The sequence below is a fragment of the Amblyraja radiata genome, chromosome 2 (genome assembly GCF_010909765.2).
Source record: "Amblyraja radiata isolate CabotCenter1 chromosome 2, sAmbRad1.1.pri, whole genome shotgun sequence".
Taxonomy (NCBI): domain Eukaryota; kingdom Metazoa; phylum Chordata; class Chondrichthyes; order Rajiformes; family Rajidae; genus Amblyraja; species Amblyraja radiata.
The window spans coordinates 26555526-26843883 of record NC_045957.1 but is presented as its reverse complement, the minus strand read 5'-3'; the positions used below and the strand labels follow the sequence as shown (position 1 = coordinate 26843883).

The window sequence follows — 288358 nt, the reverse complement described above, 5'->3', positions numbered from 1 at the left end:
AGGAGCAAAGAGGTCCTTCTGCAGTTGTACAGAGCCCTAGTGAGACCACACCTGGAGTATTGTGTGCAGTTTTGGTCCCCTAATTTGAGGAAGGGCATTCTTGCTATTGAGTGAGTGCAGCGTAGGTTTACAAGGTTAATTCCCGGGATGGCGGGACTGTCATATGCTAAGTTTAGAAGGATGAGAGGGAATTCTCATTGAAACACATAAGATTGTTAAGGGCTTGGACACGCCAGAGGCAGGAAACATGTTCCCGATGTTGGGGGAGTCCAGAACCAGGGGCCACAGTTTAAGAATAAGGAGTAAGCCATTTAGAACGGAGACGAGGAAACACTTTTTCTCACACAGAGTTGTGAGTCTGTGAGCGGTGGAGGCAAGGCCTCTGGATGCTTTCAAGAGAGAGCTAGATAGGGCTCTTAAAAATAGCGGAATCAGGGGATATGGGGAGAAGGCAGGAACGGAGTACTGATTGGGGATGATCAGCCATGATCACATTGAATGGCGATGCTGGCTCGAAGGGCCAAATGGCCTACTCCTGCACCTATTGTCAGGCAAGTTATTAAAATCTATTTAAAAAAAGACACAATGTGCTGGAGTAACACAGCGGGTCAGGCAGCATCTCTGGAGAACATAGATTGGTGATGTTTCGGGTCAGGACCCCTCTTCAGACTGATGAATATTTAAACTTGGGATACTGAGACTCGGGATATTTGGATCTATCCCAAGGGACAGTATAAACTTTCAATTTGAGAAGTATAGATTATTCAAGAACATTGGACAAAGGTTTGTTAATATAAGAACGTGCCTGACCACCAATTTGACCTTTTGAGGAGGTTTGATGAGGGTAGTGCATTGGAGGTTAGTGTATTGTATGTGGTCTTTGGATTCCAGTTAAGCTTTTGACAAGGTCCCACCTGGCAGGTTGGTAGAGGTGGGCACACTGACATTTAAAAACCCTTGGATAATGAATAATAGGCCCTTGGATCATAGGGCGGCATGGTGGCGCAGCGGTAGAGTTGCTGCTTTACAGCACCGGAGACCTGGTTCGATCCTGACTATGGGTGCTGTCTGTACAGAGTTTGTACGTTCTCCCCGTGACCACGTGAGTTTTCTCCGAGATCTTCGGTTTCCTCCCACACTCCAAGGTTTGTTGGTTAATTGGCATGGTATAAGTGTCCCTAGAGTGTGCAGGATAGTGTTAGTGTGTGGGGATCGCTGGTCGATGCAGACTCAGTGGGCCAAGGGCCTGTTTCCGCGCTGTAACTGTAAACTAAACGAAATGAAACGAAACTAATGTATAGACAGGAAAGGTTTGAGCCAAGAGCAAGCAAGTGGGATCAAGCTTGGTTAGGCAACTTGGTCAGATGGACGAGTTGGGCCGAGCTGTGAAGCTCCATGACTCGATAACTGCACACAATACTCCAAGTGATCTCACCAACATGTGTTAATGGCCAGTTCTCACGGTGCGACCTGAAGCAAGATGTCACCCGAGTGAAGTGGTCGTGGTCCAGCACGAGTTCCGCACGATAAACAGTTCCCACGATAAAGAGTTCCCACGGTACTCGGCATTTCTGTTATTTGTGCGAGTGACTTGTCTGTCTCCCGATCTTTCCCGTTAATCTTGAATGAACATCGTGGACTGTAGTGTTGTTAATCACGTGGCACAAATGATGTTACTTTTTTTCACACACTATATTGGTTTTTTTCACCCGAGCTCTTTAATGAGCTGAAGAATAATCATTTTTTTTTTAGACAAATGTTGTTTGGTGTGATGCACCTTCTCTCAATATGTGCAAGAAGTCGTCTTTTTATTTTGTCAAATAGGAATAAAGACTGTGTCTCACATTGACCGTGATGGTTGTCTTATTTTATTATCTACTGAGAGGTGAAACTTTCAGTCTGAAGAAGGCTCTCGACCCGAAACGCCACCCGTTCCTTCTCTCCAGAGATGCTGCCTGTCCCGCTGAGTTGCTCCAAGCAACTGGTGTCTATCTTCAAAGGACTGACCACCGGGCTGGATGTCGGGGCTGGCGTGTTGCGTTTCACAGACCGAACTGTCCAATTAATAGTAACAGATGGGCACTCCCTCTCAACCACATTCTCTTGCCTTCTCCCCATAATCTCCTGACAACCGCACTAATCAGGAATGTATCTATCTCTGCCCCTATTCTTCACCCTTTTGACAGTAGTTTTATTTTATTGGAGACGCGGGAGACAGCGGATGCTGGAATACTGAGCAAAACACGAAGTGCTGGAGGAACTCGGTGCATTTGTGTTTAAGAAGGAACTGCAGATGCTGGAAAATCGAAGGTACACAATAATGCTGGAGAAACTCAGCGGGTGCAGCAGCATCTATGGAACGAAGGAAATAGGCAACGTTTCGGCCCGAAACGTTGCCTATTTCCTTCGTTCCATAGATGCTGCTGCACCCGCTGAGTTTCTCCAGCATTTGTGTGTGGGGGTGGGAGTTGAGGGGAGGGAGAGAGATAAGGCAGCCTGAAGAAAGCTCCGTAGATGCTGCCTGGCCCGCGGAGTTCCTCCAGTCTTAGAAACTGCTTTAGACAAAAAGAGACACAAACTGCTGGAGTAAAATAGCTCAGCAAGTGAGGTACCTGAACACTCAAAAATGAAAAAGAATGAAAATGTGATTATTTCACCTCCCTTCAACTATTTTGTGTTTCAGCATGAGAGGGATTATAACATTAGAGACATTCATCTTGTAGTGATGTGTTAATGAAGAATTGCAGACATCAATCTGATAGTAAAAAATATATTTATTTAACAATGAGGTAAAACAAGCACGGACAATCAAACTGCTCAGTTACTCACCGTTCGCAGGAGTTCCCACGGTACCCGCAAGAGTTATTACGGATATCGCACGGGCCACTGCGTTCATACAATGTTGCAACGCTCACCAAAAAGTGCTCTAGGCACTCTTGGAGAAATTCAAAAATGTTTGAATTTTCTCCCGACCTTACCAAGTCACACGACTACCTGCCGTTAGCGCCACGGAGGTCCTCGGTGGTCCACGAATGCCGTACTGCTATCGCAGAAGGTTCCCACGATGTTAAATCTTGTTAAGTCTTGCTTCAGGTCGCACAGTGAGAAAGCCCTTTAAGGAAGGTACTGTAGATGCAGGTTTACACCAAAGACCATCACAAAATTCTGGAGTAACTCAACTGGGTCAGGCAACATCTCTGGAAAAAAACAATAGGTGATGTTTTGGGTCGAGCTCCTTCTTCAGACCTAGAGAAGAGTCTGAAGAAGGGTCTCGGCCCAAAATGTCACCCATTCCTTCTCTCCAGAGATGCTGCCTGACCCGCTGAGTTACTCCAGCACTGTGTGTCTATCTTCAATCTCTCCAACATCATGTGCAGTCGCAACACGAAGCCCCAATCCTTGTACTCAATGCCCTGACCAAGGAAGGCATGCATGCCAATGCCTTCTTCACCACTCGGCCTACCTGTGTCACCACTTTCAGGGAAATATGTTCCTGTACCAAGAGGTCTCTGTTCCACAACACTAAGGTCCTGCCATTTACTGTGCTAGTCCTGTCCGAGTTTAACATACTACTATGTATCATTTTGCACTAATCCGAGTTAAATGCCATCCGCAATTCCTTTGCCACCTTCCAGTTATTCTAGACCTTGTAATCCTAACCTTCCCCACTGTTCACTATTGCATCAATTTCAGTTCTGTTGTGACCAAGGGTTGTGTTCATTGACTGACTGTCGCGGACTGCAGTGGTCTCACATCTCTTGCTGGGGGTTTGCTTCAAATACGTGTCAGATTTGAACTGGAGTGAGCTCTGTGACCATCGATTCATTCTCGGGAAAATATCCGAGAGTCGAGTTGAGTCGAAAAGGTGAGATTGTCATTTACATCGAGAAACATTCACAAAGACTTTAAGAAAGGGAATTTGTTTATTTAATCATTCTTGGGATGTTAAGACAAAGAACATATTACAGCACAACACAGGAATAGGTCCACAACGTCAGTGCCAAGTTGAACTAATCTCCACTGCCTGCATGTCCTTCATCCTCTGTATATCCATATGCCTATCTAAAAGTCTCTTAAAACACCACTATAATATCTGCCTCCACCACCACCACCCCTGGCAGCACGTTCCAGGCACCCACCACGTTCTGTGTAAAAACTGGCCCCACACATCTTTAAACTTTCCCCCTCTGATCTTAAAGCTATGCCCACTAGTCTTTGATATTCACTTAGGGGAAAAAGGTTTTGGCTGCCTACCTTATCAATGCCGCTCATAATGATCTGAATTAAGTTTCCTATCACTTATATTAAATCCTTATTCCTGGATCACTAGCCCAGACTTTTGAATTACTGGCCGAGCAACATTTAACACCCATACTACTGCTGCACGCAATGCATTTATATATTTCAAGATTTGTAGCTAATGATGGAAATCTAACACAAAAAGAGAGAATGAGAGGCTAAGTCTTTATTCCTTGATACACATTTCCCAATCACATCAGTTGGATCACACACTGGTGAGACCCCCACATCATGTCCCTGAAGGTCTGTATCATCCCTCCTGTTGGGATTGCACTTGAATGCACAAAGACTGGGGCTGCGGAACTGGGAAGCCACGGAGGACCTGACTCGAAGGCTTGGCGGACCGTGGAACAGGAAGGGAGCTGCTGGAGTAGTAATTCAGATTCAGATTCAATTTTAATTGTCATTGTCAGTGTACAATACAGAGACAACGAAATGCATTTACTGTTGTGTTGTGTCTTTTCACAATTGTTTTTTTTCTAACATGTAAATACTGATTCTGTTCTATTCCGTTCTGTAGATTTTTACACAATCCCGCAAGCATTGCCACTTTCATTACACTGTACATCTTGTCAAGTTGACTTGACTTGACTTGGAGATGACTGACCCGAGGGGCAAGGGCTGGTGGGAGGGTGAACCAGGGTAATGCCTCCAACGTCTTCAAGGTCGGCTGCAGGGGGCGCCCCCGGGACACAAAGGTGGCCGGGAGAGGAGAGGGATGTAGTTTTGCGGGCCCGAGCTGATCGTGGGTGATGGAGGGAGGCTCTGCAGGAACCTGGGCCTTACCTGGATCGGGAGCCGCTCCGCTCCGGTAGACCGCGCTGCGGGCGGACTGGAATTTGGACTATGGAAATGGCACCAAAATATGGTGGTGCCCGCATGTGTAAATATGCAAAAATAATTTCACTGTGCAGTTGCACATGTGACAAATAAAATATTGTTGAATAAAGTAAATGTCACTGCTGTGTGAGTTTGCAGATCTTCATTTGCTGTTGCATTCCATTGCGCAGCGAGCGGGGCTTTGATTGGCATCTGGTAAACCTGCAGCTGGTGCACCATTCCCTGGGTCAGGCTGTGCCTCAGACAGTCTTCTAATGGAAGTTGGACTTGTACTGACGGACGATGACTTCCTCTTCCTCCAGGGACATGTCGATGTAGTCATCAATATCATTAGGCAGGTAGGTCAGGATTTCTCTCAGTATTTCATCGTCCTCACGATTGCTTTGGGCACCTGATAGTTAGGAAATAAATACATCAAAGCCAGGCGAAGAAATCTCCAGGGTCTGATGAGATCGATCCCAAGATGCTGAGGGAAGCAAGAGTGCAGATTGTTGCATCTCCATTAGCCACAGGTGAGGTGCCATGTGAGAGACTGCTAGTGAGACTGCAAAGGGCAGTGCTGCCTTCAGGGAAGAATGTGCAGAGGTCACTCATCGCACATGGAACGAGCTACCAGAGGAAGTGGGAGCGGCGAGTACAAGTACAAATACAAGCTGGAAAGGGTGCAGAGAAGATTTACGAGGATGTTGCTCGAACTCGAGGGACTGAGCTATAGGGAGATGTTGGGCAGGCTGGGACTCCTTGGAGCACAGGAGGATGAGGGTGATCTTGTAGAGATGTACAAAATCATGATAGGAATAGTTTGGGTAAATGCAGTCTCCTGGCTAGAGTAGGGGAATCGAGAACCAGAGGACATAGGTTGAAGGTGAAGGGGGGAAGATTTAATAGGCACCTGAGGAGTAACATTTTCACACAAAGGGTGGTGGGTGGATGGAACGAGCTGCTGGAGGAGGTAGTTAAGGCAGGTGCTTTTGCAATGTTTAAGAGACATTTAGACAGGTACAAAGGTAGTACAGGTTTAGAGGCATATGGGCCAAACACTGGTAAGTGGGACTGGTCATCAATCAAGTTTTATTCGTCAGTTGCACATAAAGTGCAAGTGAAATGAATTTGCCAGCAGCGGTACAATAAAAAAGAACACACAATACACAATAAAAATGTACACAAACATCCACCACAGCATTCATCACTGTGGTGGAAGGCACAAAAATTGGTGTGGATGGGGCATGTTGGTCGGTGTGGGCAAGTTGGGCCGAACTGCCTGTTTCCACAATGTACGACTCTATGACACGCCTCTCCTATAGAAGGGGTTGACATACAAAGGGAAGCTGAACAGGTTGGGACAATACTAATTGGAGTTTAGAAGAATGAGAGATGATGTTATTGAAAGGTGTTAGAAAGTGACGGTGATTGTCAGGGTGGATGATGAGAGCATGCTTCCCCCTAGTGGGAGTAACAGGAACTCAGGGCACAGTTGCAGAATACAGGGACACTCAAAAGAAATGGAGGAGGAGGAATTTCGAAGGGGATCTGAGGAGAACGTTTTCTTACACAGAGTGGTTGCTATCGGGAACCTGCTGCCAGAGGAGGCGGTGGCATTGGATACCATCACTATATTTAAGAGGAATTTAGATGGACATTTAATTAGGCAAGGGAATGAAAGAATTGGTGCTAATGTAGGCAAATGGGATTAGTATAGACGGGTAAAAAAGATTGGCAAGGTATGAAGGCCACATGTCTGCATTGTGTGGACCACTTGACTCAGTGACTCTCAATCACTGTGAATGTTCACTTGGTTTCCTTACCTGTTGATGCAGAGGTGGCTGGTGTTGAGCTGGGAGACGAGGTTTCACCATTCGGAGGCTGTAGTTGTGATCCAGCAGCTGGTGAAGAATTGCTATTGATCTGTGCCACCTGATCATCAACAGGAGACAGAGAGGCTTAGGGTATTTACTTAATGTAAGCCACTGTTGCTTTCTTGTTTTCACGTACTCGACTTGTCTTGTCACGAGATGCTGCCCATTAGATGGGAGACTGAAGCTTGCTCTTGTTTATGCCGTGTCCGTCACTGTTTACACCACCTAGTGGTGCAGCGGTAGATCCGCTGCCTCACGGCGCCAGGTACCTGGGTTAGATCCTAACCTCGGGTGCTGTCTGTGTGGAGTTTGCACATTCTCCCTGTGGGTTTCCTCCAGGCCCTCCGGCTTCCCCCCACATCCCAAAGACGTGTAGGTTTATAGGTTAATTGGCCTCCGTAAGTCGTCCATAGAGTGTAGGATAGAACTAGTGTACGGGTGATCGCTGGTCAGTGTGGACTCAGTATTTCTATGCTGTATCTCTAAAATAAAATAAATAATAAGACCTACACCAGCTGGACCAGCCACTTGCCCTGGACATGAGTTCGCTAGTCAGAATGCAACGTCCATGGAAAGCAATAGCTGGAGGCCCTGCAGCAGCCTGGGGCTCGCTTGGATCGGGCCCCGCTCACAAGATCTGGAGCGTGGACTAGACTTTGAAAATGTCGCCCAAACCCTGTGCCTCTTGCGTGCAGTCTCATTTGACCATTTCAGTACACTTTGCTAATCCGGGATGGTGCTTTGGTGTGACAATACTTTACTGAACTGTATGTAAGGAATAAATTTCACCGTACATTTGCAGAAGTGACAATAATGCACCATTAATCATTAGATAAGTTTAGTTTAGTTTAGAGATACGTTGTTAGTTTGGAAGCAGGCCCACCGAGTACATGCTGACCAGCGATCACCCTGTACACTAGCACAATCCTACACACTAGGGACAATTTGCAATTTTACCAAAGCCAATTAACCTACAAACTTGTACGTCTTTGGAGTGAGGGAGGGAACCGGAGCACCTGCGGTCACAGGGAAAATGTACAAACTCAGTATAGACAGCTCCCATAGTAAGCATGGAACCCAGGTCTCTGGCGCTGTGAGGCAGCAACTCTACAGCTGCGCCACCGTGACGCCCTCAATGCTCGGCCACTGACCATTGAAGATATGACAATCAAACACTCTTAACCTGGCATTTGACCAGATTAAATGCACCTGTCAGCTCCGGCATGTGATGTGTTAGCTTTTACTGTGTCTCCTCCAGTACTTTTACTTCACCTGGTTTATCTGATCAGATGTCCCGTTCCTCTCAGAGCAAGTGTCATCTGAATGGCCTTCACCTATCGGCCTGTGCAGTGTTTCCCTTCTTCTCTGTGCCGCTGCCTTTTGCTGCTTAAAATTAGGAAATGAGAATTACAAAAAAGTAGACACAAGGAATTGTGACATTCAACTAAACTAAGTATATTAAGACTCTGGAGAGTGTATAGAAGAACTTGAAACAGATTTATTCAAAAGGCATAAACGAAGGTGAGCTGAGAAAAGACTTTTATGAGCACAGGTAAGGTTAAAAGTGTTTGAAATGAAGACGAAAGGTTTTGATAAAGTCTTTTGGTGGGTCTGTAACTGACACCATTCTTTAATTCTGACTTGAAGCATTATCCTTGTTTCTTTCTCCACAGATGCTGCCTGACCTGTTGTGTGTTTCCAGCATGTTCTTTAAGAGGATTAGGTTAATTTTATGGACAGGTTTTTGAGACATTTGACTACCACCAGATTCAAGAACCGCTTCTTCCCCAATGTTATCCGATCAATGGATGGATCTGTCAGAAGCAAGGACACATTCCCGATCTTCCAATCTACCAAGCAGCCCTTGTACATTGTCTTTTTATCTGCACTTTCTCTTTAGCTGTAATGCTGTATTCTGCAGTCTGGTTATTTTTTCATTTGCATTACTTAATGTACTCATGTGTGATTCAGCTTGTGTGTGGTCGGTTTTACACTGGAGCCCCAAGGAACTGCAGGTGCTGGAACTTTGAGCAAAACAAAGTGCTGGAGTATCTCAGCACGTCAGGCAGCAAACCTGGAGGGCAGAGACAGGCAACGATTCAGGTTGGGACCCTTCTTCTGACCAAGTATCTTTGCTTCTGACTGATTGTGGTAGAGGGAGGAGAAAGCTGGAAAAGAGAGGTGGGGGCAGGACCAAGCCTGGCAAGTGATCGGTGGGTACGGATGAGAGAGGTTTGATTGGAAGGTGGGTGGAGTAAGTGACAAAGGCTAGAAATGAAAAGGAGACAAACGGGGGGCAAATAAAGAGACGGTGGCACAGCAGTAGATGTGCTGCCTACAGTTCCAGAAACACCGGTTCGATCCTGACTACGGGTGCTGTCTGTATGGAGTTTGTACATTCTTCCTGTGAACTGCGTGAGTTTTCTCCAGTTTCCTTCCACAGGTGGCACAGGTTTGTCGGCTAATTAGCTCGGTACAATTATAAATTGTCACTCGGGTGTGTAGCATAGTGTTAATGCGCGGGGATTGCTGGTCAGCGCGGACTCGGTGGTCCCATGGGCCTGTTTCCGAGCTGTATCTCAAAACTGAACTGAACTCAACAAAACTAAGAAGAGGATTGTACTGTATAATTGGAGGGAGAAAATGGGTGGAAGGGAACGGGGGAGAGAGAGTAGCAATGTTACAAAATTTTGAGATTTTAAAAATCAAATCTGTAATTTATCCCGTCAGATAAAGCATAAAAATAAGTTTAATTTGACACCTAATTCACTTTCATATCTCAAGTATTTAAAAAGTTATGGCCATTTTCATACTCGGAAATGAGCATCTTGTTCCCTATTGATTTTCTATGGACATAACAAAAAAGCTGTGATCGTGAACAGTCAAAAGCCCATAACTTTCTTAAAAATTAAGAGAACTGAATGAAATTTTCAGTTATCATAGATTGAAGCATTCTGAAACAAACATAAAATAATCTTACTTGGATGACCTGAAATTAAAGCATATAATTAGTTAGTTACCTAATTGTAGCTAATTTCAGACTTCAATTACTAGATCTAAACATCTATCCATTTCTTAATAAATGATTAACATTTTTAAATAGCCTAAATGTCCAAATAATATTCACAAATAATTCACAATAAAACATGATTTTAAAATCTCATTTACATTAATTTATAGACCAAATGGAAGGAATTCAGTGTTCAATTGCTGTAAATAAATGCCCATTTTAAATCAGCTTTCCAGTGGGTCCCTGTGGAACGCGCTGGTTTAGAACGTTCACATTGCGGTAGATTTGTGCCCCAAATGCCCAGAAAAATACTGCGGGATATAATGGGCCCAAAATGAGCTACTCGCAATATTAAACTTTGTATAAAGGGATCTTTAGAAGCCCTTTTTAATGTAAAAATATACAGTCTAACTTCATTTATTTGCTTTATGAGACCTTGCGGTTGCTGGCGGTCGCGGGTTTAGAGATGGATTTTTAAACTACTATAACTATTATACGAGGCCTTTAAAACTAATAATAGCTTTTGCGACGGGGTCTTCCAGCGATTTTTCGTTAATAATTAACTAGGCTGAACATCTTCGATTTGAACAGCCTAGAGAAAATCGCGTTTTAAACCCGCCCCCCTCTAAACGGCGCCAAAATCGCGCACACCGCAGCGACAGATTTTCAACGACGCTTCAGGTAGGCTTTGCAACATACCTAGAGAGAGGGGGTGTGGAAGAGGGGTAGGATAATGGGAGAAGTGGGAGGAAGGGGGGGGAGAAACAGGACAATAATAATAAACCAATATATGGAATACTAAGCACAAAAAGGAATTGGAATCTGGAACGTTTTTCAAGAGAGAAGTAGCTACATTTTGGAAAAAGATGCAATTGAATATGTGAAAGGGGCAATGGAATAAGGCAGAAGGGTGAGGGTGTGAATGGATTATTGTTCACGCTGACCATTGATTACCCATTCACACTAGTTTTAAAAACATTTGGACAGGTGCGGGGATAGGATAGGTTCAAAGGGATATGGGCCAAACGCAGGCAGGTGGGACTAGTGTAGATTGGGCAGATTGGATGGCGTGGGCAAATTGGGCCGAAGGGCCTGTTTCCACGCTATATGACTCTATGAGTTCTAAGTTATCGCACTTTCACATTCACTCTCTACACACTAGGGGCAATTTTACAGAGGCCAATTAAGCTGCAAACCCGCACGTCTTTGGGATGTGGGAGGAAACCCAAACAAACAGAGAAAACCCACGGGGTTAGAGGGGATATGTGCAAACTCTGCAGAGCCAGCACACTTTCCAGAAGTGTAGAGCTGTAGAGTTGCTGCCTTACAGCGCCAGAGACCCATGTTAGACGGAGTTTGTACGTTCTCTCTGTGACCACGTAGGTTTCGTCCGGGCGCTCCAGTTTCCACCCACATTCCAAAGACGTGCAGGTTTGTAGGTTAATTAGGCTTTGGTAAAATTGTGAATTGTTCTAAGTGTGTAGGATAGTGCTAGTGTACGGGGTGATCGGTGGACGGCGCAGACTTGATGGGCCGATAGGCTTGTTTCCGCGCTGCATCTCTGAAGTTAAAGTCTAAAGACCATATGAGTTCCAAGTTAGTCCACTTTCACATCCACTCCCCAAACACTAGGGGCAATTTACAGAGAGCGATTAACTTACAAACCCCGCACGTCTTTGTGATGTTGGAGGAAACCGGAGCACCCGGTGGAAACCCACGCGGTCACAGGGAGAACGTGCAAACTCCACCCACAGATAGCTCACTTTCGGATGGTAAGACTGATACCCCTGGTAGACGCACTGACCTGCCTCTTCTCTTCAATGTATGACTTAGCTTCCTCGATGTTGCCGTCAGAAGCCCGCAGACCTAGTCGTGCTTCCCTGGTGGTGCAACCTTGATGCACGAGCTCAGTCACTGAGAGGTCATCCACCAGCAACTGATCCAACAGCTCCTCTGCCTAAAGGTAGAAGAATAAACACTTATCCCAGTGTGCGGAACTACAGACTGACGCCAGATGCGTGAAAAATAGGCACACTCAAGCATCCAAATTACTTTGCAATCCTGAGGATGATGGGTTGCACTATCAACGTCGAAATTCCCAAAACAGATGCTAATCTGCTGTGCATCTTTTCCCTTGGACTAGTGGTAAAAAGTTGTTTCCTTCATTGCCCAGCTATAATCCGCTTATAGATTTAGATAGATAGGGAGAGCATGGAAGCAGGCCCTTTGGACCACTGAGTCTTTGCTGTTTACACTACCTACAAACTACACCAATTACACTTACACCTACAATTTACACTAATCCGACACTAAACTAATCAAAATTAGACACAAAGTGCTGGAGTAACTCAACGGGTCAGGCAGTATCTCTGGAGAAGAAGAATGGGTGATGTTTCAGGTCAGAACCCTTCTTCAGACTCCATGCTAATCCAAAACGTCACCCACCCTGACCCGCTCCTTACACCAGCACTTTGTGTGGATTGAGTGACATCAACTTCCCCGCCCCTATCCGCTTCCTTAGACACAAAGTGCCACTGGCTTCAGGAATGGAGATAATTGAGGACAATTCCTGAAGCCATACATTGTTAACTGAACCTAAATACTTTACCTTACAAAAGCCCTCCCTGGATTGATCGAGTTTTTGGTTAAGGAAGAACCAAACTCCCCAGAGAACCTGAAGACGTAGGAACAGTATACGGTGTCTCCCACTCCTGTCCTGCGGAGAGAAAGCAAAGTATTCCCGAGTTTAGTTTCCAGTAAAACCAAGGAACTGATTGTTGACTCTAGAAGGGGAAGGTCTAGGGTCCACAAACCTGTCTTCATTGACGGGACGGTGGTGGAGAGAATCAAAACGTTTAAATTCCTGGGCGAGCATATCTCACAAGACCTGGCCTGGACCCAGCACACTGATGCAGTCATAAAGAAAGCCCATCAACGCCTCTAGTTACTTAGAAGATTGAGGAGATTCCATATGTCAGTGAATACCCTCTTGTACTTGAAGAATGAGGGGGGACCTCATTGAAACATACAGAATAGTGAAACTATTGAATAGAGTGGATATGGAGAGGATGTTTCTACTAAGTGGGAGAGTCTAGGACTAGAGGTCATAGTCTCAGAATTAAAGGATGTTCTATTAAAGAGGAGATGAGGAGACATTTATTTAGTCAGAGAGTGGCGAATCTGTGGAATTCTTTGCCACATAAGGCTGTGAAGGCCAAGTCAGTGGATATTTTGAAGGCAGAGATAGATTCTTGATCAGTACAGATGTCAGAGGTTATGGGGAGAAGGCAGGAGAATGGGGTTAGGAGGGAGAGACAGATCAGCCACGTTTAAATCGGAGAGGTGTACAGTTGAGAGCACAGTGACTGGTTGCATCACGGCCTGGTTCGGCAACTCGAACACCGAGGAACGAAGAAGATTGTGAAAAGTGGTGAACACTGCCCAGTCCGAAGAAGAATCCAAACCCAAAACGTTACCCATCCATTTTCTCCTGAGATGCTGCCTGACCTGCTCTGTTGCTCCAGCACCTTGTGTCTATCTTTGTTGACTACTTTCTGACCGCCCATGTTGACCACCTTAGTTCAAGTTGTCGGGCCAGCACCACCCAATCAAGGGCAAGTGGGGATGGGTAGTAAATGCTTGCCTCACCAGAGGCCATTGCCCAAATGCATGATGACATACAAAATAAAGACTGTGACCTTGCTCGTAGGAATAAAAACAACCAACCTCCAGTTCTTTAAGACGTTGCTGATTTTTTCCAAAGCATTGATTGAAGTACTTCTCAGCATTTTCTAATCTTTCTCTGGCCTCCACGAGGCGCTGAATGTCTTGCAGCTGCAGGTAGCACCAGGTAATGTCTAGATTCAGCGCTCCGTAGTTGTCAACACTGTTGAACAGCTCCTGGCTACATTGCCTGTAAAAATGGACAAACGCATTAAACCAATGCAGGAAGGGTCATCCCAACCACTCCAGCACTTCAGAACCAGGTCCTGCTTTGTATGGAAGGTTAGTTTAAATTGAATTCAACCCCACTTTATATTTAAAGGACGACTGAATTTTCCCGCTGGATGCTAGTCTCTTGAATTTGGCCGACTGCTGTCACTCCAATGTTAATAGTTGTGCCTTCAGCCCTCTCGGCTTTTGTTCTAAGTTATCTGTTTACACTTTAGAGAATCAGCGTGGAAACAGACCCATCGGCCCATCTTGTCCAGGCCGACCAAGGATCACCCATACACTGGTTCTATCCTACACACTAGAGGCAATATTTTACCAAAGCCGATTAACCCACAAACCTGCATGACTTTGGAGTGTGGGAGGAAACTGGAGCACCTGGAGAAAACCCACACGGTCACAGAGAGAACATATAAAATCTGCACAGAGCATCGATACTGGGTCTCTGGCGCTGTAAGGCAGCAACTCCCATCAATCATCTCCACTAATCCATTTTCTACTGAAACTAGGCTGCATCCCTTCCTTAGTGCAGCCGGACATGAGGTATTGAATATCACGGCTATGCTTTCTGCACCTAACAATCAATTAGCTTTAAGTAGCCGATCACTGCAGCGGTAGAGTTGCTGTAATAATGGTTAAATACACAACAATGCAGTTGTGTATTTAATCTGGTCAAGTGTCAAGTTAAGTGTTCAATTATCATATGTTCAATGGGGGCGGCACAGTGGCGCAGTAATAGAGTTGCTGCCTTACAGCGCCAGAGATCCGGATTGGATCCTGACTACGGGTGCTGTCTGTACGATGTTTTATGTACGCCCTGTGACCATGTGGGTTTTCCCCGGGTGCTCCAGTTTCCTCCCACATTCCAAAGACGTACGGATTTGGAGGTTAATGACTTGGTAAAACTGTAAATTGTTCCGAGTGTGTCTATAATAAATAGTGTTAGTTTGCGGGGATCGCTGGTCGGCGTGAACTCGGTGGGTCAAAGCGCCTGTTTACTTGCTGTATCTCAAAAGGAAACGCCTTTATCAAGAGGACAAAGAGCTGGAGTAACTCCAGGTCAGGTAGCATCTCTGGAGAACATTTCAGGGGGCGTTTCAGGTCAAGAGCCTTCTTCAGACTTCTTCATCCCAACCCGAAACGCCACCTATCCATGCTTTCCAGAGATGCTGCCTGACCTGCTGAGTTACTCCAGCACTTTTGTGTATTAACCAGCACCTGTAGTTCTTTGTTTCTACTCTATCAAGGCCTGTTTATATATTTCCATATCAAACACATTTATCACCATTTGCATAATTTGTTGATCTACCGTGTTGCAGATGCTTTGAGTGTTCAAATGCAAAACCTTTAGTTTAGTAAATTTAGATTAGAGATAGACGAGGTCAAGATCGAACGCAGGTCTCTGGCATTGAGGCAGAGGCTCTGTGCCGCATAAATTTAATTTGAACCATTTTCCTTTAATTAGGTTGAAAGTGGTACAGCTTACTCTAAGCCGCAATGTACATATATTAGATGCTGTAAAGACACAATGTGATTAACTTAAATTAGAACTATAATTAACTACTTTGGGGCATAAGCATGATAAAAGACGTAAAAATGCAAAATTGATTACCTGAAATAATTCTCGGCGTATTCCAGAAACATCAGTGCTTGTCTATAATCCTTCCTCTTCATATTCCATCGGGCAACCTCGTGCAGAATCAAGGCCGTTAGAAAAACCTGCCACCAAATAAACGCAAAGGGCAAGTGAGCAAACATGGGAATCTGTCTGCAAAATAATACGTTTTAGAGACTCAGCACGAAAACAGGCCCTTCGGCCCACCGAGTCCATGGTGACTATCAATCAACCGTTCACACTAATTCTATGGTATCCCATTTTCTCATCCACTCCCCCGACACGCTAGAGGTCATTTACAGAGGTCATTTCACCGACAAACCCGGACGTCTTTGGGGCGTGAGAGGAAACCAGAGCACCCGGAGGAAACCTACGCGGTCACAGAGAGAATGTGCAAACTCCACACACAGACAACACCCGAGGTCAGGATCGAACCTGGGACTCAAACACTGTGAGGCAGCGGCTCTACCTGCTGCGCTACTGTGCCAGGTTGTGGGATCAAAGTCCTACTCCAGAGCACAAGGTCTAAGATGATGATTTATGAAGGATTGGATTTATGAAGGGGAAATCATGCTTGACTAATCTTGTGGAATTTTTGAGGATGTAACAAGTAGAATGGATAAGGGAGAACCAGTGGATGTGGTGTATCTGGACTTTCAAAAAGCCTTTGACAAAGTCCCATACAAGAGATTAGTGTGCATAATTAGAGCACATGGTATTGGGGGTAGGGTATTGACATGGATAGAGAACTGGTTGGCAGACAGGAAGCAAATAGTAGGAATTAACGGGTCCTTTTCAGAATGACAGGCAGTGACTAGTGGAGTACCGCAAGGCTCGTGCTGGTTATTTATAATATATATTAACGATTTAGACGGAATTAAATGTAACATCTCCAGCTTTCTGAGTTTAGGATCAAAGAGGGTCTTCTGCAGTTGTACAGGGCCCTGGTGAGACTGCACCTGGAGTATTGTGTGCAGATTTGGTCTCCTAATTTGAGGAAGGACATTATTGCTATTGAGGGAGTGCAGCTTAGGTTCACCAGGTTAATCCCCGGGATGGCGGTACAGACATACGATGAAAGAATGGGTCGACTGGGCTTGCATTCACTCGAATTTAGAAGGATAAGAGGGGATCTTATGGAAACATATAAGATTCTTAAAGGATTGGACAGGCTAGATGCAGGAAAAATGTTCCCGATGTTGGGGGAGTCCAGATCCAGTTTAAGAATAAGAGGTAGGCCATTTAGGACTGAGATGAGGAAAAACTGTTTCACCCAGAGAGTTGTGAATCTGTGGAATTCTGTGCCACAGAAGGCAGTGGAGGTCAATTCCCTAGATGTTTTCAAGAGAGAATTAGATTTAGGGCTAAAAGAATGTAGGGATTTGGGGGGAAAAGCCGGAACGGGGTACTGATTTGGATGATCTGCCATGATCATATTGAATGGCGGTGCTGGCTCGAAGGGCTTACTTCTGCACCTATTTTCGATGTTTCTATGATAGATACAAAATGCTGGAGTAACTCCGAGGGTCAGGCAGCATCTCTGGAGCAAAGGAATAGGTGATGTTTACAGCCATAGCAACAAAAAAAGCAACAAGACACGCAACTACATAAAAGTTAACATAAACATCCACCACAGCAGATTCCCCACATTCCTCACTGTGATGGAAGGCAAAAGGTTCAATCTTCTTCCTCTTTATTCTCCCACAGTCACGGCGATCGAAGCTCCTGCGGCTTGGAGTTCCCGAAGTTGGTCTCTAACCTGAGACGATGAGCTCCGTGATGTTAAGTCCGCAAGCACCCATGGATGGAGCTCAGTGGTCAATCCCAGGCAAAGTGATCGCAGCCTCCGCGATGTTAAAGTCCCGTAGGCTCCCCGCGGTGGAGCTGTAAAAATCGGTCTCCAGCAAAGGTCGTCCAACTCCTCGCCGTTAGGCCGCAGTGATACCATACGGAAGAAAATCGCATCTCCGTCGAGGGAAGAGATTTGAAAAAGTTTCCCCCAACCGCCCCCCACCATCTGGCTTGTAAAACATACATTTAACACATATTATTAAAACACAAAGAAGGAAGGGACAAACAGACTGTTGGCGAGGCAGCCATTGCTGGCGCCACCCGGTGGGACCCACATTAGCCCATTGTTGGCTGTGGAGGAGGTAATAACAGTCTCTTCCCCTCTGTTATCAGACGTTAGACTTTAGACTTTAGAGATACAGCGTCAAAATGGACCCTTCGGATTCCTATTAAGTCCGCACCAACCAGCGATCACCCCTCACATCATCTCTATACTCTTTAACATTTCTACCCTGAGAGAAACATTCTGACTCTATCTCTGCCTCTCATCATTTTATATACTTCTATCTGGTCTCCCCTCAGTCCAGAGAAAAGATTTTACTGACAGTCAGATGACAATGGAGCCAAGACAAGAACATTTCACCAGTGGGTCAAGACTTTAGAGATATAGAGTGGAAACTGGCCCTTTGTCCCTCCGAGTCCGTGCCGACCAGTGATCACCCCGAACACTAACATGATACTAAACACTAGGGACAATTTAGAATTTACAGAATTTTCTGCTTCCGTCTGGCTTGTAAAGTATCTGTGATACCTTAATCCAATGTGCGGAATGCTGATGGAAGTCTTTCCTCTGCGCTAGTGACTTTACATCTTTAGAATGTAGGAGGAAACCAGAGCACCTGTGGATAACCCACTCGGTCACAGGAAGAACGTGCAAACTCCATACAGACCTGTAGTCAGGATCGAACCTGGGTCTCTGGCGCTGTAAGGCTGCAACTCTACCGCTGTGTCACTTTGCCGCTTCTTAACTTGTACTTCATTTTAACATTCTAATTCAAAGGTAGCACCTTCAGTACAAGACACCTTCCGTAGTGCGCTGAGGAGACAATCTGTCGTTCACGCTCAGGTTTCTGCTTTCCACTAGGCAATATCATGTGAACGCCCAAAAGAAAACTCAGTGGTAGCATTTAAGCAGCTTCTTTAATTCCTAATAATAGCCAACAGATTAGGAGTTCTGAGATGATTTAATATCTGCTTACAGAAATAGTCGTAGAAAAAAGTCACACAGCATGGAAACAGGCCCTTCGGTACAACTTGCCCAAACCGCCCAACATGTCCCATCTACATCAGTCCCACCTGCCTGTGTTTGGCCATAACCCTCTAAACCTATTCTATCTGGGTAGACTCGGCTTGTACTCGCTAGAATTTAGAAGATTGAGGAGGGATCTTATAGAAACGTACAAAATTCTTAAGGGGTTGGACAGGCTAGATGCAGGAAGATTGTTCCCGATGTTGGGGAAGTCCAGAACAAGGGGTCACAGTTTAAGGATAAGGGGGAAATCTTTTAGGACCGAGATGAGAAAAACATTTTTCACACAGAGAGAGGTGAATCTGTGGAATTCTCTGCCACAGAAGGTAGTTGAGGCCAGTTCATTGGCCATATTTAAGAGGGAGTTAGATGTGGCCCTTGTGGCTAAAGGTATCCGGGGGTATGGAGAGAAGGCAGGTACAGGATACTGAGTTGGATGATCAGCCATGATCATATTGAATGGCGGGGCAGGCTCGAAGGGCCGAATGGCCTACTCCTGCACCTATTTTCTATGTTTCTATCCATGTACCCGTCTAAATGTTTCTTAAATGCTGCGTTAGTACCTGCTTTCTATTTCTCAACTACCTCCTCTGGCAGCTTGTTCCATACAAACATCACTCTTTGTGTAAAAAAAGTTATCCCTCAGATTCCTATTATATATCCCCCCCCCCCCCCCCCCCCCGCCCGCCCGCTTTAAACCCATGTCCTCTGGCTCTCGATTGCCCCTTCACTGTGCATTTACCTGATCTCTTCCCCACATTAATTTGTACACCTCTATAGATCACCCCTCATCCTCCTGCGCTGCAATGAAGAGTCCCAGCCTGCTCAACCTCTCCCTACAGCTCAGGCCCTCGAGAACTGGCAACATCCTCGTAAATCTTCGGTGCACCTTTTCAAGCTTGAAATACTCACCACTTTTTCACCTTCAGCTAGATCAATATTTTCAACTCTGTGGTTTGTAGTGTTTAAGTATTTCTCTTCAAAATGTTCACCTGAAAGAAAGATCAGAAATGAGAAGGGTGCCTATCTGGAACGTTGCCTCACTGTGTCCTCCGGAGAGGCTGCCTGACCCACTGAGTACCTCCAGCACTTTGTGCCCTTTTTTGTAGACCAGCATCTGAGTTCCTTGTGTCTTAAAAAATGAGTTAGTGAATAATTCCATGGCAAATGTGAAACTTATGTTCCCAGTGTATCCAGCTTGCATTTTCAGCAATGAGGACACCAATCTGCTCCTCAACCGTCAGAAATTCAGGAGCCTTCACTTCCAGGATCCCCTCCCTAAAATTCTTCTAATTTTACTTAACCACTCCTCTCTATAGATTGTCTTTCTTTTTCTGCTTCCATCTGGCTTGTAAAGCATCTGTGATGCCGTAACCCAATGTGCGGAATGCTGATGGAAGCCTTTCCTCTGTGCTAGTGGCTTTCATGATTTTGTACACCTCTATAAGATCACCCCTCACCCCTCCTAGCCTGCTCAACCTCTCCTGATAGCTCAGGCACTTGTCTCCTGGCAACATCCTCATTCGAGGTGTTTAATTATTAGTATGTTCATGGTGGATGGGTACAACCGGTGAATGGATGTTGTAAATGGAGGAATCAGTTGTACTGACCTCGCTTTGCCAGTATTTCTGCCCCTTTCATAATCCTGGAGGTCAGATCCATCTGCCTTCTTTCACCCTGATTGATCTGAGTGAACCGAATGACCCCCTTGTTCTTCACGTTTTGTTCACTGAGGGTCTTGTCTGGAGAGAGTCAATGGAAGTGTTGTTAAAGGGCCATGAGGAAGGGGTAGACCATTGATGGGCAACACTAATACGTGCAACCCACGGTGTCAATCGCCAGTTGTGTCCGCCTCTGGCCCCGCCCACCCAATGTCACCGGGAACACCCACCCCGCCCACTGTGACCAAGTGTACCCACCCCCACGTCACACTGTACCCATCCCCACCCAATGTCAACGGGAACCCCCCACCCCGCCCACTGTGACTATGTGTACCCACCCCCACGTCACACTGTGCCCATCCCCACCCACCCAATGTCACTGAGAGCAACCACCCTGCCCGCCCAATGTGACCGAGTGTACCCACCTCCACGTCAGACTGTACCCACCCCACCTAATGTAAACGGGAACACCCACCCCCACTAGCCAATGTCACCGACTGTACCCACACTATACCCCACCCCCACAATGTCACTGACTGCACCCATACCCGCACACCCAATGTCACCGGCATAGGTAAGGTCGACAGGATTGGGGGCGCGCCGAGAACAAAGACTATAATGACATCAGGACTATAATGAATACTTTTGTAACCTTGTTGGCACCCTATACGTGGCGATCCTTTGCATACTCGGGTAATGTAAGCAAAGCAAATAATTTAATTGCACCTAGATACATGTGACAATACAGTACAAATGTCTCATTCATTCATTCATTAACTTAGCATCATGTTCGGCACAGACATTGTGGGTGAGACAGGCCCTCAGGCCCACGTTAAACATTGATCACCCATTCACACTAGTTCTATGTTATTCCACTTTCTCATCCACTCTCATGTATACTAGGGGCAATTTACAGATATCGCTTAACTTACAAACCAGCACGTTTTTAGGATGAGATTAATTGATTGAAAGAAGCAGCATGAGAACAGGACCGGGTGCATGCTAACCATCGATCACCAATTCACATCGGTTCTATGTTATTCCACTCCCTACACACTAGGGGTAATTTCAAACCTGCACGTCTTTGGGATGCGAGAGAAAACCACAGCACCCGGAGGAAACTCACGCAGTTACAGGGAGAACGTGCAAACTCCACACAGAGAGTGTCCGAGGTCAGGATCAGACCCGGGTCTCTGATGCTGTGAGGCAGCAGCTCCACCAGCTGCACCACTGTGCACTATTACACTGTAAAGATTTATGAGATAAGGCAGGACATAAAGCGCTGGAGTAACACAGTGGGTCAGGCAGCATACCTGGAGAACAAGGATAGGTGATGCTTCAGGTCGGGACCCTTCTTCAAACTGATAAGGCAACTGGAATTAGTACTTACTCAAATTCAGGTTCTTCCCTTTGAAAATCAACTGCACATTCTCCCTTTTGGTATTCTGTAAACGGTTCATGATTCTGGAATGCGTAATTCAGCTTGTTACAAATCAATCAATGCAATAAATCAGCACACTCGCAATTAGCACAGACAGCTGTGGGAAGCATTAGGTGTCACAGAAATCCACTGCAGAGGAATGCATTTGCCCACCTCATTACTGGAGATGACCCATCACATCACACTTACTCATCACACAGATGTGACCCCGTAGCATCTCCAGAGATCTTGATCTTGATTTTCTTTTCTTTTCCCTGGAAAGTAAATCTGATTTTAACCAATAGAACAGGAAACGTAGAACAGCACAGTTCTATGTACAATATAGTACAATACGAAGGTCATGAGTACCATCAGGAACACACAATATCTCCTGGTCATGCTCTCATCTCACTCCTACAATCAGGTGGAAGGTGTAGAGTCATCATGGTACAAGAGTCTGAAAACCATGTTCAAGAACGGTTTCTTTCCAACAACTATCAGGCTTTTGACCACCACACAACACTAACCTTAACGATGTCTTTAGTTGCACTAACTACTTTGTTTTTTTTGCACTAGTATTTTAGTTATTAAATTATTGAATTTTTGTTTATTGTACGATATCTGTGTGCACTGTGTTTACAACCTGTTTTGCTACTGCAAGAATTACATTGTTCCATTGGCGGTACCTTTGCAACGACAATTAAACTCTCTTGACTGAAGTGCAGGAACAGGCCCTTCGGCCCACAGTGAAGGTAGCAGATAGTAAATCTCCCTCTGCGACCAACACACAGTGGCCACACTCTGGCGCCATGCAAATGAATGGCGGACTAGGACTTTATTCCATGGAGCGCAGGAGGATGAGGGATGATCTTATACTGGTGTTTCAGATGGAGTAATCCTGGGACAGAGGCCAAGAGCTTCAGAACTAATCTTACCTGAGGTTGCTGTGGTAACTGAATGCTAAGCAGGAGATCTTCAGAGCTGACGTCGACACTCTCTGGGGAAACCATCATCTCAACAGCTTCTATCTCCTGCAGTGATGGAAGAGCATAAACAATCATCAAGGCTTCAAGGTCAGTTTATTGTTAAGGGCCTGTCCCACGAGCATGCGACCTGCATGCGGCAAACGCGACCAAACCGGAAGCGGGGACCGCGCGGAGGTCGAGTGATCCCCGTACAGGGCCGGTCCCACCAGCATACGCCTGCATGCGGCGAGCGCGACCAAACCGAAAGCGGGGGCCGCGCGGAGGTCGAGTTAGTGACATGAAGTTCGAGCGAAGTCCGCGGGAAGTTCGTACGGCGTCAAGACGCTGCGCACGCTGTCGAGACAGCTGCGGGCCGGCAGGCCGTTGCCGCGCGGAATTTTTGAACACGGTCAGTTTTTCGGAGCCCCGCGCGATGTCAGAACCAGCTCCGCACAACTCCATACGGCTCCAGCAATCGAAGTGGGACCGGCCCCGCGAGGCCGTACGACTCAAGCGACCACATTAGGTCGCGCTTGCCGCATGGAGTCACATGCTCGTGGGACAGACCCGTTACATTTGTACAGCGAAATTTAGATTGGCATACAGGCATACCAATAAAGATCAACCAGACACCCAAATAAATGTTTAACATGAACATCCACCACAGCGATTCCCCCACATTCCTCACTGTGATGGAAGGCAATAAAAGTTCAATCTTCTTCCCTTCGTTGTTTTCCCGTGGTCGGGGCACTCGAACTTTCCGTTGTCGGGGCGATCTTGGGCCCCGCAGCCGGCGGTCGAGCCCTCAGCGTTGGGGCGACCAAGTTCCCACATCATGGGGACCTCAGCTCCCCGCGCCAGATGATCTGACTCCCGAGTCGGGGCTGGCCGAACCTTCTGTGGCTTAGAGCTTCCCGGCATTAGTCTCTACCCAAGACTGCGAGCTCCTCGATGTTGATATTCGCAGGCCGCGGTTGGAACGTCGATCCCAGGCAAGGGATCGCAGGCTCCGATGGTAAGTCCACGGCCCCACGGTGGAGCTCAAAGTCAGTCTCAAGCAAGGCCGCCAGCTCCATGCTGTTAGGCCGCAGAGCGACCGGAGATATGATACGGAAAATAATCGCATCTCCGTCAAAGTAAGAGATTGAAAAAAGTCTCCCCCAAACCCAACATAAAACAAACCAGAGAACATTAACACATACTTTTTAAAACACACTAAAAATAACAAAAAAGATGAAAAGACAGACAGACTGTAGGCGAGGCTGCCATTGCTGACGGCACCACCCACCATGCGGAGAAGGACACAATATGCTGTAGTAACTCAGCGGGTCAGGCAGCATCTTTGGAGAACAAGGATAAGTGACAATTCAGATCAGGACACTTCTTCAGACTCAAGGAGTCTAACATTGTGTAATGGGCCATTTAAAACATGAGGACCTGAGCTATAGAGAGAGATTGGTCAGGCTAGGGCTTTAGGCCTTGGAACGCAGGAAGCTGAGGGGTGATCTTAGAGAGGTGTATAAAATCATGAGTGAATGCAGTCTTTTTCCGACCCAAAACGTTGCCTATTCATGTTGTCTAGATATGCTGCCTGACCCACTGAGTTACTCTGTGTGTGTAAATCAGCATTTACAGTTCCTTGTTCTATATTATTAGCAAAGTGCTGATTTTGTTGAGAACATTATTTCTTTCAGTATTTTCATTACCAGTGGATTGCAGAATTATAAATTCAGTCTGAAGAAGGGTCCCGATCCAAAATGTTGCTTGACCTGCTGTGTTCCTCCAGCACTGTTTTTTGCTGGTAGAGTCAGGCTCTTTGGACCATCGAGTCTACCCCTACCATCAAGTACCCATTTAAACTAATCCTACACTGAATCAGAGCATCCGGGGAAAGTCCCTCTGGATGAACAAATTCCACCAGAGATGCAATATGGAAAGTGATCCTTCTGCCCACCAAGTCCACGCCGACCATTAATCACATGTTCACACTAAATTATTCCACTTTCTCATCCACATCCTACACACCAGAAGGAAATTTGTAGAGGCCAATTAGCCTACAGACCCGCACGTCTCTGCTCTCCTCAAAGTCCTCAACGACCTCCTCACCTCTGCTGACACTGGTTCCCTCAACATCCTCATCCTCCTCGACCTGAGTGCGGCCTTCGATACCGTGAACCATAACATCCTGCTTACCAGACTTAAAGACCTCGGCATTGATGGTTCTGCACTCAGTTGGCTCCGTTCCTACCTTTCCAACCGATCCCACTTCATCTCTCTCCATAACCACACCTCTGCTACAGCCACTGTCACTCAAGGCGTTCCCCAAGGCTCTGTTCTCGGTCCCCTCCTCTTCATCATCTACATCCCCCCCCTTGGTCATATACTCCGTCACTTCAAACTGGACTTCCATTGCTATGCTGATGACACCCAGATCTATCTCAGCACCAAGTCCCCCCACCACCCCCCTCTCTCCCATATCAACTCCTGCCTGTCAGCCATCAAATCTTGGATGCAACTCAACTTCCTTAAATTAAACAGTAACAAAACAGAATTTCTCCTCATTGGCTCCAAATCAACACTTACCAAAATTAACAACCCCACTCTCACTATTGACGGCACCACTGTCTCCCCATCTCCTCAGGCCCGCAACCTTGGCATGATCTTTGACTCAACCCTCTCCCTTGAGCCTCACATCCGCCATGCTGTCAAAACATCATTTTTTCACCTCCGCAACATTGCCAAAATCAGACCCTCTCTCACACCCCCCGCTGCTGAAAGACTCATCCATGCCTTCATCTCCTCCCGACTGGACTACTGTAACTCTCTTCTCTTTGGCATCAATTCCAGCAACATCAACCGACTCCAACTGGTCCAGAATGCAGCCGCCCGACTCATTACCCACACCAAATCCTGGCACCACATCACCCCAGTCCTCAAAGAACTTCACTGGCTTCCCATTTCCCACCGGATCATCTACAAAATCCTGGTCCTCACCTACAAAGCCCTCAACCACTTGGCCCCCCCCTTATCTCACTGACCTCCTCTCCCCCTACCAACCCTCACGGTCCCTCAGATCCATTTCAGCCGGTCTCCTCTCCATTCTGAAATCCAACCTCTGCACTTTTAGAGACAGAGCCTTCTCCAGGGCAGCTCCCAGGCTCTGGAAATCCCTCCCACAATTGATCCGAACTTCTGAGTCCCTCACCATCTTCCAGTCCCGCCTCAAGACCCATCTCTTCACCTCTGCATACCTTTAGTCCCATGTCCCCCTCCCCTTTGCATCTCTGTCTTACTGCTCTATTTTGTTTTGTTCTTGACTCACCATGTAAAGCGACTTTGAGTCCTTGAAAAGCGCTATACAAATAAAATGTATTATTATTATTATTGTCTCTGGGATGTGGGAGGAAACCAAAAGAACTCCCACGCAGTCACAGGGAGAATATGCAAACCACCACAGACAGCACCCGAGGTCAGGGGCGAACCCGGGTCTGACGCTATGAGGAAGCGGCTCTACCAGCTGCGCCACTCACAACAAAGTGCAATAGTTTACTGAAACTTCAGATCAACTTTCATTTTCACTGGGGTGCTGCACGGGGAATCCCAAGCAGAAAGTCCCAGCCAACAGAGTCAGATAACACTTCTACAGGAAGGGTGGAGGGGGATGGGGTGAACAAACACAAAATCAAACCCAGACATTAAAATCCCTCTAATTAGATTCTTCCCTCTGGAGAGGTTTTACCCGACCTTGTTACAGCTTCAAAACTATAATGTTTTAGTGGTCTGAGAAACGACTACTGGAGTTTTCAACAGATCTTTATTCAAAAGTTCAAGTTGCAGCATACAGGCTTATCAGACACCTCTGCCCACAACGGTGGTCAGCGCTGAACTAACGCGCGAAAACAACAGCCCCTCCCGAGTCAAGTGACCGCGGCTTCCGAGCGCCGGGTTCGATACCTGCGTACGCTAGCAGGCGCCGCTACAATGTATAGATTATACCGAGAAGCTTTAAACTTTGATGGCAACAGTTATGTTTTTCTAAGGGAAGTTTATTTTCCCCTTAATCATTTTTCTCTGCATCTCCCATTCAGTTCTAGACACATCAATCCCTAGTTTACTTTAGAGATACAGCGTGGAAACAGGCACATCGGCCCACCGGTTCTGCGCCGACCAGCCATCACCAAGTACACTAGCACTATCCTACACACGAGAGACAATTTACAATTTTACTGAGGCCAATGAACCTACAAACCCGCACATCTTGGGTGTGAGAGTCAACCGGAGCACCCGGAGAAAACCCACGCACAGGGAGAACGTACAAACTCCGTACAGACAGCACCCGTCGTCAAGATCAAATCCTGGCCTCTCTGGCCTGAATGGCAGCAACTCTAAAGATGCACCACCCTCATTCAAAGTAGTTCAAAGAGAAAATGGGTAGAAGAGAAATGTTTAAAACCCAGTGATTAAATACAATTCAACATTAGTTAAGGATTCAGTCTTTTGGTCTTGAAAGGGCGCAAGATGGATAAGTACACTCATATCCTCTAGCCTCTATTTTAGTCAGCTATTGAAGATTCCACAGCATTTTATAACACATTTCAGCGTACCTGTTGTCTCCCTTCTGCCATGGCTTCTCGGCTGGTTTTGCTCTCTCTAAACACACTTGTTCCCAAGTGAAAATGAAAGTGAAAGTAACTTGCAAGGTTGTTAATCCACGTGCTTTTAGTTTTGGAATGAACCACTATTTGAAGAATGTGCAAAAACTGGTTACAAAGGGATCATCTTAAGAAGCTCCTCAAGGAAAGCGAAAGCCTACTGTGAAGAAGTTCTCTTCCTCTCTCATAGGGGAGTTCAGCAAGAGTTTCTCTCACTGCTCCCTTTCGGTGATTTCTCCTGCTCTCCGTCCATGTTTTAACCTGGACTAGCTACCGCAGTCCACTGCCACGTGTGTTTTCTCGGTGCTTGCCTGCGCCTCCATCATGTGCCTCGGGGCTTCCAACTCCGGTTCCTGACCTCCCAGTTCCGACCCAACCCAGATTTCAGGTACCGACAGTCCATCGACCGCTTCTCAGTTCCCCAGTCTAAAGAAGGGTCCCAACCCCAAAACATCACCTATCCTTTATTTCCAGAGATGCTGCCTGATCATTTCAGTTACTTCCACACTTTGAGTCCTTCCTTAACTTAAGAAGTTGTTTCATGAGTTCCCTTTACGAACGTGTTGCAGTTGCAAGGAGACGAGTTAGCCACTCGCCAGCACCTAGGTGACGTTTCAGGTCGAGATCCTTCCTCAGACTGAGTGTCAGGGGAACGAGATATATAAACAGTACTATAGTGAAAATAACGGAAGATATGCAAAAAGCAACAATAATCAAGGAAATGTAGGGTGCACTACCTTGGGCAGCTTACAACCCAGCAGTGTGAATATTGATTTCTCTAACTTCAAGTAATACTTGCACCCCCTCTCTCCGTCCTTCCCCCATCCTAGTTGTGATACTAGTTTTACTGTTGTCCTGTTGTTTCACTAACTATATAAGTTGTTGTCACCTATCCCACAGCCAACAATGGTTTATTGTGTGCCTCACATTTTTTTGATTATAGTTGCTTTTGCATATCTTCTATTCATTTCTCCTATTCAGTACTGCCTATTTCTCCCGTTCCCCTCTCAGTCTGAAGAAGGGCCTCGACCCGAATCGTCACCTATTCCTTTTCTCCAGAGATGCTGCCTGACCCACTGAGTCACTCCAGCCTTTCGTATCTGTCTTAGATTTGGAGGGATATGGGCCGAACAGGCAGGTGGGACTAGTGCAGAGAGGGCATGATGGTCGGCTTGGGCAAGTTGGGTCGATGGGTCTGTTTCCACACTGTATAACTCCATGACACATTGCTAAAACAAACCTGCAATTAGAAATAAAAAGAATTTGCTGAGACCGTTAGATTTTTTTTCCCAGAACAGAAAAATTAAACAAGAGAGGGCATAGGTTTAAAGGTGAGGGAGCAAAGGCGAGGTGAAAGGAGATGAGCAGGGCAATTTTTTTTTTACACAGAGGGTGACGAGTGCCTGGAATGCGTTACTGGGGGCAGTAGTTGAGGTTTGACATTACAGTGCCATTTAAGACACATTCGGATAGGTATATATGCAAGGAATGGAGGGATATGGATAGTGCCATTTAAGATACTTTCGGATAGGTATATGGGTATGCAAGGAATGGAGGGATATAGATTATGAGCAGGCAGGTAAAAGTTCGTCTTGGCATCATGTGTCAGCACAGACATTGTGGGCCAAAGGGCTTGTTCTTGTGCTGTACTGCTCTCAGTTCTATAATTGTTCAATTCTTTTCAGTTCACATTTCTTAACACATCCACAGATGAAGTGGTTTTGCAATTTGGAAAATCACAATATTGGTAGTTTTCTGGGAATATAACCTCCACTGTAATGTGAGGGTCATTAATACATGGCTCTCGCCTGGTTCAAAGCATCATGTAGGAGGTAGGCACAAAGTTACCCTACAAGTATGGTACCTCATTGTATACAATAAATTTTGTCTGTGGAACTGAAGCACTATAATGCAGAGAACTATATTCAGTACTCTGTATCTTCCCCTTTTCTCTATCTATTAAACCCGAGTTTGACAATTTTATTTACGTAAGACAGTAAATTTTAAGGAGCTTTGTCCAGAATCAGGGGCCACAGTTTAAGAATAAGGGGTAAGCCATTTAGAACGGAGATGAGGAAATACTTTTTCACCCAGAGAATTGTAAGTGTGGAATTCTTTGCCTCAGAGGGCGGTGGAGGCCGGTTCTCTGGATGCTTTCAAGAGACAGTTAGATAGAGCTCTTAAAGATAGCGGATTCAAGGGATATGGGGAGAATGCAGGAAAGGGGTACTGATTGTGGATGATCACATTGAATGGCGGTGCTGGCTCGAAGGGTCAAATGGCCTACTCCTGCACCTATTGTCTTAGGACTCTGAACCTCAAAAGCATTGTCAAGTTATATTTTATCCAGACAGCCATTAACACAGAATCAAAGCATTTATTACTCAATATATTTTATTTGATAATTTTAAACTCAAAGAATTATGCCCAGGAAATTGGATTTAAGAATAGGATACTATTTAATTTAGGAAAATGACAAGATTGTTGTCACTAAAAAAAAGTTAATAAAACAAGATAAGGGAGACAGATGAAACTTAAAAATAAAAATATATAATCAGAAATGGATTTGGAAATAAACAATAAAAAGTGACCAATGCAGCCAGGCTGATAAATTCAAAACCTGGACTTTTGAAGAAATAATTTCCAAACCAATAATTGATTTTACAAATAAATGGATGGGATCCATGTCCAAGAACTCTTAAAACGACTGCCACAGTTTCACAAGCAGCACTTGAGAACATGGGCGGTGAAATAGAAGGATAAATCAGCTGAGTTTTGCAGTTCAATCCAGTTAAGTGCTAACAAAGCATTTCTCTATAAAATCATCAGTTATTGCTGAAAATTTGGCATTGTACACAAAGTTGCATTCCAGTAATACAAAATACATTTTGTTCAAAAATAAGATTGCATACAATTTCTATTTAAATTCTCCTGCTGAATTGAAAGAAAAATTCCTACTTTTACATTTCGAAACGTCAAACGATTTGCAGCAGTGCCTTTGAAGATCTGTAAAAATTATGTTTGATCAAGCGTATTCAGGTGGCAAAACCACACCAAACACCCCCAGTCGTCAGTGTTTCTCCTGTTTCTGGAGCAAAATCGCTGTGGAGCTTAGCCCAGAAGGCAACACCAGGAAACCTAGCACAAAATTTCAAAGACACTTTGGGACGGCAGTCACACTCTGGCTACTGATGAAAGTAGGTCTCAATGCTTCTTGTGCATGGCAAAACGCTGCTTGAACAAATACAGGTCTGGGAGTGAAATCACTCAGATCTTTGCAGATAAACTCAGGTAAAGCTTCAGGTCGATGTATGGATAATCCTTGGCATGTATACATGGGCTGCATTTATATCTAACTTGGATAGCATTCATTTCAAATACTTAATTTGTAAAACACCACCCTTCATTAGTAGAGTCAAACTTAACACTGGCTGACACACGAAACCAGAGCAGATTCCATGTCATAAAAAATGTGACTAGAGGAATGGGTAAACAACCTTTAATACTGATCCACATCTATCTGCAAGCAATTTAGTACCTTTAATGGTAGTACTCTCTAATTCATGGGATGTACAATGCACTGGTTTTGCAAGCTTGATCTTAACAGGTCTGCAGTTCAGTACACATGAAACCAAAAGCCAAGAGAAGCCAAATAAACGGCAACTCGATTGCTAAAGACCATCGCCCAGTACAAATGAACAGCCAGACCAATGTTTGCTTTGCACATCAGCACCAAGTTTGAGTACAAACATGTTGTTAAAGAAGGAACTGCAGATGCTGGAAAATCAAAGGTACACAAAAATGCTGGAGAAACTCAGCGGGTGGAGTTTGGAGCGAAGGAAATAGGCAACGTTTCGGGCCGAAACCCTTAAACGTTGCCCATTTCCTTCGCTCCATAGATGCTGCTGCACCCGCTGAGCTTCTCCAGCATTTTTGTGTACCTTTGAGTACAAACATCCCTGCCAAAGCAAATGTCTGCATTTACTGCTAAGGTACAAGAGTAAAGAGTTAAATTTTACTGATAGTAATTCGAAAAGCATATTTGATTGAAGGAATAGCAGAGGGTTTTGGTGTTTTATATAAAAGTGATTTTGGCAATCAAATCATTGACCAAGTTAAAAACTAAAGTTGATGAATCACCCCAAAAGGGCAGACATTTTGAAAAAGGCATGTGGCACGATTCAGGGACCAGGTTCCAGCACTGGTTGCTTCGATGCGTGACAATTATGAGGTAGATTGCTGTGAACCTTGTAGCCAGGTCTTGTACTTGATAACGACCTCCTTTTCCTCCTCCAGGGTCATGTCAAGGTAGTCCTCTTCATGTTCTGGGATGTCGGCCAAAACCTCTTCCACAATTTCACGTTCTTTTCGTTTCTCTTCTGATGGCTCTGTCAAAGATGCAAGTGAAGAGTGAAAGACACTTGAAAGCAGAGCATTACAACAGCAAAAGGACACAAAGTGCTGGAGTAACTCAGCGGGTTAGGCAGCACAGTGGAGCAATGGTAGAGTCGTTGCCTTACTGCGCCAGAGACCAAGGTTCGATCCTGACTACAGGTGTGTCTGTACGGAGTTTGTACATTCTCCCTGTGACCATGTCGATTTTCTCTGGGTGCTCTGGTTTTCTCCCACACTCAAAAGACCTTCAAGGTTTGTAGGTTAATTGGCTTCAGTGAAATTGTCCCAAGTGTGTCGGATAGTGTTAGTTTACGGGGTGATCGCTAGCCAGTGTGGCCTATTTCCGCGTTGTATCTCTATCTAAGTCTAAAATTCTCTAGAGAATATGGATAGGCGACGTTTCGGGTCGGGACCCTTCTTCAGACTGAACTCCTCCATTGCAACAGCAGATTGCCATTCCATAGCCAAAACTGAAATTCCTCCCAATTTAACCACAAGCTTAAAAAATCCGCATTATATTACAGATGCACACACCTCAGCGGAAACCTTTTGCCTGATCAAGTAACCACAGATACCATTGCCAGAGTGAGGCCGCATGAATTGGAGGAACAACACCTCATATTTTGTTTGGGTAGCCTACAACCCAGTGGTATGAACACTGAATTCTCTAATTTTAAGTAACTTCATCTTATACTCCCCTCCTTGTCCTCTTTCTCCTCCCTAGTCCTTTTACCAGTTCCTCAGTTCTCCACATTGTTTCTGTTGAGACCGCACCTTCCCGAGCCATCAATGGACCAACCTGTCTGGAGTCATTTGTGGCCGGCTCCGATTGGTGCTGGTCTTTTCTCGCCTCCAGTTCTTCACCTTTCTTCCCCCCCCCCCCCCCCCACTTCAGTGTGAAGAACAGTCCTGACACGAAACATCACTCAAACTTTCTCTCTGGAGATGCTGCCTGACCCGCTGAGTTACAACAGCACTTTGTGTCTATCTTTGGTATAAATCAGCATGTACAGGTGTATCACATCTTTTCTAGTCATCAATAACCTGCCCGAGGTCATTTGTTGCCAGCCCTGCTTGGCCCCGGTCTTTTCTCCCATCCAGCTCGTCGTCACCCCCTCCCCTCCACTCCCTACTTTCAGTCTGAAGAAGGGTCTCGACCCGAAACATCACCAGAGATGCTGCCTGACCCCCCTTAATTAATCCAGCGAAGATAAAGACACAAAATGCTGGAGTAACTCAGTGGGTCAGACAGCAACCCTGGTGAAGAGGAGTAGGTGACGTTTCAGGTCGAGACCCTTCTGTAGACTGAGAGTCAGGGGAGAGGGAAATTAGAGTTATGAAAAGGTACAGAACAAATCAGAGCCGGCACCGATGGCCAAGGAAAGGCGGAGCCCACAATGGTCCATTGTGTCTATCTTTGGGATAGCATAGAACTAGTGTGTGTGGGTGATCGGTGGACAGAAGGGTCTGTTCTCCTGCTGTATCTCGAAACTAAACTATAAACTGCAGATGCTGGACAACTGCAATTTAAATAGAAAATTACTGAAAATATTTTTGAGATCATACTGAATCGGAGGGAGTGAGAAACAGCTAATGATTCCGGTCAATGACCTTTCCCATTCATTAGAATCCATAATGTACTCAGTATTTTACCACAGATTTAATTTGAGGGCAATTACAAGGACAGAATTGGGAGTGCAGATAATGGAAAGGGGCTGTACAAGGTCATAGTGAGTTAAAAACAAGGATTTAAAAACGAATCAGAAACAATAAAAACTTGGCATTGCCTAACTTGAGAGACTCCGTACACGAACAAGCATGAGGCTTATGTGAGGGAACTGGTGTGCCTTGGAACATGGACAGGAGAAGGTGTAGTGAGTTTGTGGAGCCACTGGGAGTCAATAGACCTGTGGACAAGGGTTTCAACAACAGGTCAGACAAAGTGGAGCAATATTAGAACTGGGAATAGGCAGTCGAATGGCATGGAAATCTTCTCTGCATCTGACATACGCATTTTAGTTGTTTGTTTCCCATATTACAAGTGTAGTTCAATGAAAAATAATTCAGCATTTAGTGAAGGGCTTTGGAGGTCAGAAAAATCATTCCGCATATTGATCTTCCCTTCAATACTTTTTACACATTCACCCTCTGCCACAGGCGGCTCTGCTTTGTCAGCCGATGTATTCTAATCACCTTCCACCTCCATGTCCTCGGGCGAAGATGAGGAAGGGGGTGAGTTAACCAGACTTGAAGGAAGGTAGCCACTGTGATCCATCAGTGCCTGAACAGCACGTTCAATGTTGCCGTTAAACCTCCTCAAAGCAACCTCGGCAGCAGAGGGATCGAAACCCAAGAATGCCACCTGCAAATATTTTTGAAAACAAAAACATCAAATGGATAAGTTGCAATTATACATAATCATTAATTTTGGCTGCATCCCGAATGAAAGTAACTTAGAATTTTTTTTAATTTCCCCCATTTGCCTTTCCATATTTGTTTAGCATCATGAAACGGCATTAGAATCAGAACAATAGGGCTCTAAAAGGGACACTTTTGCCCCATTTTAGTTTAGTTTTGTTTAATTTCGAGATACTGTGTGGAAACGGGCCCTTCAGCCCACCGAGTCTGTGCCAACCAGCAACCCCCCTACACTAACACCATCCTACACACACTAGGGACAATTAAAAAATTTGGTCTGTATGTCTTTGGAGCATGGAAGAAAACCGGAGCACCCGGAGAAAACCCACGCAGTCACAGGGAGAACGTACAAACTCCATACAGATAGCACCTATAGTCAGGATCGAAACCGGGTCTCTGGCACTGTAAGTCAGCAACTCCACCGCTGTGTCACCGTGCTGTCCAATCTACAAGGTTTTCAAAGACAAATTACCCTGACCCTTGGTGTTGTCTGTGTCGAGTGCGCACTTTCTCTCTCACACCGTGAGGGTTTCACCCTGGAGCTCCAATTTACTCCAATAAAGAGTTAAAGTCATAGAGTCATACAACACAGAAACAGGCCCTTTGGTCCAACTCATCCGTGCCGACCAAGGTGCCCCATCCATGGTAGTCGCATGTGCCTACTTTTGGCCCATCCCAATGGGCCCTGACCAATCCGACTGCCCGTGCCACCGGCGCCGCCACTGCCAATAGCGGCACAGATGTGGTAAACGGCAGTTCCATCTCAAGATTGCAACACATTGCACAGAAACCTTCACAGTCTGCATGCTAGCTGATGCCGCCTTTAAATTTTTCAAGAAAACGGCGGGTTTAAAGTCTTAATTTATGTTATTGCAGTTAGTGGCTCTGTTTCCCGCCGGGCTCATGCGAACGGTTGCACTTGCTGTTGTACAGGAGACCCCAACCTCTCGAGGGACAAAGTCCATTGTGATGAAGCCAGCACATTGCTGAGTGGAGACCAATATCCTCCACATTGGCTTCTCTTCTTCCATGTCAGTGCTCCCATTTTCCCACAGCTGCAATTCACTGGATGCTGTGCTGCTCCTGTTCCCCTAGATTGGAGCGTTCAGGGCTGGCCCCTTCTCTTGTTGCTTTTCCATTGCTTCTTTTGCCTGGGGTGTCTATCTGCCTGCGAGATCGCATCCTTGGGCAAGGAGAAACTGCTGACATCCGCTATTTCCTCCCCTGTGCTTACTTTGAGGTTGATAGAGGTCACTTTGCTTCTGGAAACATGGAGGACGGAGCCAGCGAGGATGGGACGAGGCCAGTAGGAAAGGGACCCGGGGTCTGGCTTACGGCGCACTTGAGGTCGGCTGCAAGGAGATGGACATCGGTTCGCTGGTCAATCCACACGTCCAAGGAAGGCAACGGTTGGAGACCCTGCAGCATCCTGGGGCTCGCTTGGAGCGGGCGGCGAATATAAAAACTAAATAAAGCAAGGACTGGATTTTGGAAATGGCGCTAATACCTGGCGCCTCTTGCACGTGGCCTCAGTGGACTATTTCTGTACACTTTGCTCATCGGGGATTGTTCTTAGGTATATATATATATACATATATATATATATACATATATATACACATATACATATATATACATATATATACATACACATATATATACACATATACATACACATATATATACACATATACACACATATATATATGTGTGTGTGTATATGTATATATATATATATATATATACACACACACACACACACAGATTGCAAGAGAGTATCTCACAACAACCAAGAGTCCAAGAGGGGAGAAATTAACTGGGGGAAGGGAACCTCTGAATATTGGGTGTGCTTTGAAAGGATGAGGCTGCATTGCAGATTCACAAGAAGTTGGAAGGTCATGTTGCAGTTATATAAGACATTGGCGAGGCCACAATTACAATACTGTGTTCTGTTCTGGGCACCATGTTATGGGAAGGATGTTGTCAAGCTGAAAAAGGTGCTGAGAAGATTTACGAGGAAGTTGCCAGGACTCAAGGGCCTGAGCTCTCGGAAGAGGTTGAGCAGGCTGGGACTCTGTTCCTCTGAGCGCAGGAGGATGAGGGGGTGATCTTATAGAGCTGTATAAAATCATGAGAGGAATAGATCAGGTGGATGCACAGAGTCTCCTGCCAAGAATAGGGGAATCGAGAATCTGAGGACATAGGTTTAAGTTGAGGGAGGAACCTGAGGGGCAACTTTTTCACACAAAGTGTGGTGCGTGTACGGAACGAGCTGCCGGAGGAGGTAGTTGAGGCAGGTACTATCACAACTTTGAAGAAACATTTGGACAGGTACATGGAACTGACAAGTTTAGGGGGATATGGGCCAAACGGAGGCAGATCAAACTAGTTCTGATCTGTTGGTCGGTGTGAGCAAGTTGGTTTAAGGACCTGTTTCCACGCTGTATGAATATGAATCTATAAAACAGAAATTACACATGTTTGTGCAAATTGTGCTAGACTTGGAAACAGAAGCACATACCTGATTAATAGCTTCTTCAGAGATTTCGATACGAGTACTAGGACCAGCTTCATCGTCTTGGTAGAAGGGCTCGGGGCTGTACTGGAGTATCTAATAAAATACAAAGGTAATTTGTCAGGGCCTTGTCGACAATTACAGCACACCTCAGCCACTAGCAAAGCTTTCAAACTGCAGGCAACCTATATATTATTTATAAATCTGCCCACAAGAGTGCTGCTTCATCTTTTGCGAAGCACTAGGAGAAACAGAAAATACAGTGCCCTCCAGAATGTTTGGGACAAAGGCCCATCATGTATTTATTTACCTCTATACTCCACAATTTGACATTTGTAATAGAAAAAAATCACATGTGGTTAAAGTGCAGATTGTCAGATTTTATTAAAGGCCATTTTTATACATTTTGGTTTCACATGTAGAAATTACAGCTGTGTTTATACATAGTCCCCCCATTTCAGGGCACCGTAATGTTTGGGACACATGGCTTCACAGGTGTTTGTAATTGCACAGGTGTGTTTAAATGCCTCCTTAATGCAGGTATAAAGGGGCTGTCCCACTGCGGCGACCTAATCCGCGAGTTCAGAAGAGTGTCTTCGACCTTCAAGCTCGAGGGCACTTGCCTGAAAAACCTCGAGCTGGATCGACGGTTAACGATGAAACCTCGAGCTGGATCAACCGACCTCACACCTGTTGAAACCAAATGTATAAAAATGGCCTTGTGCACTTTAACCACATGTGATTTTTTTCTATTACAAACCTCAAATTATGGCATACAGGGTCAAATAAATAAATGATGGGTCTTTGTCCCAAACATTATGAATGGCACTGTCGGTGCAGGAGCAGGCCATTCGGCCCTTCGAGCCAGCACCGCCATTCAATATGACCATGGCTGATCATCCAAAATCAGTACCATGTTCATGCTTTTTCCCCATATCCCTTGATTCTGATAGCCCTAAGAGCTGTATCTTACTCTCTCTTGAAAACATCCAGTGAATTGGCCTCCAATACCTTCTGTGGCAGATAATTCCACAGATTCACAACTCTCTGGTTGAAAAAATGTTTCCTCGTCTCAGTCCTAAATGGCCTACCCCTTATTCTTAAACTGTCACTCCTGGTTCTGGACTCCACCAACATCGGGAACATTTTTCCTGTATCTAGCCTGTCCAATCCCTTAAGAATTTTCTATGTTTCTATAAGATCCACTCTCATCTTTCTAAATTCCAGTGAAAACAAGCCCAGTCGATCCATTATTTCATCATATGTCAGTCCCGCCATCCCGGGAATTAACCTGGTGAACCTACGCTGCACTCAATAGCAAGATTGTCCTTCCACAAATTAGAGGACCAAAACTGAACACATTACTCCAGGAGTGGTCTCACCAGGGCCCTGTACAACTGCAGTTGGACCTCCTTGTTCCTGTACTCAAATCCTCTCGCTATGAAGGCGAACATGCCATTTGCTTTCTTCACTGCCTGCTCTATGCTTACTTTCAGTGACTGATGTACAAGGTCTCGTTGCACCTCCCCTTTTCCTAATCTGACACCATTCAGATAATAATCTGCCTTCTTGTTCTTGCCACCAAAAAAATCTGCCATGCATTTTCCCACTCACCCAACCTATCCAAGTCACCCTGCATCCTCATAGCATCCTCCTCGCAGCTCACACTTCCAACCAGCTTTGTGTGACCCGCAAAGGGAATGCAAGGTAATTATCACCTTGCTCGGAGTCGTAGAACATAGAAAAGTACAGTTACACATCCTTTAGCCCACAAAATCTGTACTGACCATTATACCAAGATCAATTGATCCCACCTGCCTACACATGATCCACACCCCTCCATTTCCAGCATATCCGTGCGCCTATAACAGTTTTGCTCCAGAGGTTTTAGTTTGAGCTTTATGCTCCAGTTAGGGATTTCTCTTTCCCACTCTAAGGATGCAAGTGTTGTGCCACTAGGCGGTGGAATTACTGACCTCTATTGCATGTTCCAAGTTGTTGTTCGCAGATCGAAATGCTTTGGCGGCAGCCTTCTCCAAATAGCCCATCGCCACCAAGGAATTTATCGCTTCTTGCTTTTTCCTCTTCCTTTCTGCTCTCTCTTTTCTCCTTATTTCAGCTTTCTCCTGCAAGAGTGTTTGTGAATCAGTGTTTTTGCCCACCTTCTATAGCATTCCCTTAAGGCTTCTAACTGAGCTTGTTATTGCTAACGGAGGGGTTGGCAGCATAAGTAGCTGAGGGCCAGTCTGTTGCCCTGTATCTCCAATTGCTGTCCTTATAAACAAAATCAATTCATCCAATTTGGTCTCATAAGACTCAGAGACATCACTATGTCTTTACTTTCCCATTCTTTAGACTTTAAAGATACAGCACGGAAACAAGCCCTTCGGCCAACCGAGTCAGCGTCGACCAGCGATTTCCCCGTACACTTATCCTACACACTAGGATAATTTTTCCAAAGCCGATTAACCTACAAACCTGTACGGACCTGTCATAAGGAGAACATACAAACTCCGTACAGGCAGCACCTGTGGTCGGGATTGAACCCGGGTCTCTGGCGCTGTAAGACAGCAGCTTTACTGCTGCGCCACTGTGCCCCGCAGTAAGTCTTAATATAATTACCTCTCTCCTCTGGTAGATATGCGATGCTGCAAAGTTAATGTCATCGTCACATGCTCGCAATCCTAACCGTGCCTCCTGGGCTGTGAATCCAAGACTCATGAGTTGCACCACCTTTTTATCATCCACGCAAAGTTTCCCCAATAATATTTCTGCCTGAAGAGACAAAAACCACCAGCTGAATTACAAATGAGCATTTTTTTAAATTAGGATGAGGTTGACACCTTAGATACCAATCTCGCTGACAGTTCAAATGGTATCAGTTACGAGGTAACGCATTAATTGTAATGCAGCTTGTATTTTAACATAGACCATAGCACAGTACAGCACAGGACTCTTCAGCACACAGTGTTTGTGCTTTACATGATGCCTGTTAAACTGATTTCATCTACCTATACATGATTGATATCGCTCTGTCCCTTGCACTTCCACATGCCTTCTAAAAGCCTCTATTGTATCTGCATCCACCACTGCCCCAGGGCAGTGCATTTCAGGCCGCCACCACTCATTGTATAAAAAAACCTGCCCCGCACATCTCCATTAAAACGTTTCCTCCTCTCACCTTCAAACTACACCCCCTAGTGTTATAGACATATCCACCCTGGGAACCAGGTTCTAACTATCTATACCACTATATCTATAAATGTATTTACTTCTAACAAGCCTCCCCACAACCTCTGATGTTCCAGGAAAAACAATGCAAGCCTATCCCACCTCTCCCTGTAGCTGAAACCCTCTAATCCAGGCAGTATTCTAGTAGACCTCCTCTGCACCCCGTCCGAAACCTCAACATCCTTCCTGACATGGGACGACCAGAACCACACGCATTACTCCAAATGCGACCTAACAAAAGTCCCGTTATCTTTTGTCTGTCAAACGTTCTGACTAATTTTATCTTGTCTTTTGTTCTGTGTTTGAAATCCACGGAAAAGCTCAGTTTTGTTGGAGTTTGTGCAGTAACAACAAATTTGGAATGCCACACAAATATGGCCGTCTGGAACTCGACGCCTGTTGCTGGACTTTAAGAGATCTAATGTGGACTAGAAATTTGCTGTAATTCCTCAACAATAAGGCTGGGACATCTGGTCTCGACATCTGCACCAGGTCCACTGGACTATTCAGTTCAATAGAGGCTTTACAACTGAGAAGAAAAAATAAAATTTACCACCCAACTGTACGAACATTCAAATATTCAACCAACCATCCCCCTTCCCTGTGCCCCACTGAGACGCGCACCCATTTCTCCCATTCCCCGCCTCTTTAATATCCGCCAACATTTTTAATAGATCTTGAATGTTTCTTTCAGAAGCATTGAAAAACTCGTAATGGGCTTGTCCCACTTAGGCGATTTTTTAGGCAACTACAGGTGACTAGTTTGTCGCCACATGTTCGTCGGTGGTCGCTGGGAGTAGTCTCCTCAGTCACGCAAAAAGCCGTAGTGTCTTTCTGGTCACTGTTAAATTTTCGGCAACAGTTTGACGCCAATGAGTGTAGCTTGATTCTCCTGTCGTAGGTTGTCGCCGGTTTTTCGGCGATCTGCTACGACTATAACAGTTGCCGGCAGTTGCCTTAAAAATCACCAAGTGGGACAGGCCCATAACAGTTTTGATAGACGGTATTGAATCCTAGTTGATAAACGGTATTGAAGTTTCCAGTTTATGCAGCATCAGGACTTGTTTTGTAAGGAACAATGAAAGAGATACCCTATTTTAAATACACAACAATAGTGTCCAATTGTAATATTTCTGCTAACTTTAATAATTCTTTCATGAACATTTCCCTTATCATTAACTCTGACTCAGGCAGAAACCGAAAAAGATGAAGGAATGTTGAGCCAAAAATAAACAAACTGCTGGAGGCACTCAGTGAGTCAGGTTGCATCTGTGGAAGGAAATGTCAGATGGTGTTTCATCTTGTGATGTCTGAAGAAGTAACATGTCCATTTTGGTCCACAGATGCTGCTGGACTCGCCAGGGAATTTCACTGCTCTTGGGTACACGTGACAATAAAGTACCATTGGACCATTACAACGGAACTCAATAGCACATACACAAACACTGTTACATATGCACATTTAGGGGGATTTTCTATCCCATTGTACTTTACTGCTAAATAAAGCAGACATCATTGTGGTATTAAGCAGAAAGTTACTGATTACAAACAAGTATAAACAGATCAACTCCACACCTCATTCAGATGTTTCCTTGCCTGCTGCAGTTTTCCTTTGTGATACAACACCACTCCCTGAAGTAGCTTGAGCCGCAAGTACAGCACCTGCTCATTGGCAGTGCTGCCCTGTGGAAAGCAGAAGGGGCAAGTAAGTCCACCTGAGTATACAAGTTGAGAGGTCATGTCGCAATTGTATAAGATGTTGGTGAGGCCGCATTTAGAATATTGTGTTCCGTTCTGGAAAGATGTTGTCAAGTTGGAAACGGTAAAGAGAAGATTTTTACTAAGATGTTGACAGGACTCGAGGGTCTGAGCTATAGGGAGACTTTGAGCAGGCTGGGACTCTATTCCATGGAGCACAGGAAGATGAGAGGCGATCTTATAGAGGTGTATAAAATCATGAGAGGAATAGATCGAGTAGGCGCACAGAATCTCTTGCCCAGAGTAGGGGAATCGAGAATCAGAGGTTTAAGGTGAAAAGATTTAATAGTAATTTGAAGGGTAACTTTTTCACACAAAGGGTAGTGGGTGTATGTAATGAGCTGCCAGGGGTGGTAGTTGAGACGGGGACTATCGCAATATTTAATAAACTTTTACACAGGTACATGGATAGGATAGGTTTAGAGGGATATGGGCCAAACGTAGGCAGGTGGGACTAGTGTAGATGGGACATGTTGGTCCATGTGGGCAAGTTGGGCCAAAGGGCCTGTTTCCATGCTGTATGACTCACTGACTCTAAGAGAGAGCACAAGAGAATGCAAGTGCTGGAATCTTGCCCAAAGCACACAGTGCTGGAGAAACCTAGGTCAGCCAACCTGTGGTGGGAAATGGACAGACACATTTCGGCTCAAGACCCATCTTCAGACCCAAACTGTCGTCTGTTCATTCCCTACACAGATGCTGCCTTGAAGAAAAGATCCAGACCTGAAACGTCATTTGTCCATTCCCACCACAGATGTTGCTTGACCTGCTGAGTTCCTCCAGCACGGCGTGTTTTAGGCAACTTGGGGAAAAGTCTCCCTCAGGCAACAAGTTACCAATTATGAGTTTACTCTGCTGGCTTATTCCTTCAGCAGTAAATTGGGGCTGGACACATGGAGCAACTAGATGAATTCTGACAAAGTAAAGCAAGATTAATAATAATAATAATAATAATACATTTTATTTAATGGGCGCCTTTCAGACATCTCAAGGACACCTTACATAGTAATCGGAATAACATATAATCGGAATATAACAAGTAATAAAGACACAGAGACACAAATTAAAAACAGAATTCAATCCAAAAACAGAAAATCAAAAACACAGTGTGAAGAGATTATCCACCAAATTCTAAGAATGAATGAACAAAACGAACCTTCAGGTTATAGAGTCGCTCCAGGTTCTCTCCATAGCAGTTATTTAGCCGGGTTTGGGCTCGTCTTAGTCTCTCTTCCGCATCGCGAAGACAGTCAAGCTGTTCCAGTTGAAGAAAACACCACACGACTTCTAGTTGTAGAACTGCATGGTTATCCACGGTGTTCAGCAGCTCAGACCCACACTTTCTAAGATGCAAATTCAATATCAATACTTCAAATTAAGAAAAAAATAAAAGTTTTGACTGATTGAATGCCACAGCATAGCAACAGGCCCTTCATTGTTCTATTGATGATTGAAGTGATGGAAAAATGCAATGTTAAAACAGGCCCTTCGGCTCAGCAAGTCCACAATCAATCGAGCGAGCATCAATCACTCATTCATGCTCGTTCTATGTTATCCCGCGCGGTCACAGGGAGAACATGCAAATTACATACAGACAGCACCCGAGGTCAGCATCGAACCCAGGTCTCTAGCATTGTGAGGAAGCATCTCTACCAGCTGCATCACCGTGCTTAAGTTGTTTTCTGAATTATATGCTCATCATGAGAAGGATATTTAACATTTCAGTGGTAACTATGTTTCAAAAGGAGTGCATTTTAGCATATCCTGAAGTGACAACCAGCACTATTCCATTTTTTTCAGTAAAAAATGAATCAGTTCCTATATTTGGGATCCAGTACCATTTCAGATCTCGTCCAGATGCACAGCACAAATTGCATTCTCATTTTATCTTTTGTCCATGACATTACCAACTTTATTCCCACCAAGATCAGGAATGTTACTGCTAGGAAAGCAAGTTTAAACACTGTGCTGCAAATCAGTTAATCAAAAAGGGAAAATCACAAAAGGTGTAAGTGATTTAGTGAAAAAACTATCGAGTGAAAGCAACTGGTAAATGGGAAGCGGAATCAAGAACCAGAGGACATAGGTTTAAGGTAAACTGCGCAAGACTTAATTTGAATCTGAGGGTCAACTTTTTTTCACTGTGGTGGGTATATGGAACATGCTGCCAGAGGAGGTTATTGAGCCAGGTTTTGCAACAGCATTGAAAAACACTTGGACAGGTAAATGGATAGGAAAGGTTTAGAGGCATATGGACCAAACTAGCTTAGATGGGGCATCTTGGTTGTGATGGACGAGTATTGTGTACAGTTTTGGTCTCCAAATTTGAGGAAGGACCGAGATGAGAAAAACATTTTTCACACAGAGTGTGGTGAATCTCTGGAATTCTCTGCCACAGAAGGTAGTTGAGGCCAGTTCATTGGCTATATTTAAGAGGGAGTTAGATGTGGCCCTTGTGGCTAAAGGGATCAGGGGGTATGGAGAGAAGGCAGGTACGGGATACTGAGTTGGATGATCAGCCATGATCATATTGAATGGCGGTGCAGGCTCGAAGGGCTGAATGGCCTACTCCTGCACCTAATTTCTATGTTTCTATGTTTCTTGCTATTGAGGGAGTGCAGCGTAGGTTCACAAGGTTAATTCCCAGGATGGCGGGTCTGTCATATGTTGATAGAATGGAGCGGCTGGGCTTGTATACACTGGAGTTTAGAAGGATGAGAGGGTATCTTATTGAAACATATAAGATTATTAAGGGTTTGGACACGCTAGAGGCAGGAAACATGTTCCCGATGTAGGGCGAGTCCAGAACCAGGGTCCAAAGTTTAAGAATAAGGGGTAAGCCATTTAGAACGGAGATGAGGAAATACATTTTCACACAGAGAGTTGTGAGTCTGTGGAATTCTCTGGGCTGTGGAGTCCGGTTTTCTGGATGCTTTCAAGAGAGTTAGATAGAGCTCTTAAAGATAGCAGAGTCAAGGGATTATGGGAAGAAGGCAGGAACGGGGTACTGATTGTGGATGATCAGCCATGATCACATTGAATGGCGGTGTTGGCTCGAAGGGCCTACTCCTGCACCTATTGTCTATTGACCCTTAGGTCCATATGAATAACTCTACATCTAATAATTAAACATATAGCCATTGTTTAAGTAGATAAAGACCAATATGAAAAAAAATGTTTTGTAGTAAGAGGAGCAGTATAGTGACAAGCGTAGAGTTGCTGCCTTACAGGGCCAGAGACCTGGATTCAATCGTGACTACTCCGTGCTGTCTGTATGGAGTTAGTACGTTCTCCCAGTGACCCCGTGGGGCTTCTCCGGGTGCTTTGGTTTTCTCCCTCATTCCAAAGATGTGCAGATTTGAAGGTTGATTGCTTTCTTCATATTGTCCCTGGTGGATGTGGTGCAAAACTGGGATAACATAAAACTAGTGTATGGGTCATCGTTGGTAAGCGCGGGCTCGGTGGGCTGAAGGGTCTGTTTCCATGCTGTATATCTAAACTAAACCTTGGTGGGTGGAATTAGACATTGGGGGAATAAAGACAACTTTTGACTTGGATGGTCTTTAATAAACATACTTGCTGCATTGGGTAGAATAGTATTACTATTTTTGCACCCCATCAATGGAACATATGATGACTCTACTTTAGAAACAAATTAAAGGTTGAAATTAAAACCAATTAGCATTGGATCTATTGGATAATCCAATTTATTGGATAACAATTAAAGACAGGTGTTTCAATGTTTCAGCCATGGGAAGAAAGTTCTGTTTATATGATGGGTTGGGCTGAATTAACTGTGGGTGGAAGGACTATGAGCTCAAGGAAAAAGAAACCTAGTCAAATAATTTTATTTGGTTCCAAAGTATTAACTTGCTCAAAATTGTCAGCTTGCTGACTCTGTTTTTAGTCATAGGTTTCACTCACCAGATTAAAAATCTCTCAGTGTTAACTGCAAAAGATTAGATGAAATACTGCAGCGTAATTTTCTGCAGTTGAAGAAAGCAAATTTGAAAATTCTGGCAGATCAAGAATTACATGGAAAGAAAGAAGTTCTAATCATCCGTGCAGGCTAAAAGCTCTGGAATACATGGTCACTGAACATGCACAATGTTCTTTAATGTCAAAAACGATAAAGAGATTTAATTAGTCACCCAAATTCTTCATCAGCATCCAACAGATATAACAGCGCCGATGCATAATCTCTCTTCTTCATAAATGCTCTGCCTTTTTCATGTAACGTCATGGCTAACAAAAGTGCCTGGCAAGGAATGAAACATAGTTTTATTGACAATTATTCATGTAAGATAGGGCAATAAGGAACATTTTGTGACTGGCAATTTCTACTGAATCTCTTTCTCACCTCCCTGATCTAATTTAAACCCTATAAAAGTACCCATTGCGTTATTTGGTGAGCAGCCCTCGCCAGTAATCACTCATATCAAAATGTGTAGGAAGGAACTGCAGATGTTGGTTTACACCAAAGATGGACACAAATGCTGGAGTATCTCAGCGGGTCAGGCAGCAGGGGCGGAAAACCCGGGGGGGGCAGAGGGGACACGTCCCCCCCATGTTTTGAGAGGTGGGGGACATCCCCCCCAAGTTTTTGTGATCCCGATTTTAAAATCGCCGTTTTTAGCGTTAGATTGAGCCTCCGAAGCCTCGCGCGTGTGTGTGTGAGTGTGCGCATGCGCACGTGGCCACCAAAAAATTGTGTACCCCGTCCCCTCCATGTTTTGATAGTGAGTTCCGTTCTTGTCAGGCAGCATCTCTGGAGAAAAGGAATAGGTGACGTTTCGGGTCAGAACCCTTCTTCAGACTGTCTATCACTCATATCAACGCTGCTAAGGGGGATTACCTCCATAATCTTTTCAGCTTTCTCTTTCTTCTTACAATCAGCCTGAAAAAGGATCCCGACCCAAAACGTCACCCTATCCACGTTCACCAGAGAAACCATTGAGTTACTCCAGCACTTTTCTGTCTTTTGCTCAACACTCCAGCATCTGCAGTTCCTTACATCTATCATCATAGTATCGTGGGGAAGTTTGCTGTGCATAATCCAGATACCTTGCTTCCCACGTTACTTTAGTAACTTGACTTCAAAAGGACATTACTAGCTTTAACTCCCAAGAATGTGAAAAATGCTTCAAAATGCAAGCATTTTATTTATCTAATGAAGTTAAAGTTACAGGCAATCAGCTAACAGCGGAGCAATGCACCTTGTAATACCTAATCAAGTGCTTATGAGTAATAATGAAATGAGATAACAAACAACTAATCATCTGTGTCTTTGGTTTCCAACAAGAGGAGAAATGAACCTTATCCTGTTCCGTTGAGCTTCTAGTTCTATTATCCCACTTTCTCATTTGTGCCCTAAATTTTGGGGGAAATATTTTGTTTAAAGAGGCCAATTAACCTAGACTATCTGTCTTTGGTGTGTGGAAGGAAAGCAGAGCACCCAGAGGAAAACAGTGTTGTCATCGGGAGAACGTGCAAACTTCACAGACAGCACCCACACAGATAAGACACACTGGTGCTGTCTGTATGGAGTTTGTACGTTCTCCGTGACCGTGTGCGTTTTGACCGGGTGCTCCAGCTTCCTCCCACACTCCAAACACGTACAAGTTTGTGGGTTAGTTGGCTTCTATAAATTGTAAGCTGTCGCTAATGTGTAGAATAGTGCTAGTGTACGGGGTGATTGTTGGTCGGCGTGGGCTGAAGGGCCTGTTTCCACGCTGTATCTCTGAAGTCTAAAGTCAGGTTTGAACCCGGGTCTCTGGCACTGTGTGGCAGCAAGCTCTACCAGCTGCGCCACTATGCTCTTTATAACCTGAAGCACCGTCTGTCCATTTTCTCCACAGATGCTGCCTGACCCGCTGAGTTCCTCCAGCACTGCGTTTTGCTAGATTCCAGTATCTGCAGTTCCTTGTGAATCCTCTTCACAACCGTTTGGCCACTGGAAGAGGTGAGTGGAGGGGTGCATGGGAGCTAAATCATACCTACAGACTGGAATGGTCTGCTTTAAACCTTTCCTTCCATAGTAAAGTATTTTATTATATTCAAAGCTATTATAATTTGTTATATAGAACTAACTGGGTTCAATGTTGAATTCACAATTTCCCCTCACACATTATTAATCATAGTTATCAATTTGGGAAGGTATAAGTGGCAATTTCATGGGGGTGCTATGGATACAGCAGAAAGTATCGAACAGCATCTTTAGATCACCGATCTAAATTGAATTATCCACTGTGGACTCAAATGTTAATTTTACCAAACAAGGCATAAGATTAGGACCCTTTGGAATGATTGTTAGAAACTCATCAGTGCAAGCATTGTACCTTTTTCTCCTCAGCTGGAATAGGGATGGGCCGTCCTTTTTGATCTGCAATCTCGAGATATGGAACATTACTGTTCTCACCTGGGAGAGAAAAATTATGTTATGTTTTTGTCTACATACATATCTGCTGTGCTGCTGCAAGTAAGAATTACATTGTTCCATTTGGGGACATATGACAATAAAACACTTTTGTGTTTACTAGCCAAATATTAGGATCACATACTAAACATTCGGGACGACAGATGGCACAATGGGCTAAGTGTTCGGCTGGCAACCGGAAGGTAGCCGGTTCGAATCCCGCTTGGAGTGCATACTGTCGTTGTGTCCTTGGGCAAGACACTTCACCCACCTTTGCCTGTGTGTGAATGTGTGTGAGTGATTGGTGGTGGTCGGAGGGGCCGTAGGCGCAGATTGGCAGCCACGCTTCCGTCAGTCTACCCCAGGGCAGCTGTGGCTACAGAAGTAGCTTACCACCACCGAGTGTGACTGAGGAGTGAATGAATAATGCGATGTAAAACGCCTTGAGTATTAGAAAGGCGCTATATAAATCCCATCCATTATTATTATTATTATTAAACGTATTTAACGCATGGCTGGGAATACTGGGGGCACAGAAAATTATTGAAATGTTATCCGCTTTCCCACCCAAGGTCAGCATGGCAGCAAGGTCCATGAATTTGTTTCTTAACATTCAAAATGATGCATGCAATGATGAGCAGAGCAATTGGGTTGCAACTTCCAAAATGCAGTCTGTTAGGGAATTTGAGATTTATCTAATCTACTCTGGAGAAAAAAAAGAATTTAAAGCAAGGTAAGTGAATGCAGAACATGGTGAAATGTACTCCTGTTTCTGGCTAAGATTCCTGGAGATCCTATGAGAACAAGATGCCAAGCTGGAAAGGGTGCAGAGAAGATTTGCGCGGATGTTGCCAGGACTTGAGATTCTGAGCTATAGGGAGAGGTTGAATAGGCTTGGACTCTAGTCCTTGGAGTACCGGAGGATGAGGAGTGATTTTGGAGGAGTATAGGATCATGAGAGGGAAAGGAAAAGAGCTTTAACCCTAAGTATGGGAATCAAGAACGAGAGGGTATAGGTTTAAGGTGAAACGGGAAAGATTTACTAGGAACCTGAGGGCAACTTTTTTTTTACACACAAATGGTGGTAGGTATATGGAAGGAACTGCCGGAGGACGTATTTGAGGCAGATACTATCACAAAAGATTAACAAAAGATTTGAACAGGTGCATGCATAGAATAGGTTTAGAGGGATATGGGCCAAACGCAGGCAGGTGGGACTAATGTAGATGTGGCATGTTGGGCGATGTGGTCAAGTTGGGCCAAAAGGCCTGCTTCCACATTGTATGACTTTAATAATGAAGGACAAAAAAAAAATGCTATTCCAATATTCTTCAGGTAACCTCACCATGTTGTGCTAAAATCTCAGCACCCTTCCTGGTCCTGGATATTTTGGCCTTGCACTCATCTTGTTCTTTCATCTCCTCTTGGAAAACCATCTCCTGCTCTTTAGCCTCCTCCTCAGTGACAGTTATTTGCATAACCATAATTAGCGAATTATTTTTCACATTCTGTTCAGCAAGAGATCGATCTGAAAAATGACAGTTATTTGCTAAACGAGGATTTAGTAAATCATTTTTCACATTCTGTTTTATCGCATTGAAAGATACAGTGTGGAAACAGGCCCTTCTGTCCATCTAGTCCACACCGACCAACTGTTCACGATGGTTCTATGTCATCGCACATTTACACCCACTCCCTACACACTAGGGGCATTTTACAGAGGCCAATACTACAAACACAGATGTCTTTGGGAATTCGGAGGAAACCAGAGCACCGGGTGAAAATCCACAGTCACAGGGAGAACGTGCACACTCCACACAGACAGCACCCGAGGTCAGGATCAAACCTGGGTCTCTGGTGCTGTGAGGCTGCAACATTCGCCAGATTTCCGATAACAGAACAATAATATTATTACATGCTTATCCATGTTCCCCAGTGATGCTGCCTGAACTGCTGAGTTACTCCAGCACTGTATTTTTTTATATCTGCAAATCCTTGTGTCCAATAATATTATTATGGAAATCAACTTACCCATTTTAAGAACTTTGGAGTTCATGATAAGCTTTACATGTCCTTCATTCATTCCTGTTAATTGTGCAATTCTGTGCAAAAGAACATGCAATTGTGAAGATTTTCCTCACGAACATTAGATACAAGTACCACAAAATAAAACAATTACTTTTTCAAATGCGAGACCATCCTCCCATATAAATCCCGATGTGAGGAATTACAGATGCGTAAAAAATGGGCATCCAAATTACTTTGGTATCCTGAGGATGATGGGATGCACCATCAACCTCGAAATTCCAAAAACTCCAATCAGATGTTATTCTGGTACGCATCTTTTCCCAAACACAAGTAGTAAAAAGTTATTTCCTCCATTGCTCAGTTTAAATCCACTTATAGATTTAGATAGTGCATGGAAGCAGGTTCTTTGGCCCACTGAGTCTACGCTGTCCATCAACCAACAATTTACACTAATCCGACACCAGGCTAATACAAAAATGGACAGAGTGCTGGAATAACTTGGGACTGTCTGAAGAAGGGTCCCAACCCGAAACGCCATTCATCCTTTTTCTCCACAGATGCTGCCAGACCCGCTGAGTTACTCCAGTACTTTGTGTCAATCTTCAGTAAATACCAGCATCTGTAGTTCCTTTCTACACATTTCTACTAAACAAATCCAACTTTCTGTATTGTTATCCACCCCAGATTGCACGACTCACTTACACACTAGGGGGGAATTTATAGATGCCAATTAACCTACACACGTCTTTGGTTTGTGGGGGCAAACATGAGCAGCCAGTGGGAACCCATGCAGTCACGGCGAGAACGTGCAAACACCCTACAGACAGCATCAGAGGTTAGGATTGAACCTTTGGCTCTGGCGCATTGAGGCAGCGGCTTTACCAATTGCGCCACTCTGCCAGCCAAATTAGTGATTTATTTAGTTTTTTGAGATAGAGATACAGCATGGAAACAGGCCCTTTGGCCCATCGAGTCTGTGCCGACCAGTGATCCCAGTACTCTAGCGCAATCCTACACACTAGGGACAATTTACAATCTTTACTAAAGCCTAAGTTTACAAACCTGTACACCTTTGAAGTTTGGGAGGAAATTGGAACACCAGGGTAAATCCCATATGGATACAGGGAGAATGTACAAATTCGGTACATACAGTTCGAACCTGGTCTCTGCTGCTGTAAGACAGCAACTCTACCACAATATCACCATGCCACCCCAATTGTGATGTGTAATATGAGCAGAAGTAACAACTAATAAATGTTAGCCTTTTTGGCATTGGCTACCAGAATGATTTTTCTTATTTCTATTATGATAAAGGGTTGAAATTAATATTCTGAATATAACTCCACACAAATGCAAAACTTACTCAGTTCTTAAATCACCAGCTGAAATGTTCAGTTTTGTTGTCAGCCGTGTCTTTTCTTTTCTCTTTCCCTGCAATATTAAAGATAACCCAGCTTTTTAGTTGAAAGGTACATTGCAATCACTGATTATTCACTAAGGAGCTCACCACAATTACTTTTGAAGGAAATCATTCACACTTTAACACATTTTTGAAAGGGGTTTGCAAGACTAGCCAATCATCTCCTCCCCTCCATCGCCCCCTCCCCAACATCTCTGTATCTATTGAGACTGACGGGAAGAAAATTGTATCCTCTAATTGCATTGGATTACATGCGAGGTGTGACTGTGAAATGGTTAGGTTCATATCACGCCAACACATTTGCAACCAATGACATTATGTGCAGGGCATGGAGGGAAATGCATCATGTACAGGTTTTGTATATCAATTTAACTTAGTCAGCAGTACTTTATTTGTTACATGTACTGAGGTACATTGAAATTCATTTTTGTATGCACTCTAGTGCAAGTATCTCTTTGCATTTACATTTCTGGAAGTGGCAGCGCTGCCCCGCAGCTGCGGCTCGCCTGCAGCCCGTTTGTCTTTTCTTTTCTTTGTTTTCTTTTGTCCTGTTGTTTCAGTTTATTTTAGTTGTGTATGTGTGGGGGGGGGGGGGGGAAACTTGTTTTTAGTCTCTTCCTTCGGGGGGATGCGATCTTTTCTTGTCGTATCCCCTTCTCTGTCTCCGTCTGCGCTGAGGCCTATCGCGGAGCTAGCAGCCTCCAACTGGGACCGACCTCGAGGCTCCGGAGGCAGAGCCAGAACTTACCAACGCGCGGCTGGCCGACTTTGGGGCTGTGGTGGCGTTGCGGCGGCGGCGACCCGACTTCGGAGCCTCGGCCGCGGGCCCAGTGGACGACAATGTCGGGAGCTCGCGGGTCCCAGGTTGGTGACCTGTTCTCTGGAGCTCCTGCAACAGCTTCGTCCACTGGACTGGAGGGTGGCAGCTTCTACCACCCCGGGCCGCGGAATTTGAACCGGCCCGTTCGCGGAGCTCGGGTTCAGCCGCGGGACTTACCATCACCCGGCGGGGTCACAACATCGGAAGCCTGGATCGCCTCAACGCAGAGGGAGAACAAGGAAGGAAGAGACAAGGACTTTAAGACTTTTTCCTTCCATCACAGTGAGGAGGGCCTGGTAGACTCACTGTGGTGGATGTTAAATCTGTGTTTATTGTATGTTTTGTTATTTTATTCTGTTATGACTGCAAGGCACGAAGTTTCGTTCAGACTGAAAAGTCTGAATAACAAGAAAGGATACTTTACTTCACATAAGCACTCAGATACATTTTATATAAGCATCCCACAAGTGTATAATAGTAATAGACTGAGACAGTAAACAGAGTCGCCAGGTTTGGCATCATTTTCAAGTCCCAGTTGTTATAGGTGTAGAGTTCTTAACCTGCCCACGAAAGCATGTTGTCTTAGCGGCCTTGCGAGGTCGGCCTGGCCAAGCTTGTTCTGTAAGCATGCCAAACGTTATCAAGTTTAAGAAAGAACTGCAGATGCTGGAGAAATCAAAGGTAGACAAAAATGTTGCAGAAACTCAGCGGGTGAAGCTGCATCTAAGGAGCGAAGGAAATAGGTGCCGTTTCGGGTCAAGACCCTTCTTCAGACTGATGTGGAGGTGGGGGGGGGGGGCAGGAATAAGAAAGGAAGAGGTGGAGACAGTAGGGTGTGGGAGAGCTGGGAAGAGGAGTGTAATGAGGGAGAAAGCAAGGACTGCTTGAAATTGGAGAAGTCAATGTTCATACCACTGGGGTGTAAACTGCCCAAGCGAAATATGAGGTGCTGCTCCTCCAATTTACGGTGGGACTCACTCTGGCCATGGAGGAGGCCCAGGACAGAAAGGTCGGATTCGGAATGGGAGGGGGAGTTGAAATGCTGGGCCACCAGGAAATCAGGTTGGTTAGTTATCATGTTCTGCATGGACATTGTGGGTGAAGAGTCTGTCCCTGTGCTGTTCTATGTTAATGAAATACATTTACAAAATGCACTGCAGGAATGTAAGAAGCTGGACAAGCAGTTTGTATACAGTGGTGTCCTTAAACATCAATTTGATAATGACTGGATGATTTTTGTAACAGTAACCAGCCAGAACAGTTAATTTCAATTAGTTTTAGGTCCACAGCGAGTATTGATGAGTACTCTAACCCAAAGCACTCAAAGTGCATCCACAGGAATTAGCAGTATTTAGTTTCTCAAATCTGTAGACAAGCTTGTGACTCCAGGATGGGTAGTTGAACCCAATTATAAAAGCTGCATTGGCACAAAACTGTCTGATTATCATTTGATAATCTCCCAGGATCAGCTGATTTTCTCCAAGGCTCCCGTTGGTTTAGTCGATTATATTTGAAGCGTTATCAATTTAGACACTTGGGACCAGGCTCATTTGGTATGCCTTGCATAGAATTACAATTCAAAGGTCTTTTCCTCCTGATTTACTGCAATACTCTGAACACTATCACCAACTACCATTACGATCCAATAACTGTAAATGGCTCGATAATAATCATGTATTGTCTTTCCACTGACTGGATAACACGCCTCAAAAGCTTTTCATTGTATCCCGTACACGTGACAATAAACTAAACTGAACTAACTTATAAAGGATAGACACAAAATGCTGGAGTAACTCAACGGGCCAGTCAGCATCTCTGGAGAAAAGGAATAGGTGATGTTTTGGGTCGAGACCCTTCTTCAGACTTCACCTTTTCCTCCACTCTCTCTCCCCTTAATTCCTTGTGCCCCACCTGGATGCACATCCCTTTCTCCATTCCCCCTTTCACCTATATTTCTTCCTCTGGCTTCACATTTTTCACCTCTTCTACCTTTATCTCTATCATACAATCTAAAAAGATCTCCTGCCTTTAATTAACCATTTGCCGACCAACCCCCGCCCATCACCAGTATCCACATCACTTGCTAAGCTTTGTCCCGCTCCTGCCCCCTCTTCCAGCTTTCTATTGCAGCCTGAAGAAGGGTCCTGACCCTAATCATCACCTATCCATGTTCTCCAAAGATGCTGCCTGACCTGTTGAGTTACTCCAACAATCTGTGTCTCTTTTGCAAACCGGCATTTGCAGTTCCTTGTGTCTACACAAGGGATGTGTTGGGGAGGGGGGAGAGAGATTGCATGGCACATCTCTGAATCACTTTAAACAAAAAAAGCTAAAGGAAGTTTTAAACTCATTGTGCAACTGAAGCCAAAATGCTTGTCCTACTCAAATATCTTGCAGAAGTAAGTGAGCCAACAGGAGGGATAACCCCAAGTGACCTGCCTTCAATCTATCAAATGCTGGTGACGGATGCATTAGCTGTGGCCTTTGCTCGTCCTCGTGGAGCCAAAATTACATTTTAACACAGAGGCCACCCTTGGTCGTGTTGTGTGGCACTACAATGGTGCTGAATAAGGTAGGATGGAACTGGCAGCTAGAAAATTGACATTCATGGGGTGTAGAGGATTATCAGCAGCAAACTGAACGTGCGGCATGGCATCTCTCTTGCTTTATATTTAAATCAAGCTGGGGGGATCAACTGCGATACAGAGAGGAATGCAGAATGGCATGCCAAGGGTAGTGCAAGACCTATCTAGACACGAGGTGCTAATTTGGTGAAACTACAACAAGCATGCTAAGCAATAAACACTGCATGCAATAGAAAGAGTGAAATGATCTCACAGCTAACACACAGTCATAGTCACACAGCATGGAAACCTTCAGCCCAACTCGTCCATGCCGACTAAGATGCCCCATCTAAGCCCATCCCATTTGCCCACGTTTGGCTCATATCCCTCTAAACCTTTCCTTTCCATGTACCTGTCCAAATGTCTTTTAAATGTTCTTGTAGTACCTGCCTCAACTACCCTCTCTGGCAGCTCGTTCCACATACCCACCACCCGCTGTGTGAAAAGGGTTCCTATTAAATATTTTCTCTCTCACCTTAAACCTATGTCCTCTAGTTCTTGATTCCCCTGCTCTGGGAAAAGACATCTGCCCTCTCTATTCCCCTCATATCGTGGAACCTTCCAACCAACAGCATCATGCAAATACCCGTGTTGGAATAACTGCAGTAATTTAAAACCAATTCACTATCAACTTTCCAAAAATATACTTTATTTGTAATAAAATATATACAAAACAAAAATTGTGCCAGTCTTCATACATTCTCAGTGTCTATACATTCAATAATGTCATTGTCAGTAGTATTCGCACATATCTTTAAACAAAACACTTATGGTGGCCCCTGGGGTGATATCCCTTCCCTGTTTGAGGGATGTTATTGCAATAGCTAATAAATGCCAGCCTCAGTTTTGCCTTAATTAAGATTATAGTTTTTCTGAGGAAACTACAAATCATCTCCCATAAACCAAGAGTAGGACCATCAACCTTTCTTCTAATGAGGTCTCTTTTCACCTTCTAAACTCCAGCGAAGGACAGCACTGGGCCTGTACCTGCTGGAGTTCTAAAGGATGAGGGGAGACCTCATTGAAATAGTGAAAGGCCTGGATAGCGTGAATGTGGTGAAGATATTTCCACTAGTGGGAGAGCCTGGGACCAGGGGACGTACCTTTAGAAAGTTGATGAGGAGAAATGTCTTTAGTCGGAGGGTGGTGACGCTATGGAATTCATTGCCACAGACAGCTGTGGAGGGCAAGGGTATTTTTACCTTTCATTGGGTAATTCAATGGGTATTTTTAAAGCTGAGATTGACTGCTCCTATGACTTATGAACTTAGAAACTAAATGTGCATTCATTCAACTGCTTTCAAAGAGAAAACAATTCCGATAAAACACTACAACCCTAATTTAGACATTCACTGTTTTGTAACATTTCTCAGGCCTCTGCAAACAGCAATCAAATTATGTGATTGCCACAGGGTCTTAGTGTATCCCTGACGCATTTAGTCGTTATGTTCATATTAATGGAGTTCATTTAACATCAGCGCTATTCCAGTGAACCCCAAAAAAGTTTCTTTTATAAAAGGATTCTAACTTGGCAAACATTCTTGGCTTGGATTTTAGCACTTTGTCTGATCAATTAGCAGTCAAAGTAGATAATATTTTTCAAGTCGTTATATTAATAAGTTTGGATCGAGGCCTTTCCAAAGAATGATTGAAGGGTGCAAACTCGAAATGTCACCTATCCATTCCCTCACACCCGCTGAGTTACTCCAGAACCTTGTGTTTTCCTAAGATTCCAGCATCAACAGTTCCTTGCATCAACATTAATAAGTTGCTCACTTAGAGAAAATATTATAGCTACTTACATTGTTTGTGTAATTAATTCGTATTGTTGCAAGTCCCGTATCTTCAAATGTCTTTTTTGCACTCAGGCCTTGCAGTGAAGTACATCTCAAACTTTCAAGAACACTTTCCACATTCCTTAAGTCGATGCACAATTGTAATGCATATTTCTCAGCCAAAATCTTATTTGGGAAAAGAAAATGTAGATCATTTTTAAACAATTTTTTATTCTCTGTAACAATTTGATTGCTCACATCAATATTTTAAAAGAAATATACAACTAAGTAATGTTGGGTCAATATCAACTAAACAGCATGAATTAAAGAGCTTTAACAAAATTGGGCCAAATGAAGAGACCATTAACCCAAGTTGTATAATAAATAGGCGTGACCCATACAACGTGGAAACAGGCCCTTTGGCCCAACTTGCCCCTGCAGACCAACATATCCCATCTACATTAGTCCCACCTGCCTCCGTTTGGCCCATTGGCAAGATCAAACCCAGGTTTCTGGTGCTGTAAGGCAGCAACTCTACAACGCTACCACTGCGCCACAGTGTCTATACATGTACTGCCGTTATTCACCCAGTCTACTCCAATGATACTTCCCCCCAATGAACACAACTATACCGCAGTTATTCACCTAGGTTCCTCCAATAGTACCTTCCAAACCCTCACTGTCAAAGTAGGGTTATGAGAACACCACCCCTAAAGTTTTCCCTTAGAAGTACATTTAGTTTTTTTTAAGTTTAGTTTAGAGAAACAGTGCGGAAACATGCCCTTCAGCCAACCAAGTCTGCGTCGACCAGCCATCCCCATCACACTAGTACACACTACACACAAGGGACAATTTACAATTTTTACTGAAGTCAAATAACCTACAAACTTATATGTCTTTGGAGTGTGGGAGGAAACCGGAGCACCCGGGGAAAACCCATACAGTCAGGGGCAGAACGCACAAACTCCGTACAGACAGCACCCATAGTGAGGATCGAACCTGGGTCTTTGTGCTGTAAGGCAGAAACTCTACCGCTGCGCCACCGTGTCGCCCTCATATAGAAATGTATCAATTTTCCTTAATAATTCAATGATACTTTAATGTCATGGCTACCTAGGTACAGTGAAATGCTTTGTTTTACTTACAATATGGTAAAATCATACAGAAGACCTCACCTAGGTAGTACACAAGCGTCACCACGTTTCTGGGACCGACAAAGTCATATAAAGTTCATCGAACAGACTTATCTTTGTTCGCATAGAGCGAGCCAGGCCCTGCCTGCACGTGGCAGCAGGTGGCCCCTCACTGGGCGGCCCTTCAATCTTGGCTCTTAAATCATTGTTCAGTTTTAAACTGTGTACCTCCTCACCCACCAGCAGGGGTGCCTTTACCAAAATAATTCAATTTTAAGAAGGTGACCTCTATCAAGGGAAATTGATGGTTGCAAAATAAATGTTGATGTCCAGACCACAAAGGGTGGCACAGTGGCACAGCCGTAGAGTTGCTGCCATTTGGCGCCATTGACCCGGGTTCGATCCTGACTACGGGTGCCATCTGTATGGAGTTTGTATGTTCACCCTGTGACCACATGGGTTTTCTTTGGGTGCTCCGGTTTCCTCCCACACTCTAAAGATGTACAGATTTGCAAGTTAATTGGCATTGAAAAAGTGATCAATCCTCCCAAATGGCATTAATTGATCTTGTACCGTACTTTCAGTTCTGGTGTGGCATCTTTATTTTCAGTGGTGTAAGGGGGCTCCCAGAGTCTGATCATTTCGTTTTCCAGCAGAGACCTGACCTGGTCCTGGACCACGTTCTCTGGTGGGCCGTCAGACGTCATGCTTCTGGAGGAGGAAGAGCAGGAGGAGATTTCAAAATAAAAACCCAAACATATGGAGAATTTGATAACCAATACTTGCTAGTAGCAGTAAGCCCCAAAACTACTTCCCTCCGGCAGACGTTACAAGGCCTTCTACGCCCGAACCTCCAGACTCAGGAACAGTTTCATCCCAAGAGCTATAGCGGCTCTGAACCGGCCCTAATGAGTGCCCCCCCACCCACCCCCTTTGGACAGTCTCCCTCAGATGGTCACGTCAATCAATCCAGCTTGTTTATTTATGTATTGTATTTATTTACCTTTCCTGGACATCAGTGGAGCTGCACACTAAATCTCGTTGCACTGACGTGCAATGACAATAAAAGATATATTATTATAAAGGTCGGAGATAAAAGAGGGCAAGGGGAAGAATATTTAATCCTAGATTACTTTGCAAAAAAATAATTTATACAGGGCCAACAATTAATTCTGTTCTAGACACAATTGTAGTAATGATATGTTGTTTAGCGTTATGGCTTAATGTTATTACGTTATGAAATGTTAGCCCTAAACAATTTTACGTGTAGAAAGGAACTGCAGATGCTGGTTTATACCAAAGATATACACAAAGTGTTGGAGTATCTCAGCAGCTCAGGCAGCATCTCTGGAGGAAAAGGATGGGTGATGTTTCAGGTCAGAAGTCTGAAGAAGGGTCCCGACCCAAAACAGCAACGATCCCTTTTCTCCAGAGATGCTGCCTGACCCACTGCGGTACTCCAGCACTTTGTGGTTAGCATCATTTTATAATCTGCAATAGCCATACATTAAGATTTATGTTGAATTTATTGAAACGGCTAGGCAGCCAACCATTAAGATGCAAACTTTATCAGTCTTTAGGAAGGGAACCGAGTAATGTTCTGTGTAGGACACAAAGTGCTGGAGTGACTCAGCGGGTCAGGCAACATCACTGGAAAACATAGCTAGATGGCGTTTCGGGTCGGGACCCTTCTTCAGCTGTGCTGCCTGACATGCTGAATTACACCAGCTCTCTGTGACCGTTTGTGAAAGCCAGCACCTGCCGTTCCTTGTCTCTAACATTCTATGTATATTGGATCTAAACATATGGGGAAAAAAAGGTTAACAAATAAATTTATAAAACACTATGCACTATTAAAATAGATGATATGTTGGGGGTTCAAACCAAACCTGGTGTGCTCTTGGTGGAGTTTGCACGATCTCTCCGTGACTTTGTGGGTTTCTTTTGTATGACCCAGTTTCATGCCACATCTCAAAGACGTGCAAGTTTGTCTGTTAATTGGCCTCTAAATTACCCCTAGTGTGTAGGGAGTGGATGCAAAACTGGGATAACATAGAACTAGTGTGAGCGCGTGATCGATGTCGGTGTGGACTCCATGGGCCGATACATTCACCATGCTGTATCTTTCAATCAATCAATTCAATGCTGGCTATTCGGAATAGCAATGGTGAATACACTTTCTTTCCCCCTCCAATTTACTAATCAAACCATTTGATACGAATGGTCAGTATTAGATGAAAAATAGATTGATAGTTTCCAGGTTACATCTTATCAATTATCACCCACAGCATGTCAACTCAGTACTGTCAATACAACATGTCAACAGCTTCCCAGCTGCTATCAGGCAATTGAATAATCGTACCACCAACCAGAGAGCAGCCCTGAGCTACTATCTATCACATTGGGACTATCTTTAATCGGACTTTACTGGACTTTATCTTGCGCTAAACATTGTTTCCTTTATCATATATCTATACACCGTGGATGGCTCGATTGTAATCATGTATTGTCTTTCTGCTGACTGGTTAGCATGCAACAAAAGCTTTTCACTGTACCTCGGTACACGTGACAGTAAACTAAACTGCACTGAAATATGGAGGTAGCTGTTCAAAATCATGCACTGTCTGTCATTTTGATTAATACACCCAAGAACATAAATAAAACACCTCAATTACAATCATTTCTGTGCATATAATGTCTCTCGTGTTCTTTGAGACACACATGGAAACAATAAGGCAGGTGGCCAAATGCTTGGATCGAAGTCATAAGCTTTAAGATATACTTTAAAAGGAGGGTAAAACAGACACAGAGGCAATGTGTGCTTTGCCGACTGGCCCGTTCCAGACTGCAGGAGTACCTGCTGAGAGACTTGCTGAAGCTTGGTGCATCCAACACCAAGGCTCAGTGGGGGAGGACCAGTCTAGGGTCCTTCCACTGTTGGACATTGGGGGGGGGGGGGGGGGTGAAGGGTCTGGCGGAGACACTCCTCAAACAAGGGAAAGGACATCACCTCAGGGGGCCAGATGAGTGGCAAGGATGCTTGGTATAAGGATCGTTAGCTAACACTACCAAATATAACACTAATTAATGTATATACATTGAGAATGTCAGAAGAGATTTGGCTGTGTTCTTGTTTTTGTATATATTTTTTATTCTGATTAAAGTTTATTTTCGGTGAAAAATAAAGACTCCACAGCTTAGAGCCTTGGCTGTCAGATATAACTGCCAATGGCACAGAGATTAAAACTGGAATAAACAAGAGTCCAGAATTGCAGGAAGGTGGAGGGTTTGCAGAGTGTGGCAAAGCAGCAGTGCTATCTGGAAAAACTGAATGAGAGTTTAATATAAACTTGGGTATTGCTTAACTACAAACTATTGGAGTGTGGATCAGCGAGGCCTGTAACAAAGGGGGCAGGGCCCAGAGTTTTGGATGAGATCACGTTTGGAGCAAGCTGTATGTTTAATACAGAAGCGTGGGGTTTTCCAAAGGTTCAAAGCATTATCTAATCCTCTGGCCACGAGTTTCAAAACATTTACAAATTCAAGGTAGTTTCCATTGTAGCACTATTGTTAATATTACTGTAAAGACAACTAGAATCAGTAAAGAATGATGACCAAACTGAATAATAGGCAAAATCCAATCAAAGTAAACCTATATTTAAAAAAAAGCTTTTATGGACTGATTTTCATTCAGGGCTACACATGTCACATGTAAGTGGTTTATGGCTAACTTTGGGGTGGGAAATTGCAACCTTCGTGTGGTCCGCCCTGTTTCGATGAATGCAATCAACCCGGCGTGCACAATCAAATCAGATCAAATAGAACAAGTTGTTCTACAACTTTAGGCTGTGCACGCCATACGCAAGAAGAAGATGGCTAACTTTCAATTGTACATTTTAAAACAAAGTCATACCTGGGCTGTGGACGCATCCCAGACCATCATGCAAGCCAACCTCCCTTCCATTGACTCCATCTACACTTCATGCTGCCTCCACAAGGCCACCAGCATAATCAAGGATGAGTTTTACCCTGGTCACTCCCTCTTCTCCCCTCCCCATCAGACACGAGGTACAGAAATGTGAAAAAGCACACCTCCAGATTCCAGTTTCTTCCCAGCTGATATCAGGCAATTGCACCATCCAATAACCAACTAGAGAGCGGTCCCGATCAACCATCTACCTCATTGGAGACCCCCAGACTATCTTTAATCAGACTTTATCTTGCACTAAACATTATTCCTTTTAGTCTGAAGAAGGGTCTCAACCCAAAAGTCACCCATTCCATATCTCCAGAGATGCTCTCTGTCCTGCTGAACATTTTGTGTCTATCTTTGGTTTACGCCAGTTCTTTCCTACATGTTATTCCTTTTATCCTGTGTATGTACATTGTTGACAGCTTGATTGTAATCATGTAGTCTTTCTGCTGACTGGATAGTACGCAAAAAAAGCTTTCAATGTATCTTTGTTCACATGATAATAAATGAAATTAAACTAAACTTACTATGTCAATGAATCAGAAGGGAGCACAGCAAAATACAGTCACCTGTTATCCATGTGGCAAATCATTGATTTGTGAATAGCTGGGCAGTGGATTATTGTTATACTGTAACTGCCCCCCACTCCAGGGGTCCCGACCTGAAGTGCCGCCTATACATTATCTCCGTACATGCTGCCTGACATCACTGAATTACTTCAGCGCGATGTGTTTTACTCAAGATTCCAGTATTTGCAGTTCCAAGTGTTTCCATCCATTAAACTTTATATAGAAGCAGGCCCTTAGCTCACTGAGTCCACACAGACCATGATCACCCCGTATACTAAAACTATCCTACACTCTAGGGACAATTTACAATTTTACCGAAGCCAATTAACTTACAAACCTGTACATCTTTGGAGTGCTGTGGAATCTAGAGCATCCAGAGAAAACCCACACTGTCACAGGGAGAATGTGCAAACTCCGTACAGTCAGCATCCGTAGTCAGGACCGAACCCGAGTCTCTGGCACTGTAAAGCAGCAACTCTACTGCTGCGCCACTGTGCCACCCATTAGTACCATGGATTAACAACAATCCAATCTCAAGATTTTAAAATTCATAACCGAAAGAGCATTGATTGTCATTTAAGTATCAAGTTCTGAACTTCTGTCACCCTCTGCCTGCAGAAGGGGGTGGGGAGTGGTGTGAAGTAGTGCAGATGGATATTTAATGGTGCAGATTCAGTTGACAGAGGTTGACATCTAAATGCAATAAAATGTTGGAACAATCAATTTTCAAAACTGAAAGTGAAGTTCAAAACTGAAAAGTTCCTGGTATAAGATTATGAAGAATCCCTCAGCCCTTCGCTCCCTCAATCCCTACTCCACCCTCCCTTGGCCCCTGCTCCCCTCTCTCGCAGCCTGTCTCCCACCCTTCCTCAGTCCCCGTCCGTCCACACTCCCACCAACCTACCTACATCCCTCATTCACCCCATGCTATTCCCTCACTCCTTGCTCCCCTCCTCTCCTCACAGTCCATGCCCTTCTCACTGCCCTCAGCTCCTGCTCCCTCTCCTTCTCCCCCTCTTCCTCACCCCTGCTGCCCACCTCTTTCCCTCAACCCCTACCTTTGCCCCACTACCTACCCCTCCCTCCCTGTCTGTCTGTCTGTCTCTCCCTCTGCCCCAGGTTCGCCTCCCTCAGCACCTGCCTGCCTGCCTCTCTCCATCGCCCCTGTGCCCCCTCCCCTCACTCCCACCCTCCGCCCCAGGTTCGCCACCCTCTGCCCCCCCACTCCCTCTGCCCCAGGTTCGCCTCCCTCAGCACCTGCCTGCCTGCCTCTCTCCATCGCCCCTCTGCCCCCTCCCCTCACTCCCACCCTCTGCCCCAGGTTCACCACCATGTGCCCCCCCCCCCCCCGCCCCAGGTTCGCCTCCCTCAGCACCTGCCTGCCTGCCTCTCTCCATCGCCCCTCTGCCCCCTCCCCTCACTCCCACCCTCTGCCCCAGGTTCGCCACCCTCTGCCCCAGGTTCGCCTCCCTCAGCACCTGCCTGCCTGCCTCTCTCCATCGCCCCTCTGCCCCCTCCCCTCACTCCCTCTGCCCCAGGTTCGCCTCCCTCTGTCCCCTCCCCTCACTCCCTCTGCCCCAGGTTCGCCTCCCTCTGTCCCCTCCCCTCACTCCCTCCCTCCGCCCCCTCCCCTCACTCCCTCCCTCACCCCTTCCCCTCCCCTCACTCACTCCGTCCCTCCGCCCCCTCCCCCACCCCCTCCCCTCACTCACTCCCTCACCCCCTCCTCACTCACTCACTCCCTCCGCCCCCTCCCCTCACTCCCTCCCCTCACTCACTACTCACCCCCCTCCCCTCACTCACTCCCTCACCCCCTCCCCTCACATCACTCACTCCCTCCGCCCCTCCCCCTCACCCCTCTGCCCTCACCCACCCCTTCCCCAACCCACCTCCCTCCCCTCCCCCGATCCACTCACTCCCTCTCTCACTCCCGCCCCTCACTCAACTACTCACCCCCTCCCCCCACTCACTCCCTCCACCCCCTTCCCCTCACTCGACTCACATGCGGTCCCTCCGTCCCCCTCCCCTCAATCTCCTCCCTCACCCTCCCTCACCCCCTCCCTCTGCCCCCTCACCCCCTCCCCTCACTCACTCACTACTCACCCCCTTCACTCCCTCACCCCCTCCCCTCACTCACCCCCTCCCCTCACTCACCCCCTCACTCACTACTCACCCCCTCCCCTCACTCACTACTCACCCACTCCCGTCCGTCCGCGCCGTTGGTCTGACTGCCCACGTGACCCGAGTGCCGAGGCCAATGGACGTGCCGTGACGTCACGGCGTCCCCTGCGTGGCCGGAAGCTGCAGGCGCCGCAACCCCGCGGCGAAGGCCGAGTCACGAGCAACGATCTTGGAGCAGAGCCTAAGATCTTTGGTCACGAGGGGGTGGCGTCGTGACGCAAGCCCGGTGACGGCGCCGCCCCTCCCCCCCACGTCCCCAGGCCCAAGGATGATAGAGCAGAGAAGCATCCTCTAGTATCTTCACTCAGGCCCCTTTACTCAAACTGATGCTGCCTGCTGGTCACGGCCCTCCCCTCTCTGCCACACCCTGCACCCACACATTCATTCTCAGGCCTCTGCCCTCTGCTGGCCATGGCCTTCCCCTCTGTACCCACCTCATTTTCAGGTGTCTGCCCCACTCCCCGGTGCTAAACCGGTACCTACCTCATTTGCAGGTGTCTGTACCACCACCTACCCCTGCCAATCCCGTACCCATCTCGTTTACGGGTGCCCAGCCCTGACCCCTTTTGCCAAACCTCTACCCACCTCATTCTCAAGTGCCAGCTCTAAAGGTACCCACTGTACCCACCTCTGAGGCTTAGAGGGATATGGGGCAAATCCATGTAAGTGGGACACTTGGATGTGGCACCTTGGTTGGCATGGATGAGTTGGGCTGAAGAGCCGATTTCTGAGATACTGCCCGTTCCCAGCTGCCTGCTATGACTGAGGTGCCATGTGAGTGTCAGGAAGCATATAAAGGCTGATATTCATGTGTAGGAATGAACTGCAGATGCTGATTTAAACCGAAGATAGTTTAGCGAATAGAACAAACGACGATCGGTTATTGAACGAGGATCAAAACCAGGAACAACGGGCGGGAGACGACAAAAAGACTGCCGGACGACCCCTACGCCGTGGTGTGGCCACTATCACAGGGCTGTCCTTGTCCACGTGCGCGGGCTTTAATCGGCTGACGGAGACGAACTCCTCTTGACCGCCCACGTCCAGCGTGAACGTGGAGACTCCAGTCCTCAGCACCCTGTACGGCCCCTCGTAAACCCGCTGCAGCAGCGAGCGGTGAACGTCCCTATGAAGGAAAACATAAGCACAATTCTGTAATGACACCGGTACATGCACCGATGTTCCGGAAGTGGCGGCGCTGTTGACAGCTGCGGCTCGCCTGCAGTCCGTCTGTTTTTACTTTTTTTGATGTTTTCTTTGGCCTTTTTTAGTTACATTTTAGTTTATTAGGTTGTGTATGTGTGTGTGACGGGGGTGAAACATGTTTTCTGTCTCTTCCTTCGGGGAAATGCTACTTTTTCTTGTCGTATCCCCCTTCTCTGCCTCTGTCTGCGCTGAGGCCTAATTGCGGAGCTGGCGGCCTCCAACTGCGACCGACCTCGAGGCTCCGGAGGCAGAGCCGGCCAGGACTAGGCTGGCCGACTTCGGGGCTGAGGCGGCAGCGGCCCGACTCGGGGCTGAGGCGGCGTTCGGCGGTGGCCTGACTCGGGGCTGAGGCGGCGGCGGCCCGACTCGGAGCTGAGGCGGCGTTCCGGCTTTCAGCAGCGGCCCGACTCGGAGCTGAGGCGGCGGCGACATCACTTCGGAGGTTCGGCCGCTGGCCCAGTGGACGACCGGGAGATCGCAGGTTACAGGTTAGTGACCTGCTTCCGGAGCTCCCGCAACTACAGCTGCGTCCGCTGGACTGGAGGGCGGCATCTTCGGCCTGGATCGCCTCAGCGCAGAGGGAGAACAAGGAGGGAAGAGACAGAGACTTTAAGACTTTTGCCTCCATCACAGTGAGGAGGTGCCTGGTGAACTCACTGTGGTGGATGTTAATTTGTGTTTATTGTATGTTTTGTTATTTATTATTATTATGTATGACTGCAGGCAACAACATTTTGTTCAGACCGAAAGGCGTAGTTCTGACGTCCAGGAGGATCCAGGGCAACTGGTCAACCTAATCGGGGCCGGTAAGCCGGGCCTTCAACGCCGACTTGAGGTGTCCGTGGAAACGCTCGACCAACCCATTCGCCTCTGGGTGATAAGCGGTCGTCTAATTTAGGCGGGCGCCATATAGCTGCGCCAAACCGCACCACAGAGACGAGGTGAACTGTGCCCCACGGTTGGTGGTTATGTCAGACGGGACACCGAAACGAGCGATCCAGTGCGAAACGATGGCTCGAGCGCACGCCTCCGCGGAGGTATCCGTCAACGGGATTGCCTCCGCCCACCTGGTGAACTTATCCACTATCGTAAGCAGGTGCGTGGCACCACGCGAACATGGCAAGGGTCTGACAAGGTCTACATGAATGCAGAAACCTGCCATCAGGCACAGCAAAATCTTGCATGGGCAGCAGCACATGTCGCTGGACCTTGGAGGTCTGACACGGGATACAATCACAGGCCCAGGCGGCCACCTGCTTCCGTAACCCGTACCAGACGAATTTGGACACCACCAGGGCAGAAGTGGCACGAATGGACGGGTGGGCCAAACCGTGAATGGTGTCAAAAACCCGTTGTCTCCAACTAACTGGGATGACCGGACGGGCTCTACGTGGAAACATCACAAAGGACCTTCACGCCTGCCGCGCCGCAACATACCTCTGCCATCTTAAGGCCTGTAATAGCGTTGCGGTAATCTGCCATGCTGGCATCGGCCTTTGGAAAGTGACCAAGAACCCGATGGCACTCTGGTGTCAGGCCAACAGCCTCCTCTTGAACATCAAAAAAACTAAGGAGCTGATCGTGGATTTTAGGAGGGCACATAATCCGAGGACGTACACACCATTGAGGATAAATGGGGATACTGTGGATAGGGTGAGCTGCTTTAAATACCTTGGAGTCCACATCTCTGAGGATATGACATGGACATCACACGCCGCAGCACTCGTGAGTAAGGCAAGGCAGCGCCTTTACCACCTCAGGCAATTGAGGTAATTCAGAGTGTTTCCGAGGATCCTCCAGTGCTTCTACTCAGTGGCTGTGGAAAGCATCTTGTCCGGAAATATTACAATCTGGTTTGGGAATTGCTCTGCCCAGGACAAGAAGGCTCTGCAGAGAGTAGTGCGTTCGGCCGAACGCACTATGGGAACTTCACTTGCCCCCCTGCAGGAACTATACATCAGGAGGTGCAACTCCAGAGCCAATAAAATTATTGGAGACCCCTTCCACCCCTGCAACGGACTGTTCCAGCTGCTACGGTCAAGCAAACGCCTCCGTTGCCATGCTGTGAGAACGGAGAGGTTGAGAAGAAGCTTCTTCCCAGAGGCCATTAGGACTGTAAACTCCTATCTCACCAGGGACTAACTTTACTGTACCACTCCACTGCTTTTTTTTTTTAATTGCTGTTTTTTTCCCCTTTTTCCTTCCGCCCACAATATTTAATATGGAAAAGAATATGTGATTCAGTTACATTCTGTTTGTAGTTTGGTTGTTTGTTTGTCTTTTTGCACAAAGTCCGCAAGCATTGCCACTTTTCATTTCACTGCACATCTCGTATGTGTATGTGACGAATAAACTTGACTTAACTTGACTTGATGTTTTTAAGCGGCAAGAACTGGGAGACTAGTCAGGATTGAGGGAAAGATGAGCGGAGCAAAGTACAGAGAGAGAGCCTTGATGAAAACCTGCTCCAGAGCGTTCTGGACCTCAGACTGGGGCGGAGGTTCACCTTCCAACAGGACAATGACCCTAAACACACAGCCAAGAAAACGCTGGAGTGGCTTCGTGACAAGTCTGTGAATGTCTTTGAGTGGCCCAGCTAGAGCCCGGACTTGAACCCGATCGAACATCTCTGGAGGGACCTGAAAATAGATGTGCATCGACCCTCCCCATCCTACCTGACAGAGCTTGAGAGGATCTGCAGAGAAGAATGGAAGAAATTACACAAGTACAGGCGTGTCAAGCTTGTTGTGTCATACCCAAGAAGTCTTGAGGCTGTAATCGCTGCCAAAGGTGCCTCAAAGTACTGAGTAAAGGGTCTGAATACTTATGTAAATGTGATATTTCAGTTATTTCTTTTTAATTATTTTGCCCAAATTTCTAAACACTTGTTTTCGCTTTTTTATTACGGGGTATTGTGTGTAGATTGATTATTTAAAAAAAAAATTTTAATCCATTTTAGAATAAGGCTGTAACGTAATAAAATGTGGAAAAAGTGAAGGGGTCTGAATAATTTTTTTCAGAATGCACTGTAACTCAGCGGATCAGACGTTTCTTCACCCATGTGTACAAAAGAACTGCAGATGCTGGTTTAAATCGAAGGTAGACACAAAATGCTGGAGTAACTCAGTGGGACAGGCAGCATCTCTGGAGAGAAGGAATGGGTGTCGTTGTCGGGTCGAGCTCGACCTGAATCGTCACCCATTCCTTTTCTCCAGAGATGCTGCCTGTTCCGCTGAGTTACTCCAGCATTTTGTGTTTCTTCATTTATTCCTTTTCTCCAGCAAGGCTGATATTCAAGTTGGTACACAAAATTGCTGGGGAAACTCAGCGGGTGCAGCAGCATCTATGGAGCGAAGGAAATAGGCGACGTTTCGGGCCGAAACCCTTCTTCAGACTGATGGGGGGTGGGAGAAAGAAGGAAAAGGGGAGGAGGGGGAGGAGCCCGAGGGCGGGCGGATGGGAGGGTGGGAGGAGACAGCTAGAGGGTTAAGGAAGGGGAGGAGACAGCAAGGGCTAGCAAAATTGGGAGAATTCAATGTTAATGCCATACGGACGCAAGGTCCCCAGACGGAATATGAGGTGCTGTTCCGCCAATTTCCGCTGTTGCTCACTCTGGCAATGGAGGAGACCCAGGACAGAGAGGTCGGATTGGGGATGGGAGGGGGAGTTGAAGTGCTGAGCCACCAGGAGTTCAGGTAGGTTATTGCGGACTGAGCGGAGGTGTTCGGCAAAACGATCGCCCAACCTACGCTTGGTCTCCCCGATGTAAATCAGCTGACATCTAGAGCAGCGGATGCAGTAGATGAGGTTGGAGGAGATACAGGTGAACCTTTGTCGCACCTGGAACGACTGCTTGGGTCCTTGAATGGAGTCAAGGGGGGAGGTGAAGGGACAGGTGTTGCATTTCTTGCGGTTGCAACGGAAAGTGCCCGGGGAGGGGGTGGTGCGGGAGGGAAGGGAAGAATTGACGAGGGAGTTGCGGAGGGAGCGGTCTTTGCGGAAGGCAGACATGGGGGGAGATGGGAAGATGTGGCGAGTGGTGGGGTCACGTTGGAGGTGGCGGAAATGGCGGAGGATTATGTGTTGTATTTGGCGGCTAGTGGGGTGAAAGGTGAGGACCAGAGGGACTCTGCCCTTGTTGCGAGTGCGGGGATGGGGAGAGAGAGCAGTGTTACGGGGTATGGATGAGACCCTGGTGTGAGCCTTATCTATGGTGGCGGAGGGGAATCCCCGTTCCCTGAAGAACGAGGACATTTCCGATGCTGATATTCAAGTTGATTTGGCTGTCCTTGTACAAGTAACAGAAATTAACATGCAATAATCCACAGGGACGGGAAACATATGTTGCTGTCTGAGTACAAGAACAAGGAAGTGGGGCTGCATGGTGAGGACTATGTTGAGTCTATACATATATCTCACCTTGGTCTGTTTATTTAAAGGAAGATAAAGTTGCTTTAGACTGGATTCTTCTATTAAAGAGATTGCAGATTGTTGTTTATTTATTCATTGAATTGTGTTTATTCTATGCTCTCTACGTGTGTTTTGTTTGAGACCTGTAATGCTGCTGCAAGAGATTGCTGACGCACAGCACCAGATTCAGGGACAGTTTCTTCCCAGCTTCTTATTCTTCTTGCGAATGAAACATAAACCATAGGAATAGTTAGATCTTAAGCCGGGTGTTGAGCAGCCAGGTTGTTGTCTCTGCGTCAATGTCTGCCAGGCCCTGAGCTCCTTTTGGTGGGTGGTAGAGCGGGCACCCAGAGATGACATGGTTGGCTGTTCCCAGCTGTTATCAGGCAACTGAATCATCCTACCACAACCAGAGAGTAGTGCTGAACTACTATCTACCTCTGATGTCCCTCGGACTATCCTTGACTGGACTTTGCTGGCTTTACCTTGCATTAAACGTTATTCCATTCTCATGGATCTATACAATGGAAATGGATTGATTGTAATCATGTATTGTTTTTGTGCTGACTGGTTAGCACGCGACAAAAAGTTTTTCACTGTGCCTTGGTACACGTGACAATAAACTAAACTGAAACTTGATTAATATAGGTGTCAATGGTTACGGGGAGAAGACACGAGAATTGGGTCCAGAGGGAAAAATAGATCAGCAGTGATTGAATGGCAGAGCAGACCAATGGCCTTATTCTGCTCCATGTCTTATGGTCTTATAGTCTATGTAAGAATATCAACAGTCAATAGACAATAGTTCTTTATTTGTCACTGTACAGTGAAATTATTTTCATATTACTCGTGCGGGCACCACCATTATTGGCACCATTATCCAAATTCCGGCCAGCTCGCATGCTCGGTGTACTTTTTTAAAATTTTTTTATTTATTTTTTATTATGAAACTACTTTTATTCAAAAAATAAAAATAAACATAGAGTATTAACACAATCAAAGACTGCCTATGCTGACAGTTTACAAACAAATGATCGTCAAATTAATAACGTCAACGTCAACTGGACCCACGAATGGCCGTTGAAGGACGAGTGTTCCGTTTATCAACAAAACACTCGACCTTCATCGGCGACCAGTATTCATGGAAAGCCTCCAAAGTCCCCATGGACACCACGTGTTCCCTCTTAACACTTAAACAAATTTATCAAATTAAAATATTAACATTCTTATCGATAATATATTCAACCTCCTCGGTGTACTGGAGCAATTCCTGTGAACCAATGTCCCTCTCCTCTCCTCTCCTCGTCTGACCGTCTTTGTGCCGCTGAGGAATCTCCTGCCGCCTACTTGAAAGCACTGGAGGCATTACCCTGGTTCACCTTTTTACTTTGCTCCTTGCGTCAGACTTCTCCAGTTCCCTCCCGGTTATGCCGTCTGCCAAACCTTTGGGCGGGTTCCCGCTGACCGACGAGCCTTGGGGCGAGGTCCCACTGACCGACAAACCTTGGTGCGAGGTCCCGCAGATCCCAAGCCTTCGGGTAGGCTCCCGTTCGCAGTGGAGACTGCGTTGGGCGAGCTGTGCGTACCGGGCGGATCATCCGAGATCAGTCCCTGGCGGGCGCGTTGGGCCTGTTTGCTGGGAGCGTCGCGGCCCTCCGTTGTGGGTACATACGGCGATTATTCACTTATAGACAATAGACTTTAGGTGCAGGAGTAGGCCATTTGGCCCTTCGAGCCAGCACCGTCATTCAATGTGATCATGGCTGATCATCCCCAATCAGTACCCCATTCCTGCCTTCTCCCCATATCCTCTGACTCCACTATTTTTAAGGGCTCTATCTAGCTCTCTCTTGAAAGCATCCAACCAACCTGCCTCCACCGCCCTCTGAGGCAGAAAATTCCACAGACTCACCACTCTGTGAGAAAAAGTGTTTCCTCGTCTCCGTTCTAAATGGCATACTCCTTATTCTTAAACTGTGGCCCCTGGTTCTGGACTCCCCCAACATCGGGAATATGTTTCCTGCCTCTAGCGTGTCCAAGCCCTTAACAATCTTATATGTTTCAAGAGATACCCTCTCATCCTTCTAAACTCCAGAGTGTACAAGCCCAGCTGCTCCATTCTCTCAGCATATGACAGTCCCGCCATCCCGGGAATTAACCTTGTAAACCTACGCTGCACTCCCTCAATAGCAAGAATGTCCTTTATCAAATTAGGGGACCAATACTGCACACAATACTCCAGGTGTGGTCTCACCATGTGCCCTAATTTTGCCCACTAATCTCCTATATGGGACCTTATCAAATGCTTTCTGAAAGTCCAGGTACACTACATCCACTGGCTCTCCCTTGTCCATTTTCCGAGTTACATCATCAAAAAATTCCAGAAGATTAGTCAAGCATGATTTCGTGAATCCATGCTGACTCGGATCGATCCTGTTACTGCTATCCAAATGTGCCGTTATTTCATCTTTTATAATTGACTCCAGCATCTTCCCCACCACCCACCAACTCACTTACTTTGACTCTTGACTCTAGTATTACGAAGAATGACTTTAGGCTCCATTCTTTAGAGATACAGTGTGAAAACAGGCCCTTCGGCGCATCGAGTCTGCGCCGACCAACGATGATCCCATACAAAAGTTCTGTCCTACACACTTGAGACAATTTACAGAAGCCAATTAATTTAATAAACCTGTACTTCTTTGGAGTGTGGGAGGAAACCGGAGCATTGGGAGAAAACACAGGAAGAACGTACAAACTGCACAGACACCACCTGTGGTCAGATTTGAACCCGGATCTCAGGCGCTGTAAGGTAGTTACTCTACCACTGTGCAGCCCGACTGGAAACAAATGACCTATACTCAGAAGAATGAGAGGTGACCTGAATGTATGATTCCAAGTTTGACACAATAAATGTGACACATTTAGACAGGTACCTTAATAGGACAGGTTTAGAGGGATATGGGCTAAAGCAGGCAGGTGGGACTGTTGTAGATGGGATATGTTGGTCGCTGTGGGCAAGTTGGGCCAAAGGGCCCACACTGTATGACTCTGCACATTTACCACCAATTACAAACTGGTGAGAAGGGTGCAGTGCAGGAATAATGAGAGACTGAGGAGCCGAGAGAAAACCCCAAGAGAAAGCGATGCCCGAGCATCTTTTGAATACGGCGGAGATGGGAAAGGTGGGGGGTGACATCACTTGCAGCGTGAGCAGGACAATCGCAGCGCAAGCAGACAGCAGGCAGGCAGATCCATTGTGACGTCATCAGCGAATGCGGCGTTTAGTCGGATTTGTGAACAATTTCATAATTTCATAAATAACTCGAGAAATAAAGGACAACATTTTCAGGTAAGGCGATTTTGGACTCCAGGGAATAAATTTCTATCGGGAATATGTGAAAATTTTACCGTTAGAGCGCCGTTTTTTTGAGAAGATGTGACAACACGCACACACACACACACACACGCACGCACACGCGATCAGAGTTTTATAGTTATAAAAGGACTATTCCTGTCTTTGCAAATGTTCATATCACCCTTATAATTATGCATTATAAACATGCTCTCAGCTGTGTATTCCCGTTGGCTAGCTTTTATGTACCAATCTACCCAAAGTTAAATCCGATGTGAGCAAACATATCTATTAGAGTTTCTCAGTAATATTCCATTGGGATTTAATTTAGAATCTAATGCATGCATCTAATTGTTCCGTTTCAGTATATATAACAATTAAACACTCGTGACTCTTGAGGCGTTTTGTTCAGTTTAGTTCAGAGATGCAGTGCCGAAACAGGCCCTCCGAGTCGACGCCAACCAATAATCCCCGCACACTAACACTATCCCCTACACATACTAGGGACAATTTACAATTTTACAAAGCCAATTAACCTACACCTCTATATCTTTGGAGTGTGGGAGGAAACCAGAGCTCCCGGAGAAAACCCATGCAGGCCACGGGGGGAACATACAAACTCCATACAGACAGCATCCGTAGTCAGGATTAAACCCGGGTCTCTGGTGCTGTAAGGCAGCAACTCTATCGCTGCACCACTGTGCCGCACACTGTGACATAGAATTACTCCAGAATTTTACCAGAATTATGCCTGGATTAGAGGGTTTCAGCTACAGGAAGAGATTGGATAAACTTGGATTGTTTTCGCTGAAACGTCAGAAGTTGAGGGGAGACTTGACATGTATTGATTTAACATAATTTACATTGCTATCCCCATTTTAAAATGCTATAACCACTTGGTTTTACATTGTGAAATATAGTGTACTGCACAATACGCTGTCCTGAGCCACCATTTTAATGATTCGCCTGTAGAATAAGCAATGAACATTATTTCAAGAAACTGAGCAACACTATAATAATAATAACAATATTATACAAAAAGTCATATGTGCAAAATCACTTGGACGTTTCAGGTTGGAAGCCTTCTTCCGACTCTAAAGAAGGCTCTGAAGAAGGGTTCCGACCCAAAATGTCACCTATTCTTTTTCTCCAGAGATGCTGCCTGATCCACTGAGTTATGCTAGCACTTTGTGTCCACCTTCGGTTTAAACCAGCATCTGCAGTTCCTTCCTACTACTTTCCCACTATACTGCAACATGACTTTCTGACTGTTTCGCTGAACACCTCCGCTCAGTCCGTCTAACCTACCTGATCTCCCGACGGCTCAGCACTTTAACTTGCCCTCCCATTACCAATCTGACCTTTCTGTCCTGGGCCTCCTCCATTGTCAGAGTGAGGCCCAATGCAAGTTGGAGGAACAGCACCTCATCTTTCGCTAGGGCAGTTTACACCCCAGCGGTATGAACATTGACTTCTCTAACTTCAGATAGCCCTTGCTTTCTCTCTCCATCCCCTCCCCCTTCCCAGTTCTCCCACTAGGCTTTACTGTCTCCGACTACATTCTATATTTGTCCTGCCCCCTCCCCTGACATCAGTCTGAAGAAGGGTCTCGACCTGAAACGTCTCCCATTCCTTCTCTCCAGAGATACTGCCTCACCTGCTGAGTTACCCCAGCATTTTGAGTCTACCTATGACTTTCTGACTCTTGTACTCAACGACCCGATCGATAAAGGCAAGTGTACCATACGCCTTCATCACCATTATGTTGCTGTTTCCAAAAGGAGCTATAGACTTTGACCCCGTAGATCCCTGTGTAGGAAGAATGGTTCAATGATTCTGAACATCAAGCTGTTAAGAGCCCAGCTATTAACTATAAAGTTAATATTTGAAAATCATTTGGGACTATTTGAACATCCTTTGGAAAGGGGTGGCATGATGGTGCAGTGGTAGAGTTGCTCCCTTACAGCGCAAGGAACCTTGGATCAATCCTGACTACAGATGCAGTCTGTACAGAGTTTGTACATTTTCCTCGTGACCGTGTGAGTTTTCTCCAGGAGCTTCATTTTCTTTCCACATTCCAAAGATGTACAGGTTTGCAGGTTAATTGCCTTCAGTTAAAAAAAAAAGTAAATTGTCTCTAATGTGTAGGGTGTATGGGGTGATCGTGGTCAGCGTGGACTCGATGGGCCGAAAGGCCTGTTTTCACGCTGTATCTCTAAACTAAACTAAACTAAATTGACATGATGAGATCCTGTGGCACAATTTATTGGGCCTGCAGGTTTTAATCCAATCTTCCATAGAACATGGAACTGTACTGCACAGGTACAGACCCTTCAGCCCACAATATCAGTGCCGAACATGATCCCAAGTCAAACACATTTCCTCTGCCAGCAAGTGATCCATGATGCTCCATTCCCTGTATATTATCTCTACCTAAAAGCTCTTAAACACCACTATTGTATCTCCAATGATTAGTCATGGAGTCATACAGCATGGAAACAGGCCCATCAGCCTAACTTACCGATGTCGACCAACATGCCCCATCTACACTAGTCCCACCTGCCCGCATTTGGCCCATATCCCTGGAAACCTTTCCTATCCACATACCTGTCCAAACGTATTTTAAATATTGTTATAGTACCTGGCTCAATTACCTCCTTGGGCAGCTCATTCCGTATACCCACCACCCTCTGTGTGAAAACATTGCCCCTCAGGCTATTAAATCTTTCCCCATGACCTTAAAATTGGATTACTTGAACATTTCATTTGAACATCTTCACGGTAGCCGTGTGGTTCACATCAATAGGAAGGAAGATAAGCACCTTAATTAACAGAATGTAGAACAGTACAGCACAGTAATAGTCCTTTGACCCAATGTGTGTGCGGAACATGATGCCAAGTTAATCTCTTCTGCCTGCACTACGTGATCCATATCCCTCCACTCCCTGCATATCCATGTGCCTTAATAAAAAAATCTCTTATATACCACTATCGTATCTGTTTCCACCACCACCCCTGGCATCTTCCAGACACCCATCACCCTCTGTGAAAAAACAGGTTGCCCCACACATCTCCTTTAAACTTCCTCCTCCTAGATCCTAGAACTTGTGTCTCAATAAAAGTGGTAGAAAACATAACCGCGAATGATAGAGTTAATTTTTGAACAGCACAACAATTGATATGATTACTTTATTACATCATTTACATAAATTATATTGACTTTAAAATAAAATCTACTGTCAACATTTGTGGGTTTTCAACCTAGCTAACACAAACATCTGATTTATAACGATTTAAGATCAAGGGAAGCGAACTGGCAATGTGCCATCTAACCTAGTACCACTGTAACACCAACTTGGATTTGGTTTACTTGCCAGTCTATTTAAGGAGCAGTTTTATTTTATTTTTTTTTAAAGTTTCTTCCATGAGGTTCTTAAAGAAAAAAATAAAATGCTCAGAGTGGACCAGACACATTTGTGTTTCTGTGGAGCCAGAATTGGAATTGTGGACTGCTGATGCTGGGGATGCCTCAACACTTGTATAAACCAAGACTCTTGGCAGTGGCAGATTTCCTCGGAGTTTTCATGTGTGGGAATGGGTAATAATCTGCTTTGGTTGCAATTGGAGCTACTCTGGTCACATGGCCAATTTTGCTCGCCCATATGTTTGATCTCTCATTTGGGAATGAAAATCTTTTGTTGATCTGAGGGATGCAGTGATTATGAACGTTGAATGAGTGGAACCTCTTCTCCAGGCCATCAGTTTTCCAGGCCAAATGGGTGCTTGTCTCCCCGTTGGGTTTGTTGTGGCTATGAGAGGTTCCACCCTTGCTTGACGGAATGCTTTTGCTCATCAAAACGTCTTGGGGCGTTTGGTTATCCGACCCCTTGCCTTTCTGCACCAGACCCTTGGCACCTGGGTTCTGAGCCAGCATCATGCGGTGGATATCGAGGTGAGTGCGCCATGGAGTTTCACCACCCTGGATGTGCTCCTTGTTTGGAAAGTCAAGCACAATGCTGTTGACGGGAAGGTCTTCTTCAAACCCCAGTGTTTTTCCCACTGTGCAGTTGACTGACACAGTTTTGATCGGCAGGTCGAAGAATTCTCCTCTTGCTCGTTTATTCTCATCTGTAATTTAAAGAACATTTGAGCCACATTTTCATGCTCTGGTTTTATCTTTATGCAAAACCAATTAGGCGTTAGAAACAAGAAAAAATATATCAGCAGGATGGTGAGACTAAGAACTGCAGATGCTGGATAACACACAAAAGGACACAAAATGCTGGAGTAACTCAGCGGGCCATGCAGCATCTCTGGAGAACATGGACTGGTGACGTTTTGGATCGAGACCTTCTCGGGTCAAGAATCTTCTGCAGTCTGTAGAAGGGTCTCCACCAAAACAGTCACCTATCCGTGTTCCCCAGAGATTCTGTCTGACCTGCTGAGTTACTCCAGCACTTTGTGTCGTTTATTAGTAGGATGAGTCTGAAGAAGGGTCCCAACCCGAAAAGTCAACTCTCCATATCCTCTAGAGATGTGCCTGACCCGCTGAGTTATTCCAGCACTTTGTGTATTAAAAAAAATATAAACCAGCATCTGCAGTTCCTTATGTTGCTCGGTAGTTGTTTGTATGAGAATAGCATAAATATTTTCTTTCTACAGACTAAAGCACCAAATATCAAAGATACACACCTGCATCAGCACAGGGACCAGGTAAACAGCACAGGAACGGGCCCTTCAGCCCACAATTACCATTCTAAAACATAATGCTGGGTTAAACTAATCGCCCCCTTCGTTCTCGGTGCTGTCCTCCTTCCCCTCCCCCCGCACCCGCCATTCTCGGCGGCCAAACGCCAAGTAGCTCAGCGGAGGGTCTTCCTCGCTCTCAACTGTCCCCCTGCGCTCTCGACGGTCCACCGCACTAGCGGGTCCCTCCTTGCTCACGGCAGCACTGGTCCCGTCGATGCTGGCACGAATACAGCCAACAGTAAGACTTCCTATCTCACAACAGTCACAGTCTCATCAGTTTAGTTTGTTTTGGGTTATTATTGCCAAGTGTATCAAGATCCAATGAAAAGCCTTTGTTTGCATGCTATCCGATTAAATTAGATAATACTACACTGAGTGCAATCAGACCACACACCAGTACAACAGGTCGGACAAGGAGAAAAATACCAGTTTAGTTTAAGTTATTTTAGTTTCACATTACACTGAGGTACAGTAAAAAGCTTTTGTTGCGTGCTAACCAGTCAGTGGAAAGACAATATATGATTACAATCGAGCCATCCACAGTATACAGATGCATGATAAAAGTATCCGCCAGAGTGGGCCAAAGGTCCACCAGAGTAGAGGATATAGTTCTCAGCACTGTAGCATTGCAGTTCCAGAGAAAAAGTACAATGTCTGCAATGAGGTAGTTTGGAAGAATTGGTCTACGCTCCAGCTTATTGGAGAACCATTCAGAAGCTTGATAACAGAGGGGAAGAGGATGTTCAGTGATAAACACAATGGAAAAAAAAGCACATAATTAAAACATTTGCTAATTCGGCTGAGAATCGTTTTAGGGTCATAGTATCGTACCGCAAATAAATGGCTTTTGCCCATCCACACTCCTCCCACGTGCCCACATTAGGCCCACATCTTTGTATGTCTTTTGTATTTAAGTGTACCTCATATTCCGATTGGGCAACTTGCAACCCAATGGTATGAAACATTGCATTCTCTAATATTAGGTAACCTCTAACAACCCGCTCTTCCACTTTCTCCCCCAACAGCCCCCCCTCCCCCTTCCCTGGGCACAGTGATAATTAACTGAACTGTGCAAAAAAGATAATAATAATTTGACATGTTGAAGGTTGTGCTTGTTGCTGTTCAGTTGTAACATTTTAGGACGAGAGATGACTGGATAGGGTGCAGGTGATTTCTCATAAAGAGAGTTTTCTGCTGTGTCACAGTGAAGAAGCTGGGATTGTATTTGAATCAAGGAAGGCCCACAAGGGCATGATCAGTATGGAGGTAGCTGTTCCCGATAGAGGATGTTTAGAGGTTTAAGGTGAAAGGTAATAAGTATGAGAATTTTTTTTTTTTAATGCAGTGGCGATATTAATTTTTAAAATAAAGATCTATAGGAGGTGCTGCCTTAAAAGGTCAGCCAGCATCATCAAGGACCCACACCACCCTGGCCACATGCTTATTTCACTCCTACCTTTGATTAGAAACATAGAACAGAAACATAGAAAAATAGGTGGGGAGATAGATCAACCATGATTGAATGACAGATGGGCTTGATGGGCTGAATGGCCTAATTCTGCTCCCATCACTTATGACCTCGGGATAGGAGACTGAAATCCGTGAGCTCCAGGTTCAAGAATAGTTTCTGCCAAACAACCATCAGGCTCTTGAACACGCCACAATTATACCACTGTTAACTGTGGGATAGTCTTTGCATGTACTAAGGACTTTTTTTGACACTAGTATTGAGGTTATTTATTTACTGAAGTTATTGAGGTGAGTATCGAATATTTGTTTATTATATATTATCGGTTGCATCGTGGCTTGGTTTGGCAACTTGAGTGCCCTGGAGAGGAAAAGACTACAAAAAGTAGTAAATACTGCCCAGTCCATCATCGGCTCTGACCTCCCTTTCATCGAGGGGACCTATCACAGTCGCTGCCTCCAAAAGGCTGGCAATATCATCAAAGACCCACACCATACTGGCCACATACGCATCTCCCTGCTACCTTCAGGTAGAAGGTACAGGAGCCTGAAGACTGCAACGAGCAGGTTCAGGAATAGCTACTTCCCCACAGCCATCGGGCTATTAAACTTGGCTCGGACAAAACTCTGTACATTAATAGCCCATTATCTGTTATTTGCACTTTATCAGTTTATTTATTCATGTGTGTATATATTTATATAATGGTATATGGACACACTGATCTGTTTTATAGTCAATGCCTACTATGTTCTGTTGTGCTGAAGCAAAGCAAGAATTTCATATTCTATCAGGGACACATGGCAATAAACTCTCTTGAATCTTGAATCTTATCTGTGCATTGTTATGCCTCTGCAAGTAAGAAATTTATTGTTCTGTTGTCAGTACGTAGAGTCATACAACACGCAAACAGGCCCTTTGGTCCAACTTGCCCATGCTGACCAAGATGCCCCATCTGCATAAGTCCCACCTGCCCAGGTGTGGCCCATGTCCTTCTAAATCTTTGCTATCCATGTACTTGTCCAAATGCCTTTTAAATATTGTTATAGTACCTGCCTCAACTACTTCCCTTGGCAGCTCATTCCATTTCCCTACCACACTTTGAGTGAATATCAACATATATGACAATTAAACACTCTTGACGACTCTTGACAAAATCGGACACATGTATGACTTTGAGGATTAATAACATACAGGGTTAAGAGAAAAGAATGGGATTGAAAGGATAGTTCTTCAGGGAGCCACCATTGACTCGATGGGCTAAATGGCCTCTCCGTGCTGTAATTGTGATTTTATTCCATGGAAAATGGTCGCAGCCTGTCGATTACATCCTGGTAATTAAAATTCCAGCACTGTTCTTGAAAATATATTTTTGTACCTTCTCCAGTGCCTTTACTATCTTTTGTATTTTGGAACCTAGAACAGACCACAGTATTCTAAGAGCAAGGACAACATGTCTGTTTCTTGAGTACAATGCTAGTCAATCTATTCATCTCGTTCAAAAGTCCACAGTGTGTGTGAGTGTGTTCCTTTACCCTGCAAAAAAAACTATTGAATGTGCCTTTTTACAATGACCACATGAGTCACACATCATTCGCTTGGCATATCTGGCCATGCCATGTTCCAATAACACCAGAGCACTGCACTTGATCAGAGAGGAACATTTTGTACAGTGAAATGGGCCATTTCAATAACAGACTACAACACAGACCATCATTTCTACCTTTGGAGTAAGTCACCACTCCATACGGTCCACCCTCTCAACCACTTGGGACTGAGAGGGAGCTAGTATTTAATTTTAACTTTTAGATACAAAGTGCAGGAGTAGTTCAATGGATCAGGCAACTTCTCTGGAGAACAGAGATGGGGGCTATTTCGCATCGGGACCCTTCTTCAGACTGATTGTAGCGGGGGAGGGGGCGGTGGGGAGGAGGAAGGAAACTCGAAGAGGGGAGGGACAGGACAAAGTGTGGCAGGTAATAGGCGAACACAGGCGGGGTGGGGGGAGGTTGGCAAATGGTTGGACATGAGAAAAAATGGTATGAGGCAAAAGGATTGACGAATTGCAAATGTAAAGTCAGGAATGAATGAAGAGGGAGGTGGAGGGGAGAGATAAATGCGAGTCCAAGTGGGGCACAGAAGAGGGTGGGGGGGGGGGAGGAATAATGGTAGAAGTGGTAAGGAAATGGGGAGGGGGGGGGGGTGTTAGAGGTTACCTCAAATTGGAGAATTCAATGCTCATACAGCTGGTTTGCAAGCTACCCACGCGGAATATGAGGTGCTGTTCCTCCATCTTGCATGTGGCCTCACTCTGGTAATGGAGGAGGCCCTTTATATGTGTGCTGTGTGCTTTTGATCTCGATTTCCCAACCAGCTGAGAATTATGCAGCAATATAGACACAAGGAACTGCAGATGCTGAAGATACAGAGTGCCGGAGTAACACAGCAGGTCCCGGCAACATCGCTGGGGAATGGGGATGGGTGACGTTTTGGGGTTTTTTTGGGGTGACGTCCTGGATTAACGTCCTGGATTGTTAATTGCATGTGCATTACACGTTAATTCCATGTACATTACATGTCAATTCCATGCACATTACATGTTAATACCATGTGCATTGTGTGTTGTCCAAGTATAGTACACGTTAATTACATGCGTGTTACTTGCTAATTTCATGTGCGCTACATAGTATGCTCACTATCTCAACGTTTAATAAACATTTGAACAGCTACATGGATAGGACCGGTTTAGAGGATATTTGGCAAACGCAGGCAGGTGGGACTAGTGTAGATGGTGCATGTTGGTAGGTGTGGGCAAATTGGCCCAAAGGGCCTGTTTCCTCACTGTATGACTCTCCATGACTCTATGTCAATACCATGTGTGTTACATGTTAATACCATGTGTGTTACATGTGCCTGGGCAATTACTTCAAGATTCCCAGGACGTGGAGGAGAGTCAAGGAGCACAAGTATACGATTACAGATCTTGAAATATAATCAAATTGCATGCACCATCAGTTGGAGTGCTATGCAAAACCCTTCCCAGTAACATTAAACATTGATGAATAACCACACCCTCTGAATTAAACTTGTGACTTCAAGTTAGAGCCCATTTGCAAATCCTAGAGGTCAAATCCAGCCAGCACTTCTCTTTCATTGTTACACCATCACAAGGAGACACCAAAACAATGGCTTTAATCTGGGTGTTTAATATTGATTCTGCTCTGAAGAAATAATTACACCATCAGTAATTTTTTTCAATGTCAAGCACTTTAAAAAAAAGATTAACTTTACAAAAACACAGTTGTGCTCATCTAAGTGAAGGACATTGGAACCAGGAAATAACCAACAGTGACGATGCTTAAAAAGTATCTCAAAGGTGAAACACTATAGTTACGGGGAATATAGATTTCGTTCTATCGTTCTTTTTACTGACCTCAAAATGTCCCCAGGCACTTTATGGCTGATGTGGTTATTTTTAAAGTAAAGCCTGAAAATATTGTGAATACTCGGAGAGTTAGCAAGCATTTGGTCCGTATGCTCCAAAGATACTTCAAATATGAAACACTGCATTCGCTGGGAATGTAGACCTAGTTCTGTAGTTTAATAACCCAGAAAATCCCATCACTGTTTTATTTTAACAGTGCAAACTGAAAATGCTGGGAATTTTCAGAATGTTAGCAATCAATTGATATGTTCGCCTTTATTGGTCAGGACATTAAATATAAGAGTCAGGAGATCCATATGCAGTTCTATAAGACCTTGCTTGCGCTGCAGTTCTGCTTGCCCCAGCACCAGGATGTTTGTGGAGGCTTTGGAGGGGGTGCGCAAGATGCTTACCGCAATGCTGCCTGGATTAGGTGATATTAGCCACAGGAAGTTGGGCAAACGGAGATTGTTTTGAATGCTGAAAGTTGATGGTGACTTTTAAACTTTTCGACTTTAGACTTTAGGGATACAACGCAGAAACAGGCCATTCGGCCACCGAGTCCGACCAGCTATCATCTCATACACTAACACTATCGTACACATTAGTGACAATTAACTATTTTTACCGAATCCAATTAACCTAGAAACCTGCTGGAAACCGAAGATAGACACAAAAAGTTGGAGTAAGAATAGATTATGTCACCTATTCCTTTTCTGCAGAGAAGCTGTCTGACCTGCTCAGTTACTCCAGCTTTTTGTGTCTAACCTAGAAACCTGTACGTCTTTGGAGTGTGGGAGGAAACCAGAGCACCCAGAGAAAACCCACGCAGGTCATCGGGAGAACGTACAAACTCTGTACAGACAGCACCCGTGGTCAGGATTGAATCCAGGTCTGTAAGGCAGTAACTCTACCGCTGCGCTACAGTGCCTGAAGGAAATATTAGTGGCATAAATAGGGTGGACAGTCAGAACCTCTTTTACCCCGGTTGGAAATGTAAAAGACGAGAGTGCATAGTTTTAAAGTGAGAGTTTTAGTTTTAAACTGCCTTACTACATCACTCTTCTACATAAGGTAATTGTGAAGGAAGGAACTGCAGATGATGCTGCCTGACCCACTGAGTTACTCCAGCTTTTTGTGTCTATTGAGTGTTTTATGTTCACTCCAAAGTGAACTGAAAAAACAACCTAAAGTCATAGTGTTAAATGGCATGGAAACAGACCCTTAGGCCCAATCCGTCAAGGTCGACCAAGATGTCCCATCTGAGCTAGTCCTGTTTGCCTGAGTTTGATCTATATCCCTCGAAACCATTCCTAACCATGTTCCTGTCGAAGAGTCTTTTAAATACTGTGTAGTACCTGCCTCAACTACCTCCTCCAGCAGCTTGTTCCATACAGCTACTACACTCTGAGTGAAAACGTTGACCCTCAGGTTCCTCCTATATCTGAGATAGACACAAAATGTTGGAGTAATTCAGCGGGACAGGCAGGATTTCTGGAGAGAAGGAATGGGTGACTTTTCAGGTCGAGACCCTTCTTCAGACGAAGAAGACCAGAAACATCACCCATCCTTTTCTCTAGAGATGCTGCCTGTCCCACTGAGTTCCTCCAGCATTTTGTGTCTATCTTTGGCGTCAATCAGCATCTGCTGTTCCTTCCTATTATATCTCTCCCCTCTCATCTTAAAGTTATGTTCTCTGGTTCCTGATTCTCCTGCCCCGGGTGCCAGCGTTTCTTAACCGGGGTTCCCGCGGAACGCTAGGGCTCCGCGAGAGGTCGCTAGGGGTTCCGAGAGAAATAGTGATAAATAGGCTAATCATATGTAAATGCATTTTTGAGTCATTTTTGTGTTTGATTTCATATTCATAATTTTATTATACATGTACGGCATATTCTTGGAAAATTCTTGGGTATTATAATAAAGTCTTCAACCTGTTATGCCATTTAAAAGTATAATAATCACAGGGGATATTTTAGTGACGTCTATACAACGCCAGTGTGAAACGGCCTTTAGTGGTCAGTGGACAGGAGCTGTATGTGACGGATTTGTGTACAGGTATCATCAAGTGACTCACTCGAGTACAGTTATTGTTTGTGTCTGTTTATATGTGTTATTTATGATGTTGGTTATTTATTATCTTTATTTTTGTGTTTACAGATATTGGTAATTTTTTTGTGTGAATGAAAACCTCCTTATGAGGTCTCTGGAACAAGCAGTTTGATTTCAGTTTTTTTTTGCAGTGTCAGTAAACCTGAGAAAAACGTGTTATTTTTTGCTTAAACCAGTTATTAGAAAAATATATTATGTTTGCCTTATGAACTTTAAGTTTATGAAAGAGAAAGAAAGAGATTAATAAAGATATATAATAGTGTTTATGTAAGGGTTCCCTAAGATATTTCAAGGGTAAAACTGTTGAGAAATGCATTAAAAAAAACCTCTGTGCAATCACAACATGGCAACAACATGGAATGGCATTTCCAAGCAATTCTTGAATGGATGTTGCAAGATGTCAAGAAACGGAAATAAATTGGCACTACTGACTTGTTTCTCTTATTTCTATATTTCTCCCCCTCTACTTACATTCGTTCCTCTCGCATCACAGTTCACAATTCTTCAACACTGTTTGACACTTTCTGTCTTTTCATCTCGGACCTTTGTCCAGCCATTTGCCTATCAAATAACCCTCTTCATCTTGATGTGGCACAGTGGCGCAGCGGTGGAGTTGCTGCCTTACAGCGCCAGAGACCCGAGTTTGATCCTGACTACGGGTACTTTCTGTATGGAGTTTGTACATTCTCCATGTGACCCCATGGGATTTCTCTAGGTGCTCTGGTTTCCTCTCACATTCCAAAGAGCTTTGTAGGTTATTTGGCTTCTGTAAAAATTGGCCCTAGTGTGTAGGATAGGATGTGCACGGATGATTGTTGGTCAGCGTGGGCTTGGTGGGCAGAAAGGCATGTTTCCATGCTGTATCTCTAAACTAAACTAAACAAAACATGTGTGGGACTATTGCCTGCCAGGCTTTGTCCTACCCCACCCTCTCTTCTACCTTTCCCCCCTCCCCCACAATGAAGAAGGGTCGCCACCTGAAACATCACCATCCATGTTCTCCAGAGATACTGCCTGACCCCGAATTGTCTGTGGAATTCTCTGCCTCAGAGGTTTGTGGAATTCTCTGCCTCAGAGTGCGGTGGAGGCAGGTTCTCTGGATGCTTTCAAGAGAGAGCTAGATAGGGCTCTTAACAATAGCGGAGTCAGGGGATATGGGGAGAAGGCAGGAAGGGGGTACTGATTGGGGATGATCAGCCATGATCACATTGAATGGCAGTGCTGGCTCGAAGGGCCAAATGGCCTACTCCTGCACCTATTGTCTATTGTCGATTGACCCACTGAGTTACTCCAGCACTCTGTGTCTCTCTCAACCTAATTGTATGAGTTTTATTAACATTCATTTGCATTTTCATGTTTTTCTTTCAAATCTCCTTGCATGGAGATTTTGGCCTCCCCACCCTCCCTTGTGGAATAGAAAACAAATTTTGGGCTTGGGATTTACACTGAGTGAAACCAGTTTAAGAGGGCTTTTCCCAGTCATCTGAATTTCCAAGTATAAAGATAGCTAAAGTGTAAGCAAGTTAATCTTTAATGTGTTTGTACAGCCTGAGAGCTCAGAAGACCAGCTGTTATTCGGGATATATTGTCTAACAGTTGTCTAACCTACCAACTGTCTCCATGCCAACTAGTAAAAGTAGACCTTTCTGGCAGCCAAGTGTCTGGGCACTGAATTAAGATGGATTCAGACTCGTGTCTGTGTCTGTAACAACCTTTATAATAGTTATTTGGAGTACTACATGCAGTTCTGGTCGCCCCATTACAGGAAGGATGGGGAGGCTTTGGAGAGGGTGCAGAGGAGGATTTGCAAGGATGCTGCCCGTATTAGGGGATATTATCTACAATGAGATGTTGGAAATATTTGGATTGTTTTCTCTGGAACAACAGGGGTTGAGAGGAGACCTGATAGATAAACATAAAATTATGAAATGCGTAGATAGGGTAGACAGTCAGAACCTTTTTCCCAGGATGGAAATATCAAACGCTAGAGGGCACTAAGGTGATAGGGGCAATGTTTAACGGAGATGTGTGAGGCAAGTTTTTTACACAGAGGGTGGTAAGTGCTTGGGTGGTGGTTGAGGCAGATACGATAGGGGGATTTTGGAGGCTTTTGAATAGGCACGTGGATACACAGCGGCACAGTGGTGCAACGGTAGAGTTGCTGTCTTACAGTGCCAGAGACCCGGGTTTTATCCTGACCACGGGTGCTGTCTGTATGGAGTTTGTATGTTCTCCCCGTGGCTGCGTGGGTTTTCTCCAGGTGTTCTGGTTTCCCCCCACACTCCAAAAATGTACAGGCTTGTTAATTGGCTTTTGGTAAAATTGTAAATTGACCCTAGTGTGTAGGATAATGTTAGTGTAGAGACTGATCGCTGGCCGGCGCAGACACAGAAAGGCCTATTTCCGCACTGTATCTCTAGTCTAAAGATATGCAGGGAATAGAGGACTATGGATTTTGTACAGGTGTATGAGTTGGACTCAAGTGCTGGAGTAACTCAGCGGGTCAGGCAGCATCTCTGGATAAAAAGAATGGGAGGCGTTTCGGGTCAGGACCCGTCTTCAGACTAAAAGTGCTTCAGTCTGAAGAAAGGCCCCGACCCGAAACGTCACCCATCCTTTATCTCCAGAGATGCTGCCTGATTCACTCAGTTACTCCAGCATTTTGTGTCTATTGTCGGTAATATGCAGCATCTGCAGTGGGCCGAAGGGCCTGATTCCGTGCTGTACTGTTCTATGCTCTATGTTCTTTGGTAGAACCTTCACCACATGGACTGCTGCAGTTCAGGAAGGAGGTTCACCGCTAACCTTTCAAGGGCAATAGTTGCTGGTTTTGCCAATGTTGCACATGTTCCATGCATATAGCAAGCAAATGAATTAGAGAGGGCATTTTCGAGCTTGCAACACTCACCCATAGTGAGGTAAGGAAAGCTGGGGATAAGCAAGAGGTCGCAGTAGGAGGAAATCCTGGGAACGTTGCAGAACTTTTGAGGTTTTTGAGAAATAAAGTAATGAAATAGGTGAAAATTAAAAAATTGTGACCTTGCCCCAAAGTAGTGCTTAAAACCTCAATGCAAGAATGATCACTGCGGTGAAACGTTAATCTGATCCCAAGGTGATCAAATGTAGGAGAGTTACCCAGTGGCTAGAGTTACCCACCCACTTCTTTCCTCAGTGCATGCAGGAGAATGGCTGAGTAATATTTTGGGGGAGAAACTCAGCGGGTGAGGCAGCATCTATGGAGAAAAGGAATAGGCGACGTTTCGGGTCGAGACCCTTCTTCTGAAACGTCGCCTATTCCTTTTCTCCATAGATGCCACCTCCAGTTTAAATTCCATTTGGAACATTTTGGAGGACCAAGAAACCAAGAACCAAGATGCTGCCTCACCCGCTGAGTTTCTCCAGCATTTTAGTCTACCTTCGATTTTTCCAGCATCTGCAGTTCTTTCTTAAACAATACTCTGGGGGAGGTTTGCCACAGGCCATAGAATTGTCAATGACCTCAAGTGTATGGAGTTTGGGGTGCTACCCAAGACTACACCAAAATAGTCGAGAATGGATTCACGAGTGCATCATGGTTGACGGAGCTCGTTTGTTAGTTGACGTAAATCAATAGTTCTGCCTTCCACCTGTTCTAGATTAAGCTCCAGCCCTTAGGTACTGAGCTTTTCTTGGAAAACCCAAATGAAAGACAAAGGGCCTTTGTACAAAAAATTGGAATTCAGTGGAACTGGAGGTAATATAAACCGTGTAGGAAACGGAAATAATCTTAAGATATCTTTTTGATCAAGAGGGAACATTTTCATGATCGTTACATTGTTTTTACAAGTTTTCCTCAATTTTCTCTCTATTTTCACCCCTTACAGATTCCAACTAATTTGAAAGTTTAGATAGGCACAAAATGCTGGGGTTACTCAGTGGGTCAGGCAGCATCTTTGGAGAACATGGATAGGTGACGTTTTTGGTTGGAATCCTTCTTCAGACTGATTGTGACTGGAAGAGAGATGGGGCAGGACAAAATCTGGCGAGAGATAGGTGGATACCAGTGAGGAAGCTTTTGATTGGTAGATGCGTGAAAGGCGTCGTAAATCTTTGGGATGTGGGAGGAAACTGGAAAACCCGGAGGGCTTACTGTTGTATAACACAGCACCAAACTAAAATAGGGGACCACCTCGACTTTGTCCCACCCCACCTCTCTACCCCCCCACTGCAATCAGTCTGAAGAACGGTCCCAACCCGAAACGTCACCTATCCATGTTCTCCAGAGGTGCTGCCTGACCCGCTGAGGTACTCCAGCGCTTTGTGTCTTTTTTTTTGTAAACCAGCATCTGCAGGTACATGGAGGTTCCTGGCACTGCTCTCTGATCTACCCTGAAACAGCTAAGCTCAGGGCAGCTCTCAGGGTACCACACTTGGTCTCGGTACTCCCAGGTTAGAGAGAGGAGGAATCCTCTGTGAATTTTTACACCTAATCAATGCTCATTGACTCTGTTGGGTGGGTGTGGATACAGAGATGACTGAGGTTGTGACGCCAACGTTTCCCATAAGTTAATTAGCATGATAAGCCCATTTTGAATTTACCACCAGGTTCTTGTCTATGACACAACATTAACCCCAGCAACTACCAATTTCTATGGACTTTTAAAGTGGCTCCGTGGTGCAATGGCAGAGTTGCTGCCTTACAGCGGCAGAGATCTGGGTTCACTCCTGACTGCGGGTGCTGTCTGTACGGAGTTTGTATGTTCTCCCTGTGAACGTGTGGGTTTTCTCTGGGTGCTGCTGTTTCCTCTCACATTCCAAAGACGTACAGGTTTGTAGGTTATTTGACTTTGGTAAGTTGTAAAATAGTCCCTAGTGTGTGTAGGTTAGTGTACGGGTTCTCGCTGGTCGGCACAAACTCAGTGGGCTGAAGGGCCTGGTTATGCACTGTATCTCTAAAGTCTAAAGTCTGGTTGCACTGTGAACTTTGTTTTATTTTGCAATAGCAGTATGGTTATTAGTTTATGAATATTTTTTATCATTTTATTTATTTGTTGTGCTGTTGTGTCCAATGTACTTATGTAGCTGCAGCAAGTAAGAATTTCATTGTTCCTTTCTCAGTACATATGACAACTTCACACTCTTGACTTGACTCTTGACATTCGGGACTGTTCCCAGACTGTTATTATTTTTGGATTTCTACTTGAACATGAAGCACAATCTTCAGGGTCATAGCAGAGCAAAACTGCTGAATGTTTCGAATGTTCTTCAAGCTTATATTCATTGCAAGACATTCAGACATTTACAGACCATTCTGTCTGCATCATGCAATCTCTGTCTGGATAAATGCACAGAATGTTTGACCCAGGGTTGGAGAATCAAGAACTAGAGGGAATAGGTTTAAGGTGAGAGGGGAAAGATTTAATTGGAATCCAAGAGGTGATTTTTTTCTCTCTCAGAGGGTGATGGGTATATGGAACACGCAGCCAGGGGAGGTAGTTGAGGCAGGTATTATAAAAGCATTTAAAAGACACTAGGACAGATACATGGGGAGAGGAATGGTTTAGACGGATATGGATCAAATCCAGGCAAATGGGACTAGCTGAGATGAGGCATCTTGGTCAGCATGGACGAGTTGGGCCAAAGAGCCTTTGTGACTGTATGACTCTAATCCTTTACATTGTTTGGGAAGAGAAACAGAGGGCACAGTTGAGACTCGATTGTTCCTCAAAGGCACTTCCTTCCAGTGGACAACAGACAGATATAGTTCAACGGTTATTTATTATCGCTTGAAGTACAGTGAAATTCTTTTTTTGCATACACTTCAATAATGTGTTTCCATACCTACGCTCAATTCCCAATTGGTACAAAGTGCGTAGAAATAGTCCACTGAGACAAGAGTCGCCAGGTTTGTAATGGGTGTACCTGTCATTAATGTAATGACAGAGCCGCCGGGCCTGTGATGGATGTACCTGTCATTAACAATGTAATTGGCATCAGTACTATAGACGTTCGGAATATTTTGGAATATCACTATTTTTTTGCCTTGTTAAACATGAAAATAGTTTCTCTCTACTTTCAGCTGTAAAGCTACGCGACTTTATTCAGTGATGGGTCATGCACCAGAAACATTGTGCCATTATAGAGGTACAGAGTCGCACAGCACAGAAAAGGCCATTTGGAGCATCAGGTACTGATCTACACTGATCGTATTTATCAGCACTTGGTCTACAGCCTTCTAATTTTTCGCGATTCATCCAGAGAATTCTGGATACTTCTCAAATATAGTGAGAGTCTCTGTCTCCAACACCCCCTTCATGCAGTGCCTTCCATATTATAACCATCCTCTGGGAAATAAAAAGCCCTCCTCAGTTTCAGTTTCCTCCCACGTGCTAAAGACGTGCGTGAATGTCTGTAAATTGCCCCTAATGTGCAGCAGGTGCACGCAAAAGTGAGATAGCATAGAACTATCACAATCAGTCTGACCCAAAATGTCACCTATCCATGTTCTCCAGGGATGCTGCCTGACTGGCTGAGTTACTCCAGCACTTTTCCTTTATCTTTGATATAAACCAGCGTCTGCAGTTCCTTGTTACAACATAGAAATAGTTTTGAACTGGTGATCGATGGTAGGCATGGACTCGATAGGCCTAATGGCCTGTTTTCCCGCTGTATCTTTCAATCAATCAATCAATCAATGATCTCTGAACCTCTCACCCTAAACCTGTAAGGTCTAATTTTAGACATCTCTGCTCTGGGAAAAGATTTCTACTCTCCACTTAATCTATGTATCTCATAATTTCCCACATATCCATCAGGTTGTGTATCCCTCAACCTCCTTCAGCCCAAGCCTTTGGATCAGGCAGCGATGTTCCCTGCCCTGATCAGCATCTCAAGGGTACTTTTTTTTTAATTCTGCCGCTCACAAACTGTTGCTCCTCTCTCCACCTGTTGTCTTGAGGATGGGATGTGGCTCTGTATTTCATTTATATTCTCTTCGGCAACCTTGCCCTCACCTTGATAGAGTAAATAGGCGGGAACTGTGTTTGATCCTGACTATGGGTGCTGGCTGTACAAAGTTTGTAAGTTCTCTTTATCACAGCGTGGGTTTTCCCTGGATGCTCCGGTTTCCTCCCACATCCCAAAGATGTGCAGGTTTGTGGGTTAATTGGCTTTGGTAAATTGTAATTGTCATTAATTAGTAGGATAGAACTAGCTTACGGGTGATCATGGCTGGCATGGACTCGGTGGGCCGAAGGGCCTGTTTCCACGCTGTATCTTTAAACTCTTCCAGTGTCAGATTACCAGTGTCATAACTCAAGGAATAAAGATATAAGCCAACTGGCAAATGACCACAAAGGAATATTTTATTTGCTCATGTTATAATCTGATACGCATTTCCTGAAAGAGTGTGGGATCAGATTCAATAAGATAAAATCTGGAATTGAATAAGTAAGATATATAAGAGCAAGGATAGGTCATTCTGACCCTTAAACCAGTCTTGATTGTCAATATTATTATGGTTGAGGCCAAATAAACTGCAGATGCTGGAATCTGGAGTAAAGCACAAAGTGCTGGAGTAACTCAGTGGGTTAGGCAGCATCTATAGAGATAGACACAAAATGCTGGAGTAACTCGGCGGGTAAGGTAGCATCTCTGAAGAAAAGGGACAGGTGACATTTTGGGTCGAACCCTTCATCAGACAGATCGAGAAGGCCATATTTCAAGGATAAGCCAAGTTTGATCCAAAGGAGAAATGTAGGCGTTGGTTATATTAAATGGTCTTGTCTACACGTTAAAAGGATTGAGAATGTCAAAGATTCGGTGGGAGTCTTATCAAGGAGAACTGAATGGGTGAGCCTTAACTCTGAAGAAATGCTCCCCAATACCGTGAAGGTTGACAGTTTATTAACAGTTAACAAAGAAAGGCATCTCTGGAGAACATGGACAGGTCACATTTCAGGTCGGGACCCTTCTTCAGACTCCAGGGATGTTCTGTGAGATCTTCTCGCACTGCTCCCCCCACCCCTGCTCTGTGATTCCTGTGCCTATCAGCCCCCTCCCCTCACTTGTACCCACCTATCACTCGCCAGGCGTTGTCCTGTCCCTCCCAGCTTTCTCCATCCCCCTCTCCATCATAATCAGCTTGAAGAATGGTCCCGACCTGAAACATTGACTATGCATGTTCTCCAGAGACACCACTGACTCGCTGAGTTACTCCAGCACTTTGTGTTTATCTTCGGTATATACCAGCATATGCAGTTCCTTTCTAGTATACCCTATCCATGTACCTGTCAATATGTTTGTTAAACGTTATGATACCTGCCTCAATTATCTCATAAACCCTTTGTGTAAAAAGTTGCCCCTCGGGTTCCTATCTGTCCCTCCCACCCTACCCCCATCTCACCTTAAACCTATGTCCACTGGTTCTAGATTCTCCTACTCTGGGTAAAAGACTCTGCATTTACCCCATCTATTCCTCTCGTTGTCTTATAAATCTCTATAAGATCACCACTGTACTATAGAACCATAAGACACAATTAACTACAATTCATCCTCCACGTTGGATTCATTAGCATTTTAGACTCCCGCCCCGCAGAATACTCTGTGCACAGTTCCTTGTGTCTTGAAAAAAAAAAGAAACTTTGGTTGTGGGAAAGAACATTTCGATGGGGGAAATCACCTTTCTGTGCAATATGGTCGGACTGCCCTGACTTAGGCGAAAGGATCTATCAGTCTAACAATTAAAAAAACGAGTTACAACGCGCCAGCGAGTTAAAACCGCGCCACATCGCCAGGGCAGGATGTTGTTCTGAGGCACAAGTGTGTGCGGATTGCTGGAAACTTGAGCAGAACACAAACCCTAAGAAACGTTGGACACGTCCGCATAAGTCCGCTGCTCACCTGGTCTGAAGACAACCTGGGTCTGTTGCCGCTGTCTCTGCCTCATGGAGTGATACTGCTCTTCAAGCTGGTTAATGTCCATCAGCTCAGTGCTATCCCTCAACCTGCTTCTCCTCCAATATTTACCTGCGGCGTGGCCACGCCCGTCACATCCGTGAGTCAGACAGACTTCAGAGCGATCCGTCTGCGGCTCCCAACATATGCACTTTAAGTTTGGGCAGCAGTGAGAGAAGAACATCCTGGGGAGTTGGAAGTTAACAAAAACACGCGGAGGCCACATCGAGAGAGTCCACACACACTGCTCCCCTCCCCTTGACTGAATGGAGAGAGCTCTCATACACCTCACCCGAATGTAAACCGGCCTCGCGAACCCGACCAGTGCCTTCTTGTGTACTCAGGGGACACGTTACATAGTTTACTTTTGAAAAAAAAAGATGAACCGATGCCAAATCAGCTTGGAACGGGGAAGAGGGGGGAGAGAGAGGGGGGAGAGAGGGGGGAGGGAGAGAGAGAGGTAGGAAGGAAATTAATCCCTTCGGTTCGATTCATGTGTGTCTGTGTGTGGTGTATGTAACATGTTATAAAGCGAAGCTTGCACCTCCTGAGATGCCGCGTGGCCCGCTGAGTTATTCTAGCACTTTGTGTAATCTGAAGAAAGGTCCCGATCAGAAACCTCACCTGTCCATGTTCTCGAGAGATGATGCCCGACCCGCTGAGTTACTTTGTGTACTTTTCTGTCAACCAACGCCTGTAGTTTATTGTTTCTACTCCAGCACTCAGTGTCTTTTTTTGGTGACACCAGAGTATGTAAGCAAGGGTTGTTTCCAGCGAACCATAATCAAAGTGCGTACTAAAATCAGGAGCATGTCTTTGGTGTAGGAAGGAACTGCAGATGCTGGTTTACACCGAAGATAGAGACAAAACGCTGGAGTAACTCAACGGGCCAGGCAGCATCTCTGGAGAAAAGGAATAGGTGACGTTTCGGGTGTAGACCCTTCTGGGGGGGGGGGGGGGGGGGGGGGCAAAGGAAACAGTGACTGATGTTAGAAGTTTACAACCCAACAGTATGAACATTGAATTCTCCAATTGCAGATTTCTTCCAACTAACCCCCCTCCCGTGACCCACAGACCCCCACCTATTACTCCCGTCACCTCACCTCCGCTAGTTTTCTCCTTCTGGCTTCACAATTCACAATTCTTCAATTCTCTTTCACACCTTCTGTTTTTATCTCTCGCCTTTGTTCCAACCATCTGCCTATTACCCCCCCTTCCACCTGCCACACTTTCTCCCTTCTTTCAGCCTCCCCTCCCCCCCCCCCCCACAATCGATATGAAGAAGGTTCTTGACCCAAAATATCTCTCCTTTCCATGTTCTCCAGAGATACTGCCTGACCGGCTAAGTTACTTCAGCACTTTGTGTCCTTTTCTGTATTAACCAGCATTTGCAGTTCCATGTTTCTACGATGACTGCTACTGTCCATTGCAGAAAGAGGACATCAAGTGGAGTCTATCGTCAAATGCACAAGTGCGGTAAGGGATAGTTACGATGAAATTTGTGCAGCAACGTCAAGGTTCAAGTGTCATATGTACCGAGAACAGAACGATGAAATACTTGCAGGCAGCGGCATAATAAACCTGCAAACACAGTAAACACATATAACAAAAAAACATCAATAGATTTATAACCACAATACTCATACAAAAATAAAACCCATAGTCCTTGGTGCAGCCAAAGACAGTCCATGGAAGTGGCGTAGAGATACTGCCATACAGCGCCAGAGACCCGGGTTCGAACCTGACTAAGGGTGTTATCTGTGGAGTTTGTACACTCTGTGACCAGGAGGGTTTTCTCTGGGTGCTCCGGTTTCCTCCCACACTCCAAAGATGGTAATTGGCTTCAGTAAAAAAAATTTTTTTTCTAAATCCCTAGTGTGTAGGATAGTGCTCGCGTACAGGTGATTGCTGGTCAGCGTGGACTGAAGGGCCTATTTCTAAGTAAAAATTCTGAATTGGGGCAAGGCCAAATTTGATGGTATTAAACAAGACTCTGTTAAAGTTGATTGGAGTAGGATGTTTGTGGGTAAAGGGATATCTGGAAAGTGGGATGCTTTTAACGGTGTGATGACGAGAGTTCAGGGCATGCATTTTCCTGTTAGAGTGAAGGGCAAGCAGGTGGTTGTAAGGAAGCCTGTTGTACATCTGCATTTGGAGTATTGTGTTATGTTTCATTTACCCTGCTATAGGAAGGATGCCATTAAGCTGGAAAGAGTGCAGAAAAGATTTACGAGGATGCTACCAGAATTCGAGGGGCCGGGCTATAGAGAGAGGTTGGGCAGTCTAGGGCTTTATTCCTTGGAGCACAGGAGGCTGAGGGATAACTTTTTATTGAGGTGTATAAAATCATTAGGGGAATAGAGAGGGTATATGCACAGAGTCTTTTACCCAGAGTAGGGGAATCAAGAATCAGAAGACGTAGGTTAAAGGTGAGAGGGGAACGTTTTATTAAGAACCTGAGGGGCAGCTTTTCCACACAGAGGGTGGTGGTATATGGAATACGCTACCAGTGGAGGTAGTTGAGGTAAGTACTATTGTAGGGGTTTTGCGTTTCCCTTTACTCCACTTCGGGCCCAACTGCCCGAGTTATTCTCTCCCTTGTCGGAGGGTCAAACGGCCACCACTCCACTCGAGCGGTTTCCAAGAGAGAGAATACAACAAAAGGGATTCCCCTAGGTTCTAGACCTCGGAATTATGGTGGGATATGATAAAAAGGTTGAATTGACCAGAGTGTGCTGATGAGAGAAAACAGAAACCAAGATGGACTCAAAGCAAGTCTAAAATTTACAGGCTTTATTAAACAATGAGAAATCGAATCTCACCAACACTACATAATACGTGGCTAAACCTATGCTTTAAACTAAGACTATGGACGGAAAACTATCGGGCACGTCGTAAAACTTACTTTACACAATTTTACCCCCCTTTCCCTTTATTTTCTCAACCTCTATCCTATTTCGGGAATTTCACCAGGTCACCGGGATATTCACAGCTAGGTCGATGCAGGCCCACGAGCTGTCTAGCAGAGCAGAAAGAGAGCGAGTTCTGGGTTGACTCCTGTTTTTATACCTGAGCTTCCTTTGAAACCCCCAGGTGGTCCTCTGGATAAAAGGGTTCTTTTGATGATTCCCAGTTTCGATCTGGCATGAACAATAGGCTTCCGATGATAAGGGGTTTGCTGATGTCATGACCCCTCAGCCTGATCGTTATCCCATCGCCTGGATGGGCTCCTATTGTCTCGATGGATGGGTCATCCAAGATGGTGATTGTGCTTGTGCTGGCCTGTTTACCACCGTCTGCTGAGGCTTGGTTCCTTCCTTTGTGTATCCAAGATAATCTCGTTATCTCCGTCTCAGCCTTTTCTGCCCACACACCATCCGCCTAGTTGTGTGATGCCCAAGTCCACAGGCCAGACAGGTTTGAAACTTGAAACTGATTCTTTCTTTGTGGATTGGGGTTTTTTCCGTTGCAGCCAGCAAATCTGTCTTTTTAAAATATCCATGTCCTTATCCGAGTTCTTCCATAATTTTGGAGGATTTGCCCCAATAACTTACATGCCCCTACGATACGTCCAGGCTTGCACGGACTGTATCGATTGACAAAGTTAGTGGGCAATCCTCCAGCCTCAAGAGCTGTAAACACTCCTGGTGAGAAGGTGAAATTATGTACCCCGAAAGCCCCCTTAATTGCTAACTAGGCCCTCGAAGCACATTAACTTACACTATGCACCTTTTACTTTACATCAATCCCACAAACCATACAGTACCCTCACGACCATTCCCTGAAAATGCAGGGATTACAACATATGTACAAAAACTATTGCACTAGAGTACAGACATTTTACAGTGATGGGGTGTCGTTACGGTGACGTCGGGTGGCTCGATTTACCAGCTGTTGTAATTTGGCCATCCTCCTCCGCCTTTTAAATTTGCAATTAATGCATAGCAAATACACCACAATTATCATCTGGCAGATGATCAGAACATGGGACACGATGCGGACCCATGCTGGAACTATGATCCAGGACTCCAGGTCCCACCAACTTGGAGACTTGATCTCTTCGATCTCCCTGGCGATATCCAGAGTCTTTTGTTCCAGGGAGAAGAAGTGTTTGTGCGACAACTCGACCGCCACCAGCAACTCTTTTAATTTTTCATTCACTGAGGGAATATCATACCCAAAATGGGCAACATAGTTAAATAAGTCAGTTACATTTTCTCGTACCGAGAGGTGAACCGAAGAAGGTTCCGGGATGGGTAATATTCGCTGCTGTGCCACATGGACTTCTGCCCTCAGTTTAAAGCAGAAGCTGCTGTGCGGTATCGGGCATCACAGCTGTGATCCGTGCTGATACCGCTGGGCACTTGTGGTGACACAGTACGTCCCACTGCCTATATACGCTACCTGTGGAGGGACATGGTCTGCCGCCATCGCTTCCATGGTACAGTTTATAGGCTGTGCCCCAACAGCCCTGAACCCACACTGAGGCCTAGCCTCAGCGCCCATGTGCTGGGGACACAGGATTACCTGTGCTCCCCGGCTCCGACAACCCAAAAGGTCAATGCCTGTCACAGCTTGCTCCCTCACTATGACATAGGGCGGGACCTTCCCGTAGCGAATATGCACCCCCCCACGAACAACTCCCACGTTCTCCACTCGGTACAGAGGAGCTGGTCGTGCCGAGGTTCCCATCACCGGGATTCTTACGACCACTCCCATTATGGTGTGATTGGATTTTCCGCAATCCACCGGTACCGGGTAGGCCTCGGAGGCCACACGAAGCTGACAAGGACTCAAAGTGCTGTTATAAGGGTGTAGCGCTGCTAGGTGCTGGTTGCTTATCCAGGAGGGGACCCGACCTTGCCTCAGGTCTTTCAGGTTGCTCCTCCCCTCCCCCAACAACCACGCACCATACAGCCCACACACCTCATTCTGTGCAGCCTGATCGGACGCATTCCGGTCCTCTTTAATCAAAGCGTTTATCGTTTTTGCATGTGTCTCCAATTGTGCTATGATTTCTTTTAGATGTAGAGTCATTGCCACCTCTTCGTGTAGTCCCGATCCTACCACCGCATTTTCCTCCCGCAGAACCTTTCGTAACTGGCCCTTCAACTAATTGATCTGCAAGGCCAGTTCTACGTTGTCCATGCTATTAATAATAGACGTCCCCGTGTTAAATGCTGTAAACCTGTCGTTAACCACCCCTCGTCTTTGCCTACCGGACCCCAAAGTGAAATCCCCTCCCCCGCGGTACATCTCTTCTATGTCTATGTCCCCAAAATCCAGGTTGTGGAATTTCTGGAACATGTCTTTTAGCAGGGCCTGATATAATAATTCCGTCTCGCGGGGGCACCATGCGGGTAACCGCACTTCAGTCAAATCCGATGGACTCCTCCGTGACCCCACGACGCGCCACGCACATCCAGAGGCACATCATTGCCATCATCCATACGGCGGGGCTACCCATCTGGAAAACAAAGCAAAACACCTCCTCGCCTCCACAGAGCTATCTGCCTAATAATGGCATTTGGGGCTTTGTTTTGTCTGTTGTGGTCTACCTTTCCACAGTACATCCCTTTGATCCCGTACTGTCTGTCCCTGTACTCCCCTGTAGCTATACAAAACCCTATATCTAATTACGCTAACTACATCTACTTACACACAAACCAATGGTATATACAACGCCACCCGTTTCCGGGTGGCCAACTCATAACTGGTCCCCGTCACGCTGGGGCCATCCCTCTGTTGGGCCCTCCCATGCAGGCCAGAACTCCTCCTGTCGAGGGGCCTGACTGCCCCTCACCACCCTGTGCACTACGGGGTTTCGAGATACCCCTACGTTCCCTGTGGAGACTGGGCTCCCTCCAGCCGCACTCCGTAGTGCCCTGTTTCGGCCACTCTCCTTCCCGGCCCTCCTGTGGCCGGCCCCAGCCCTAGGTTTAATTAGGAATGGAGATCACCTTACTGGGGGTTTAGTGACCCTGTCACTCCTACGTCTGACCGGGGGTTCCCACACCAGAGGTAATACCTCCATCTCCTCTGCTTCTGCTAGTTCTGCCTCTCTTAGGCAATCTACAGTACCTGCCTGCGGAGGGCAGGAGTCAGCCTCCTTCTCCGCTGCTTCCAGTCCTCGCCCTGGAACACAGCCGGCTACTTCAGGCTGACTACCTGTGGACTCGCCTGGCTCCCCTACGGTTTCCACATCAACCCGGGTCTGTTCTTGATCTTTACCCCCATACGATCCCTCTATCTTCTCCTGCCTGCAAATGGCTGCTGAGGCAGCCTTTAAAATGGGGTCTTGTGCCTGGACCGTGGTCAGGTCCGGGGCCAAAACCACTCCCGCACTCTCCTTTTCCTGAGGCTGCTGCCTGGCTGCAGCTACCTGTCCTTCCTCATGGGGATCCCATGCTTTCCCACTCCTGGCTCCTTCCCTGGCCAAGCAATCCGCCCTCTGATTTCCCTCGCCTCGTGGACTATAGGGCGCCCTACTAGATAGAGGGGATGTACGGGGGTTGTCCGTGTGGACAATGCTACTGGAAGCACCAATGTCCAGCAGATAACTCCCGACCACATCCTGGACCTCCATCTTGACCCAGGGTCTCCCACATGGGCCACACTCTAACGGGCATAGGAATGTGGGCTGTTTCGCTGGCAGTCATAAAGGTGCCGGGGGTGCGGATACGGGCGCACCCTGGCCTGTTGCCATGGCTACCTGTCCGGACCCTCCCGCCTTGGACTGCAAATAGTTCAATAAATCTTTTATATCTATTGTTACCTCCGGAGCTGGGTCGGCTGTTCCTGAAATCCTATCCCCCTCTGCTCTACTTAGGTTTCTGCACTCCCTCTTGTAGTGCCCGGGCTTCCCACACCCGTAGCACACCGGCCTCATCTCAGAAGAGGTCCGGCTGCCTTCCTGTTTCCACTGCCTCCTTTTGGGGGATGCCGGTACTATTTCGTGCACCTTGCCCTTAAAGGGCTTCTCCTCACTTCTCTCCCAATTGCGGTGTGCAAGGGTGAGCTTCCTGATCACCTCCGCCTCGTTAAGGTTTGGGTCAGCTGGGTTGAACCAGTGCTCGGCCTTTGCCCTAACTCGCGGGAGGCAATTCGCCACCAGAGTCTTCAGCCAGTGAGCTGTTCTCTCATCTAAATTCTGCCTATCTAAAGGCATCCCACATGCTCCCTCATACACTGCCCACAGCCTGTCTGCGAACATGTCCGGGGACTCAGCTACCTGCTGCTTCGTCTCCCCCACCCTGGTGAAAGGACTACCCTGATTCAACCCCATGGCCTCCAGAACCGCTGTCTGTGCCGCTACCCATGTTTCAGGTCTTCCCCCTTCCCTGGAGGTCACCGCCTTGCATAGGTATGAATCTAGGGTCATCAGTAGCAGCTTTACCCGTTCTACCTCATCGCAATCGTTTATGTCGGCTGCCTGCTGCACCTCCATAAAATGCAATGACGGGTCTCCCGCCTTGGTTAACCTGGGAAAGTGAGCCACCATCCCCCTCAGCACATGTGCCCCATGGGGAATGATGATATCACTCTCTATGGGCCCCCTATCTGCCTGCCCTACTTCCATATTTCCTTTGCCATACCGGGCACATCTGCCCTACTCTGGGCTGTTGCCCCTTTACCCCTGGCTCTCCCACCATGATCGGTAACCCCACCACCTCGTGGTGTGCTACACATGGCGCGGAAGCCGCTAACTGAGGGTGCTCTCCCGCCCCTCCTTGGGCCTGTCCCTCCCCGGACAACCCGAACCCCACCTGCCGACCCGGACCTATCCCCGGTGCCTCAGGAGGCGGTCTATTCCCCTTTGCCCCTGGGGAATCATCTACTGAGGGAAGCCCTCTGCCCCCGGGGGACCCCCCTGGTCCTACCAGGTGAACCCGTCCCCTAGTCTTGGACAGAGTCTCCTCCAGCTGCGCTATCCTTGCCTGGCAAGGCCCGTGATCAATATCCCCTAGCTCGCTACGGGCCACCCTGTATGCTGCTTGTATATCCTGGAACTTTCTCTCCAGCTCCCTGCACTTCTGTGTACTCTGAGCCAGGAGTTCCTGGGTGTTCCGTTCCCTCTCCTTTGCCTCTACCACCTGGCATTGGAGGAATTCCTGGGCATTTCTGTGGGACTCCCTCGCCTGCAAGATACACTGCCTGGCTTTACTGCATTCCTCAGATAGCCCTTCCCCTTCTCTAGCGCTTTCTTCAGCGCTGGCCCTAGCTTCTCTCAGTTGCTCTTCCAGTCTATCTACCTGTCTCTGCATTTTTGCTACCTGCTGTGATAGGCACGCTAGCCAAACTGCCTTTTCCTGCCCTTTATTATACGCTTTGCTTTCTGTCCATTGAGCAACAGCTGCTGCGGGCTGCTGTGCTCTCAACAATGCTATCACCCATTGTTTGGTGAGATTGATCTTTTTAAACAGATAAGAGGAGATTCTCTCCTCCATCTTGCTACGTTCTCTCACCCCCTCTGGCAAATCACATATCCCAAACCACCGAGGTCCTGCCGCGGTCACCATTCTGTAGGGGTTTTGCGTTTCCCTTTACTCCACTTCGGGCCCAACTGCCCGAGTTATTCTCTCCCTTGTCGGAGGGTCAAATGGCCACCACTCCACTCGAGCGGTTTCCAAGAGAGAGAATACAACAAAAGGGATTCCCCTAGGTTCTAGACCTCGGAATTATGGTGGGATATGATAAAAAGGTTGAATTGACCAGAGTGTGCTGATGAGAGAAAACAGAAACCAAGATGGACTCAAAGCAAGTCTAAAATTTACAGGCTTTATTAAACAATGAGAAATCGAATCTCACCAACACTACATAATGGCTAAACCTATGCTTTAAACTAAGACTATGGACGGAAAACTATCGGGCACGTCGTAAAATTTACTTTACACAATTTTACCCCCCTTTCCCTTTATTTTCTCAACCTCTATCCTATTTCGGGAATTTCACCAGGTCACCGGGATACTCACAGCTAGGTCGATGCAGGCCTACGAGCTGTCCAGCAGAGCAGAAAGAGAGCGAGTTCTGGCTTGACTCCTGTTTTTATACCTGAGCTTCCTTTGAAACCCCCAGGTGGTCCTCTGGATAAAAGAGTTCTTTTGATGATTCCCAGTTTCGATCTGGCATGAACAATAGGCTTCCGATGATAAGGGGTTTGCTGATGTCATGATCCCTCAGCCTGATCGTTATCCCATCGCCTGGATGGGCTCCTATTGTCTCGATGGATGGGTCATCCAAGATGGTGATTATGCTTGTGCTGGCCTGTTTACCACCGTCTGCTGAGGCTTGGTTCCTTCCTTTGTGTATCCAAGATAATCTCGTTATCTCCGTCTCAGCCTTTCCTGCCCACACCATTCGCATAGTTCTGTGATGCCCAAGTCCACAGGCCAGACAGGTTTGAAACTTGAAACTGATTCTTTCTTTGTGGATTGGGGGGTTTTCCGTTGCAGCCAGCAAATCTGTCTTTTTAAAATATCCATGTCCTTATCCGAGTTCTTCCATTATTTTGGAGGATTTGCCCCAATAACTTACACTATAACAACATTTAAAAGACATTTGGACAGGAACATGGATAGGAAAGGTTTAGAGGGATATGGGCCAAACATGGGAAGGGAGTAGTGTGGATGGGTATCTTGGTCAGCATCGGCAAGTTGGGCCATAGCATGTTTTTGTGCCAATTGACTCTAAAACTCCTTGTGCGCAACATCCTTGTTTACTCCATGCATATTCTGAAGGGAGAGTTCACTTGAACGATTATCATTGATCATTCTTCTGTGTTTGGCTTTTAGTTCTTTAGTCCTATTGATCTCTGAATCTTTGAATTGGAACATTGAATAAGCCAGGTGTGTTTGCTGAGGGGGTGGCATTGGATGGATGGAAGTGCAGGAAGCATTGTTGCATTCCTTTGTTTTAGTTGTATGTGCTTTCATCTTCCTGGCATCGTGCCTCGAGGATCACATCAACAATTCACTGCTTAAACTTTCAAGAGAGCATGACAACAAAGTTTAATTTGTCCTAAGAATGGACAGACTATGCTTCGGGTCAGGACCCTACTTCAGGCTGAAGAAGGGTTTTGATCCAAAATGTCACCTGTCCATTCTTTCCACAGATGCTGCCTGACCCGCTGAGTTCCTCCAGCACTTCGTGTTTTGCTCAAATATCCAGCGTTTGCAGTCTCCTTGTCTTCTACTTGTCTTGTCCCTCTGCTTCACCCAGTCGTTTTTTGTGCAACTCAGTAATTTAGTGAGATTCTGATTCATTCTGAGATTGTAAAGACATAGAAATAGCAGGAGCAAGTTGTTCACCCCACATGCAGGCTCTGCCCTGCAGTAAGATTGAAAAAGTTACTTTTATTTATTTTTATTTATTTATTTATTTATTAGAAGTAGACATATTATAAAATGTAGTTACATATTATAGTAAAAAAAAATTTCATATACATCAGTCATACATTATTAAAATTTTCCATTATCAATTACTTCTGCTTCTAGTGTTTTTATTTTTTATAGAAAGAGGGAGAAAGAAAGGGTAGAAAGTTACAAATAAAAAAGAAAGCAAAAAAAAAAACACAACAGAAAAACAAGGGAGGTGGAATGGGTTACCTGTAATACATCAATGGAGATAGGTTCGTAGGTTATAAAGTATAGTTTTTCATCTATTCCTGAGTTCAAGTTTCAGCTGGGTCCTCGTGCTGTGCCAATCTATCCCTTCAGATAGTTAATGAATGGAGCCCAAATTTTATGGAAAAGATCTTGTTTGTCCATTAAGACAAGTCTAATTCTTTCTAAGTATAGGGTCTCCGACATTTCCGTAATCCACATTTTAATTGTGGGGGTTGTAGGGCCTTTCCAAAATTTTAATATTAATTTTTTTCCGGTTATTATACTGTAATTGAGGAAATTTCTTTGGTTTGTTGTGAGTGTTAAGCTTTGTTCTGATATTCCAAGTATTATTAATTTTGTGTCTGGGTCCAGTTTTGTATTAATAACTTCTGAAGTTATTTCAAAAATATCAGTCCAGAAATGTTTAAGTTTTATACAGTTTGCAAACGTATGTGTTAAATTAGCCTCTAAATGTAGACATTTATCACAAATAGGAGAGATTTGTGGGAAGATTCTATTTAGTTTTATTTTAGAGAAGTGTAGTCTATGTAAGACCTTGAATTGTATTAAAGTGTGTCTGGCATTTAATGAACATTGATGTATTTGTTGTAAACTTTCGTCCCACATATCTTTCGTGATAGGGTGACCTATTTCATTTTCCCATTTGTATCTATATGGTTCGGTCGGTGGTACCTCGTTATTTAGTAGAGTGTTATAAATATAAGCTATTAGTTTTTCAGTATTAGGATGCTTGTTCAGACATTCATCAAGAATTTCTGATTCCCTATTCCTGTAGACTTGTGTATTAGATTTAACATAATCTCTAATTTGTAGATATCTGAAGAAATTATTTGAGTGCAGTCCATAATTCTGTTGTAACTTTTGAAATGAAAGAAAAGTACCTTTCCCATAAAGATGTCCTATATTTTTGATTCCATAATTTTTCCATTGTGTGAAACCTTTGTCCATAAAGGATGATTTGAATAAAGGATTATTTACAATGGGAAGGCAGAGTGGTATATTATTCAATTTTAAATCTTTTTTTATTTGTTTCCAAATTCGTATTCCACTATGTATTATGGGGTTTTCTTTATAGGTTTTTTTGTGCAGTTTTGTGGGGGCAAATATGATCGGTCCAATTTCAAAAGGTAGACAGTCTTCCTTTTCCATCATTAGCCAATCTGGTTGTTGATCCATTTCTTCCAGCCAGAAATTCATGTTTTTGATATGGACTGCCCAAAAATAAAATAAGAAATTTGGCAAAGCCAGACCTCCATTTATCTTTGATTTACATAAATGTTTTTTACTTATTCTATGATTCTTATAATCCCAGGCAAAACTTGTAACAATGGAATCGACTTTTTTGAAAAAAGTTTTTGGGATATATATCGGAATTAATTGAAGTAGGTACAGCAGTTGCGGTAAAAAAATCATTTTTATAGCATTAATTCTCCCAAGCATAGAAATGGGGAGTGTTTTCCAGTATTGAATATTCTTATGTAGTTTATTCAGTAAGGGTGGGAAATTTGGTTTAAATAAAGAGGTATATGTCTTAGTTACATAGATTCCTAAGTATTTAAATTTATCTTTAACTATTTTAAAAGGGGATTGTTGTATTGTATGTAAATTGAATTTTGTTATTGGCATGATTTCGCTTTTATTCCAATTGATTCTATATCCCGAAAACTGACCAAATTGAGTTATTAGATTTAATAGGTTTGGAATACTAGTTTCTAATTTTGTAATATATATTAGTATATCATCTGCATATAAGGAGATTTTATTCCTTGTGTCTCTAGTATTGTATCCAAATATTCCTGGATGGTTTCTAACGCTTTCTGCTAGGGGTTCGATTGCAAGAGCAAATAATAGTGGGGATAGTGAGCATCCTTGTCTACAGCCTCTAGAGAGATTAAATTAGTTGATAACATTTTGTTTGTTAATATTCTAGCTGTTGGATTAGAATATAACAATTTAACCAGGTACAGTACTTCTCTCCTAGTTGAAAATTTTCCATCACCGAAAATAAATATGGCCATTCTACCTGGTCAAATGCTTTTTCAGCATCTAACGAGATAATTGCTAGCTCTGCGTTAGGGATTCTATTGGAGTATATAATATTAAATAATCTTCTCAGATTATAAATTGAATACCGTTTGGGGATAAACCCTGTTTGGTCGGGATGTATTAATTTGCTGATCACTAAGCTCAATCTATTAGATAGAATCTTAGTTAATATTTTCTGATCAGTATTTAAGAGGGCTATAGCTCTGTATGAACCTGGGTCTTCAAGATCCTTGTCCGTTTTTGGTATAAGTATGATTGTAGATTCATTTAGAGTTTCTGGGAGTTTCTGTTGAGTATATGCGTATTTGTACATTGTCTGTAGGCGTGGGGAAAGCAAATCATAATTTTTTTAATAAAATTCCGAATTTAGACCATCGGGTCCTGCCGACTTTCCGTTTTTTAAGGACTTTATTGATTCTTCAATGTCTTTTATCGTAATTTCAGCCCCTAGCAATTCTCTCTCTTTCTGATCTAGACCCGCAAACTTACAATTCTGTAAAAATGTTTCCATTCCCGTTGATTGTTCTGTTATTTTAGATGAATACAATTTTTGGTAGTATTGTAGAAATCTATCATTAATATCTTTAGGCAGTGTTAATGTTTCTCCCTTATCTGTTCTAATTTTGTATATTGTTTTTTCCCCGTCCAATTTGCGAAGTTGACGCGCTAATAGTTTTTGTGGTTTGTCACCAAATTCAAAATTTAATTGTTTTGTATGTTGATAAAGTTTTATAACTTGGTCTGAATAAATCTTGTTTAATTTATATTTCAATACTGCAATTTTATTGTGTTTTATTGTGGATGGTGCTACTGCATTTTCTGTGTCTAATTGCTTTATTTCCATTTCCAGTTTCTGTTGTTTGGCCCTATTCTCTTTATTAAAAAATGATTGGGAAGAAATTAATGCTCCTCGTACAAATGCTTTAAATGTTTCCCAAAGAAGGGAGGCAGAGATTTCAGGGCTATCGTTAGCCTCAAAAAACATTTTAATCTGTTTTACTAGATATTCATTACATGACTTATCTTTTAAGATTTGGGGATTAAATCTCCATTGTGACTGTGTCTCTGCCATTCCGTTTACTTTGATCATAAATGTTAATGGGGCGTGGTCTGAGATTATGATGTTATGATATTGTGAGTTATAGGTAAATGGGATAAGTTTTGAATCTACTAAAAAATAGTCTATCCTTGAGTAAGTTTTATGTACTGGTGAGTAAAATGAATATTCTCGGCCCGATGGATTTTCAATTCTCCAAACGTCCTTAATATTAGTAGTATTAATGTATGAATTTAAAAATTCACTTGATCAAGATTTTAGTTTTCTTTGAGTTGATGATCTATCCAAACAAGCATCCAAAGTACAATTTAAATCTCCACCGATTATTAAGTTTTGTTGTGTACCTTCCGGGATATTGTTAAGAATTCTCTTAAAAAACAGAGGGCTATCAAAATTTGGTCCATACACATTGAGGAGAGTCACCTTTTTTAAGTATAACTCCCCTATTATTACAATATATCTGCCTTCAATGTCTTCTATCGTTGATATATGTTTAAAGGGTATACCTTTACGAATTAATATTGCAACACCTCTTGATTTATGTGAGAATGAAGAGTGGTACGCTTTAGCAATCCATTTTGCTTTCAATCTGTGTTGTGCTTCCTTTTTAAGATGTGTCTCCTGGAGAAATATTATATCTGTTTTCAATGATTTTAAATGAGCTAACACTTTGCCTCTCTTGATAGGTTCATTAATTCCCTTAACATTCCAGCTACAGAATTTAATTCCCTCACCCCCAATTTTTATATTCATGTCTTGCATCTTGTTACTTTTATAACAACTAAACAGGTTCGCTTCTTAATAAACAGACAACACACAAACTGTTTGGTAGACCAGTTCAAAACTTTACTTATTATCGGCCGATGGAAGGGAGGAAGAACTCTAAGTCAAGTGAGCAATTACAGACACTTCACCGTCCTCATCCACTTCTCTGAACAACAGAATTACATTGCATTATATAGTGTTTTTTTCCAATACATCAAAGAGATCTAGCTAGCTCCTTCTCTGCTTCCTCTCTGTCACCTCGTCACTTGGGAGACAATGTTATAGTATTTATTATCTCACACACCGCAACCTGAGGCAAGCCTAATTTGAGACTAAATATAAGCTGTAAGCTAGCCCAGAAGCCAATTTAATATCTTCTTATATTTTTAACCAAAATTCGGATTTATCAAGATCATGGCAGATCTTTTAATGCAGTTCCACTTCCTTGCACTATCCTCTATTTTCCTTTACATCTCAATACCAACCAGTGTTATTTGCTGTTTGGTCCAGATGCCAAAGTGTTAACAGGCTAGTTCACACTGGCATCATAATTGACAAGCCAGATCTCAATTTGACCCACAGCCCAGCTGTGTACATTTCCAGAAGAATTTTTGGGTGGCACAATGGTGCAGCTGGTAGAGCCACTGCCTCACAGCGCCAGAGACCTGGGTTTGATCCTGACCTCGCGTGCTGTCTGTGTGGAGTATGCTCCGTCTCCCTGTGGCCCCGTGTGTTTCCTCCGGGTGCTCTGGTTTCTGTCCACATCCCAAAGATGTTCAGGTTTGTAGGTCAATAGGCCTCTGTAAAATTGCCCTTAGTGTGTGGGGAGTAGATGAGAACATGTGCCTCCTCCACAGTCAGAGTGAAGCCCAATGCAAATTGGAGGAACAGCGCCTCATATTTCGCTTGGGCAGCTTACAACCCATCGGTATTACTATTGATTTCTCTAACTTCAAGCAACCCATACTTTCCCTCTCTCTCAATCCCTCCCCCATCCTAGTTCTCTGACCAGTGTGACTGTCCTCCTGATTAAATGTTATCTTCATATGCCTCGTTGTCAACTTCCCCTAGCGAACAATGATCTATTCTAAATTTTCCTTGAGCTTCATCCCCTTTGATCTCTCATTTTCAACCCTAACCCTTCCATATCTCTCTCTCTTGACTCTCCCTCCCCCTTGACTCAGGCTGAAGAAGGGTCTCGATCCGAAACGTCACCCATTCCTGTTATTCAGAGATGCCGCCTGTCCTGCTGTTATGCCAACATTTTGTGTCTATCTTCGGTGTAAACCAGCATCTGCAGTTCACTCCTACACATAGAACGTGTGAATGGTTGGCGTGGACTGAATGTCCTGTTTCCATGCTGTATCTCAAAACTAAACTGACTGAATAACATTTTAAAATACGGGATTCATTTGTTTCAGCCATCTAAAGTGACACCCTCTGTGTGAAAAAGTTGCCCTTCAGGTTCCTATTAAATTTTCCCCTCTCATCAAACCCATGCCCTCTGGTCCTTGATTGATGATGACGATACTTAATGTCACTTGTACCTTGCTCTGTGCAGCGAGATTCACAAAAGAGTTGCCACAAAGGAGCCGACAAAGTTAGAAAAATTACTCATCCCCACCGGGTTCCCTTTAGTTCTTGGTGGCCCCCCCACACTGGGTCCCCCTTCGATCTCGACAGTGCGGCCCATCCACCTCAGCCCGACTACGTCCACGGTTTGTCACGACCCCGAGGCTCCGATTCCATTTGAGGCTCCAACCCGAGCTCGTCCTCATCGTGACCTGAGTCTGGGTAAAAGACTGCGCATTCCTATCTAATCCCCTCATGATCTTATATACCTCCATAAGACCACCCTTCATTCTCCTGCGTTCCAACAAATCAAGTCCACTCTCAGGGAGAGAGCGCCCCTCAAGTCCTGGCCAAATCCTCGTAAACCTTCTGAGCACTCTAATAGTGTTGCTAATGGTTAGGCTGTGGGACATGCCCAGCACGAATCTGAAGAAGGCTCGACCAGAAACGTCACCTATTCCTTTTCTCCATAGATTCTGCCTGACCTGTTGAGTTACTCTAGCGTTTTGTGTCTACCTTCGACATGCCTCTACCAGGTTTGGTTACAAAGAAAATGACGGTCACCAACAGCTAGTCCTAATGGCACAATACATGAGTACGAACAACATGGGGCACGATGCTTCTGAATGAATTGATGCTACGAACATAGTAGGGATAAGATCTGGATATGCTGGAGACAGGACATATTCATAGTGCATGAATATGGGAACTCTAGGTTTACAGAGAGGCCCTCCTACATTTGGTTGCAAGGCAAATCTGTTTAGGATGCTTGTACCTCCTTTGCTTCCTTCTGGAAGAACATAAGAAAATGGGAGCAAGAGTAGGCCACTTGACCCCTCTAGCCTGCCCTGACATTCTATTATAGAAGAATTAGATTGGGTTTATTATTGCCATGTGCACTGGAGTACAGTGAAAAGCTTTGTTTCACATGCTATACAATCAGATCAGATAATACTATACATCAATCCAATCAAGTCAAACTCAAGTACAATAGGTAGAGCAAAGGGGAAGATACAGGGTGCAGAATATAGTTCTCAGCATTGTAGTGCAATAGTTCCAGAGACAAAGTCCAATGTCCGCAATGGGGTAGAGGTGAATCAGACAGTACCCTCGCTTATGGAACGACCATTCAGGAGCCTGATAACAGAGGGGAAGAAGCTGTTCCTGAGTCTGGTGATGTCTGCTTTTCAGCTACTGTGTCTTCTGCCTAATGGGAGTGGGGAGAGAAAGAAATGACCAGAGTGGGACAAGTCTTTATGTTGGCAGCCCCAGGCCTCATCTCCTCTTCCACATGAATTCCCTACAGCTCTCAGCTCCCTAATCTTTCAAAAAAAAATCTATTTACTCTTCATAACCCCCCTCCCCCCCCCCCCCTACTTTTCATTTGCCTCCGCCCTCCTTTGGGGTAGAAAATGCCACAGTGACTACATGATTGACAAGGAATGAAAAACTGAGTATGAGATAAAGCTACCCAAATATAGAAATAGCTTACAAGAGTATCTATGACTCTTTTCTCAAAAGGACTTGCAGGTTTGCAGGTTAATTGGCATCTGTAAGGTGTAAATTGTCCTTAGTGTGTAGGATAGCGCTTGTGTATGGGGTGATCTCTGGTCGACGCGGACTCAATGGGCCCAAAGTCTCTAAAGTCTAAAGAGTGGCAAACTTAGGAGAGCTGCAATCACCTGGGCAGTGGTGCTGAGAAAATTGTAGGAGCTTGTAGCTGACATCTCCCGATCCTGAGAGACCTCATCCTTGAGACTTAAAATGGGGCTTGTGAGATTGTCGACACAACAAACTGCAGATGCTGCAATCGGGATCAAAACACAAAGTTCTGGAGGAACTCAGCTGATCATCCGGAGACAAAATGGGCAGACATCATTTCGGGCCAGAACCTTTCTTCAGAGTCGAGCGTCGAGAATGGTTAATTGTCGTATGTTCCAAACTGGATCAATGAAATTCTCACTTGCAGCAGCACAACAGATAACAAAACAATATCAGTACATATATATACACAAAGATAGCTGATGGGATGGTGAATTTTCCAAAACACCCTGGATTTTGAAAAGGTGTAATTAGATTGGAAAATGACCAAAAATAACTCACTTTTTAACATGGAGGGATAGAAACATAGAAACATAGAAAATAGGTGCAGGAGTAGGCCATTCGGCCCTTCGAGCCTGCACCGCCATTTGATATGATCATGGCTGATCATCCAACTCAGTATCCCATCCCTGTCTTCTCTCCATACCCCCTGATCCCTTTAGCCACAAGGGCCACATGATGAGGAAGCATGTAATCATGGACCACTTAGTTTAACAGTAGCTGCAGGGCAAATGTTACAAACTATTACCAAAGACATTATTTAAGAAAACTTAGAATTTTATATCTCGCAGGTAGAAAGAAAGATGTGAAGTGGACATAATGAGTTTAGTTTGAGATACTGCATAGAACCAGGTCCGTCGACCCACCGAATCTGCGCCGACCACCAATCACCCCGTACACTAGTTCTATCTTATACTCTAGATTTAGATTTACAGAATTCAATTATCCTACAAACCTGCATGTCTTTGGAATGTGGGAGGAAACCGGAGCACCAGAGAAAACCCACACGGTCACAGGGAGAACGTGCATACTCCGTACAGACAGTACCTGCGGTCAGGATCGAACCTGTGTCTCTGGCATTGTAAGGCAGCAACTCTACCACCTCAGCACTGTGCCGCCCACTTAAAAAAGTGATATAGGTAAGTTGAGTGGCATTGTGGTCGAGTTGCTGTCTGACAGTGCCAGAGACCCAGATTCGATCCTGACTGTACGGAGTTTGTACGCTCTCCCTGTGACCGCGTGGGTATTCCCCTGCTGCTCAAATTTCCTCCCAAACTCCAAAGATGTACAGATTAGTAGATTAATTAGCTTTGGTAAATTGTAAAATTGTCTCTAGTGTGTGTAGGTTGGTGTACAGGGCAGCTGTGGCTACAGAAGTAGCTTACCACCACCGAGTGTGACTGAGGAGTGAATGAATAATGCGATGTAAAGCGCCTTGAGTATTAGAAAGGCGCTATATAAATCCCATCCATTATTATTATTATTTGCTGGTCGGCACGGACGCGGTAGGCTAATGGTGCTGTTTCCACGCTGTATCTCTAAAGTCTAAACTGTGAGCCGAAAGGATAAAGAGTTGTGAATTGTGGAATTTGAGGATAGAAAAGTTGCAAATTGTGAAACTGGGGGAAAGAATAATGCATGACTTGAAAATGGCGAGCATGCAGGTGTGGCAAGCAATTAGGAAAGGTAAGGAAATGTCATTGTTTACTTATCACCGAAGGCAAAAGGAGGGAAGTTTTGTTTCAGCTACATAGAGATTGATGTGTGTACATCAGGATGTACTGTGCAAAATTATTCTCCTCAAAGATGTATGCAAATCAGTTGGAAGTAATCCAGAGGTTGATTAGTATCTGTAATTGGAACAGTCTTTTGTGGAGTGAGAGGTGACTTGATTGAAGGATAGGACACCTTGAGGAGTCTTGACAGGTGGATGAGCAAGACTGGGTCTATGGGTCACTGTTTAAAAATAAGGAGCCACATATTTAAGACGGTGATTAGGCAAATATTATTTTCTCAGAATGTCAGGAGTCTGAGGAACTCACTTTCTCATGTGGTGGAAGCAGTCTTTGAATATTTTTAAGGCCGAGGTAGCGAAGTGGTGAACAGTTACCATGGGTAGACAAGAATGCAGAGTTGAAGTTCAGGGCCTGTCCCACTTAGGCAACTCTTTAGGTGACTGCCAGGGACTAGTTTTAATGGAATTCACCTATGACACCTGGTAACAACCTACGACAGCACATATGACAACACCTACATCAACCTACGACAGCAAAAATTGTCGCCACTGTAGCGGAAAAATGTTCAACATGTTGAAACTTTTGCGGTAGTCGACTGTAGTCACCCAAAAAATCCCGTAAGTGGGACAGGCCCATTGCAGTCTTTAGACTTTATTTAGATTTTAGGAGATACAGAGCGGAAACTAGCCCTTCGACCCACTGAATCCATGCCATAGAAACATAGAAACATAGAAAATAGGTGCAGGAGTAGGCCATTCGGCTCTTCGAGCCTGCACCGCCATTCAATATGATCATGGCTGATCATCCAACTCAGTATCCTGTACCTGCCTTCTCTCCATACCCCCTGATCCCTTTAGCCACAAGGGCCACATCTAACTCCCTCTTAAATATAGCCAATGAACTGGCCTCAACTACCTTCTGTGGCAGAGAATTCCACAGATTCACCACTCTCTGTGTAAAAAATGATTTTCTCATCTCGGTCCTAAAAGACTTCCCTCTTATCCTTAAACTGTGACCCCTAGTTCTGGACTTCCCCAACATCGGGAATAATCTTCCTGCATCTAGCCTGTCCAACCCCTTAAGAATTTTGTAAGTTTCTATAAGATCCCCCCTCAATCTTCGCCAACCAGCGATCACCCTGTACACAATTTCCTAAACATTTTACCAAAGTCAATCAACTTACAAATCTGTACGTCTTTCGAGTGTGGGAGGAAACCGGAGCACACAGAAAAAATCCACATGGTCACAGGAAAAAGGCACAAACTCCATACAGACAGCGCCCTTAGTCAGGATCGAAACCGGGACTTTGGCGCTGCAAGGCAGCAACTCTACTGCTGCGCCGCCTGACATAGTTCATGAATCAGCAGTCAGTACATGAATTGTCTTATTAAATTGAAGGGCAAGGTTGAGGGGCTATGTTGTCATGAAGATCACATGGCCCTTTATCCTGATCATAATGTTAGTAGCATGCAAGCGATCTATCAGCTTCATCATTGAAAATGTTGTCCTTTTAAGAAGGATCATTGGCACAAATGCAAGATAAACTTTGATCCGAATAGATTACTTTTAAAAGGGTGAGCCTATTATAAAATCCTCCTTTGGTAAACCAAATTTCACAGAAGTTTATTCAAGCAAGGCAATATTATTCACAAAACTTGCCAGACTAGAACTGATCTCATTAAATAAATACCTAATCTACACTCTGCATGTCTGGCATAAAAATGGTTGCAAAGAGTTTTGGACAAACAGACCCTTTAGGTTACGGTAAAGAAGTGAATCTCACACACTTGTAACTTTACTTAACTTTAATAAACACACAGATTAAACATGATCCAGCACTAACTGCACGCATTCTGTCACCGTGCTGGAGAGAGAGCGAGAGATAGGAAGAGAGAGTGTTATTATACTTGATAACTAAGGCGTGGTTAGTGGTACTGAGGTAGCTACATTATTGGTTGCATGCATAAACCATCTACATCCTTCCCCTTAGAAATCAGAATTGAAATAGAGCCATGGCAGTGTGATTATATAAAATATATGAATCTAAACAAAGTCGCCATAGCGAACAGGCGGCTTAACAATGCGACCCGAAAGCGTGCATACAACACCTTCCCCTCTCCCATCGGAAAGAAGAGAAGGCGCAGCAGAAGGAGGCTAGAAAGTTAAAACAGGAGGAGACGCATCCGTAGCAGCAGTTAAAGCAGGAGGAGACACAGCCGGAGCAGGAGAGACGGGAGGGGAGGGAGAACGTGCAGGAGGGGAGGCAAACCGGCCAGAACCCGGCGGCAGCGGTGGAGGAGAACGCAACAAGTGAGGGGTCCGGGGCATGCAGGGATCAGCAGGAAAACCGGCAGGGGCAGGCTGGGACCGCAGAGGTGGACCATAAGGACCCGCAGGTGGAGGCTTCGGCTCGTTCACCGCCAACAGGTGTTGACGGCTCCGACGATAGACAGTCCCTTCATAGTTCACAAGGTAAGAACGAGGCGAATCAGCAACACCAACTACGGTCGCGAGACGGGAATAGCCGGTGCTAGTTTGCAACCGAACAACTTGCCCTGGCAGTAGGGACGTCAGCGGGCGGCAGGACCTGTCGTGGGAACGCCGTTGAACCTCATGCTTCTGTTCAATCCGCTGCTGGACAACGGCAGGCTCGAATACCTTGGGTAGCAGGGTCTGTTGAGCGATCGGCATAGGTGGCCTGGTTGTCCGCGACATCAGACGCTGGGCAGGGGAACCCATGGTCGGGTCACGGGAGATATTGCGGAGGTTAAGTAAGCCCAGGTAGAAGTCGGAGTTAGACAGGCGGGACTGCTCAAGCAGACCCTTAGCACTCCGCACAGCTCGCTCGGCAAGGCCGTTGCTTTGTGGATACTCCGGACTGCTAGTGTAATGATGAAAGTTCCACTTGGCAGCGAAAGATTTGAATTCAGCGCTGGTAAATTGTCGGCCATTGTCAGTTTGTAAACGGACAGGGGCACCGAAGGTGGCGAAGTGCCTGCGCAGTCTGCTGATGACCATCTCGGAGGTGATTGAAGGAAGCAGGTCCACCTCGAACCAGTTGGAGTACGAGTCCACCAGGACAAGAAACTGCTTGCCCCCGCCATTCGAATATGTCGGCAGCCAGCGATGTCCAGGGCATGGCGGGCGCCGGCTGCTGCAAAAGGGGCTGTCGCTGCTGGTGCGGGGCGAGGTTGTTGCAGGTGGAGCAGGAGGAAACTCGGTCCTTGATATATTTGGCCATACCAGGCCAGTAGAACTGTCCCTGAGCGTGTGAAATAGTGGCATCGACCCCAGGATGACCGCAATGGGCTGCGTTGTAGTAGAGATCATACAGAGAGGCCGGAACCACGACCTTGTGGCCTTTGACGATAACACCATCTTGGAGCACCAGCTCATCGCGGACCAGAAAGAACGGTTAGGCACCCGATGGCAAAGTTGTCCGTCTGTCGGGCCAGCCGCGCTTGATGACAGCTGCTAGTTGCTGCAACGCTGTGTCAGCGGCGGTGTGTTCGATCAGGCACTGAAGTTGCCTGGTTGGGACGATGTTGACGTTCAGCACCAAGAGGTTTTCTTGCTCGTAGGGGTGGCGGTCACAGGTGGCCCGTGGGGCACGAGATAGAGTATCGGCCACATGCATTTCAGTGCCCTTTTTGTAAATCAAAAACGTTGGAAATCAAAACGTTGGAGCTGCAGCATCATGCGCTGCAGTCTGGCAGGGGCAACATGCATGGGCTTGCTAAGAATTGTCACTAGTGGCTGGTGATCGGTCTCGACCGTGAATCTGCTGCCGAAAAGGAAATCTTTAAACTTGGAACAAGCAAACACAACCGCGAGGAGCTCCTTCTCGATCTAAGCATACCGTTGCTCCGTGTCGGTCATGGTTCGCGAGGCATACGAGACCGGTAACAGCGATCCGTCATCAAAGAGCTGCAGGCAGGCAGCACCGAGTCCAAAACGGGAGGCATCGCAGGTAACAACAATGGGACGGCGCAGGTCAAAGAATTTAAGTGTCGGGGTGCTGGTCAGCTTTGATTTCAGAAATTCGAAAGCCTGTTGGTGTTGTGGGAACCAGGACCAGGCAGTGTCTTTTTTAGTTAGTTGCCTCAGGGGCGAGCTCAGCTCACTGAGATTAGGAATAAACTTGCCGAGGTAATTGACCATGTCCAGGAAACGTTGCAGACCGAGGACATCGGTTGGGGCTGGCATCTCGGAAATTGCAGCAGTCTTTTGTGGGTCAGGCTTTAGTCCGTCAGAAGTGAAGATGTGTCCGACGTAAGACACTTCGGAGACGCCAAATCTGCACTTTTTTATGTTCAGTTTTAAATTGATCTGTCGAGCCCGGTACAGGACCCGGCGCAGGTTTTTGTCATGTTCGGCGGCATTCTCCCCATAGACTAGGATATCATCCACGATGATGGCACACGGCATGCCAGCGAACAGCTGTTCCATGGACCTCTGGAACACCTCGCTGGCAGAGTTGATTCCGAATGGCATCCGCAGGAATTTGAATCTGCCATAGGGAGTAGCAAACGTTGTAAGATCGGAGGATCGTTTGTCGAGTGGTATTTGCCAGAATTAACTTTTGGCATCGAGGACGGAGAAAACCGTGGCCTGGCCGACTTGAGCCGCAACATCTTCCACGGTTCTCATGGGGTAGTGTGGTCGCCTAATTGCGAGGTTCAGGTCCTTTGGGTTGATGCACACTCTTATCTCGTTCTTGTCCTTCTTTAGCGTGGCAACCATGGTGGAGACCCACTCGGTGGGCTCGCTAACTGCCTCCAGCACTCCCATCGCGACCATGCTCTTCAGCATCGATTCAACCTTGTCCTTCATAACGAGGGATACTCTGTGTGCTGCACGGACCACAGGCGCCACCTTTGGGTCGGTGGCGATCTTGTAGACGAAAGGCAGTTTGCCCAGCTCATTATCAAACAAGTCCGGGTACTCAGATATCGGATCCAGCATCACCCGCACCTCATGGACAGTGCGGTCGAACGAGACTAGTCCCAGGTCCTGGCATGCCTGGTTGCCCAACAAAGTCACACAATCAGAGTCGAGAACATAGAATGTGAGAGCCTGCGATGACCTCTGCAGCACACAATTGAAGATGGCCTTGCCCACTGGTTTCAGCACCTCGCCCCCGTAAGCATGTAAAGTCGAACGGTCAGCGCTTAGTTGCTCATTGTGCCTAATCTTTCTGAACAGGCTTGTTGGCATAACATTGACTTTCGCCCCCGTGTCGAGCTTAGCAGAGAAAGTCGAGTTGTTGACAGTAACGAGGACCGAAGGATCCGTGAGTCGAGCAGGTGTGTGTAGGAGTGTGAAAACACTAGGATCTCCTTGAGAACTAATTGGCTCAGAGTCGTGGGCAGTGTCTAGGTATGTTGCAAAGCCTACCTGAAGCGTCGCTGAAAATCTGTCGCTGCGGGTGTGCGCGATTTTGGCGCCATTTAGAGGGGGCCGGGTTTAAAACGAGATTTTCTCTAGGCTGTTCAAATCGAAGATGTTCAGCCTAGTTAATTATTAACGAAAAATCGCTGGAAGACCCCGTTGCAAAAGCTATTATTAGTTTTAAAGGCCTCGTATAATAGTCATAGTAGTTTAAAAATCAATCTCTAAACCCGCGACCACCAGCAACCGCAGGGTCTCATAGAGCAAATAATTGAAGGAAGGCTGTATATTTTTACATTAAAAAGGGCTTCTTAAGATCCCTTTATACAAAGTTTAATATTGCGAGTAGCTCATTTTGGGCCTATTATATCCCGCAGTATTTTTCTGGGCATTTGGGGGCACAAATCTACCGCAATGTGAACGTTCTAAACCAGCGCGTTCCACAGGATCCCACTGGAAAGCTGATTTAAAATGGGCATTTATTTACAGCAATTGAGCACTGAATTCCTTCCATTTGGTCTATAAATGAATGTAAATGAGATTTAAAAATCATGTTTTATTGTGAATTATTTGTGAATATTATTTGGACATTTAGGCTATTTAAAAATGTTAATCATTTATTAAGAAATGGATAGATGTTTAGATCTAGTAATTGAAGTCTGAAATTAGCTACAATTAGGTAATTAACTAATTATATGCTTTAATTTCAGGTCATCCAAGTAAGATTATTTTATATTTGTTTCAGAATGCTTCAATCTATGATAACTGAAAATGTTGTAACATTGCTACAGTGTCGAGAGAGGACTGGGAACCAAACTCGCTATCAACTTGCACCAAGTTGTTTAGGACTTGCCCAGAGCTGGGGGAAGTTTCCCACGGGAGCGGCAGACAGCCGAGAAATGGTTCAATTTCTTGCAGAAATTGCGGGATTTTCCGTAAGCCGGGCACTGCGACTGCATTGAATGCACATAACCGTAATTAGGGCATTTTTTAACGCCTTGGCCACCAGGGGTGTAGATGGCCCGCGACATGGGTCTGGTGTTAACTATGTTGGGACGTTGAGACCTGTTTATTATCAGACCCCCGCTGTCCGAACAGCGGGTCAACGACTTCGGCTAACCTGCATGCGTGCATGGATTCGGTTAGAGTAAGATCTGGTTTCCTTAGTAACTCCGATCGTAATTTCTGATCGAGCATCCCTGTCACTAGAATGTCTCTAGTAAGCTGTTCAGTCATATTATCAAATCGGCACCTCTGAGCGAGGTAACGCAGATCAGCAATAAAACATTCAACAGCTGCTGCTTTCTCGTAAAAAACTTGGCTCTCTCTAAAATGCGGTTAGAGGGCAGGTCACAAAGCTCAGCGAATTTTCGCAACAGACATACCGGGTCGTCGGCAGACTCTGCAGGTACTTGGACCTGATCATATTCATCCCGGACCGCGGGACTGTAGGTGAAGGCTTGTGCTCTCCTCATGGCATCAGGACCAGCAAGATTTAGAAACAGGGAAGCTTTAATGGCATCAGGGTCGTTGCGATGAGCAATGTTCATGTAGTGGGTAAAATCCATCTCAAAAGTCGCCCAGCGCTCTGCTGTCTGCATCAAAGACCAGGGGCGCAGGTTTGCGGCAAGAGGATGCCATGGTGACACAAGGAGAGTAAAATCCGACAAAGAAACGAAGTCAAGAAATAAAACCCGATAAACAGTAGGCGTGAGAATTAACTTGCCGACACCATGTAAAGAAGTGAATCTCACACACTTGTAACTTTACTTAACTCTTTAATAAACACACAGATTAAACATGATCCAGCACTAACTGCATGCAGTCTGTCACCGTGCTGGAGAGAGAGCGAGAGATAGGAAGAGAGAGTGTTATTATACTTGATAACTAAGGCGTGGTTAGTGGTACTGAGGTAGCTACATTATTGGTTGCATGCATAAACCATCTACAGTTACCTAGTTAGGAGAAGCCATCGCTTTGCCTGGGTGGGCTGCGTGACTCACGTCGCAGCGGCCTCTGTAGTCCGTCTGTCTTTTTTTATTTTTTGTCTCGTTTAAATGTAGTTATAGTGGGTTTTTTTAAACTGAGTATGTGTGTGGGGGGTGGGTGAAACTTTTAAATCTTTTCCCTGTACGGAGAACCCTACCTTTTCTTTGTCGGGTCTCCGTTGTCGTTGGGGCCTAGCACCGTGGGCGGCCTCCAACCGGAACGACTTGGGGCTCCAGTCGCGGAGCCTGCGGACTGACCCACCATTCGCGGAGCTGGCCGAGTTCGGAGCGGGAGGAGCTGTGGTGGCGCGTTGCTGCGGCCCGACCCCGGAGATTCGGAGGCTCCAGCCGCCGGCCCGGTGGACAGTGACACTGGGAGCCCGCGGGTCCTTGGTGGGAGGCCGCTTTTCGGGGCTTCCGCAACGGCGACTTTTCCCGCCCGAGTTGTGGGGTTGAAAAGTACCTGGAGCTGGGCCTTACATCGCCCGGCGCGGCTTTAACGGCCGTGAGACTTGCTAGCGCCCGCCGGGGGCTCCAACACCAAGACCCGGGGACTTTGACTCTGACATCGGGAGGAGTGCAGGGGAGAGATAAGACTTTGTCATCCATCACAGTGAGGAGGAGATTTACTGTGATGGATGTTTGTGTAAATTGTGTTGTGTCTTGGTTCTTTTTCTTGTGTGTATGACTGCAGAAACCAAATTTCGTTTGAACCTCAAGAGGTTCAAATGATAACAAATAAATTGTATTGTATTGACGACGACCATCAATCCTCCGTTTACACTAGTTCTACGTTATTCCACGTTCTCATCCACTCCCTGCACACGAGGGGCATTTTGGAGACATTGTGTGCACCTGGAGAAAACCTGCGCGGCCCACCAAGGCCTATGGGATCTCTTGGCTAACAATTTCAACTCCCCATCTCATTCTAATACTGACTTTTCTGTCCTGGCCCTCCTCCATTGCCAGAGTGAGGCCACAGTCAAATTGAAAGAGCAGTACCTGAGATTTCGCTTGAGTAGCTTACAACACAGTGGTATAAATGTTGAAATCTCTAATTTTAAGTAAATTATACTTCCACTTCCCTTCCTCCACCCTAGTCATTTAACCAATTCCACAGTTCACCACATTGTATCCCTCTGGAGATCACATTGTATCTCCTTGAAGCCCCGCCCACACGTAGCCCCGCCCCCACCTCGAATCACGCTCTCTAATCAGCCCCGCCCCTTCGCAATGCCCCCGAAGCCCCGCCCCCAAACTCTCTCTCCATGAGGCCCCGCCTGCTCATGGTGGCCCCGCCCACACCTCGACCGGCCTCTCTGAGCCCCTGCCCACACAGAGCGCACCCTTTAGCCCCGCCCACCAGATGCTCACTGAAGCCCCGCCCCCATCCCACGCAAGCCCCTCCCCCAATACTAGCCCCGCCCCACGGAGAACGAAACCCCGCCCCCATCCAACTGAAACCCCGCCCACTACTAGCCACGCCCCCACACGGATACAGAAGCCCCGCCCTCACACGCTCACTGAAGCCCCGCCCCCACATGGCCATCGAAGCCCCGCCCCCACGGTCACTAAAGCCCCGCCCCCACTACTAACCCACGCTCCCACACGGATACCGAAGCCTCGCCCCCACGGTCACTAAAGCCCCGCCCCCACGGTCACTAAAGCCCCGCCCCCACGGTCACTAAAGCCCCGCCCCCACGGTCACTAAAGCCCCGCCCCTACAGCTGCGCCCCCACACGGATACCGAAGCCCCGCCCCCGTGTATGTTTCGCCCCGCCCTCCCCACCAACAGGAGCATGGCGGCGGCGACGGCGGCGAAGACCAGCACCACCGCAGCCGCAGGGTGCATGGTGGCGACGGGCGGAGACTGGTACCTCGGCGTCGATCTCAGCACACAGCAGGCAAGGCGCGCCGTGACGGGCAGCGGGCAGCCCGGACAACCCCGCCGTCTGCAGGCGTCCTGTGCAACTGCGGTCGTTGGTCCATGGCCGGCAGCTGTGTGATGGTCGTTGCTTGTAGATATAACTGCTGCAGGGAGAGGGTGATGGTGGTCGTGTGGTGGTGATACAGTCAATGAGACTTGACAAGACGTTTATCTTCAGTTGTCCCCTGTTGAGTCTCATTCTGTAACTCGTCTTCACCAAGTCCAACCAAGGCCTGCTTCCTCTATAATCAGTTACTTTTTTGCATATCTTTCATTCATTTGTTCTATATCACCGTCTGTCTCTCTCTTATTCCTTTCCCCTGATTCTCAGTCTGTAGCAGGTCCTTCACTCCAGCATTTTGTGTCTATCTAAGGTACCCATGTTAGACACAAAAAGTTGTAGTAACTCAGCGGGACAGGCAGCATCCACAGAATCCACTACTACTGAAGAGTAGGCTGAAGACCCAAAATGTCACCTATTCCTTCTCTCCAGCATTTTGTGCCTATCTTCGGTTTAAACCAGCATCCGCAGATCTTTCCTACACATACTGTGAGGTACCCATGTGTTCTAGTCACATTTACAAGCACTTGGCCCACAGCCTTTTATGCTTTGACAATTCAAGTACTTGACTTGATACTTCTTAAATGTAGTGCAAGTTTCTGCTACAAACATCTTTTCAGGAATAACATTTCAGATTCCACATTGCAATATTAAGTCACCTGCACTCCTGTGTGCACCCACAAACATCCACCTATCCATCCAGTTTTCTTTTCTCTTCCATCATCTACCCACCCTCCTTCTCCCACCTGTTTCCATTTGTCCATCATTTGCGGCACAGCTGGTAGAGCTACTGCCTCAGCATCAGAGAACCGGGTTCGTTCTAGTTTAGTTTATTGTCACATGTACCGAGGCACAGTGAAAAGCCTTTGTTGCCTGCTATCCAGCCAGCAGAAAGACAATACATGATTGCAATCGAGCAATTTACAGTGTATAGATACATGATAAGGGAATAATGTTTAGTGCAAGGTAAGGCTAGCAAAGTCCGATCAAGGATAGTCCGAGGGTCACCAAAGAGGTAGATAGTAGTTGAGCACTGCTCTCTGGTTGTGGTAGGATGATTCAGTTGCCTGATGACGGCTAGGAAGAAACTGTCCCTGAATCTGGAAGTGTGCGTTTACACACTTCTATGACTTTTGCCTGATGGAAGAGGGGAGTGGTGAGAGTGGCCAGAGTGCGACTCATCGTTAATTATGCTACTGGCCTTGCCGAGGTGACGTATAAATGGAGTCAAAAGAAGGTTGGTTTGTGTGATTGCCTGGGCTGCATCCACAATTCGCTGCAATTTCTTGCGGTCTTGCTGTTTCCAAAACAAGCTGTGATGCATCCTGATAAAATACTTTCTATGGTGCCTCTGTAGAAGTTGGTGAGAGTTGCAGGGTAATGCTGAACTTCATATGCCTTCTAAGGAAGTAGAGGTATTGATATGCTTTCTTGGTCGTTGTTTCAATATGTGTGGCCCAGAAGAAGTTGTTGTGATATTGATATTTTCAACCATCTCTAGTTTGGCACTGCCAATGCAAACTGGGGTATGTGTACCACTTCGCTTCTGGAAGTTGATCACTATGTCTTGCTGACATTGAGATTGTTGTCTCGACACCAGGACACGAGGTTCTCGATTTCCTTCCTATACTCCGTCTCAATTCCAATAACCCTTGCTCTGCCCATCTCATCAACGGAGCCATATTATTCTATATCCTCCTCTTCAACAACAGTACCACCACGTTTGGTATCATCTGCAAACTTATAATCATATGTCCTACATATCCAAGTTCCAATATCAAATATATGTAACATATGGTAAGGGTCCCAGCACTGATCTCTGTGTTATACCGCTGGCCACAGGTTTCCAAACAAAAAACAATTCCCCACCATAATTTTGTGCAACCTTATCAAGCCTATTTTGCATTCAGTTGGCCAACTGCCTTGGATGTATTGCATTTAGACTAGTTTCCCACATGGGATCTGGACAAAGGAATTACCGATGTTCATATAGGCTACCTCAACTGTTCTTTCCTCATCAAGGTGGTGCGGTAGAGTTGCTGCCTTACAGTGCCAGAGACGCAGTTTCGATCCTGACTACGTGTGCTATCTGTGTAGATTTGTACATTCTCCCTGTGACTGCATGGGGTTTCTCTGGATGCTCCGGTTTCCTTGCACATTCCAAAGATGGCTTCTGTAAATTGCCCCTAGTGTGTAGGATATGAAACCGGGATAACTGAGAACTAGTGTACGGGTGATCATTGGTCAGCACAGACTTGGTGGGCCGAAGGGCCTGTTTCCACACTACATTGCTAAACTAAAACACATTTTGTTAACGCTGAAATATTTGATCATTTGTTGAGACAAGATCTCCCCCAATAAAACCGTGCTGAGTAGTCACTGTGTAAATTAATCCTGTCCCTCATAATATGTTTCCAATAACTTGCCTGCCATTGGCTTTAAACTTAGGGGCTTGTAATTCGCTAACTTGGCCTTACTTGAATAAAGGACCTCTTTGACTCTGCTCCAGTCATCTGATACCTAAGATTTATTTTCACCCAGGCTGCGGCAATGTACTTCCTTACTCCCTGAGTAACCAGTGATGCAGATCATCAGGCCCTGGAGATTTATCCACTTTTAAGCACATTAAGACACTTAATACCTTTGTAATAATTGCGCATTATCATTCCCCTCCCTTAACAAAGCTCTTCTGAGTGAATAGCGATGAGAAGTATTCAATTAAGACGTCACCCACGACCTCTGGCTGCATGCACCGATTGCAGAGTGTGATTTAATATGTATTTTACAGAGCCAAAGTGAGTAGATAATAGTTTTCCACATTGCACTCTTCCATTGTTTCATCCATATCTCGTTTGGCTCGATGTTTTTATAATTTCCATCTACACCTTTCACTGTTCGATCTTTGCAAACAATCACTTCATTCCATATTTTCTCATGACATTGGGGCAGGACGATAAGATTGCCGCCTTACAGCCCCAGAGACCCGGGTTCGATCCTGACTGCGGGCGCTGTGACTGTGAGGATTTTGTACATGCTCCCCGTGGGTTTTCTCCGGGTGCTCCGGTTTCCTTGCACATTTCAAAGACATACAGGTTTGTAGGTTAATCGTCTTCAGTAAAGATGGTAAATTGTTCCTAGTGTATATGATAGTGCTAATGTCGCTGGTTGATGCGGACTCGGTGGGCCGAAAGACCTGTTTCTGTGCTTTATCTCTAACTAAATTAAACTGTATGAAACGGCGCCATTTGGCTCATCGAGTCTTAGAACAAACATCAAACATATAACAGCACAGCATTGGGGCAGGCCCTTCGGCCCACAATGTCTGTGCCGAACATGAACTAATCTCATCTGCCTGTAACCGCTCCATATCCCTTCATTCCCTTTACATTCATGTGCCTATCAAAATATCTCTTAAATGTCACTATCGCATCTGCTTCCCCTCTCCACACTCAGAAACATTCCAGGCACTCGCCACCCTCTGTATAAAATAAAAACTTGCCCTGAGTGTGGTACATGAAGCAATCCGATTCGTCCACTAATTTTCCCTATAACCTATTCTCCCCCTGTTCCCATCAACCTCTAAAGAACTGATGTGCTACAATGTCTATGGAACTGATGTGCTACAATGCTGAGAGCTATATTCTGAACTTTGTATCTTCCCCTATGCTCTATTGTACTTGAGTTTGAACTGATTGGATCTATGTATGGTATATCAGATCTGTTTGAATGGCACGCAAAACGCTTTTCACTGTACACTTGACAATAATAAAATTAAAGTTGAATGGAGATAGATTTAACAGGAACCCGAGGGGCAACTTTTTTTACACCAAGGCTGGTGGCATATGGAACAAGCTGCTGAAGGAGATAGTTGAGGCAGGTACCATCACAATGTTTAAAAAACACTTGGACAGGTACATGGATAGGTTTCGAGGGCTATGGGCCAGGTGCTGGCAGGTGGGATTAGTGTAGATGGGACATGTTGGTCAGCATGGACAAGTTGGGCTGAAGGGGCTATTTCTATGCTGTATGACTCTCTAACCTAAAAGTAAACCAACCTCTCCCCTCAGATTCTATCACTAGGGGCAATTCACAGCATCCAATTTATCTCCCATCTTGCATATCTTTGTGGTGGGAATCCTGAGGACCTCGTGGAACCCCACCCATGGTGGTCATTGAAACCAGACTTCATGAAGTTGAACTTGGGTCACTGATGCTCTGTACCTGCTGCTCCGCACACCACATTACAGTTGACAGGATTTTCTGTGTCTATGCATGATGGGCACAGCGTATCCAACTGACCATCATGTAAAGTAGTCAGTGTAGGCTGTGGGCCGAGGAGCTTTATTCTGCAGTTTCGTAACCCAAGTCACCAAACTACATCAAAATTATCACATATCGTTTGTTAAGTTAGTCAAACTGCTGCACAATTACCATTGTCCTTAACCACGCTATCATTTGAGCAAGTTGAAAATAGATTACATCCATGAGTGTGAAGAATTTCCTCTGGGTGTTCCGGTTTCCATGCGCATCCCCAAAGATGTGCAGGCTTGTAGGTTAATTGTCCTCTATAAAATTGTCCTATGTGTGTAAAGAGTGGGTGAGAAAGTGGGATACCCCCGACACATTTGGGACAATTTATTTTAGAAGCCAATTGACCTAAAAACCTGCGTTTCTTTGGGATGTGGGAGGAAACCGGGGCATCTGTAGGAAATTGTCACAGAGAGAATGGGCGAACTCCACACAGACAGCACTCGAGGTCAGGGTGGAAGCTGGGTTTCTAGCATTGTGAGGAAGCAACTCTACCGGTCGTACCCTTGTGACACCCTTAAGATTAGAAAGGCTACTCTCGTTCACCTTCTACCTGCTGGAGTTAGGTGGCAAGCTTTTGCCATGAGTAAGCCTTGTGTGTAGTGCTAAGTCTCTGCAAGTCTCTGGGGCATTCTCTGGGGCAGGGCTTTGCCGTGAAAAATAACCTGTGATTAATTTTAACAATGTTGAAATGGCTCTGACCTTCCAGGGTCACGAAAGAACAACATTGACGTAAATGATTACAAAATTTAAGCTGTAAACACTTGGAAACATTACAGTAAAGTCAAATAATTGAAGTTACACCGTGACTCTTACTCCTGAACCACAGGCTCTATGTGGTCAATGGGATTGCCAGCAGAGTTTGAGGGCCCGGTCAAGGAATTGAAGTGGTGAACTAAAGTATTACAGGGAATGATTCAGGACTCATAGAACATAAAAGAGAAAGAGTAGACCATACTTGTATGAACCTGTACTGTGATTCTTTTAGATAATGGCTGATCTATCACCTTGAGTCCACACACTAGACCCACAAAAGATGGGGTCACTTACAAAAAATGTAAACAAATATCATTGAATTGAACAAAGCTTGCTTTATTATCTTTAGTGACCAATCAATCACAGGAGCTTGAGTGAAAAACATAGTGCTGGAATAACTCAGTGGGTCAGGCAGCATCTGTAGGCGACGTTTCGGGTTGGGACCTTTCTAGCAGTATGAAGAAGGGAGCTTGTTCTCCGGTCCGATCACCATTTTGAAGGAAATACACTTTCCATTCCAACATGGATGTTTCAATTCATTGTAACATTAAATGTAAAACTTTGTATTTGTAAAACTCATTTTATAATACTTATCATATCAAGGAGGATAAACTCATCCCATTACCCCCCCCCATTGGCTCATATCCCTCAAAACCTTGGTTATCCATGTAGCAGTCCAAATGTCTTTTAAATGTTGTTATTATACCTGTCTTAACCACTTCTGCTGACTGCTTGTTCCATAAATATATATATATATATATTTATATATATATATTCTGTGTAAAAAAGATTCCCCTCAGGTTCTTATTAGATCTTTCCCCAATCTTGAGCAAAGGACTTGTGAGTTTATTACAATTAATGGTCTTCAATAGGCAAAGCACCTATGCAGGAAAATAGACCGATAAGCTAACTCCCCACTACTGCAGTTATTCATAAAGCAGGGTCTAGCCCTGAAATGTTATCTGCCAATTTCCTTCCACATATGTTGCCTGACATGCTGAGTTCCTCCAGTAGTTTGTTTTTCACTCAAGATTCCAGCATCTGCACTCTCTTGAGACCCCTCCCAGCCATATCTTCTATATTACTAAAACTCTGATCTTGACCTCTTTTGGCCCACTGTGCTGCGATTTCTGACAGAACGCCGCCACCTACGGCCGTCATTTTTGCCCACCTCGCTCAGAACGCCCCTCCGCCTTACGGGTGCAGAGGATTTTTCCCATCAATGACAAATCAGAGAGATATTAATGTTTTAATAAAATTCACCATTCTCTCTGCTGTCCCTGCTGGAGGGAGGGGGAGGGACTATAAAACCAGGAAGTGGTGTGCCTCACTCAGTCTCTGCAAGCTGGATGAAGCCAAGGGTCACATCTCTCTGAGCTCTGAATAACACTGAACACATGTCTACACAACTGTGAGTACCCTTAATGTGGTTGGAAAATGAAAATATGGGTTGTTTGAAGTGAAAAGGCACTGCCTGCAAATGGTTGTTTGGGTGCTTTGACTTGAAGTTGAAAGGCACTACTACATACTGCAAATGGTGGCTTGGGTGCTTTGGCTTGAAGTTGAAAGGCACTATTTACTGCAAATGGTGGCTTGGGTGCTTTGGCTTGAAGTTGAAAGGCACTACTTACTGCAAATGGTGGCGGGTGATTTGGCTTGAAGTTGAAAGGCGCTTCTTACTGCAAATGGTGGCTTGGGTGCTTTGGCTTGAAGTTGAAAGGCACTACTTACTGAAAATGGTGGCATGAAGTTGAAAGGCACTACTTACTGCAAATGGTGGCTTGGGTTCTTTGGCTTGAAGTTGAAAGGCACTACTTACTGCAAATGGTGGCTTGGGTGCTTTGGCATGAAGTTGAAAGGCACTACTGCAAATGGTGGCTTGGGTGCTTTGGCTTGAAGTTGAAATGCACTATTTACTGCAAATGGTGGCTTGGGAGCTTTGGTTTAAAGTTGAAAGGCACTACTTACTGCAAATGGTGGCTTGGGAGCTTTGGCTTGAAGTTGAAAGGCACTACTTACTGCAAATGGTGGCTTGGGTGCTTTGGCTTGAGGTTGAAAGGCACTACATACTGCAAATGGTGGCTTGGTTGCTTTGGCTTGAAGTTGAAAGGCACTACTTACTGCAAATGATGGCTTGGGTGATTTGGCTTGAAGTTGAAAGGCACTTCTTACTGCAAATGGTGGCTTGGGTGCTTTGGCTTGAAGTTGAAAGGCACTACTTACTGCAAATGGTGGCTTGGGTGCTTTGGCTTGAAGTTGAAAAGCACTATTTACTGCAAATGGTGGCTTGGGAGCTTTGGTTTAAAGTTGAAAGGCACTACTTACTGCTAATGGTGGCTTGGGAGCTTTGGCTTGAAGTTTAAAAAAATCACCATTCTCTCTGCTGCACCTGCTGGAGGGAGGGGGAGGGACTATAAAACCAGGAAGTGGTATGCCTCACTCAGTCTCTGCAAGATGGATGAAGCCAAGGGTCACTTCTCTCTGAGCTCTGAATAACACTGAACAAATGTCTACACAACTGTGTACCCTTAATGGTTTGAAAATGAAAATATGGTTTGTTTGAAGTAAAAAGGCACTGCCTGCAAATGGTTGTTTGGATGCTTTGGCTTGAAGTTGAAAGGCACTACTTACTGCAAATGGCGGCTTGGGTGCTTTGGCTTGAAGTTAAAAGGGACTACTGCAAATGCACTTCCTGTTTGCACCGTATATTGATTTTAGATAAAACGCTACCACTTACGGCTGTGATTTTTGGCCATCTTACTCAGTCCCCCCTCTGCTGAGCGGGTGCAGAGAATTCTTCCCCTCAATGAAAAATAAAAGTGTTATTAGTGTTCAAAAAAATGTTGTGAATCTCTCTCCTGTCAATCACGCCCTGAAAGCCACACCTTTTCCGGTGGGAGGGGGAGGTGTTATAAAACCCAGAAGTGTGGGTGTGGCTCAGTCTCTGCATGATGGGGGAGTGAGAGTTCATCACTCTGTCTGAGCTGTGAATCAACTGAACACACTGAATGTCTACTGAACTGTGGGTTTGGTGTTTTGTGTGGTTTTATGGTGGTTTCACCCTGCATGAAATGGTATGAAGCTGCATTTGAATTTGGTGGCCTTGCACCCTGCTTGAAGTGGAATGAAACTGCACTTGAATTTGGCGGCCTTGCATCCTGCTTGAAGTGGCATGAAACTGCACTGAATTTGGTGGCCTTGCACCCTGTTGAAAGTGGTATGAAACTGCACTTGAATTTGGTGGCCTTGCACCAGGCTTGAAATGGTTGGAAAGTGCACTTGAATTCGGTGGCCTTGCACCCTGCTTGAAATGGAATTTCAAGGAATAGTCATGAGTCAACTGCCAGCCCACCAGCCGTGAGTGAGCTGCCAGCAGATCAGGTTGAGGGACTGAGCTGCCACCCCAAGAACCCATATCAGCACTCCAGAAAGCCCCCCCCCCCACTGGCCACCAATATTGGAATTGGTAGAGAGTGGAATATTGCGTCGGGGGACCAGCCCTCCCGTGTGAACATGGGACCCAATGTGTCCCACTTAGTCTAGTTACTCCTAAATTCTGCCCATCTCGCCTCACTTCCACCAGGAATATCCTCGGCCATGAAGCTCTTCTGGATTAATATGCAATTACACTCCTCTCTTACCTCCACCTCTATCATGCCTGTTGCGTCTGCATCCCGGAACATTGAGTTGCCAGTCCTGTCCATTTCCCATTCATGTTTCAGTGATATCTTCAATATTAAAATTCCACGTGCATATACAGTGCATTCATAAAGTATTCAGACCCCTTCACTTTTTCCACATTTTGTTACGTTACAGCCTTATTCTAAAATGGATTAAATTCTTTTTTTTTAATTATCAATTTACACACTATACCTCATAATAAAAAAGCGAAAACAGGTGTTTAGACATTTTTGCAAGGTAATTAAAAATAAATAACTGAAATATCACATTTACCAAAGTATTCAGACCCTTTACTCAGTACTTTGTTGAGGCACGTTTGACAGCGATTACAACCTCAAGTCTTCTTGGGTATGACACTACAAACTTGGCACACCTGTATTTGGGTAATTTCTCCCATTCTTGTCTGCAGATCCTCTCAAGCTCTGTCAGGTTGGATGGGGAGTGTCGATGCGCAGCTGTTTTCAGGTCCTTCCAGAGATGTTCGATCGGGTTCAAGTCCCGGTGAGGTCCAGCGCAAATTATAGGAACAGTACCTCATATTTCGCTTGGGTAGCTTACGCCCCAGCGATATGAACATTGACTTCTCTAACTTCAAATAGCCTTTGCTTTCCCTCTCTCTCCATCCCCTCCCCCTTCCCAGTCTTATTGTCTCTGACTACATTCTATCTCTGTTCAGTCCACTCCCCTGACATCAGTCTGAAGAAGGGCTCGACCCGAAACGTCACCCATTCCTTCTCTCCAGCGATGCTGCCTGTCCCACTGAGTTACTCCAGCATTTTGCTTCTATCAAAGTATACAATGATCTCCGGTTGCTCACCCTCCCCCTTGAGAATAATCTGCAATCGCTCAGAGACATCCTTGACCTTGGCATCATACCATTTACGTATATGCTGGGGTCTTGTTCGTGGCTGCAGAATCTGTCCATGCCCCTATTGATTCTGAGATCATTACTGCCCTGCTTCACCTCCCCTCCCCTGCTATGCATCAGAGACAAGATGTACCACAGATCTATAGTTAATATACAGACAAAAGATGAATCCCATTCACATTGCAGAAGTTAATTGGCATATGCTTTATAGCATATGATCAGAATTGTATAATACGTGCATACATATCTTATTGAAAAGCAAACTGTTCATGCCTGTATGGTCGTGAGTAGTCACCTCAGTCGCCCAAAGAGTCATAGCGTCTTTCTGGTCGCCACTGGATTTTCAACATATTGAAAGTGGGTGACAGTGGATTTGACGCCAATGAGCTTAGCTTGACTTCTCCTGATGTAGGTGCTGTCGTAGTTGTCGCCAGGTTAACATAGGTTGTCGCCAGGTGCCGTAGTTTGTCGCCGGTGCTGACTTGTTTTTTTTTGTTGTTAAAGTAATTGATTCTATTTCAAATTTTATGTCGAAGGGGGGTCCAGTCGCCGTTTTTTCGGCGACCTGCTACGCCTAAAAATAGCCTAAATGGGACAGGCCCTAAACTTGTCTGAATATTGGTACATATCTTGTACCTCATTAGGTTGTTCCATTTCATTTGGAACTTACAGGCTTTTATAACCCGGCAGGCAGGGGTTATTGAGGCAGGCACGAGTTATTGAGGCAGGCACGGCTTATTGATTGGGGACGATCAGCCATGATCGCAATGAATGGCTCGAAGGGCCGAATAGCCTCCTCCTGCACCTATTTTCTATGTTTCTATGTCTATATTATAGTTTTTTGGAGTACTATATGATAATTATAATTGAATTATTACTGTGCATGATGTTATTTATAATTACGAGATTAAGATGTGGGGGTTGGTAAACTACTTGGCCACTGTAAGTTGCCCCAAGTATATAGGTGAAATACGGGAACAGTTGATGGGAATGTGTGGGGAATAATAAAGGCTAGTGTAGTATTAGTGTCAGTGGGTGGCTGATTGTCAGTATGGACTCAGTGGCAAATGGCCTGTTTCTGTATTGTATTCCTCTAAGACTATGACAAGTTACAGGGTACAAATTATTGGTGACACTTCTATCCTCAAATCTTTCTCCTTTCTAGATGAAAGCCATGGTTATTGATGATAATCTGAATGTAATCCACGAAACTAATGTGAAATTTGATGATGATTTGCCAGAGTTTGGGTAAGATGTTTTATGATCATTTGCTTATTTCATTTGGTGGAAAGGATAAGAGAAGCTGGAGGGCAGACACATTTACAGAGGAAGATAATCCTGGTAGATTGGCTAAGATGTTTGTAGTACTTATGTAGTGGCAACTGCTTATTAAGTAAATTGGTCAATTTATATTAGGAGCTAAGTCTTAATACAATAATAACTCGAAACTATTACATTTTGTGTTAAATGGATTACTTCATGTGCACTATATTGTTTTCCAAATTGATATTCTCTCCATCTACTCATCACTACCAAATCTATCCCTCGCCTTGGTAACTGCCTGAAGCGGACTTCGATGGTTTACGACTTTAGTATTGTATTTAATGAGCTTCTGACTGCATAAATGTGTCATATATTCTGTAGCCTGCTTTAGCCCATCTTCTGCTGAAAGTTTCCTCCATGGCTTTGTTATCTCAAAACTTGCCTTTTTATTGCAATACTTGATGGTTTCCTGGCTTCAGCTCTCCATATCGTAATCATACAGTGTCATACAGCATGCCCCATCTACACGTGTTCCACCCATATCACAAACCCATCCTATCCATGTGCCTGTCAATGTTTTTTTTTAATGTTGTGATAGTACCTGCCACAGCTAAATGGGTGACGCAGTGGTAGAGTTGCTGCCTTGCAGTGCCCAAGACCCGTGTTCGATCCTGACTATGGGTGCTGTCTGTATGGAGTTTGTGCGTTCTCCCTGTGGCTGTGTGGGTTTTCTCTGGGTGCTCCGGTTTCCTTCCATACTCCAAAGACATTCAGGTTTGTTGGTTAATTAACTCAATCTTGGCATATGAGAAGTCCATTCAAGAGCCTGATAACAGCAGGGAAGAAGCTATCCTTGAATCTGACAGGACTTGATTTTAAGCTTTGGTGTCTTCTGTCTGATGGGGGAGCGGGGAAGAGAGAATGACCCGGGTGTGAGTGTCCTTGATTATATTGGTAGTTTTCCTGAGGGAGTGTGAATCCTAGATGGAGTTGATGGGTGGGAGGCTGGAGGTGTGATGGACTGGACTGCGCCCACAACTCTCTACAATTTTTGTGTTATTGGGGTAGAATATTTATCGTACCCAGCTGTGATGCATTCTGATAGGATGGTTTCTACAGTGCTTCTGTAGAAATTGGTATGACTTTTGGGGGACAAGCAAAATTTCCTCAGCCTTCCGCGTAAGTAGGGCTTTCATCTGCAATCCTAGCCGTACCGTCATTGCGGTTGGACCAGGGCAAATCATTGGTGATTACATGATGGACATTAAGGGCTAGGTTACTGTCCTGACACCCTGGCACATAGTTCCTGATCTCTGCTCTGTACAGATCAATAACAATGATGAGACGGGTCTGGTCAACAATAGTGGTTTAATCGCAAACTTAAAGATCAAATGGGTGCTGTATTTGGCCACAGAGTCATGGGGGTACAGGAAGCAGATCAAGGGGCTGACAATGGTTCAGTAGTACTTGCTAGTCACATGATCCTAGGTACAATGAAGTTCAGTAAAAATCTGCCATACATCTTTGAGGAGATCAAGTGCTATGGGTAGGAAAGAGGAAATGTCATGACCAATTCTGCTCGACAGGAAGTCCAGGCACCACCTGCAGACAGACGTCTCAGGGCCAAAGTCCAGCTGTTTACAGATGACGGTCCAGGATTTTTTTAGAGATTTAGAGGCTTTAGTTACAAGGAGAGGTTAGGTGTATTTTCACTGGAGCACAGGGTGCTGGGTGGTGACCTTATAGAGGTTTGTAAAATTATGGGGGGCTTATAGATAGTCACAACAGTTTTTTTCTAAAACTGAAGGACATAACTAAGGCATGGGGTGAAAGTTTTTCAGAGGGTGATGCGTATATGGAGAGGGAGAAAGAGAGGTAGATGCAGGTGCAACCAGAGCAATTAGAATGCCTGTGGACATAACCACATGGATAGGAAAGGAATGGAGAGCCAATTTCAGGAACAAGGCATAGATAGGCATCTTGGTTAGTATGGTCAGGTTGGCCCGAAGGCCTGATTCTGTGCTCGATAATTCTTTGACCTTTTCTTTATGTGCAGAACCCAGAATGGTGTCCGTGTACAAAGCGATAAGATAACTGTTACAACACCAGTCCTGTTGTGGGTAAAGGTATGAATTATGCTATAGTGATTTGAACTAAATTTCTCTGTTACGGTGTTGCATACTTTTATTTGGGCACTGTTACGACTCCCGAATGCAGGTACTTCAGAGCCGCGTAACATAATTCAAAAACCAGGTTCAAGTTCAAAAATCTTTTAATTATTCAATGGAACACAAAACCCAAACCTGATTTAAACAACCCAGTCAGGGATATGGATGGACTAACAAACAATTAAACAGTGCTCCAGCCAGCCACGTAATGGACCGTCGAACCAGAGACTCTAAAACCTGCCTAAAGAGATATAACCCTGAAACAAAATACACAAAAACACTAAGGTCAGCCCTTATCCGTCCCAATTCAATATTTGTTAACAAGTAATGGTGAAAGTACACAAAGTTCTATGCCATGTGGCCAGGCCTTCCTCAGCTCACACCAGCAGGCTGCTCACAAGTCAGGGTCTACGAAGAAGAGAGAGAATCCTGGGAAACTCTGGTATTTAAGCTTCAGATGAGTCACTGTCACCTGACGCAGCTTGGCCAATCGGGTACAGGAGCCTTTTAATCCCTTGATTCCAGACTCACAGCCACAAGGCCTGTACTCGGGAGAGAAACAGAGAAAGGTAAGTACATAGCATTCACCAGGGGGGGGAGCCTAACACCCCCACTCAAAGATACTGAATAAGTTTCGGAAGAAGAGAGAAAAAACACCACCAAATCCCAGAAACTATTCAGGAGCTAAAACACTACTGGCGCGACAAGGCGTCAGCCAAGACATTATCCTTGCCACGGATATGCCTGACCTCCAGGTTGTAGTCTTGCAGCTGCAAACTCCAGCTCATTAACCGCCGGTTCTTATTCTTCATACTCTGCAAAAATACCAAAGGATTATGATCCGTGAGTACGATGACAGGGACATTCGAGGAGCCAACATAAACCTCGAAATGATTCAGAGACATTAAAATAGCAAGGGCTTCTTTCTCAATGGTGGAGTACCACTTCTGATGACGATTAAACTTCTTAGAGAAGTACGAAACTGGATGCTCCACCCCATCTGAATCATCCTGTGGAAGAACTCCACCAACCCCACGATCACTAGCATCCACTGCCAGCTTAAATGGACGCTCAAAATCAGGTGCCGCAAGCACAGGTGCGCGCACCAGAAGACTTTTAGTATGATCAAAGGCTTGTTGACACTCTGCGGACCACACAAAAGCTACCTTCGGACTCAGCAAATCCGTCAAAGGGGCAGCCACCGCAGAGAAGTTTGGACAGAATCCTCCATAGTACCCAACCATAGCCAGATACCTACGGAGTTCAGTCCTAGAGGTTGGAGCAGGAAATGCGACAATATGCCCCACCTTTCCCTCGAGAGTGCGAACCTGACCCTGGCCCACCACCTTACCCAGATACGTTACCGTGGCCTGGCCAAACTCACACTTCCCCAGATTGATCGTTAGGTTTGCCTCCGCTAGACGATGACCGATGTGTTCGATCCACGACCTGGAGCACACAACCAAATCATCAAGGTATGCCTCACAGAAAGACAAACCAGACAATACAATGTTCACCAACCATCGGAAGGTTGCCGGCGCATTGCGCATCCCAAATGCCATTACCGTGTACTGAAGAAAGTCATCAGGCGTAACAAACGCAGAGATCTCCCTCGCCCGCCTAGTCAAAGGGACTTGCCAATAGCCTTTTAACAAGTCCAACTTAGACACAAAAGATGCACTTCCCACACGATCCACGCAATCCTCCATCCGTGGAAGAGGATAGCAATCCGGCTTAGTTACACCATTCACTTTCCGAAAGTCCGTGCAAAACCTGTCCTCCCTATTAGCCTTCGTAGCCAGTAGACACGGAGAACTCCACGGGAGTTAGATGTGGCCCTTGTGGCTAAAGGGATCAGGGGGTATGGAGAGAAGGCAGGTACAGGATACTGAGTTGGATGATCAGCCATGATCATATTGAATGGCAGTGCAGGCTTGAATGGCCGACTCCTGCACCTATTTTCTATGTTTCTATTTGCCCATTATCCTTCTCACCAATCACCTATTGGCCCCTGTCCTGCCCCTACAATTTCTCCTCCCAGCTATCTTCCCTTTCCACTCTCAGTCCACAAAGGGTCTTCAATATTACAGTTAGCAAAACAAACGCATTTATTTTAGTGGCTGATCTGATATTAATTTGAACATCCTCTTTTCTGATCCCCATAATGCGCGATCCCCTTTCGTTCAAAAATCTACCTCATTTCATCCTGGTGGCACAGTGGTGCAGCTGTTGCCTCACAGCACAGAGGTCTGGGTTCAATCCTGACCTTGGGTGCTGTCACGGTGCAGTTTGCTCATTCTCCCTATGACCCCATGGGTTTCCTCCGGGTGCTCTGGTTTCCTCCCACATCCCAAAAGCATGTGGGTTTGTAGGTTAATTGGCATCTATAAAATTGCCTCTAGTGTGTAGGGAGTGGATGCGAAAGTGGGATAACATAGAACTAGTGTGAACAACGGTTGGCTTTGGACTTGGTGACATGATGGGCCTGTTTCCATGCTGTATCACTTAACTCAAACCTCAACTCAATTCCTCTTCATGTCTCTGCGGAAGTGAATTCCAATGATTTATGAACCTCTGAGGTGAAATAAAATTCCCAAGGCTAACCCCTCAAAAACTGAACTCCAGTTCTAGACTGCCCCATTATGAGAAGCACCCTCTCAGCAACTATGTAGTCAAGTTGCCACATAGCAGCAACTATGTAAATGTGTTGAATATCACCCCTCACTCTACTACATGCCAATGAGTAAAGAAGACTTTCTACATACGACAATCCCTTTATCCTAGGAGTCAACTTACTGAACCTATTCTGAATGATCCAAATATAAGAATATAAAATTGTTTGACATATTCCACGTGTCTTGCCAACATTTTCACAGTTATAGCAAAAAATTCCCCACTTTTGTCCTCCATTCCCTTTGTAATAGTGACCAATACAAGGATGACAATCCCATTGGATTTAGTTTCCAGAAGATTTGTAGCTGATCAGGCCTGATTCAGTAAAGTGACTTTTGAAGAAAGGTGCGTTTGGAAAATAATGCTGAATTAGGGCGGCACAGTGGCGCAGTGGTCGAGTCTCAGTGGTAGATTACGGCGCCAGTGATCCGGGTTCGATCCTGACTAAGGGTGCTTGTCTGTACTGAGTTTGTACGTTCTCCCCGTGACCTGCGTGGGTTTTTTTCCGGCGTATTTCTGCACTGTATCTCTAAACTAAACTAAACTAATGCTGCTTCCATCTTTCCCTTCCTCTTCTATATATGTGGCTGGAAATGCAATGCCTGAAGTAACAAAAGCTGCTGATATTTCATTCATACTGTTTTGGTGAAAATGGTAATGATATTGGATTAAAAAAATAAATAGTTTAGGGTAATCAAACCAAACATTAAAATAGTAAAGGATTAAATACCGACTGTTATCCTGCTGAGTATAAATATTTTTTGTATTTCAGGCAATGGATTTACTCTTGGAGAGGTTAAAGGCTGCAAATCTTGATCTTTCAAAATTGAAATCGTTGTCTGGTTCTGGCCAAGTAAGTGATGGCAATTTGTCTAATCGGTAACTGAGGAAATAGGTTCAATGTTGTTATCTGGCGAATGCTTATTAAGATCCTTTGTTATTTCTTCACAGCAACACGGCAGTGTTTATTGGAAGGAGGGAGCCAGTCAGACCTTGAAAAACATGCCTGCTGACCATTCGCTTCACCAGATATTGCAGGTGAGGATTGGAGGAATCTTAGCATGGGAATCAAGAGCTTTAGCCAACTGAATATTGTTTTGGATTTTGTGTTTTATCCTACACGGTCATAAGGCAGAACCCATGTCCTTGCCTTCTACTGCATCAAAGCAGTGTGTTGAATGTTTATTTTTATCAGTAGTAGCTGTGCCTTGACAATAGACAATAGGTGCAGGAGTAGGCCATTCGGCCCTTCGAGCCAGCACCACCATTCAATGTGATCATGGCTGATCATCCTAAATCAGTGCCTAGTTCCTGCCTTCTCCCCATATCCCCTGACTCCGCTATTTTTAAGAGGCCTATCTAGCTCTCTCTTGAAAGCATCCAGAGAACCCGCCTCCACTGCCCTCTGAGGCAGAGAATTCCACAGAAGCAATGAGATTGAATTTTTTATTATGAACAGCCCCGACAGCCCAAAATGTCAGTGCCGAGCATGATGCCAAATTAAGTGAATTTCTTCTTCTTGCACGCTATCCATATCTCTCCATTCCCTGCATAACCATGTGCCTATCCAAAAGCCTTTTTGTAATGCCACTATCATATCTGCTTCCACCTCCACTCCTGACTGTGCATTCCAGGCACCCATCACCCTCTGTGTTTAAAAAAAAAAAAAAAATGTGCTCCACATATCTTCTTTAAACTTTGCCTCTCTCACCTTAAAGGGCCTGTCGCACTTGGGCGTCATTTGCGCGTCAGGCTGGTGGCGAGTGAAGATTGTGTGAATTCCAAAATCCTGGGGCGCCACGCGCAATGTCTTCGCCACCACACCTCACCACACGCCATGCGCGCGTAATTCATGCCAAGCGCGCATCACATGCAATTATGTCACGCAAATGACGCCCAAGTGGGAAAGGCCCTTAAGGCTATGCCCAGTAATCTTTGACATTTTCACCCTGGGAAATGGTGCTTACAGTCTACCTTTCACACTTGATACCTTTTCCATGACATATTTTCATAATCTACCCATCTATGTCTTTCATAATGTTATATTTCCCCTCGGCTTCCAAAGTCCAGAGAAAATAATCTAGCTGTCTAACCTCTCCTTTTAGCTAATAACCTCAAATCCACAGCATTTTGGTAAGCCTCTTCTGATCCTCCGAAGTCTCCACATCCATCCGGCAATGACCAATTGTCAGAAAATGTCTGTAAAACTAGGCTGAGAATACTTGTGCCAGTAAAATAAAAAAATAATAATAACATAAAGAAGTGAGATTAAAAAAATAAATGTACAGTTCTGAAATTATAAAGTATTCTGAGTTTAATTTTGCAGAACGTCTCTGACAATTGCAGTTACGATCAATCGGAACCAAACTGTGATTGCTCACCAAAGGATCTTTAAAGTTAGTTTTATATAGCCTGTTTTTCTGCAATTGGTTTGAGGTTAAACCAATGATCCATTTATAGAGAGAATGTACAGATGTTTCAGGTCAGGACCCTTCTTCAGACTGATTGTAGTAGCATGGAGAAAGCTAAACCACAGAGTAAAGAATAGTTAGCTGCATATTAATTGTGGGAGATCTTTTCTCCACTTGACATTTCAAGGAGCCATTGAGTAAATGAACAAACTGAACATATAAGTGTGAGGTTTTTCATGTCTAATGAAAGAGAAAGATGTTTTGACCCTTTTAGCCTTTGTCACTTACTCCCGTTTAGGAGGCCTAGTTAAAGGAATGAAAATAGACAACGTTGGAACTACTTGGTGGATCTGTCAGTGTCTGTGGAGACGGAAACAGCCTCGGTGTCCTGGTCTTATTTATAAACGTTGTGGAAGTCCTTTTAGTAATTGTGGTCAGGAGAGTGACAGGCACCTTGATTGAAAGAAAACTTAAATTATCAATCAGCAAATGAAAAAACATTATTAACTTAACTTGGGTTTTCTTTAAAGAATTTGCGCTTTTCTCTTCTTACCAGTCGAGTTTCTCTGTGACGGAATCTCCCATCTGGATGGACTCCAGCACTACCGAAGAATGCCGCCAACTAGAAAAGTGTGTTGGAGGAGCACAGAAACTGGCTGACATCACTGGATCACGTGCTTATGAGGTTGGTTCACCATATCTTGTGAGTAAAAATGGACACCTCAGCCAAACATTGAGCTGAGATACTGTCTCCTGCAACTAAAGAAACATATAGAAGAACTATAGGATAGGAAAGGTTTAGAGGAATATTGGCCCAATGCAGGTGGGTGTGTCTAGTGTAGATGGGTCATCTTGGTTAGCATGGGCAAGTTGGGCTGAAAGGACTGTTTTCCTAAGATGATCTTAGGTTAGTTTAGTTTAAAGAAACAGCACGGAAACAGCCAATCGAGTCTGCACCGACCAGTGATCCCCATACACTACAACCATCCTACACATTAGGGACGATTTACAACTTTTACCAAAACCAATTAAACCTGTAGATCTTTGGAGTGTAGTAGGAAACCCATTCGGTCATGGGGAGAACGTGCAAACTCCGTACAGACAGTACCTGTAGTCAGGATCAAAGCCATGTCTTTGGTGCTGTAAGGCAGAAGCTATACTGCTGCACCACGATGCTGCCCTTAGACGGGATTATGATTCTTCAACCTGGCAGATCGTGCAGAATTACTTCCTACTAATGTTTAAAATTAACTACTTAAAGTTGAATTTCAGTATTCCTTGCTAAGAATTTGAATGTAATCCCTTCGAGGCTGCAATTGAAAAATGTGAGCAAGGAACAATCTGTTTGGTGTCAGAAGATCTTGAATTCGGTAGAATGTCTGAAATATTATTTCCTTGCGTAAATAGCAATGTAAACATCTTTGGACAATGCGCTCCACAAATGGAAAATACTAGACGATCCACTATTGTGGTCGTGAGTCCTAAACCATGGAGTAAATAGTAGTTAGCTGCATTTTAACACCTATTGAGGGAGATGTCTTTTCTCCCCTTGATATTTCAGGGGGCCATTGAGTAAATGAACAAACTGAACATGTGAGTGTGAGGCTTTTCATGTCTTAAGAAAGAGAAAGATGTTTTGACCCTTTGTCTCCTTTTCATCTGGATGGGTGACATTTTGGGTCTGACCCGAAACTTCACCCATTCTTTCTCTCCAGAGATGCTGCCTGATCCATTGAGTTACTCCAGCTCTTTGTGTATATCGCCACCAACCACTTGTCCGGCTTTGTCGCGCCCTTGCATCTTTTCCAGCTTTCTCTCTGCTACTACAATCAGTCTGAAGAAGGCTCCTGACCTGATACATCGCCCGTCCGTTCCCTATTTCCCAGAAAATTGGCTATATAAAACTAATTTTAATAATCCATTGATATCCAATCACAGTTGAACAGTTGAGTTAATAATGCTTGGATTATACTTAAAAGGTCAGCTCAAGTATGCTTTGGGACCATGCCGCGTGCATTGGTATAAATAGCAGGACAATTAGGGGGGCATTGTGGCGCAGAGGCAGAGTTGGGGCCTTACAGCGCTAGAGACCCGGGTTTGATCCTGACTATGGATGCGGTCTGTACAGAGCTTGTATGTTATCCCCGTGATCTACGTGGGTTTTCTCTGGGTGCTCCAGTTTCCTCCCACACTCCAAAGATGTACAGGTTTGTAGGTTAATTTGTTTTGGTAAAATTGTAAAGTGTCGCTAGTGCGTAGGATAGTCATAAGGGATAGGAGTAGAATTAGGCCATTCGGTCCATCAATTCTACTCCGCCATTCAATCATGGCTGATCTATCTCTCCCTCTTTACCCCATTCTCCTGCCTTCTCCCCATAACCTCTGACACGAGTGCTAGTATACGGGGATTTCTGGTCGGCTGTAGGGCCTGTTTCCATGTAGTATCTCCAAATGAAACTAAATTAAAAAAACAAAATTTAGCTCCAAATCAAAAATATGCAGGTTAAGCTTTTGAAATAAAACCATAAAATGGTGGAAACATTTAGCAGGTCAGGGTTCATCTATTTATTTATTTTATTCTGATTATATGTTTATATTTCCTGTTAACCTATGTAAGGTGTCCTTGAGATGTCTGAAAGGCGCCCAATAAATAAAATGTATTATTATTATCTCTTCAAGAGTCGAAGACTCATCAGAACTGGTTACGATCATTATATCAGATTTCTGTAGATACACTCTACTCTGAAGCAAGTGTGGGTGTCACATCATTATCAGTAGTTGCTGATCATTAAATATTTAACCTGAAATTGTGCTAAATTGGGACTTTTGCTTAATATTTACTCTTCTGAAATGCTAATGAGTATTTGAGGTTTGTTTTTGGTCACTTTTCAAATGTTTACGTGTTTTACTTCACACAGCGATTCACAGGGAACCAAATTGCGAAGATCACCAAGAAGAATCCTGACGAATACAAGAAAACTGAGGTAGACCATCAGATAGATAGACGTAAAAGGAATAAGTGCCATTTAAGTCCCTCTCCCTCTCCCTCTCCCTCTCCGAAATGTCACCCATTCTTTCAGTAGTCGAGCCAGGTACTATGTTAAAGACATTTGCACAGGTACATGGATAGGAAAAAATTAGAGGGATGTGGATTAAAAGCGGGCAGGTGGGACTAGCGTAGATGGGGCATCTTGGCCAGTGTTTCCATGCTGTATGATTCTATAACTGGCAGTGTGAACAATAGACTTGCCAGAAGTGATTGATGTCAGAGGTGCCGTCTTGCAGATGGTGTTATGCTGTCTTCCCCCTCGGGCCGACATTAATGACCCCATGTCACCCTAGAAAAAAATAATTCAGCTTGGTGTCCAACATGTATCCCCAAAACAACATAACCATAAAAGATTATATGGTTGTTATCACGCGATTTGTGGGAGGTTCCTTTGTGCAGTTTGGGTGTCATAGAAGTGCGCAGGATGTAAAACAGTATAGCACACCTTTTGGCCCACAATATCTGTGCTGAACATGATGCCAAGACCATCACTTATCTACCTCTCCCTCTCCCTCTCCCATTCCCTCCATTCCCAGCATATTCATATGCCTATCCAAAAGTCTCTTAAATGCCACTAATGTATTTGCTTCAATCACCATCCCTGGCAGCGCATTCCAGGCACACATTACAGTCTGTTTGAAATAAAACTCGCCGTGCACATCTCCTTTACACTTTGCCCCTCTCACCATAAGGCTATGGCCTTTAGTATTTAGTTTTTCCATCCAAAATATTCTATCCATCTCTCTCTCTCATAATTTTATCTGCTTCTATCAGGTCTCCCTACAACCTCCGGTATTCTCGAGAAAACAATCCAAGTCTGTCTAACTTCTCCCTGTAGTTAATACCCCCTAATCCAGGCATTATTCTGGTAAACCTCCTTTGCACAAGTTTACACAGCCTCCACATCCTTCCTGTAATGGGGTGACCAGAACTACATGTAATACTCCATATGTGGCCTGACCAAAGTCCTGCAGAGCTACATCATGACTTTCTAGCTCTTATACTCAATGCTCTTGACTTATGAAGGCCATTAAACCATATGCCTTCTTTACCACTCTGTCTACTTGTGTTGCAATTTTTAGGGAGTTATGGATGTGGATTCCAAGCTCCCTGTTATTGCAACAGATATTACATTCCAAAAGTACTTCATCATCCATAATGAGCATTAGTTACTGTATAATGGATATAGTCATTTCATTAGAACACTGAGACGTCCAGGGATTTTGAAAGAAACTTGTCTTTTCTTTCAGTCTTATGGCAAAAACTATTTTAGTTTAGAGATACAGCGTGGAAACAAATAATTCGGCCCACCAAGTTTGCGCCGACTGATGATCCCCGTACACTAGCACAATGCTACACACACTGGAACAATTTACAATTTTACCAAGCCAATTAACCTACAAACCTGTACCTTTGGAGTGTGGGAGGAAGCTGGAGATCCCGGAGAAAACCCAAGAAGGTCATGGGAAGAATGTACAAACTCCGTACAGACAGCACCCGTAGTCATGATGGAACCCGGGTCTGCCACCGTGCCCGCCCTGGATACATTCTAATTCCTGAATCCTCTTGCACAAATAGAACTCTTAAGTTTGTATTACAAGTTCCACGGCCTGAGTATAGCCTAAGAACTGTTCAAAGTGTGCATAATGCAAGTTGTATTGCTGGCCTGGAGCATGCATGTACTGGAGCCACTACTCAGTTGTGAAGGCACTCCTTAATAGGGAGCACATCGTTTCAGGCTCACCGATCAAAACAGATTATTAGCATTGTGTTGCTTGGTTTACCCGACTGCTCTCAATCCAAGGACAGAATGCTTTACATTCAAGCTAATATAGTCACTATTTTGGCCAGCATAGCATGCAACTTTGCATTAGATCCCGTAACAGTGGCCTACTTTGTGGGGCAAAGGTTAAATTGCAATAGGAAATCTGTTGAGAAATTACTATTGGCATTAGTTATTGGTGAGTATATAAACCTTGAAAATCATAATTCACCCATAAATGGTACGCATACCAGTACTGTGAGGATCACTTGGATAGGTAAGGTTTAGAGGGATGTGGATCAAACACGGGCTTACAAGGGCATCTTGGACAGTATGGATGAGTTAGGCTGAAGCGCTTGTCTCTGTGCTGTATGACTTGAGCCTGAAAAGTCTAGAAATCTCTTTATTTCAAGAGGACCTGAGTAGAGATGTCTTCCTCCAATTCCAGAACATGGAGCAGTAAGGCACTGGAACACGTCCTTTGGCCCACGATGTCTGTTCCGAACATGGTGCCAAATTAAAGAAATTTCTTCTGCCTGAATGCGATCTGTTTTCCTCCATTCCTTGCATATCTATGTGCCTTTTAAACACCACTATTGTATCTGCATCCACCGCAATCCCAGGCAATGCATTCCAGGCACCTACCACATTCTGTGTGAAAAAAACCTTGACACGCACATCTTCTTTAAACTTTCATCCTTGCTCCTCAAAGCTATGTTCTGTTGTATTTGAGGTGTCCAAAATGGCCAAAAGATTCTGACTGCCTATCCTATTTATACCTGCCATAATTTTATAAACTTCTGTCAAGTCTTCCCTCAGTTTCTGACACTCCAGAGAAAGTGATCCGAGTTTGTCCAGCTGTCCCTTTACCCTCTGATCCAGGCAGTACTCTGGTAAAATGAGGAAATGTCCTGTCCTTAAATGTAATCTGTCCATTCCCTCCACAGATGCTGCCTGACCTGCTTAGTTCCTGTAGCACTTTGTTATTTGCTTGGCATTCTGGTGAGCCTCCTATGCACCTTGTCCAAAGCCGCCACATCATTCCTGTAATGAGGTGACCAGAACTAGGCGTAATACACTAAATGTGGCGTGTTTTATAAAGCTGTTACTTGACTTGAGTGCCCTGACCATGAAAGCAAGTATGTCGTACTTCTTTATCACCTTATCTACTTGTGTTGCAAATTTCAGGGAGCTACGGACTTGGACCCCAAGATCCCAAGGTACGCCAATACCTTCAAGGGATCTGCCATTAACGGTCTACTTTTTCCTGACACTTGACTTCACAAAGTGCAACATCTCACACTTGCCCAGATTACACTTCATCTGCCATTTCTCCGCCCATATCTACAACTGATCTATATTCTGCTGTGACTTTTTACAGCCTTCTTCACTGTCTGCAACCCTAGTTTAGTTTACTTTTGGTTATGATGGCCATGTATTATTTGTAAAGAGATAGCAACAGTTCACTCCCAGACAAATTCAATATTTTCTGAACCATAAGCACAATCTTCCTATGTCACATAGTATCTCGACAGATATGTGGAACGTGTGTTTCTTTGATTGATTCAAAGATACAGCATGGAGACATGACCTTGTTCTTCTATCATCTCAACCACCATTTGCAAGGAAGTTTTTTTTTTAGGCAAGGGAATGAGAAAATGGTTAATTGTGGCTACATCTGTAATTTTGTGTAGAATAATACACTAGTGGAGCTGCCGCCTCCCAGGTTTGACCCTGACCTTGGAAACTGTCTGCGTAGAGTTTGCTCGTTCTCCCTGTGATCACTTGTGTTTCCTCCAGGTGCTTTGGTTTCGTCCCACACCCCAAAGACGTGGTTAATTGATCTCTAAATTGCTTTGAGGGTGTAAGGAGTAGATAACAGAGAAAGTGGGATAAAGCCTGTTTCCGCGCGTTATCTCTAAACTAAACTAAAACTAAACCCTTTAACACAGTTGCTTAGAGGAAATTCTGGGGTGGGAGATTGCAACCTTCACGTGGTCCGCCCTGTTTCGACAAATGCAATCAACCTGTCGTGCACAATCAAATAGGACAAGCTGTCCTACAACTTTAGGCTGTGCACGCCATACGCAAGAAGAAGAGGAAATGTTCCTTTCTACTATTAGTTATGTGTGAAAATTATTGATTTGCATGCAATCTCATTTAGTGTGCAGCTACTTCACTGCTTTAAAAGGATTTGTGCTGTTTGCCGTAATTATTTGGAAAGTACGTTCTTCTCTTCATGTGACACCAGTGAATCTTCTACTTACCAATATTCTGTAAAAACCATTCAAGTGCAAAACGAACAGTATGGTCCTGTCAGATGCCACGGGCTGTAAATTGTTCAGCACTTGATTCATTGCCTTAGACAATGCCTTGGTTGAGGACGCTGACAGGAACTAAAAGATATCAATTATTTTCCATGGCGTAAAGTTGTCATCTTTTTATGCAATCCTTTGGGGATAATTTGTTTCTGCTTCAGTTCTGGGAGTTATGAGATGGCTCATGAGTAATGACTGGGACCCACAGACTGTGCAACAGGTGGGGATGGAAGTGCAGGAATGGGCTGTTGGGAGGATAGTTAGGCAATAGCTTGCTCCTTTGGCTTATGTTGTTGCACTCCTAAAGGAACATAGAACAGTACAGCACAGGAATGGGCCGCAATATTTGTGCCGAACATGATGCCAAGTTAAACTGATTAATCTGCCTGTACTTAATCTATATTCCTCTTTTTCTTTCACTCCCATGTCCTTATCTAAAAGCCTCTTAAAGGCCACTAACGTATCTGCTTCCACCACCACCCCTGGCAATACTTCCAGGCCCTCGCTATCTGTGTTAAAAAAACAAAAAAACGTGCCCTGCAAATCTCAATTAAACTTTCCCCCTCTCGCCTTACAACTGTTGGACATTCCCACCCTGGGGATAAAGGTTCTGACTGTCTACCCTATCTATGCCTCTTATAATTTCATTTAGTTCTATCAAGTCTCCCCTCAACCTTCGACGATCCAGAGAAAACAATCCAAAGCTATCCAACCTCTCCTGCAGCTGAAACCCTCTAATCCACGCTGCATTTTGATAAACCTCCTCTGCACCCTCTCCAAAGCCTTTCTTCTAATGCATGCAATGCTCCAGATAATGGACGAGCCTTTCCCTTCTGCTCCTACCTCCTTTTGGGTGATTGTGCATCAGAGGGTGGAGATGATCAGTGTTATTGTGGATGCTTCTGCCCACCTAGTGATGCCTTCATAAGGTCATAAGTTATAGGAGCAGAATTAGACTATTTGGCCTATTGAATCTACTCCATCATTCAATCATGGCCGATCTATCCTTCCCTCTCCACCCCATTCTCCTGCCTTCTCCCCATAACCCCGGACACCCGCACTAATCAATCTGTCAATCTCCACCTTAAAAATATCCATTGACTTGGCCTTCACAACCGTCTGTGCCAATGAATTCCACAGATTCCCCACCTTCTGACTAAAGAGATTCCTCCTCATCTCCTTTCTAAAGATACATCCTTTTATTCTGAGACTGTGGCCTTGATGTAACAGAACCCTTGAGCAGTTCCCACCTTGGCGAGTTTGGAGTCATGCATTTACACGGTGGCTTACGGGCAGTGATTTAACCACAGAACATCCACGGCAGTGCGGACTGGATAGTTGACGTTTCAGGTCGGGACCCTTAGAAACACCACCTATCCATGTTCTCCAGGGATGCTGCCTGACCCGCTAAGTTACTCCAGCATTTTGTGTCTCTCCTTGGTAAACCACCATCTGCATTTCCTTGTTTCTATGTGTATTTTAGCTTAACTAAAAGGACATCCAGTGTCTTGACCAGAAACGTCACCTATTCCTTCCCTCCAGAGATGCTGCCTGTCCCGCTGAGTTACTCCAGCATTTTGTGTCTTATCTTCCTTTACAGACCTATATTTCTTAATTTGCCACCTTTTGTAAATACTTGAGGCTGTGATCTGGCTCTGAGTGTCACACCACACCATGCCACGGCACCCCATTCAGATACTTGAATGAACAACCAGAAAGCTAACCTGTGTTCTTCCATGTGGAAGCAACAGAACAATCAGTTCGAGACATGAGAGGGCAGATGCTGGAATAAACAAAAAACAAACGGCTGAAGTAACTCTGGAGTAACCTGGATAGGTGACGTTAACAGGTCAAAACTGATCAGTTTGAAGGATTCCGGCCCATTATGTCACCTGTCCATGTTACTCCAGAGATGCTGCCAGACCTGTTGAATTATTCCAGCGCTTTGCGTCCTTTTGTGTAAACCAGCATCTGCAGCTCCTTGTTTCTACAGTTGGAGTAACACTGCAGGTCAGGCAGCATCTGTGGAGGAAATGGACATATATTTCAGATGGATGGAGCCCAGTGGAGAAGCGGGGTAAAGAGAGGCGAGGGTGGAGCAAATCCTGGCAAGTGGACAACGGGCCTTTATGGCAAAGTTAAGACTCTACATGTTTGAGAACTATGAAACTTGAAGAGTGCAAGTTGGCACGAGAAACGTGGTGACTCTTGTGTACTGCAGTGTGAGCTACTATTCTTACACTCTTGTACCTATGATTGCTGCCATGTATAGTCAGATTTTTACTGAACTGTATGCAAAAAAGGATGTCATTGTACGCAGGACAAATAATGGTATCATTGAACAATTGAGATGACAGATGGATATAGGTGAGTGGAGGTGGGTGGGTGGGTGGGGGGAGGTTGATTGCCAGATGTGTGGAGGACGCCCCCTTTCACATATATCCCTCCCTCCGGCTTTACATTTCAGTGTCCTTTTCATTCTTTATCTGCCACTCTTTTGTCCCCGTTCCACCTCTAGCACATTCTCCGCCCATCTGCCTAACAATCCCCTCCCCCTCACCTGTATCCACCTATCACTTGCCGACCCGAATGCTCATCTGTCCTTTCCCTCTGCTGTTGCACTCTGACCCGCTGAGTTCCTACAGCACTTTGTGTTTTGCGAACACTTTGTGTTTCGGAGCCCAGAACCTTTTCATCAAGGCAACATCTGCAGTTAATCATCACTAAGTTGGCTACCAATCAAACATTGACAGTGGCCTTTGCTCAGAAACTGTTTTCTCATTACTGACCTCCATGCACTGTGACTTTTATCAAATGAGTACAGAAGCTTCTGAGGTTATTTTTAATCCAGTTTCTTTAATGCCAACTGACCCACGACAAAGCATCAAACATCCTTAAGATGGAAAGTAACCAACAATCTTTAGTGTTATTTTGTTATGAAGAGCTTTAAGTTATTTAGTGTCACACAAAACCTCAACGTTTGCCAACGTTAGGGGTGGATTTGGAAAACTGATCATCATTGTAATGTAGGGAACTTTCTCACCCCCCTGCCTCCTTGAAAGCAGTGATGTGACTAGAGTGTTTAAGAAGGAACTGCAGATTCTGGAAAATCAAAGGTCGACAAAAGTGCTGGAGAAACTCAGCGGGTACAGCAGCATCTTTGGAGCGAAGGAAATAGGCAACGTTTCGGGCCGAAACCCTTCTTCAGACTGGGTGGGGGGGGGGCGAGGGCGAGGAGAAGAAAGGAGAAAGGAAGAGGAGGAGCCCGAGGGCTGGGGGAGAGCTGAGAAGAGGAGGAGACACCAAGGGCTACCGGAAATTGGAGAATTCAATGTTTATGCCGCTAGGGTGCAGACTGCCCTATGAGGTGCTGCTCCTCCAATTTCCGGTGGTGATCATTCTGGCAATGGAGGAGGCCCAGGACAGAGAGGTCGGATTCAGAATGGGAGGGGGAGTTGAAGTGCTGAGCCACCGGGAGATTAGGTTGGTTAATGTGGACCGAGCGGAGGTGTTCGACTAAACGATCGCCAAGCCTCCGCTTGGTCTCACTGATGTAGATCAGCTGACATCTAGAGCAGCGGATGCAATAGATGAGGTTGGAGGAGATGCAGGCGAACCTCTGTCGCACCTGGAATGACTGCTTGGGTCCTTGAATGGAGTCGAGGGGGGAGGTAAAGCGACAAGTGTAGCAACTCTTGCGGTTGCAAGGGAAAGTGCCCGGGGAGGGAGGGAAGGGAAGAATTGACCAGGGAGTTACGGAGGGAGCGGTCTTTGCGGAAAGCAGATGGGGGGAGATGGGAAGATGTGGCGAGTGGTGGGGTCGCGTTGGAGGTGGCAAAAATGACGGACTATTTGTTGTATGTGACGGCTAGTGGGGTGAAAGGTGAGGACTAGGGAGACTCTGCCCTTGTTACGAGTGGGGGGATGGGGAGAGAGAGCAGTGTTACGGGGCATGGGGGAGACCCTGGTGTGAGCCTCATGTATAGTAGGGGTGGATGAGGACATTTCCGATGCCCTGGTGTCGAACACCTCATCCTGGGAGCAGATGCAGCGTAGACGGAGGAGTTGGGAGTAGGGGATGGAGTCTTGACAGAAAGCAGGGTGGGAAGAAGTGTAGTCCAGATAGCCATGGGAGTCAGTGGGTTTATAGTGGATGTCGGTCAGAAGTCTATCACCTGCGATGGAGATAGTGAGGTCAAGAAATGCTAGGGAAGTGTCGGAAATGGTCCAGGTGTATTTGTGTGCCGGATGGAAGTTAGTGGTGAAGCGGATGAATTCAGTCAGTTGTGTGCGTTTACAGGAGGCATCACCAAAGCAATCGTCGATGTAGCGGAGGTAGAGGTCGGAGATGGGGCCCTGGTACGCCTCGAACAAAGAGGCAGGCATAGCTGGGGCCCATGCGTGTGCCCATAGCTACGCCTTGTATTTGGAGGAAATGGGAAGAGTCAAACGGGAAGTTATTGAGTGTAAGGACCAACTCTGCTAGGCGGAGGAGAGTATCAGTGGACGGGTATAGGTTGATTCTCTGGTCGAGGAAGAACCGGAGGGCTTTAAGACCATCCTGGTGGGGGTGGAGGTGTAGAGTGACTGGACGTCCATGGTGAAGGTGAGGGGTTGGGGGCCGAGAGAATGGAATGCCCAGAGACGACGGAGAGTGTCTGAGGTGTCTTGAACATAGGTATGGAGGGATTTAACCAGGGGGGGATAGGAGTTGACTAGAGTGTTTTGACAATGTTTTAACTAGAGGTTTTAATCATCCAAATATCTGCTTGTTTGCTCGGTGGCCTGATTTTCAAATTATGCCCACAAAGCATGCTGATAATTTTCCCACACTGAGGTTGTCCAAATGCACATCATGCTTCTGTGCACTTTATTACTATTTATGTGGGGAGACCTGTTAGAAGTATATAACATTATGAGAGGCATAGATAGGCTAGATAGTCAGAACCTGTTATCCAGTATGGAAAATTCAAAGGCAAGAGGGCATGGCATTCAGATGAGATGGACAAAGTTTAAAGGAGATGTGCAGGGGGAACTTTTTTACACAAAAGGTGGTGAGTGCCTGGAACAGGGTTGGTGTTTGAGGCAGATACAATAATGGCATATGAGAGGCTTTTGGACGGCACATGGCTATGCAGGGAACGGAAGGAAGGGGATTATACGCAGGTAGATAAGAGTTGGTCTTGGCTTCATGTTCAGCATAGACATTGTAGGCCGAAGGGCCTGTTCGTGTGCTGTATCGTTCTATGTTTTATTTGAATTATAACCGTGTACTTTAGTGAGCTCAGAATATTGCTGCTTCTCTGTGGTGTTAAATCTTATTGAACAGACTGTAATGTTGGTACCTTGGACATCTCATTAACAGTATTCACCTGTTCATTGGCAGGCTAAGATTGTTGTGATCAGCAGGCTGTGTCCTTGTTTGTTCTGCCACTTAGAATGTACGGCAAAGGAGGCAGTCAGATGACCAAACTGATATATGTTGCTTGTGTGCTCCAGCCCCACTATTTTATCTCACCCCATCTCCATCCCCTAAATGAATGCATCAGGGCCATTCTGAGCAAATTGCATTGATCAGCATTCTCTAATGATTTGATCCTAGTTTTGAATTGGTGACACATGTTAGGTAAAAAATAAAAATAATATTTCACCAGGCATGAACGGTTTTACTTTAGCACAAGTGGTTTGGTTTAGTTTAGAGATACAGCATGGAAACAGGCCCACGAGTCCACACCGACCATTGATCACCCGTTCACGTTCCTTCTCCCACTACACACTCGGGGCAATTACAGAGGCCAATTAACCTACAAACCCGCATATCTTTGCAATGTGGGATGAAACCTGAGCACCCGGAAGAAACCCACGAGATCACAGACAGAACGTGCAAACTCCACATTGACAGCACCCGAAGTCAGGATCAAACCTGGGTCTCTGGTGCTGTGAGGCAGCAGCTCTACCACTCTGCCACTGTGCTGCCCCAGGTAGGAAAGGTAATTTGAGATTGAGAAAACCTACAACCGGTGTAATTCTGAAGAAGGGTCTGTGGGGATTGGGGGGACTGAGTAGTTCATCTAGTCATGATCATGGGCAGCACTTCACACTATGGGAACTGATCATTAATTCATTAAAATTCCCATCAGCACTAAGTTAAACATATCTAATTATACTGACCCACAAAGTCGACAACTTGAACACCTGCATGAATTGTTTTTATTAGTGGTAAGGCTGTGTTGCTTGGGGGGAAAAGGGTAGAATATAGGATCACAATACCCAATCGTGCAAACAAATGTATGTGACCCACTGCACATAAGTCCCTGTCAAATTTGATATAAAAAGGCTGCATGCTTTTGGTCTGTAGAGCAGTTGCTTGATTGTTCTCGTCTGACGAGTTATTGCACATCAATTGCAAAGAAAGAAAAGTTAACGGTCGCTCATTATCTCAAGTAAATTATTCCGACAGGTTGCGATCCGAAACGTCACCTATCCATGTTCTCCAGGCATGTTGCCTGACTTGCTGAGTTACTCCAGCACCTTGTCTTTTTCAGTGAAATCCTCTTTGATTTGTCTGAGGGAAAAAAAAGTCATAAATCCATCGTCATTCCAAATTAATGTAGATTCCTTGCGGTGTTTTATCCTGTTATTTCTAATCAGTCATTGATCCGCATAATGAAAGCAAGCTGTGAAATTGATTTTATTGTACGTAAATGGTTTGTGAACACTGATCTTTCTTTCAGAGAATCTGTCTGGTCAGCAGCTTTACTGCTTCCCTGTTTCTTGGAAACTATGCAGCAATTGATTATAGTGATGGTAAGTGCATTCTCTCTCATTAATTGTTTAACACTCCCGACACTTGAAATTAGTTTAAATGATAACAATCCTGAACATTTTTAGAACAAGAATAATTCATCTGGACGAGGATTTAGGATGAGCCTGTCATTTATTGATTTACATTGTGAATACTGCCTCAGTCAATTATAGGTCAGAAGTCAGAAATGCAGGCACAAGGAAATGCAGATGCTGAATTTTGAGCAAAACCCAAATTGTTTATGGATCTCAGCGGCTCAGGCAGCATCTGTGGCGGGATTGTATAGGTGATGGTTCTGTCCGGTTCAGGCTTGGAGGAGATTTGAACATTTGGCTATGTACATGGATTGGATAGGTTTAGAGGGATATGGGCCAAAAGCAGGCAGATGGGACTAGTGTAGATGAGGCATATTGGTCGGCATGCACGTTGGGCCGAAGGGTCAGCTTCCACGCTATGACTATAAGAGTCCTAACCCGAAACATCGCCTATTGAATTTTTGCAAGAATCGCTGAGTTCCTCCTATGTATTTTGCCAAGTCAAAAGTGCTATTGAGTTGCAGACTCAGGAAGTCCCCAGGTCACAGCGGTGTTCCATTCCTGACTCCTCTTCGTCACCTGTACGGTTCGTAAGTTGGAAATGAACAAAAATGCTGCGTGGGAGAGAATCACAGGAACATCTCTGAAGGGAGAGCAGCTGCCAGCCAGCCTCACTGACTTAGTGAGAAAGCAAGGGAGTGCGTAAGTCTGCTCGGCTCAGCCCAGCCCCCAATTGCTGTGGCCCTGGGTGAGGGTGTATTGTGGGGAGAGGCAGGCGGAAATTTCCTGTTCCCACCTAGCAGAAGATGCCTGCAGCACTGCAACAGCAGGCAAATCCAACCACATCCATCCCACTGGTTTCCCAGACGCTTGTTTGTATGTACAGGGTGTTGATAAATGGGGCATTCATAACCGAGGGAAGACATATAACAGGGATGTTGAATCATTCTATACGAATTTGTGAAGAATTCAGACTTACCATGCCACAAATAGGAATTTGCATTGATCAGCATCCCCTTGTGTTTCGATAATGTTCCAATTTTTAAAAGCAAATTAATGTCAATTTAACATGTTTAGAATTTATTGGTGGGAAGTGAATGGCAGATACGAGAACAGGGGAATTGACTAGAAAGGAACTGCAGATGCTGGTTTATACCGAAGATGGACACAAAAGAAGCAAGAAGGGTTCCAACCGGAAACGTCACCCATCCTTTTTCTCCAGAGATGCTACCTGACCCACTGAGTTACTCCAGCACTTTGTGTTAACAAGATAATTCACATTGTTATTTTTGTCAATATGCGTAAAAGCCTGAGAGGGAGGATAATTTGGAAGTTAGAAAATTATTATCCAATATATATAATACAAACTGGGGATCAAAATGGGAACTAAAGAAATATTTTAGTTTTGGTTTTAAAAATATATCCTCCCTTTGGAATGAAGAACATAATTTCTCCATCTCACGTGTTCACTGTCACTGCTGGTTTGCCACGTCTTTGCTGTCTTTCTGCAGGTTCCGGTATGAACCTGATGGATATCCATGTACATGAGTGGTCACAGCAATGCCTAGATGCCTGTGGTCCTGATCTGAAGGGGAAGCTTGGCGTCCCGCTGCCATCCCACTCCATACTGGTATGACATGAATGACATTTCTAATGTATATCACAGCAGAAGTTGTTTATTAGTTGTTTAAGGTAACTGCAGTAACTCTAGTTAAGTGCCTAGAAACTCTTAGCATCATAAGAGTGGCACCTGTTGGAGGTCCTCCCTGGGTTATGAATGCCTGACTTATGGACACCCCATATGTACAAACAAGCATATGGGAATACGGTGGGATGGATGGGGTAGATTTGCCTGCTGCTTGGATAAGGGCAACACAGTGGCAGAGGGGTAGAGTTGCTGCCTTACAGTGCCAGAGACCCAGGTTCGATCCTGACAACGGGTACTGTCTGTATGGAGTTTGTACGTTCTCCCTGTGACCATATGGGTTTTCTCTGGGTGCTCTGGTTTCTTCCCACACTCCAAAGACGTACAGGTTTATTGGCTTCGTTAAAATTATAAATGATTCCCAGTGTGTAGGAAAGTGTTAGTGTACGGGTGATCACTTGTCGGCGCAGACTCGGTGGGCCGAAGGGCCTGTTTCTACACTGTATCTCTAGAGCAAGGTTGGGCAACCTACGACCCCCGGGCCGAATGCGGCCTGTAACCGGAAATCATCCGGCCCGCAGACTTTTTCTTCCGTTAATTGTCCGGCCCGCAGACTTCCGTCATCTCTGGAACCTCCTGGGCCCGGGGCCGTGGCGTCCAGGCGCGGTGACGCAAGGAAGCCAGTGCTAGCGGCTGCAATGGCGGATCCGCCGAGCAGCGGCGAGTGCTGAGCAGTGGCGCCGAGCTCTGGCTGTACCGCATCCTGCGCAAAGCCACTGGCACGGCCGCACACCTGTGTCTGGGCTTCACTGTCGGGATCGGGGTTGTCAATAGGCCGGGGACGAGTGAGTGAGTATTTGAGCCACCGCCTTCAGGACAGAGCCAAGGCAATGGTCCGTTGATACGTCATGTTCGTGAGCTCCCCAGTAACTAGGGGCCAGTGCTCCGGGTGGTGTCCTCGAAGGAGCGGGATCTATGTGAACACGTGGCTTGATGCATGCCATCCGGGATGGGATCCATGTGTACACGTGATAGATGTGGCCCGCCATCCACTCACAGACATGCGTGCCGGCCCCTATGCAGAACAAGGTTGCTGACACCTGCTCTAGAGTCTGAAGTCATAGAACCATTGAGCTATGCAGTATTGAAACAGGCCCTTTGGCTCACCTTGTCAATGCAACTAAGTTGGTATCTCGGGCTGAGTTACTCCAGCACTTGGTAAATGCAGGTAAATCCTTGGTAAATCAGCATCTGCAATTCCTTGTTTCTCCACCTATCACTCATCAGCTTTATCCCATCCCCATTCTCTTTTCCAACTTCAATCAGTCTGATGAAGGGTGCTGGCCCGAAACAGCACCTGCCTTTTCTCTTCATGAATGCTGCCTGACCCACTGAGTTCCTCCAGCACTTTGCTCAAGTGTTCAGTGTTTTGCTCAGGTTTGCAGCATCTGCAGTTCCTTGTGCCTCCAGCCATCACTTGACAACTCTTGCCCTACCCCTCCCCCTAACCCCTTTCCAACAGCTATCTCCGCTCCAGTATTGAAGAAGCCTTCCAACCCGAAACATTATCTGTCCATTTTCATCCTCCTGACCTACTGATTCCCTCCAGCTGTTTTTTTAGTCTCTGGAGGAATAAATAGATAATAGTTTGCACTGCAGCACCGCTCAGTGGCCAGAACACAGAAATACATATGGCACAAAAATACTTTCAAACCTCTCAAACGCACAACTGTACCAATTGGTGCCGCAGACACACATCTCCAGGAGGTTGTTTAAGGGAAATTCCTACTAGGATAATATTTGTCAAATCCATGCTGAAAGTACCTGACAAATCTCTGAGCCAGCTCAACAATCTCCATGCATTACTGAAGGGGCTCCATTGTCTATATGTGTTTGCAGCATCAATTCATATACTCCATCGGAAAGATCCACTTATGTTATTCTGTCACTCGTGCAGAATGTTGTATTCTGCTTTCTTTTCAGGCTCTTGGCAATGCTAACAAAGTCAGCATTTACTGTTCCTTCCCCATTGTACTTGAGAATCAAGGACCATATTCACCAGTATCATTTCCGATTCTCCTCCAATTGAGCAGAAGATGCAGAAACTTGAAAGCATGTACTACCAGAATCAGGATCAGCTTTTTTCTTGCTGTTATCAGATGTAGTCCAGAGTGTAGCAAACCTTGCATAGTTTTTTGTTTGCACATATTTCTCTTTACCTGCAACGTTACAATGCTGTAACACTATATTCTGCACTCTAGTATTTTTCACTTTGCATTACTTGCTCTGATTACGTATGGCTGGATTGTATTCGTATTGCAATTTAATTTTATCATTTTATCAAATTTAACATTACAAAAAACAATCGCAGATTTTAACAGGTACAGGTACTTGAGGCAGGTAGGTAATAACATTTAAAATACATTTGAACAGGTACTTGGATAGGAAAGGTTTAGAAGGATATGGGCCAAATGCGAACAGGTAGGACTAGAATAGATGGGGTATCTTGGCAATGGCAAGTTGGGCCGAAGGGCCTGTTTCCATGCTGGACGTCTCTATGACTATTTCTGAGACCCGTTTACCCATGCACCAGTGATGCAGAGTATCCCCAATCAGTCCTTGTCTCTCCAAGTACTGGTAGACCCTGTCTCTCACAATACCCTGCAGTACTCTTTACCCATGGATTCCTGTTTGTTGTTCACTCTGATTTCCACACATTTGTTCTGAATCTCAGACGCCAGAGACAAGCTGAAGGTCAAGTGTCGCTTTGTTTGACCTCCCACCTTGCCGTTGACCTGCCGCTAAATACAGGTCGTGCAGGTTTGGATAGTTGATCCAGAACCATCTGACCTAATCTTTCCTTGGGTATCTTCAGTAACTATAAAAACTTGTAGTGCAGCGATGTTATCTAACTGCTATGTGTTCCTGCTGCCTGTACATGAATGTCAGTTTACGATTCTAAGATTCATTCCTCTGCTTTAATGTAGGGGTCGATATCACCATACTTTGTGAAACGGTTTGGATTTAATCCCGAATGCAAAGTGATTGCTTTCACAGGAGACAATCCAGGTAAGATTATAGTTCTTTATATTGGAGTAAATGCCAGCCATTGTCTTCCTAAAGGTGAACTGATTACGCAGATTGGTTATATCTGTGGTATATCAAGCTCTGCAGGATGTTTGATTGATTTGAAAGTACAGCATGGCAGCAGACCTTTCGGCCCACCAAGTCCATGCTGACCATCGACTAATTCTATGTTATCCCACTTTCACATTCACTACCTACCCACTAGGTGTAATTTACAGAGACAATTTATAGAGGCCAATTAATCTACAAATCCGCACATCTTTGGGATGTGGGAGGACAAAACAAGAGAGATTATTAAACCTTTGGTACAGCTGACTTTTTATTGGTACAACATTTATATTTGCATTATCATCATGTAAATGTGAACACTCCCCAGGCTTCTGCCCATTCTTTGAGATTTTGCATTTCTTACATTATCAACAGCATAACACGGAGAGGTTGCTCATCAAATTGGGGTGATTCGTTGGGTCAGTTTTTTATGGATTGGATGATATCGGCAAGCCTACATTTATTTTCATTCCCTATTTACTCGGAAGAGTAACGACTTTTAAACTACTACTCTGATGGTGATATGTATGCACAATGTTAGATAGAGGCAATGTTAACTATGCATTTAAGGATGGTATGTAAATTGGGATTTGTTGGGCTACGTAGAATTAGGAGTTGCTGATGAAACCATACTGGTACATTACATGGCTACACAATATGTTTCCATTGCAGAGCTACTGAATCATGTGGATAGCTGTTTCCATACCTAATTTAGTTTAGTTTATTGTCACGAGGTACAGTGAAAAGCTTTACTGCGTGCTAACCAGTTAATGGAAAACCTATAGGCGATTATAATCGTGCTGTCTACAGTGAGCCGGCCAGATAGATAGATAGATAGATAGATATAATTTATTGCCACACAGCCAGGCTGGTGGAAATTTGGGTTGTCTGCAGCGATACAATAATAAAGAACACACAACTACAATAAAACTGTAACACAAACATCCACCACAGCATTCATCACTGTGGTGGAAGGCACAAAATTTGGCCAGTCCTCCTCCATTTCCCCCCCCATGGTCAGGACCAGAGTCCAGAGTCAGTCCAGGATCGGCTCTTCCTCACCAGAGACCGCGGCTTTAAGTTGGTGTAGGCTGCAGGCTGGCGGTCAAGATTTAAAGTCCCCGCCGCAGCCAGAAGCACCTGAGACTGCAGGGCCAGCGGTCGAAGCTGCCCTCCAGGGGTGATGGTAAGTCCATGCCGGCCCCGCGGTAGAAGTCGGCCGCGGGCCGGCAGTGATGGCTTCTTCTTGCCCCGGGTCCCCAACGTGAGATCCCGGGCTGTAGACGCCGCACCAGCTGGAGCTCTGCAGACCGCGACTTCAGGCTGCCGGCTGCCCCGGGCCAGCGAAACGGAGCGCTCCCCTCCAGCGAGGGTTCACCTGCTCCACGCCGAGAGTCCACGCTGCGCCCGCCGCTGAAGCCCCGGGCGCGTTTCCGGGAAAGGCCGCATCGATCCTTGATGTTAGGCCACGGGGGAGGCGACCTGGAAAAAGTCGCCTCTCCGTGGAGGAGGCGACCAAAGCGGTTTCCCCCTTCCCCCCCCCACACCCACAAAGAAACATTAAATACAGACTTTAAAACATACTAAAAAATAAAAAAAAGGTTGAAAAACTGACGAGCTGCATGACATGGCTGCTGCACAGAGCGTCCACAGTGTGCAGATACATGATAAACGGAATAACATTTAGTACAAGATAGAGTCCAGTAAAGTCCTATTTAAGACAGTGGGAGGTTCTCCAATGAAGTAGATAGTAGCTCAGGACCCCTCTCTAGTTGTTGATAGAATGGTTCAGTTGTCTGACAACAGCTGGGAAAAAAACTGTCCCTGAATCTCGAGGTATGCATTTTCACACTTCTGTACCTCTTGCCTGAAGGGAAAAGAGGGGGTGAGACTCGTCCTTGATTATACTGGTGGCCTTACCAAGGAAGCGTTAAGTATATATGGAGTTAATAGAAGGGAGGTTAGTTCGTGTGATGGTCTGGGCTGTGGCCATAATTTCTTGCGGCCTTGGATGGAGCTGTTCCAAAACCATGCTGTGATTCTTCCTGAAAAAAATGCTTGGACTGGTTCATTCTGCAGACACGAAAAACTGCAGAATCTGGAAGTTCGTGAGCAAAACATAAAGTGCTGGAGGACCTCAGTAGCTCAGGCAGCATCTGTGGAGGAAAAGGATAAGTGATGTTCTTGAATTGGAAGCATTCTTCAGAAGAAGGGTCCTGTCCTGAAATGTTGTTTGCCCATTCCTTCCCCCGATGCTGCCTGACCCACCAAGTTCCTCCAACACTTTGTGTTTTACTTGTTTCCTTCTATTTCTGTTTAGAGAATGATGAAATCTGAAACATAATAGCCTCCCAATACTTAATACCCAATGCTAATTATCTAATATTTTCGAAGAGAGTAGTCTTTCGAGTGCACTCTTTCGTGTTGTGAAGCCAGTTTGATAAAGGATAGACACTGATACATTAACATGCATTCTCTTTTATCAGATGCTGACTGCCCATTTGTGTATTGACACTGTAATTTCCGATATCATATATTTCATTTTTGTAGCATTTGTAAGCATGTTATGAATGACATGGGGGGTGGGGGGGGGAGGGGGGGGGGGGAGGTCAGGACCGCTCTCTAGCTAGTGAGAGGATGTTTCAGTTGTCTGATAACAGCTGGGATGACCCTGAATCTGGAGGTATGCGTTTTCAAACTTCTGTACCTCTTGCCTGAATATGGTTTCTGCATACATTTAAACCAAAATTTTAGACATACAATACTGAGGGAATAATTTCAGATTGGGTCATTAACTGGAAAACCATCTGGTCAACAGGTAAATTTAGAAGGTCCCATAGTCCTCATTCAAAGGGAAGCTAGTTATCTGTTGTGTCCATGACCCCCTGAGGGTTATCACTCAACAAACCTTACTGAAAGAGATGAGTTTTTCTGCTGTAGCACAGTGATGTGTGCGTGTGTTTGTTTATGTATTTGTGGACATTACTGGCAAGCCCCGAATTTATTACCTATCCTCCAATGCCATTTAAGAGGACATTTTAAGAATGATCCACTTTGATATGGACGAGAGATTTAACTACTGCACCACTTCTGTCGCTAAACTAAAATTATGGCCAAAGCACGTAATTAACTGTAAAGCACTTTGGGGTGTTCTGTAAGAGATAGAAAAGGCACTAACAACTTTAAAAATACTATTATTTGAGAAATATTTTCCGTGCACTTTGTGATGGAATGATTCAACATCTGTGTAATTAAAGTTTTTAGCAATGATTGAAAACCAGACATAGTCATACAGTATGGACACAGGCCCTTCTGCCCAACCCGCCCACATTGGCCATCACGTCCCGTCTACACAAGTCCCACTTGCCTGCGTTTGGCCCATATCCCTCTAAACCTGTCCTATTCATGTACCTGTCTAAATGTTTCTTAAGCGTTGCAATGGTAACCTGCCTCAACTACCTGCAGCTCGTTCCATACACTCGCTACCCTTTAGTGGAAAAGGTTACCCCACAGGATCCTTTTAAATCATTTCCCTCTCATCTAAAACTAATGTCCTCTGGTTCTCGATTCCCCTACTGGGCAACAGACACTGTGTGCGTACCTGATCCATTCCTCTCATGATTTTGTACACCTCTATAAGATCACCCCTCATCCTCCTACGCTCTAAGGAATAGCCCGCTCAACCTCTGTAACTCAGGCCCTCGAGTCCTGGCAACACCCTCGTAAATCTTCTCCGCACCCTTTCCAGCTTGACAACTTCTTTCCTATAACTGTATCCAGCACTGAACACAATGGCTTAATTGCGGCCTCACCAACGTCTTATACAACTGCAACATGACTTCCCAAATTCAATACTCGATGACTGATGAAGGCCAAAAACCTTTTTGACCACCCTATCCACCTTTGTTAATTTAACATGATAATTTTATTTAAAAGTTGAAATGTAATACTGAATATTATTTACAATGAATTGCATCTGTTCTCTCTTACAGCATCACTGGCAGGAATGCGACTTCAGCAGGGAGATATCGCAGTGAGTATTGTTCGGGAGCTTCAGAAAGTGAATTAAAACGATAAAGGGAAAGTTGTCATTGTCTTAACAATTCTTCTTGATTTGCATTAAAGTAAGTAATGTTAAATCAGAATATTTCTAAAATTCATGGTAAATAATAGGGAGGTAATAAATAAGGTATTCAAAAGGGAACTGCAGATGCTGGAATATCGAAGGTGCACAAAATTGCTGGGGAAACTCAGCGGGTGCAGCAGCATCTATGGAGCGAAGGAAATAGGCGACGTTTCGGGCCGAAACCCTTCTTCAGACTTCAGACTCAGATAAATAAGGTAACTATTTATTTATTGGTTTCTGTTCTTCAGTGTTTTGCACTGCACCATAGCATAGGTATCAGGTGGAGATTTGGGTGATCTGTTGAGCATCTGCCAGCAATATCAGGATAAAGTAGAAGCTTGATTTGAGCAAATGCAATGCTCATTAAATCCAGTAATGTCTTTTATACACTGTCTCTGAAAAATGAAAAAAAGGAATTATTTACAATGAATACATGTTTAGTTTAGTTCAATTTATTGTTACATGTAAGTAAAATGTTTTTTTGTTGCATGCTAATCAGTCAGCAGAAAGATTATACATGATTGCAATTGAGCCGTCCACAATGCACAGATATATGATAAAGGAAATAACGTTTAGCGCAAGATAAAGTCCAATAAAGTCCTATTAAAGATAGTCCAAGGGTCTCCAATGAGGTGGATAATAGCAGGACTGCTCACGTTGATGAAAGGATGGTTCAGTTGCCTGATAATCCTTCTGAGAATTATTACCAGTGAGGTTCCACGGGATTGTTTTGGGACTGGTTTGTTTAATTTTGATTTTGATAGAATTTGATAGAATTTATTTGCCACACAACCAGGGTCGGTGGAATTTGGGTTGTCAGCAGCGATACAATAATAAAGAACACACAACCACAATAAAAATGTAACACAAACATCCACCACAGCATTCATCACTGTGATGGAAGGCACAAAATTTGGCCAGTCCTCCTCCATTTCCCCCCCGTGGACAGGACCAGAGTCCAGAGTCAGTCCAGGATCGGCTCTTCCTCACCGGAGACCGCGACTTTAAGTTGGTGTAGGCCGCAGGCTGGCAGTCGAGATTTAAAGTCTCCGCCACAGCCAGAAGCACCGTAGACTGCAGGGCCGGCGGTCGAAGCTCCCCTCCAGGGGTGATGTTAAGTCCACGCCGGGCCCGCGGTAGAAATTGGCCGCGGGCTGGCAGTGGAAGCTTCTTCTTCCCCCGGGTCCCCCACGAGGGATCCCGGGCTGTAGACGCCGCACCAGCTGCAACTCTGCAGACCGCGGCTTCAGGCTGCCGGCTGCCGCGGGCTTGCGAAACGGAGCGCTCCCCTCCGGCGAGCCCCAGCGAGGGCTCACCCGCTCCACGCCGAGAGTCCACGCTGCGCCCGCCGCTGAAGTCCCGGGCGCGTCTCCTTAGAAAGGCCGCGCCGATCCTTGATGTTAGGCCACGGGGGAGGCGACCTGGAAAAAGTCGCCTCTCCATGGAGGAGGCGACCGAAGCGGTTTCCCCCTTACCCCCCCACACCACCCCCCACACAAAACACACCGAGGAACATCAAAAACATACTTTAAAACATACTAAAAAAATAAAAAAAGTTGGAAAAAAACTAACGCGCTGCTGACATGGCTGCTGCCAGAGCAGCGCCCCCTACGAAATACTTTATATAACATTACAAGCGGTGAAAGTACAATGAGTCACAAGCACTGTGGCTACATTTTCACATTGTGCAAAAGCTTATGACAGTAGTGGATAATAAAACTGAATAGAAAAAGCTGCATGTGGGGAGTCTAGAAAAAGGTGGTCATATAAATGAAAGTAATGTGCGTGGAAAGCGAAGGTGATCTGAGACAGTAAATTGAAGCCTAGTGGTGGTGAGTAAGACAGATCCGATATAGGATGCATTAATAGTCAATCTACTACTTTATGCTGCTTCTAATGCTATGTAAAGGTATGGAGTGCAGTGCTGCGCGGAGAAGTTGCAAGTTTTGAGCACAGGAACGCTTAAGAAAATAGAAAGATTAAATTGTGTTGAACGGGTTTGTAATTGTGCGTGTTTACACTGCAAAAGGACAATTTGAAATGTTTGCTGCTTTTACGTAGAACAGTACCACGCAGGAGTGGTCCTATGGCCCACCAGGTCTAAGATGATCATGAGGCCAATGTAACTGATCTCATCTGCATACACAAGATCTGTATGCCTTTGTTCCCTGTCTGTTCAAAAGCCTCTTAAACATCATATTGTATCTGCTTCTACTACTGACCCTGCCAGCAAGTACCTGTAAATAGAAATGATCTTGCACATCTTCTTTAAGCTTTCCCCCTACTCGCCTTAAACCTCTGCCTCAGAATATGTGACATTACAATGCTGCGAAAAAAGATTATTGACTATATATGACCAGTCCAGATAATGACCCTCGACCCTCCACAGAGGCAGCCTGGATAACTTAGTTCCATCAGCAGTTTGTTTTGTTGCTTCAGATTCCAGCATCTGCAAACTCTTGCATCTCCACCTCAACTATTTACTCCATCTATGCCTGGTCATTTTATCAAGTTCACAAGTTATAGGAGTAGAATTAGGCCATTCGACCCATCGAGTTTTCTCAGCCATTGAATCATGACTGATCTCTGCCTCGTAATCCTGTTTTCCTGCCTTCTCCCCAAAACCTTTGACACCCATTCTAATCAAGAATTTGTCTATCTCAGCCTTAAAAATATCCACTGACTTGGCCTCCACAGCCCTCTGTGGCAATGAGTTGCATCAGAACACCAGTGTGGTGACCCGGTGTGCATCTGTGGAGTTGCTGGCTTGCAGCACCAGAGACCAGGGCTCCATCCTGACTACGGATGCTGCCTGTAGTGCTGCAACATGATTGGCTAACTTTCATACTCAATGCCTTGACTGGGGGAGCCAAGCATGCTTTACTTACACCTTCTTTACCACTTTAGGGAACAGAGAATCCACAACATTATAAACCCCATATCTTGTCCAGGAGAGTAAAAAGTGCACTCCGAGGAATAAAGTCCCAGCCTGACCAACCTTTCCCTACACCTCAGGCACTCGAGTCCTAGCTGCATCTTTGTGAATCTTCTCTGCACTCTTTTAAAAATAAAGATTTGACATTCTCTTTTGGTACAGAATGTGCCAATGTAGACTTAGATTTTGTAGTAGTAACTGTAACAACCCCTTCAAATAGACTTCAATCTCCTCAACAACTCAAACTAAACTCAACTCTACAATCTTTATGATTTTTGTGCATTTGTAGTTTTTTGTGGAAACCCTATCGTTGTAGTCGGAGATCTTATGCTGCAGTTTTTCTTGTCCTCCGTCATAATAGGGAAACTGTTTTACCTGACGCTAGGTTTGGAAATTTATTAGCTAATTCTGCTGCAAGATGTGAATTTCTCTTCCTTGGTAAATTACATATTTCACTTTATAAAGATTTTATTTTACTTTGTGCCCTCTGCACAAATTACTTCCCCATCTATCTTTGCATTGTAAACTTGTATTTAGTGCTTTTATTACATTTGCAGTTTTCCAATCCACTGGAATCTTTCCAGAATCTAGGGAATTTTGGAAGATGGCAACTGATTATCCAGTTAAAAAAATATCCCTGTATTGGAGTGAATAGTTCCCACATTTATTTGGATGAATTCTGATATAATTTCAAACACTTTGATTCCTCAGCCTTCTGCACATGACGGCTTATGTATATGTAGTGTGTGGCATAGCTGATAGAGTCGCTTCCTCGCAGCACCAGAGACCCAGATTCAATCCTGATCCGGGTGCTGTCTGTGTGGAGTTTGTGCGTTCTCCCTGTGACCATATGGATTTCCTCCAGGTGCTCTGGTTTCTTTCCACAATCAAAAGACATGGAGGTTTGTAGGTTAAATCACCTCTGTAAATTGCCCCTTGTGTGTAAGGAGTGGATGAGAAAGTGGGATAATGTAGAAATAATGTGAACTGGTGATCAATGGTCAATGTGGACTCGATGGGCTGAAGGGCCTGTTTCCATGCTGTATCTTTAAGCACTAAACTCTAATGTATCTTCTGCTTCTTGGGTTTGCATTTTATTAAATGCATTTCCTTCTTGTATTTTTCAGGTAAGTCTGGGAACAAGTGACACTGTCTTTCTGTGGATTCAGGACCCAAAACCTACACTGCAAGGACATGTCTTCTGCAACCCAGTGGACCGCGATGCCTACATGGCACTCATTTGGTAAGGGATAGTTTTTAGTGTTCAAAGAAAGGCCTGCATGAAGCTAAATATAAATTCATATCATCCCCTTCTTTCTCTGGACCATCACCAGTGCCCCATTACTTCTACCCTTCAGCTTGACTGTTTGAGCACCTAAGTGACATTGTTTGAGCACCTAAGTTACCTTTAGCTTTCAGTGAATAAAATGTCTGGGCATTAATGGTGTCCACGCCAGAGCTCCCCCTTGTGGTCTCAGGTTGGAGCTCCCACCCCCACCCCCCCTGTGGTCTCTGATTCGAATAGTGAATTAACACATACACGGTGGCACCTCTGCTTCCGATTTGTATAACAAGCGACTTAAGTCAGGGTCGGCAGGTAACGTAACTCAGACAGCGTCTGTACTGCCATTTGTTATCACTCACGTTAATGTTGAAGAGATATTGACTTGGTTTTGAATGATTTGTAACCTCTTGCTATTAAAGGAAAACAAAGCTGGAAACTGCTGTAACTTAGAAAGCTTTAAAATAACTCATTAACAGCTTAATGCTCAGACTACATCGGTGGACATTCTCTTAGACCTCCTGCCATCATAAGTCATGTGTAATGTGTACATACACAAAGTTTTATTTCAACGTTCACATTATCCCATTATGGCAAGGATAGATTATCATATGTTGATAAATGGCTATTGAGAATTCTACCAATCGTTTAGGAATTTATAATGAAGTGCTTTACATTGTATAAAACCTGTACTTGTATCCTTATCTAACTCTGCCTTTTCCCTAGTTTTAAGAATGGCTCCCTAACAAGAGAGAGAATCCGTGATGAAAGAGCGTCTAGTTCATGGGATGAATTTGCAAAAGCTTTGAAAGCCACTAGTCCTGGAAATAATGGAAATATAGGTAAAGTGGAGAATGTGCATTGGGCTTTCATGAACTACTTGTTATCAATTTTGCCAGCAGAGCGATCAGAGCAGGGACTGATTGAAGCTTCAGTCTTTCCAATGCTTAGCTGGAAGATACTGTAACTTCTAAAGTATGAACATATTTAGCATCAGAGGCGCCAGGGAAGATAAAGTAAGGTGATGGAAGTAGCATTGGGTATCATCACCAGGTATGTGGAAGTTGCTGAAGTGGTGTTATCATCAGGCAAAAGATAGTTTTGGATTTTAGAGATACAGCACAGAAACAAGCCCTTCGGCCCATCAACTCTGCGTCCACCACCAATCACCCCATACAATAGCACTATCTTACGCACTAGGGACAATTTACAATAGCCAATTTACCTACAAATCCGTACCTCTTTGGAATGTGGGAGGAAACCAAAGCACCCATGCAGTCACAGAGAGAACATACAAACTCCATACAGATAGCACCTGTAGTCGGGATGGAACCCGGGTGTCTGGTGCTGTGAGGCGAAAGGAATAAGAGATGGCCAATGATCTTAGGAGGGCCCAGAGGTTATAGTGTGGGTTGAGGAGGTCATTCATGATTGTGTCAGAAGGAACTGCAGGTGCTGGTTTGTACTGAAGATTGCACAAAGTACTGGGGCAACTCAGCGGTCAGGCAACATCTCTGGAGAAAAGGAATTGGTGACGTTTAGGATTGCAACACTTCGTAAGACTGATCACTTCTTCAGACAGAGGTCTTCAGACTTGGATTTATGGATGGAGGATTGTGAGGACTGTCAAACGAAGATGGTAAGATAGAGGATAGTTTGGTAAACAGTGTAAGACTGCTGAGATCTTGAAAAATGCAGGAAAATAAAATATTCAGATGTAGAAACAAGGACCTGCAGATGCTGGTTTACAAAAGTAGACAAAGTGCTTGAGTAACGCTGGAGTAACAGACTGAAGAAGGGTCCTGATATGAAACATCACCTTTCACCGAAAAGACTAGGATTGTATTCACTGGAGTTTAGAAGGATGAGGGGGTATCTTATAGAAACATATAAAATTATAAAAGGTAGATGCAGGAAAAATGTTCCCAATGCTGGGTGAGTCCAGAACCAGGGGCCACAGTCTTAGAATAAAGGGGAGGTCATTTAAGACTGAGGTGAGAAAAAGCTTTTTCACCCAGAGAGTTGTGAATTTATGGAATTCCCTGCCACAGAGGGCAGTGGAGGCCAAGTCACTGGATGGATTTAAGAGAGAGTTAGATAGAGCTCTAGGGGCTAGTGGAGTCAAGGGATATGGGGAGAAGGCAGGCACGGGTTATTGATAGGGGACGATCAGCCATGATCACGATGAAAGGGCCAAATGGCCTCCTCCTGCACCTGTTTTCTATGTTTCTAATGTTTTACAGATTCTATCTGACCCGCTGAATAACTCCAGCACTTTGTGATCCCATGGTTACAATCACAGAAGAGGCTGTTTGAAGATTCAGTACAGCTAGATTCCACCATACTCATTCTTACTGAGTGGACAAGGTGGGCTCTCCACATTCATGTAGAGTGCAAGGTTGACTGCAGGCAGCCATTGTGGGGATCAGGCTTATACCAGTGTAATCTGGGTTAACACGTCATAAAGCCAAAAAGGTGAGACATTAGAAAGAGAGACAGCACAACAGAACAAGGTGGGGTAAGATTTATTTGCAAAGCATTAAGTGAGGTAAATGAAGTTATTTTAGATACTTTTTATTATTTATATTATGTGTTTCTATTTTGATTCAAGGTTTTTATTTTGATGTAATGGAGATCACCCCTGCTGCCATTGGTGTTCATCGATTCAATGACAGAAATTTAAAAGTGAGTATGACAAAAATAGATTGGCAGGTTGCAGTCTGAAGAAGGATTCCGACCTGAAATGTCAACTATTGCTTTTCTCCAGAGATGCTGCTTGACCCGCTGAGTTACTCCAGCATTTTGTATCTATCTTAAGTTAACCTTTTAGTCTGAAGAAGAGTCCCGACCCGAAACATCGCCTATCCATGTCCTCCAGAGGTGCTGCCTGACCTGCTGAGTTACTCCAGCACTTTGTATCTTTCAAAAAAAAATTTACCCAGTTGCCCTTCCTTAGAACCGTGGAAAGACCAATATCATATCTATCGTCTAGGTATTTTGCAGCCTTCTGGAATGAGCATTCAATTTTGCAGCTTCAGGGAAACTGTTTACGTAGTTTCACATTATCGTGCGTGTCCTTTCCTTGAAAATGCCTTACTGACGGTCAGTCCTCATCAGATTGGGATTGATGGTATTACACTGTTGGAAGCTTGCATGGGCCTGAAGGGCCAAATGGCCACCTCCGGTGTCATATTAAGTGTGTAAATCCCATTTTATTTCAGAATGTCATCTTTGACCTGATAGGACTGCATGCTCAGTTGCCCTCCGAGGTGATAGGATTTATATTGTGACACAAGACACTATTGTAGTACAAGTTTATGTTATGATAGAAGTTCCTATCATTTACCTAAGTGGCAGAAGTAGATACATTCCATTCGTTGGGAATATGCCATTTATATGGTTGTCAAGAAAATATCAATATCGGTTTATTATTATTGTCATGTGTACTGACATACAGTGAAAAATGTTAAGTAAGCAAATCATACCATGCTTGAGTACATTCAGATTATATCTAATACATATAAAATAGAATGCAATTGAATCTAATACATTAGCAGGGCTCTCGCTTAACTTTTTTCCCCTGTTGCCAGCTGGGCAACCTTGGCAGCTTTTTAGGTTGCCAAATGACATTTTAGGTGGTCGTTTAAGATGGCTTGCATGACGCGTGCTCGGACGAAGTGCGTAGTTACCAGTCGGAATTATGTTCAATGAAGCATTCACATATTATTTCTGCTTCAAATAGTCACAAACTAACATATTCACCAATTAAGACATGATATATACCACAATGACATGCAGCAAAATTATAATACGGTATCTCAACTCTTTTTACACATTGCAATTAATGCAATTTTTATTATTTCTTTCCACTTCCAAACAAAAATGTGGTTGGATTATTCAGCGTATGATCAACCTGTGTCAATAAATCCTGGACCTTGATAACATATATGCTTAACCATGCACACTACAGATTGATGTAAGCATGTTTTCTGTGAAGGACCGAAAATTATCATGACATGGCCATAGCATGGGTCGTTATTGCTATTGGTACAGAAACACTCTCGCTTCCCACATAATTTATCCACAACAAAATATACAGGTTGCAAGGAATTTTCTAAAGGCATTTTATGATAATAGCTGACAAAACTGACTATACCCATCTGACAGGTTAAACATTACACTAACTAACAAGAGATGGCCAAAGGACATAAATGCAGCAAATGTTTGGTAATATATTTAAAGGTGTCAAGACGCCACACTACCAGACATTCAGATTAGATGTATGTGGCAATGAAGATACCCACTTTGTAAGCACCATTTTAAAAAATATTTTGTTGATAAACGCTTTTTCCATCATTCCCACTTCAGAATTAACGTTAAAAGTTCAACTGAAATATCTCCTGACCAAATTTGTGATGTATATGACTGACTGTAGAAGTAAAACATGGATAAATCCAACGTATAGTTGTGAATGTTGCTCATTAAATAACTACAGTACTGATACTCCATATTAACAGCATTGATTTGCCATTAAAATGAATTCTGTAATAACGTGTCAGTGACAATCGAACACTGCGGTTTTAATGTTTCGCGTGTTCAAAATTTAATTAATCCATCTTTATGGATTAAAACAAATAATAACATTGGGAATTAAAACATATTTGATTGCATTCCGATACCAACACAATAGGGTCGGTAGGGGGGTGGGGGATCAGTGCAGGATGGATAGGTGGTGGGGGGGGGGGGGTTTGAGAAGGCAATCGGTGTGGATTGGATGGATTGAGGCAGGGGAATTAGTGAGTGTTGGTTGGAGTAGGTAAAATTATGAGGGGAGAGCGCGGGGGATATCAGTGGGGTTGAATCGGGGGGATCTGTGCAGGATGGATGGGAGGAACAGTGCAGGATGAAGGGGTGAGCAGTGCAGGATGGATGGGAAGGGGGGTCAGTATAGGATGAATTGGGGGACCAGTGTAAGATTGATGGGGAATGGCAGGAGAATCAATGCGAGGTGGCTAGGGAGATCAGTGCAGGATGAATAGATGGGATGGGGGGGGGGGGGGGGGGGGGGGGCACAGGGGATGTCAGTGAGGACTGAATAGAGACAGGAATGGGGATCAGTGCGGGATGGAGAGGAGGGGTCACAGGATAAGGGGAGTGGAGGGGGGCGTGAGAGAGAGCGAGAGAGGAAGGGGCAGAGGAGGTGGGAACGAAGGCCAGCGCTCCTCGGATAACACCGGCATCATCGCTGCCTTGGGCGTCCCTGTCAGGCACGGAAATCGCAACCAAAATATGGAGGGGACCGCGGCCAGAATATCTTGGCAGCCGCTCGCGCACGCGCACACTCACACACTCACACACACACACACACACACACACACACACTCACACACGCACACACACACACACGCACACACTCACACACTCACACACACACACACACACACTCACACACTCACACACACACACACACTCACACACACACACAACACACCACACACACACACACACACACACACACCGCACGCACACCACACACACACACACACACACACACACACACACACACACACACACACACACACACTCACACTCACACACACACACCCTCCATCTCCCACACCCACTCACACACACACACACACACTCCACACACTCCACTACTCACCACACACATCCACACACGACACTCCCACCCCCACACACTCACACACCCACTCACACACACACTCCCACCCTCACACACACACTCACACACACACTCACACACACACTCACACCACTCACACTCACACACACACACACTCACACACTCACACTCACACACACACACTCACACACTCACACTCACACGCACACTCACACGCACACTCACACTCACACACACACTCACACACCCACCACACACACACACACACACACACACACACACACACTCACACTCACACTCACACTCACACACGCGCGTGCGAGGCTTCGGAGGCTTCTGTGAACGGTAATTTCAGCTCAACTGCCTGTCTCGGCTACAGCCCCGTCTCAATCCAGACATGGCTTTTGGTTAACCTGGCGGGACAGGCAGAGTAAGCTGGGTTTTGCGCTGGCTGAGGGCCTGGGGGCGTCGCGCCCGTCTCTCCCGACGCCTCTGGCCACCCCTGGGGGGTGGGGGGGCTCTCGGGCGGGGACGGGGATGGTCCAGTGGCGGTTCGGCAGCGATTGCAGCGCTGGAGACCGGGATTGGTCCTGGCTGCGGTGCAGGTCTGCCGAGAGTGTTTTGGTTCGTCTCCCTCCTCCAATCACCCCCCCCCCCCCCCCACCCCTACTCTACTTCCGCCTCTGACCGACACCCCCCTCCTCCAAGGGTCTGTTTTGAAAGCGCCGTTGGCGGAGTAGCAGCAGCTGCCGCTAACAGGCCGGGCAGGGCGGGGTGCGGGAGGAGGAGATGTCGCCGTCGCCGTCGCTGCGGTGTGAGGCCCGACATTCGCTCCGACCCTCCGTCACGCCACACTTAGCATCTTTCCCACAACCGTCGCCGACACAAAACGTCACGTTCCTTTTCTCCAGAGATGCTGCCGGACCCGCGGAGTTACTCCAGTTTTTTGTGTCTATCTTTTCGATATAAACCAAGTTGCCAAGCCGGGCAAAATGACTCTCCGTTAAGGTTGCTCGGCGGCACTTTGAGTGGTCATTGGCACCCGGGTAACCATTAATTTCGAGCCCTGATTAGGAAATAAACAGAATGCCGAATATAGCATTAGAACTACGGAGAAAGTGCAGGTAAAAAAGTTCAATGGCTGCAATAAGGTGGATTGGAAGAATGGGAATTCATTGTTAGCACATGACCGGTCTCTTTAAGAGTCTGATAACCGTGGGGAAGAGGTTGTTCTGGAATCTGGTGGTGCATGCTTTCAAGCTTTTGTATCTGTTGCCTGCCAGGAGAGGGGAGAAGAGAGAATGACCAGGGTGTAAGTAGTCTTTGATTATGTCGGCTGCTTTCCCAAGGCAGTATAGATGGAGTCAGTGTTGGGGATGGGGGTGGACTGGAAGTGTTGCAATTTCATGCTGTGCTGGGCGGAACAGAAACTACAGAATAGTGAACTATGACCCTTAACATTTATTTTAGGCAAATGTATTGATTATTTTCTGCAGTTATTTATTTTATTTGATGCAGTCTTTTATGTAAGCTGCTAATATCATAAAAATTGGCTTCAGAGAGAGAGAGCGAGGCTGTGCAGTCATACGGCATGGAAACAGGGAGATCAATCTCTTAGATAGGCATAATTCTCCCCCTTGCCTTTATTATTTATATTTAGCTATTACCATTTTATAATTTTAGTCAGGGTAGGCAGTGCCTGGCAGTGCCTGGCATCTACCCTACCTATTCTCTTCATGATCTTATGTAAGTAAAACATCCTTGTAGATCTTTTCTGAACTCTTACAAGCTTGACAATATCTTTCCTGTAACATGGTGCCCAGAATGGAACACAATATTCTAAATGCAGTCTCACCAACGTCTTATACAACTGCAACATGACCTCCCATCAAGATTTACGAGGATGTTGCCAGGACTAGAGGGTGCAAGCTGTAGGGAGAGGTTGAGTAGGCTGGGTCTCTATTCCATGGAGTGCAGGAGGATGAGGGGAGATCTTATAGAGGTGTACAAAATCACGAGAGGAATAGATCGGGTAGATGCACAGAGTCTTTTGCCCAGCGTAGGGGAATCGAGGACCAGAGAACATAGGTTCAAGGTGAAGGGGAAAAGATTTAATAGGAATCCAAGGGGTAACTTTTTCACACAAAGGGCGATGGGTGTATGGAACAAGCTGCCAGAGGAGGTCGTTGAGGCTGGGACTATCCCATTGTTTAAGAAACAGTTGGACAGGTACATGGATAGGACAGGTTTGGAGGGATATGGACCAAGCGCAGGCAAGTAGGACCAGTGTAATTGGGACATTGTTGGCGGGTGTGGGCGAGTTGGGCCGAAGGGCCTGTTTCCACACTGTATTACTCTGTGACTCCATCATTCTATGACCTCTCTAAGATCACCCCATCAGACTCCTGTGTTCGAGGAGCCTGTCCAACCTCTCCCTATAGTCCAGGCCCTCTTCCTGGCAACATCCTCATAAATCTTCTCTTCACTTACATCTTAACAACATCTTCGCTATGGAAGGGTGGCCAAAACTAAACACAATAAAAGAGGAAAATAGTAAAGGAGGCCAAGTGCCAGACAGGACATTTTTACTGCAGATTATACTGCTAATCAAAAGGCAATGCCCCTTGTCCAAGACCTTGATCTGACTAATCGCTTGTATAAGACCGATCCAAAAATGCGGTCAGGGATTCCTGACACTTCCAGCTGAACATATTAAGTTTAGATTTAGCGCAGTTCAGTTTAAAGATACAGCATTAAAACAGGCCCTTTGGCCCTCCTAGTCTCTGCCGACCAGTGACCTGTTCACACTAGTTCTATGTTATCCCACTTTCCCTGTGCACATTAATGGCAATTTACAAAACCAAATGAACCCACAGACTGCACGTCTTTGGGATGTGGGAGGAAACCCACGCTGTCACAGGGAGAATGTGTATAACAGGAGTAGTTTATTTTAGTTATATTAGAAACAGGCCATTTGGCCCACCGACTCCATACTGACGATCGATCACCTGTTCTCACTATATGTTATCCCACTTTCTCATCCACTCCCTGCACACAAGGGACAATTTTACAGAGGGCAATTAACCTACAAAGCTGCACATCTTTGGAATGTGGGAAGAAATCGAGCTCCTGGAGGAATCTCACGCCGTCACAGGGAGAATGTGCAAACTCCGCACAGACAGCACCCGAGGTCAGGATCGAACCTGGGCTCTCTGCTGCTGTAAGACAGCAGCTTTATTAACTGCAGTACTGTGCCGCCCACAAATGGTGAGAATCTAGAATGGATTGTCAGGGAAGGTACAGGAGGCTGATTCAATCATGGCATTCAGTAGAGAACAGGTTAGGCCTTTAAAAAAAACCATGCAAACTCCACATAAACAGCACCTTGGGTCAGGATTGAACATGGTTCTATGGCGCTGTGAGGCAGCGGGTCTACCAGCTGCGCCACTGTGCCGCATATTTAGATTTATTATTATTACATGTACCAAAGTAATAATTGGCAAATGACTTCAGAATATAGACAGAACATAGAATTTTGTCTGTCTGTGCTGTCAGCCTGAGTTCAATCCTGGGATTTAATTGAGGAAAGTTTAACTGATTGGGAAAAGGGGAAGTACAACGGGATCTGGGGGTGCTTGTACATCAGTCTATGAAAGTAAACATGCAGGTACAGCAGGCAGTGAAGAAAGCGAATGGTATGTTGGCCTTTATAACAAGAGGAATCGAATATAGGAGCAAAGAGGTCCTTCTGCAGTTGTACAGAGCTCTAGTGAGATCACACCTGGAGTATTGTGCGAAGTTTTGGTCCCCTAATTTGAGGAAGGACATTCTTGCTATTGAGGGAGTGCAGCATAGGTTTACAAGGTTAATTCCCGGGATGGCGGGACTGTCATATGCTGAGAGAATGGAGCAGCTGGGCTTGTACACTCTGGAGTTTAGGAGGATGAGAGGGTATCTCATTGAAACATGTAAGATTGTTAAGGGCTTGGACACACTAGAGGCAGGAAACATGTTCCCGATGTTGAGGGAGTCCAGAACCAGGGGCCACAGTTTAAGAATAAGGAGTAAGCCATTTAGAACGGAGATGAGGAAACACTTTTTCCTCACAGAGAGTGGTAAGTCTGTGGAATTCTCTGCCTCAGAGGGCAGTGGAGGCAGGTTCTCTGGATACTTTCAAGAGAGAGCTAGATTGAGCTCTTAAAGATAGCAGAGTCAGGGGATATGGGGAGAAGGCAGGAACGGGGTACTGATTGGGGATGATCAGCCATGATCACATTGAATGGTGGTGCTGGCTCGAAGGGCCGAATGGCCTACTCCTGCACCTATTGTCTATTGCCTATTGATTGTTTAGGATATAATACTGAAACACTAACTGCAAAACTGACATCTAATCATTGGGAATTACAAGTGGATTTACTAATTTCGTTCAAAGAATTGATATTAAATCTAATGCCAGCAATAATCTGTCATTTTTTTAAAGTGCTCTGTAGTATTAAAAAGACAAACGCTGAATAGTAGCATTGCCTGAATACACGCTAAATACTATCTGCACTGTAACCTCCCTAACACAATGAGTAGGTTTCAGCTTCACGTTCTTTATTGTACACCTCTTTCAATATTTTTCCTTTTCTAAATGCAGATAATTAAAATGTAATATCTCTATTTGGCTGTTTGCCTGATGCAGGTCTCAAACTTTTCAGAAGAGACGGAAATTCGAGCTGTTATTGAGAGTCAGATGCTGGCCAAAAGATCATATGCTGAGAAGCTGGGCTACAAAGTCTGTAAGTAATAGTTCCCTGTTGCAGCATAGTGTTAGGATTGTCTTAGAACGGCATGGTGACCAGAGTATACAAAATTATGAGAGGAATAGATTGGACAGGGCCCAGAATCTCTTGCCCAGAGGAGTGGAATCGAGAACCAGAGGACATAGTATAAGGTGAGGGGGGAAAGATTTAATAGGAAACTGAGAGGTAACTTTTTTTACACTAAGGGTGGTGGGTGTAGGGAACGATCTGCCGGTGGAGGTAGTTGAGGCGGGTACTATCGCAACGTTTAAGAAACATTTAGACAGGTACATAAATATGATAGGTTTAGAGGGATACAGGCCACACGCAGGCAGGTGGGACTAGTGTAGATGGGACATGTTAGTCGGTGTGGGCAAGTTTGGCAAAAGGCCTGTTTCCATGCTGTATGACTCTGACTCAGAGAGTGCTTTACTACTCATCTGACACAAGGTAGATTTGGAATTTTGGAATGGCGAAGATGTTTGTTTGAAGAAAGAAAATTGGTTCAGACACCAAATAGGCTTCCTGCCTTTTCTGTGAATCATGCAATAGAATTTTTAGCATTTACTTTAAAATTTGTTCAACAATGTTATTTAAAGGCCTCATTAATCTGTGAAATCCTTCAAAGGCATTCAAGATTCAGAAGAAGATCCACAGTTCAGCTGGAGAGAAACTATTCCAATTGTCTGAACAATCAAGAGCATGTGGACATATAATTAATGTTAAAGGAACCCAAACTGAAACACGAGGAAAAACCTCTCAAAACAGGACCAGTTTATTTTATTTCAGAGATCCAGCATTAGAAACAGGCCATTCGGACCACCGAGTCCACGCCGGCCATTGATCCCCTGTTCACACTAGTTCTACGTTATCCCACTTTCTCACGCACTCCCTACACACTAAGGGCAATTTTGTAGAGGCCAATTAACCTGCAAACGTGCACATCTTTAGGATGTGGGAGGAAACCAGAGCATCCAGAGACAACACGGTCACAGGGAGAACATGCAAACTCCGTACAGACAGCAGCCAAGGTCAGGATTGAACCCAGGCCACTGGAGCTGTGAGGCAGCAGCTGCACTGCTGGGCCAGCCATAAGTGGGGTGCATCTAAATCATGACATTCAGAAGAGAACTGGTTAGGTCTTTGAAAGAAAATAGATGCAGGGTGACTGGGCGAGAGTAGAGAATTGGATTGGTCTAGCACAGACTGGTAGAAACTCAGATGGCCTTGTTTAATATTTTGAATTGTGTGCTTCAGCATGTTTAATTAGTATGTTTGTCTTTTTTAATCTTCCTCGACCTTACTCATGCTATGTCTGTAAATTTGTGTTATAGTTAATTTGCAAAATATTTTTGCTGATTACTTATTAGTTTCATCTAGACTCAATAGAGGGAAGTAGTATACCAGAAACTACATTCATAGTGCATTTCAGCATCTTGTGAGTGTTCATTCTTCTGAACTCCAGCGTATGTGGGTAATTTCACTACCTTTTATAATTTTTGCGATGTGATAAAAGCCAATGTTAGATTTGACATTGACGGGGAGAAAAGAACAAATGCTGGTTTCTCCAGCATTTTTATCTATCTTCGATTTTTCCAGCATCTGCAGTTTCTTCTTAAACAAAAGAACAAATGCTTATGCTTTTCTTATTTTAAAAACTAAGAACTGCAGACTCTGGTTTACACAAAAGGGCACACAGTGCTGCAGTAACTCAGCAGGTCAGGCAGCATCCCTGGATAACATGGCCACGTGTCTTTCGGGTCGGAGCCCTTCTTTAGTCCCAGTCTGACCCAAAACGTCACCTATCCATGTTCAATGGAAATGCTACCTGACCCGCTGAGTTACGCCAGTACTTTGTTGCTTTTCATATTGACTGAAATAAGTAATTGTTAAAGGTCAGAAGATCATGTAAAGATCAGTGGAAAAGACAATGCTTTTGAAAGGTTTCTATTTTGTGTAATTCCTGAATTCATAATTTATGTCATTCCATTCATGCTTTTTATTTGATGGAGTCATATAGCTAGAATTTGTAATAAAGCAATTGAAGGAAATAATACAATTCCCTATAAATTTACGTTTATTTTCCACGCTTCTTGGAGGATTAAGAAAGGAATAAGAAACACGTTTTCCAATATCAAGAATTAATTTCTCAGTGGTTTAGAGAAGTCCATAGTTGTGTGCTTGGCTGAAGGCCCTATTATCCTTGCCCCCACGTCAGGCCAGGTCGCTCCGACTGATAGTTATTCCCTAGGGAAGTGCCAGCTGTCAGCTATCCATGGCTCAGACTGTTTCTAACTCGCGTGACCCGGAATGGAGTGACCCGGAGGTCAGATGCCAGCACATCTGATCTCTTGCATCTGACCTTCTATCGACTGCTGAACCCGCCATTGAGTCCAATGGGGAAACTGATGGCTGACAGGAAGCAGCACGTAGGCATGAGTGAACTTTTCTCTGGTTGGCATGACACAAATAGCAGGATGTCACATGGATCCCCACTGAGGCCTCAAAGTGGTACAATTAATGTAATGACTTGCATGTTATTACTTATTGCTGAGGCAGGTACATGGATAGGATAAGTTTAGAGGGTCAATTGGTCAAGTTTGTCCGAAGGGCCTGTTTCCACGCTGTATGACTATGTCTCTCTATGTGTTAAGAGTCAGCTAATCTCAATATAATTGAAGTTACAGAACACTAATTTTCAAATTAACTTTCAACTGATGACTGCAAAGAGCATCTCCCGGGACAAAAATATGTTTTAAAATTTTGCTTTGTTCAGATTTGTTAATGAAATTAATAGAGTTTGTCAACATTTTACTGGACAAGTCACGTGGAAAGAAGGACTGTTTGTAACAGAGATTGCAATCGTTTCCATCCACCACTAGGGAGCAGTTATTGTCCATTCTGCTCAGTTTCTTTATAGATTTCTTAGAACAAAATTCTGACAACCTGGCATATTTGGTTGAGGTGTACAACATTTCAAATATATATGTTTGGGACCTTTTACAATAAAATACTCTTGACTCTTGTTCATTGTCTCTCCTGCAAACCTTAAAACCGTGTAATAAATCTTCATACCTCAAACTCTGCTTTTCAATCCCCTGTCCCCTGCCGTTGACAACTGTGAGGAGCCAAAGCACTGGAGTAACTCAGCGGGACAGGCAGCATCTCTGGAGAAAGGCGACGTTTCGAGTCGGAAGCCTTCTTCAGATTGATTGTGGGGGGGGGGGGTTGGGGTGGGGAAAGAAAACTATGCCTCCACTCATCGAATTTTCTTACTAGAATCTACTGTCAGATCATTTCTCATTCCTCATCCACTACATTCTTTTAAACCTCTCTTTGTCCAAGCCTTCACATGTGTTAATTTGGTTTTGAAATCAATTTTTGTTTGATTCCACTTTTGTGGGTTGTTTTACTTTGTGCCTCAGAATAATGTGCAGTAGCTTCAGTTTTGGTCACCCTGCTACAGGAAGGTTCGATTAAGATGGAAAGGTTGCTGAGAGGATTTGCAAGGATGTCGCCAAGATTTGAGGGGCTGAGCTATAGGGAGAAGTTGGGCAGGCTAAGACTTTATTCCTTCGAGTGCAGGAGGCTAAGGGATAATATGCAGAAGTGTATAAGATCACGAGGAGAACAGATGGGATGAATGACAGAGTATTATTTTCCCAGAGTAGAGAAATCATTGTATTGTATTGTATTCAAATTTATTGTCATTGTCTCAGTTAGAGACAACGAAATGAATTTCCCTTACAGGCGGTATCATAAAAATAAATAAATAATAATAAATAATAAAACATATTAAAAATAAAATAGAATTAAAAAAAAAGCACAAACACTGAAAGTCCACGACACAACATAACACAGTGGCACCAAGGTGAGGAAGGCACCTTAGTCCAGCCAGCCTCCACTCCGTTCTTCTTAGTTGTTCACTCGTGGTCGAGGCCTTCCTAGCACCCACAGTCGCCGCCCCGGGTGGCCCAATGTTCAGGCCCTTACGCCGGGCTGGTGGAACGCCGACGCCGATCCCCGACGGTGAACATCCTCCTCAGCGGCCCGGACCTCCAGATCAGCCGCCTCCCGCAGCCGGAGTCCGCAGCTCCCGAGTCCGCAGGCCGAGCCGGGTGGAGTCGCAGGACCCCGCGTTGTCTATCAGCGCCGCCCGCGTTGGGAGCCCGCAAACCGCAGCTCCAGGATGTCGGTGCAGCAGGTCCAGCACTCCGGGCTCCAGACGGCAACCCCCGTTAAGGCATCGCCAGCCCCATGATGTTTCAGCGCTGTCCCGCCGCTGCTGGAGCTCGGGTCGATCCCGGCAGGAAAGTGGATGCACCGAGGATGTTCCCAATGATCGGGGAAACTAGAACTAGGGGACATAGTTGCAGAATAAGGGGGGGCTCTTTTAAAACGGAGATGAGGAAGAACTTCTTCACCCAGAGGGTGGTTAATTTATGGAATTCACTGCCCCAGGGAGCAGTGGAAGCAGAAACTTTAAATATATTTAAGACTAAAATAGATGGTTTTTTAGCTGCCAAGGGGATAAGGGGCTACGGGGAGAGGGCAGGGATATGGACCTAGGTATGGTTAGTATAGTAAGACCTGAGTGATCTCCTGGACAAGTGTCGATCGCCTGGATTGGGGTCGGAGAGGAATTTCCCGGATTTTTTTCCCGAATTGGACCTGGGTTTTTATCCGGTTTTTTGCCTCTCCCAGGAGATCACGAGGTTTTTGGGGTGGAGAGGGGTGATAGCGGTATAAAGGGGAGGGTAGTGTCTTGTGTTCTGTGTCTTGTGTCTACTGTTTGTGGGTAAGTGTGTCTGTTTAGTGTTCAGCCATGAGCGAGTGGCGGTGCGGGCTCGACGGACCTGGTGGTCTACTCTCGCACCTACTTTCTATGTTTCTATGTTTCTATGAAAGGCCGCGCCAATCCAGGTAGGCCGCTGGGGGGGGGGGGGGGCGGTGGCGAGGACGTGACTCGAATAAAAGTCGCGTCCTCTCCAGGAAGCGACTGAAGGACGGTATCCCCCTTACTGTGCCCGCTTCCCCCACATAAAGACATTTAAAAAAACATCAAAAACACACTTTAACAAAAACTAAAAAACAAAAAAACAAAAAGATACCGGGCTGCAGGTGGAGGCTGCTGGCACCAGCGCCACCGGAATACAAATCATGAACTAGAGCGTATTGGTTTAAGGTGAGAAGGGAAATATTTTCTAGGTGGAGCAGCTTTTTCACACAGAGAGTGGTTGGGTAAATGGAATGAGCCACCAGAGTTCAGTTTAGTTTAGAAATAAAGCATGGAAACAGACACTTCGTCCCACCTAGTCCGCACCGACCAATAATTTCCCCATACACTACTTCTATCCTACATGCTAGGGACAATTTACAGAAGCCAATTAACCTACAAACCTGCACATCTTTGGAATCTGGGAGGAAACCAGAGCACCGGAGAAAATCCACGCGGTCATAGGGAAAATGTGTAGACAGCACCCATAGTTAAAATCAAACCCGGGACTCTTGTGCTGTAAGGCAGCAACTGTACCACTGTGCCGTCCACAGAGGAAGTAGTTGATGCAGGCTCTACACCAGCATTTAAAATACATTTGGACAGGTACATGCATAGGGAAGGTTTGGACAGATATGGGCTAAGGGGACTGTTAGATGGGGCATTTTGGTCAAGTTAGGCTGACCAAAGTTGGGCATGGACAATTTGGGCTGAATGACCTGTTTCTGTGCTGCATGACTCTATGATACTTAATTTCTCAACCATTGATGTTTGGCTCATAGGTTTCTAATTATCAGTCTTTTCTCTTCTGCCCTCCTTAAAGGTGGAGCACATTTGCTGTCCTCCAGTCACCTGTACCTCACTTGAGGCCGGCAAAGATTTGCAAATTTCAATCAGAGCTCAATGCCAGATGTTCACTTTATTTCTTCTCCATGCTATCTTTTTGGTCATCGAGGGAACTCTCGCTTGTGAGATAGACACTAGATATCTCCCGTGAGATAGTTCATTATTTTTGAACTGTTAGATAATATTGGCAGATCCAGAAGTATAATAACGGATAATATTTTCCATTTTGCCAGTCAATGAGTTCTTCACTTAAGCAGTTTTTAAAGAGATGACGTTTTCCATACCTGTTGCATTCAATAGCGGCTGCAATCAAACAGCACAGTTCACAAAGCAGGTTTTTCCTGAACATTGAAATTCTTCTTGCTGCAATTTCTGTGTAGAGCTTTTGTGCCATTGAAATTGTTTTGCTTCAAGAGTTGGATTAAATGCTTGTGAGTATTCAAGGACCAGTGGCCTGCAATCTTGTTCTGGCCCCGATTGAGATTATTGTATTTTTGCTAGCCACACATGAGGTATCAGAAGACTGGAGTGTGGTTGATGTTGCGCCTTATTGAAGAAGGGCAGCTGGGATAACCCATGGAACTACAGGCCAGTGAGCCTTACATCAGCGGAGGGGCGGTTAGTGGATGGGATTCTACGAGTCAAGGGGTATTTGCATTTGTAAAGGCAAGCTCTGAAGAAGGATTCCAACCCAAAACATCACCTATTCTTTTTCTCCAGAGATATTGCCCGACCCACTGAGTTACTCCAGCATTTTCTGTTTATCTTCTGATTTGGTATAGTCAGCAGAGCTATGTGCATGGGAAAAGTGGGGTTACATTAGCTAAAAACATAGTTTTTAGACAGATATTTAATATGAAATAGATTGATCATGGATAGCCAATTACACAAAATATAGATAATTTAGATGTTCTTAAGACATGATTGTGCAAAAAATGATGATTTTGATTATCTTAAGGATTTTAAACACATGTCTGTGCAAAACGGCCCTTGCCTGCTGCAGTGTTATAAATCAACAGAGTAATATGTATGGGAATTATTCAATTCCTTGGATTTGGGATAGAAATTCATGACAAAGTGAGATTTAAACATCATGTTATATTGTGAATTCTTGTGTGAATGGGATCAGTTTGTAATTTGGATACTTTGCTCTTTAAAAAATAATGTTTAACCGTTTCTTAAGAATGGGATAGATGTTTAAAGGTTCAAAGGTTCATTTATTGTCTCACACACACCAATAATCTTAGTATCTAGTAATTATTTAATAATTTTAGATCTAGTAATTGAATTTAGATGAAATTAATTGATTTGATGATACTGATGAATAATAATATTAAACTTCGGATCTTGAGAATATCACATTTTTTAAGTTTCAAGGCAGTCTGGGTGTTTATTACTATTTCCGTCACAACGGTTAATTTTGTAATTAGCTACTTAATTAGGTAACTAACTAATTATATACTTTAATTTCAGGTCATCCAAGTAAGATGTATCATATTTGTTTCAGAATGCTTCAATCTATAATAACTGAAGATTTCATTCAGTTCTCTTATTTTCTAAGAAAGTTATGGGCTTTTATGTCAATTGCTGGTCCTCGATCACAGCTTTTGTGTTAAGTTAATGGAAAAGCAATAGGGAACAAGATGCTAATTTCCGAGTATGAAAATGACCATAACTTTTTTAATACTGAACAAATGAAAGTGAATTAGGTATCAAATTAAAGTTCTCTTTATGCTTTATCTGATGGGATAAATTACAGGCTTGATTTTTAAAATCTCAAAATTTTGTAACATTCCTACTTGGACAAACACAAAATGATGCCATTTGGTAAGTTAACCCAAAGCAGGACATACACAGTGAAAGACAGGGCCCTGGTGGGGGAGGGGTTGTAGAACAGAGGGAGCTTGGGTTATAAATCTTTAGTTCCCTGAAAATTGGAACACGGGTACATAAAGTGGTGAGGAAGGCATTTGGAATGTTTTCCTTTATTGGTCAAGGCACTGAGTATAGGAATTAAGTTCCAGACTCGGGGATCGTTTCTTCCCAGCTGGTATCAGGCAACTGAATCATCCTACCACATCCAGAAAGCAGTGCTGAACTACTGTCTACCTCATTGGTGACCCTCGGACTTTGCTGGCTTAACCTTGCACTAAACGTTATTCACTTATCATGTATCTATACACTGTAATGGCCCGATTGTAATCATGTATTGTCTTTCTGCTGACTGGCACCAAAAGCTTTTCACTGTACCTTGGTACGTGACAATTAACTGAACTGAACTGAAATGTCATGTTAAAATTGTATAAAAACATTGGTTAGGCTGCGCTCGGAGTATTATGAGTCACCAAGGTCACCAGGCTATAGGAAGGATCTGATTACGCTAGAGAGGAAACAGATAAGATTCACAAGGTGAATACAGAGATTGGAGGGCTTGAGTTATACAGAGAGTTTTGATGGACTATGTCTGAAGAGTAGGAGACAGAGTGGTGACATGGTAGAGATATATTATGAGTAAGAAGGAACTGCAGATGCTGGTTTAAATTGGACATAGACACAAAAACATGGAGTAACTCAGCAGGACAGGCAGCATCTCTGGAGAGAAGGAATGGGCGACGTTTCGGGTCGAGACCCTTCTTCAGACTGGAGAAGGGTCACGACCCGAAACGTGATCCATTCCTCCTTGTATTTATTATGAGAAGCCTAGATTGGGTAGATGGCCAGTCTGTTTCCCCTGTTAAAAATTAAAGGGAACAGAATTAATGTGAGAGGGGGAAGGTTTAAAGGTGATCTGAGGGGTAGACAGGGACATTGTTTTCTCCAGAGATGCTACCTGACCCGCTGAGTTACTCCGGCACTTTGTGTATATCTAGAAGCCTCTTAAATGCCACGATTGCATCTGCCTCCTCCACTGCATGTTCCAGGCACCCGCCACTCTGTGCAGGGTGAACCTGGGTCAAGTGGAGCCTTTTAAAAACAAATTGATTTGTTTTCTGACACCCAAATAGTTTACTCCCGCATTCATTTGGGAATGTAATGAAGGTTAATTAAGTACCTGAAATATAGCCAATAAATCTATGGTGGTTTATTAGAGGCTTGGCTGTGCAAGATTAGGCAAGGATGTGTTTATCAATTTATAAAGAAAGGCCCTTTTTATGAAAAAAAATCACACTGACTCCTTTTAATTTGGATTCAATAAGTGTTGGACAGTGATGCAGAATTGCTCCATTTAAACTAATTCCAAATGAAAAAGTATTGCTGTTTGTGGAGAGTAATCTGAATTCAATACACATTTACAGGGCAGGTAAATTGGAGCTAATTCCAATTATCTTGCCGTGCATCTTCACTCTGTTGAACCCATCCAGGGTAAATAACATTCACAATTTTAAATAGAAAGATAAATATATTTTGTTGCAGTGATGGATGACTGGAAAACAACGTTGTCGGTTTTAGCCCCCTTTGCTCAGAGATGCCGCTTTGTATGTGGCTGTCAAAACACAGAATCATTGACAGAACCAGAGCACTAGCCATAAATTACAATCCATTGAAAGACATTCTTTCTTTTTGTTCTCCACTAATCACACTGGGACTTTGCAATCCCTTTGCCCAGCACATTAAGCTAAATTGCACACTTTTATGTCGCGATCAGTAAGTCAGTGGCAGGCAAGCTGACTGCATCGCATTGTTCAACAAGTTCATTGCCTGACATTTTTGTAGTTTATTTCTGAGTCTTTTGGTTATGAATTAATTGCAATGACAAATGTGAATGGTAGATTTTTCTTTCTTAAAACCATTCAAGGGAGGCACACTGACACGGCTGGTAGAGCCACTGCTTCACAGCGCCAGAGATCATGTTCAATCCTGATATCAGGTGCTGTTTAAGAATGTGGGGGTAGGCCATTTAGGTCTGAGATGAGGAAAAACTTTTTCACCCAGAGAGTTGTGAATCTGTGGAATCCTCTGCCACAGAAGGCAGTGGATGCCAATTCACTGGATGTTTTCAAGAGAGAGTTAGATAGAGCTCTCTGGGCTAACGGAATGAGGAGAGAAAGCAGGAATGGGGACTGATTTTGGATGATCAGCTATGATCATATTGAATGGCGGTGCTGGCTTGAAGGGCTGAATGGCCTACTCCTGCACCTATTTTCTATGTTTTGTTGGAGCTTGCACGTTCTCCCTATGACTGCGTGGGTGCTCTAGTTTCCTCCCACATCCCAAAGACGTGTGGATTTGTAGGTTAATTGGTCTCTTTAAATTGCCCTGAGTGTGTAGGGAGCAGATACGAAAGTGGGATAACAACGAGCCAGTGTGAGGGGGTGATCGATGGATGGAGTGGACACGGTGGACTGAAGGGCCTGTTTCCATGCTGTATTCCTACTAAACAAAATAAGAAATAGATGTAGCTTAAGATCATTTGGCCCCTTGTGTCTGCTGCATGATTTGGTGAGATGTGACTGCCACTTAACCCCAACCAACCCTTAAAAACCAGGAATCCGTTAATATCAATCTTAAATGTAATCCACACAGAACCTCCGCAGCCTTTGTGAATAGAGAATTTCACAAATTCGTTTGGTGAAGATCATCTGAATTTGACTACTTCTGATCTTCTTTGTCTTTACTTTAGTTTGCTTTACTTTAGAGAAACAGTGCAGAAACAGGCCCTTCGGCCCACAGGGTTCGTGCCGACCAGCGATCCCCGCACATTAACACTATCCTACACCCACCAGGGACAATTTTTACATTTACCAAGCCAATTAACATACAAACCTGCACGTCTTGAGTGCGGGAGGAAACCGGAACACCCGGAGAAGACCAATGCATTCACAGGGGGAATGCAGAAACTCTGTACAGACAGCACCTGTAGTCAGGATCCATCCCAATGGCTGATCCCTCATTTTAAAACAGTGGCAATTGATTCCAAACACCCCAGGAAGGGAAAATGTCAGATACAAGGAACTTCAGAATGTTGAGTAATTCAGGGGGCCAGGCAGCATTCATGGTAGGAATGGATGGGCACCCAAGTCGTGGGGTGGATAGGCGCTCCACAACTTAGGTGCCCACCATAAGTGTGGGAGCCTACTTAGTTGGTGGGAGCCTCTTAAGGTTCTCGGCGCCTAAGTAGGTTCCCACTTAGGAGCTTTCTTAAGACTGAATATAGTAGGACTGGTGCGGAGAGAGAAAGCTCGAAGATAGGTTGGGGGGGAGGGGGGCTGGGGAGATGACAAATCCTGGCAAGTGATAGGTGGATACAGGAGGGGGGTTTGATTGGCAGTTAAGTGGCAAATGACTAAAGATAGAACAAATGGGTGGAGAAGAGGAAATGTCATTCTTATATCTGGAATGTTTGTGTGTTTCACCTTATTCTTCTATACTCTAGAGAGCATACACCCTTTCTGTGTATTCTCTCTTTTTGGATAATTCGAATCTCTCCACCGCCCAACCAACATTCTCAATGCCAGGTATCAATCAGGTGCTTCTTTGTTGTCCTCCATGGCAATTCTTTCTTTCTGGGGTGGGATCTGGAAGATAGTCATAGTGTCGTACAATGTGAAAACAGGCTCTTTGGCTCAATTTGACCATGCCGATCAACGTGCCCAACCTACAATAGTCCCAGCAGCGTGCGTTTCGTCCATATCCCTCTAAACCTTTCCTGTCCATGTGCCTGTCCAAAAGTTTTTTAATCTGCACACAATATTGAAAGTGCATTTGCATCAGTTCCCTATTTAAGATCTGTTCAAAAGGGAACTGCAGATGCTGGAATATCGAAGGTACACAAAATTGCTGGAGGAACTCAGCGGGTGCAGCAGCATCTATTACATAGATGCTATTACATAGATGCTGCTGCACCCGCTGAGTTCCTCCAGCAATTTTGTGTACCTTCGATATTCCAGCATCTGCAGTTCCCTTTTGAACACTTTGCCTACTCCACTGCGATATCTCTTCAAGGTATGCCTACTTTGAAGAAGTTCTCCTCCTCTCTCCGGAGACAGTTTCACAACCTCCTCACATAGATGCTGCTGCACCCGCTGAGTTCCTCCAGCAATTTTGTGTACCTTCCCTATTTAAGATCTGTTGGACCTATTACATTTGTACTGCAATACTGTTCATCTCCCAGTTTCTTGCTGTCCCTGCATGGTAATTTTCATTGATTCATGTACAAGGATACCCAATTCAGTTGTACTTGTCAATATGCTGCCATTTAAAAAATATTATCTTCTAATACGTTTGACCCAAGAGGATGACCTATATGTAACCCACCACCACCTGCTTTCGGTCTGAAGAAGAGTCCTCACCCGAAACGTCACCTATCCCTTTACTCCAGAGATGCTGCCTGGCCCGCTGAGTAACTCCGGCACTTTCTGTTTATCATTGGTATAAACCAGCATCTGTTTCCAGTTCTTTATTTATATGTATTTTGTTATTCCATGTATTTTGTGTGTCTTGTTTTTATTGGTATGACTGTATGGCAAATCAAACTCCTCGTATGTTGCAAAAATAATAAAGTATGATTATGATTATGAAGAGAAGATATTTGATACATAAGAGGAATTCCAAAAGGATGATCACATTGAACTATTTGAGATGGTACCGGACATGGTGATGGAGCAGGTTCAATGTTACATAAACATTACAAAACCCTTTGATAACATACCAAGTAGTGTACGGTCGTGTTTAATGGAATTGATTTTTGTGGCTCCAATCGTGCATCAGTCTTTCATAAGTGGGGCTGGAAGAAATTGTGTCAAAATTCATACCTTTTACAAAATGGCTCATACAGTTACTCTGTTAAACACACATAAAAGAGAGTATTGAAAATGTGGGCGGTAGGAGAGTGAATGGAATAAAATCTAATAGGGAACAAATTTGAACATGCATTTTTGTAATAGAATAACAGCAAAAAATATTTTGTGGATGTGAAACGGTATAGTGGAAAAGAGGTTTAAGGGTATAGTTTCAATAATAATAATAATAATAATATATTTTATTGTCATTGCACGTCAGTGCAACGAGATTTAGTATGCAGCTTCCAACCGATGAAAAAGAAAAGTAAAATAAATAAATAAGCTGTGTGTCGTGACCATCCGAGGGAGACAGTCCAGGGGGGATGGGGGGCACTCAGCAGGGCTGGTTCAGAGCCGCTATAGCTCTTGGAATAAAGCTGTTTCTGAGTCTGGAGGTTCGGGCGTAGAAGGCCTTGTAACGTCTGCCGGAGGGAAGTAGTTCGAACAGACTGTTACAGGGGTGTGATGAGTCTTTATGGATGCTGACGGCCTTCCTGAGGCACCGTGTGTGGTAGATGCCCTCCAAGGCTGGTAGCTCTGTCCCAATGATCCTCTACGCTCTGTGGACGACGCGCTGAAGAGCTCTCTTCTCCGCCTCCATGCAGCTGAGATACCACACAGAGATGCCATACGTACTTTTAGAGTACTTTTAGAGTACAAACTCAGAATTCTATGAAGGGAATAGGTAATGATGAACCTAAAATATTTCACAAAGCAGTGTTATGCTCTATTGCATTAATATGATATTGGGGCTATTAAGAAGCTGCTACACAGGAATGTACTTTGGTATCAGGAAATACAAATAAAAGAGACTTTTAAAAAATCATGCCTTTTTTTAATTTGAAAAATGAAAATTCTAGTATTTGAAGTTTGGGAAGATGTAACAGGTCTAGTTAGACAAGACTGAGGCATACATACAAAGTGAAATCCAAGTAATTTAGAACTGAAAGCAGGGAAATGGCTTACGATGGAAGGTTATGAGATTTTATATTCACGGGGTGAAAAAGATATGAGAAGTGGTTCTGATTCTAATCTTCATAGTAATTTGCTGGAACAAAGCAATAGGTGACATTTAAGCAAATGTTTCTTACATTGCTGAAAGCTAGATATAAAATATTATTATGATGTATAGTACATCCTTATAACTATAAAACTCTGATCTTGGATGTGTGTGTGTGTGTGATTTATTTGTTTGCATGCGATCTCATCTACTTGAAAAAACGATGCGCTAACGGTAACATTTTTACATGTTCCGGTAGAGATTTATCCCATGAATTCAAAAGATTTATCCCATGAAATCTGAAATATTCATGCATTATTTCTTGAGTTATTTATGAAAATGTTCAAAAATTTCAAGTAACTTAAAAAATAAACTAGATGGTCTCGCTGATGACGTCACAATGGATCTGACTGCCTGCCTCTGCTCGCGTTGTGAGTGACGTCACCCCTGTTCTGACTTCTGAACTTCTTGGCTTCTTAACTTTTACTTCTTTAAATTTGTCACTTGGAGTTTTTAAATTGCTGCTCAGGTCGTGCTGCGCGCTCCGGTGGGCTCCTGTGGGCGTGGGTGCAGGGCAGCGCGTTGGGAAGGTGACCGTGGCGACCATTACTCCCTCTGGGAGAGGCCGTCTATGGAGACCTGCGATTCCTCCGTCGATCACAGGGACTCGGGGAATCATGATGCCTTTTCCTCACTGGTGATCCCGATCCCACCTGGTGATCTCTGGCCATCACGGGGGCGACTTTCTCTCCGTCTCCCCCACACGATAGTCTGTCACACGGGTGGGTGGGCTTTCCCTCGCGGAAGCCACGATCGGCCGGCCCTCCGCTGCTTTTGACCGTCCGCCCACTCGCAGCAGCAGGGCCGCACGCTCATAAGATGCCGCAAATCGGAAACCACAGCTCCAAAAGGCAGCAAGCTCCCCTGCCTTTGTGTCCCTCTCTGTGCCTCTGTGTCCCTCTCTGCGCCTCTGTGTCCCTCTCTGCCCCTCTCTATGCCTCTGTGTCACTCTCTGTGTCACTCTCTGTGTCTCCGTGTCCCACTTTGTGTCCCTCTCTGTATTTCCGTGTCCCTCTCTGTGCCTCTGTGCCCCTCTCTGTGCCTCTGTGCACTTCTCTGTGCCTCTGTGTCCCTCGCTCTCTATCCCCCTCCCTCTCTAGCTGCGCCCGCGAGTTGGGGGTTATGCGTGAGTGGATAGGGCGGGGCATGCGGTGAAAGGAGTGAATGAATAATATTAACATAATATCAATGGGGGTGGTTAGTTTGTGTGTGTGTGTATGGGGGGGGGGAATTGGTTAGTGTGTGTGATGCTGCAGACCGCCCCCTCCTCTCGCAACCGAGCGTTGAGTGGACGGGACCCAACGGGTCCCACTTGGTCTAATAGTTTATAATACTATGAACTAGTATATAGTTCATAATACTATAATGAACTATTATTAGTTCATAATAGTGTTATGAACTATTATTATTATAATACATAATATGATAGACCTACATTCCTGTCCATGTTTTTACAAACAATACTTAAAACCAACAACCATCATCATAAAAGAGGGGGAGTTAAAATATTGTGCCCTTTACCATGCATGTGAAGAACATCTAAATAACAGAACAAAATACTTAGCACTGCCACAGAAATTCAAATAAAATCCCAATGAATTGAATTGTGAACACAAAACAGTTGGTCACCAGAGAAAAGTCGACCTGTTTCTTTGTGATAATGAACTACAAAGAATATGTGACCTTCAGCATCAGTCAAGATTAACATAAACGTTCCTATTTTTAGGGAAAGGCGTCACTATATCATTGTGTCAGTAGCTGATAACAGAGTCTATTTCTACTTCTGGTTCCACAGTTGATCAGTTTGTTCCAAAATGACTCTTTCAATTGGAAAGTCCAAGGCATCCTACAGATTTCAGATAATATTTGCAGGCCAGCAGTGGATGGTTGGCAGGGTTCTCTACAGCCTGTCAGCTGCAGTGTTAGTCACACATTGGTAATACTCCAGTAATTGAAGTGTCTATGCAGTTGAGGCCTTTGTGATTATCCAGCCACGAAGGCTTGTCAACAGTCAAAGGTCCTGGCGCACTCTGACGGCTATATTGAAATATTATATTGGCATTTGTCTAAATTTAAACCCAATGTGAAGAAGTTCAAAATAGTAATAGTTTTATCACCGTACCCTCGTGAAATTAGTTGTCAGCATTGTTTGACTTCAATGCTTTCATGGCGATTTTACCAGTGAGCGCAAATGCATTGGCGGTCATGTATTCTTCTGTCCCCACTTCTTTTCCGGCTTTATCCCCCGCTGCTACAGTCAGTCTGAAGAAGGGTCCCGATCTGAAATGTCACTTATCTATGTTCTCCAGGGATGCTGCCTGACCCACTGAGTAGTCCAGCACTTTGCATGTGTTTTTGTATACCAGCATCTGCAATTCCTTGTTTCCACATCTTATGCATTTATGCAGCACCTTTATCACTTTATGAGCTAGTTGCACTTTGCTTTGGATGAACCTTCAATGTTAAGTTGTCAGATTCTCATTAGTGAACTTTGTATCGTATCTTGTAAATCAGGATCTGCGGTTCCTAGTTTAGCTTACAGATACAGTGTGGAAACAGGCCCTTGTGCTCACCGAGTCCTCACCGATCAGCGATCACCCCGTACATTAAAACGATCCTACACACTAGGGACAATTTACAATGTTTACCAAAGCCTTATTAACCTACAAACCTGTACGTCTTTGGAGTGTGGGAGGAAACCGGAGCACCCGGGGAAAACCAATGCGGTCATTGGGAGAACATGCAAATTCTGTACAGACAGCACCCATAGTCAGGATCAAACCCGGATCTCTGGTGCTGTGAAGAGTTACGAAAGAGACGTAACATTTTAATCCATGGATCATTCAACACTTAAACAGGCCCTTCGCCCCAGCTCATCTATGCTGACCAAGTTACTAGTCCTATTTGCCTATTTTGAGTGAACAAGTTGCCCTTTGGGTTCCTATTTTAAATCTTGTCCCTCTCACTTTGCCCACGTATCACCATCCCTCCCCTTTACCCCCAAGCTGCCCCAAGGCACAATGGACTTCAATCACATCAAACCCTCCTCCTCGCAGAGTTTAGGTGCAGATTATCAATGTAATGAAACATTCACCACAGATTCCACCGAGACATTTTTCTAGTTTCAGTTATTATTTTCCAGTGGTGTTTGGGTTTTATTTTTTTTATTCGTGAGATGGATGGCATTCTTTAAATGCAATACAATTCAAATAGATGCAATTCAGCAGAGTAAAATAAAGCACCTTTATTTAGCAAACAAAAGCCACGCTGTGGTTTGACAGCAGCTATTGCATGAATTCCGCAGAGCACTGCAAATAGCGAGGCAAATAGGAAGAATTTTGCTGCTTTTTGACTTGAGTGAGCAAACAATGGAGTGCAATGAGTCTTGAAAATATGCATTTAATATGGGAATTTCACATCTCTATTTCAAATCTAAAGGAGTACTAAAGCCAAGCAGCCATGTCCAGCTTTCTGTATGAACCACCACTTTAACGCTGATTGGAGTATTATGGCCAATTAAACTCGCACAGCGTAGAAAGGTCCTTTGGCCCACCCTGGAGACCATCCAGCACCCATCTTCATCAATCCCCATTTTATTTTCCCCACATTCCCATGCACTATATCCCTTATCTTTTACCTACAGATAGCTATACTTGTAGGAGTATTAGTATTAGAAATTAGTGAGGCCTGGCACACCACATCATGGCTGGACCACTGTATTAGTACAGCTGATGCACATGCCTCATTGGGGTGTATGAGCATTCTGTACGGGGCAGCAATGACTGATCATATACCTGTTGCTATGCCAATAAATGTTGAACACATACCTGTGGTATCCAGAGATAGAAATAGCTTTAATACAGAAAAACTGGACTGGTCAACGCTTACAAAGGAAGACATGTTAGCCTATTATGCCCATACAGATAAATCCTTAAGCAATATTCATCTACCTAAAGATGCAATAATATGTAGCAATGTTAATTGTAAAGATATGAAGCATAGGAGAGATATCTGCTCCATGTATAATGATATAGTAAGCGCCTTATATGTAGGCAGTAAGCCCTACTGCAAGCATAAAAATAAGACACATAACATCAGACCTGGCTGGAATAAGTATGTAGCTGAGTATCATACTGAAGCCCGTGAAGCCACTAAATCATGGGCTATGGCAGGTAGACCCAGACAGGGGCCTGTGTTTGAGCACAAGAAGCTCACTAATGCAAGGTATCAGTATGCTGTTCGCTTCATCTGTAAAAATGAGCAAGCTATGAGGGCTGATTCCATGGCTAAGAAGCTGCTAAGTAACAATGCTACAGATTTTTGGAAGGAAGTGAGAGCTCTTAGCAGTTGCAAAACATCTCTACCATGTACTGTAGATGGAATCTCCGGAACAGCTAATATCGCGGAGTTATGGCGACAACATTATAGCACTTTATTCAACTGTGTCCAAGGTGACTTGTATAGGGTGGAAAATATTGAGAGTAATGACTCGATGGTGATTATGTCACATGAGGTGTATCATGCCATGAACAAGCTGTCCAACAACAAAGCAAGTGGCTTGGATCATATCTCTGCTGAACATCTTAAGTATGCGAGTATGAGGATAGCTCCTCTCCTAGCTATTTGTTTTACTGGCTTTATGATTCATGGCTTGTTACCAGACTCAATGTTGTCTGTCCTGTTAGTGCCGGTCATCAAGGACAAAGCTGGTAAAGTAGGCAGCCTAAATAATTACAGGCCCATAGCTTTAGCCAGCATATTGTCAAAAGTCTTAGAAAGAGTTCTGCTGGATAGAATAAATGAGTTTGTTAACTCCACAGATAACCAGTTTGGCTTTAAAGCTAAACATGGCACTGACTTATGCATATATGCCCTAAAGGAGATTGTAAACAAATATAGAGGCAAAAACTCTTTAATCCTTATGTGCTTTATTGATGCTTCCAAAGCCTTTGACCGTGTTAATCACAGAAAGCTGTTTGGTAAAATGAGTCAAAGAGGGGTGCTGAATACATTGTTAGAATTCTGGCCTACTGGTATGCCCACCAGACTATGCAAATAAAATGGGGCAATAGGGTCTCAGCCCCATTTGGGGTTAGCAATGGTGTTAGACAAGGGGGAATTTTGTCCCCAGTCCTTTTTAATCTATATATTGATGATCTGTCTAAACAATTGAAAGCCTGTAACACTGGGTGCGTGATTGGTAATATTTTAGTGAACCATATTATGTATGCAGATGATCTTGTGGTCTTTAGTCCATCTAGCGCTGGTCTCCAGCAGCTCCTTACTATATGTTCCGTGTATGGTGTGGAACATGACATTAAATATAATGCTAGTAAGAGTGCTGTTATGGTCTGTAGAACCAAAGAGGATAAATGCCTAAAATATCCTGTTTTAAATTGTCTGACAACAATCTTAGTGTCTGTAATAAGATAAAATATCTAGGGCATATTATTACAGAACAAATGACAGATGATGAGGATATTTATAGGCAACGACGCATGCTGTATGTACAGGCAAATATCCTCTTGCGTAAATTTGGTGCGTGTGCAGATGTGGTGAAGATGTCGCTATTTAGAGCATACTGCACACCACTCTACACTGCGCACCTGTGGTCGAACTATTTAAAGACAAGTATGCAGAGACTAAAGGTGGCATATAACGATGCCATGAGAAAACTGCTAAGGCAACCTAGATGGTGTAGTGCCAGTAATATGTTTGTGGCTGCAGGAGTCAGTACTTTAGAAGCTATCCTAAGACACCACATGTATAAATTCATTTGCAGGATAAATGACTCTAAAAATGTGCTTATTGTGGCCTTGTCAAACATAAGGGTTAGCACTACACGCTACGAATCCCAGTTGTGGAGACACTGGTATCGTTGTCTCGTTGTAGGACATTGATCATCTTTTAATCTGGATTTTTGACTTAAGTATTGTGGGTTTTTGTTAAATATAAATTATGATGTTTTTATGTGATATACCATGATTTTATATATATTTATGATATTTGATATGCAATGCATTTTTAATGTAATGTTGCCCCTTGTCTGGACCTTGAGTCCGTAATAAAGTTTATTATTATTATTATTATTATTATTATCTTTAATGTTGTTGCAAGGAACTACAAATGGCGCCGGAATCTTGAAGATTATCTCTAACACCAAGTCTGAACTTCAGTCTGAAGAAGGGCATCGACCCGAAACATCACCCATGCCTTCTCTCCAGAGATGCTGCCTGTCCCGTTGTGTAACTCCAGCTTTTTGTGTCTATCTTCGGTTTAAACCAGCATCTGCAGTTCCTTCCTACACATCTCTAACGCTGACCTGTCATTACAGAATCGGCCACTAGGTAGTGTGCTTGGTCTTTGATCATTTTGAGAATATTCCAAAATCTTTGGGCTTCAATGTGTTGATTTATCGTGCCGAAACACAAAATGCTGAAGGAACTCAGCGGATCAGGCAGCATTTGGGGAGGGCATCGACAGGGGAAGTTTTGAAGTTACATTTATTGTGCCAATAGATTTGAATTCTTTTTGCCCTTACATTTTACATATAATTTATTTTTTTCTTAGTTTTGGCACAATGGGATAAGATTGGGTCTGTTTGATGATATTGTTAAAATTATCGCATGAACCTGTTGTGTCCTATTCCTTTACACTCCTGCCTTTGAGGTTGCCTGAATCATGGAGTTGCACAGCAGAGAAGCAAGCCCTTCAGCCCATCACATCTCTGCTGGCCATCATGCGTATCTATACCAATCCCACTTGCCTGCATTAATTCCATATCCTTCTATGCCCTGCTCATTCAGGTCATTGTCCAGATACATCTTATATGTTGTTACTGTTTCTGCCTCCACCACCTCCTTTGACAGCTCATTTCAGACACCAATTGCATTGTGTGAAAAATGTACTCCTTAAGTCCCCTTTAAACCTCCTACTACTCACCTTCACCCTATGCCTTCTGGTTGTAGAAACCCCTACCATGAGAGATAGAGACTGGCTCTCTACTCTATCAATGCCTCTTGTAATTGTATATACTTATCACACACCTCCTAACTTCCTGGTCTTGCAAGCAGACCCAGCCTATCAAATCTCTCCTTGTAACTCAAGCCCTCCAATCTAGGTAACATCCTTGTAAATCGTTTCTGCACCCTTGCTAACATAGGCGACCAGAACCGCACACAATAATACAGGTAGAGTCACACCAACATCCTATACAGATGTGTACAACCAACTCTTGTACTCGGTGCTCCGTCCGATGATACCATTTGCCTTCTACACCACCTTGCACCACCATTATCAGGGAATGATATTTCTACCCTTGGATTCAAGTACATATTTCCCTGAAAATGTTTTTTTTCTATAACACTCTCAAAAGCCCTGCCATTTACTGTGCATGTCCTGACAAGGTTTAAATTCCCAAAATGTATCACTTCCCAGTTGCCTGAGTTAACTAATATCCACCATTCCTTTGTCCATTTTCTCAGTTGATTGTGCTTGCAGCTGCCAAGGCTATATGGTCTGGCAGTCCTACTGCAAAACCTCAAACTCTCGACCTCACTTTCCTTTTTTTAAGGTCCACTGTACCTTTTTGACCAAGGTTTTGGTCATCTGCTTTAAAATATATTTAATGTGATTTGTCTTCATTTTTGGGTTGTAAAGATATGCGTTGCTACTGTTGGAGATATAAGGAACTGCAGATGCTTGTATTCTGAATCTTGATTCAAACACAAAGTGCTGGAGTAACTTAATTGATCTGGCAGCATCTGTGGAGGATAGGTAAAGTTTTGGGTCATGGTCCTTCTTCATAATGATTGTAGTGGGGAAGGGGGGGGGGGGGGGGAAGAGAGGTGGGGGCAGAACTAGGCATTGTAAGCGATAGATGGATACAGGTGAGGGAGCGTTTGTTCGGCAGGTGGGTGGAGTAAGTGACACAGGCTAGAGATGAAATGGAGACAAAAGGATGTCAGATAAGGAGAGAAGAGGAGTGAAAGGTAAAGCCAGAGGGAGGGATGTAGGTTGAAGTGGGTGGGGCGGTGGGGGGTGGCGGTGGGAGAGGAATGGAATAGTAGGAGAAATGGCTGTGCATGGGGTGAGGGAGGAATGCTGGGAGGGAGGAGGCACAAGAAAGAGAGAGGACATACCTATGGTAGAACCTTGTGAGTTGGAGCTTAGCACAATTAAATGGGTGACAGGGCCACTTCATCTAAGTGTAGAGAGTGACTTTTGTCAACAGGTCAAATTTAATTCAACAATGTTTGAGGCAGCAAAGAAACACGGATTCGGTCGGTGTAAGATTTTATAGCGTAGCAATTTATGTGTTAGTATTAATGTTTTTGTAAAACATTTGGTGAAGTGCTTTGGGCCATTTTATTTTTTTAAGTGCCCGATAAATGCTAAATAATGCTTTTCAGTGGACATTCAAGGAGAAAACCACAGCCATAACCATATTTGTTCAGATCTCCATAGTTAAAAAAATCTTATTCGGGTATTATGTATAAAAGTTGGGAAGTGATGTTGCAGCAGTAAATGGCTTTGGTTAGGCACATTGGAGTTTAGTTTAGATACAGCATGGAAACAGGCCCTTCGCCCCATCAAATCATACCGAACATCGATTGATTACCCGTTCACACTATTTCGAAGTTACTCCACTTTCTCATCCACTCCCTACACACTAGGGACAATTTACAGGTCAATTAACCAACAAACCTGCACATCTTTGGAATGTGGGAGGAAACTGGAGCACCCGGTGGAAACGTGCAGTCGCAGGGAGAACGTGCAAACTCCACTCAGACAGGGCAGGATTGAACCCGGGTCTCCAGCACTGTGAGGCAACGGCTGGCTCCACCAGCTGTCCCACTGTGCCGATTGTGTGTTGTTCTGCATTACCCCTGGTCAGTTATCCCCCTGGATTGTAAACATACTCATCTTGAAGAGGCTGTCCGTGCATTTGATCCAGTGCAATCCCAGAAGAAATTACAAAATAATTTAAAGTCAAAAACAGCGCTTTGGTGTTTTGTTCAAGATTCAAGCATCTGCAGACTCTGTGGTATTCCATTATTTGTTGGGAAGGAAGGAATTGCAGTACGATGGTGAAAAGAGCAGGGGAGGATGATTAATTGGATAATTCACCCAACGAATCAACAAAGCTTTTAATATTCATGTATAATTCGTTGACTTCAGTCTTAGGAGACTTGCATTTTATTTCCAATGGAGGAAAGTCATCTCCTTAAACATCCCACTGTGAACCATTCAAGGAATCTATATGTTTAAGAAGGAACTGCAGATGCTGGAAAATCGATGGTACACAAAAATGCTGGAGAAACTCAGCGGGTGCAGCAGCATCTATGGAGCGAAGGAGATAGGCAACGTTTCGGGCCAAGACCCTTCTTCAGACTGGGTGGGGGGGGGGGGGGGGGGGGGAGAAGAAAGGAGAAAGGAAGAGGACGAGCCCATGGGCTGGGGGAGAGCTGTGAAGAGGATGAGACAGCAAGGGCTACCGGAAATTGGAGAATTCAATGTTTATGCCGCTAGGGTGCAGACTGCCCAAGCGGAATATGAGGTGCTGCTCCACCAATTTCCGGTGGTGCTCACTCTGGCCATGGAGGAGGCCCAGGACAGAGAGGTCGGATTCGGAATGGGAGGGGGAGTTGTCTATTTTTCTTCGCTCCATAGATGCTGCTGCACCCGCTGAGTTTCTCCAGCATTTTTGTGTACCAAGGAATCTATATGATGTCTGAATGTGAGCTGTCATCTATTGCAAATATATTGAATTATCTTGCTGTACCTTGCTGTTTCTCCACTCATCCCAGAAACACTTATCATGCGGGGGTAAAAAGGACAAGGCTATTGGTGTAACGTAATCTCCAAGAAATTCAATAAGGAATTCCACAACTATTGGGGCAATTATCTCTCTATGTCTCGCTTCCAAGTGTTGCCATATTCTTTCTCCTGGTGTTTTTTTTCTAAGGTTATAGTGAAATTCATGTTTTTACCAGTGGTATGTACACTGCTTGATATTAGCTTTGACAAATCGGACCAACAAATGGAAATAGTCTTTGGGTTATTCCAATCGCTGCTTGGGAAAGATGTCTCCATTGAAAACAGGGCCACCTCTATGTCTATTCCTCCTGCAAACATTTAAGGGATGTGAAAGCTTTATTCAACTTCAAAATGTAGCGGGACGAATTAGCCAGGTTACAATGGAATCATAATTCTCCAACTGGAGCTATAGTTGCACAGAGAAAAAGAAAGGAAAACCTGAAAAGGTAAATGTTTTGCAATGCCAGGGAAGTGCAGTATTACTGACAATACCTGAAAAGAGAAATTATAAAAAATTAATATGAATCTTTCTGTAACTCAGTTCCCACAGTAATGTAAATGTTTTTTTTAAGATGCAGTTCATTGAACCAAGCACCAGAAATACGAATGTGTCAGAAGGAACTGCATATGCTGGTTTATAATGAAGAATATGCTGGGTTAACTCAGTGGGTTAAACAGCATCTCTGGAGAAAAAGAATATGTGATGTTTCGGGTCGGAACCCTTCTTCAGACCTGAAACGCCACCTATGCTTTTTCTCCAGAGATGCTGCTTGACCCGTTGAGATACTCGAGCATTTTGTGACTATCTTTACCAGAAACACAAATGTTGACCGGGAGAAGGAATGGGATAAACATGTAGGTACTAAATTGGAGAGAAAGTGTTTTCTATGCACTCGGTGTTTATGAATATCTTCTTTTATTGCTTGTGCACAGCTGAATAGTCCATCAAAAGACTTCTGTTTACACAGTCTGTGTATTGCAGATTGGCATAACCAATTTAGATGGACTGGCGTGTAGACAAAAGAGGGGTATATAGTTTGGCTTTAGCTTATGGAGTGTGCCGACTCGTATTTCTTTCATCTACCTCAATCTTCACTAGTCAAATGTTGTTACCTCAAAGACAGACAAAAAAAGTTGGACTAACTCAGCGGGTCAGGCAGTTATCCCAGTTCGCTTCATCTCCCCACCACCTCCTCCAAGTCGATGAATATAACAAATGAAAGCATCTTTTCTGCACTGAATTTAGAATTATCCAATGATATGAATGCAGGAATGTAAATAAGATCAAAGAAAAAGGTGAATGTTGACTTAGTATCACATTACATAGGGAAGGGTGTATAGGGACGAGCTGTTCTGTCTATCTGATCATAGTGGTGTTAATCTCTGCATAGCAGTAGCTGTGCTTCTAAAGTACTTTATTGACTTTAAAGTAGTTTGCAATTCCTAGGAAGTCAAGAAAGATGCTATAGAAATGCAAGTCTTTTTTATAGTAAATCAATATTTAATCCCAAGTGTCTAATTCTGGCCGCCCTTTGAGTGCTGTATAGAATTCTGGTGTCCATATTAGGAAAATGATAGAGAGGCAATATAGAGAGAGAGAGGCATAAAGACATACAAGGATGATAACCAGAAACATGAAATAATACACATCGGAGAAGGATGAGTCGAACTGGGTGTATTTTCGCTTGAGGAAAGGAAGGGATAACTTCATAGAGGTTTTTAGAACACTGACATGATATTGCAGAGTGCCTACAGAATGTTTCACTTGTGGGGGAAACAATGTGACTGAAGACTTAGTGTGACGTAATCTCCAAGAAATCCAGTAAGGAATTCCCCAAACTCTTCAAAGGTTCAAAGGTGCTTTTATTGTCACATGTGCAAAGTTCTAACATGGTCAAATTCTTATATCTTACGAACAGCCCAGTAAAATATTGCCATACCCCCTTGATCCCCGATTAGCCAGTGTACAGAAAGGGTCCACTGAGCCCGCATGCAAGAGGCGCCATGTTTTAGCACCACTTTCAAAGTCCAGGCTCTGTTTCCTATGTACGGTGCCTGATTCAGGCAAGTCCCAGGCTGTTGTGGATCTCCTTCCATGGATGCCACATCCCTCTCCTCACCCGTCCATCTTTGTCCCTTTAAAAAAAAAATTTTTATCATACAAATATATTTATTCAGAAAATAAAAATAAACATACAGAGTATTAACACGATCAAAGGCTGTCTATATTGACAGTTTACAAACAAACAGTCTTCAGATTAATATATCGCCAACTTTATCAACAGTACACTCGCCCTCCCGCGGCCACCAGCGTTCACAGAAGGCCTCCAAAGTCCCCGTGGACACCGCGTGTTCCCTCTCCAAGGAAGCGTGGGCACAGACGTCGGCACGTGGGCCCGGAAAAGGGGCAGGCAGCCAACCACGCTGCGGCCATCGACTACTCGCTGTCTTGACCCACGAATGTCATCTTGGCTAGGCCCAGGAGCAGACCGACAGGGAGATCCCCCCCCCTCCCTCCCGACCCTCACCCCTCTGTAGCGGGTGCCCAAATATCAGGACGTGGGGCTAAAATGTAGCCAATACTTGAGGAGCAGCCCCGTCAGATAGTCGAACAGGGGCTGCAACCTCTCAAACTCCATGTAGACGTGGAACACGGTCTCTTCCTCGCCGCAGAAGTGACAGGCTGCTGGCGAGTCCGTGAACGGGCTCAAGTACCTGTTACAGGCCTCAGCCATGTGCAACACTCTCCACCCCAGGTCCCCGGGAGTGCCTTCCATAGCTGACAACGAAGGCGCGGTGGCCAGACACAGGTTATTTATCCTCTCCTACCGGCCTTGCTCCTCGCCTGTCGTCGCTGGCTCCATCCTCCCAGGTACTTGTTTTCGGGGGACGAGCAGAGGCCTGGCCTCCTCCTCCCCCCAGGCTGGTCATCCACCGGTTCCATCCACTGGCTCGGTGACTTCCTCCTGCAGGCCGCGATCCGCTGGGTCTTCCATTCTGCCACAGGACCGACTCAGTGGGCTCCGTCTGTAGCCTTGATCCTCCGGGTCTTTACCCAAAGAGCGCTGAGAAGTTGGAGCTGGCTAACATAGGATATGATCGAGGTGTATAGTATAGATGCATTGAAGAGGAGACTGGACAAGCATGGAGGTAGAAGAAATGAGATAGTTACACTAATAGATTTAGATCAGGAAAGACTGAAAGAGGCTTGAGTCGTGTGTGAAGCTCTAGCTCGGACTGTTTGGATCAAATAACCGCAGATTTTTGCCGCATATATCCTGCGTTACCGTATCCCAGTAAGTGGCTTTTCTTGAACCAGCTACTCCTATGCATTAACATGGCTGTTTCTTCAATCATTGAGTGGGCGGCCACGGTGATGCAGCGGTAGGGTTGCGGTCTTACAGCACTTGGAGCAACGCAGACCCGGGTTCGATCCTGACTACGGGTGCTGTCTGTACGGAGTTTGTAAGTTCTCCCCGTGAGCGCGTGTGTTTTCTCCGACATCTTCGGTTTCCTCCCACATTCCTAAGATGTACAGGTCTGTCAGTTAATTTGCTTGGTGTATGTGTAAATTGTCCTTAATGTGTGTAGGATAGTGGTAATGTGTGGGCCGAAGGGCCTGTTTCCACGCTGTATCTCTAAACTAAACTAAATTATCTCTGGTAGTACTGTCTAAATATTGAAATTCTCATGTTCTGGATTCATTGGTTACTGAAAACAGTCAGTTTCAATCCGAGTCTAAAGAAGGGTCCTGACAATGCACAGCTGCCTGTTTAAATAGCTTCAAGACCAAAGGAACTGCAGATGCATGTCTCCACCTCTCTTACAGCTTTATCCCTCCTGCTATCATCACTGAAGATGGGTCTGGCACTAAAACGTTTATGTCCTCCACAGTGGGCAAGTTGGGTCAACGAGCCTGCTTTCATGCTGTGTGATTCTACGATACTCTATGCTGGGAAATGTGAAGTTGAACACACTACGTGGTAATGCTCTTAGTCAACTGAAGAAGCACAGACCATTAAAGGATACCCATACATACAGTGCCCACCATAATGTTTGGGACAAAGAGCCATCATTTATTGATTTGCCTCTGTGCTCCACAATTTGAAGTTTGTAATAGAAAAAAATCGCATGTGGTTAAAGTGCACATTGTCAGATTTTAATGAAGGCCATTTTTATACATCTTGTTTTCATCATGTAGAAATTACAGCAGTGTTTATACATAGTCCCCCCCCCATTTCAGGGCACCATAATGTTTGGGACAGCAGTGTCATGTAAATGAAAGTAGTCATGTTTAGTATTTTGTTGCATATCCTTTGCATGCAATGACTGCTTCACCACATGTGATTTTTTTTCTATTACAAATCTCAAATTGTGGAGTGCAGAAGCAAATAAATAAATGATGGGTCTTTGTTCCAAACATTATGGAGGGCATTGTATAGTGTTAAAACTGAGATTGAAATCAGCTATTAAAATCGTGAGATTCTATGCATATACTGTAGTGTTTGCATGTAGACGAATGGAAAAAAAGCTGAATATCTTTTTGTGTACTCTGCAGGGGCCTTGGGATATTTTTTAAATTAAAATCACTACAATATATTGAATTTATGTAAGACCGTTTCACCCATAGTTGGAGCATAGTTGCAGCAATAATTATTTAATGAACCGTGGAAAAGTTTCACTAAAATGATGTGCGAAAGATTTGCTATAGCTATGAAGAGATTGTTATTAGAATAGCGAAGGCATTGAAAGAAGAATTATTTTCACAAGTTGGCTTATTAAGGTCACAGTTCTATACCTCCATTTAATTGAGAAAAAACCCCAACGATGATCAAAAGAAAGGCAAGCATTAAGCTGAACGGTAAAGAAAACTTGGTTGAAGGGAGGCTTTTGAAAGAAAGAGAAATGGCATAGTTTGAGTAGGTGTACATTAGTTTAGAATTGAACTTGATTGTGTAAAGTGTTTCTAAAAGTTACCACAGCGAATGTTATTATTTGGAGTTTTTATTTAAGAAGGAACTGCAGATGCTGGAAAATCGAAGGTACACAAAAATGCTGGAGAAACTCAGCGGGTGCAGCAGCATCTATGGAGCGAAGGAAATAGGTAACGTTTCGGGCCAAAACCCTTCTTCAGACTGATGGGGGGTGGGGGGGGGGGGGGGAGAAGAAAGGAAAAAGGAGGTGGAGGAGCCCGAAGGCTGAGGGATGAGAGGAGACAGCCCGAGGGCTGAGGAAGGGGAGGAGACAGCAAAAACTAACAAAATTGGGAGAATTCAATGTTCATGCCCCCAGGATACAGACTCCCCAAGCGGAATATGAGGTGCTGTTCCTCCAATTTCCAGTGTTGCTCGCTCTGGCCATGGAGGAGACCCAGGACAGAGAGGTCGGACGGGGAATGGGAGGGGGAGTTGAAGTGCTGAGCCACCGGGAGGTCAGGCTGGTTATTGCGGACCGAGTGGAGCTGTTCGGCGAAACGATCGCCCAGCCTCCGCTTGGTCTCACCGATGATCCTGAACTGCCCTCTCCCAGCGATAGACACAATATGCTGGAGCGACTCAACTGATCAGGCAGCATCTTTGAAGATAATGGTTAGGTGATGTTTCGGGTTAGGACCCTTCTTTAGACTGATTGAAGTTCGGGGCGTTGGAGGAAGAAAATGGAAGCGAGAAAGAAAACAAGAACAAATGTGGGCCAGCAACAGATGACCTCAGGCAAGGAGGTTCCATGAAAGGCTGATTGTTGGCTAGAGACAGTGTGATCCCAAGAGGGATACATCATTGCCAACTATGGAACTGGCTAACTGACTTTTAGAGGAGGAATGGGGTGGTTTGGCGGGGAGAGGGTGGGGTGGGGAAAGGTGGAGGTGTAAGTAGAAGTTATCTAAAATTGGAGAAATCAACGTTCATACCACTGCGTTGTAAGCTGCCCGAGTGAAATATAAGGTGCTGTTCCTCCAATTTGCATATGGCCACACTCTGGCAATGGAGGAGGTCCAGGACAGAAATGTCAGTGTGGGAATAGCACCCAAGGCCAGGACCGAAACCGGGTCTCTGGTGCTGTTAGGCAGCGGCTCTACCAGCTGCGCCACTGCCGCCCATAAAATTGAAATCTTGCATATATCGACTGCCCAATATCTAGTTCCTTTATAGGTAGGTCTTACGCAGTATGAATTAGATTGATTGAGTAATTAATTGAAAGTTGCAGCACCAGATGTCACGGTGGTGCAGCGGTAGAGTTGCTGCCTTACAGTGCCAGAGACCCGGGTTCGATCCTGACTAGGGTGCTTGTCTATATGGAGTTTGTACATTCTCACCATGACCTGCGTGGGATTTCCCCGGGAACTGCAGTTTCCTCCCACACTCCAAAGATGTACAGGTTTGCAGGTTAATTGGCTTGGCAAATTTATAAATTGTCCCTAGTGTGTGTAGGATAGTGCTAATGTGCGGGGATCACTGGTCAGTGCAGACTCGATGGGCCAAAGGGCCTGTTTCCGTGCTGTACCTCTGAAACAAAATAAAAACAAAAACAAAAATCAATCTCAAGGAATGACTGGAGGAATTATTTAATTGGGAAAAAATATTGAGGGAGACCATGATGCAAATCTTTAAAAGATTGAAGACATTAATGAGTAGGAAAGAACTGCAGATGCTGGTTTAAATCGAGGATAGACACAAAATTCTGGAGTAACTCAGCGGGACAGGCAGCATCTCTGGAGAGAAGGAATGGGTGACGTTTCAGGTGGAAGTAACGGTCTGAAGAAGGGTCTCAACCCAAAACGCCACCCATTCTTTCTCTCCAGAGATGCTGCCTGTCCCGCTGAGTTACTCCAGCATTTTGTGTCTAAAGGCATTAATGATGAGAATAAGAACTTGTTAATTAATTTAAACCATGATTGTGGACGCAAAGGGGCACACATACAGGTATCAAGTGCCTAAGCAAGACTAGAGATCAGATGAATTATTTTCCCCACGACATATTGACTTCAGATGAAGCAGGTAGCTGGATCAGTAGGCTGAATCAACATCTAACTAAAAACACAAATTACAGCTAAAAGGATTGACGTAAAAGATGAAAAATATTATGAACACAAGGATTCTATTTCTGTTGAGACAATTGATTTATTAATTACAATTTATATGGTTGTATTGATATCCCAGACTTTAACTACATTATCTTTGGAGGTTAGAGATGCACAACATATATTGATATCCTTGAGAGATTACCTTTGTTCTGTCATCCTTTTCACAGAATCTTAATTACTTTGACTAGATATTGGAACAAGTTATCCACGGCTGGTAAATATATCATAGAACATAGAACAGTACAGCACAGCACAGAAATAGGCCCTTCGGTCCACAATGTCTGTGCCGATCTTGATGCCAACACTTCTCATCTCAATGGTACTTATTTACATATAAACATAGAAACATAGAAAATAGGTGTAGGAGTAGGCCATTCGGCCCTTCGAGCCTGCACCGCCATTCAATATGATCATGGCTGATCATCCAACTCAGTATCCTGTATATGCGGGGTACAGTATGTACAGTATCCTGTACCTGCCTTCTTTCCATACCCCCTGATCCCTTTAGCCACAAGGGCCACATCTAACTCCCTCTTAAATATAGCCAATTAACTGGCCTCAACTACATTCTGTGGCAGAGAATTCCAGAGATTCACCACTCTCTGTGTAAAAAATGTTTTTCTCATCTCAGTCCTAAAAGATTTCCCCTTTATCCTTAAACTGTGACCCCTTGTTCTGGACTTCCCCAACATCGGGAACAATCTTCCTGCATCTAGCCTGTCATATGTACTGAGGTACAGTCAAATTCATTTTTGTATACAGTTCTGTATGAGTATCGCTATACATAGGCACTTCGATACATCTTAGATAAACACCTCAGATACAGTACAAGTGTATAGCAGTAATACACTGAGGCGGTTTTCAAGTCCCAGTTGTGAGTGCAGACTGCACACAATCCTCATCCCTCCATTCCCTGTGTTGTGCACATTGGTCATACTAGTTTTTGTTTTCTAGGTTAATTCTTTGCTAATGTTGTGGCTTTATTTCATTACTATGAATTGTTCAGGGGTATTTATTTAAAACTAACTGATAGGCTTCCTCTTATTGTTCTTTGAGAATATTTTAGACAGATGCTGATTCCTGGTCCTACATTACACTGACCAGATGTCGATTGCAGTTTTCTTCCTCTTAGCGTTGTGTATAGATGTGCCATTGATTTGTTGTTAAAGAAAGATATTGTGAAATGTATTACAATACAAACCAGGCTCAACATTTTACAAAGCAACAATTTTCCAATTGTGTTGACTATCTACTCTCATTTTAAATTGCGAAAGGGTGTTTGTTAGTCAAGACCAATCATGTCGGGAGTGTTGAGGCAAAGACAAATCGTTCCAACTCAGCAACGCATTGAATTTTGAGGCTTGAGAGTGAAGTTGTTGCAGCAGAATTATTTAGGGGGGGTTTTGATCTCACTTCACCTACATCACATGGTATTAACTGTTTGAATCTGTGCTGAGGACAGCCTAGTTTCACTGCCATCCTGATTCGTTGCACTGTTTGTATCACTTGTTATCACCTTCTCCACAGCCAACAATGGACCATTGTGGGCTCCACCTTTCCATGATCATTGTTGCTGGCTTTGATTTATCCTTTTGCATATCTTTCATTCATTTGTTTTTTGTTCCTTTTCATATCTCTCGTTTCCCTCTCCCCTGAATCTTAGTCTGAAGAAGGGTCTCGACCCGAAACGTCAGCAATTCCTTTTCTTCAGAGATGCTGCCTGACCCGCTGAGTTAGTCTAGCATTTTGTGTCCATCTAAAGATAAAACTGCTGAGTTCCTGTGGCATTTTGAAGCAAAGTGCGGCAATCAGATAGTTTCTGCTTTTCAATTAGGAAATTAAGATACCCTAATGTAAGGTGAAACTTGTCAGACAAGGGCAAAGTGATAGATTTTGGTAAGTTATATGAGAAGAGAGAGGAGAATTACCTTTTGAGAGTTTTGGTTAAAATAAATAAATACTCTGATCTATGTAAACTATTTGTCGTTTACTATTTGCTTCTATATAATCTCACTAGTACACATGTTTACAGTTGCAATCTGTGCTAAATGTCTGTCACATAGATGTTGATTCATCTTTTGAGATAAATGATCAAGGTACTAATTTAACGTACATCTTAATTGTGGACTAAATTAATCACATAAGATTAATCTTTTGAGATAAATGATCAAGATACTAATTTAAGGTACATCTTAATCGTGGAAAAAGTTCTTGGAGACAGCATCTACAGCATTCTCTTAGAAAATACACTTTTCTTTTGCATTGAGCATAAGGAAGAATAGTTTCTAAAGAACATAAATCATAATGGCGATATTGCTCTGGTTTCACCAGTGGCTATTCTTATTGTTGTGCTCCATCGCTCTCAAAGCCACCAGTTAATTAGTCATTCACCAGAAAATAGACACAAAAAGCTGGAGTGACTCAGCGGGTCAGGCAACATCTCTGGAGAGAAGAAATGGGTGACGTTTCGGGTCGAGACCCTGCTTCAGACCTGAACTGCCTTTAGTTCTTCTTGCTGTTTGGCAAATGTGTCACCTCACACTTTTTTTCTCCCTGCCCTCCATCACAATGGATATTTACATGTCTCACCGTTCTTTATCCCTGTGCCATGGTACTGTTTAAAAATGTCATCCAGAAACCCTTAACTTCTCCCATATCGGTTCACAATGGTTACTCCAGACCAGAGGCACAGGTTTTCAACACGCATTTTTCTCGCAGAGAGTGGTGAGTCTGTGGAATTCTCTGCCTCGGAGGGCGGTGGAGGCAGGTTCTCTGGATGCTTTCAAGAGAGAGCTAGATAGGGCTCTTAAAAATAGCGGAGTCAGGGGATATGGGGAGAAGGCAGGAACGGGGTACTGATTGGGGATGATCAGCCATGATCACATTGGATGGCGGTGCTGGCTCGAAGGGCCGAATGGCCTACTCCTGCACCCATTGTCTATTGTCTATTGTCTATTAATTCTGTGTACAAGGATCGGAAAGGTTTGGAAGGATCTGTTCTAAAAGTGAGCAAATGGGACTATCAGCTGGGGCATCTTGGGCAAGTTGGCCGAAGGGCCTGTTTCCATGCTATATGACTGTATAACTATATTAACTATGGTATTTTAAATTAGAGATATCTTAGTGCATTGGAAATGTCTTTCTTTCCATATTAGGCTGTCATTGTGTGAAGTCATCATTCCAAAGTGAAGGGGGTTCATAGGTCAAGAGGGAAAGTGTGCGTGCAGGAAATGCTTTGCCACAAACAGCAGTGGAGCAAAGGTTATTGCTTTCTTTAAGGGTCAATTGTGGATACATTTGCAGCAGAGGCATGTACTGCGAGGATGGGTCTAGTTTTAGATCATGCTCGGAAAGACCTTGGTCAAAAACAGAAATGGTTTTATGGAATAAAAATGTGTCTCCCAGCAAAGTCAATGACTAATTACCACTACTATCATGTACATGGAAAGGCCACGTTTCAGGTCGGGATCAGTCTGAAGAGGGGTGCCGACCCTGAAACATCACCTATCCACGTTCCAAGGTATGCTGCTTGACCAGCTGAGTTACTCCAATACTCTTTTTTCAATCAAATCATCACCTCCTAATTTACAAGCATTTAGTAATGATGTCCTGATACAGGGTTTCGACCCAAAACATCGACAATTATCCCTCACAGATGCTGCTTGTTATGCGGTATTACAGGGATTACAAACTCTGTACAGACGGCATCCATAGCTGGGATCGAACTGGGGTCTGCGGACCTGTAATGCAGCAACTCTAATGCTGTACCACTGTGCCTCCCCTAAATGTTATCATAAAAAAGATGATTTGGTTTACAAGTATCCATCGTGGAAGGAAAATTGCCACCCTTGCCCTGGTCAGGCATATCGTTGACCTGCCAATGAGGTTGACTCTTCAAGTTGAAGTTCACATTTATTGTCACATGCACGGATTAAGGTACAGTGATATTTGAGTAACCATACAGCCATACAAGTAAAAAGAACACAATACACAATAGAGTTTAACATAAACATCCACCACAGTGGAATCAGCATTCTTCACTGTGATGGAAGGCAATCTTCCTCCTTTGTTCACCCGTGGTCGGGACCTTGAACCCTCCGCAGTCACTGCTACAGATGTTCAGGCCCTCTCGTCGGGATGATTGAAACTCTGGCGTCGGGACGGATCGGAACACACTGGAGTTGCCGAATCGGCCGCTTCTTACCGGAGACCACTACTTCACGATGTTAAAGTCCACAGGCTCCACGGTCGGAATCCGCCCCGCGGCTAGAAGGTCCGCAGCTGCACCATGATGTTAAGGTCAACAGGCACCCCCGGTTGGCATACCAACAGGCATCCTCGGCAAAGGTTCCCAGGCTCCGCGATGGTAATTCTGCCGCGCCTGCTGCTTGAAGCTCTGGGCCGGTCTCCGGTCTGGAAAGGCCGCATTAAACCAGTTGTTAGGCCGTGAGGGAGGCAAAGATGCGACATGGGAAAAAAGTCGCATCTCCGTCGAGGTAAGTGACTGAAAACGGTTTCCCCCTATTCCCCCCCCCCCCACCCCCCACATCAGACATATCGAGAGACATCAAAACATATATTTAGACACACTAAAAATAACAAAAAATGTTGAAAAAACACACGAGCTGCTGGCGAGGCTGCCGCTCGCGGCGCCACCCGGTGTTAACTGCCTTCTAAAATAGCCTTGAGAGCCTCTCAGTGCATAGGTAATTAAGACAATAGTATATTGTTCCTAGTGTGTAGGATAGTGCTAATGTATGGGGTGATCGATGGTTGGTGTGGACTCGGTGGGCCAAAAGGCCTGTCTCCACGCTGTATGTCTAAAGTCAAATACATGCTGTGCTTGCCATCCTTATCTGCAAAAGAATTTAAAAAAGTTATATATGCTTGTATTTCCTGTTAAACATGTGGGAGTTAGATTAGTAAAGACTCGTGGGAATTTGTCTGTATCCCTTGAGTTGTTACCAATTTTATCTGAACATATTGTAGAAAATATGCTTCGCTCCTAAACGCCTTTTGCAATCAACATGTTTATTACTGCTTTATGTACAGCCAAGGAACAAGAGTTCAAAGAAAATGTGCAATTTCCTTAATGTTCCTTTTATTTTTCTCTTGGGCTTCTCAAACTAGATATTGATCTTTAATTCCTGATGGCTCGGGGACATACTTGGGAAGTTGGCAAACCAATTTACAATTGACGCGCCGATGTCGGTTCTTTTAAACTCTACCCTAGCTTTGAATGAGCTCCTTTGAGAAAGGAGGAAGAGCATTCTTCAAAAAAATGGTCTCAAGGAGTTCCACGTGAGGGATAGTAGAGCTTCAAAGAATCCACCAGCTTCTTGGCTGTCGAGAACCCCGATTGAATTTATTGACCTCAGAGTGGTGGCTGGTGGAATCCAATTGATCAAGAGTTCAAAGCGGTGGGAGAATGAGTTTTCATGTTGCAGCTGTTTTGGAGAAAACAGGGGGCAAAGATTTATAAAGTGAACTGCTGTCCGCATTGTGGCTGGAAAGCATCTCTGGGAAGAAAATGGATTACATTTCAGCAAAGTAAAGAAAGCTGGTTGTTGAGCAGTCATAGTAAAAATAATAGGGGAACAATTAAACTGTCAAATACAATTACCGTTCATACAAAATCAGCTCAGATCTGCCCTCCTGCTGTTTGATAGCAACGGTAATTAGTCACTGACTTTGCTGGGAGACACGTTTTTATTACATAAATCAGTTCTGCATTGGGGCTGTAGCCATTAGGAGGCTTTAATTAGGCAAAATGTTTTACATGGGAATGAGGGTTGTTGAACACAAACACACATACCCCCACTGACTCTTGCAAAGTCGCTCTTTGCTATGCGGATTATTTCAAATTTTGTTTGCTTTTGTTCAGAAACGGAAAAGTATTTAGTATTGTTTTTTTATCAATAAGCACAGTGTGCTTTTTAAAATAAAATAGTAGCTTCTTTGGTCGCTCATGTTGACTTTGCCTCCAGCGATAACATCACCCCCCCACCCCCAGCTTCATGGTCTTGGTGTTTCTCATTGGTGCATCATCAAATCCCAGCTCCCAGCTAACCTTCCATTGATTTGTTTTCTTTCCTCTTTATATAAACTTTAATCACTTGCAAAAAAAGTAGAAGCAAAGCATCAAATCAATTTATAAAAATCATTATCTGAGTGCTATAATTAATCTTTGCACCCTTGAGATTGAATGTGACTCGATTAGATAGTTTAGAGATATAGCATAGAAAGAGGCCACTCGGCACACTGAGACCTCACCCACCAGTGATCACCTGTAGACTAGTTCTATCTTAAACACGGGGGACAATTTACAGAAGCCGATTAATCTACAAACCTGCATGTCTTTGGAATGTGTGAGGAAACCGGAGCATCCGGAGAAAACCAACACAGTCACAGGGAGAAAATATAAACGGACAACTCCTATTGTCAGGATTATAGCATGAGACGGTTAGAGTTCATTGCTGCCATGTTCTGATACTGTTTCTTTGCTGATCATGCCTATTTGTTTGAGGAAATATGGAAATTATACAGATTTTTGATTGATTGATTGATTGATTGATTGAAAGGTATATCTTCGGCCCACCCAGTCCATGCCTACCATTGATTCACACTAGTTCTATGTTATCCCACTTTCTCATCCACTCCCTACACACCAGGGGCAATGTTGCAGATGCCAATGATCTTACAAACCTGCACGTCTTTGGGATGTGAGAGGAAACCCTAGCTTTTTGGATGGTGTGCCTGTGTAACGAGCTGTCAGAGGAAGCTGTAGAGCTGCGTGCAATGGCGAACTTTAAGGGTCATTTAGACATGCACATGGGTAGAATGGTTGAGCGGGAGAATCAGCCAATTGTAGGCAAATGGAAGTAGCTCGGTTTAAAAACCTGATCATCATGGATGGGCGGAAAGGGCCTGTTTTTGTGCCGTATGACTCCGTGATTCTGCATCTGTGGCCAGTAAATCTGTTCTCATGTGCATCGTGTAAATCTGTTCCAAGTCCATCGGCTTGGCTGGCGGTGAGGGGAGCCCTCCCAGTCAGATCCTTCCTGCACCGTCGGAACCTCACTACCAGCGCACGCTGCCCTTGGGACGGCAGCTATGGAGAGGAGACCGTTGCCCACCTCTTTGCAGAGTGTGAATTCGCAAAGACAGTTTGAAGAGGTCTGCAAGGGTCCTTGTCACAATTTATTCCAAATAGCTCTGTCACAGAGGACTCTGTGACTTATGGACTGTTCCCAGGGACACATTCCGAGACTGACATTGTTCTGCTGGAAGGTCATCAACTCGATGAAAGACGCTCTTTGGTCTGCCCGAGCGTTGTTGACCACCCAGTGGATGTCCGTCAGGGAATGTTGCCGACTGGCGAGATGTCCGTCGGGGAATGTTGCCGACTGGCCCGCTGCAGATTGCAGGAGTACGTGCTGAGGGACGCACTGAAGCTTGGTGCAGCCAATGCCAAGGCTCTGTGGGGGAGGACCACAGTCTAGGGTCCTTCCGCTGCTGGACATGGGGGGCAGGGTCTGGTGGAGATGCCCCTCAAAATAAGGGAAGGGATTCCACGCCAGTGGGCCACATGAGTGGCAAGGGTGGGGGATTGGATTGTATGTATGTATAGGGAGAAACTGGATTGTATGTATGTATAGCCTCCGAGAATGTCGGATGGAGTTTTGTAAGGACCATGCATTGTATATATTTATTTCTCGAATAAAGTCTATATTCTCGCTATGACCGCATGAGTCTCTCTGTGCTCCGGTTTCTTCCCACATCCCAAAGGTTTGTAAATTAATTGACCCTGTAAATTGCTCCTCCTGTGTAGAGTTTAGAGTTTTAGAGATACAGCATGGAAGCCGGACCTTCGGCCCACTGAGTCCATGCCATCTCATGTCCCCCTTTATCCTCGTCATTTACACACTGAGTGTAGAAATGACTGAAATATAGAACAAGTTGCCAGAGAAAGTAGTTGAGGCAGGTGCAATAACAATTTGGACAGGTACATGGATCGGAAAGGATTCGGCCACTGTAAATTGCACCTAGTGTGTAGGGAGTGGATGAGAAAGTGGCATAACATAGAACTATTGTGAACGGGTGATTGATAGTCAGCATGGACGGTGTGCTGAAGGGCCTGTTTCAATGCTGCACCTCTAAACGAAACTAAACTAATCTAAATAGTCTACTAAGTTGAAATTTTTGACACCAGATAATAATTGCAAGGTTAACTGTTGCTGTTTGTTATAATACTACCCTAGATGGAAGAGAGGAGATTCAACGATTGTTGCTTAAGAGGTGTCATCACATTACCTCCAATGTCCAGTTGGCCTGTCCCAATGTTGGTATCATTGGTCACACAATTGCTATAACCTTCTCATACCAGTTGAAATGCAGTTAGACTTTGATACCCAACTGGAACAAAAAAATTAACTTTTAACAGTTTTTAAAATAAATGTGATGTTTGTTTTTTCACTCAGAGGCTATCACAGCAGTACTTTGTGTTTTGCTGAATAATTTCTGGAGATTCCAGGACAATACTGGAAGGCTGGCAACTGGGGTTATCCTGGGAGTCCCTCGTAATGGCTGAGGCGTGGGAAAGATTCGAGAGCAAGTAGAGTCCTAGTCAGTCATAGAGTCACAGTGTGGAAACATGTCCCAACTTCACTGGTCCCACCCGCCCACGTTTGGTCCATATTCCTCCCAACCTGTCCTATCCACGTACCTGTCGAACTGTTGCTTAAATGTTGGGATAGTCCCTACCTCGACTACTCTGGCAGCTTGTTCCATACACCCACCACCCTTTGTGTGAAAAAGTTACCCCCTAGAATCCTATTCAATCTTTTCCCCTTCACCTTAAACCTGTGTCCTCTGGCCTTCGATTTACCTATTCTGGGCAAGATACTCTGTGCATCTACTCGATCTATTCCTCTCATGATTTTATACACCTCAATAAGATCACCCCTCATCCTCCTGCGCTACAAGGAATAGGTCCCAGCCTACTTAACCGTTCCCTATAGCTCAGACCCTCTAGCCCTGGCAACATCCTTGTAAATCTTCTCTACTCTTTCCAGCTTTCCTATAACATGGTGCCCAGAACTGAACACAATATTCTCTAAATACAGCCTCATGTGTGTCTTACACAACTGCAACATGACCTCCCAACTTCTATACTCAAAACCCTGACTGATGAAGGCCAATGTGCCAAACGCCATTTTTAACCACCCTATCTACCTGCGACTACATTTTCAAGGAACCATGCAACTGCACTTCTAGATCCCTCTGCTCTACAACTCCGCCCTACTACTCACAGTGTAGGTCCTGCACATTTTAGACATCCCAAAGTGCAATACTTCATATTTCTCTGTATTAAACGCCAGCAACCATTCCTCAGTCCATCTGGCCAATCGATCAAGATCCTGCTGCAATTTTTCACAATCATCTTCACTGTCTGCAAAACCACCCACTTTTCTATCATCTGCAAAGTTGCTAGTCTTGCCGTGTATGTTCTCATCCAAATCATTGATATAGATGACAAACAGTAACGGGCCCAGCACCGAACCCTGAGACACACCACTAGTCACAGGCCTCCAGTACGAGAAGCAACTTTCCACCATCACCCTCTGCTTCCTTCCATGAAGCCAATTTTCTATCCATTCAGCTGTCTCTCCTTGGATCCAATGCGATCTAACCTTCCAATCCCATGTGATCTAACCTAAAGTAGTTTTAATATGATGTTATTTCTCAGAGTAGAGAGATCTATAATTGAAAAACTTTGCAAATACGATGGGAGGAAGGAGCCAAATGAGGTTGGATAGCCTCTTGGATTGTCTAAGATTTTCTGGGATAGAAGACTTTAAGCCACTCTGCCAGCAAACCTGAAGAAACCAACTTTGAGTCAATTTCTTGGGCTGAATGTGTTGGCATGTTGCTGGGACACCGATACTTTAGTGTTTGGTAGGTGAGCTGGGAGTTTATAAGTCATAGGAACATAATTAGGCCATTCAGCTCATCGAGTGTGCTCTTCCACACAATCATAGTTGATCTATCTTGCCCTATCCTCCCCATTCTCCTGCATTCTCCCCATATTTTTGACACCCTTGCTAATCAAGAATATGTCAATCTCCACCTTTAAATTATCCAATGATTTAGCCTCCACAGCCGTCTGTGGCAATAAATTCCAAAGATTCACCACCCTCTGACTAAAGAAATTCCTCCTCATCTCCCCAAGTTTTAATGAGGTCCCTCCTCCATGAGTGTGGTTACAAGCCCACTGACGTGTGACATAAGTGGATTCTTGAATCTTTTTCAATATAGTCGTCCAGATGGCTCAGATCTCAGAATACAATGCAGGCCACTGAAAAGTCAACATCAGACCTCTTACAAAAGCCTTGCATTTAAGGAACAATTTCTCTTTATAAACACAGTAATCCTCTTAGACCATTTATAATTTGCTTCTCCTGTCAATTTTCCCTTTTGTTTTTCTGAATGAATTGAAAGTGGTCACCTGGCAACAACCTTTGCTATTCTGCATTTTCCCTGTCGTTGTCTATGGGTCCCTTGAAAGACACAAAATGCAGGAGTAACTCAGCGGGTCAGGCAGAGTTTCTGCAGAACATGGATAAATGACGTTTTGGGTCGAGACCCTTCTCCAGACTGATTGTAAGGGTGGGAGGGGGGAGCGATGGCAAGAAAGAAGGCTGAAAGAGAAGAGGGGCAGGATGAAGCCTGACTGGTTATAGGTGAACATACGCGAGTGGGATTTTTGGTCCTTTGATGTTTTTTGCTGAGGATTATAGGGTAGAGTTTCCACTCCATTGTTCAGGCATTTCTGATCTAATTATCGTATCTACGTTCTGTTATGTGCTCATTTGCGGCTTTGAAAGAGATTTTTAAATATTTGTTTTTTTTCTCTTCAGAGCTAGGGCAGTAATAGTCACCTTTCAATTTGCTACGTAATTTAATTCACTAAGAAAACTAACCAGCATACGTCAATGAAGCAAAATTGTTTTGAGCAGTTTGTAAAGACCTCAGAGGTGGTAAATGGATGCTCTTAATTAAAATGTTGTTTTGATGAAAAGAACATTTCCAGCTGGCACCGTGGGCGGCACAGTGGCACAGTGGCACAGTGGCGCAGCGGTAGAGTTGCTGCCCTACAGCGCTAGAGACCCGGGTTCCATCCTGACTATGGGTGCTCTCTGTATGGAGTCTGCACGTTCCCGCTGAAACTGCATGGGTTTGCTCCGGTTTCCTCCCCCACTCCAAAGACGTGCAGATTTGTAGGTTAATTCGCTTCTGTAAATTGTAAATTGTCCCTAATGTGTCGGATAGTGCTAGTGTACAGGGTGATCGCTGGTCAACGCAGACTCGGTGGGACGAAGGGCGTTTCCCCATTCTGTATCTCTAAAGTCTAAAGCTATATTAGAAACCTACACCAAGATGTTCCCCCACCCCTTGTAATATTTTAGGAAAAAATCTTAGTAAGAAATTACATTCTGATGCTCCACTTGAGTACCTCGTTTCGTGCAAGATGTAATATTTTTAATTATTCCATAATTATAATGTAAACTTGAACCATAACATCAGTTCAGAGTACTACTGCCATATGCTTTCGGATTCCTAACTGCACACTTAAGAGAAACTTCACCCTATATTAATTTCTGAGTAAGCTATATCGAAAACGCGCTGCGCAAATTCTAGATACACTATACAAATAATTTTGCCTGTTCTTCTCATAATTGCTTTTCATGGCCCCATTCAGAGGCAACATGAAGTTTAGACACAAGGAACTGCAAATGCTGGAATATTGTGTAAATTCAAGAGTTGCTTGCGTAACTCAGTGGGTCAGGCGACATTTGTGGAGGGAATGGATAGGGGATGTTTTGGGGTCGACTTCAGAAGTTTCAAGATGAGCATTTGAGTCAAGAGTGTTTTATTGTCATTTATTCTGAATAGGATCAATGAAATTCTTATTTGTGGCATTACAACATACCTAAACATAGTGGATAGACACAAAATGCTGGAGTAAATCAGTCAGGTAGCATTTCTGGGGAAAAGGAATAGGTGATGTTTTGGGTCGGAATCCCTCTTCAGACCTGAACAAATGTAAATATAGTACTCTAATATGTTGCGTACATATTGTAATATATTTCACATACTTTACGTTCATTTATTTCAACTGTAATTCTCTTCATCAATAATTTATTTTTATTTAAATCGTTATACAGTATATTAAAAATTAGGTCATTTTTTAAATAATCTCTCTTGAATTTATTATTTTCCTTTAATGTTTCCTAAAATACACCAGAACAGCTTTAAACTTTTAATTTCATTGTATAATCATTATTTCCTAGTGTATAAATACATAATCATGACTAGCACTCCCACAAAGTATTCCAGAATTAAAGCGGTTTGAAATGTCCAGTCCATATAAGGCAGTGGCCTTCAAACTACAATGTATGTTGCATAGAGTGAAACATACATACTGGCAATGGAATGGAATGGAATACTTTATTGTCACGTGACTAGGCACAGAGAGATTCTTTGCTTGCATACCCAATGTATACAAATAGCGGCCACCTACGGCGCTGACAAAGTTACAAAGCAAGCCGGTTCCTCCTTTTGTTCCCCCCCCCCCCCCACACAGCGGTTCCCCCATTGTCCTTTGTTCTCCCACCCTCCCCATTGTCCATTGCACCCCCCCCCCCACCTCCTTCACAGCGGTTCCCCCCCCTCCACGCCGGGTCCTACATTGTTCTACCCCTCCCCCTTCAAGTCACCATGAATAATGTGAGTCACCATGAATAATGCTGCTCAGATCTGCCAGTATATTAAATAAAATATCTACCAGTGTGTGCTTTGTTATATTCCTGAACCATGGAATTATGGAAACATCTGTCATATTTACAACTTGTTTAAAGTTGGATTTATTCAGAAGGAGTATAAGAGTTTATTTGAAAAAGCAGAATTGGAACTCAATTAATTTTGAAGAAGTTTGATTTTGTTTTGGAAAGACATGGAGTCACTCGAAGACAAAGTGGATAGGTGACATTTCAGGTCGGGTTCCTCCTTTAGAAAAAGTTAGATTTTTTTATTGCATAAATTCAAATTTGTAACTAGAATTTGTGAAAAATGTATAATAATGAAGTTGCAAATAGCAACTACAACATTTTTTGTCTATCTTTTACTTTTTTTTAATATACTGAAATCATAATTTTTCTTTGTTTTAGGTTTATGGTTTAGTTTAGGTATTAGCAACCTAAAGGTATTAAAAGTGTGCGACCAAAATACTCCACATACTAGCAAAATTGTTATGCCCCAGATAACATAGTGACTGTTACATTTTGCCTTAGGGTGCTATGGTATCTGCTTCTTACAAGCCCTGGGGTTGTTCTAAGCTATGTTGTGCAAAGTTTTTCTCAAGCTTCCCCAAACGGCTCCTGCTCCTTCTCTACTTCTGGCTGCAGTGCTGTTGGCGATTTGTATTGCAGCTGTAGTCTGGTAAATGTTGGTGCGCGCAAAAATGCAGCAGCTTTTGATTAACAGATCCATCAGTGAAACCGTGTGACACAATCAGGCAAAAGAATCAGAGGGGAGGTAAGTTAAACGTGGCCTGTCGTTTGATAATGTGGAATGGTGGAAGCAAATTTAGAATTCACTTTCAAAAGGGCTACTTGCAAAGGAGATACATGCAGCTGAGTGAAATTGATGTAACAGCATTTTCAAAGAAATAACGGAGACACTGCATTAAATCGCCTCCTGTGTTTCAATTGCCACAGATAAATGCTGGAATAACTCAGTGGGTCAGGCAGCATCTGGAGAAACAAACAGGGTCACAGTGCAGAATAATGCTATGTTGACTAAACATGTTCGAAAGACAGGGCCGATGGCGTTATGTCTTTATACACAGTATTCAGAATAAGGTGGACAATGCAATGGCGATTATGGAGACATGTGTGCTCGGGGGCGGGGATGGAAACTGAACATGCAGGGTGCTCGGCATTCATGCAGGATTGACAGAAAGGGAATAGGGGTGGAGTGGCACTGTTAAAGATAAAATCAATGCAATAGTGGGAAAGCATATTAGGTCAGAGCACCATGATGTGGAATCTGTATGGGTGCAAACAAGAAACACTAAGAGGCAGAAAACTTTGGTGAAGATTGTTTATGGACCCTCAAACATTAGCTGTGATGTAGTCCATGCTCCAGGGCGATGCAGTGGCGCAGCGGGAGATTTGCTGCCTTACAACGCCTTGCAGTCCTGAGTTTGATCCTGACTACGAGTGCTGTCAGTACGGAGTTTGCACGTTCTTCCTGTGCCTGCGGGTGTTTCCGATTTCCTTCCATTTGACAAAACCATGTGGTTTATAGATGAATTGGTCTCTGTAAATTATCCCTTGTGTGTAGGGAGTGTATGCGAAATTGGGATACATTGAACTAGTGAGATCGGGAGATCGGCGTGGACATAAAATGTCGAAATGCCGGTTCCTATGCTGTATCTCTAAAGTAAACCAGTTAGTGAACCAAGAGGAATAAATGTGCCTGAGCTTATATTCATCTAACTTTTGAATGCGTTGTGTGGCCTTGTTGTTGTGATAAATGGGATATTCCAAAGACCTACAGGTTTGTAGGTTAATAGACTTCTCTAAATTGTCCCTATTGTGTAGGATAGAACTAGTGTACAATAATCACTTGTCGGTGCAGACTCAGTGGGCCGAAGCACCTGTTTTCAAGCTGTATCTCTTTTAAAAAAATGTAGTTTTGGCATCGGTTTGAAAATTAGAGATGCAAGTGATTACAGTGAAACTATAATTCTGGGGGACTTAGCAGACATTAAGAATGGGCAAAATAAATTAGCAATAAAATTGTTGAGGTGGAATTTCTGGAAAACACTCGTGGTGACCTTTTGGACGAATATGTTGAGAAATCAACTAGAGAAACAGAACCATCCTCCTCTGGATATTGTGCAATAAGAAATGATTAATAAACATTTTTTTATTACTGAGTCCCTTGAGAAATAGTGATCAAAACATTATTGGATTTTTCATTATGAGAAAGTGAGAGAGTTGATTCTGAAGCTAAATAAATGAACATTTACCAAGTATGAAACTACCAAGTATGATCAATTGGGGAGCATTGTTTAAAATGTTGACAGTGGATAAACAATGATCAACTTTAAAGAGCATGTGAGCTACAAGAGAGACGCAAGGAACTGCAGATGCTAATTTACAAAAAGAAATACAAAGTGCTGGAGCAACTCAGCAGGTCAGGCAGTATCTCCGGTGAACATGGATAGGCAAAGTTTCAGGTTGAGAGCCTTCTTCAAGCAGCCCTTCGAGCGGCGGTGCAGGCTCGTAAGGCCGAATGGCCTACTCCTGCACCTATTTTCTATGTTTCAGACTGATTGTGATGGGGGGAAGAAAGTTGGATGAGAGGTGGGGCAGGACAATGCCTGGCAGGTGAGGGGGTTCTGATTGGTAAATGGTTGGACAAAGACCAGACATGAAAAGATACAAAGTGCTGGAGGAACTGAGCAGGTCAGGCAGCATTTCTGAGGTCATGGATAGGTGACAAGGAAATGGCAGAAGAGTTGAATAGGTACTTCGGATCTGTCTTCACTAAGGAAGACACAAACAATCTCCCAGATGTACTGGAGGACAGAGGATCTAAGGGGGTAGAGGAACTGAAATAAATTTTCATTAGGCGAGAAATAGTATTGGGTAGGCTAATGGGACTGAAGGATGATAAATCCCATGGGCCTGATGGTCTGCATCCCAGGGTCCTCAGGGAGGTGGCTCTAGAAATAGTGGATGCATTGGTGATCATTTTCCAATGTTCAATAGATTCAGGATCAGTTCCTGTGGATTGGAGGATAGCTAATGTTATCCCACTTTTCAAGAAAGGAGCGAGAGAGAAAACGGGGAATTACAGACCAGTTAGCCTGACTTCGGTGGTGGGAAAGATGCTGGAATCAATTATTAAAGAGGTAATAATGGGGCATTTGGATAGCAGTAAAAGGATTAGTTCAAGTCAACATGGATTTATGAAAGGGAAATCATGCTTGACTAATCTTATGGAATTTTTTGAGGATGTGACAAGTAAAATGGATGAAGGAGTGCCAGTGGATGTAGTGTATCTAGACTTTCAGAAAGCCTTTGATAAGGTCCCTCATGGGAGACCGGTGACTAAAATTAGAGCACATGGTATTGGGGGTAGGGATATAAAATTGGTTGGCAGCCCGGAAGCAAAGAGTAGGAGTGAACGGCAGGCAGTGGCGAGTGGAGTGCCGCAAGGCTCGGTGTTGGGGCGCAACTGTTTACCATATATATTAATGATTTGGAAGAGGGAATTAGGAGCAACACTAGCAAGTTTGCGGATGACACAAGGCTGGGTGGCAGTGTGAACTGTGAAGAGGATGTTAGGAGGTTGCAGGGTGACCTGGACAGGTTGAGTGAGTGGGCAGATGCATGGCAGATGCAGTATAATATAGATAAATGCGAGGTTATCCACTTTGGCGGCAAAAACAAGGGGACAGATTATTATCTCAATGGGGTTAGGTTAGGTAAGGGGGAGGTACAGCGAGACCTGGGTGTCCTTGTACACCAGTCACTAAAAATTTGGCGTGCAGATACAGCAGGCAGTGAAGAAAGCTAATGGAATGTTGGCCTTCATAACAAGAGGATTTCAGTATAGGTGTAAATAGGTTCTTCTGCAGTTGTATAGGGCTCTGGTGAGACCACATCTGGAGTATTGTGTACAGTTTTGGTCTCCTAATTTGAGGAAGGACATCTTTGTGATTGAAGCAGTGCAGTGTAGGTTCACGAGATTGATCCCTGGGATGGTGGGACTGTCATATGAGGAAAGATTGAAAAGACTAGGCTTGTATTCACTGGATTTTAGAAGGATGAGGGGAGATCTTATAGAAACATATAAAATTATAAAAGGACTGGACAAGCTAGATGCAGGAAAAATGTTCCCAATGTTGGGCGAGTCCAAAACCAGGGGCCACAGTCTTAGAATAAAGGGGAGGTTATTTAAGACTGAGGTGAGAAAAAACGTTTTCACCCAGAGAGTTGTGAATTTATGGAATTCCCTGCCACAGAGGGCAGTGGAGGCCAAATCACTGGATGGATTTAAGAGAGAGTTAGATAGAGCTCTAGGGGCTAGTGGAGTCAAGGGATATGGTGAGAAGGCAGGCACGGGTTATTGATAGGGGACGATCAGCCATGATCACAATGAATGGCGGTGCTGGTTCGAAGGGCCGAATGGCCTCCTCCTGCACCTATTTTCTATGTCTAATGACGTTTCCAGTTAAGACCTCGTCAGACGTTATTCCATTGAATTACAACAATTGTTCATTATTGCCCAGCACAAAATATATCGTGGCTAAATTGTAGCTCACACAAGAGATTTGGGATAGCATTGATTCAAGAAGGAGAAACATAAAATGGGAATAAGATGTAGCAAACAGGATGTTGGGCAGTTTAGAACATAGAACAATACAGGGGCAGCACGATGGCACAGCCATAGAGTTGCTGCCTTATAACGCCAGAGGCCCGGGTTTGATCCTGACTACAGGTGCTGTCTGTAGAGAGTTTGTACGTTTTCCCAGTGACCACATGGGTTTTTCCCAGATGCTCAAGTTTCCACCCACATTCCAAAGATATGCAGCTTTGTAGGTTAATTGGCATCTGTAAATTGTCTCTGGTGTGTCAGATAGTGCTAGCACACATGGATCGCTGGTCGGCACGGACTCTGTGGGCCGAAGGGCCAGTCTCTGCACTGTGTCTCTAAAATGTATCGCTAAAGTAAATACAGCACAGGAACAGGCCCTTCAGCCCACATTGTCTGTGCTGAACATGATGCCTAGTTAAACGAATCTACTCTGCCTGCCTATCCCTCCATTCCCTTAGATTCTGCCAAGTTCTTGGTGAATGGTGGAGTAGACTCCAGGGTTGATTGGTCTTTTTTTTTTACCACGTTTTCATGTTTCTGATTAATGTAAGAAGAGTGCAAAATTGCTGAAAATATTTGAAGAGTCACATAAGCAGTGGATCTGAGCACTGGAGGATGGCATATGTTGTCCCAGTGTTCAAAAAGAAGGAATGAGCCACGACGGGCAATTATAGATCAATTAGCCTAACATCTGTAGTGGGGAAAATACTCAAGAGCATTACAGGCACGCCATCAGTGCTTATCTAAAGAGCACAAATAGCATAAGGAGCGTCCATGTGGATTTTGAAATAAAGCACATGATTTTCTGCTAATTTACTAGAGATAACAGTATTAATGGATGATTTCTATCCAATGGATATAATTCGCCTCAATTTTCAGAAAGCAGTTAATGAAATTCCGGCATGGATTCTTGCCTGCTGCTCTGCTGCTTCCAGTGGTGGGGAATGTTTCTCCATGGGCGAAGTTCAGGATTAAGTCATGTATCCGATTATAATGCACTGATCAAATACATTGTAAGAAGCCGCAAAACGTCTCAAATCACTGACATAATGTCATATCGCACAATGTCACAAATGTTAACAAACTGAGTGTTACTTTGCGGTTGTAAAGTATGGCTTTTGGCCTCTTTTTCTGTACCTGTCTTTTAATGGTTTTTAAAAAAAAGCACAAGTGCTGGAGTAACTCAGTGGGTCAGGCAGCATCTCTGGAAGACACGGATTGGTGACGTTTCGGGTCCTGACTGAAGAAAAGTCTGAAGAAGTGTCTCAACTCAAAACATTGCCCATCCATGCCTTCCAAAGATACCGCCTGACCCGCTGAGTTACTCCAGCACTTTGTTTTTATTTGTAAATCAGCATCTGCAGCTCCATGTCTTTTAATAATATTGACTTGGGGTGAAGTAGACATGAAAAACCTGCTCATAAAGTAATAACAAGGAACAACAAATTCTGGCTTACCCAAATGCTGGAGTAACTCAGTGGGTCAACAGCATCCCTGAAGAACAGGGATAGGTGTCATTTTGGGTTGGGACCCTTCTTCACACTAAAAAAACCTCATCTTATGCTCCCAGTTTTGTCTCTTATTTAAAAATACACACCACATTTTTCCCATGCTGCCATTTTCCTTACTTAAGTGACAAGCATTGAAAATAGCAAAAGCAATGATTTGAGGTGATTTTTATAAAACCATTTGTGTGAAATGGGTCTGTTTTCTCTGAAAGTAAGATAGTAAGTCATTAAAAATATTTTCATTATAAGATAGTAAGTCATTAAAAATAATAAGAGATACTTATTATTTTCCTACCCAGAACGTCTTTGTAGTTTAATTTATTTGTTGTCAGAGATACAGTGAATTGCTTGTTCTGCATGCTATCCACTTGTAATACTATGGATGAGTCCAATAGATCCTCTTCTGGAACAGCATGCAGAGAGTCTCCATATTCTGGTGCCATCTGGCAACTTGCAAGTCTCTGAAAAGTCTGAGCTTACCCCAAGGAGATTTACAATTTCTTATTTAATCACTTTAAGGCCCGGTGACCTGGCAGTACTAGATCAATGAAGTAAGGATCGGCCTGACCCAGTACGGTGCCTCGACTGAAAACCTTCATTCAAATTTATACCCTTGCCAGCGTATCAAAATGGCATTAGTGGCATCCGTTGTGACCTCTGGTGTATGATACGGACATGTTTTTGGCACCTTCTCATTTCACAACTTAGTGTTTCTCCTCAACAAAGCCAAACAAAAACATGGTGACAGCTTCCATACCTGTATAGATTCATTGACCTCCATCTCACCACCAATTCTGCTTTCTTTATAAAGTCGCCGACTCCACCTCCTACCTCAGCTGTTACGCTGCTGAAATCATCGTATACTGTTATCACCTCTAGACTTACCTATCCTGATGAACGTCTGGCTGGCATAACTATCCGTAAACTTTAATAACCATCTAAATGCTTGCTTTCAAGAGCCCGAGAGAGATACAGTATGGAAACAGGCACTTCAAAACAGAGTATCAGCAAATACCCATCCATGTCTTTCTTTTACACCTAATCTTGTTTGTCCGATACTTCAGTGGTTGTTGACAAACAAAGTTTTAATTCTACCCTGTTTGTTCATGGCACAAGAACAGGCCCTTCAGTCCACTGTATGTCTGTGCAAACCATGATGCCAGGACCATAACATTTACCTGCACATAACCCATATCCCTGCATTCCCTACATATCCATATGCCTGTCCAAAAGTCTTTTAAATGCCACTTACCTACAGTATCTGCTTCTACCACCATCCACGGCAGCGCATTCCTGGCACTCACCGCCCTCTGTGTAAAATAAACTAACTCCGCACATCTCCTTTAAACTTTGCCCACCTCACCTTAAAGCTAAGCCCTCTAGTGTTTTATTTTGCCATCCTGGGAAAAAGATTCTGACTGTCTACTCTGTTTAGCGACACAGTTATCTCAAATAACGCTGGCCTCTTGAGCTTACTCTTTGTTAATTACAGCCAAAGAAAGATACAAAATGCTGGGGTAACTCAACGGTTCAGGCAGCATCTCTGGAGGACATGGAGAAGTGACGGTTCGGGTTGGGACCCATCTTCAGACACCTTGTCTGGGCCACTGCTGCTAAGGTCCAAATTTCTAGAACTCACTCTTTAAATTTACCTAGATTTTTAATTTGCCTCCTTTAATATGTCCTCCTTCTTCTATTCGTGTTCATCTTGTTACAAATGTTGACCTCGCTGTCATCGTCCACCCTGAAAAGGACGCAAGCTTCCGGCGACAATCAGTGGAGGCCATCACTTGTCGCAAGAGATGATGGTGGTAGCAGAATTAGCTCAGGATACTTCCAGTATCCAGCCCTGCGACGTGGACGCTTCTGCTATGGGGCCAATATGTCCTTTATAACCCACCTATTTGGTCACTTGCATTTACATTGGCATCTATGGCTCAGAGCCAATTTTTACTTGATTACACTACTCTGAGGGAGCCATGAGATGTCACTCTCTGTAAAGTACATTATATAAATGACAGTTATTGGTGATGTTCTTATTGATACAATTTGTTATTTTTAATATTATAGGGTGAGTGGATAATATTGATTTTTGACAAATTATAGCACTTTGTCCGGGTTGAGTGCAACCAGCGATTGTAGGAATCAAATTCAAAACCAATCCATAATTGCAGAGGTCTTGATATTTATGGCTGTAGAGGGGGAACCAAAAGCTAGAAAACCTTGCAGAAAAGACAAATGGCTGGACACCCAGCTGAGTTTTAACAACAGGGTCTCATTAATATCGATCTGGTACATTCGCCTTTCTGAGGACTAGTTTAGAGATACAGTGCAGAAATGGGCCCTTTGGCCCACCGAGTCCACTCAGACCAGCGATCATCCCATACACTAACACTATCCTACACACTACGGGACACTTTACAATGTTACAAAGCCAATTAATCTGCAAACCTGTATGTCTTTGGAGTGTGGGTGCCCTGAGAAAACCCACACAATCCCAGGGAGAACATACAAACAAAATTGTAAATTGTCTATAATGTGTATGATAGTCCTAGTGTACAGAGTGATCGCAGACCTGTTTCCGTCCTGTATCTCTAATGTCTAAAGTCTGAAAAATATAGGAATGGATCAAAAATAAATCCATTTTTAGTGGATAAAGAGAGGCAGCAAATTTCTTTAGAATAAGTCAGGATCTGGCTAATGTTGACTGGGATTACCCAAGTGGAGGCAAGCCTACATATACACAGTGGGAGGCATTCAAGCATGAGTTCAGGGCCAAGATGTTTCTAGAAGGCTAAAAGCCATTGGTAACAAGTTCATGGACTTATACCATGAATGGTAGAGTCTTAAGAGGCACTTTGGAATGCAAGTTCAGAGATCCTTGAAGTTGGGAGCACAGATAGATAATGTTGTTAGGGAAACAAACTAGCCTACATTAGTCGGGGCACTGAATACAAAAGCAGAGAGGTTATGTAAAACTTCAGTTAGCCTCACCTACAGAGGATGATGGTCTACGTTCTGTTGTTTTTATGGACTCTCAGGTGGCTTATGAGTCCAATCCTGGGTTGGAAAGTTCTTTGGCTTTCAGGACAGGTAATTCCAGATGAGAGATCGGGTTTTGGTTGTTGCTGCCTCTCTTTCCATTTTCTCTTTTCTTTTCATTCTCGGAGAACACTGATGCAATTATCAAGAAAGCACATCAGCGCCTCTACGTCCTGAGAAGATTACGGAGAGTCGGTTTGTCATGGAAGACTCTCTATAACTTCCACAGGTGCACAGTAGAGAGATTGCTGACCAGTTGCATCGTGGCTTGGTTCGGCAACTTGAGCGCCCTGGAGAGAAAAAGACTACAAAAAGTAGTAAACACTTCCCAGCCCATCATCGGCTCTGACCTCCCTACCATCGAGGGGATCTATCGCACTCGCTGCCTCAAAAAGGCTGTCAGTATCATCAAAGACCCACACCATCCTGGCCACTCACTCATCTCCCTGCTACCTTCAGGTAGAAGGTACAGGAGCCTGAAGACTGCAACGACCAGGTTCAGGAATAGCTACTTCCCCACAGCCATCAGGCTCGGACAAAACTCTGAACATTAATAACCCATTATCTGTTATTTGCTCTTTATCAGTTTATTTATTCATGTGTGTATATATTTATATAATGGTATATGGACACACTGATCTGTTTTGTAGTCAATGCCTACTATGTTCTGTTGTGCTGTAGCAAAGCAAGAATTTCATTGTCCTATCAGGGACACATGACAATAAACTCACGTGAACTTGAATCTCTTGGCTCGAAGGTCGCTGTTCCTTCTTGGATGATGGTTCGACACAGTTTCATGTCCTTGGCATTGGTTTCACCTACAGTACTGGGCACCACACCATAGGAAGGATGTTGTCATGGCAACTGACGCATTACTTAAATGTATCACGTGCTACAATGAGTCAGAAAAGTCAGAGGAAGTAGGATGTAAAGGAATGGCAGATGAATAAACCAAAGTGTTTGGGGAATTTCTGTGCAAGATTTATTCCAAACCTAGCTACTGTAGCAGAGCTACTGAGCAGGTTGACAAGGAAGAATGACAAGGAAGCTTTGTGTTTGGTCCAGAACAAAGAACTGTATTTCAGATGTGGAAACAGAGTTTGATGAGTGCCCATACATTGGGATACAATGATCCAAAGGCACCAACCTATTGCAGATGCAAGTCCAGTAGGGCAAGGAGGGCTACTTGTACAGAAGCATACAGGACAGTCGAGAGTCATAGAGTATGCACACAGGTATTTGACAAAAGTAGAAAAAAGATACTTCCAGATAGGAAAGGAGACTTTGACTTTGACATAGTCATGTGAACATTTTCATGCATACCTGTATGACATTGTGTTTGAGTTATGGGCAGATCACAACCGATAGAGACAATCTACTCCCCTCGATCCAAATTGTGTGCCCGAATTCAAATCTGGATGCTTAGACTCTAACAGTACAACTACAGAGTTATCTACATCACTGGGATGAACAATATAGCCGACTCATTATCCAGATTGCTGAAGGTCGACAAGGGTCTACACTGGAGACAGAAGCAGAATCATTTGTAAGGTTTGGCGCAGTACACTCTACACCAAGACCAAGGGAAATAGAAGAAGAGTCGGACAAGGATCCGGAACCACAAGATGTTAGAGAACGGATCCGGAGGTGATTGAGAGGAATGTCCAGACAGGACATACACAGAAATGCACAATTGGTAGATGTGTGCCGAGAGGAAACAGGATCGTAGTGCCAACAAAGATGAGATCAAGGGTGATCGCGTTGGCTCACAAAGGACATTTAGCAATTGTTGAAACTAAACAAAATCTTCGTACAAAAGTACGATGGAAAAAGATGTGGAACGGCATGCAAGGTCATGCCATGATTGTCGGATGGTAAGCTAACCCAATCCACCTGAGCCAATACGAAGTATGTTGTTACCGACAGGACCATGGGAAGATGTTGCGGTAGATTTTCTAGGCTAACTTCCATCAGGAGAGTCAATACTAGTTGTGATTGACTACGTCAGCAGATATTATGAGTATGCGATAATGAAGTCTACAACATCAGAAAAAGCAGTTTCGATGGAAATCTTGAAGACAAATCTTAGGGCGGTCACGGTGGTGCAGCAGTAGAAATGCTGCCTTACAGCGAATGCAGCGCCGGAGACCAGGGTTCGAACCTGACCTCGGGTGCTGTCTGTACGGAGTTTGTACGTTCTCACCGTGATCTGCGTGGGTTTTCTCCGAGATCTTCGGTTTCCTCCCGCACTCCAAAGTGTTTGTAGGTTAATTGGCTTAATAAATGAAAAGATTTTGTCTGGTGGGTGTAGGGTAGTGCTAATGTGCGGAGATCGCTGGTCGGCATGGACCCGGTGGGCCGAAGTACCTATTTCCGCACTGTATCTCTAAACTAAACTAAACACGGTCTAACAGTGACATTATATTCAGTCAATGGGCTTCAGTTCATTTCTCAGACGTTTGCCGACACCATGAAGATCACAGGTGTGTACCATGACAAAGTTACACCTAGGTGGCCGCAAGCTAACAGTGAAGTCTCCAGAGAAGAGTATGAGAATTGCCCAAGCAGAAGGCAAAGATTGGAAGTAGATGCTTTTATCATTTGAAGCAACATAGAGCTACAGCACAACAGGGAAGAGTCTGACAGAATTGTTGTTTGGAAGGAAAACCCGGAACAAGATACCACGGGTTAGTGACATGGTAAATGACCAAGAAGTGAGAGGTCACGTTGCAGAAAAGAAAGGGGCATCAAAGCTTTATGCCGACAGGAGATGAGGTGCCAAATCATCGGGTATGATGCCAGGAGATGTGCTAGTGAGGGGAGAAATTCCAAGCAAAATGAACACGCCCCTCTTTCCACAGCCACACACAGTGGTGCACAGACAAGGAGATAAGGTGACGGCCCAGTCAACAGAAGGAGTCGCAAATGATAGAGACGCATCGTATGTGGAAAAAGTGTCACTGTTGTGATAGGCCAGGGACGCTGCAGACTGAAGTTGAGACTGTGGGGGATCAGACTCAAGATTACCAAATTGAGGAGCCAAGAATGTACGAGTCTGAGGAGGAGACGATGCAAAACCAGAATCGAGATGATGAACTGGTGGAACAGGACATGACAGATCAGAATCCAAAGGCAGTGGCCAAACCAAAGTGTCAGAGAAGACCACTCAAGAGATATGAGGACCATGAGATGTGTTGATATGTGAAAATGATGCGTTATCAATATAATGAATGCCTTGCTCTAAATGGAGAGACTGCTCTAAATGGTGTTGGAATGTTCAGTTTATAATATGATGATGTGGAAATCCTTTTTGTTTGATAAAGGAGGGATGTTGTGGTAACTGACGTCGTATTTCAATGTTTCACGTGCTACTTACTATGTGTCAGAAAGGCCAGAGGACACGTGCTGCCAGGATGTAAAGGAATGGCGGATGAATAAACCGAAGCGTTTATGTTGAGTGTCCTTGAAGTGTGTTTATTGCATTCAGATCCAGGCAAGGATCTGACAGATGTGACAGTGCTAGAAAGGGTACAGAGGAGATTCACACAAGGACATTGCCTGGAATGCAGCGTTTCAGTTATGAGCAGAGACTGGAGAAGCTAGGTCTGTTCTCCCTGGAGTGTTGGGGGTTAAGAAGGAATATGATTGAGTTAAAGTAGATTAAAGAAGGGAATAGATAGGATAGGAAACCTTTCCCCATATCAAAGATGGACCGAACAAGATGACATAAGTTTAGGATAAGGGGGAAGAGATTGAGAGGTGCTATGGGGGGGATCCTTCTTTACCCAGACAATGGTGAGTTGCTGGAAGGTACTGTCTATGAAAATGCTTGAATCTGGCTTAAATTGTTTCTAGATGTGTACTTGAATTACTTAGGCACAGACGATTGGGAGAAGGGATTAGGGTGAATGGGTGCCCACTGGTCAGCGTGGATATGGTTTGCTGAATATCCTTTTTCTATGCTCTATGTCCCAATGATTCTATGACTTCAGGTGTTTGGCCCACATCCCTCTACACCTGTCCTATCCATGTACCTGTCTAAATGTTTATTAAACGTTGCGATAGTCCCTGCCTCAACTCTCACCTCCGGCAGCATGTTCCATACACCCATCACCCTTTGTGTGACAAAATAATCCCTAAAGTTCTTGTTACTATAAAACTTTCCCCTTTCACCTTAAATCTATGTCCTCTGATTCTCGATTCCTCTACACTGGGCAAGAGATTCAGTGTGTCTACCTGATCTATTCCTTTCATGATCTTGTACATCTCTATAAGATCACCCCTCATCTGCGCTCCAAGATATAGAGTCATAGACTGCTCAGCCTCTCCCTATAGCTCAGGCCTTTGAGTTTGGCAACACCCTGGCATATCTTCTCTGCACTCTTTCCAGCTTGACAACATCTTTCCTATAACATGGTGCTCAGAACTGAACACAATACTCAATGTCTTGTATCACTGCAGCATGATCTCCCAACTTCTATTCTCAATATATGCAGATGAATACGTGGCTTGAAAAATGGTGCAAGGGGGAGGGATTCAAATTTCTAGGGCATTGGAACCAGTTCTGGGGGAGGTGGGACCAGTTCTGGGGGAGGTGGGACCAGTACAAACAGGACGGTCTGCACCTGGGCTGGAATGGAACCAATGTCCTTGGGGGAGTGTTTGCTAGTGCTGTCGGGGAGGATTTAAACTAAAGTGGCAGAGGGATGGGTGCAAGAGCAGAGAGACAGAGGGGTGTAAAATGAGTGTAGAAGCAATAGGTGAAAAGTAAAAGTGGCAGGCAGACAAATCCAGGGCAAAAATCAAAAAGGGCCACTTTTCAACATAATTGTAAAAACAAGTCTGAAGGCTTTGAGTCTCAAGGCAAGGAGCATTCGTAATAAGGTGGATGAGTTGAATGTGCAGATGGTTATTAATGAATATGATATAGTTGGAATCATGGAGACATGGCTCCAGGGTGACCAAGGCTGGGAGCTGAACATCCAGGGATATTCAATATTCAGGAGGGATAGACAGAAAGGAAAAGGAGGTGGGGTAGCGTTGCTGGTTAGAGAGGAGATTAACGCAATAGAAACATAGAAACATAGAAAATAGGTGCAGGAGTAGGCCATTCGGCCCTTCGAGCCTACACCGCCATTCGATATGATCATGGCTGATCATCCAACTCAGTATCCCATCCCTGCCTTCTCTCCATACCCCCTGATCCCTTTAGCCACAAGGGCCACATCTAACTCCCTCTTAAATATAGCCAATGAACTGGCCTCAACTACCTTCTGTGGCAGAGAATAGTAAGATTAAACGAGAACTTACCAGTTTGAAGTTTGATCTGTATTTTATGAGGAGGAACGTTGAGGGAATACGTGAAGATCCCGCTTCCAACGCATGCGTGTCATTCTTCAAAGCAGCGGTGTGAGGTCACAGAAACTATAATGACCTAACATAGTAAGATTATCAAAGAGATACCAGTTTTGATATGATCATAGGAGGGTGGGAGCGGAGGGCACGTATTCCCTCAACGTTCCTCCTCATAAAATACAGATCAAACTTCAAACTGGTAAGTTCTCGTTTAATCTTACTATTTTACTTCGGAGTCACGTGAGTGACTACGTGAAGATTTCAAAGCTCTGTGACCTCATGCCGTGGAACGAGTCCATGCTTCACAACTGCCTTGGGTATTGGGAGAAGGTATCATTAGTAATTTTTTAAACACACTTATACAAAGACTTGTGTGGTATAACGAAAAATAAATTTATTAAATTGAAATCATAGCCCTGTAACCTTTCGGGCAAGTTATATTATTGAGCGTAAAACGCTTTCAGAAAAACGATGATGGCTCCAAAACTGGTTTGTTATAAAACCTTTGGAAAGTCCTCCACATTTTTTGCTGCGGATGTTGCTGCAGCCCTGGTGGAATGAGATTTGAAAACATTAGTGTCTATTCCTGCCATCTTTAGGACACATTTGAGCCACCTTGAGATAGTTTGTTTTATTAAATCATGTATGACAAACACCAGTTTCTCGGGTGAGATGATCAAGCAGTCCAGGCTCAGTTTGTTTAATGACTGGACTCGTTGTGCGGTAACTAACGCCATGAGCATAACCATCTTCATGGTCAGTTTCCGAAGTGATAATGCTGTTATGGGCGACCAGTTCCTCAGCATGTTCAAAACGACACCCACATCCCAGATTCTGGAGTACCTGGTTTTAGAGGGTTTTGCATTGAATATGCCCCTCATAAGTTTGTTACCAGGGGGTGCGTTCCCACCGTGTGCCGCTCCGTTCCTTGCGATAGGTAATTGGAGAGTGCACTTCTGGCACTATTGATGGCACTGTAGCCCTTGATGTGTCCGAGGTACTGCTTCCGTGTTGACAGTCTTTGTGCGGATGTGATGAGATTCATAGTCCTGTCTGACAGCTCCATGCCGTGTAGTGGGTCTTTCAGATTCTACAAATCAACAAATCCATTGTCTTATGGCATGGGTGACTGCCCCCAGTCACTGGATGAATTAATAAATTTGGGCTATGTCCAATAAGGGCACATGGTTCTAACACCATCCCCTGTATGACCGAATACCACGGTTGAGTAGGCCAATCGGGTACTATGAGAATCCCAGATGCCGAATCTTGTTGAATTTTCCTTAGTACCCGATTGATGAGGCAGAACGGGGGAAATGCATAAAAAAGCCATTTCCCCCAATGCAGTGAGAAAGCATCTGTAGCTTCTGCCCCAGGGTCTGGTTCCCAGGACACATACGTTGGTAATTGGTGATTCAACCTGGATGCAAAAAGATCTCCATCTTAAAATGAACATATTGAATGAATGTGTTTAGGGTTGAAAGGTCAATGATAATCCGGCAACCCCCATCTTTTTTATTTTTAATAAATACGTTTGATACAAATTCTAATTGTTCATGAATAGTATGTTCAATTACACCTTTTGTATACAATCGTTGTAGCTCCGTGTGGGCTTTAGATTGTTCGGTTTTTGTAAGGACGAAATGCCTTTCTGGTGTATGTTGTACTGGGGGGTTATTGGGATGAGTAAATTCTATCAGGTAACCCTGAATACTGCTTAGAACATACGAGTCTGTAGTGATTTTACAGCATTCGTCACTGTAGTATTGCAACCTCCCTCCCACCGTCGTGGGTCCCTTTTTTACAAAAGAACCACACCCACCTACCTCCATGGTTACTGGTGGTTGTATTATTTTCTTTGTTTTTTGAAAAAAGGGGGTTTTGTTCGTGGTTGTACTGGAGGTTGAGGCTTCCGCATCTTCCAGGGTGGCCGTCCCTGGCCATACCCTAAAAGAAGGCTGCTGCGGGTTATATTGGGTTCTGGCACTGCCACTGATATAAGCCACATTTTTCGGTCTTCCACGTGGCTGGTACCGTGATCCAAAATAAGCCTTTGCGCTGGTTTTGATGAGCCCCAGTGTCTTGGCTTCCCCAAACAAAAGGGTTGGGGTTTTAACGGCTCTTTGTTTGCAAATTGTTGCATATTTAGGATCCAGTGCTGGCTGAATAGCAGCCCTCCGCATGCTATTCAGCTCATATTGTACATTACAGAACAGGGCTAGTGCGTCTTGGTGGCCTTTAGTTTGCTCTGTTTTGTCCAGGGTGCGGATGTAAGCTGTGATCCCTGCCGTAAGCCCCTTTAAGGCTTTCTGGATTTTGAGATCATGGTTCCTGATGTCCCTCCCCATATGCTTCCAAATGCATTGGTTGACACTGGGGATTTGTAATGCATCACAGTTACCAGGTGGCAGATGTCTGGCCAGTGTCTCTGTGAATATTTGTTGTTGGAGTTGATGGCCAGACATGTAATTAATACTGGCTGCCATCCTGGAATCCAAGTCTGCCCCTGTTTGACTTGGTTTGAAGTAATCAGCCACCATGTCCAGCAGTGTATGTTTTTTCTGCAGATTCAGGATCATGGGAAGCTGTGTGATCAGGGTCTGGCCCATCAGGGTCCTGCCCACTCTCCTCCGAAGAGGTCGAGATTTCAGGGGGTCCCTCACGGGGTACCCATATGGGGCTTGCCTGCCCACTGTGGCTAGTCTCCACATTCATGGGACTGCCACTGTGAACGAGCTCCTCCAGCAGCTCCTTTAGACGGTCTCTATGTTGAGCTGCACTTGCTATTTTTGGCTGCTCCCATTCCTGCAGCCTTTCAGCAGTGTGCTGCTCTTCTTTGTAGCCCCGCTGTTCCCGTCCCCGGTACTCACGGGTGCTGGTTTGCGGGCTTTCCTCGTCCCGCCGCTGGCCACACCGGTCCTGACTGTCGGTCCACGTCTGTTCCCGGTCAGCTGTTTCTCCTGGCTGCTCCGTTTGCAGCCACTCATAGCGGGTTTGTTCCGTCTCCCGCACCCGTTCAGCCCTGGTCCGATATTGATACGGGCTGGTCGCCCGCTGCTGCTCCAAGTCGGGCTCTGCTAGATGGTGCGTTTTCGTTTGAACTTTGCCTCCCGGCCGGGAAGTAAGTTTCGTCGGTGCACAGCTGATTCCTCTACCGAGGCCTCTAGAGCCGACGGCTGCTGTCTCTGCCGTTCATCCACGTTTACAACGCGTTTCTCGGGCCGCTTTTTAGCAGACCGCTGTCTTTTTACTCTGTCCATTTTGCTGTGAATAAAAATGCAGAGTCCACTTTCTCCCCTCCTTCAGGGGTATGTAAACCTGTGCCTTGGTCAGGGTCTGACCAAATTTGGTCCTGCCCACTCTCCTCCGAGGAGTAAGAGATATCTTGCGGCCCCACTCGGGGTACCGCTGTGGGACTTACCTTTTGCCCACTGTGGCTAGCCTCCATATTTCTGGGACTGCCACCATGGAGGTGCTCCTCCAGCCGTTTTGGTGTGATTTGCACTCGCTCCCTTTCGGGAGATGGTGGTGCTGATTCTTTCTTTCTTCCACCCGTTTTGGTGTGGTTTGCACTCGCTCCCTTATTGGGAGATGGTGGTGTCGACATTTGTTGCTGTGCCTCTCGCTCCCTGCTGCTCTGTCCGCTCGTGGCTGCTCCTAAAACCCCTCCAACCGACCCCCAGTGCGCACGGGCACTGGTCGCTCGCGGCTATTCAGAGTCGGACTCCTCGAAGTCAACGACTCTGATTATGCCTACCTCTCCCGACCAGCCGGGGCCGGCGCGGGAGCGAAGTTGGGAGCAAAAATCGGGTGGGAAAGTCGGGAGCAAAAAGTCGGGCGCGAAAAAACGGGAGCAAAAGTCGGGGGGGGGGGGGGGGGGGGGGGGTAAGTCTGGCACAGCTATTCCCATTACGGGAGTTCAGCCTGTTGCTGCTGTCTGTTTCCCCCCCCCCCCCTGCCTCTGCGGTGCTCCAGCGGGTCCAACGTGTACTCAGTGCTCTCGGGCACTGACCGCTCGCCGCTATTTTTAGACCTGCGGAACCCCTGTTAACGCGCCAGTTCCGCACCTTCCAGCCCCTCGGATCCATGAATTATTAAACCCACTAAACGACTTGTGGGGCTGTTTCCGGGTTGTCTGGAAAACTGCTCCAGCGACCGTTGTCCTGGCGCTAAAGTCGGCTCCGTTCCTGTTTAAAAGCAATTAACGGGCCCCGGCCGCTGCTGGCTGCCTGCAAATCTGCAGACTATCCCCAGCCAGCTTCATCAGCCTTCTAGATAAAAAAGGGTAAGTAAAGAAAACGAAGTTCCCTTACGTTCCTGTTGTAGGTTCAACCCCTGCCGATTTGGAGGAACGTCCTTCCTCCAGCGATGACGAGTTCGAATGCGTGTAGCGATATGTCACGCATGCGTTGGAAGCGGGTTCTTCACGTAGTCACTCACGTGACTCCGAAGTAAAATTCCACAGATTCACCACTCTCTGTGTAAAAAATGATTTTCTCATCTCGGTCCTAAAAGACTTCCCTCTTATCCTTAAACTGTGACCCCTTGTTCTGGACTTCCTCAACATCGGGAATAATCTTCCTGCATCTAGCCTGTCCAACCCCTTAAGAATTTTGTAAGTTTCTATAAGAACCCCCCTCAATCCTCTGAATTCTAGCGTGTACAGAAAGGAAGGACATTAGCTTGGAATCGATATGGGTAGAGCTGCAAAACACAAAGGGGCAGAAAACGCTAGTGGGAGTTGTGTCCAGGCCACCTAACAGTAGTAGCGGAGTTGGGGATGGCATTAAACAGGAAATTAGAAATGCATGCAACAAAGGTAAAACAGTTATAATGGGTGACTTCAATCTACATATAGATTGGGTGAATCAAATTGGCAGGGGTGCTGAGGAAGAGGATTTCTTGGAATGTATGCGGGATAGTTTTCTAAACCAACATGTAGAGGAACCAACGAGAGAGCAGGCTATTCTAGACTGGGTATTGAGTAATGAGGAAGGGTTAGTTAGCAGTCTTGTTATGCGTGGCCCCTTGGGCAAGAGTGACAATAATATGGTTGAGTTCTTCATTAGGATGGAGAGTGACATTGTTAATTCAGAAACAAGGGTCCTGAATTTAAAGAAAGGTGACTTTGAGGGTATGAGACGTGAATTGGCCAAGATAGACTGGCAATTGATTCTTAAAGGGTTGACGGTGGATATGCAATGGAAGGCATTTAACGACTGCATGGATGAACTACAACAATTGTTCATCCCAGTTTGGCAAAAGAATAAATCAGGGAAGGTAGTGCATCCGTGGATAACAAGGGAAATCAGGGATAGTATCAAAACAAAAGATGAAGCATACAAATTAACCAGAAAAAGCAGCCTACCAGGGGACTGGGAGAAATTCAGAGTCCAGCAGAGGAGGACAAAGGGCTTAATTAGGAAAGGGAAAATAGATTATGAAAGAAAATGGCAGGGAACATAAAAACTGATGGCAAAAGTTTTTATAGATATGTGAAAAGGAAAAGATTAGTTAAAACAAATGTAGGTCCCTTGCAGTCAGAAACAAGCGAATTGATCATGGGGAACAAGGACATGGCAGACCAATTGAATAACTACTTTGGTTCTGTCTTCACTAAGGAAGATATAAATAATCTGCTGGAAATAGCAAGGGACCAGGGGTTAAATGAGATGGAGGAACTGAGTGAAATCCAGGTTAGTCGGGAAGTGGTGTTGGGTAAATTGAATGGATTAAAGGCCGATAAATCCCCAGGGCCAGATACGTTGCATCCCAGAGTAGTTAAGGAAGTAGCCGCAGAAATAGTGGATGCATTAGTGATAATTTTTCAAAACTCTTTAGATTCTGGAGTAGTTCCTGAGGATTGGAGGGTAGCTAATGTAACCCCACTTTTTAAAAAGGGAGGGAGAGAGAAAACGGGGAATTACAGACCAGTTAGTCTAACATCGGTAGTGGGGAAAATGCTGGAGTCAGTTATTAAAGATGGGATAGCAGCACATTTGGAAAATGGTGAATTCATTGGACAAAGTCAGCATGGATTTATGAAAGGTAAATCATGTCTGACGAATCTTATAGAATTTTTCGAGGATGTAACTAGTAGAGTGGATAAGGGAGAACCAGTGGATGTGTTATATCTGGACTTTCAGAAGGCTTTCGACAAGGTCCCACATAAGAGATTAGTATGCGAACTTAAAGCACACGGTATTGGGGGTTCAGTATTGATGTGGATAGAGAACTGGCTGGCAGACAGGAAGCAAAGAGTAGGAGTAAATGGGTCCTTTTCAGAATGACAGGCAGTGACTAGTGGGGTACCGCAAGGCTCAGTGCTGGGACCCCAGCTATTTACAATATATATTAACGATCTAGATGAGGGAATTGAATGCAACATCTCCAAGTTTGCAGATGACTCAAAGCTGGGGGGCAGTGTTAGCTGTGAGGAGGATGCTAGGAGGCTGCAAGGTGACTTGGATAGGTTGGGTGAGTGGGCAAATGCATGGCAGATGCAGTATAATGTGGATAAATGTGAGGTTATTCACCTTGGTGGCAAAAACAGGAAAGTAGACTATTATCTGAATGGTGGCCGATTAGGAAAAGGGGAGATACAATGAGACCTGGGTGTCATGGCACACCAGTCATTGAAAGTAGGCATGCAGCGAATGGTTTGTTAGCATTCATAGCAAAAGGATTTGAGTATAAGAGCAGGGAGGTTCTACTGCAGTTGTACAGGGTCTTGGTGAGACCACACCTGGAGTATTGCGTCCAGTTTCGGTCTCCTAATCTGAGGAAAGACATTCTTGCCATAGAGGTAGTACAGAGAAGGTTCACCAGACTGATTCCTGGGATGGCAGGACTTTCATATGAAGAAAGACTGGATAGACTCGGCTTGTACACGCTAGAATTTAGAAAATTGAGGGGGGATCTTACAGAAACTTACAAAATTCTTAAGGGGTTGGACAGGCTAGGTGCAGGAACATTATTCCCGATGTTGAGGAAGTCCAGAACAAGGGGTCACAGTTTAAGGATAAGAGGGAAGTCTTTTAGGACCGAGTTAAGAAAATCATTTTTTACACAGAGAGTGGTGAATCTGTGGAATTCTCTGCCACAGAAGGTAGTTGAGGCCAGTTCATTGGCTATATTTAAGAGGGAGTTAGATGTGGCCCTTGTGGCTAAAGGGATCAGGGGGTATGGAGAGAAGGCAGGGATGGGATACTGAGTTGGATGATCAGCCATGATCATATTGAATGGCGGTGCAGGCTCGAAGGGCCAAATGGCGCCTATTTTCTATGTTTCTATGTTTCTATGTTAATACTCTGACTGATGGAAGCCAATATGCCAAAAGTCTTTTTGATCACCCTATCTACCCGTGATGCCACTTTCAACAAACGATGCTGCCTGACAAGCTGAGTTACTCCAGCATTGTGTTTATTGCTCAAGATTCCAGCATCTGCAGTTTTGTGTATCCCTTGGATCAATTTATGTTAGTTGTGTACTAACTCTCCACAACAGGATTTTCAGATGTCCTCAAGTTTGCTGCCCTAAAACTTGTTGGACACCTTTGCCCCATATATATCAATCCTATTTCCATCCATCATTGGGCTTTAATCATAAATTAGGAAATTAGAAAGTACCACTAGTATTAGTATCAAAAGCATTCTGCAGGGGATATCGTGAAGCTGTGGTGTGTAAGTAGCGATTAAAGGCACGATGAATGTCTCATGTACCATGTTGACAGGAACCTGTGGTTCTTAACTCTTTCCACTGTTGGAATTGACTGCACACATAGAGGTCTTTATCATTCCTTCTTCTTTGTTAATCTGTGTCTCAATTAGATACTCACTCAGCTCTGAAAAACGCACAGAATATAAGAAAAAGATTGAAAAAGTTGATTAAATAAATAAATTAAAAAACATTTTGTATATCTTACAAAACAAATGACTTTCCATAAGTTTGTGCGATGTTTGTGGTCTCAAAGAGAACATTTTGATCTCTTCTCAGCAAGTGTACTTAATTTTTTAAATTTCGTTCAGAGATACAGAGCGGAAACAGGCCCTTCAGCCCACTGAGTTCTCACCGACAAACGATCCCCGCACACTAACACTATCCTACCCACACCAGGGACAATTTACAATTTTTTACTCGGAGCCAATTAACCTACAAACCTCTATCTACATCGTTGGATTGTGGAAGGAAACCAGAGCCCCCGCAGAAACATAGAAAATAGGTGCAGGAGGAGGCCATTCGGCCCTTCGAGCCAACACCGCCATTCATTGTGATCATGACTGATCGTCCCCAATCAATAAACCATGCCTGCCTTCTCACCATATCCCTTGATTCCACTAGCCCTTAGAGCTCCATCTAACTCTCTCTTAAATCCATCCAGTGATTTGGCCTCCACTGCCCTCTGTGGCAGGGAATTCCACAAATTCACAACTCTCTGGGTGAAAATTGTTTTTCTCACCTCAGTCTTAAATGGCATCCCCTTTATTCTAAGACTGTGGCCCCTGGTTCTGGACTCGCCCAACATTGAGAACATTTTTCCTGCATCTAGCTTGTCCAGTCCTTTTATAATTTTATATGTTTCTATAAGATACCCCCTCATCCTTCTAAACTCCAGTGACTACAAGCCTAGTCTTTTCAATCTTTCCTCATATGACAGTCCCACCATCCCAGGGATCAATCTCGTGAACCTACGCTGCACTGCCTCAATCACAATGATGTCCTTCCTCAAATTAGGAGACCAAAACTGTACACAATATTCCAGATGTGGTCTTACCAGAGCCCTATACAACTGCAGAAGAACCTCTCTACTCCTATACTGAAATCCTCTTGTTATGAAGGCCAACATTCCATTAGCTTTCTTCACTGCCTGCTGTACCTGCACGCCAACTTTCAGTGACCGGTGTACAAGGACACCCAGGTCTCGCTGTACCTCCTCCTTACCTAACCTAACCCCATTGAGATAATAATCTGCCCCCTTGTTTTTGCCACCAAAGTGGATAACCTCACATTTATCTATATTATACTGCATCTGCCAAGCATCTGCCCACTCACTCAACCTGTCCAGGTCACCCTGCAACCTCCTAACATCCTCTTCACAGTTCACACTGCCACCCAGCTTTGTGTCAACTGCAAACTTGCTAGTGTTGCTCCTAATTCCCTCTTCCAAATCATTAATATATATGGTAAACAGTTGGGGCCCCAACACCGAGCCTTGCGGCACTCCACTCGCCACTGCCTGCCATTCTGAGAAGGACCCGTTCACTCCTACCCATGCGGTCACAGGGAGAACATAGAAACTCCATACAGACATCACCCGTCATCAGGATCGAACCCGGGTCTCTGGTGCTGTAAGGCAGGACTTCTATCGCTGCACCACTGTGCCGCCCCTTAATATTAGGTCCATCGCACGGGATGGAATGAAAGAAATAACTAATTGGGGCTTAAAAATCATGTTGCGCAGTGCAATATTGTCACTGTTCCCGCCTTTAAAGGCAGTTCCATACAGGTAGCACCTTCTGCATGAAAAAATTGCCCCTCAGGTCTCCTTTGCATCCTTCCTTTCTCTACTTTCTATAGTTTTTAGTGAGTCCTGTTTTTTGTTTGTAGGGGATATGGTCTTTTTAATGTGGGGGGTAGGTGTCAACTTAATTTCTAGGTCCCTACCTGGTCGGTGTGGCAGCCTTTTCTCCGGGCTGCCCGTCGACACGTCCTCGTGGCCTACCTGCGGGCTTGGAGCGCCGTTTCCTGGCGGGAACCGCCCAGCACCTCGGCCTCGGTGGCGGCACAGCACTGGAGCGCTGGAGCGGAGCGGAGCGGGCGATGCCTTGCCTGGGTCGCCGCGCTGGAGCGACGCGCTGGAGCTCTGGCGAGCTGGACCGCCGAGTTCAACACCTCCGGGCTGTGGAGAGGCGGGCGCCGACTTTAACATCGGGAGCCTGGGAGCTCCAAACCGGCGCGGCCTTGTCGGCTTCGGCAGCCGCGGGCTCCAACCAAGAAGCGGCCGTTCCAGGTAGCCCAGCCGCCGAGAGGACTCTCCCGACGCCGGGGCAAGACCACCCGGTGAGAACGGCCAGGGACATCGGGCCTCCGTAGAGGCAATTGCGGTGGCCTCAATAGGCCTGACTTTGGGGTGAACATGGGGTGGGGACTGGACATTGTGCCTTCCTCCACAGTGCTATCCACTGTGGGGGGATGATTTTTTTTGTCTATTTGTAGTCTTGTAGGTCTGTGTCCAAGATGGCTGCCGTGAAGAGAGAGTGGACGCTGGCACGAATTGGTTGCCGCTGCTCCCTCTTCACACTGTGTTTTTGATTTTCTGTTTTTGGATTGAATCCTGTTTTTAATTTGTGTCTCTGTGATGTCCTTATTGTTATATTCCGATTATATGTTTACTATGTAAGGTGTCCTTGAGATTTTGTATGAAAGGCGCCCATTAAATATAAAATTTATTATTATTATTACCTTCAACCTATGCCGTGCTGTTCTGAAATCCTCTACAGTGGAAAAAGACTGTGATCGTTCGCCTTACATATGCCTCTCATGATTTTGTCTATCTTTTCAGTTCATTTTAGTTTAGTTTAGAGATATATGCGAGGAAACAGGCCCTTTGGCCCAGCGAGTCAGTGCTGACCAGTGATCCCAGTTCACTAGCACCATCTTATACACACGAGGGACTATTTACAATTTTACCAAGCCAATTAGCCTACAAACCTGTACGTCTTTGGAGTGTGTAAGGAAACCGGAGATCCTGGAGAAAACTTACACAGGTCATGGGAAGTATGAGCAAACTCCGTATAGACAGCACCCATAGCCATGATAGAACCCAGGTTTCTGGCACTGTGAGGCAGCAGATCTACTGCTGTGCCACCGTGCTGCCCTCTCTACAAGGTCATTCCTCGGCCTCCAGGGATAACAGTCCCAGCCTATCCATATAACTCAAACCCCTGATTCTGGTAACATACTGGTGATTTTTTTCTGTAGTCTTAATGACATCCAGGGTGATCAGAACTGCGCTCCCTATTCCAAATATGGTCTCAGATGTTGCACGAGACCCCATCTCTTTGTACTCAGTACCCCAACCAATGAATGCAAAAAGGCCAAACACCACCTTCACCATCCTGTTTACCCGTGTGGCTGATTATCTATCCTATCAGGACTCATAATTGGGTTCGTAAGTCCATAAGTTATAGGAGCAGAATTAAGCCATTCAGCCCATCAAGTCTAATCCAACAATTCGATCGTGGCTGATCTATCTTTCTCTCACAACCCCATTCTCTTGCCTTCTCTCCATTACCCTTGACATCATGAAGACAGTGTACACAAAAGATTTGTTGCCACCTAAACTAAGTTGGACAGACTTTTGCCATGCACCCATTCAGCAACCTAGACTACTGGAGGAGCCCTGGAAGAAGAGCAATTGTCAAAGTTTATGGTGTCCACAAAGTGTCGCAGGGCCCTGCCTCCACGTAGCTGGTGATCAGGGGTCAGAGCAAGAGGAGAGAAAAAAGATTGATGTGGATGTTGCCAGAACTTGAGGGCCTGAGCTACAGGGAGAGGTTGGACAGTCAAGGACTTTATTCCTTGCAGCGCAGGGGGCTGAGGGGTGATCTTCTATGTGTGTGTAAAATCATGAGAGGAATAGATAGGTAAATACATAGAATCTTTTTCTGAGGGTAGGGGAATCCAGAACATAGGTTTAAGATGAGAGGGGCAAGATTTGACAAGATTTTTTTCATTTCAGAGGGTGGTGCATTTATGGAACAAGCTACTGGAGGAGGTAGTTGAGGCAGGTACTATCACAGCTGACGACAGATGGCACAATGGGCTAAGTGTTCGGCTGGCAACCGGAAGGTAGCTGGTTCGAATCCCGCTTGGAGTGCATACTGTCGTTGTGTCCTTGGGCAAGACACTTCACCCACCTTTGCCTGTGTGTGTCCTTGGGCAAGACACTTCACCCACCTTTGCCTGTGTGTGCGGATGTAATTATGTGAAGCACTTTGGGGTCAATGCAAGTTGACTAAAAATGTGCTATATAAATAAAGAAACAAACAAAAAAAACAGCTTGGACAAGTACATGGATAAACTCGGGTAAATGACACTAGCTTAGATGGGGCGTCTAAGTCGGCATGAATAAGTTGGGTCGAAGGCCCTGTTTCTTTGCTCTGACTCTATGACGATGAAATCCAGCCAGCTTTTACTATCTGTGCCAACCTTACTCGTGGGTAAAACTGGCAGTATCCTCCGCTGGCCATACATACACTGTTAATATGGCAAACCAGAAGTTATTGGCAGTGGCAGCCTGCTGCAGAATTTGCCAGTAGAATTAACATAGAAATCACTCCTTTGAGGTGAACAAACTATTTATACACGACTCTTGCTTGAGGACCAATTAAAAAAAACTTGTCTTGATCAAGCAGTAGTAATTGAGATTTTAATAGTGCGTTAAGGCTCAATTATTGCTGAACATCTTCCAAGCTCATAAAATATAATTTTACAAATGTGCAGCTCACTCCATTAGAAGGAAATAAAGATGTTGCTGATTTAATAATAAAAACTTAAACATAGAATTTTGTTATTTATGTTTCCTCCTTAATCTTGCCAGTATATTCCACGCATATTTATTTTTCTGTACAGAGATTTATGTCCTGCTTTTTAATTCCTGCTTTGCCTTCTATTCAAATTAATCAGCCTAATGGGTTAAACAGGTTTGCTCCTAATCCAGTTTATAGTCCAACATATCCTGTCTAAAGCTGCCAATTTCAGTTTGATGTTGGGAGAGAGAACGTCTGCTGAAGCTTTGGGGGGGAGGGGTCTTGTGAGTATGAGTTGACCATCAACCGTTCATTTACTGTAATTCTACACTAATTCTATTACATTCTCCCCACATTCCTATCAAAACTAACACCCCCCCCCCCCCCCCACACCAACCAACCCCCAAGTCAATTTCAACCACTCACTTCCCAACTAGTGGTAATTTACAGTGCCCAGTTAGCCTTCCAACCCACATAGAATATAGTGCAATACAACATAGGAACAGCTCCTTTGTCTCACAGTGTTCATGCTGAACATGTTGCCAAGACCAACTCCGATCTGCTTGCATATAATCCATATTCCATCCATTCCCTGCATTTAGACTTTAGAGATACAGCGTAGAACTACTGAGTCCACGCCGACCATCATGTCTGTGGAATTCTCTGCCTCAGAGGGCGGTGGAGGCAGGTTCTCTGGATGCTTTCAAGAGAGAGCTAGATAGGGCTCTTAAAAATAGCGGAGTCAGGGGATATGGGGAGATGGCAGGAATGGGGTACTGATTGGGGATGATCTGCCATGATCACATTGAATGGCGGTGCTGGCTCGAAGGGCCAAATGGCCTACTCCTGCACCTATTGTCTATTATCTATTGTCTATTAGTCACCCCCTACACGAGCACTATACTACACACACTAAGGACACTTTACAATTAACTGAAGACAATGAACCTACAAACTTGTACTTTTTTGGAGTGTGGGAGGAAACCGGAGCACCTGGAGAAAACGTACGCTGTGCCAAGGAGAATGTACAAACTCTGTGCAGATAGCGCCCTTAGTCAGGATCGAACCTGGGTCTCTGAGTGCCTGGAACGTGCTGCCAGGGTTGGTGGTTGGGACAGGTACAATAGTGGCATTTAAGGGTGGCGCAGTGACGAGGTGGTAGAGCTGCTGCCTCATAGCGCCAGAGACGCAGGTTTGATCCAGACCTCAGGTGATGACTGTGCAGAGTTTGTACGTTCTCCCTGTGACCTTGTGCGTTTTCTCTGGGTGCTCTGGTTTCCTCCCACATTCCAAAGACGTGCTGGTCTATAGATTAATTGGCATCTGTAAATTGCCCCTGATGTATAGGGCATAGAGCTGGTTTATAGATGGTTGATGGTGGGCATGGACAATGGACCAAAGGGCCTGTTTCCATGCTATATCTCTAAACTCAAGAGGCTTTTGGATAGTCATATGGGGATATGCTGAGAATGGAGGGATATGGATTATGTGAAGGTAGATGGTCTTGGCATCATGTACGGCACAGACATTGTGGGCTGAAGGGCATGTTCTTATGCTGTACTGTTCTATGTTCTATATTCTATGTTCTAGGCTGAGTGTGTTGACTTTGGAACAAAGGAGAACTGGGGGGAAATTTAACTGAGGTGCACAGTTTTAATGCAGAGAAGTCAATAACCAGGAGGCATAGATTTGAGTTTGTTGTGGAAGATTTACAGATTTGTGAATAATATTTTTTTCACTCGGAGGGTGGTGAGTATGGAACCAGCGGAAATAGTTGAGGCATGTACCACTGCAGCATTTAAAAGACACTTGCACAGGTACATGGATAGGAAAAGTTTAGAGGAATATGGGCCAAACTTGTGAAAAACTTGGCCTGGCTAGCTGGGTTACTCCAGCACTTTCATTCACATTGTGTCCTTTTGTGTATTAACCAGCATCTGTACTTCTTTGTTTCTACATTCCTAATGGAGATATTTAATCATTTTGCCTCAATTTTATTCTGTGGTAGAGAAGGTTCACCACTCTTTGGGTGAAGAAATCTTTGCACATCTCAGTGCTCAGTAGCCGACCTTGTGTACTAAGGATGTGACCCTTGGATTTCCTCACCATTGGGAATATAATTCTTGCATCTAGTCTGTTTAATCCTGTCAAGATTTGATGAGTTTCGATGAGATCCACTCTTAATTTTTGGGAACATAAACTCAATCGTTCCAATCCCTCGTCATACATCAGTCGTGACATCCTAGGAATCAGTCCGGTGAACTTTCATTGTATTCTGTCTATAGCAAGAGTATACGTTCTTATATAAGACCAATAATTCACTCAATACTAAATGTGTGGTCTCACAAAGGTCCTGTCCTATGGAAGTAAGATGTCCCTGTTCCTACACGCAATTCTTCTTGCTGTGAAGGCCAACATATTAATTTCCTTTACAAGAATGTCATTATCCTGATAATTCTACTTACATTCATTACAAACCAGTGAAAGTTTGGCAGAAGGATTTTCCTTAAATTTATTTGCAGCGCTAAATATACTCCTTGACTTCTAGCAAGCCAAAGGTTTGGACAGGCGCTAACAGTGTTGTAGATAGACACAATGTGCTGGATGGAGTAACTCAACGGGTCAGGCAGCATCTCTGGAGAAAAAGGATGGGTGACATTTCGGGTTGAGACAGGTGATGCCCGACCTGAAACATCACCCATCCTTTTTCTCCAGAGATTTACTCCAGCACTTTGCGTCTAACTTCGGTTGTACCAGTAGCTGCATTTCCTTTCTACACAAACAGTTTTGTAGAGATTTGACTGAAGGAAAGATGAGTCACAGTCAAAATCTTCTACAATATGAGCAGGAAAGAACTGCAGATGCTGGTTTAAATCGAAGGTAGACACAAAATGCTGGAGTAACTCAGCAGGACAGGCAGCATCTCTGGAGAGAAGGAATGGGTGACGTTTTGGGTCGAGATCTTTCTTCATACTGGGATATGGGATACGAGGTCTGAAGAAGGGTCTCGACCCAAAACGTCACCCATTCCTTCTCTCCAGAGATGCTGCCTGTCCCGCTGAGTTACTCCAGCATTTTGTGTCTACCTTCTACAATATGAGATTTGTTGCAGATAATCCCCAAAGTACTATGTTCATAAAAGAAGCTTTTGTGTGAATAGTGAAGCTTATAGTGGTGCAATTTAAATCTACCTGAAGCACAAAGGTGGTGTTTATCTTAATGTCAAAACTCATTTCTTAATCCACAGGAGATGCTCAGACTGTGGGCCAGTGACGTATTGTGGCCTTCAGTAGGTGCTGTTGAGATTCATTTAATAATAAATACGCCAGCGTGTAACAAAAAGACCAAACTGTACGATTTTTTTGCGGCAGCATCGAAACCTGTTTCAAAATATAGGGAGTTGTAATTGTAAATGCAAAGAGTTGCACAGCAATAGGGATGAAGAGATGAATGAGGCAGTGGTGAGCAATCAAATAGATTTGCTCTCACATGAAAAGAATGGTCAATAAAACATTAGTGTCAACCTTGACTAAGTTGTAGTACTTTCCTCATGCTACAAGTCCCTCTGTGGAAATATGAATGTAACGTAGGCTGACCCATCCGTGCAGTGTTGAGAGTGCTTTAGTGTTGGAACTCTTGACATTCAGATCAGCCATTCCATTCTCCGCCCTCTCGGCAGGCAATAAGAAATTTCATGGCACTAATGAGAAAACAGCAGATTAGTGCTTCCAGTGTCCTGACTGATTTTTTATTTTTAAATCAAACCTAAAAGAACAGATTAAATGGCCCTTTATTGCTTTCCTGCCCACGAGACTTGGTCTTCTGCAAAACCGACTACAGCATTTGTCTCTTTGACAATAGAAACGCTACCAAATTGCATCAGGAAATACACTGGGGTAGTGAAAGGTCCGTGAATGTGTTTATTTTTCCCATTCCCTCTCCTGCTTTCACTCAATCCCACCCCTCCCCCCCTCCCCACTCCCCCCTCTCGATTATCATCACTTACCAAGTCAGATACCACATAGAATGTGACAGACTAAAGCCTCGATCCCACTTTCACGACCTAATTGGCGACCTCTGCCGAGTTTGCCCTTCTCATACTTGCAGCATGGTCGCCACAAGGTCGTAGGAGGTCTTCGTAACTCTTCCTCATGCTCATGAGTGGTCTCCACGTACTCGTGGCCTCTAGTAGGTCGCAGCGTTTTTTCCAGCCTGATAGAAAATGCCCACGAGTAAAAGAAAGGTTGGCATGGAAAAAAGTTATACTTTTTACTCGTAAGTAGGTCATAGTAGGTTGTGATGGTAGTTGTAGGTGGTCTTAGATAGTCATAGGTAGTTGTAGGTGGTCTTAGATGGTCATAGGTAGTTGTAGGTGGTCTTAGATAGTCATAGGTAGTTGTAGGTGGTCTTAGATAGTCATAGGTAGTTGTAGGTGGTCTTAGATAGTCATAGGTAGTTGTAGGTCGGTAACTGGCCCGAGAAAAAAAAAGCAAACATGACATAATTTTATCATGTGCTCATTTTCCACTCGTAGCTAGTTGTAGTTGGTCTTAGGTGTGGAAGACTGAGGTCGAGGGGGGTCGTAGGAGGTCGTAAATATAGTCGTAGGAGGTCATAGACATAGTCGCAGGTCGTAGGAGGTCTTTTACTTTGGTGAGTCAACACGACCTAGACATTTTTTTCAACTCGTCTAGGGTCTTCTAAACACGTGGATTAGGTCATCCAAGTGGGACATGCCCCAAGTGGTGACGTTTGAAGCATCCAATTTGCAGTTTTCTTTAGCTGTTCACAGCCCAGTTTATAAACCTAATGAAATTAAATAGGAACATTTGAGTTTTTAAAACCTTACTTTTTGTTATGCCATCTGTGCCTTGGAAATTAATAGACATCTCATTCAAATGTAGTAAGCTTAAATGAGGATGGGTTGCAACATTATAAAAGCAGCACGTTGGCGCAACGATAGAGTTGCTGCCTTACAGCGCCAGAGACCCGGGTTCGATCCTGACTACGGGTGCTGTGTGTACAGAGTTTGTAGGTTCTCTCTGTGAGCTGCGTGGGTTTTCTCCGGGTACTCCGGTTTCCACCCACACTCCAAAGACATACAGGTTTGCAGGTTAATTGGCTTTGGTATATTGGCCCGTGTGTAGTATAGCGTTAAGTGTGTGCAGGGATTACTGGTCGGTGTGGACCCTGTGGGCTAAAGGGCCTGTATCTCTAAACTAAACTAAACTAAAAGCTACAATTACATTTGGGATTATCACATGCAAGAACATTTGATCATAATACTGGTAAAGCATTCATAGATCTTGATGTATGATTTATTACCAGCTGTCTACCTTTTTTCATTGAATTACTCTAATTCTTATTTCTATTTCAGTGAAAGAGACCAGAGTGCTGGCCACTGGAGGTGCTTCCTCGAACTCTCATATACTACAGGTAGGGAGGATATTCACCTTGTGGCATCAAATAGACGGCTTTTGGCACGTTGGCTTCCATGATTCAGGGCTTTGAGTATAGGAGTTAGGATGTTACGTTGCAGTTGTACAGGATGAGAGGAATAGATCGGGCAGCTACAGAGAGTCTCTTGCCCAGAGTAGGTGAATCAAGACTAGAGGAGGTGAGGGAAGAAAGATTTAAGAGGAGCCTAAGGGGTAACCTTTTCACACAGACGGTGGTGGATGTATGGAACGAGCTGCCGGAGGAGGTACAGAGTGGTTGTGGCAGGTAGTATCTCAAGGTTTGAGAAACATAGGAAAGGTTTAGAGGGACACACGGAAGTGGGACTAGTTCGGATGGACACCTTGGTTGCATGGAGGGATGAGCTGAAGGGTCTGTTTCCGTTCTGTATGATTATGACTTCACCCCCTTTCACACAGCTCCACCTTACAATTAATGTGATTAAGATAAGAACTTCTGGATTCTGCTGACTCTGACACCTGAGGGTCAGGTGAACGTCTTCAACCACCATATCAGGATGAATGGGTGCTAGTCTCCATCCTGTGGCTAGTATGTTGTCATTGGACTATCCAGTTAAGAAGATATTTGGCAACTGACACTCTGGAAAGGAAACACTGTTTCTTTAGTTTAGTTTAGTTTAGGTCAGTTTCGTGTCATGTGTACTGAGGAGTGAAAAGCTGTTTTGTTGTGTGCTATCTAGTTAGCGGAGACACTGTACATGATTACAATCGAGCTGGCCACAGCGTACAGAAACATGATGTTTAGTCGAAGATAAAGACCAGTAAAGCTTATTTAACGATAGTCTAAACGTCTCCAATGAGGTGGATGTGAGGGCAGGACTCTAGTGTATGGTTCAGTTGCCTGGTAATAACTGGGAAGAAACTCCCTGAATCTGAAGGAGGGAAGGACACCTTCAACCCCGCTGTTCCAGGTGTCAAATGCTCTACATCGGTGAGACCAAGCACAGGCTTGGTGATCGCTTCGCCCAACACCTCCGCTCAGTTCGCAATAACCAATCTGATCTCCCGGTGGCTCAGCACTTCAACTCCCCCTCCTATTCCGGATCCAACCTTTCCGTCCTGGGCCTCCTCCATGGCCAGAGTGAGTCCCACCGTAAATTGGAGGAGCAGCACCTCATATTTCGCTTGGGTAGTTTACACCCCAGTGGTATGAACATTGACTTCTCCAACTTCAGGAAATGCTTGCTTTCTCCCTCCTTCCCCTCCCATTCCCAGCTCTCCCACAGCCTACTGTCTCCGCCTCTTCCTTTCTTCCCCCCCCCGGCCCCCACATCAGTCTGAATAAGGGTCTCGACCCGAGACGTCGCCTATTCCTTCGCTCCATAGATGCAGCCTCACCCGCTGAGTTTCTCCAGCATTTTTGTCTACCTTCTGAATCTTAAGGTGTGTGTTTTCACACTTCTGGACCTCTTGCCTGATCGGGGAGGGGAGAAGAGGGAGTCTTTAAGGAGTCACCCTTAACATTCTCAAAAGCAAACAAACTGCAATGAACAACACTGCCTCTGAGCAACCAGATACTCAGATGTTACTGTTTCATATCTGAGCCCCTTTGTTAGAACAAGCTGATAAAAAATAATGTAACCTTCACCTGCAGATAGATGGGCAGAGGAGTGGATAGAACAAAGAGAAGATCGTGGATGAGTCGCGCCCCGATCACTCCCTCTTCTCCCCTCTCCCATCAGACAAGATGTATAGAAGTGTGAAAACGCACACCTCCAGATTCAGGCAGTTTCTTCTCAGCTGTTATCAGGCAACTAAACCATCCTGCTAACAACTGGAGAGTGGTCCTGACCTACTATCTACCTCACCAGAGACCTTGGGACTATCTTTAATTGGGCTTTACAGGACTTTATCCTGCACTAAATGTTATTCACTTGATCATGTATCTGTACACTGCGGATGTCTCGATTGTAATCATGTATTGTCTTTCCGCAGATTGGCTAGCACTCAACAAAATCTTTTCTCTGTATCCGTGACAATAAACTAATTTTTTTTTAAAGAGGAGAGTTCCAAAAGCTCACTTCATGTCTGTATTAAATGAATGACACCATATTTCTGATTTGTCTTCCTTGGCTCTAAATTCTTCCACAAGAGGAAACACTCTCTCCACATTTACACTGTCAATACCCCTCAAGATTTTACACGTTGCAATGAAGTCACTCTTCTAACTCCAGTAGTTGGTCACAGGCAAGGAGGGGTTTTGATAGGCAGATGGTTGGAACAAAGTCCAGAGAAGCAGAACATTGGAGACATGTCAGGTTTATCCACCTATTACCTACCAGGCTTTATCCCGCCCCTCCTCTCTTCCAGCTTTCTTTCCCCCTGTCCCCCCCCCCCCCCCAATCAGTCTGAAGAAGTGACCCGACTCGAAACGTCAACCATTCATGTTCTCTAGATATGCTGCCTGACCCAGTGAGTTACTCCAGCACTATGTGTCCTTTCCAGTACAAGCAAGCCTTGTTTGTCCAACTATCTGTCTTAGGACAACCTGAACTCCAGGCCTGGTAAGTCTGGAGGGCTTGAGCTATAAGGAGAGGTTGGGTAGTCTAGGGCTTTATTTCTTGGAGCACAGGAGGCTGAGGAATGATCTTACAGAGGTGTATAAAATCATGAGGGGAATAGCTGGAATAGATAAGGAGAATGGGGGAATCAAGAACCAAGATCATTGGTTTAAGGTGAGATGGGATTAATTTAATAGGCATTTTGGGGTCGGTTGGGGGCGCTGCGAGTCGGCTGCCCTGCCAGCAGCGTGTTCATTATTTCAACTTTTTTTGTTTTTTTTTAGTGTGTCCAAATGTTAGTTTAGGTGACTGTCAGTATATCTCGTGTAGGGGGTGGTGTGGGGAAAAAGGGGGAAACCGCTTTTCGGTCGCCTCCTCGACGGAGAGGCGACTTTTTCCATGTCTCCTCCCTCGCGGCCTAACAGCTTGGATTGGAGCGGCCTTTCCCGGAGCCGGGCCTGGAGCTTCAGCAGCAGGCGCAGCATGGACTTTTACATCGTGGAGCGGGGCGAACCCTTGCCGGGGGTCACCAGAAAGGAGTGCTCCGATCGCTGGCCTGGTGACTTTGACATCATGGGGCTGTGGTCTGCAGAGCTTCTAGCCGTGGGCGTTGTAGTGGACTTTCCATCGCGGAGTCTGGGATCCCTCGCCGGGGATCGCCGGAGAAGAGCTCCGACCACCGGCCTGCGGCCTATAACATCCTGAAGCCGCGGTCTCCGGTAGCAAAGTGCCGAATCGGGCGCTCCAAGCCGTGGAGTGTGATCGACCGTCCCGACGTCAGAGTTTAGATCATCCCGACGAGAGGGCCTGTACATCCGGCCGTCCGTAGCGGCAACTATGGAGGGATCATGGCCCTGACCACGGATGAACAAAGGAGGAGGACTGACTGAACTTTGTTGCCTTCCACCACAGTGAAGAATGCTGTGGTGGATGTTTGTGTTAAATTCTATTGTGTATTGTGTGTTCTTTTTTAAGTGTATCGCTGCTGGCAAATTCATTTCACTGCACCTTCGTTTTGTATAAATTTGAATAAGTTTAACTTTGACTTTGAATCTGAGGGGAAACTTTTTCATTCAGTGGGTGGTGGGTACATGGAAGGAGCTGCCAGAGGAGGTAGTTATGGCAGGTACAAAAACAACATTTAAAGGACACTTTGGACAGTTACATAGAATGGAAAGGTTTGGAATGCTATGGATCAAACACAGGCAAATGGGACTTGTATAGATGAGGCATGTTGGTCGGTATAGACGAATTGGGCCGTAGGGCTTGTTTCCCTAGGTATTTCTCAATGACTCTTTGACTCTTTGACTCTCTGAGCATCCTTAATATCCTTCTTTGAATAAGGAAACTAATACTTGTCAGATGAAGTCTTCAACGAAAGCCCTGCAAACCTGATGCATACATTCTCTATTTGTGCATTCAGTTCCCTGAGAAATAAATTAAATTGTGTTAGGTATAATAATTACTTGCTGTATCCATACACTAGGCTTTTCCGCATCATGCATCTGAACACCCAGATTCTCAACATTTAAGAGCTCTGCAATTATTTTTATAATTTTTCCAACCCTCTCACTGACTTCAACGTTGGTGCCATACATTTGTGAGTAGTGTTTTCCTATACAATTAAAATTAATATTTTCTGTTCTAATTAATGATTTGTGTGGTACAAACGCTGTGTGTGTGAGTGTGCGTGTGTGTTTGTTTCCTGAAGTCTTATGATTAATTTCTCAACGGGCTGCCTGATTTTATTCCACTTCACCAGGCGTCTCTTGCCCTCCTCAGCCACAGTCTCTGGTGTGACTGCATGTGGCGCCAGTAACTTCTTCGGGACTGCTCCATTAAACAGCAATAACGGAGAATGCATAGTCACCACCTGTTTGTTGACTTTTTCTGCAGGTCTTGGCAGATGTGTTCAATGCCCCAGTGTACACAATAGACACAACTAATTCAGCTTGCCTGGGATCTGCTTACAGAGCAAAACATGGTATGTGGAAGATATGAATCTCAAGACATTTGTTAAAATAATAAAATATCTAAGGTTTTCATTTAGTTACATTAGACATTTTATAATTGCATTATAAGCACTTTTTGCCTCTTTTAATTTCAATGGCTATAAATGTTCAATATAATGTAACTACCGTTGCACTGAATGTTGTACACTTTATCCTATATATGTGTACTGTGGACGACTTGATTATATACATGTACAGTATTTTTGACAGGATATCAATTGCATAGAATGGGCTTCATGGTCCAACTAGTGTGAGATAACGCCTCCATCCTACTTCATCTGACCCTATTAATATTGTTATATTCATTTCTGTCACGCATTTGGCCAGATTTCTCTCAGAGGCATCAATGGATGGAAACCAAACGATAAGGAGTTAGTGTAGGTTCTGATGTAAAGGATCAGCCATGATATTATTAAGTGGTGAGTTAGAAACAAGGGGCCGAATGGTCTTCCTGCCATTTCTTATGATGCTATGTTCCATGAGAAACTGTTTTCATTTTTTCGTAGACTCCAGATTCATGTCACTCTTAAATAAAGAGCTGTCCCCAGAATTTCCCTGTGAGAGTGTCGTGGAATGATATATCAGGGAAACAAGCCCTTCGGCCCAACTCATCCTTGCTGACCAAGTTTTGTAGCCAAGCGAATTCCATCTGCCTTCATTTTGCCCATATCCCTCTAAACATTTCCTATTTGTGTACCTGTCCATATATATTTTAAACATTGCCATTGTACCTGCCACTACAGCTTCCTCTGGCAGCTCGATCCATAAACACACCAACCTCTGTGTGAACAAGTTGCCCCACAGGTCTCTTTTAAATCTTTCCCCTCTAACATTAAACATATGCCCTCTGGTCTCGTCTGATCTACCCTGGGAAAAAGATTGCAACTATTCACCTAATGTGAATTCACCTGTGATTTCTTTGATTAACGCATTTATTTCCAACAAGACTAAGTGCAGACCCGTTGGGGTCTGCTCCCCCAACGCAATATTCCACCACTCGCCCATAGCCCCCAACTGCGCAGGCGCGGCTCATTTCCCCTCATCCCCCAGCACTCCCTCCCCCTCCTCATCACCCTCCCTCTTCTTTCCCTTCTCCTCCCCCAATCCCTCCCTCACCTCTCCCTCCTTCCCTCTCCTTTCCTCTACCATCTATCACTCCCTCCCTACCTCCATGACTCCTCTTCCCTCCCTACCCGCCTCATATCCCCCTATTCTCCACCTCCCCCACTCCTCACCTCCCTCTATCCTCCCCCCAACTATCCCTCCTCACCTCCCCCACTGCCCTCCTCTCCCTCTATTCCCCCCTCCCTACCTCACCCACTCCTGCCTCCTCTCCCTCTATTCCCCCTACTCCCCCACTCTCCCTCCTCACCTCCCCAACTTTTCCCCCCTCTCCCTCCCTACCCCCTCCTCTCCCTCAATCTCCCCATCTCCCTCCTCACCTCCCCAGGATCTCGAGGGTGCTGCTCCTTTCCCTCCTTGCGTGCCCCGGAGGCAGCAGCGCTGCCGCTACAGAGCCAGGCTCAGCGCCCAGGCCTCGGATCATTGCGTGGCCTCTCCCCATCCCTGGAGCCGGCCGTTGCCACAGCTACCGCTGCCAGCCTCAGCGCCCAGGCTCCGGATCATCGGTGTTGCCTCTAACTTTTAAAATATACCATCGATCTGAACAAAACTTGTTTCACTAGCACAGGACAAGGTGAGTAAGGTGGGGCAAAAATTGTAGCGCTATCATGTACCATTTTTGCGCAAATAAAAAAACACGCAAACTTTTGTGTCAAAAAGGCACAACAGAGGATGTACTTCCTACGGCAGCTGAGGAAGCACAATCTGCCACAGGTAATGATGGTCCAATTCTACACGGCCATCGTAGAGTCTGTTCTCACATTCTCAATCATGGTCTGGTTTGACTCAGCCACCAAGCACAACACCTGGAGGCTGCAGCGAATCGTCCGATCAGCAGAGAAGGTTATTGGCTGCAACCTTCCCTCCATTAATGAACTGTACACTGCAAGGGCCAGGAAGCGAGCGGGCAAGATCATCTCTGACCCCTCTCACCCTGGCCACAAACTATTTGAATCTCTTCCCTCTGGAACGCTACTCCGGATTGTCAAAGCTGCCACAGCCAGACATAAAAACAGTTTTTACCACGAGTAGTTGCTCTACTCAACAGCCAAAAATCTGTAGCCTCCCTTTGATCTGGTATTTTGTTGGTTCACATGCTTGATCAATGGTGTTTTATCATTAATGTTTTATTATTATTAATGTTTAGTGTCTTCTGAGTCATTCGTAACTGTCATTGTATGTCATATTGTTACTTGTGGGCGGAGCACCAAGGCAAATTACTTGTATGTGAATACTTGGCCAGTAAACTTACTTACTTGGTTACTTACTTACCTGCAGATAACAAGATGAGAGTTTTAGTTATATAATAATGTAGATTAATATTAGTCAGTTCATAGAGCCATTGAATGATAACATTTGGCCCATCCTGGCCATGCTGGCTCTCCACCCAGAGCATTGGTCTCGCAGATTTTTCCTCAACACAAACTGATCGATTTTCCTCGAAGACCACTGTGGAAACTGCTTCCACCACATTGATCTTATAGAAGTGAGAGGAATAGATCAGGTGGACACAAAGAGTCTCTTGCCCAGAGTAGGGGAATCGAGAACCAAAGGGCATAGATTTATGGTGGTGGGAGGAGGAAAGATTTAATAGGAACCCGAGGGGTAACTTTTGCACACAAAAGGTGATTGGTGTATGGAACGAGCTGCTGGAGGAGATATTTGTGGCAGGTAGTATCGCAATGCTTAAGAAACATTTGGATAGGTATATGGATAGGACAGGTTTAGAGGGATATGGGCCAAACGCAGGCAGATGGGACTAGTGTAGATGGGACATGTTGGTCAGTGTGGGCAAGTTGGGATGAAGGGCCTGTTTCTACACTGTGACTATGACACATCTGCAGATGACAATTAATATTAATGCAATACAAGACATGTATCCTTCTATTTCATTAATTCAATTCTTTATGTCAACTATTCTTCAGATTATGTAGGTGTGTATCAGTGCATTTTACAGATAATCTAAAGTTCTGGCAATCTCACATCAGGCCAGATTCTAAAGTTTTTCCCCAGTAAAATGTAGTGCTACTTCGAGTAGCAAATATCAGGCCACTATAACAGTTATATAATGGGGTTTTAGTTCATTGATTGAAAGATACAGCATGGAAATAGGCCCTTTGGTCCAGAGAATCCACCCCGACCATCGATCATCCGTTCACACTAGTTCTACATGATCCCACTTTCTCATGCACCCCCAACATTCTAGGGGCACTTTACAGAGGCCAGCAAATCTACAAAGGAGATGAGGGGGATTTCTTTTAGCCAGAGGGTGGTGAATTTGTGGAATTCATTGCCACAGAAGGCTGTGGAAGACGAGTCATTAGGTATTTTTAGGATTAATTTAGTTTTAATTTAGTCTATTGTCACATGTACAGAGGTACAGTGAACATTATTTTTGTTGCGTGCTATTCAGTCTGCGGAAAGCCGGTACATGATTACAATCAAGCCGTCCACAGTGTACAGATAGAGGATAAAAGGAATAACGTTTAGCGCAAGATAAAGTCCAATAAAGTCCGGTTTAAAATCGCCCGAGGGTCTCCAATAAGGTAGATGGTACAACCGAGCCATTCACAGTGTGCAGGATACAGGGAATGAGGTATAGTGCAAGATTATGTCCAGAACAGTCCAATTAAATATAGTCTAAGGTTCTCTAATGAGATAGATCTTCTTGCGTATGGCGTGCACAGCCTAATGTTGTAGGACAACTTGTTCTATTTGATCTTATTTGATTGTGCACGCCGGGTTGATTGCATTCGTCGAAACAGGGCGGACCACGTGAAGGTTGCAATCTTCCACCCCAATGAGATAGATGGTAGCTCAGGACCACTCTCTAGCTAATGATAGGATGGTTCAGTTGCCTGATAACAGCTGGGAAGAAATTGTCCCTGAATCTGGAGGTGTGCATTTTCACACTTCTGTACCTTTTGCCTGATGGGAGAGGGGAGAGGAGGGAGTGACTGGCGTGAGACTTAACCTTTCTCTTTCAAATCTTGACTGACTTGCTAGGCATTTTCACCTTTTAATTTCATATTTACATTTACACGTTTTATTTGCACAACAGGTTTGGAAGCAGCATCGGGACAGTCATTTGCAAATTCAGTGAAAATGGCTGTATCACCAAAGTTGGCAGTCAAACCCAATTGTGAAGCAGAAAAGGTGAGAGCGAGAGTAAGAGATGGAGGGAGAGATCCTCTGAATGTGTTTACTTTACTGGCTTTAATAATTCCCTACCACTTCTCTCCTCATGACGTTGAACATGGTCCCACAAGCATACGCAGTACTACCACTCCTGATTAGATATTTAATGATGGTGGACTCTACATGGCCTGGCAGCAAGTTCCACTGTACATTCACATATCTGCTCTCCAGCAGAATGTTGGGTACAAGGTGTGTGGAAGGAACTGCAGATGTTGGTTTATACCGAAGATAGACACAAAGTGCTGGAGTAACTCAGCGGCTCAGGCAGCATCTTTGGAGAAAACGGAATAGGTGACGTTTTGGGTCGGGACACTTCCTCAGACTGAAGATCTGATCCAAGTCTGGGATTGAAACTTCCTTGAACCCTTGTTTTTCCAACTTTGTCCATGCTCTAAACAACTGTTAAAGTTCCCTACCTGGGTTGTCATTACAAAATCTACTTACAATGTAACTCGGCTGAACTTCCAGTCTGATATCCAGCCTGAAATTAGATGTTTGCTGCAAAATATGGAGATGTACTGAAATGTCTGCACTTAGAGTCATAGAGTCCCATCTGCATGTCCCACCTGCCTGTGTTTGGCCCTTATCCCTCTAATCCCGTCCTATCCATGTACCTGTCCAAATGTTTATTAAATGTCGTGATAGTACCTCCTTTAACTACGTCCTCTCGTATGGCAACTCATATCATACACCCACCACCCTTAGTGTAACAAAATTGCCTTTCAGGTTCCTATTAAATATTTCCCTCCTCACCTTAATCCTATGTTGCCTGGTTCTTGATTCCCCTATTCTGGGCAAAAAACTCACTTACCCGACTTATTCTTCTCATGATCTTGTCCACCTCTATAAGATCACCCCTCATCCTCCTGCGCTCCAAGGAATAAAGTCCCATCCAAAACTTAGAACAGCCACCTGCCACAAGTTGACGGTTTGTGCGACGGAACTGGTAGAACTTAGTCGACTCCCACAAATAATTTGGGCTTTGACATAAAGAATGTATATTTGAAATTTGCAGAGGAAAAATACTTGGCTGACTGTGGCGTAGGATATTAAGGTCTTTGGTAAAGTGAGGGGATGGTAGATGGGAGATGCTGGGCAATTGAATGTGTTAGATATAGTTATAGAGTCATTGAGTCATAGTGTGATAGTGTGGAAACAGGCCTTTAGCCCAACAATGTCCCAGCTACCCTAGTCCCACTTGCCTGCGCTTGGTCCATAACCCTTCAAACTTGTCCTATCCATGTACCTGTGAACTGTTTCTTAAACGATGGGATAGCCTTGTGTGTGTCACAGAATCATAGAGTGATACAGTGTGGAAACGGGCCCTTTGATCCAACTTGCCCACACCGTCCAACATGTCCCAGCTACACTAGTCCCACCTGCCCGTGTTTGGTCCATATCCCTCCAAACATGTCCTGTCCATGTACCTGTCTAACTGTTTCTTAAATGTTGGGATAGTCCCTGCCTCGACTACCTCCTCTGGCAGCTTGTTCCATACACCCACCACCCTTTGTGTGAAAACTTAACTCTCAGATTCCTATTAACTCTTTTCCCCTTCACCATAAACCTATGTCCTCTGGTCCTTGATTCACCTACTCTGGGCAAGAGACTCTGTGCATCTACCTGATCTATTCCTCTCATGATTTTGTACACCTCTATAAGATCTCCCCTCATCCTCCTAAGCTCCATGGAATAGAGACCCAACCTACTCAACCTCTCCGTATAGCTCACACCCTCTAGTCTTGGCAACATCCTCGTAATTATTTTCTGAACCCTTTCAAGCTTAACAATATCTTTCCTATAACATGGTGCCCAGAACTGAACACAATATTCTAAATGCAGTCTCACCAACATCTTATACAAATGCAACATGACCTCCCAACTTCTATACTCAATACTCTGACTGATGATGGCCAAAGTGCCAAAAGCCTTTTTGACCACCTTTGCTATGCATTTGTACTCCTAGATCCGTCTACTCCACAACACTACCCAGAGGCCTACCATTTACTGTGTAGGTCCTGCCCTTGTTCGACGTCCCAAAACGCAACACCTCACACTCCTCTGTATCCTCAGCAGAATGATGCCAGAAATGTTTATTTTAGAGATACAGTGTGGAAACAAACCCTTCGGTCCACCGAGTCTGTGCCGACCAGCAATCACCCGTATGCGAATTCTATCCTACACACTAGGACCAATTTATTTTACGGAAGCCTATTAACCTACAAACTTGCATGTCTTTGGAGTGAGGGAGGAAACCAGAGCATCCAGAGAAAACATGCGCAGTCACAGGGAGAACTTGCAAACTCCGTAAAGTCACCAGTAGTCGGGATCGAACCCGAGTCTCTGGCACTATAAAGCAGCAACTCCACAGCTGCGACAGTAGGATAGCACACTACAATTCTGAACAGAAAGCAGAGCAGAGGGTAAAGAATGTAGTTTATATCCATTGTCTCCCTTGACAATCCATCATCAACAATCATTAATTTCTCCTTAAAGTAATTAAATCCAAAATGCCTTTTTACCTTTTCTAAATCTGAGCCAAACCTCCTCTCGTTATCTATGACAGTGATGAACACACTGATGTATGACTTTTTTTAATGCTCTTTATGATCTTGAATGCTCCTTGAAGTACACATCTTGAGCCTTTCCCTTTCTTGTGCAGATAATCTCAGTTGTCACATCCGCTCCTAAAACCTTAGCACCAAATCCCAGTTTTAGATTTAATTTAGAGAGGTGACGTTTCTGGTCGAGACATTTTTTTAGACCGGATCCTCCTTCAGAATCACCTCCTGTCTGAAGGAGGATCCGACCCAAATCTTTACCTATCCATGTCCACCAGAGATACTGCCTGTTCTGCTGAGTTACTCCAGCACTTTGTGACTTTTGTTTGTAAACCAGCATCTGCAGTTCCTTCCATCTGAATTTAGTTTGTCTTCTTCATGCCCCTCTTCAATGTCTACTTTAAATAAAGCATATGATAATGTGTAGTCATCCTGAAACAGTTTAAACACCGCTCAGTTTAACCACTGAACGAATTTGAACGATTTTCTTCCAACCCTAATCCTTTCTCCACCGACCACCTCTTGCTACACCTTAGAGATGTTTTTTTTATCGTGTATTTTGATCCTGTTGTCTTGGTTTTTGCACAATCTTTCTTTTCACTGTATTGTAAAATGTATGTGTAATTTACATTTAATTTATGTTTTGTGTGTTGTGTGAGTCTATGTGCCTGCGGTGTTGCTGTAAGCAAGATTTTCATTGTACCTGTATCTCACTGTATTTCTGCAAATGACTTGACTTTTCATTGCTGTGTAGCCACTACCGGTTTGAATTATTTACGGCCATATTGTGATGAGCGCCACACTATCCATCATGTGGGTAGTTTAGTTTAATTTAGTTTAGTTTAATTTACCGTCATGTGTACAGGGAAACAAGGAAAAGCTTTTGTACCCTGTGAAATAACCACTGCAGTTCACTATCCTTTCTGAATCTCTTGATGTTGTATTTGTTCACCTTAAATAGTGTCTGCCCATCATTTTCACACTCTTTCACACCACTGATGGCATCCTTGTATCCCTTCATTATCACCTCTTCCCCAGCCAACAATGGATCATTATAGGCTCCACCTCTCCTTGGTCATCTGTTGCCAGCCCTGATTTGTTCTGGCCTTTTCTTACCTCCAGTTCCCCCACCTACTTTGTGTCTGAAGAAGGGTTCCGCCCCGAAACGTCACCCATCCTTTTTCTCCAGAGAAGCTGCCTGACCTGCTGTTGCAACAGCTCCTTGTGTCTATCTTTCGTATAAACGAGCATCTGCAGTTCATTTCTGCACACTCTTTTTGTATTTGATTTCCTGTTAACTTTCTGTTGTTTGTCAAGAGCATAAGCCCCAGTAGTAATTTCTAGTTTATCCTCTTAGTTCCTCATTGTAGAATGCAGTTATCTTTTCATTCTGTCTATTTATTTACATCCTGCAGTTCCTGTGCTCCTAGTTTCTACAAAATCTATATTCACACATTGCTGCCTTAGGAATCAGAGAATGAGAAGAGGAGTTTCAATCTCTGACCTTTGCTCCAACCATCTACCTATCAAAACCCGTCCTTGCCTAGGTCTACCTCTCACCCTCCATTCTGCCTCTCTTCCCTCCCACCACACACAGTCTGAAGCAAAGATCCTATAGCGAGCAAGATAGTCCACTCGACGAAAAAAACATAGTACGGTCATGGGCAGATTCATGGGTAATTATAGGCCCCATTTCCGTAACCGGCTTCCGTCTCTGCACCAAAGATCCCATAGGATACTAGTGCGTAGACGGAAGCCGGTTACGGAAACATCCTCGTAAAAATAAAAGTTATTTGGCAAAAATCTTTTCCTCATTTTCAGAATTTTAATTTATTAACACAAACTGTTCCCCCGCAACGTTGATTACACTGCGAGTCGGGTCGGATCAGGTCGGGTCCGGTTACGGAAATGGATGAAAAAAAGGCCCACGTTCCATTCCGTTGCATACTACACGTCAGCCCATTTCATTTAGCAGGAGTGGTCCATCTTGCTCCGCTATAGGATCTTTGGTCTGAAGAAAAGTGCCGACCTGAAACGTCACCTATCCATGTTCTCCAGAGATGCTGTCTGACCTGTCAAGTAATTCTAGCACTTTATTTCCTTTTTTGTAAACCAACATTTGCAGTCCCTTGTTTCTACAGTAAGCCAATTAATATGTTAGGCTTGGTCTACCACTCACTGAGCGTATCTCCGAGCTAAATCCATTAGTTTAGTAAGGTGTAGATGCAACCAAGTTCCTGTCGGCCCAAGATGTTAATTGGCTTACTGTAGAAACAAGGTAGATGCTGGTTTACACCAAAGTTAGACACAAAGTGCTGGAGTAACTCAGCAGGTCAGGCAGCATCTCTGGAGAAAAATATATTTTGTGTAAGGACCCTTCTTCAGATGGAGGGTCTCGACTGAAAACGTCACCTATCTTTTTTTCTCCAGTGATGCTGCCTGAACAGCACTTTGTGTTTATCCAATTAGTTAAGGATTTGAAGAAGGGTCCCAAACTGAAACATCGTCTATCCATGTCCTCCAGAGAAGCTGCCTGACCCATTGAATCACTCTAGCACATTGTATCTTTTATTGTAAGCCAGCATCTGCAGTTCCTTGTGTTTCCATTTATCTGCCTTTTTCGTATCTCCCTTATTTATGGCTTTAGTTAACAAATGTCCGTCATCTTCAGATTTAAAATTATAATTGGCCCATTATCAATCCTTGCTCCTTGCTGGCAGTAAAGAGGTCCAAAACTTGTGAAGGGAGGAGTAGAAGTTTTAGACGTCTTTATTGTGACCTTACGGCATTCCGGGAAGGCGTAGACCCAGCATAGCTGTTTCCTGAGTCTGAAGAAAGATCTTGACCTGAAACGTCACCTATCTATGTTTTTCAGAGATGCTGCCTGACCCGCTGAGTTACTACAGCACTTTGTGCCCATTATGTAGCCGATTCCTTACTGGCCAGAGCACTGCTTACTGTTGAAACAAGCAACTGCAGATGCGGCAGGGTGGCGCAGCAGTAGAGTTGCTGTCTTACAGCGCTTTCAGCGCCAGAGACCCGAGTTTGATCCCGATTACGAGTGCTGTCTGTACGGAGTTTGTACGTCCTCCTCGTGACCACATGGGTTTTCTCCGAGATCTTCGGTTTCCTCCCACACTCCAAAGGTGTACAGGTTTGTAGGTTAATTGGCTTGGTATAAATGTAAATTGTTCCTAGTGTGTGTAGGATAGTGTTACAATGCGGGGATCGCTGGTCGGCGTGGACTCGGTGGGCTTAAAGGCGTGTTTCCATTTTGTATCTCTAAAACAAACTAAAAACTACAGACTGGGAACTGAGCATTAAAGGCCCTATTTTATTTCTACATTGCATCAGTTGCTTTGATTCTGGAAGTCATCCACCATCCGCTTCTCTTCTAAAGCTTTAGGGGTAAATCTAGCGCACGGCAGACAACATATTAGTGAAGTACAGCAATTATGCCTAATTAATGCATGCAAATTAATTAATTAGGAAATAGGTTTCTGTAACTTAACACTCTAGGGTTTAATTTTCTCTAGCATTGCAACAGTTAAAGTGTTTGCATATAATCGCTTTGTTCCTTCAACACAACATTTAAGCTGCCCTGTTTATTTTAATTGGCTTAATGACTTTGTTAAAAGAACACAAACAGATTTTACATCTGCGCACTAATCAATGTATTTTACCTGAAGAAATTGAGCCCCTGGGAAAGATATCCTAGACATTGGTCATTTTTACAGTGACTTATTGCCATGCTGTAAATGTAGTCAAGGCATCAAGGCTGTTTTGGGCAAGTTAATTACCATGTATTAACATTGCTAATGTGCTTCGTTTGCACGTTGAGGTGTTAAACATGAATAATTCCAACTCATTTTCTGATTTAAGGTGTTTTACCATTAGAGATGAGTTGACTTTTGAGTTTAGTTTATTGTCACGTGTACTTGGCTACGGTGAAAATTGTTTGTTGCGCGCTAACCAATTAGTGGAGAGACAATGCATGATTGCAATCGATCCGTCAACAGTGTACAGATACAGGATAAAGGGAATAAGGTGAATAATGTTTAGTGCAGGATAAAGCCAGTAAAGTCCAATCAAAGATAGTTCAAGGGTCTCCAATGAGATAGACTGCTCTCTAGTTGTTGGTAGGATGGTTCAATGTCCCTGAATCTGGAGGTGTGCGTTTTCACACTTCTATACCTTTTGCCTGATGAGAGAGGGAAGAAGGGGGAGTGCCGGGGTGTGACTGGCCCTTGATTATTCTGCTGGCCTTGCCGAGGCAGCTTGAGATGTAAATGGAGTCAATAGAAGGGAGATTTGTTCATGTCATGGTCAGGGCTGCGTTCACAATTCTCTGCAAGTGTGAACGCAGACTTGCGGTCTTGGATGGAGCTGTTCCCAAACCATGCTGTGATGCATCCAGATAAGTTAAAAAAAAAAAATCAGAATTTTCCGTGTTGATAATTAGCCAGTTAGTGATTGAACCTAGACACAAGGAACTACAGAAAAAGAAACAAGCTACTGGAGAAACTCAGCCTCTCGGGCAACATCTCGGAGATAGGTCACGTTTCGGGCCTGGACCCTTCTTCTGACTCCAGACATGCTGCCTGACCTGCAGAGTTACTTCAACATTTTATGTCTGTTTGTAAGCCAGCATCTGCAGTTCCTCGTAGAAATGGTTCATTGTAGATTCTTGTAGATAAGGAACTACAGATGCTGGTTTACAAAAAAAAGACACAAAGTGCTGGAGTAACACAGCATGTCAAGCAGCATCTCTGGAGAACATGGATAGGCGACAATTAGGGTGGGGGCCGTACTTCGGACTTAAGAAGGGTCCTAACCTGAAATGTTCTCCAGAGATGCTGCCTAACCCCCTGAGTTACTGCAGCACGTTGTGTATTTTTTAGTGACTGGACCTTCCATGACAAAACCTTGTTGGTTTAGTTTAGTTTATTATTATTGTCACGAGTATTGAGGTACAGTGAAAAGCTTTTTGCTGCGTGCTATCCAGTCAGGGAAAAGATGATACAGGATTACAATCAAGCCGTCCACAGTCTATAGATAAAGTTCAAAGTTTATAACTGTTAGTGCAAGATAAAGTCCAGTAAAGACAGATTAGATAGTTCAAAAACTGGGATACCTGTTTCCATAAACACTTAATGGAATATGGGAAAACTATTTTTCTCTGTGTAAAGGGAACAAAATTATTCCGTCAATTTTAGACAAATCTGATCAGCCACAAAAAAGACTTTTTCTCAACTTTTCAGGCAGTAACTGGTGTTTTATTTGAAGGTTTTTATTTGACTTTCTGCCTTATCTGTACGAGTGTATACACTGTGCTCCTGATAAAACATGAGCATCATGAGCTGTCCATGCTCTACAGCAGTGTATCAGTGTCGTGGGCAGCCTGGAACACCCAGTTAGTTACCAGTTTAAAGTCTCAGCATGTGAACAGTGAAAATGTTCAGCCTGCAAATGAATCACTATCACCTCTGAATATATAGCAAGTAGCAAGTATTTAAGCTGCAACTCCTTTTTCCATTTGTCTCATCTGGTATGCTTGCCTTCATTGGCTGAGGCATTGAGTCGAAGTCTGAAAGTCACAATGCAGCTTTATAAGATGTTTTTAGGCCACATTTGAAGTATTGAGTGCCGTTCTAGTCACCCACATTGCAGGAAGGATGTGGAGGCTTCGGAAAGGGCACAGAGGAGGGTTACCAGACGATGCCTGGATTAGCTACAGAGAGAAATTGGACAGATTGGATTGTTTTCTCTGGAATGTCAGGGGTTGAGGAGAGGATTGATGGAAATATATACATTTGTGAGAGGTTAGATATGGTAGATAGTCAGAACCTTCTTTCTCAGGATGGAAATATCAAATACTTGACATAGCCTTAATGCGAGAGTTTAGTTTAGTTTAGTTTGCTGAAACAGGCCCTTCGGCCCACGGAGTCCGCGGCGACCAGCGATCCCCGTACACTAGCACTGTCCTACACACTAGGAACAATTTACAATATTTACTGAAGCCAATTAACCTACAAACCTGCACATCTTTGGAGTGTGGAGGGAAACCGAAGCACATGGAGAAAACCTACGCAGTCACAAGAAGAACGTACAAACTCCGAATAGACAGCACCCGTCGTCGGGATCGGACCCTGGTCTCTGGCGCAGTAAGGCAGCAACTTTACTGCTGTACCACCGTGCTGCCTCGAATTGGGCAATGTTTACAGAGGATGTGCGGGGCAAGTTATTTTACACAGAAGGTAGTGAGTGCCTGAAACTTGCTGCAGGGAGTTGTGGTTGAGGCAAATATGATAGTGGCATTTAAGAGACTGTTGGATAGGCACATGGGTATGCAGGGAATGGATAGATATGGATCACGTGCAGGTAGATAAGAGTCAGTCCTGGCAACATGTTTGGCACAGGAAAATGTGGGTCGAAGGGCTGTTCCTATGCTGTACCATTCTATATGAAACAGAGGTAATGGTTCAGCGGTAATGCATGTAACACTGGTAATGCAGACGAGGTTGACTATAAAAAAATAAATGCCCCATAATTTGGAAGTTATGAAGTATTATACAGTGTATTTAATTATTTTCTTCCCTCATTAATTAGCTCATTTAATTTCTGGGCTGCAGGGAAACACTTAGTGTTCTTTATCACGGTTTTGACCCTTCAGAGGAATAAATGATAGTTCTTGCATCCCTTCACTTAAAGTGCCACAGGCTGGCAGTGTCACAGTTGGTAGAATTGCTGCCTCACTGCGCTAGAGACTTGGGTTCGATCCTGACCGCCAGTTCTGTCTGGGTGGAGTTTGAACATTCTCCCCATAACCGCGTGGGTGTTGGTTTCCTCCAGATGCTGCGGAGGTTTCCCCCCACATCCCGAAGACATGCTGATGATGATGATGATGCTGATGGTGATGATACTTTATTGTCAATTGTACCTACGCTGGGTGCAGTGAGAATCTTTGTTTTTGCTTACAAAATACACAAAAGGGTCATCACAAAGACACCAACAAAGTTACAAAATGTACTCATCCCTTCTTTGTTCCCCCCACCGGGTCCCCCTTTGTCTCGGCGACGCGGCCCGTCCACCTCGACCTGACACCGACCACGGCCCGACCGTTTGTAGGTTAATTGGCCCTCTGTAAAATTGCCTCTAGTGTGTGGGGTGTGGATGAGAAGTGGGATAAAACAGAACTAGTGTGAACGGGTGACCCATGATAGGCGTGGGCCGAAGGGCCTGTTTCCATGCTGTATCTCTAAACTGAACATAGAGCTGGTGTGAACGGGTATCGATGGTCAGCGTGGGCTCGGTGGGCTGCATATTTTCATGCAGTATCTCTAAACTAAACTAAATTTTAGACACAGATGCTGTGGTGGGTGACAGAGATGTGGCTGATCCTGTGGCACCTTTTTGAGAGCAGCTGTGTCTCACATTCCCTGTTTCTTGCCCATTATACGGTGAAATCATCTGTTGAAGAATTAAATGGCAGCTTTAGGGCAATTAACCGCAGTGGGATGAGGTTGTTTGAGGGCGTGAGTTGTATAAAATGGAGTACACAGCTTAATCCCGTGACAGTACTTTTCATGCGTGTGTGGGCCAAAGCTACAGTAGGACAAAGCTGACTAATTTGAAGTGACAAGAACCTTTAGTATGACATTTGCAGGCTTCATATCGAAGCTGATTATTTAAAAATGTAATTACTACATGATTATTCTTGATGTTGGGTGTTGTACTTCCGGTGGCGCTGGTGCCAGCAGCCTCCAGCTACAGCCCGGTATCTTTTTGTTTTTTTGTTTATTTAGTTATGTAAAAGTGTGTTTTTTAATGTTTTTTTTGTGTTTTGATGTGGGGGAAGAGGGTACGGTGCGGGGGATACCGTCCTTCAGCCGCTTCCTGGTGAAGACGCGACTATTATTCGAGTATTATAATTTTGCTGCCTCTTAGTATTGGTTTGGGTTTTATTATGGGGCTACGCTCTGCCATCGGCATTGGGGATGGAGCCTCGGAGCTTCCATCAGCCAGTTCCTGTGCACCCCCAAGATGGGAAGCATCAGAATTTTAGGTATTAACAGGATGGTGGAATACGCCGATCCAAAAGGATGACCAGGTGTACCGGACGCGGCCTACAGCAGTGGAGTCTGTACGTGCTCCCTGCAACTGCGTGGGTTTTCTCCGAGATCTTCGGTTTCCTCCCACACTCCAAAGACGTACAGGTTTGTAGGTTAATTGGCTCGGTATAAGTGTAAATTGTCCCTAGTGTGTAGGATAATAGTAAAATGCGGGGATCGCTGGTTGGTGTGGACTCGGTTGGCTGAAGGGCCTGTTTCGCACTGTATCCCTTAACTAAACTAAACTAAACCCTGCACCTACAACAACTGGGACTTGAAAATTACTTCAAATCTAGCAACACTGTATACTGTATATATAGTATTTACTCAGGGCTCGAAATTAACGGTTGCCCGATTGCCAATGGCCACCTAAAGTCCCGCCGGGCAACCAAAAGGCCGAGCCATTTTGCCCGGCTTGATACTGCAGATACAAGGGCTGCTAACTTGCAGTGAAGAGGGGAAGGCGTTCCGCATGGGCGCGGGGAGGTTTGTGGGCTGGCGCTCGCCATAGGCCGTGGTTGCCGGGGCGACGGCTGTAGTGTGGGGTGACAGAGGATCAGAGCGAATGACTGGCTCCACACAGCAGCGGCAACGGTGGCTTCACCTCCTCAGGCACCCCGCCCGCCCTCATAGCGGCTGCTGCTTGCCACTCCGCCAACGTAGATAACCGCTTTCAAAACAAACCCTCCTGCACGCCAAGGCCGGGAGGAGGGAGGGAGGCCCCCTTCCGCCGTCTGAAGCACCTGCACCGCTTGGCCCCGCACCTTCATGTTGGCTGGCGGAGGAGGGGACACGGTGGCGAGGAGATCCCAACTCCGGCGGTGGCACTTGGCGGTGGACAGGGACGGCCAAGGCAGCGGGGCGATGATGCCGGTGTTGTCCGAGGAGCGCTGACCTTCCTTCCTCCCCACCTCCTCTGTCCCTTCCTCTCTCTCTCTCTCTCGCTCTCTCTCTCTCGTACGCCCCCCCTCCACCCCCCTTATCCTGGGACCCCACCTCTCCATCCCGCACTGATCCCAATTCCCGCCTCTATTCAGTCCTCACTGACATCCCCTGTGCTCCTCTCCCCATCTACCCGCCCTCCCCCCCCCACCATCTATTCATCCTGCACTGATCTCCCTATCAACCTCACATTGATTCTCCTTCCACACCCCATCCATGCTACACTGGTCCCCCAATTCATCCTGTACTGACCCCCCTTCCTATCCATCTTGCACTGATCTCCCCATTCATCCTGTACTGAACCCCCCATCCATCCTGTACTGATCCCCCCATGTATCCTGCACTGATCCCCCCAATCATCCTGTATTGACCCCCCCCATTCATCCTGTATTGATCCCCTCCCCCATTCATCCTGTACTGCGCCCCCCATGCATCCTGTACTGATTCCCCCATCCATTCTGTACTGATTCCTCCCATTCAACCTGCACTGATCCCCCCCCATCTATCCCATACTGACCCCCCCATTCAACCCCCATTGACATCCCCCGCGCTCTCCCCTCACAATTTTACCTACTCCAATCAACACGCACTAATTCCTTTGCCTCAATCCATCCATCCCACACTGATTACCTCCTCAAACACCCCCCCCCCCATCTATCCATCCCGCACTGATTCACCCCCCCCCCCCCCGCTGCGCTGGATTAATGAAATTGTGAACATGCGAAACATTAAAACCGCAGTGTTCGATTGTCACTGCTACCGTTGACACGTTATTACAGAATTCATGTTAACTGCAAATCAATGCTCTTAATATGGAGTATCAGTACTGTAGTTATTTAATGAGCAACATTCACAAGTATACGTTGGATTTATCCAGCTTTTACTTCCATAGTCGGTCATATACATCACGAATTTGGTCAGGAGATATTTCAGTTGAAATTTTAACGTTAATTTTGAAGTGGGAATGATGGAAACAGCGTTTATCAATAATTTTTTTAAAATCTGGTGCATACAAACTGGGTATCTTCATTGCTGTTCACAACACATACATCTAATCTGAATGTCTATTCAAGAAGAAATTTGTGGCGTTTTGACACCTTTAAACATATTACCAAAACAACATTTGCTGCAGTTATGTCCTTTGGCCATCTCTTGTCAGTTAGTGTAATGTTTAACCTGTCAGATGGGTATAGTCGGGTTTAACAGCCATTATCATTAAATGCCTTTAGAAATTTCCTTGCAACCTGTATATTTTGTTGTGGATAAATTATGTGGGATGCGAGAGTGTTTCTGTACCAATAGCAATAGTGACCCATGCTATGGCCAAGTCATGATAATTTTCGGTCCTTCACAGAAAACGTGCTTGCATCAATCTGTAGTGTGCATGATTAAGCATATATGTTGCCATGGTCCAGGATTTATTGACACAGGTTGATCATACGCTGAATAATCCAACCACATTTTTGTTTGGAAGTGTAAAGAAATAATAGAAATTGCATTCATTGCAATGTGTAAAAAGAGTTGTGATACTGTATTATAATTTTGCTGCAAGTTATTGTGGTATATATCATGTCTTGATTAGTGAATATGTTTAGTTTGTGACTTTATTTGAAGCAGAAATAATATGTGAATGCTTCATTGAGTATAATTCCGACTGGTAACTACGCACTTTGTCCGAGCACATTATCGCACGTGTCATGCAAGCCGTCTTAAATGACCACCTAAACTGTCATTTGGCAACTTAAAAAGCTGCCTAGGTTGCCCGGCTGGCATCAGAGAAAAAAAGTTAAGTGAGAGCCCTGTATACTACTACTATATACTTGTACTGTATCTCAGGTACTTATCTAAGTTGCATCTAAAGGCTTATGTATAGTGATACTTACACTGAACTGAATATAAAAATGAATTTCACTTTCCCTTGGTACATATGACAACAAAGTACTATTTGAACCACTGAACCGAGATAAAGTGAAAAACATTCCAGTCAATTCCCACCATGTATGATGAGTACAGTCCATTTGGTGATGGTGCTGTTGCAATCTCGTTGGGTAGGATGCTCTTAGGACAATGAAGGAGAGGTTTTGTCAGGGTGACATGGTGTGAGTTCCAGGAGAACTTGGCTTAGCAATTGGAGACAGAGAGTGACGATAATAGGTTCTGTTTATGATTGGATGCTTGTGACTAGTGTTGTTCCGCAGAGTTTATTGCTGGGACATTTGCTGTTTGTATTGTATGTGAATTATTTGATTGTGGACGTAGAGGGATGATTAATGTTTCAATGGTGCAGTGGTATTTTATTGTCATGTGTACCTAAGTACAGGTCCTCCACCTATTTTTTGGCACCCTTGTTTCCGGAGCCTTTCTGGATTATCTATTTTGCCGGACCAACAGAGGTCATGGCTGAGATACCCGCCTGCAAAGTCGACCGTGGAAGTCAGCAATGGGAATAGACCTGCTGGCTCCAGCCAGGCTGGAGTTCCAGAGCCCTGGCCACATGGGAACAAATTTGACCCGCTGATCCGGTCCCAATGAGGTCCCAATGTGGTCAAAAAGAAGTGGTCCCAATGAAGTAAAAATCGGCCACCTCACCCGGCCTAGGAGGCACGATTGGGGGGACTTCCAGGGGGAGATTTTTTCCACATTACAGTGGGGGGGGGGGGGCAGTTGCCGGAAAATTGGTGGTGGACCTTTACATTGAAACCTTTCTGCATACAGTTCAGCAGCAATCCTATTATAAATTAGTCACAATCATACTTAGTATATGATGGTACGAAGATTGGCGGAGTTGTTAATAGTGAGGGTCGGTAGACTATAGGATGATATTGGTGTTTCGTGAAGTGGGCTGAGAAATGGCAGATGCAGTTTAATCCAGATTCATGTGAGGTGATACATTTTGGGAGTACTGTTGTACCCCATGAATGGTAGTGTTTACCAGGAATAAATGCCATGAATAGGGGACAGATTTAGGGTAAGCGGTAAGTGATTTTGAAGGAATCTGAGGGGGACCTTTTTCACCCAGAAAGTGGCTATTGCTTGAGAGAGTGCTGGCAGCAGAGTCACTGACAGCACTCAAGCAGTGACTGCACAAGTGTTTGAATCGCTGTGGCGTAGCTGGACTCCTGGCCAAGGGCTGGAAGATGGGATCAATACGGATGGGTGGCTACTGCTCAGTGTGGACATGGTGGGCTGAATGGCCTGTTTCCACGCTGTAGGACTGAGTGACCTGATAGTGTTCTCATGCACCTTTCAGCTTGCCTTTCTGGATTTGGGAGGTGGTGTCAAAGAAAACGGTCTCCTGATGCTCACCACGGCCACAATATGGGTTGGATAGGAGAATTGGATAGTTACAGTGGAAATGGGGTGACAATTAAGTGGATGCTTAGGCTTTATTTCATAGAACATAAAAAATAGAATAGTGTAGCACGGAAACGGGCCCTTCAGCCCACAACTGAACATGATACCAAGTTAAACAGATCTCATCTGCCTGGACATGATCCGTATCCGTCTTTTCCTTGCACTTCCACGTGCCTATCTAAAACCCTCTTAAATGTCACTATCGTATCTGCCTCCACCACCACTCCTAGCAGCACATTCCAGGTCCTCATTACTCTCTGTATAAAAATCCTGTCCCGCACACCTTCATTGACCTTTCCCCCTTTCACCTTCTAGCTATGCTCTCTAGTGTTAGATATTTGTTGCATTCATAGATTATGGACATGACTGGTAAAGCTGGCATTTATTGCCCATTCCAAATTGAGGTGATAGTTAAGAGACAACCAGATGGGTGTGTCTGGAGTTCAGTACAGAGCAGAATGGATAAGAATGGCAGCTTCCTTTCCATTACATATTCAGTTCATAGAGTCACACAGCTTGGAAACAATTCTGCATTGACCAAGATGCCCCATCCAAGCTAGTCCCATTTGCCTAACCCTGGCCCATATCTCTCTCCTTTCCTATCCATGTACCTGTCCAAATGTATTTTAAACAAAACACAAAGTGCTGGAGTAACCCAGGCACACCCTCAAAGGGAAAGGACAGGTGACACCCCCAGGTCAGGATCTTTCTTCTTTAGGGCAGCACAGTGGCACAGCGGGAGAGTTGCTGCCTTACGGCATCAGAGACCTGGGTTCAATCTTGACTATGGGTGCTGTCTGTACGGAGTTTTGTACGTTCCCCCCGTGACCTGTGTGCGTTTTCTCCGGGTGCTCCGGTTCCCTCCCATACTCCGAAGACATACAGATTTGTAGGTTAATTAGTCTTGGTAAAATTGTAAATTGTCCCAAGTGTGTAGGATAGTCTTAGTGTAAGGGATCGCTGGCCGGTCCGGACTCTGTGGGCCTTTTTCCGTGCTGTATCTCTAAAGTCCAAAGTTCAGACTCGAAACGTTGCCCATCCACTCCCTCCACAGACACTGCCCGACCCCGCCGAGCGACTCCAGCACTCTGCCTTTTCTCAAGATTCCCACATTTGCAGTTCCTTGTGTTCCAAATGTCCTTTCCGTGTTATTACTGTTGTTATTGTACCTGCCGTCAACACTTCACCTGATCAGCACTTCACAGAAAGAAGCGTGGCACCATGGCACAGTCGTGCCTGCATATGATCCACACCTCACACAAAGTAGCTGATCCTTAATGTCTGCCTTTTCGGGTCTGAACTTTAGACTTTAAGGTACAGAGTGGAAACAGGTCCTACGCCACACCAAGTCTGCGCAGACCAGCGACCTTTCGTCAGTGGGTGGTGAACCTTTGGAATTCTTTGCCTCCAAAGACTGTGGAGGCCAAGTCAGTGGATATTTTTAAGGCAGAGATAGATAGATTATTGATTAGGACGTGTGTCAGAGGTTATGGGGAGAAGGCAGGAGAATGGGGTTAGGAGAGATAGATCAGCCATGATTGATTGACGGAGTGAACTTAATGGGCTAAATGGCCTAATTCTACTCCTATTCCTTATGACCATCCCTGCACTAGCACTATCCTACACACTAGGGACAATTTACAATATTACCGAATACTATTAACCTACAAACCAGTACATCTTTGGAATGTGGGAGGAAACCGGAGAAACAGGAGAAAACCCACGCGGTTACAGGGTGAACGTACAAACTCCACACAGACACCGTAACTTCATACCCGTAGTCAGGATCGAACCAGAGTATTCTCTGTTGCTCAAGACATATGGCAAGGCATTGCACAGATCCTCAGAACAAATAAAGTTTAAAGATCAATTCAGTTGACATTAAAAATCCCAGTGAAACTAATCCATGAAATTGACAGGTAGCACCAATAAACTCCTCTTCCTGCCACCGTGATAACACGAAGTCAAAGCACACCGCTCCGCTCATGACTGCAGGCTAACACTGCCGGTTATTGTAATGCCAGCACTACCTTCCAGGCAGTTGGCTCAGAGTAATTTCATTTTTCCCATAGGTTTTGTTAAATCTTTCATTAATACCTATTCCACTTATTGGACATGATGAAAAAATGAATCCATATATCATATATTTTTAGAGATTAATCTTGAACCTTACAGATTTACTAGCCGGGGAATGAATCACTAATCACACTGTGACATCCTCACAGTCTAATCATTCCTGTTCCTACAGGCTGTGCATTGAGGACACCTGCCACTGCGATTCGGACGCTGATAATTATCACTACATTCTTTAGCTAATTTGGCTTGTGACTTTTGCTGATGGATGAAACATTATTTTGTGCAATTATGGGCTGCTTCTTGATGTGATGCTTCATCAGTTCATTTACTTCTTGGACGGATATATACATATATGTTTGAAAAGGACCAGCTATGTGATTTATGCAGTTATGATAGTTTTGTTAAAAAATAATAGCTTTTCTAATGATGGATTACTGTGCTTTCATCCTGCTAAATATTGGTTAATTGGTCCTCTGGAGCAGAAAAAAAGCGATGGTAGAACTGATGCGTGTAGTTTAAGTTATTGTCACGTGCACTGAGGTACAGTGAAAGGCTTTTTGTTGCATGCTATCCAGTCAGCGGAAAGACTGTACATGATTACAATCAGCCTGTTGACAGTGAACAGATACAGGATAAAGGGAATAACATATATTGCAAGATAAAGTCCAATAAAGTCCGAATAAAGATAGTCTGAGGGTCTCCAATGAGGTAGATGGTAGCTCAGGACCACTTTCTTGTTAGTGATAGGATGGTTCAGTTGCCTGATAATAGTTGGGAAGAACCTGTCCCTGAATCTGGAGGTGTGCATGTTCACACTTCTGTACCTCCTGCCTGATGGGAGAGGGAAGAAGAGGAAGTGAGGGTGAGACTCGTCGGTGATTATGCTGGTGGCCTTGCCGAGGCAGTGTGAAGTAGAAATGGAGTCAGTGGAAGGGCGGTTGGTTTGCGTGATGGTCTGGGCTACGTCCATAATTCTCTGCAATTTCTTGCGCTCTTGGATGGAGGTGTTTCCAAACCATGCTGTGACGCAGCCCAATAAAATGCTTTCTGTGGCACATCGGTTGAAGTTTGTGAGAGTTGTTGGGGACATGCTAAACTTCCTAAGCCTTTATTGCAAAATTGCCAAAATACAAGGAGCTCCTCCTGACTGTTCACTGAGCAGATGCATTCTGACATCCTTGAATACGTTACTGCAATGAATCAATGAATAGCTGCCACAAACGCACCGAAACAAGGGCTGCACAACGGCATAGTGGTAGAGTTACTGCCTTATGCCCCTGTCCCACTTAGGAAACCTGAACGGAAACCTCTGGAGACTTTACGCCCCACCCAAGGTTTCCGTGCGGTTCCCGGAGGTTTTTGTCAGTCTCCCTACCTGCTTCCACTACCTGCAACCTCCGACAACGACCTGCAACCTCCGGGAACCGCACGGAAACCTTGGGTGGGACGCAAAGTCTCCAGAGGTTTCCGTTCAGGTTTCCTAAGTGGGACAGGGGCATAACAGCACCAGAGACCTGGGCTGTATCCTGACCATGGGTGTTATTAGTGTGGAGTTTTTATGTTCTCCCTATGACCGCGTGGGTTTCCTCCGGGTACTCTGATATACTCCCACACTCCAAAGACATGCAGGTTGGTAGGTTAATTGGCTTCGGTAAAAAATTGTAAATTAGCCCTAGTGTGTAGGATAGTAGTGGTGTGTACGGGGTGATCGCTGGTCGGAGCGGACTTGGTGGGCCGAAGGGCCTTTTTCCGCGCTGTATCTCTAGAGTCTAAAGTAAAACATGCCACCCATGTCACAAAGTGCTGGAGGAACCCAGCAGGTTACGCAGCATTCGAGGAAGGAATGGACAGATGACGCTTTGTGTCCGCATCCTTCTACCGACGCACGGAAGGAGAACTGTTGTGAGACACAGTGGTTGGAGTGATGGCACCTTAGATTCTGGTTGTGGCAGAATGGGGAGGTCTGGGAACAGAGCTGGAAGCCACGTGGGACAAAGTAACGGCGATGTGCTGAGGAAAGACAGGTGGGTGTAGTAGTGAGTCTGGGTCAGAACATAGTTGAACAGCAGGAGAACAGCGGAAATCACAGAGGGAATGGGGGGGGGGGGGGGGGGCATTGTGAAAGAGTCTCACAGAGCCCCTGACACAGAGAGAACCTGTTGAAAATAGGCATACAGTACACTGAGGTCATTTTTCATTGGAGCAGTAAAATGGAGGCACAAGAGCCTGCGGTTGCTGGAAGCGTGAGCAAAACAGAAAGTGATGGAGAAACTCAGCAGGTCAGGCAGCATCTATGGAGGGACGGATAGTCAATGGTCAGAAGACATTTTGTGTTTGCTCCAGATTCCAGCATCTGCAGTTTCTCCATGCCTCTCATGTCAGTAACTTGATTGAACAGTTTAAGGACCAGTTTAAGGGTAATGAGATTGAACGTGATGGGCAAATGAAACAGATTCATGCAGAAAAAGACACAAAGTGCTTGAGTAGATCGTTGGGTCAGGCAGCATCTCTGGAGAAAATGGATAGGCGACGTTTCAGATCAGGACCCTTCTTCAGACATTGCAGTTGCGCCTACAGATTCCTGTTTGTAAGAGTACATAAGCCATAGGAGCAGAATTAGGCCATTCGGCCCATAAAGTCCACTCCTCCATTCTATCATGCTGATCTATCTTCCCTCTCAACCCCTTTTTCCCGCCTTCTCCCCGTAACCTTTGACACTCTTACTAAGCAAGAACATGTCGTCTCTGCTTTAAAAATCCCCGATGATTTGATCTCCACCGCCGTCTGTGGCAATGGCTTCCAGTTTCACCACCCTCTGGCTAAAGAAATTCCATCTCGTATCCATTCTAACGGTACGTCTTTTCTGAGGCTGTGCCCTCTGGTCCTATTGCCTCTATTGCGTTCCGATCATCATTTTGTGTGAAACATAACACCCATCTTAATGTGTAGCAAATTATGTGAAAAGGATCCGGAGATCATATGCAGAATTTGATTTCACTGTTTCAATTGCCTCTGTTCCAGATATATTGTCCAATCCTTGCCCGATATCAGGAGCTAGAAAAGTTGGTGTCGTGTAGCTCCTGAGTGATGAAGAACTGGTCTGTTTGCACCTTCGAATCTTCCAGCAGGAGAGGAATTCGTTCAGTTCGTCATGCCTGCACAACCGTTTCAAAGAGCTGTACGATTTAATACTAGTTTTTCCCCTTTCAACCGGAAATTTAGTTCACCGTGCATAATGAGTTAGCTTTTTATACATTCCAATATGATTGTACGGACATGGTAAAGGACTAAAAGTGCTGGAGTAACTCGGTGGGTCTGGCAGCATCTCTGGAGAACATGGATAGGTGTTGTTTTGGGTCGGGACCCTTCTTCAGACTGATTGTAGGATGGTGGAAGGGGGGGGGGGGGGTGGGAGGGTGAGAAGAACGCTGGAAAATGGGACAGGCAGGGCAACGCATGGCAGGTATTAGGTCAACACAGGCGAGGGGCATTTTTGCCAGGCAAATGGTTGGAACAAAGACTGGAGATAGCCCCTACAATCAGTCTGAAGAAGGGTGTCGGCCTGAAACATCAGCTATCCATGTTCTCTGGAGATGCTGCCAGTCCTGCTGAGTTACTCCAGCATTTTGTCCTTTTGTGTATTAACCAGGGTCTGCAGTTCTTTGCTTTTCCAGATACTCTATTTCAACTCTGCATGAAGAAATTTCTCTTCCGTAGAAAAGGGGACAATGATATTAAATATGTGGCCAATTATTTTAAATATGTGACTTGATTGTAGTGCAGTGGCCAGAATCTTGCACAACCCTCTATTTTGAACCCCAAGGAGCGATATCTATTAATATCTTTAAATTGACCCAACTCCCTTACCTTAAAGGGGTGGCAGGGTGGCGCAGCAGTGGCTACCTCGCGACACTAGCGACCGGGTTTGATCCTGATCTTGGACGCTGTCTGTGAGGAGGTTTGCACGTTTTCTGTGGCTGTCTGGGTTTTCTTTAAATGCCCCAGTTTCATTCTGCATCCCACAGACGAGATGGTAGGTTGTCGAGGCGCAGTAAACCACGCCTTAGTGGAGGGTTACTGTAAACTGAATCAGCGCGGGGTTGTAAATTGGAGACACAAGAAACTGCAGACCCTGGATTCTTGAACCTTAAACCAAAGTGCTGGAAGAACTCAGTAGTCTTCCAGCATCTGTAGAGGGAATGGGCAGATGAGCCGCAACATTGTATACGCATTTCCCTCCACAGATGCTGACTGACCTACTGAGTTCTACCAGCAGTTTGTTTCCTAGCTCAAAGTGGAGTAAATGGAATTAAGCTAATGAAATTGTTTCCCTGGTATCTGGAATTAGCCAATGAACCGAATGGCTCCAGTCCTTACTGTTATCAGAATGAGATCATTTTTACTGTCCTCATTTACAAGGTTCTAATATATTTTCTAAACTGCAGAAACTGTGCACTGCCACCTACTAAGTCTGGTCAATCTACACCCTGGATCCCTTTGTGTTTGCATCCTCATCAAAATAATACTTGTAGTGCCTACCCATGTTGTCTTCCCAATTGCGACAGTCCCCTTTGCCCGATTCCTGCCCATCGCACCTGTCTCTTCACATTCTCCTGATCTGCTACTAGCTGGTTCAGTGGTTACTAAGATACCAAGTGTTAACCACACAATTGCTCTCCCTATAACCGATCTGCCAATTTATTTCTAGCCGTTTGATTGAAATTTAAATTGTTTTTGAAATTATTTAGCGTTACAAGGAAATTCTCAGAAATTTCGTGCAACTTTGTATTTTCCCTAAATTATCTTGATAAAATTCCTGGAGTAACCTGTGCCAAATGTAAATGCAATGGAATTATAATGTTATAATAAACGGCATAAATATCCAGCTGTTACATACAGCTGAGAATGGTGTAACTAATTAACACATAGCTCATTGCCAGGAATGACTCATTGAGTGTATTAGGCCATATGGCCTGTTTTACTGTTGTGTTTTTCTATCTAATTCTGTGTAATTGTTCTTGTCCTCGTTCATTCATATCGTTTCCACGTTAAAATTAATCCCCTTCCCCGCCCCAGCACGCACACATGGGAATGCTGGCCGCAGTTTGAATCAGTAGCAAGGAAGTGTGTGGCTACAGGCGGGAGGAAACTCTGGAGACATTTTGGGGCCTCGGTGGATGTTGAGGTTTGAACACTGGAGGAGTGCCAGAAACAAAGTGAGCATTTCAAGAATTGAGGTCTTGGAAACAGTTGAATCTGAGTGAAAGATTTCAGGTCAAACACCTTCGTTACAACTGGGAAAGAAAGAAAACCAGTTTGTTTTAAGTTGTAACCGGGTTGAAGGAGGTATGGAAGGGAGAAAGCGAGGATCTCTGATAACGTTTAATCAATGAACCAGTTGGATTTCTACACCCATGCCAGTCTTTTCTAGTTCTCGTTGCAAGTTACTACTTGCCACATTCATTGACATCAACTATGAGATTTGGAAGCAGTGCTTCCTAGTTCAATAAAATAACTCTTCACAGAAGGTTGTCAAGACTGTGCCGCCTATATGTTTTGGTGGGCACAGTGGCACAGCTGATAGAGCTGCTGCCTTACTGCACCGGAGACTCACTCAATCAATCAATCAATCAATCAATCAATCGATCAGTCTGAAGAAGGGTTTCGGCCCGAAACGTCGCCTATTTCCTTCGCTCCATAGATGCTGCTGCACCCGCTGAGTTTCTCCAGCATTTTTGTGTACCTTCAATCAATCAATCAGTTTTATTCGTCACTTGCACATAAAGTGCAAGTGAAATAAATCTGCCAGCAGCGGTACAATGAAAAAGAACACACACAAACACAATAAAAATGTAACACTAACATTCACCACAGCATACAGCACAACATTTTAGCCAGTCCTCCTCCATTTACCCCCGTGGTCGGGACCTCATCCCTCCGCAGCCGCCGCTGCGGGCGTCCAGATGAGTAGACAAGGTAAGTCCTGAATCGGTGCCTCCCCACCGGAGACCGCGGCTTCAGGTTGGTGTAGGCCGCAGGCCGGCGGTCGAAGATCTAAAGTCCCCGCCGCGCTGCAGCCGGAAGCACCGTATACTGCAGGGCCGGTGGTCGGAGCTCCCCTCCAGGGGTCCCCGGCGAGGGACCCCGCTCCGGATGGTAAGTTCCCGCCGCGCCCGTGGAAGAAGTTGGCCGCGGGCAGGCGGTCGGAGCTCTTCTCATCCCGGGTCCCCAACGAGGGATCCCAGGCCCAGGACGCCGCGCCGGCCGGAGCTCTGCAGACCGTGGCTTCAGGCTGCCGCGGGCCAGCGAACGGAGCGCTCCCCACCGGCAAGGGCTCACCCGCTCCGTGACGGGAGTCCACGCCGCGCCCGCAGCTGAAGCCCCGGGCGCGTCTCCGGGAAAGGCCGCACTGATCCTCGATGTTAGGCCACGGGGCAGGCGACATGGAAAAAGTCGCCTCTCCGTGGAGGAGGCGACCGAAGCGGTTTCCCCCTTTATCCCCCACACAAGACACACAGAGAAACATTAAAAACACTGGTGTTTGATCCTGACTTAGGGCACTGTGTGTGGAGTTTATATGTCCGCCCTGTGACCGCACAGGTTTCCTCCGGGTGCTCCGGTTTCTTCCCACATCCCAGAGGCGTGCAGGTTGGTGGGTTGATTGGCTTCTGTAGATTGTGCCCAAGTGTGCAGGGAGGGGATGCGAAGGTTAGATAACATAAAAGTAGTGTGAAAGGGTGATCGATGGTCAGCGTGCACTCAGTGGGCTGAAGGGCCTGTTTCTGTACTGTATCTCCAAACCAAACCAACTGCCCTCAAAGTCAATACGAATCTGTTGCAGATCTGCTGTGAAGGTTTCTGGTGCGTATTCTAAACACACCTCCACAATGAACTGCCATGTGTATTAATATGCCACGGGAATCAATATCACAGCAGCGGAAGGTCATCTATATTAATCTGCTGAATGCATTTTACAATGAATTGCCACACAATTTAACGCACTGATATGTTGTCATTACATTGAATCATCACGCACTTGAGTTGGATGAAGTCATGGTTTATAATTATAATAAAATCGCCTCAATCATTAACACACTGATATTGTGACTTTTTTTTCAGCAATGTTTCTTCCTGCCTTTTTGTCGGTGCCCTTGAGATCAAGGAAGGTATCTGTCCATTTGAGTTCTGTTAGGGCAGAGGTGGCTACAGACACGATCTTCTCCTCAGTGGTGAAATCAGTCATTGTACATGCTCCTTGTACAAGCACAGAAGCTCTTGTGAGAGGGTGAGTAGAAGGATATCAGTCATGCATAAATATTCATGCATTAAAAATAGGGTGAACCTAGCTGGCCAATTAATTTCCTGTTCATAAAAATTATGTTTCATATCTTATCTTTATATCCCCTGTTCAACACTTCCAAAAGCACCATGCAGCTCATGAAACACTTTTGAAATGATGTGACTGCTGTAATAAATTGATTTTTATTGTCAGCTGTGCCGAGAAACAGTGAAAAGTGCAGATAAAAATCTAGTGTAAGGGCCACAATATGGTAAAGTGGAAGATCAGTAATTTATCCTTGGCACATGAGAGGTCCGTTCAAGAGTCTGGTAACAGCGGGGAAGATGCTGTTCTTGAATCTGGTGGTATAGTGCATTCAAGCTCTTGTATCTTTTGCCTGACAGAGAGGGGAGAAGAGAGGATGACCTGGATGTGTGGAGTCCTCGATTATGTTGGCTGCTTTCCTGAGGCAACTTGAAGTATAGATGGAGTCGAGGGGGAGGGTGGGAGGTTGATTTGCGTGATGGACTGGATACATTCATAACTCTCTGCTATATT

General features: G+C 44.7%; 4 protein-coding genes across 7 annotated transcripts; 1 reads left to right on the top strand and 3 right to left on the bottom strand.

Annotated features, from left to right (window-relative positions):
* Positions 1 to 4760: 4760 nt before the first annotated feature.
* LOC116987656 (NEDD8 ultimate buster 1-like) lies at positions 4761 to 27776 on the bottom strand. Of its 2 annotated transcripts, none has more exons than XM_033043883.1 (13): positions 27322 to 27776; positions 22688 to 22783; positions 21963 to 22027; positions 21723 to 21796; positions 20282 to 20413; positions 19584 to 19663; positions 15569 to 15675; positions 13732 to 13918; positions 12614 to 12721; positions 11810 to 11962; positions 8268 to 8381; positions 6945 to 7053; positions 4761 to 5530 (listed from the first exon to the last, which is right to left on the bottom strand). In XM_033043883.1, exons 1-13 carry the CDS (start codon positions 27340 to 27342, stop codon positions 5391 to 5393), a joined length of 1386 nt encoding a protein of 461 aa, XP_032899774.1. In that variant the 5' UTR covers positions 27343 to 27776; the 3' UTR covers positions 4761 to 5390. The 2 variants fall into 2 exon arrangements, with proteins under 2 accessions (XP_032899774.1, XP_032899783.1); XM_033043892.1 differs by having other exon boundaries at positions 4762 to 5530; positions 8268 to 8378; positions 27322 to 27774.
* A 3480-nt stretch (positions 27777 to 31256) lies between these two features.
* On the bottom strand, positions 31257 to 64711 carry nub1 (negative regulator of ubiquitin like proteins 1). Of its 3 annotated transcripts, XM_033043850.1 has the most exons (16): positions 64645 to 64688; positions 64273 to 64287; positions 58480 to 58612; positions 56796 to 56954; positions 51493 to 51560; positions 50133 to 50203; positions 49447 to 49629; positions 48025 to 48104; positions 45838 to 45944; positions 42843 to 43029; positions 41504 to 41611; positions 39320 to 39472; positions 38674 to 38823; positions 36704 to 36793; positions 33958 to 34126; positions 31258 to 31757 (listed from the first exon to the last, which is right to left on the bottom strand). In XM_033043850.1, exons 3-16 carry the CDS (start codon positions 58606 to 58608, stop codon positions 31594 to 31596), a joined length of 1818 nt encoding a protein of 605 aa, XP_032899741.1. In that variant the 5' UTR covers positions 58609 to 58612; positions 64273 to 64287; positions 64645 to 64688; the 3' UTR covers positions 31258 to 31593. The 3 variants fall into 3 exon arrangements, with proteins under 3 accessions (XP_032899730.1, XP_032899748.1, XP_032899741.1); XM_033043839.1 differs by lacking the exon at positions 64273 to 64287 and having other exon boundaries at positions 31257 to 31757; positions 64641 to 64711; XM_033043857.1 differs by lacking the exons at positions 33958 to 34126; positions 64273 to 64287 and having other exon boundaries at positions 31257 to 31757; positions 64641 to 64711.
* A 12054-nt stretch (positions 64712 to 76765) lies between these two features.
* Positions 76766 to 94536, bottom strand: LOC116987649. The gene is made up of 2 exons (XM_033043871.1): positions 94223 to 94536; positions 76766 to 77723 (listed from the first exon to the last, which is right to left on the bottom strand). Exons 1-2 carry the CDS (start codon positions 94500 to 94502, stop codon positions 77125 to 77127), a joined length of 879 nt encoding a protein of 292 aa, XP_032899762.1. The 5' UTR covers positions 94503 to 94536; the 3' UTR covers positions 76766 to 77124.
* Positions 94537 to 122838: 28302 nt separating this feature from the next.
* On the top strand, positions 122839 to 285417 carry xylb (xylulokinase). The gene is made up of 19 exons (XM_033043826.1): positions 122839 to 122962; positions 133825 to 133907; positions 135979 to 136048; positions 139536 to 139616; positions 139715 to 139801; positions 141731 to 141859; positions 144093 to 144158; positions 155038 to 155110; positions 156655 to 156773; positions 159776 to 159857; positions 163916 to 163956; positions 168112 to 168227; positions 168993 to 169108; positions 170878 to 170951; positions 178598 to 178694; positions 254545 to 254603; positions 259042 to 259129; positions 263341 to 263435; positions 283543 to 285417. Exons 1-19 carry the CDS (start codon positions 122858 to 122860, stop codon positions 283603 to 283605), a joined length of 1644 nt encoding a protein of 547 aa, XP_032899717.1. The 5' UTR covers positions 122839 to 122857; the 3' UTR covers positions 283606 to 285417.
* The last annotated feature ends 2941 nt before the right edge of the window (positions 285418 to 288358 follow it).

Coding starts and splice junctions, on each gene's coding strand:
- nub1 (XM_033043839.1), bottom strand. CDS start 58,608: ATGACGTCTGACGGCCCACCAGAGAACGTGGTCCAGGACCAGGTCAGG. Junction 43,030..45,837: donor GATGCTGATGAAGAATTTGG/GTGACTAATTAA, acceptor TTTGCATCTTAG/AAAGTGTGGGTCTGAGCTGC. Junction 38,824..39,319: donor ATATCTACCAGAGGAGAGAG/GTAATTATATTA, acceptor ACACTCTTGCAG/GAGAAAGCTGAAATAAGGAG.
- LOC116987656 (XM_033043883.1), bottom strand. CDS start 27,342: ATGGCAGAAGGGAGACAACAG. Junction 20,414..21,722: donor AGGGAAGAACCTGAATTTGA/GTAAGTACTAAT, acceptor GACTCTCTCCAG/ACAAGACCCTCAGTGAACAA. Junction 19,664..20,281: donor AGAAATACTGGCAAAGCGAG/GTCAGTACAACT, acceptor TCTTTCTTTCAG/GTGAACATTTTGAAGAGAAA.
- LOC116987649 (XM_033043871.1), bottom strand. CDS start 94,502: ATGTGGCCTCCGCGTGTTTTTGTTAACTTCCAACTCCCCAGGATGTTC. Junction 77,724..94,222: donor CCAGGTTGTCTTCAGACCAG/GTGAGCAGCGGA, acceptor TTTAAATTACAG/ATGAGAATAAACGAGCAAGA.
- xylb (XM_033043826.1), top strand. CDS start 122,858: ATGGCGGCGGCGACGGCGGCGAAGACCAGCACCACCGCAGCCGCAGGG. Junction 156,774..159,775: donor TGCCATCCCACTCCATACTG/GTATGACATGAA, acceptor GCTTTAATGTAG/GGGTCGATATCACCATACTT. Junction 263,436..283,542: donor CCAATTGTGAAGCAGAAAAG/GTGAGAGCGAGA, acceptor CCTCTGTTCCAG/ATATATTGTCCAATCCTTGC.